The 288,358-nt window shown below is 43.2% G+C and overlaps 12 protein-coding genes and 1 pseudogene across 32 annotated transcripts in view; 5 read left to right on the top strand and 8 right to left on the bottom strand.

Annotated features, from left to right (window-relative positions):
- LOC109898452 (ATP-binding cassette sub-family C member 8) overlaps window positions 1-80,492 on the bottom strand; it is a 138,915-nt gene extending 58,423 nt beyond the window's left edge. The window contains exons 1-16 of one of the 2 annotated variants that reach the window (XM_031833100.1): window positions 79,660-80,492; window positions 67,051-67,192; window positions 59,557-59,678; window positions 53,325-53,491; window positions 44,652-44,900; window positions 39,996-40,184; window positions 34,520-34,684; window positions 33,974-34,129; window positions 24,712-24,846; window positions 22,565-22,727; window positions 22,153-22,193; window positions 19,084-19,229; window positions 11,459-11,600; window positions 7,805-7,915; window positions 7,262-7,334; window positions 7,000-7,105 (exon numbers count right to left, since the gene is read on the bottom strand). In XM_031833100.1, coding sequence (XP_031688960.1) covers window positions 7,000-7,105; window positions 7,262-7,334; window positions 7,805-7,915; window positions 11,459-11,600; window positions 19,084-19,229; window positions 22,153-22,193; window positions 22,565-22,727; window positions 24,712-24,846; window positions 33,974-34,129; window positions 34,520-34,684; window positions 39,996-40,184; window positions 44,652-44,900; window positions 53,325-53,491; window positions 59,557-59,678; window positions 67,051-67,192; window positions 79,660-79,807 — 2,255 coding nt within the window. In that variant the 5' untranslated portion in view covers window positions 79,808-80,492. The remainder of the gene's footprint in view (window positions 1-6,999; window positions 7,106-7,261; window positions 7,335-7,804; window positions 7,916-11,458; window positions 11,601-19,083; window positions 19,230-22,152; window positions 22,194-22,564; window positions 22,728-24,711; window positions 24,847-33,973; window positions 34,130-34,519; window positions 34,685-39,995; window positions 40,185-44,651; window positions 44,901-53,324; window positions 53,492-59,556; window positions 59,679-67,050; window positions 67,193-79,659) is intronic. The other variant, XM_031833101.1, reaches the window with a different exon arrangement.
- Window positions 80,493-89,052: 8,560 nt separating this feature from the next.
- Window positions 89,053-133,171, bottom strand: LOC109898449 (harmonin). Its single transcript, XM_031833097.1, has 20 exons — window positions 133,023-133,171; window positions 130,478-130,545; window positions 128,593-128,736; window positions 126,052-126,190; window positions 121,943-122,051; window positions 121,803-121,827; window positions 121,485-121,542; window positions 121,091-121,276; window positions 120,732-120,791; window positions 120,534-120,590; window positions 117,039-117,181; window positions 108,082-108,147; window positions 107,385-107,518; window positions 107,119-107,204; window positions 95,372-95,404; window positions 94,564-94,617; window positions 93,882-93,981; window positions 93,239-93,348; window positions 92,716-92,771; window positions 89,053-90,181 (listed from the first exon to the last, which is right to left on the bottom strand). Exons 1-20 carry the CDS (start codon window positions 133,056-133,058, stop codon window positions 90,169-90,171), a joined length of 1,677 nt encoding a protein of 558 aa, XP_031688957.1. The 5' UTR covers window positions 133,059-133,171; the 3' UTR covers window positions 89,053-90,168.
- Window positions 102,811-105,911, bottom strand: LOC116375792 (harmonin-like). The gene is made up of 2 exons (XM_031833099.1): window positions 105,479-105,911; window positions 102,811-103,742 (listed from the first exon to the last, which is right to left on the bottom strand). The coding sequence occupies exons 1-2, from the start codon at window positions 105,563-105,565 to the stop codon at window positions 103,551-103,553; spliced, it is 279 nt and encodes a 92-aa protein (XP_031688959.1). The 5' UTR covers window positions 105,566-105,911; the 3' UTR covers window positions 102,811-103,550.
- Window positions 133,172-133,545: 374 nt separating the features above from the next.
- On the top strand, window positions 133,546-142,457 carry ccdc77 (coiled-coil domain containing 77). 2 transcript variants are annotated; one of them, XM_020492296.2, is made up of 12 exons: window positions 133,546-133,645; window positions 134,410-134,444; window positions 134,661-134,844; window positions 134,931-135,073; window positions 135,323-135,419; window positions 135,537-135,618; window positions 136,504-136,592; window positions 136,667-136,815; window positions 137,934-138,204; window positions 139,999-140,124; window positions 141,448-141,600; window positions 141,706-142,457. In XM_020492296.2, the coding sequence occupies exons 2-12, from the start codon at window positions 134,416-134,418 to the stop codon at window positions 141,850-141,852; spliced, it is 1,470 nt and encodes a 489-aa protein (XP_020347885.1). In that variant the 5' UTR covers window positions 133,546-133,645; window positions 134,410-134,415; the 3' UTR covers window positions 141,853-142,457. The 2 variants fall into 2 exon arrangements, with proteins under 2 accessions (XP_020347885.1, XP_031688956.1); XM_031833096.1 differs by having other exon boundaries at window positions 133,636-133,807.
- Window positions 142,458-142,532: 75 nt separating this feature from the next.
- hdhd5 (haloacid dehalogenase like hydrolase domain containing 5) lies at window positions 142,533-151,817 on the top strand. The gene is made up of 8 exons (XM_020492297.2): window positions 142,533-142,892; window positions 143,547-143,750; window positions 147,376-147,488; window positions 148,346-148,439; window positions 148,616-148,649; window positions 148,732-148,906; window positions 149,016-149,204; window positions 149,346-151,817. Exons 1-8 carry the CDS (start codon window positions 142,779-142,781, stop codon window positions 149,755-149,757), a joined length of 1,335 nt encoding a protein of 444 aa, XP_020347886.1. The 5' UTR covers window positions 142,533-142,778; the 3' UTR covers window positions 149,758-151,817.
- LOC116375762 (cadmium metallothionein-like) lies at window positions 149,769-150,602 on the bottom strand. The gene is made up of 2 exons (XM_031832843.1): window positions 150,582-150,602; window positions 149,769-150,278 (listed from the first exon to the last, which is right to left on the bottom strand). Exons 1-2 carry the CDS (start codon window positions 150,600-150,602, stop codon window positions 149,769-149,771), a joined length of 531 nt encoding a protein of 176 aa, XP_031688703.1.
- Window positions 151,818-151,874: 57 nt separating the features above from the next.
- Window positions 151,875-157,617, bottom strand: rab19 (RAB19, member RAS oncogene family). 16 transcript variants are annotated; one of them, XM_031833083.1, is made up of 8 exons: window positions 157,534-157,617; window positions 157,051-157,166; window positions 156,507-156,620; window positions 155,087-155,142; window positions 154,779-154,999; window positions 153,964-154,134; window positions 153,126-153,309; window positions 151,875-152,919 (listed from the first exon to the last, which is right to left on the bottom strand). In XM_031833083.1, exons 5-8 carry the CDS (start codon window positions 154,791-154,793, stop codon window positions 152,651-152,653), a joined length of 639 nt encoding a protein of 212 aa, XP_031688943.1. In that variant the 5' UTR covers window positions 154,794-154,999; window positions 155,087-155,142; window positions 156,507-156,620; window positions 157,051-157,166; window positions 157,534-157,617; the 3' UTR covers window positions 151,875-152,650. The 16 variants fall into 16 exon arrangements, with proteins under 16 accessions (XP_031688943.1, XP_031688942.1, XP_031688946.1 ...); XM_031833082.1 differs by lacking the exon at window positions 157,534-157,617 and having other exon boundaries at window positions 157,051-157,478; XM_031833086.1 differs by lacking the exon at window positions 157,534-157,617 and having other exon boundaries at window positions 154,913-154,999; window positions 157,051-157,477.
- Window positions 157,618-172,190: 14,573 nt separating this feature from the next.
- slc15a5 (solute carrier family 15 member 5) lies at window positions 172,191-197,560 on the top strand. Its single transcript, XM_031832842.1, has 9 exons — window positions 172,191-172,599; window positions 177,342-177,564; window positions 191,060-191,229; window positions 192,185-192,405; window positions 192,616-192,802; window positions 192,979-193,167; window positions 195,104-195,235; window positions 195,387-195,495; window positions 197,317-197,560. Exons 1-9 carry the CDS (start codon window positions 172,191-172,193, stop codon window positions 197,459-197,461), a joined length of 1,785 nt encoding a protein of 594 aa, XP_031688702.1. The 3' UTR covers window positions 197,462-197,560.
- LOC109898425 (E3 ubiquitin/ISG15 ligase TRIM25) lies at window positions 177,697-185,889 on the bottom strand. Its single transcript, XM_020493384.2, has 6 exons — window positions 185,242-185,889; window positions 182,457-182,552; window positions 182,090-182,335; window positions 181,843-181,996; window positions 180,845-180,904; window positions 177,697-178,591 (listed from the first exon to the last, which is right to left on the bottom strand). The coding sequence occupies exons 1-6, from the start codon at window positions 185,815-185,817 to the stop codon at window positions 178,059-178,061; spliced, it is 1,665 nt and encodes a 554-aa protein (XP_020348973.2). The 5' UTR covers window positions 185,818-185,889; the 3' UTR covers window positions 177,697-178,058.
- Window positions 197,561-209,195: 11,635 nt separating the features above from the next.
- On the bottom strand, window positions 209,196-248,802 carry LOC109897721 (E3 ubiquitin/ISG15 ligase TRIM25-like). 4 transcript variants are annotated; one of them, XM_020492257.2, is made up of 6 exons: window positions 222,981-223,641; window positions 222,450-222,545; window positions 210,944-211,177; window positions 210,703-210,862; window positions 210,156-210,215; window positions 209,196-209,919 (listed from the first exon to the last, which is right to left on the bottom strand). In XM_020492257.2, exons 1-6 carry the CDS (start codon window positions 223,560-223,562, stop codon window positions 209,393-209,395), a joined length of 1,659 nt encoding a protein of 552 aa, XP_020347846.1. In that variant the 5' UTR covers window positions 223,563-223,641; the 3' UTR covers window positions 209,196-209,392. The 4 variants fall into 4 exon arrangements, with proteins under 4 accessions (XP_020347846.1, XP_031688916.1, XP_031688917.1 ...); XM_031833056.1 differs by lacking the exons at window positions 210,156-210,215; window positions 210,703-210,862; window positions 210,944-211,177; window positions 222,450-222,545; window positions 222,981-223,641 and adding exons at window positions 231,679-231,738; window positions 231,864-232,023; window positions 232,508-232,741; window positions 247,614-247,709; window positions 248,137-248,802 and having other exon boundaries at window positions 209,202-209,919; XM_020493375.2 differs by lacking the exons at window positions 209,196-209,919; window positions 210,156-210,215; window positions 210,703-210,862; ... (1 more) ...; window positions 222,450-222,545; window positions 222,981-223,641 and adding exons at window positions 230,858-231,442; window positions 231,679-231,738; window positions 231,864-232,023; ... (1 more) ...; window positions 247,614-247,709; window positions 248,137-248,783.
- On the top strand, window positions 229,037-230,248 carry LOC109897743 (solute carrier family 15 member 5). The gene is made up of 3 exons (XM_031833073.1): window positions 229,037-229,294; window positions 229,506-229,692; window positions 229,975-230,248. Exons 1-3 carry the CDS (start codon window positions 229,049-229,051, stop codon window positions 230,079-230,081), a joined length of 540 nt encoding a protein of 179 aa, XP_031688933.1. The 5' UTR covers window positions 229,037-229,048; the 3' UTR covers window positions 230,082-230,248.
- A 3,499-nt stretch (window positions 248,803-252,301) lies between the features above and the next one.
- Window positions 252,302-254,751, bottom strand: LOC109897734 (E3 ubiquitin/ISG15 ligase TRIM25-like; annotated as a pseudogene).
- A 20,408-nt stretch (window positions 254,752-275,159) lies between these two features.
- si:dkey-10o6.2 (isopenicillin N synthase family oxygenase) lies at window positions 275,160-281,497 on the top strand. The gene is made up of 7 exons (XM_020492273.2): window positions 275,160-275,382; window positions 275,501-275,625; window positions 275,792-275,858; window positions 276,134-276,290; window positions 276,970-277,115; window positions 279,082-279,192; window positions 279,634-281,497. The coding sequence occupies exons 1-7, from the start codon at window positions 275,230-275,232 to the stop codon at window positions 279,811-279,813; spliced, it is 939 nt and encodes a 312-aa protein (XP_020347862.1). The 5' UTR covers window positions 275,160-275,229; the 3' UTR covers window positions 279,814-281,497.
- The last annotated feature ends 6,861 nt before the right edge of the window (window positions 281,498-288,358 follow it).

The following is a 288,358-nucleotide window of genomic DNA, read 5'->3' as shown; positions in this document are numbered from 1 at the left end:
CAGGATATACATATAATTGGTAGCATTGGATAGAAAACACTTTGAAGTTTGTAGAAATGTTAAAAGAATGTTTGAGACTATAACACAATTGATATGGCAGGCGAAAAAAACAACCGGTAATAAAAACATTTTGAGCTCCCAGGATCTTATAATGGAAAGCTATGGGTTCTATGTAATTCCAGCTCCCTGATTGCAATTCATATGGCTTCCACTAGATGTCAACAGTCTTTGTTCATTGTTTCAGGCGTGTTTCTTCAAAAATGAGCAAGAATTTAGAGTTTTTGTACAAAGAGTCACGGTATAATATCAGTCTGTTGGAACGCGACGAAGAAGGCACTTTTCTATTGAACATACTTCTTATCGTATAAAATATTATAGCTTATTTACATTTTAGGGTACATGAGGATTAATAAGAAACATAGTTTTACTTGTTTGAACAAAGTTTAGCAGTAGCTTTTTGGACTCCTTTGTTTGCATGTTGAACGAGTGGATTACTGAAATCTGTGGCGGATATAAAGAAGGATTTTATCTAACAAAACAACCATTCATGTTGTAGCTGGGACCCTTGGGATTGCAAATCAGAGGAAGATCTTCAAAAGTAAGTGATTTATTTAATCGCTATTTGTGATTTTATGAAGCCTGTGCTGGTTGAAAAATACGTTGAAAAATATGTTGATGTGGGGCTCCATCCTTAAACAATTGCATGGTATGCTTTTGCTGTAAATCCTATTGTAAATCGGACAATGCGGTTAGATCAACAAGCTTTTAAACGATTTAAGATACTTGTATGTTCATAAATGTTTATTACGATTATTTATTTGAATTGGGCGCCCTCCAATTTCACTGGATGTTGTCGACAGGTGTCCCGTTAGTTCAGAAAAATGATTTCAATAACCATGTCTCTGTTACTAACACATATAGTCACAGGTGGTAACTGCAATTCACTCTGGGTAAAAGGAACCCTGGGAAATATGCAAATCAGGCCTTACACCACACAGTGTTAAAACAACACCCCAAAATGATTTACAATAACACTACAGGTGTTAATTTTTACACTGAGAACGTGTAACAGCGTCAGGACTAAGCCAAGTGATTACTCTACAGTAGAGCTAATCAAACACCCCAATCAAGTTAATTAGAGCACTTTAAGAGTTGAATGAAGTACACTGCAGAGTTAAATATTTAACACTTTCAAAAGTGTTATTTTAACACAAGTACAGTGGGACTCATATGTTCACTGAAAATAGTGTACATTTAACACTTTCATAGTTAACTGTACACCATTGATTTTGCTGTGCAGGAGACAGCTGTTTGAGTACACCTGGCACAGTTCGAACTTCCCCAGGCCAGTAGACAACTGTTCGGGTACCCATCCTAGGCTCAGTTCGAACTTCCCCAGGCCAGTAGACACTACTGTTGTATTTTTAGCCTTGACCAGTTGACATGTACCTGGGTCAGTGTTTCTGATGAAGTGAGTTCACAGCCAGAGAAGTGAGAGCTGAAAATCCAGTATCAGATTACCCAGCCTTAATTCCTAACCTTAACCATTAGGAGGATAGGAAACCATCTGACTCTAGGGGCATCTTCTACACTCTGTGTTTTCACACCACCAGGGATTTAAAATGGCTGCCTGTCAGGGGGACACAGCCAGGGAACACAGCTGTCACCAAACATTCCAGAAGACTGACACGTAAGAACCCGACAGTATCTCACTCGCACACACACACACACACACACACACACACACACACACACACACACACACACACACACACACACACACACACACACACACACACACACACACACACACACACCACACCACACCACACCACACCACACCACACCACACCACACCACACCACACCACACCACACCACACCACACCACACCACACCACACCACACCACACCACACCACACCACACCATAGAGATAGATAGAGGACTCATATTTATAGGCTACAACCCATATTGCGGCTATAACCCATAGGAATCCCCATCCAATTGACTACTTCTCTGATTCAGAGGGGTTGAATTAAAAGCGGAAGACACATTTCGGTTGACTACATTCAGTTGCACAACTGACGAGGTATCCCGCTTCCCCCTCCGTCTAAAAAAAGCAAACAAACAATGTGATTAATGACTCCAACCTAAGTGTATGTAAACTTCTGACTTCAACTGAATATAGACAACATATACACATTTTCTCACACACACTACAGTGACACTCCCACAGAAAACCCACACACATTCACTACATACGCACACAACACACACACACACACGCACTTCCACGTTGTCTCCGCGCTGTTTATCGCTACTTGGCTACCTACAAATCTTTTTGGCTTTTTACTCTTAATAACCATTAATAACCATTAATAACCATTAATAACCATTTAATCAAACTCTGTATTGAACAAGTTTATCAACGTCTTAGTTTTGTCACATTACTTTTTTAATTTAACATTTTCACCCCGGACGCTTTATCTGGACACCCGCAGGACCTTCTCCAGCCGAAAAAGCTAAGTAACATTATGCCTTCTCATTGCAGTTTCTGTTTACAGGAAAACTATCGCCTTATGGTGGGGAGTCGCAAGCTCGACTACAGACACAATCGTTAGGCAAGGGCAATTGAAAAGTAGGAAAAATGATACAGCGTCTGTGCCACCATTAAATCCAGGTAGTAGTGTTACTCCCCCTGCACAGTCCCGGCAGACGGACAATTTTCTCATGGCTTCTGGAAAGAAACGCTGTCGGCATGCTCAACAGGTGTCGCTCTATAGCCTATAGAAACTTTCAACCGGTTTTATGACAGCAAATTTCAATTTAAGAAAAACAAATGACTACATTTTTGTCTTTTGAGCTTCTAGTCATGAAATATATGCAATCTACTCAATCACCTTTTATAGCTACAGTTTACAGGCCTCCGGGGCCGTATACAGCGTTCCTCATGAAGTTTCCTGAATTCCTATCGGACCTCGTAGTCATGGCAGATAATATTCAATTTTTTGGTGACTTCAACATTCACATGGAGAAGTCCACAGACCCACTCTAAAAGGCTTTTGAGAGCCATCATCGACTCAGTGGGTTTTGTCCAACATGTCTCAGGATCTACGCATTGCCATAATCATACCTTAGATCTAGTTTTGTCCCATGGAGTAAATATTGTGGATGTAAATGTTTTTCCTCATATCGTACCACAATTTTATTATGTTTGCAATCGCAACAAATAATCTGCTCAGACCCCAACCAAGGATTATCAAAAGCTGCGCTATAAATTCTCGGACAACCCAAAGATTCCTAGATGCCCTTCCAGACTCCCTCCACCTACCTAAGGATGTCAGAGTACAACAATCTGTTATCACCTCACATGAGGATCTAAACTTAACCTGTGTAATACCCTAGACGCACCTCTGAAACCAAAAAACATTTGTCAAAAGAAACTAGCTCCCTTGTATACAGAAAGTACCCGAGCTCTGAAGAAAGCTTCCAGAAAATTGGAACGGAAATGATACTCCACCAAATTGGAAGTCTTCTGACTAGCTTGGATAGACAGTACCGTGCAATATCGAAGAGCCCACACTGCTGCTCTACCAGGCTACTTTTACAACCTGATTGAAGAGAAACGGAACAATCAAAAATGTATTTTGCCACTGCCGCAAAGCTAACTAAAAAGTAGAATTCCCCAAGTGAGGATGGCCTTCACTTCAGCAGCGAAGAATTCATGAACTTATTCGACAAAAAGATAATGATCATTAGAAAGCAAATGATGGATTCCTCTTCAAATATGCATATTTCCACAAAACTAATTTGTTCTGAGTCTGCAAAGAACTGCTAAGACCTAGGATAAATGGAGACAAGTTTTTTTTAACATGTATCTCGACACATTTACGAAAATAGTCATGGCCTCTAAACCTGCCAACTGCCGACGGGACCCTATTCCAAATAAACTACTGAAAGAGCTACTTCCTGTGCTTGGCACTCCTATGTTAAACATAATAAACAGCTCCCTATCCTCCGATTGTGTAAAAAAACTCACTAAAAGTGGCAATAAAACCTCTCCTGATAAAGCCAAATGTTGTCCCGGAAAATTATAAAACGAATTGGCCTGTATTGAATCTCCCATTCCTCTCAAAAAATGTGAAAATGCTGTGCGCAGCAACTCACTGCTTTCTTGAAGATAAATAATGTATTCTAAAAGCTCCAGTCTGGTTTTAGACCCCACCATAGTACTGAGAATGCACTTGTGAATGTGGTAAATTACCTCGTGTTCCTAGACTTTAGCTTCACTTTTGACACCATAGATCAGCACATTCTTTGAAAGTCAAATGAGAGCATACTCTGTTTCCGGTTTCTGTTTGATGACAACAGCCACACAAATACAACAACAGGTTGTTAGCCATTTCATTTTGCGATATCGAAAAATATATTATTGTTAGATAAACAAGGCTGTTCTCGACTGCTACAGTAATTTAAATTAAGGCTGTCGATGGCCGCTATAGGCTACAGTAATTTAAATTAAGGCTGTCGATGGCCGCTATAGGCTACAGTAATTTAAATTAAGGCTGTCGATGGCTGCTATAGGCTACAGTAATTTAAAGAAAGGCCGTCGATGGCTGCTATAGGCTACAGTAATTTAAATTAAGGCTGTCGATGGCTGCTATAGGCTACAGTAATTTAAAGAAAGAAAGGCCGTCAATGGCCGCTATGGGTTCTATTAATGAATTTTGAAATGACAAAACATATCAGTAACATTCCACCCATGTTGCCATTAGAGGGCACTTTGGTTATTTGACTGCAGGAAAGGGTACCAGAGAGTTGGTGCTAAATACCTTCTATGTTCTACAAGGTTAGCAACACTGAACTATGCATGAGAGCACCAGCTGATCCGGACGACTGTGTGATCACGCTCTCCGTAGCTGATGTGAGTAAGGCCTTTAAACAGGCTGCAGGAGCCAGATGGATCACCAGGATGCGTACTCAGAGCATGCGCTGATCAGCTGGCAAGTGTCTTCACTGCATGTTCAACCTCTCCCTGACCCAGTCTGTAATACCTACATGTTTCAAGCAGACCACCATAGACCCTGTGCCCAAGAACGCCAAGCTGTCTAAATAACTATTGCCCCGTAGCACTCACATCTGTAGCCATGAAATGCTTTAAAAGTCTGGTCATGACTCACATCAACACCATCATCCCAGACACCCTGGACCCACCCCACTTCGCATACCGCCCCAACATATCCACAGATGACACAATCGCTATTGCACTCCACACTGCCCTTTCCCACCTGAACAAAAGGAAAACCTACATGAAAATGCTGTTCATTGACTACAGCTCAGCGTGCAACACCATTGTGCCATCCAAGCTCATCACTAAGCTAAGTACCCTGGGATTAAACACCTCCCTCTGCAACTGGATCCTGGACTTCCTGACGGGCCGCCCCCGGTGGTGAGGGTAGGCAACAACAACTATGCCACGCTGATCCTCAACACGGGGGCCCTTCAGGGGTGCGCTCTTAGTCTCCTCCTGCACTGCCTGTTCACCCACGACGGCATGGCCATGCACAACTCCAACACCATTATTACATTTGCAGACAACACAATGGTAGTAGGCCTGAACACCGACGACATTGAGACCTAGCAGTATGGTGCCAGGACAACAACCTCTCCCTCAACGCCAGCAAGACCAAGGAGGGCCAAGCACACCCCCAGGAACAGGTTGAGAGCTTCGAGTTCCTTGGTGTCCACATCACTAAGGCACTATCATGGTCCACACGCATCAACACAGTCATAAAGAGGGCATGACAATACCTCTTCTCCTTCAGGAGGTTGAAAAGATTTGGCATGGGCCCTCAGATCCTCAAAAAGTTCTACAGCTTCTACAGCTGGTTCACTCCTTGGTATGACAACTGTTTGGCATACGACCGCAACGAGCTACAGAGGATAGTGCGTACAACCCAGTACATCACTGGGGCCGAGCTCCCTGCCATCCGGACCTCTATACCAGGCGGTGTCAGAGGAAGGCCCTAAAAATTGTCAAAGACTCCAGCCATCCAAGTCATAGACTGTTCTCTCTGCTACCTGTCCCGCATGGCAAGCGGTACCGATGCACCAAGTCTGGAACCAACAGTATCCTGAACAGCTTCTACCCCTAAGCTATAAGACTGCTAAATAGTTAGTTAAATAGTTAACCTAAAGCTACCCAGAAAGCTTCATTGACACTTTTTGCACTAACTCTTTTGACTCATCACATAAGCTGCTGTTACTGTTTATTACCTATCCAGTTGCCTAGTCACTTTATCCCTACCTATATGTACATATACGTATGTACTGAGTAAGTATCTACCTAAATTACCTCGTAACCTTGCACATCGACTCGGTACTGGTATCCTGTGTATATAGCCAAGTTATCATTACTTGTTGTGCATTTATTCCTCTTGTTATTATTTTTATATTTATCTTGTTTTATATTTACAATTGTTTCTGTATTGTTGGGAAGAGCCCGTAAGTTAGCATTGCACTGTTAGTCTACACCTGTTGTTTACAAAGCACGTGACAAATAAAATTGGATTTGATTCGATTTAAGAGCATTTTATATCGCTGAGAGAGGTAAACAGTCAGTCATCTGTGCACGGCTACCTGGCTCTCTGTGGACGGCTACCTGGTTTTCTGTGAACGGCTACCTGGCTCTCTGTGGACGGCTACCTGGTTTTCTGTGAACGGCTACCTGGTTCTCTGTGGACAGCTACTGTACCTGCCTCTCTGCGGATAGCTACCTGGAACTCTGGAGTCAATACACATTTCACCTATGACCTTTCAAATTGACATCATCTGAGCTCAGGCCACATGAACCTACTGTAATTTAATAGACCTTCTTTATACTTTGGATGAGAAAGAGGCTTGTCAACCATTTAGTATGTCCATCCTACTAGTAGTTTACTGTCCATCCATCTATCTGTGACGTCTACGGTGTGAGTAGTAATTTCATCCAGTCTTACATGTTCCAGGTGACTGTCCCAGAGACTCTCTGCATTTCTCCCAGAGCTGCCAGCAACAGGGACGACTTCCCACAACCCACCTGCCCCACGATCATAGTCAGCTGACCTGAGAGAAAGAGCGAGAGAGAGACACACAGGAAATGAGAAATTGGGTGGGAGAGAGAGAGTAGAGAGATGGGGGGATATGAGGAGGGAGTAGTGATTCCTTTAATAGAGTATTAATGCCATGGCGTTTAACCTTCCTCCAGCAGCAGAGCCTTACCAAAGGGAACCTTGATGTTTATGTTAGACAGGGTGGGAGTCCCATCTGTCCAGGTGAAATATCCACTGGTTATCTGGAGAAAGAAACATCACACACATTGATCAAAGCAAATGTCAAAGACTGATTCCCACTGCTTTCACAAAAACATAATCTGACTGAGTAAGGAGTCAGACAGGAGAGGGTCAGCAGTAAGCAGTCAGACAGGATATTGTCACTGGCAGCACACTGATGAGACTGAATGATAGTTTGATCTTCTATCTAGTTCTGCTACCTCTCACTCATCCTGAACCAGAAGTCTAGGTCCTCCTGGTCTACCTCTCACACACCCTGATCCAGAGCCCTAGGTCCTCCTGGTCTACCTCTCACTCACCCTGATCCAGAGCCCTAGGTCCTCCTGGTCTACCTCTCACTCACCCTGATCCAGAGGTCTAGGTCCTCCTGGTCTACCTCTCACTCACCCTGATCCAGAGGTCTAGGTCCTCCTGGTCTACCTCTCACTCACCCTGATCCAGTGGTCCTTCTCCTGGTCTGCCTCCTACTCACCCTGATGCAAAGGTCTTGGTCTCCCTCCTGGGGGGGTGGGTTGCCTCCCTCATGGCTGTAGTTGTTCCAATCGTCCCTGGGATGTCTCTTCCTGTTCACCACCTTCAGAGGCTGGGAGAGGTGCAGGGAGGGGGCAGGGCATTGCTTAGGCTTTTTACAGGACCACTATGAAAACCACAGAGGTGGTGGATGGTGGTGGAGGATTGTGGAGGAGGTGGTGAGAGTGTGTGTGCAAATGAGGTTGGGGTAGAGGTGGAAGGAGGACATTAACTACAACATTGATGTGCATTCTGCCTGTGAATGAGTGGTTGAGTGTTTAAGAGGTCTTTGTGGGAGCTCTCTGTGTGTGTGTGTTCATGTATGTGTGCATGAATCTGTGTAAATGTTGATATTGATCGTGACTACAACACAAAACAAATGTGAACCGTATGTGAACCGATTACATCTTCAAACTAAGGGCAACTGTAGTATGGCATCCATGACAGGGAGAAGGATGACATCATGCATGGTGACGTATACAGGTAAGGTAGTCTAGCTAGCTACATTTTCAGATATTACAAGTTTCTAATTTTGACAGAAAGTGGTTTCAATTCAAGCTAAAGTGTACTGTTAGCAAATCTTAGCTAGCTGGCTCCCTAGCTAACAGTACGTTTATGATGTTGTTATTCGTATCCTAGAACCGTTTGCTTTGCTAGTTAGATCCCTGTTCTGGGAATGTTTATTTTCAGGTTGCAGGGAGGTTCTGAGAACATTTTACTCTGGTTTCCTGGTGGTCTGGTTTCACAGGATGCATCTTTCCAATAACGGCCGAAGATGTCACATGCGTTTCCCAAAACACCACGCAGAGAGAACGTTCACTAAGTGTGTTGTTGGTGCATGTGCTCTCTGATCCACTTACTCCATTCAAATCTTACCTTAACAATATATTTATTTCACAATAATGATAGCGGATCAGCTTCTAGAGAGATATTACCACCTACGGCTGCAAATGTTGAGGCGGCTTATTCTAATGCTTACCGAATAAAAATGCACTAAACCACTGATTTGGCACATCATTGCACACGTTAGGCTACACATTATGAAGTATATTGAGACAAATTACAGACAGAAGCAAAATAGAACAAAATTGAACATGAAATGTATTTCAATATGTTTGAAATAAGCCTATTGCCTACTTTCTATATTTTTAATGCAGTCATCTCAACTTTCATATGAAGCATCTTTTTCTACGTCACTTGTTTGTATCAATTGCAAAGACAACTTTGTATTTGTAGGCAACTTTGTTCTGAAGTTGTCGGTGGTAAAGCAGAGACGGATAAACCATGTGATTCTATGTTTAGCAGAGATCTTCTGTGTATAAAGAAATGCGAGAGGGCAAAAAAAAGCATCTAACAACGCACTTAGCTGTTCTACGAGTGGCACTTAGCTGTTCTACGAGTGGCACTTAGCTGTTCTACGAGTGGCACTTAGCTGTTCTACGAGTGGCACTTAGCTGTTCTACGAGTGGCACTTACGAGTGGCACTTAGCTGTTCTACGAGTGGCACTTAGCTGTTCTACGAGTGGCACTTAGCTGTTCTACGAGTGGCACTTAGCTGTTCTACGAGTGGCACTTAGCTGTTCTACGAGTGGCACTTAGCTGTTCTACGAGTGGCACTTAGCTGTTCTACGAGTGGCACTTAGCTGTTCTACGAGTGGCACTTAGCTGTTCTACGAGTGGTACTTAGCTGTTCTACGAGTGGCACTTAGCTGTTCTACGAGTGGCACTTAGCTGTTCTACGGGTGGCACTTAGCTGTTCTACGAGTGGTACTTAGCTGTTCTACGAGTGGTACTTAGCTGTTCACGAGTGGCACTTAGCTGTTCTACGAGTGGCACTTAGCTGTTCTACGAGTGGTACTTCGCTGTTCTACGAGTGGCACTTAGCTGTTCTACGAGTGGTACTTCGCTGATCCACGAGTGGCACTTAGCTGTTCTACGAGTGGTACTTAGCTGTTCTACGAGTGGCACTTAGCTGTTCTACGAGTGGCACTTAGCTGTTCTACGAGTGGCACTTAGCTGTTCTACGAGTGGCACTTAGCTGTTCTACGAGTGGCACTTAGCTGTTCTACGAGTGGCACTTAGCTGTTCTACGAGTGGCACTTAGCTGTTCTACGAGTGGCACTTAGCTGTTCTACGAGTGGTACTTCGCTGTTCTACGAGTGGCACTTAGCTGTTCTACGAGTGGTACTTAGCTGTTCTACGAGTGGCACTTAGCTGTTCTACGAGTGGTAGTTAGCTGTTCTACGAGTGGTACTTAGCTGTTCTACGAGTGGCACTTAGCTGTTCTACGAGTGGTACTTCGCTGTTCTACGAGTGGCACTTAGCTGTTCTACGAGTGGTACTTAGCTGTTCTACGAGTGGTACTTCGCTGTTCTACGAGTGGCACTTAGCTGTTCTACGAGTGGTACTTAGCTGTTCTACGAGTGGCACTTAGCTGTTCTACGAGTGGTACTTAGCTGTTCTACGAGTGGTACTTAGCTGTTCTAAGAGTGGTACTTCGCTGTTCTACGAGTGGTCTGAGACAGGCATTAGATTATGGCCGTTTTCAAGTGCCACGTTAATAACGATCGTTTTGGCAAACAGCTCGGAGATTTAACGCGCCCACTAATTGACAACACGTGATCTTAATGTTGTTTGTTTCCTTTGAAATTGGGTCTGTTTGAATAGACTAAAATGAAATGAAATTAAATATGTGGAAAACATGGCATGCTAGCTCCATCCTGGTGGCGCAATTCACTAAGTCCATGGATAGAGAACAGGTCCCAGTTTCCCAAAAGCATCTTAAGCCTAAATTCATCATAAGAACCTTTGTAAGAGCATCGTTAAATCTCTTTCCTGAGACTGTTAATGACAGTTTTTGCAAAAATGATTTGGTTGAGCAAACACACAGTTTCATCAGCTGTCTGGGTGGCTGGTCTCAGATGATCCCGCAGATGAAGAGGTCCTGGAAGGCGTGGTTACACATGGTCTGCGATTATGAGGCCGGTTAGACGTACTGCCGAATTCTCTAAAACGACTTTGGAGAGCGGCTTATGGTATAGAAATAAACATTAAATTCTCTGGCAACAGCTCTGGTGAACATTCCTGCACTCTGCATGCCAATTGCACGCTCCTTCAAAACTTGAGACATCTGGCATTGTAGAGTGGCCTTTTATTGTCCCCAGCACAAGGTGCACCTTTGCAATGATCATGTTATTTAATCAGCTTCTTGATATGCCATACCTGTCAGGTGGATGGATTATCTTGGAAAAAGAGAAATGCTCACTAACAGGGATTAAAACAAATTTGTGCACAACATTTGAGAGTAATACGATTTTTGTGTATATGGAACATTTCTGGAATCTTTTATTTCAGGTCATGAAACATGGGAAGCTTTACATGTTGTGTTCATATTTTTTGTTCAGTATAAATGTAACCATGTTTGAACTTTTACAAAACATTCTGTTAAAGTTCCTTAAATGTTCTGAGAATGTTCCAAAACCAAGCAACTATCCTGTACCATTCGCAGAAAGTTTTAGGACGTTTGTATGCTAAATCACCATAGGACAACTACGCTCTCAACAAGCTCTAAGAAACATAAGGTTCTCAGAACATTATGTGATAGCTGGGTACTCACCACTGCCTGGTACTTGTTGTTGTGGTTTCTGGGGCAGGAGGGAATGGTTTTGTGGTTGCTAGGGCCCGTGGGCATGGTGGCATTTGGCTCCTGCTCATCTCCAATCTCATCACTACTGAAGAACTCACTCAGCTTCTGGGCACTATGAGGAAACAGGGGTTAAGGTTACATGGTTAGGGTTACAGGGGGACACGAACGACACATTTCATATTTCCACATTCTAGTATTAGCAGATGCTGTTCTCCAGAGTGAGTTACAATAAGGAAAAGTTAGTGTTTTGGAGATGGGATAGGGAACAACACAGCAAGAGGGTTTTCAAAGGAAAAGTTCCAGGAAAGTCTCATTGGACTGTACATCTGATAGAAGAAGGCAAAACTGACAGAGGAGTGAAAAGATGATTGGTTTAAGTCAAAGGTTATAAAGTATTCTGTTTTTATATGTGCCTTTTCTGGGCCAAACTAGAATCAACCATCTTATCATCGTCATCTACCTGCTCCAACTTCAGGTCAAATGAAAGCATTAAAATCAGCCATCTTATCACCGTCATCTACCTGCTCCAGCTTCAGAACATCTGGAATCAACTACAGCATAAATATGTGAACCTGATTAGTAGAAGTCCTAAGTACAAACATGAACACACACCTAAGCAAAATATTCACAAACAATATGGGCCTTGCTGTACATCTACTGTAAATCAGGTTGAGTCAGCTGTGACTAGAAGTACTGTTACACTCCAGGCTGCTCAACGAGCCACGGATCTCATCGCGCATTTGAAGAGCACTTATTGGCCCATCAATTTAGTGGAACATTGCTTCACTTCTCTGTAAACTTGGACTTAGATTACCCCAGAGATACAGCATCACACTCAACTTGCTGTCACCATGAATAAAGATAGGATTGTGTTAGTTAGAAACATTTAATTAAGTGTCACTCCACAATGATACAACTACACCATACAGATGATTTTAAAACACATTGTGGACCACTCTAAAACAATCACAATCAAGCATGGTACAGGAGTCATCTATAATACATTACATCATAGATGTACTTACTTGTGTGTCATTGAGTAAGGAAGTAGTGGTTTAAGTGGGATATAAATGGGATGTAGATTGACAACTTCTTCCTCATTTACACGACAGCTATATGATATACATACTGGCTCCATGTACAGATATCAGCTCCGCACCATTGGTTGTTACGAGACATCAGTACGTCCTCTCAGGATGCAGAGAAAACACCTGACGCAATCTCTCCACTCTGGATGACTGTAACATGGTAATGATACCCCTCTCCTTGGAGATACAATACTCTGCATACATGATGTACAGCTCTTCTACTTACAGAAGGCCAATATACCATATCTAAAGCACTTACTTGTACATAGATGATGGTAAACCAATATGAAAGCAGTGATTGACTGACAGGCTGGGTGGCCAAGGGTGGTCCAGTAGTCTAAGCCACTGCTTCTGGAACACATATACCGCTGCATCATAGATTTGAATCTGTCTCACTGCAATTTCTGCAACTCTCTCTATCTTTTCTTGCTCTCTTGAGAGGGAATAACAAGATGGGTGATTGCTTGTGTGTTTGACTGATGATTTTAACGATCGCCTTCGTCGTGGAAATGACAGCACCAAGGTGCTGCGTGGTGAGCGTACATTTGTCTTTGTTTTAAATGTCGCCAACAAGACAAGAAATAACAAAAACTAACGTGAAGCTTACTAGGGCTATACAGGCCACTAACAAAGACAACATCCAACAAAATACAAAAGGAAAAAAGGCTGCCTAAGTATGATTCCCAATCAGAGACAATGATAGACAGCTGTCCCTGATTGAGAACCATACCCGGCCATAACATAGAAACACAGAACATAGAGTTTCCCACCCGAGTCACACTCTGACCAACCAAACATAGAGAATAAAAAGATCTCTACGGTCAGGGCATGAGAACGATACAGTGATTGGTATGGCCAAACACGCCCACTCTTCCTATACTCAGTGCAGATGCTAATGTAAGTAGTCTTTAGAACTGTATGACGGGGTGAGTAATGGTCTGTGAGGAAAAGAAAGCTCTATGACAAGACAATAAATTACAGCAGTTAAACTAATCACCAGTGTAGAAGTCAATGTGACTGAGGGAAACGGACTGGTGTTTTACTGATGACTGAGGCACTGTCAGATTTTTTTTTAGATTGATTCACTCTGACTTCAGTTTAGTTTCAACCCAGTTAAAAACATTATTCTGGTAGATTTTATGTAAATGTACCTTATCTCAACTTAATTGAACTCCGCTACTCAGATCAATTCGTGTGTGTGTGTGTGTGTGTGTGTGTGTGTGTGTGTGTGTGTGTGTGTGTGTGTGTGTGTGTGTGTGTGTGTGTGTGTGTGTGTGTGTGTGTGTGTGTGTGTGTGTGTGTGTGTGTGTGTGTGTGTGTGTGTGTGTGTGTGTGTGTCCTTATCAGGACCTCAATGTCCTGACAACAAGAAAAAATTTGAAAAGTCCTGACTTTTTTCATGTCCTGCATTTGCTAAAATGTGACTCGTTTCAGGACACTAGGCGTATGTCGCGGGTCACTACTTTACAAGAGAGACATTTGAACTTAAACTTTTTTTTAAATCAAAATGCATTTTTTTCATGTGCCTTAAACATGTATGCAATCTGTAAATATGAATACAATTATGAGCCTAGTTGGTTAAGCCACAGAAAAAGGCTGCAACCTTCCCGCTAGCCATGATTGGCTGAGATAATGAGTGGGCTGGACATGCCAAGAGATGAGTTCGGATTGGTCTGCCATATAGCACGCTTCTGTCTATTTTAGCTGGTTGGTATTTTTTAGGTAATCCTGTCTAACGCTGTAATGAGTGCACTGAGATTTGGGAAGCAAGTACAGGGAGGGAATATTTTTATAAATAAATGGTGACAGGTGTGCGGGATAATCAGCAGCCTGATGACCTAGAGGCCGGTGAGGGAGTATATGTGACAAATGCATCTTTAAAAAATATATATTGCATAGTGGAGCTGCATAAGTGTTGCTCTCCACTTTCTGGAGGACAGAGTTTTGGAATCAGTGGAATTAGACTATGATAGCTAAGGAGATGGAGAAAACACCTGTCTCCGGATTAGATCTTCAAACTAAGGGCACCCATGGCATACGTGACAGAGAGAAGCATCCATCCATTATGTATATGGGTAAGATAGTCTAGCTAGCTACATTTTCAGATATTACACGTTTCTTATTTTGACAAAGTTGTTTTCATTTCATTTCAAGTTAAAGTGTGCTGTTAGCTAGCTAGCTAATGTTAGCCAGCTGGCTAGCTATCTAATGTTATGTGTATGATCTTATTATTTGTATCGCAGAGCCATTTGCATTGCTAGTTTTTGCCTAATGTTAGCTAGCTAACATTGAACCTGGTTGGTTAGCTACCTGCAAATTCATGCACGGTAGTAACATCATGAGTTGGGATTATGGTTCATTGTTTAGCTAGCTAGCTAGCCACATGTCTTAACAAAATACTCCACTATGCAAGTAACAATTTCAATAGAATGTTGACAACTGTTGATAGACATAGTTGACACATTTTTACGAATGCTCAATACCAGTTGAATATGGCCGGTGTCCATAAACATTGGCAAAAAAAGCATCAATTGTTGCCAGCAGCAGTTGCAGTCACCATCGCTCTGATAACATAAAAACAGCCTAACCAGCTCTGCTAAGGTGAGTAAAATTGCCAGTGAGCTGTTCTGTCATTTTTGTCTGGAAGTAGCTAGCAAGCTAGCCAACATTAGCCAGGTTGCTTGGGTGCTTGACTGCTGCTGTTAGGACAACACTCGGATCAACCCTTAAAACCTCTCTGGACCTGGCCAATAGCCAGGGAAGGTGCAGGTCGTCAAATTCAAATAAAATACTATAAAAATCTAACTTTCATTAAATCACACATGTAAGATACCAAATTAAAGCTACACTCGTTGTGAATCCAGCCAACATGTCAGATTTTAAAAAGGCTTTTCGGCAAAGCATAAGATGCTATTATCTGATGATAGCACAACAGTAAACAATGAGAGAGTAGCCTATTTCAACTCTGCAGACACAACACAAAACACAGAAATAAAATATGAATCATGCCTTACCTTTGACGAGCTTCTTTTGTTGGCACTCCAATATGTCCCATAAACATCACAAATGGTCATTTTGTTTGATTAATTCCGTCCATATATATCCTAAATTTATTTGGCACAATTGATCCAGAAAAACACTGGTTCCAACTTGACCAACGTCACTACAAAATATCTCGAAAGTTACCTGTAAACATTGCCAAAACATTTCAAACTACTTTTGTAATACAACTTTACGTATTTTTAAACGTAAATAATCGATAAAATTGAAGACGGGATGATCTGTGTTCAATACAGGAAGACAACAAACTCAATCATGCTTTCTGGTCTTGCGCAACTATCAAACAGTACACATGACGTGACACTTGTTCAAGATGGCCGTACTTCTTCATTACACAAAGGTATAACCTCAACCAATTTCTAAAGACTGGTGACATCCAGTGGAAGCGGTAGGAACTGCAAACAATTCCCTTAGAAATCTGGTTTCCCCAATGAAAACTCATTGAATAGACAGTGACCTCAAAAAAAAAATCTGAATGGTTTGTCCTCGGGGTATTGGCTGCTACATAAGTTATGTTATACTCACAGACATGATTCAAACAGTTTTAGAAACTTCAGAGTGTTTTCTATCCAAATACTATGCATATCTTATATTCTGGGGATGAGTAGCAGGAAGTTGAATTTGGGCACGATATTTATCCAAAAGTGAAACTGCTGCCTCCTATCCCGAAGAAGTTTTAAAGAGATTGGTAGGGCTAAAGCTTAAGAGGGTGTGAACAATGCTGAATGGGTATAGACAAAGAAGAGCTCTCCAGTAGGTACCAACACATTCAAAGGCCATTGTCTCAAAAGTGAGGTTACAAGTTGATCAACTTTCAAATCAGAATTACTTTCCCATTGCTCAAATAAAGTGTATGATATACCATTTTGTAGCTCTGTGTCTCTGCTTTTATCCAATGTAAAAAAAATCCCCATTTCAAATTTTGCTACATACGACCGAATCAAAGCGGTCTGTCACAAATGCTATTTTAGGCTTACAGGTTAGGTTTAAGGTTAGGGTTAGGGTTTGGGTTAAGGTTAGGGTTAGGGAAAATAGGATTGTTAATGGGAATACATTTGTACTCCCCAAAATGTTCTGAAAATTCACAAAAACAGAGCTGTGTGTGCATGTGTGCATGTGTGCATGTGTGCATGCGACTGTGTGTGTGTCCATCAGACCTGGGCAGAAAATGGTTGTATTTTGTAGTTTATTTGAAAATACCAGAGTTTAAACTACAAGGCAACTATTTTCTTTGATGTTCAAATACAGATCTCAGAAAAATAATAATATTTGAAAGTATTAAATATGTGAGGGACATGGAATCACCTCAACATCAAAGAAGACTTTTGCAGCTTCAAAAGGACAAAAATGTTCATCATGAGTGAGACAAAGTAATACAGTGACATCAAATTCTTATATATGTTTAGTAACTTTGTGATTATTACACAGCAACATTGTTGTAACATAAGGCCTTGGAAATGGCTTTATAATTGCTTGGTTAGGGAGTTATTACATAAGTGGAATAAGGAAGCGTCACTATTACTCTTGTGTACTGTAGTTACAAAACCTCTCAGCTCATTGCTATGAAATTAAAATGCAATGTAACAACAGGCTCCAAATGATTTATTTTTAAAATTATTTATTTATTTAACCTGAACCTTTATTTAATTACAGTTTTATTACACAGGAACAAGAACAGTTTAATATTAAGTGTTACTGAGAATAGCTAAAAGAAACTAAATATGTATTTTAATTCAAAGGGAAACTAAATATCACAAAACTGCCTTCTTGAATCAACTACAACCAATGTAGGTTGATCATAATGTTAGTTTGTATTCTGAGTAATCTATCCCTTTAAAGATGGTATAGTGTGTGTTTGAAACAATAACACTTTCCCTCAGATGGACAAAGAGGTTCAACGTTGCTTTTGCCAAGCATCCAACTTGCTGTTTGCAATGTTTACAAATGGCTTTGAACTTCTCTGCAGTATTTTCACATATTATAAAATGAATTGCAGCTTTTAACCTTTTCAGTGGCATGTTGAGTCCTACAGTAGTTGAGGGTAACAACTTATTTAAACTTATCTCTACAAAATATCATTGGTTAATTGATTTGAGTTGGGGCAATGGACATTCAGGAGAATGGACATTTACAAAATGTTCAGATAGAAATGTATTGTGTAGATCAAATATGGCTGTCAGATTACTTGGAATACTATAGGGGATTGTGTGTTCTTTATTCATTCTATTTCTATCTGCAACATGCAGTTCCAGATACAGCCCTGCCATTAGTTGAAGGCAGCCAATCCAAAAGTAGTCACCTCCTGAGATCTGTATTTCAATAGTTTTTTAAAAAGTAGTTGCTTTCTCAGATCTTTGGATCTGTATTTCAATTGTTTTAAAAAGTCATTTTTGGGGATCTGCAATTAAATATTTAAAAAATTAGTAATTTCTGGGGATCTGTATTTAAACAGTTTAAAAAGTAGTCATTTTCTGGGATCTGTATTTAAATAATTTTTATGACAGTTGGCAAGGGTCTTTACTTCAATATTATTGTGTTTTTATGTATTTCTAATACCTTAAGACGTCTTCTGGAAGTTTACTGTAAAAAAGGAGTCATCTTTTGGGATCTGTATATTATATTTCCCTCACTAACTTTAAACATCAGCTATCTGAGCAGCTAACCGATCGCTGCAGATGTACATAGTCCATCTGTAAATAGCCCACCCAATCTACCTACCTCATCCCCATATTGTTTTTATTTACTTTTCTGCTCTTTTGCACACCAGTATCTCTACTTGCACATCATCTGCTCATTTATCACTCCAGTGTTACACTGCTAAATTGTAATTATTCGCTACTATGGCCTATTTATTGCCTTACCTCCTCACGCCATTTGCACACACTGTATATAGACTTTCTTTTTTTCTATTGTGCTATTTATTGTACGCTTGTTTATTCCATGTGTATATCTGTTGTTTGAGTCGCACTGCTTTGCTTTATCTTGGCCAGGTCGCAGTTGTAAATGAGAACTTGTTCTCAACGAGCCTACCTGGTTAAATAAAGGTGTTCTCAACTAGCCTACCTGGTTAAATAAAGGTGTTCTCAACTAGCCTACCTGGTTAAATAAAGGTGTTCTCAACTAGCCTACCTGGTTAAATAAAGGTGTTCTCAACTAGCCTACCTGGTTAAATAAAGGTGTTCTCAACTAGCCTACCTGGTTAAATAAAGGTGTTCTCAACTAGCCTACCTGGTTAAATAAAGGTGTTCTCAACTAGCCTACCTGGTTAAATAAAGGTGAAATAAAAAATACATTTAAAAAAGTAGTCATTTTTTCCAGATCTGTATTAAAATAGTTCTAGTCACCTCGAAAGTAACTATTTGTTCCCCTGGAAAAATAGTTTCTTTAAACAAAGCATAGTTAAAACTATAGTTACCCCACATCTGGTGTCCATGATACCCAGCTCACCTGACCAGGGCCTTGACCGTGGACCGTACCACACTGGAGAGTAGGAAGAGAGGAGTGACCAGGATGTGGAACAGGGACAAGGAGGCAAAGGCTACAGCAGGGGACAGGTCAGCCTCCTCAGAGATGTGCACATGGACCACAAATGTCTAGAGGGAGATGATGAGAGGAGAGAAAAAAAGATTCATAATCACTCCAATAACCAGCATATACAGTATATTGTGGGTGAGGTCTGAATCTGGAATCAAATTCAAGTTTGCAACACAAACTTTTACATAAACATGCATTGATGTCAATGGTAGATGTGTGCTGTAGTCGGAGCTGTGCTTGCATCTTACAGTACAGGATTTGGTCCTGAAATAATAAATATCCCTCAAAGACAAGCACTTAAAACTGATTTCTGCAAATGTTTTTACCCTTCATTTAGTTTGTGATTAACTTGAGAATTTCAGGGCTTAACAATGATAAGCAAATCGCTGTCTCCAAAACCCACATCGCTCATCCAGAAGGACATCAGTTTGTCCTCTCTCTCTGTCCCTCTATCTCTATTTCATTTGTGTTCCAAAGGGTGAGGGATAAACCAATCACTGTCTCTTTCCAAAATACATTTCACTCATTCAAGGACCTCTCCTTGTGTTCTCTATGCCTGTCTGTTTGCCTGCCTGCCTGCCTATCTGTCTGCCATACTGGATTTGTCACCACACCAAAAACTGCCTTGACGGCTCCAGCTACCATAAATATAACTGGGATTTACAGTGGCCTGCCATGTCACAAACCTCTACGGTGTCCCTGGGAAATGTCACTCCAGACTGATTGGATTATGAGCGATACCATTCTAGTCTGGTCTGGTCTGTGCCCTTTACTGGGGAAAGGGGATTGCCCATCCACTGAGAAATATTTTTAGAGGGGGAAATGAGGTGAAAACATGCTGTTCTATGGTGAATAAAGTGAGGGAGGACATAAACCTGGGCTAGGCTGTAGACAGTAGTATATTATAATGTGAGGGAGGACATAAACCTGGGCTAGGCTGTAGACAGTAGTATATTATAATGTGAGAGAGGACATAAACCTGGGTTAGGCTGTAGACAGTAGTATATTATAATGTGAGGGAGGACATAAACCTGGGTTAGGCTGTAGACAGTAGTATATTATAATGTGAGAGAGGACATAAACCTGGGTTAGGCTGTAGACAGTAGTATATTATAATGTGAGGGAGGACATAAACCTGGGCTAGGCTGTAGACAGTAGTATATTATAATGTGAGGGAGGACATAAACTTGGGCTAGGCTGTAGACAGTAGTATATTATAATGTGAGGGAGGACATAAACTTGGGCTAGGCTGTAGACAGTAGTATATTATAATGTGAGGGAGGACATAAACCTGGGTTAGGCTGTAGACAGTAGTATATTATAATGTGAGAGAGGACATAAACCTGGGCTAGGCTGTAGACAGTAGTATATTATAATGTGAGGGAGGACATAAACCTGGGCTAGGCTGTAGACAGTAGTATATTATAATGTGAGGGAGGACATAAACTTGGGCTAGGCTGTAGACAGTAGTATATTATAATGTGAGGGAGGACATAAACTTGGGCTAGGCTGTAGACAGTAGTATATTATAATGTGAGAGAGGACATAAACCTGGGTTAGGCTGTAGACAGTAGTATATTATAATGTGAGAGAGGACATAAACCTGGGTTAGGCTGTAGACAGTAGTATATTATAATGTGAGGGAGGACATAAACCTGGGTTAGGCTGTAGACAGTAGTATATTATAATGTGAGGGAGGACATAAACCTGGGTTAGGCTGTAGACAGTAGTATATTATAATGTGAGGGAGGACATAAACTTGGGCTAGGCTGTAGACAGTAGTATATTATAATGTGAGGGAAGACATAAACTTGGGCTAGGCTGTAGACAGTAGTATATTATAATGTGAGGGAGGACAGATATTTGGGCTAGGCTGTAGACAGTAGTATATTTTAATGTGAGGGAGGACAGATATTTGGGCTAGGCTGTAGACAGTAGTATATTATAATGTGAGGGAGGACAGATATTTGGGCTAGGCTGTAGACAGTAGTATATTATAATGTGAGGGAGGACAGATATTTGGGCTAGGCTGTAGACAGTAGTATATTATAATGTGAGGGAGGACAGATATTTGGTATAGGCTGTAGACAGTAGTATATTATAATGTGAGAGAGGACATAAACCTGGGTTAGGCTGTAGACAGTAGTATATTATAATGTGAGGGAGGACAGATATTTGGGCTAGGCTGTAGACAGTAGTATATTATAATGTGAGGGAGGACAGATATTTGGTATAGGCTGTAGACAGTAGTATATTATAATGTGAGGGAGGACAGATATTTGGGCTAGGCTGTAGACAGTAGTATATTATAATGTGAGGGAGGACAGATATTTGGTATAGGCTGTAGACAGTAATATATTCTAATGTGAGAGAGGACATAAACCTGGGTTAGGCTGTAGACCGTAGTATATTATAATGTGAGGGAGGACAGATATTTGGTATAGGCTGTAGACAGTAATATATTATAATGTGAGAGAGGACATAAACCTGGGTTAGGCTGTAGACCGTAGTATATTATAATGTGAGGGAGGACAGATATTTGGGCTAGGCTGTAGACAGTAGTATATTATAATGTGAGGGAGGACAGATATTTGGGCTAGGCTGTAGACAGTAGTATATTATAATGTGAGGGAGGACAGATATTTGGGCTAGGCTGTAGACAGTAGTATATTATAATGTGAGGGAGGACAGATATTTGGGCTAGGCTGTAGACAGTAGTATATTATAATGTGAGGGAGGACAGATATTTGGGCTAGGCTGTAGACAGTAGTATATTATAATGTGAGGGAGGACAGATATTTGGGCTAGGCTGTAGACAGTAGTATATTATAATGTGAGGGAGGACAGATATTTGGGCTAGGCTGTAGACAGTAGTATATTATAATGTGAGGGAGGACGGATATTTGGGCTAGGCTGTAGACAGTATTATGAAGGGCATCTATGAGATATGAATAGGCATTTATGACTGGAATGAATACTCACGGTCAGGACAGCTGCGATAGGGATGGCTGCGTTCATGAATACTGAGAACGAGGAGACACATAGGCAACATTAGATACGTGACAGTATGGTTCAGATACTGTACATACAGTTAACCTACTAGATATGGATGGTGTAGAGCTCTGTGTATTTGAGGTAAGGTAACCTACTAGATATGGATGGTGTAGAGCTCTGTGTATTTGAGGTAAGATAACCTACTAGATATGGATGGTGTAGAGCTCTGTGTATTTGAGGTAAGGTAACCTACTAGATATGGATGGTGTAGAGCTCTGTGTATTTGAGGTAAGGTAACCTACTAGATATGGATGGTGTAGAGCTCTGTGTATTTGAGGTAAGGTAACCTACTAGATATGGATGGTGTAGTACTCTGTGTATTTGAGGTAAGGTAACCTACTAGATATGGACGTATATAGGGCAAAGGTCTGCAGACTGGTTAGCTCCTTGCCCCTGGTCTCCTCCACACTGTGACAGAAGATGTGTTCCCAGGCGTACAGCTTCAGAAGCTTGATTCCCCGCAGCAACTCATTGGTCTTCTTCAACCGCTCACTGGAGTACTCCTATAGGGTGATACACACACACATCTGAATGACTGGAGTACTCCTATAGGGTGATACACACACACATCTGAATGACTGGAGTACTCCTATAGGGTGATACACACACACATCTGAATGACTGGAGTACTCCTATAGGGTGATACACACACACATCTGAATGACTGGAGTACTCCTATAGGGTGATACACACACACACACACATCTGAATGACTGGAGTACTCCTTCAAAAGAATACACACAATCATGAACTACTCCTATAGGATAATACATACATGGAGTACTCCAGACTAGAGGAAGCAGTTCCGTCCTCTCAGGTTCCAGGACCTATCTATGGTTCTGAATGATTTGTAATTGAATGAGGATAAGTTGGGGAGGATGACCACTCAGGGTTCAAGTTGGGGAGGATGACCACTCAGGGTTCAAGTTGGGGAGGATGACCACTCAGGGTTCAAGTTGGGGAGCATGAATGCAGGAGCATATTTCAGGAGAAGGATAAGACACCCTCTTTCTTTTTTGTTGTTGAATTTTACCCCTTTTTCTCCCCAATTTCATGGTATCCAATTGTTTTTAGTAGCTACTATCTTGTCTGATCACTACAACTCCTGTATGGGCTCGGGAGAGACGAAGGTTGAAAGTCATGCGTCCTCCGATACACAACCCAACCAAGCCGCACTGCTTCTTAACACAGCGTGCATGCAACCCGGAAGCCAGCCGCACCAATGTGTCGGAGGAAACACTGTGCACCTGGCAACCTTGGTTAGCGTGCACTGTGCCCGGCCCGCCACAGGAGTCGCTGGTGCGCGATGAGACAAGGACATCCCTACCGGCCAAGCCCTCCCTAACCCGGACGTCGCTAGGCCAATTGTGTGTCGCCCCACGGACCTCCCGGTCGCGGCCGGTTACGACAGAGCCTGGGCGCGAACCCAGAGTCTCTGATGGCACAGCTGGCGCTGCAGTACAGCGCCCTTAACCACTGCGCCACCCGGGAGGCCCTAGACACCCTCTTTCTGACTGATGGCTGACACAGGGGCATGTACATGATAGGCCTATCTGGCTTATATGATTATGATGTCATAATGCTTCTTGACAGTGTCATAAAGTGTATTTTCTACAAGTTATTTATATGATGAAAGAAACATGACTGTAAAGAATTCATTACAACAACAACAAAGATTTAAGAAACAAACTTTCAAACACATTTGAATAAATGTGGGTTTTGACACTCTTTTGTAGGTGTCATAACCAGCCATAAAATAATGCAATATATGCCACAACAGGTGTGGATATATGGGTCATCATGACAGTGTTAGGACCATATTATGACAAGTTATATCAGCTGTTGTGACATATGACATGGTTATGACAAGTTATGTCTGCTGTTATTACATATTATGACATGGTTATGTACGTTTCATAACGTGTTACAACACAGAGTGTCAAGCAAAGTGTTACCATTTGACAGCATGGCATTATGGGAACGAGCAGTGGGACATTGGAGAGAGAAGCAAGCAAAGCTCAAAGACATATTTTGTGATGAATGATTATGGTTGAAAAATAATAATTGTTCATAACAATCGACTTTAAAAAATGATCAGTAAGAAACCAAAGGTTATCCATGAGTTTTAGCTGAAGATGTGTGTGTGCCTGCGTGCATGCTGTCAAAGGATCACATAACATAATTCAGCGGTATGACATCTATTCTAATCTCTTCCACAAGGAAGATATGGAACAGTCTACACACAGGTTGTTAGATGGTTGGTCTCCTCGGAACAGTGCTATGTTACAGTCCACACAGAACGCTGTTTATCAAAAAGCTAATTGCTTAATGACGGGTGCTACTGTAGCACAGTTGGTAGAGCATGGTCCTTCCAACGCCAAGACAGTGGGTTTGATTCCTGGGACCACCTTTAAGTAATACGTATGCATGTCTAGCTATAAATCACTTTGGATTAAAAAAAAGTCTGCTAAATGGCATATTACTTACCAGAGTGCTCTTCTGTGCTTGGGACAGCTTGGTGGCCACAAAGTACTGGACAGGGGCCAGGACAGCGATGACTGTGGCCCCGATCAAGGCACTGATCCCCAGGAGGTAGTAGAGTAGAATCACCCCCACAATGATCTGGACAATACAATACACAAACTAGTTCCGGGTTTTTAAACCTTGGAAATGTTGCGATCAGGGAAAATATTTGATTGTATGCCTGATTGAGAATGGAACATGTCTCACTCGCTCACTCACTCACTCACACACTCACTCACTCACTCACTCACTCACTCACTCACTCACTCACTCACTCACTCACTCACTCACTCACTCACTCACTCACTCACTCAATATGCAATTAACCAGAGAGTGGTAGGAGATGAGACTACTGTGTTGAATAATGACAGAGTGGTAGGAGGTGAGACTACAGTGTTGAATAATGACAGAGAGTGGTAGGAGATGAGATTACTAACTTCCACGATGAATACAAGGCCCTCCCCCGCCCTCCACGACTCCATTTTGCTCCTCCCTTCCTATAGGCAGAAACTCAAACAGGATGTAGCCGTGTTAAGAACTATTCAACGCTGGTCTGACCAATCGGAATCCTCGCTTCAAGATTGTAATATAGACGTTTACACTGATTTGGTGAGTGAGTTTATAAGGAAGTGCATAGGAGATGTTATGCCCACTGTGACTACTAAAACCTACCCTAACCATAAACCGTGGATAGATGGCAGCATTCGTGCAAAACTGAAAGTGCAAACCACCACATTTAACCATAGAAAGGTGACTGGGATTATGGCCGAATAAAAAACAGTATAGTTATTCCCTCCGCAAGGCAATCAAACAAGCGAAATGTCAGTATAGAGACAAAGTGGAGCCGCAATTCAACGGCTCAGACACAAGACGTAGTAGCAGGGTCTACAGACAATCACGAACTACAAAAAGAAAACCAGCCACGTCACGGACACCGACGTCTTGCTTCCAGACAAACTAAACACTTTCTTTGCCCGCTTTGAGGATAATACAGTGCCACCGACGTGGCCCACTACCAAGGACTGTGGGCTCTCCTTCTCTGTGGCTGATGTGAGTAAGACATTTAAATGTGTTAACCCTCGCAAGGCTGCCAGCCCAGATGACATCCCTAGCCGCGTCCTCAGAGCATGTGCAGACCAGCTGGCTGGAGTGTTTATGGACATATTCAATATCTCCCTATCCCAGTCTGCTGTCCCCACCTGCTTTAAGATGGCCACCATTGTTCCTGTACCCAAGAAGGCAAAGGTAACGAAATTAAATGACCATCGCCCTGTAGGAGATGAGATTAATGTGTTGAATAATGACAGAGTGGTAGGAGATGAGATTACTGTGTTGAATAATAACAGAGAGGTAGGAGATGAGATTACTGTGTTGAATAATGACAGAGATGTAGGAGATGTGAATGAATGAGGAGGAAACTGTCTGGAATGGAATGATCTGGATGTGGATTTAAAGACAGAATTACAGTGCATTTGGAAAGTATTCAGACCCCTTGACTTTTTCCATATTTTGTTATGTTACAGCCTTTTTCTAAAATTGATTAAATAAATAAAAATCCTCATCAATCTACACACAATACCAATCTACACACAAGGCACAAGGCACCTAAAAGACTCCCATGAAAAACAAGATTCTCTGGTCTGATGAAATCAAGATTGAACTCTTTGCCCTGAATGACAAGCGTCAGGTCTGAACAAAACCTAGCACCATCCCTATGGTGTCACGTCTGCTAGCACTCTTCGTTCCTCTGGCGCTCGAGGGCGCCAGACTCCCCAACATTACGCACTCAAGCCAACTTCAGTACGCACACCTGCCTTTCCCCGTCACGTGCATCAGCGCTCATTGGACTCACATGGACTCAATTTCTTGTGTAATTTCCTTCCCTATATCTGTCTGTTTCCTAGCTCTGTTCCCTGCTTCGGGATTGTTTGTCATATGTCCTTATTTACCCGTGTGCTGACGCTGTTCCTGTCGTGTTATATGTCTGTTCCTGAATAAAAGTTTGACTCCCTGTACCTGCTTCTCAACTCCGGCGTCAGGTCCTTGCATGCAGCACCATGCTGTGGAGATGTTTCTCAGCGGCAGGGACTGGGAGACTAGTCGGAATCGATGGAAAGATGAACGGAGCAAAGTACAGAGAGATTCTTGATGAAAACCTGCTTCAGAGCACTCAGGACCTCAGACTGGGTCGAAGGTTCACCTTCCAACAGGACAACGACCCTAAGCCCACAGACAAGACAACACAGGAGTGGCTTCGGGACAAGTCTCTGAATGTCCTTGAGTGGCCCAGCCAGAGCCCGGACTTGAACCCAATCAAACACACCAAGACAGCCGTGAAGAGGGCACGACAATGCCTATACCCCATCAGGAGATATTTGGCATGGGTCCTCAGATCCATGCCAGTTCTACAGCTGCACCATCGAGAGCATCCTGACCGGTTGCATCACCGCCTGGTATGGCAACTGCTTGGCCTCCGTACATCACTGGGGCCAAGCTTCCTGCCATCCAGGACCTCTACACCAGGCAGTGTCAGAGGAAGGCCCTAAAATTGCCAAAGTCTCAAGCCACCCTAGTCATAGATTGTTCTCTCTACTACCTCACAGCAAGCTGTACCAGAGCGCCAAATCTCGGTCCAAAGGGCTTCTTAACAGCTTCTACCCCCAAGCCATAAGACTCCTGAACAGCTAATCAAATGGCTACCCAGACTATTTGCATTGTTCCCCCACCCCCATTTCTACACTGTTGCTACTCTCAGTTTATTATCCATGCATAGTCACTTTATCTCTAAAGTGACTATGCATGTACATATTACCTCAATTACCTTCGACTAACCGGTGGCTCTGTTCTAGTAATCCCTGTATATAGCCCTGATACTGTTATTTTATTGCTGTTTTCTTCTTTATTTAAATGTTTTATTTTATATTTATTTTACTTCAGCTGCCAAGTTTGTAGCGTCATACCCCAAAAGACTCAAGGCTGTAATCGCTGCCAAAGGTGCTTCAACAAAGTACTGAGTAAAGGGTCTGAATACTTATGTAAATTTGAAGTTTAAGTTGTATTTTTTTTTTTATACATTTGCACAAATGTCTTAATCTGTTTTTGTTTTGTCATTATGGGGTATTATGTGTAGATTGATGAGGAAGAAAAATGATTTAATCCATTTTAGAATAAGGCTGTAATGTAACAAATTGTGGAAAAAGTCAAGGGGTCTGAATACTTTCAGAATGCACTGTAATCACAAGACAGACCCTGCACATCCACACACACACTGTGTCCCTGCACAAACATTCAGGAGAGAGTGTGAGGTTTTTAAAACCAATGCTTCGTCCTTCACAAAAACATGGTGAATCATGAGACCTTTCCAGCCTGTATGCCTGTATTAATTGCATTCTTCACCACAGAAACTGCATTGAACATGATGGATTAGTCATGTTGGATTCATTCACCTGGCCTTGGCTCCTGTCCTGTCTTGGCATCTGTATGGTAATGCTAATAAATTATGATTTAATTGTGATATAAGGATATCTTGATGGATGATTAATGTGTTGTGTTCCTCCACCTGGCCTTGGCTCCTGTCCTGTATGTCCTGGCATCCTCACGGTGACAGCCTGATACACACATCCCCAGGATTCACAGTGAGGGGGAGGGGTACAGCACTAAGTGATGGAGATGGATGTGACATTTCATACTAGTGTCATGATGTTGGCCTGGGGGATAGGTTTAAGACAGTCATAAATTCCTCTTCCCCCCTTTTTTCCTCTCTCTACCCTACTGAGGTTACATTAAAAAAAAACTTGGTTAACATAGAGATTCTGGGAACATCAGTAGGTGGTGGGAAATTAACTATATTCTGGTAACCCGAACAATTGAACATATGCGGTGGTACTTAATGAATATGATGTCAGTTCGGTTGTCATCTGAGACATTCTCATCAATGATAAGATGACAAACTCAACAGTGGAAAGTCTACACATCAGAGTTATCGGATTCACATGGAATTGTTGTTCAATTTAAATGTTTGAATATGAAATTATTTGTAATGGGATGAAATGGGATTTTAGCTTCTAAAATGTGAGATGTGGGTTTTCATAAGTTAGGGCTGCTCACTCAGTGGCCCACCTCTGTGAAGGGACATGGGCTATTGTCACATTCGCCTGGGCCACACTGTAAAACATTTCCTGTAAACTGTACAGTAACTTACTGGCAGCAATTGTCCAGTAAGTTACTGTAATTTATTTTACAGTACAGCTACTATAATCAATTTTACAGTAATACATTTTACGGTAACCCATTTTTTTTTACAGTATATTACCGGATTTACCCATGCAGCGACATATTACCCAGTGTTCTTTGCACATTTTCATTTTCAAATTTACAAAAATATTTTGGTCATTTAGTGGGTGCTCTTGTCCCTAGCAATTTAGAGTTTGTGCATACAGTATTTTGAACATGTTGAATGAACATGTTGTAGTTAAGGATACATTGGTCTTCAAATGAATTTGAGCTACAGTAAGATGGTTTAAGATATATCTCTGATTATGTCTGGATTGTGCCAATACAATACTGAGATGTTGACGGTAACTTGTTGCCAGAGCAATGAAACACAGTACAATACACACCATTAAACAGTAAGATAAGTATTTCTACAGTATTTTACGATAATTCCAAGATATTATAGCAAGCAGATTGGCTGTATTAATTAGCATATTACAGAATATTAATGAATACTAGGTGTTTTATATCACTTGTATTTCTAGAGGCCTAAACAAAGGTTTCCAAACTGGCCATGATTGCAGGGAAGAACAGAGAGAATGGACATGAGCATGCCGGGAGATGAGTTTGGATTGGTCTGCCATGTAGCATGCCTCTGTTTATAATGTGAGCTGCTCAGAATGTGTTGACAGTCCTTTCTACCTCTATGTTTTTGAAAGATACAACGTTAACCATCGAGAACTACAAAAGTTTGGCACATTTCTCAACAACATCTGAATTTAGCAAGTGCTATCGACAGATAAATTGTGAAAAGTGATGGGCTACTTTCTGCACATGCCACGGTCAGTGTGAACCAGAGTGACTTGACACAACGCTGGCCAAACAAGATGCTACAAACAAAACAGAGTTAAATGGTTCCAGTCTGCCATGAAGCGTTTATCTATGTATAAGAGTCTAGCTACATTTTCAGACATAAGTTTCTAATTTAGTCAGAAAGTCATTTTTATTGCAACATTTTCTAGCTCTGAGTCTCTACTTTTATCCAATTTAAAAAACACCACTTAAAATTGTACTACATAAGACCAAATCGAGGCAGTCGGTCACAAATAGGTCACCAGTAAAAGGTTTAAGACCTGCTACCACTCTGATCTGTTTCATGTATACATACAATTAATTGTCTGGGAACTACTGCCACATATCACTTACATTGGTACACGACTCTCACTAATGGGTAAAACAAATATAGCCACTTGCACGGCACGCCTTAAAATATGTTAATTAGTCAGCGATTCTTTCTCCTCCCACAATATTTCTCCACAATGCACCACAGTATGCTGCAGCATATATATATATATATATATATATATATATATATATATATATATATATATATATATACACATCTATATATCTACACACAAGGCACCTAAAAGACTCTCAGACCATGAAAAACAAGATTCTCTGGTCTGATGAAATCAAGATTGAACTCTTTGCCCTGAATGACAAGCGTCACGTCTGGACAAAACCTGGCACCATCCCTATGGTGTCACGTCTGCTCCCACTCTTCCTTCCTCTGGCGCCCTATATACAGCACTTTATTGTTAAAAAATCAAATCAGAAATTGCTAATAGTGAATATTTAACTGTATATTACACTATGCCAACTGATATTTGGTGTTTTCTATCACTTGCACTTTAAGCCTTAACAAAGGCTTTTAAACTGACAGTGACTACAGGGAAAAACAGATGAAAGGGATCTGGCTAGAATTAGAATGGATTGTAATGCTATGTTAGAAGACCAGAGCAGATTTAGGAAGTAGCCAGAGTGAGACTTAAACCTGCAGCCCTGTGTCTATGAGTCCAACACCTTCACACGTAGAGGTCTGAACCTCTTGACGGCGTCATTGGTATCCAGTATGGTTGTAAAACCTTGGCCACTGTTTTCTTCTCTGGCAGATCTCATTATGTAACCCTGAAGAAGACCCTGTGTGCTAAAATGTTGGTGATACCCAATAACTCATTGGGAGTGTGGGAGTGTGCAACCTTCTTTATGTTTTCACAAGTTTACTTTTCTGTTATTTAGCACCTTTCTAACTATTTGTGAGTGAAATGTTTGCCTTTTATTAGATTGTCCACATTAAGAGGACCAATCTTGAAAATGGTCGTGAACTCTTTGGAATAGGACTTGGGCACAAAAATATGCTGGTTTCATGAACAAGTGAATCAAATGAAAAAGGGAAATTCAATTATAGAGGACCAAAACTATGTGTCACCAAGGCTGCCTGGAACATTATATTGGAAAATGGACTCTCTTGACATCTGTTGAACTCCTTGGAATTGGCCTTATGCACAAAAAGAGGAGAGATTTATAGCGAAGGAGGATCAGAGGCGTAGTAATGCTGCTGAATAATTGTAGTTACAACTAACTACTCTATGCCTTTGAAATACGAGGCAAGAATCAAAATATTGTCAACGCTGTAAGTCAGAGGGGTTGGTATGGACACACACGTGCCTGAGCTGAGAAAACCATTCATATAAAACACATCCAGTAGTAAACTGTTTTCTGACATGGATTCACCCGTTCATTCTCCCCTCGTTTGGACAGGAACAAGTAGTTCAACTAAACTTCCTAAAGTATTCTTAGTGTAGCCCAACATATTTCATTTAGCTGTTATCGTTTTCAATTTCATGCATTATGAACCCCCCCAGACAGTCTTCTTCACTCCTCTACTTAATCCCTAAAACTAATCCGTGTGCCTATAGTGTCAGTCAGAACCACTGTTACACTGTTACTCTAAGCTTGTTTTCTACAGTGGTTTGGGCCTAGAATTTTTACTCTTGTTAAATGCACACAATGTCACATTGTGAAGAACACAAATGAAAGGTAACAAAATGGAATCTTACTCTACCAGGGAAAAGAGAGAGAGTGTGAGAGAGAGAGAACGAAAGAAAATGTGAGTCGGGAGACACAGCGTTCTCCCTGGTAGAGAGAGATAAGGGAACTCTCAGCTTGAACTAACAAAGAAACTTCTCTTACCAGACTGACTGACCGACAGATAGACAAGTATATTGGGCAAACAACAAGACGCCCACGACAAAAGCAGGACAAGAAGACAAACTAAGGAAAAGTAAAACAGTTTTAAAGGCCCCTGGTTCCCCCTGATCCATCCCCTGATCCATCAGGTGTTCTTCATAAGGGTTGTGTATCTGCACCACTGATTGTAGTTCCAGGCTAGGAGATAGAACTATACCAAAGCTGCCTGGAACAAGCCTGGAACAATATATTGGAAGATTACATTTGTGAGAACTCCTGTTTTTATTTAATAGTCTGGGAACATCAAACCAGTAACTGATATACTGATATATATATTTTTTTACCCCCAACACTTTCCTTCCATGTCCATGTACGGATATAGAGATGGGATATTAGAGAGCCTCACTGCTTAACATTAACTATACATGCCATGGGGCAGGGAGCATAAACGTATACATGCCATGGGGCAGGGAGCATAAACCTATAAATGCCATGGGGCAGGGAGCATAAACCTATAAATGCCATGGGGCAGGGAGCATAAACCTATAAATGCCATGGGGCAGGGAGCATAAACCTATAAATGCCATGGGGCAGGGAGCATAAACTTATACATGCCATGGGGCAGGGAGCATAAACCTATAAATGCCATGGGGCAGGGAGCATAAACTTATACATGCCATGGGGCAGGGAGCATAAACCTATAAATGCCATGGGGCAGGGAGCATAAACTTATACATGCCATGGGGCAGGGAGCATAAACGTATACATGCTATGGGGCAGGGAGCATAAACTTATACATGCCATGGGGCAGGGAGCATAAACCTATACATGCCATGGGGCAGGGAGTATAAACTTATACATGTCATGGGGCAGGGAGCATAAACTTATACATGCCATTGGGCAGGGAGCATAAACGTATACATGCCATGGGGCAGGGAGCATAAACCTATAAATGCCATGGGGCAGGGAGCATAAACTTATACATGCCATGGGGCAGGGAGCATAAACCTATAAATGCCATGGGGCAGGGAGCATAAACTTATACATGCCATGGGGCAGGGAGCATAAACGTATACATGCTATGGGGCAGGGAGCATAAACTTATACATGCCATGGGGCAGGGAGCATAAACCTATACATGCCATGGGGCAGGGAGCATAAAGTTATACATGTCATGGGGCTGGGAGCATAAAGTTATACATGTCATGGGGCAGGGAGCATAAACTTATACATGCCATGGGGCAGGGAGCATAAACGTATACATGTCATGGGGCAGGGAGCATAAACTTATACATGCCATGGGGCAGGGAGCATAAACTTATACATGCCATGGGGCAGGGAGCATAAACTTATACATGCTATGGGGCAGGGAGCATAAACGTATACATGCCATGGGGCATGGAGCATAAACCTATAAATGCCATGGGGCAGGGAGCATAAAGTTATACATGCTATGGGGCAGGGAGCATAAACTTATACATGTCATGGGGCAGGGAGCATAAACTTATACATGCCATGGGGCAGGGAGCATAAACGTATACATGCCATGGGGCAGGGAGCATAAACTTATACATGTCATGGGGCAGGGAGCATATACTTATACATGCCATGGGGAAGGGAGCATAAACTTATACATGCCATGGGGCAGGGAGAATAAACTTATACATGCCATGGGGCAGGGAGCATAAACTTGAAGGTCACAGTGTTCTGATGGAATATACAACATGCCATGAATCTACTTCAACTCCATGGGGGGGGCTTCTTTTCTGCCTGACGGGCTTCTTTCCTTTTCTACCCTGGGTAGAAACATCCTGGCTTTACCTTTAATACAGTAGACTAGACTACAACCAAACTGAATAGACCCGGATAAAATAGAATCAATTAAACTGTACAGGACCTACAATAATCAAGTAGAGTAGTGTATTGTAGTGTTGAGTAAACTAGTGTAGAGTAAAGTAGGGTAGAAGAGAATAGGTCTCACCTGGACTGGCATGGCCCACAGGTTGGGACAGAGGAAGAAGAACCACATGAGCTGGTTGGTATCTATGGCCACCAGGTTACAAATCTGTCCTACGGTCAGTTCTCCCATGGACATGTTGGAGGTGCACAGCCGCATGATCTTATTGTAGATCTTAGTCTGGAAGGAGAACACAGCCATAGGGAAACCAATCAATGAACCTGTGTTTTTATGGTTACCTGAGGACATAGCCTTACTATAATTCACCTAAAATATGATGTCGCTTGGCAACATTCATTCTTAGTTCCCTCTGCTACACGTGTATAATACCCCCCAACATAGGAAACCATGTGTGACCCTACGCTTTATGAGTTACACTTAGCTGCAATAGACAAGCACACTGCACAATATAGAGGTATTGACACTGCAGATGCTTTTCTAGCGCTGTTGCTAAGTAATAGAGAATAAGAATCCATGTGTGATGTATGTGAAAGTCTACAGAGATCACACTGTAGAGATCCATATTTTTGCTATGTGGTCCCTACTGTATATCAGCCTACAGTACAGTACCTGTATAGCCCCTCGTAAATTGATGCCGGTCTCAATAGCCACATAATACGAGGCCTGGAGGAAGGTTCTCTGCAGGATGAGGGCGAAGAACAGCAGCACGGCTAGCACGTAGGCATTCGCCAAGAACTCTTGAGAGGAGATAAAGTAGACCCCCAGCAGCTTTATCTGAAAGCACAGCGAGAGAAACCCAGTACGGCCAGTCAGTATCCTACTCACACAGACAGGGGGAAGATCTCAATTGCAGTGGTGGAAAGTACATGGTGGAAAGTAAAACATATTTTAAAGTACTACTTAAGTAGTTTAAGGGGGTATCTGTACTTTACTATTTATCTTTTTGACTACTTTTACTTCACTATGTTCGTAATGAAAATAATGTACTTTTTACTCCATACATTTTCCCTGACACCCAAAAGTACTCTGACATTACATTTTGAATGCTTAGCAGGACAGGAAAATGGTCCAATTCCCATACTTGATTTGTAAATGCTTAATTTGTAAATGATGTCTGCGTGTTGGAGTGTGCCCCTGGCTATCCGTAAATAACCCCCTCCAAAAAACGTCTGGTTTGCTTAATAAGCTATTTGAAATTATTTGTACTTTTACTTTTGATACCTAAGTATATTTAAAACCAAATACTTTTAGACTTTTACTTAAGTAGTATTTTATTGGGTGACTTTAACTTGAATAATGTTCTATTATTAAGGAATCTTTTCTTTTTTGTCAATTATATACTCCTCGCGTCCTTCTCAAAACCCATTGGAGGAGAAGGTATGAGGGGCGGTACCTCTGGCTTTCTCATCCAATGGGTTTTGAGAAGGAGATGAGGAGAAGGGATACAAGGTGTACGCAGTTGCGATCTTCCCAGAAGCTACCAGCAGGGAGGGTAAGGGAAAGAACAGCCACTCCAGTATGGTGAGTCTGACTGTGACTGTTATGAAATGGCAGGTAAAAAAAAATCTACAACATAGATCTACTACTAATATCCAACCACATCTGTTTACAAGACGGTAATCAAGCATCAAAGAGAATATGTACATTAGAGGGGGAAATGCTTTCATTTTCTATAAGGAAATTACTGAACCATTCCTAATCCACTGAGGAGAATAACTCCCAGAAATTCTTTAAGATGATCAATCAACAGTCCACTTAAAGTCGTCTGAGTGATCTGAGTCATCTGTTGTATCTTATCTAATTACACACCATAACACTCTGGCCAGCTGTTCTTGGAACACTCTCTCTCTCTATCTCTGCACTGTAATGATGATGGATGTCATTCAGTTCTACCAGTGAATCACACCAAGACTGGGGTCATTCCCATAACAAATCCACTGTCTTAAGGAAGAGCAATACACCAACAGAGGTCATCCTTCAGGTGTGAAACCCTGACCTCGGATTATGCCATAAAGGGTCTCAGGCGAGAGGGATATCTTCTCTCCTATCTCTAAGGAGCCATTCATACTGGAACAAGACATGTAATAAATGCATCATTCTATTAGGGCTATAAATCATTTAGAAAAATAATTCAATCCTTTTTGTTTCAATATGAACCCTTTTCTTTTACAGGTTAATATGTTTAGGACCTCTCTCTCTCAATTCAAGGGCTTTATTGGCATGGGAAACATATGTTAACATTGCCAAAGCAAGTGAAGAAGATAATAAACAAAAGTGAAATAAGCAATAAAAATGTACGGTAAATATTACTCACAGAAGTTCCAAAAGAATAAAGACATTACAAATGTCATATTATCTATATATACAGTGTTGTAACGATGTGAAAAAAAATGAAAGTACAAAAGGGAAAATAAATAAACATAAATATGGGTTGTATTTACAGTGGTGTTTGTTCTCCACTGGTTGCTGCTGTGATGCACACTGTGGTATTTCACCCAGTAGATATGGGAGTTTATCAAAATTGGGTTTGTTTTAGAATTCTTTATGGATCTGTGTAATCTGAGGGAAATATGTGTCTCTAATATTGTCATACATTTGGCAGGAGGTTGGGAAGTGCAGCTCAGTTTCCACCACATTTAGTGGGCAGTGTGCATATAGCCTGTCTTCTCTTGAAAGCCATGTCTGCCTATGGCGGCCTTTCTTAATAGCAAAGCTATACTCACTGAGTCTGTACATAGTCAAAGAGTTCCTTAATTTTGGGTCAGTTACAGTGGTCAGGTATTCTGCCACTGTGTACTTTCTGTTTAGGGCCAAATAGCATTCTAGTTTGCTCAGTTTTTTTGTTAATTCTTTCCAATGTGAATGTGTCAAGTAAATAGATTTGAGTTTTCTCATGATTTGGTTGGGTGTAATTGTGTTGTTGTCCTGGGGCTCTGTGGGGTCTGTGAACAGAGCCCCAGGACCAGCTTAGGGGACTCTTCTCCATATTTCTGTAAGTGATGTCTTTCTTATGGAAAGTTTGGAAATCGCTTCGTTTTAGGTGGTTGTAGAATTTAACCACTTTTTTCTGGATTTTGATAATTAGCAGGTCTCGGCCTAATTCTGCTCTGCATGCATTATTTGGTGTTTTATGTTGTACACAGAGGATTTCTACTTGTCTCTTTCTCCCCCCCCCCCCCCCCCCCCCCCTCTCCCCCTTCTCCCACTCCCTCTCTCTCGCACACACTTTTTACAGTGTTATAATGAAATACAGCTGACTCCTGTCCCGAGTGTATGTCAAATAAAATACTTTCTTTGAATGCACTCCCATGCATTCTTTCGAGTGCTCAGAACATCTTGGTGCTCCACTCCACGTATTCACAATAAGCAAATATTTGTGTCTTTATTTAACTAGGCAAGCCAGTTAGGAACAAATTCTTATTTTCAATTACAACCTAGGAAAGGTGGGTTAACTTCCTTGTTCAGGGTCAGAATGACAGATTTTTACCTTGTCAGCTCAGGGATTCGATCTTGCAACCTTTCGGTTACTAGTCCAATGCTCTAACCACTAGGCTACCTGCTGCCCCTATTGCCATGTTCCATGACAATGCATTTATCAGTTGACTACACAGCCTTTCTTGTCTGTCTAATGGAGATATTTTTAGCTTGATATCTCTCTTTAATCTTTAATCTCTTCCGGGGGCGACTATTTTAGTCTACCCTCGGATCAAACACACTGTCAAGATGGAGACAGAGGAGAACACCATATGCCTTCTATGAGTGACTACAGACAACATGGCCACCCAATGTTTCCAAATCAGCTCCTCTTTAGAAATCCTATTGCTTAACTAACTCAGTGACATTCAACAAAATCAGGAGAGAGCATACTCCTGGAGGAGAGAGCATACTCCTGGAGGAGAGCGCATACTCCTGGAGGAGAGCGCATACTCCTGGAGGAGAGCGCATACTACTGGAGGAGAGATCATACTCCTGGAGGAGAGAGCATACTCCTGGAGGAGAGCGCATACTCCTGGAGGAGAGCGCATACTACTGGAGGAGAGATCATACTCCTGGAGGAGAGAGCATACTCCTGGAGGAGAGCGCATACTCCTGGAGGAGAGCGCATACTACTGGAGGAGAGATCATACTCCTGGAGGAGAGAGCATACTCCTGGAGGAGAGCGCATACTACTGGAGGAGAGCGCATACTCCTGGAGGAGAGCGCATACTCCTGGCGGAGAGAGCATACTCCTGGAGGAGAGCGCATACTCCTGGAGGAGAGCGCATACTACTGGAGGAGAGATCATACTCCTGGAGGAGAGATCATACTCCTGGAGGAGAGAGCATACTCCTGGAGGAGAGAGCATACTCCTGGAGGAGAGAGCATACTCCTGGAGGAGAGTGCATACTCCTGGAGGAGAGCGCATACTCCTGGAGGAGAGCGCATACTCCTGGAGGAGAGCGCATACTCCTGGAGGAGAGCGCATACTCCTGGAGGAGAGCGCATACTTCTGGAGGAGAGCGCATACTCCTGGAGGAGAGCGCATACTCCTGGAGGAGAGAGCATACTCCTGGAGGAGAGAGCATACTCCTGGAGGAGAGGGCATACTCCTGGAGGAGAGGGCATACCTTATTTGCCTTCTATGAGGAGCTACAGCAATATTACACTTTGCAACTCTGTGACTTTCAAACCAATAACTGAGAATCTATCATTACAGCAGCAGAGGGGATCTGACTGGGGTCAGTACAGGAGATCTGAAAGATTGACAGATGCGTCCATGTCCTGCTCTGAGTGGATTGTGAGAGGAGTCAGAGAGACAAACAGACAGAGAGACAGAGAGACAGACAGACAGAGAGACAGAGAGACAGACAGAGAGATAGAGAGACAGACAGACAGAGAGACAGACAGACAGCAGCAGACCAGTCATTAGCCTCAAGGATTTCACCGTTGAGGACAGTTGTGGTTGGAGGAGGACAGTAAATGTCATTTCAGAATGGAGACCTGGGCTCGTATCCACAAAGCATCTCAGAGTAGACAATGGGTCATAAGTTATGAGAATAGAGACATTTTACTCCTACTCTTATTTCTAAAAAATAAAAGCTATACATGAAGCCTCATTCATTATAAGAGTCAGACTGTAACGATTCTCGTCCTCGTCTGATGAGGAATATGAAGGATCGGACCAAAATGCAGCGTGGTACATGTTAACTTTATTAATCTGAACACAAAATAACAAAGGTGGAAAAACGAAAAAACGAAACAGTCCTATCACGTGACAAAACACAAAACAGGAAACTACCCACAAACACAGGTGGGAACAGGCTACCTGAGTGTGGTTCTCAATCAGAGACAACGATAGACAGCTGCCTCGGGAACCATACCAGGCCAAACACAGAAATACAAAATATAGAACAAAAACATAGAATGCCCACCCCAACTCACGCCCTGACCAAACCAAAAAAAGGAACTAAGGTCAGAACGTGACACACACCTAGTCGGCAGATATTTAGGACACCTCATGAGCAGTCCTAACCAGATAGGAGTTGTTACCAGCAGGTGTCTTGATAATAGAAAAAGGCAGTGAGTCAGTGCTTCCTCCACCACAGACAGGACATTTCTTTGGAGTTGTTAACATAATGTTTTGATATTTTTACATGATGAACCCATAAATAATCTAGACCTACATGCAACAGTATCTCTTGTGCTTAAGAAAATGATTTCACATGAGGCCTTATTCACATGATATGCCTAAATACTTCTAACCACTAGGCTAATAAATAATCCCATAAAAAAGTGATGTTGTTTCAAGTTATCCATTTGGAGCAAAACATCATGTTGTTAAAAAATGTCTAAATTAGGCATGCCTATAAGTGGAAGGCATCTAGGGTAAAAATTGTGTAAAAATTATAGACCTTTCAAACGTATGCAAGGTTGTATTCAACCTTGCATACATACGAGGACGGCTCATAGTAATGCCTGGAATGGAGTCAACGGAATGGTATCAAACATGTGGTTGATACCAATCTATTGACTCCATTCCAGGCATTACTACGAGCCATCCTCCCCTCAGCAGCCGTCTACTGGTGTACGTATAATGTCTTCTCACCGGGGGCTGTATGGTGCGGTTGTCCTTGCTGATGTGATGGACGATGCCAGAGATACAGAGGGGCCCAGCGAAGCCCAGAAGGTCAGCCAGGAAGCGGAAGGTGATGCTGATGATGAGGGGCCGTCCAAACGCCTGGCGTAGGGCCCTCCAAATCCACTTAGGGCCCTGCGGCATAGAGCCCAGAGGCCTCTGCAAGATGAAGGACATCATGGTTGTATCAGGAAAAACAGTGAAAAGTCAAATGTCCATGTACAGTCCTACACAAGTTCCAATTATTCCCTGTGTTTTTTTTACACAAGCAAAACAAGGCCATTCATCATTCATTCAGGAACATGAAAAGATCATTAGCTGGAACAAAAACCTGCATACCCAATGTGATCTGGAGCCAGTGAGAATCACACCTACAGAAAAGGAACCTCCGTGGAACCTGGAATTCAGTGTTTAATGGCATTCAGTGTTGAATGGAATTCAGTGTTGAATGGAATTCCGTGTTGAATAGGATTCAGTGTTGAATAGGATTCAGTGTTGAATAGGATTCAGTGTTTAATGGTATTCAGTGTTTAAATGAGGGGAGAAAGAGAAGTGTGTAGTTCTCATGCTTTTTCAATCAGTGGTTCCTTAGTAATGATGTCTTCCCAGTTCACCATCTCCTGACTTCAGTCTTAATGACTCAGGCTACTGTGACATCGGCATATCACACAATGGGACTTCACAGAAGAAGTTCGCTCAGATCTGACAATACACCAGCATTCAGGCATTCAGGTGTTTGTGTGCAGTCAAATAGTTTGTCCGATCTCAAAAGGTTGAAACCCTCCATGTACGCTGCATGAAGGCCAAACATTTTGAATGTTGAAATATTGATTGTAGTCAACCCCTCTGACAATGTGTTGTGTGATTTTTACACACTTAGAGTTAGTTAGTAAGCCATCTTAAAGAAGCCTCTGTGTCTGTGTGTGTGTGTGATGTGTGTGTCCTAGTTTTTCCACTCCTCTCTAAGGGGTGATTGGCCTGGCTTGGAGCCACCCTCTGGTCAGGCTCTTTGATACAGAGAGCACAGGTGCAGACACATAAATAAACCAAATTTTGTTCTTCTGCTTCTGTTAATTCACATTCACTTCCGAAACTTTCCAGTTTCATGGAGACATACACATGTAGCCCATGGGGATGAGTGAAACTCACTCCTCAGCCTGAAGTGTCCCTACTTGCGCCAACGCATAGCTAGCTTTTCTCTTGCTAGCTTTTCTCTTGCTAGCTTTTCTCTTGGCGCCGACTGGTACGGGAGGGCGGTGACGCGTGCTAGCAGTCCAGAAGTCTTGGGTTCGAGCTTCATTAATTATTTGCTAAGCTAAGCAGTCTGTTACATACACATCACGTACCAAGCCGTTACCAACACCTTGCGTTCAGGCTCATATAGGATCTGTCACTCTACACACTGGACCTCACCCAAATCCAAACATGGAATTAATATGTATCCATTTATATGGCTTTCTAGTTCCACAGTAATGACAAAATACTCCCCTGAATATCATTCCGACTGCATAATGCTAGTACTGCGGTGTAAAGACCCATGTGCTTGTTTTAACCCTGCACCTGTTTCAACCCACCCCATGCTCGAGTCACTACCCTAGGCCCAAGCCAGTCTCTGTGAATGGCCTGATAGATGCAGACAATGAGACGGTCAGAAGCTGTGAGACACAGTAGCACACAGCAGGGCACAATGGTTAAGGGTTTTTCTTCTGGCAGGCGAGAAGGATAAGAGCGATGGAAGGATGAAGCAGAGGGATGAAGGAGAGGAGAACAGGAATACTAAACTAAAAGGGGCAAAGGTCATTCTCATTCTACTGTAAACGATGGGACTCTCTGACCCCACGCAGGGTGAAAGCACTCGACTTTTCATGGAAAACAATTGGGAAGTGTGTGCGTGTGAGTGGGGATATGACAGTTCAGTTTTATAACAATAGAGAACAATGATTACCAGGAAGATCCATCTCAGTTTAATTGCTGCAATTAAACTGAGATGTCAAACCAGGACAGGCCATTGGAGAACAACTCAAATGGATGCTTTTTAATTAATTATTCCTATTCCCATTTTCACACAATCCAACTTGACAAGCTAGAATGACGCAAAGCAATGGAAACAGGATGTCATGTTTCAAGAGGAACATTAAAATCAACCCAAACATATTGTGCAATCTGCTCTTATATAGAGGCTTGATAGTGTATTTATTCGTCGCTGTGTGGAACATTCAAGCTGATCCTTATAAAGCTTCTCTCCCAAACAGCAAAACTCTGCAGATTAATGTCCTCTTATGTCATATTTATATTTTTAGAGACCTTATTCATACTGGGCATTTGCATGATGTTATAAATCAACATTTACAATAATTGGTGTGGGTTCTCTCTCTCTCTCTCTCTCTCTCTCTCTCTCTGTCTCTCTCTCTCTCTGTCTCTCTCTCTGTCTCTCTCTCTCTCTCTCTCTGTCTCGCTCTCTGTGTCTGTCTCTCTGTCTCTGTCTCTCTCTCTGTCTCTCTCTCTCTCTCTCTCTCTCTCTGTCTCTCTCTCTGTCTCTCTCTCTGTCCCTCTCCCTCTCCCTCTCCCTCTCCCTCTCCCTCTCCCTCTCCCTCTCCCTCTCCCTCTCCCTCGCTCTCTGTCTCGCTCTCTGTGTGTGTCTCTCTCTCTCTCTCTCTCTCTCTCTCTGTCTGTCTCACTCTCTGTGTCTGTCTCCCTGTCTCTCTCTCTGTCTCTGTCTCTGTGTCTCTCTCTCTCTCTCTCTCTCTCTCTCTCTCTCTCTCTCTCTCTCTCTCTCTCTCTCTCTCTCTCTCTCTCTCTCTCTCTCTCTCTCTCTCTCTCTCTCTCTCTCTCTCTCTCTCTCTCTCTCTCTCTCTCTCTCTCTCTCTCTCTCTCTCTCTCTCTCAGCAGATTCATTTCCTCACAGCAAATTGGCCAGTGTTACCTCGTGTTGATTTATCAGTGGAACATTTCTAGTGTTGATTCAGGAGAAAAATGAACTCTCTAAGAGTGAAATTAACACTCAGTGGTGTAAAATAACCCCAGTGTTGGTGTTAATAACCAGTGCTGAGTGTGAGAGTGTGATTGTGTCAGTTTTACTCTCTGGAGCGTTAAACGTTCCCATCAAAACCACGCCCATCATTATCAGATTTCCCAGCATGCTCTACTGCAGGTAGACATTTTAGGACGGTTTTTAATATCAGTGCATGTACATTGATTAATTGATTAATCTTATGCAACACACAGATATATAACATACATTTCACTAAACTAATTCAATCAGTTAGTTAGATTTATTGCACCTGTTAGTATAAATGGTTTAGGTAGTCTCCTCGCTATGTTCCTAACCCAGGCAGTCATTCTGAATGCAGGTTGCGGATGAAGAAAATTCCAACTCTTGGATGTACTAACTCTGGATTGTGATAGGAATTACACACCACTAGTATAATATACCTTGCAGGCCTGATGTGGCCTGAAAATCAAGAGATTTATAACACCACTGTGTTAGGGTAAAACTTTGCCATCAAATTAAGGCCTTCTGATATATTTGAAGAATTGTTCTAGAGTTCAATTGTAACGATAAGATTCACCTCCAATAGGAACTTGCTGAAGACCACAGGACAGAACATGAATGAATTCGACAACGAGCTCTCTATCACTACCAAATACACTCATGGCTGGTAATGCTACAATTCACTGGACAATGCAATGCACTGGAAAACTATATTAGAGGTGTGGCTTTTTTGGGGCATGGCTTTCAATTTGTTGTTTTTGGCCAGTTGTGAGTTGAAGGGTTGAACATGTGGTCTATGATTATGTTAGTCTTGCTCTCTTTCTTTCTCTCTCCATGTTTCTCTAGCTTTCTCTCCATCTCTTACCCTACCATCTCTCGCTCTATCTCTTACCCTACCTTCTCTCTCTATCTCTTACCCTACTATCTCTCTATTTCTTACCCTACCCTCTTCTCTCTCTCTCTCTATCTATCTCTTACCCTACTCTCTTCTCTATCTCTCCCTAGCTCTTACCCTACTCTCTCTCTATCCCTCTCTCTCTCTATCTATCTCTTACCCTACCCTCTTCTCTATCTCTCCCTAGCTCTTACCCTACTCTCTCTCTATCCCTCTATCTATCTCTTACCCTACCCTCTCCCTCTATCTCTTACCCTCTCTTTATCTCTAACCCTACCCTCTCACTATCTCTCTCTCTATCTCTTACCCTCTCTCTATCTCTAACCCTACCCTCTCACTATCTCTCTCTCTATCTCTTACCCTACCCTCTCACTATCTCTCTCTCTCTCTTACCCTACCCTCTCACTATCCCTCTCTATCTCTTACCCTCTCTTTATCTCTATCTCTAATCCTACCCTCTCTCTATCTCTATCTCTTACCCTACCCTCTCCCTATTTCTCTATCTCTGTGTCTTACCCTACCCTCTCCCTATCTATCTATCTCTGTGTCTTACCCAACCCTCTCCCTATCTCTATCTCTTACCCTACCCTCTCCCTATATCTCTGTGTCTTACCCTACCCTCTCCCTATCTCTCTATCTCTGTGTCTTACCCTACCCTACCCTACCCTCTCTCTCTCTCTCACTCTCTCTCTCTCTCTCTCACATGCTCAGTGTGAGAGAAGTAAAGTAGTATTACTACCTTTACCCTCTGGCTCTCGAAAGCCTTGCGGAGCTTCAGGTAGTTGGTGAGGGCTCGCATAGCGATAGGCAGCTTGCCGATGACCTTGAGGTCGATGGGGCGGCGGTGGGCTGCCGTGATGAATGTGTTCATCCACCAATAGGTGGCCTTGGACAGCAGGTTGACGAAGGGCTGCAGGAACCTCACCCCCAGGTCCTGCAGGTCCTCTGGAGGCTTCACCTCTGTAGCCTCAGTGAAACACAGGTAGCGCTATGTGAAGGGACATAGGGAGAGAAACAGAGGGAGAAAAATATTTAGCTCATACAAACGTGAACAATGCAATGAAGTACGCAACTATTCGCTAACATACATCCAGTTTCAGAAACACTTACTTAATCCAAGTTTTGCTAATTATATTGTTGGCCTGTTCTCCACTGGATATCACAGATAGTGTCTTATCATTATGGGTGATGAAGAGTATTTGATCGTGAAGTTGGCTCTGTTGTGTAATAAATTATGGGTTTCCTGATAACGGGTTGGCAAAAGTATCAACACCTTGGCAAAGCCTCCCTGTATTAGACACTGAAATAATACCCCTGAATTGTGTTTACTTGAGCTTTTCAATTTTAGAGCTACAGTACCAGTCAAAAGTTTGGACACACCTAATCATTCAAGGGTTTTAATTCATTATGACTATTTTCTACATTGTAAAGAGAAACGACAGTCCATCATTACTTTAAGACATGAATGTCAGTCAATCCGGAAAGTTTCTTCAAGTGCAGTCACAAAAACCATCAAGCGCTATGATGAAACTGGCTCTCATGAGGACCGCCACAGGAAAGGAAGACAGAGTTATCTCTGCTGCAGAGGATAAATGAATTAGAGTTAACTGCACCTCAGATTGCAGCCCAAAGAAATGCTTCAAAGAGTTCAAGTAACAGACAAATCTCAACATCAACTCTTCAGAGGAGACTGCGTGAATCAGGCCTTCATGGTTGAATTGCTGCAAAGAAACCACTACTAAAGGACACCAATAAGAAGAAGAGACTTGCTTGGGCCAAGAAACACACACAATGGACATTAGACCGGTGGAAATCTGTCTTTTGGTCTGAAGAGTCCAAATTTGATTCCAACTGTCATGAGACGCAGAGTAGGTGAACGGATGGTCTCCTCATGTGTGGTTCCCACTGCGAAGCATGGAAGAAGAGGTGTGCTGGTGTGGGGGTGCTTTGCTGGTGACACTGTCTGTGATTTTAGAATACCAAGGCACACTTAACCAGCATGGCTACCACAGTTTAACAGTGAGGTACACCTCTGGTACCCTGAGTGCTGAAACGGGAGCATTGCCTAGTTTCTCATGCAGTGAATATTGCATTAGTGTTTTACTCTATGCAAAACTTTTGTTCCTAAGTAACACAGTCAGTTCAGCTCAGTTCAGCAGTGAGAGTCTCAGCTTGGGGGAAACTAGGTTACTGAAGAAGTATGGCATAGACACATAACTTCCACACACACACTGCTATTTAGAAACACAAACTGAGAATTGGCCCAGCAGGTAAAACCAAAAACGTAAGATTTATTTTTAATTAATTGCTAGCCTGCAACAATTTTTGTACTCATTTGGTTGAAAAACTATAGATATATTTCTATGCTATACGTATTTGAAATAAACTCAGCAAAAGAAGAAACATCCTCTCACTGTCAACTGCATTTATCTTCAGCAAACTTAACATGTGTAAATATTTGTATGAACGTAAGATTCAACAACTGAGACATAAACTGAACAAGTTCCACAGAAATGGAAAAATGTGTCCCTGAACAAAGGGGGGGTTCATTCAAAAGTAACTGTCAGTATCTGGTGTGGCCACCAGCTGCATTAAGTACTGCAGTGCATCTCCTTCTCATGGACTGCACCAAATTTGCCAGTTATTGCTGTGAGATGTTACCCCACTCTTCCACCAAGGCACCTGCAAGTTCCCGGACATTTATGGGGGGAATGGCCCTAGCCCTCACCCTCCGATCCAACAGGTTCCAGACATACTCATTGGGATTGAGATCCGGGCTCTTCGCTAGCCATGGCAGAACACTGACATTCCTGTCTTGCAGGCAATCATGCATAGAACGAGCAGTATGGCTGGAGGCATTGTCATGCTGGAGGGTCATGTCAGGATGACCCTGCAAGAAGGGTACCACATGATGTCTTCCCTGTAACACCTGCAACGACAACAAGCTCAGTCCGATGATGCTGTGACACACCGCCACAGACCATGACGGACCCTCCACCTCCAAACCGATCCCGCTCCAGAGTACAGGCCTCGGTGTAATGCTCATTCTTCAGTGAAAAAACGTGAATCCGGTGACACAAAACCGCGAGTCCTGTCTGGTCCAGCGACAGTGGGTTTGTGCCCATAGGCGACGTTGTTGCCAGTGATGTCTGGTGAAGACCTGCCTTACAACAGGGCTACAAGCCCTCAGTCCAGCCTCTCTCAGCCTATTGCGGACAGTCTGAGCACTGATGGAGGGATTGTGCGTTCCTGGTGTAACTCAGGCAGTTGTTGTTGCCACCCTGTACCTGTCCGGCAGGTGTGATGTTCGGATGAACCGATCCCGTAGAGGTGTTGTTACACGTGGTCTGCTGCTGCGAGGACAACCAGCCGTCTGTCCTGTCTCCCTGTAGCGCTGTCTTAGTCGTCTCACAGTACAGACATTGCAATTTATTGCCCTGGCCACATCTGCAGTCCTCATGCCTCCTTGCAGCATGCCTAAGGCATGTTCACGCAGGTGAGCAGGGACCCTTGGCATCTTTCTTTTGGTGTTTTTCAGAGTCAGTAGAAATTGTGGAAGGACCACCAGAGGGCAGGCTGGGCTCATGGATAGTAGCCCAACAAGGCATGGGAGACAAGGTAACCAGAGGCAATTAAGCACAGCTGACGGTACTAATGACATACTCTCCTTCCCCTATAAGAGAGAGAATGGAACCAGCAGAGAAGGGGGGAAACTATCTCTGGAAGATGGCCACCGAGAGAGAGGAGCTATCCATGAAGAACCACTAAGACGGTGACAATCCCGTGACTTTTTGTTGTAGTTTAAAGATAATCCTATTGTGTTCCTGTTTCATCTGGAGAAGAAGATGTATGTTTTTTTCCTTAGAAGATTTTCATTGATTATGTTGGAGTGTTTGTGTTGACCAAATGCCCTCAATAGAGAACTGTGTTCAATCAAGAAAACCTACTCCTGACTCGTTTATTCCACCTTCCCGCTTTAGAGTGACACCCAATTACTTGGTCCGCTCACATTGGTGGAAAATGCGGGCATTAGGTGGACGAGTGACACAAGGATAAGTGAGTAAATCAAGATTCTTCCAGTAGACCCGGAGGAACCATTCAAGAACGATGGATAACGCCCTACTACAACAATTGATCACGGCACAGCAGACAACCATAGAACTCCTGCAACAACAGCTGAGCCGACGAGAAGAACCTAGAGTTAAGCCAAGAGCGGCTGCTCACGCCATCTTACCTCGTCTCTCCAAGGAGGATGATATTGAGGCCTTCCTCATGACCTTCGAAAGGACGGCCACCTTGGAAGAGTGGTCGCCCACAGAATGGGCGAGCGCATTAGCCCCTCTTTTGACCGGGGTGGCTCAGGAAGCCTATTTTGACCTGGATTCCCGCGAAGCTGAGGACTATGGGTGACTAAAAACCGAGATCCTGTCCCGGTACCAGCTGACTGCCAGAGATAGGGCTGTAAAGTTCCATCAATGGACCTATACAGCTGATCAACCCGTCCGTGCCCAGATCTTCGCATTAATACGACTGACGAAACAGTGGCTAGAACCTGGAAAGGGAGTAGGACATGTGATAGAGACCCTCGTAGTGGACAAGATATTGAGAGAATTGCCCAGTGACTTAAAAAGGGTTGTGGGGCAAGCCAACCCGTTGTCAGCCGACGACATAGCCCAGGCGGTGGAAACATATCGGTCTACAGGGGAGTTGTTAAAAAGTGACAAGGAGGAACGGAAGGAGTCTTCCAATCCCGTACCACGACTCACCCCGGCGCGCCCGCCACCGAAACGTCCAAGCCCCCCCCGGAGGTGGGAGAAGTCAGCCACCACACAGCAGGGTCGGTGTTATAAATGTCAGTCTCCCAACCATTATGCCCCACAATGTCCTAACAAGGATGAGCCCATGGTCACGGAGTCATCACTGCCTACCCCCACACATCCCGTTTTGAGGGGGCAGGATCAACACTGTTGGTTAGCAGAGATAGCCCCAGCCTCAGAGATTCCGGTGCGAGTTGAAGGACAAGATGTGGTAGCTATTCTCGACTCAGGAAGTATGGTTACGTTAGTAGAGGAGCGGATGGTGACCTCCGCAACACTGCTACCAGACAAAGTAGCCGTATCCTGTATCCATGGAGACACCCACTATTACCCCACTGTGAATCTGCCTATTCTCACTCCAAAAGGAAGGTGTACAGTCAGGGCAGGGAAAGTGCCCCAGCTGAAGGTGCCATTATTGATCGGGAGAGACTGTCCCCTATATAAGGAGCTTCGGCAGATGACGTTATGCACGGGAAGAAGGGGGACAGGAAAGAAGAGAAAATCCAAGCCCGAGGTAGTAGTCCTACAAGGAGACGTAGCCGCGTCCTCGTCCTCTGCAGCAGAGGAAGAAATAGCGACCCAACGTTTACGACAGATATTCCAGGAAACCACTGATGAAGACACATGTGAAGGGTTATACACAACGCAGGAAGGAAGGAGCAACCAGGTGCTAAGGGATATATTTGAAGCTCCATCCGAGGAGGGAACCTGGAAGGGATTCTCCTCGGTCACCCCTGATGGGGATGTGGAACATCCTCCACATCCCTCTACCGAGGTCGACCTGCCCCAGGAATTAAAGCGACAGTTCGGCACCTCGCAGCATAGAGACCCAGACCTAAGGGAGGCCATGAGGAAGGTGAAGGTGATCGACGGGAGGAACGTCGACGGATCAGGTGAGCCCCCTCTTCCTTACTATGCAATCAGGCGGGGTCTCTTATACTGGGTCGTACGACGAAGGAGGGAAAACCAGGAATTACTAATGGTGCCTAGGCCATACAGGGATACAGTTCTACAGTTAGCCCATTCCCACGTCCTAGGAGGACACCTGGCACGAGACAAGACTATTGACAGAATCATGCAGAGATTCTATTGGCCCCGGGTCACCCGGGATGTGGCCAGGTATTGTAGGACGTGTGATCAATGTCAACGTACAGCCCCACGGCCACACCTGCGTAACCCTTTGATTCCTCTCCCCATCATAGAGACTCCCTTTGAACGCATAGCTATGGACCTCGTAGGACCCCTCCCAAAATCCGCCAGAGGACATGAGTACATCCTAGTGGTTATAGATTACGCTACCAAGTTCCCGGAGGCCATACCCCTGCGTAACATGTCGTCAAAGGGAATTGCCAAGGAGCTATTCCTGATGTTCTCTCGTGTGGGCCTCCCCAAGACTATCTTAACCGACCAAGGAACCCCGTTCATGTCCCGGTTGATGAAGGACTTGTGTCGGTTATATCAGGTTCAACAGATACGTACAAGCATATTCCACCCTCAAACAGACGGGTTGTGTGAACGCTTGAACAAAACGATTAAAAGCATGTTGAGAAGAGTGGTGTCCCGAGACGGGAAAAACTGGGACATGCTTCTCCCACACTTAATGTTTGCCCTGCGAGAAGTACCCCAGGCATCCACTGGATTCTCTCCGTTTGAATTGCTCTATGGCAGACCCTGTCGAGGAATCCTCGACTTAGCCAAGGAGACCTGGGAGACCCAACCATGTCCCTTTCGATCCACAATAGAACACGTTACCCTGATGAGAGACCGCCTGTCAGCAGTGTGGCCCATAGTCAAGGAGCATATGGAGAAGGCCCAAAGGACCCAAGGCTGGGCCTATGATAAGTCCGCGACCCCCCGTGAGTTCACAGTGGGAGAGAAAGTGATGGTGCTTGTGCCCACGGCCGAACATCGCTTGCTGGCGCAGTGGAGGGGGCCCTACGAGGTAATGAAAAGGGTCTCACCGGTCAATTACCTCATCAAGCAACCTGACAGGAGGAAGAAGGTCCAACTCTATCACATAAACCTGCTGAAGACGTACCATGGACGAGAGGAGGAGGTGGCTTTGATGGCCCTGGAGGGCAAAGGAAAAGAGGAGACTCTACCACAGGTGCGCCGTGGCCAAACTCTCCTACCGGAGCAGTCAAGACAGCTAGACAAGCTGATTATGAACTTCGGTCGAATATTCTCTCCATTCCCAGGACAAACAGATGTCCTGTTCCACCATATCCACACGGAACCCGGCAAGAAGGTGCATATCCGCCCTTACAGGATTCCTGAGGCTCGCCGAGTCATCGCTAAGAAAGAGGTGAGGGAGATGTTGAGGATGGGCGTGATCGAGCCCTCGACGAGTGAGTGGTCCAGTCCCATAGTCCTGGTCCCCAAGTCCGATGGTAGTATGAGACTCTGCAACGACTTTAGGGGCGTGAATGCCATCTCTACATTCGATGCGTATCCCATGCCCCGTGTGGATGAACTCTTGGAGCACTTAGGAAAGGCCAAGTTCATCACTACCCTGGATTTGACAAAGGGATATTGGCAAGTGCCGGTGGCTCCGGAGGATCGCCCAAAGACTGCCTTCGCCACCCCAGAGGGGCTTTTCCAGTATGTGAGGATGCCCTTCGGACTGCACGGTGCCGCTGCAACTTTCCAACGCCTCATGGATGCCATTCTACATCAAGAGTATGCAGTGGCGTACATAGACGATGTGGTCATCCACAGCGAGGACTGGGATAGTCACCTCCTGCGATTACGGGCGGTGCTCGTGAGTTTGGAAGCCACCGGGTTGACAGCCAATCCAAATAAATGCTGCCTGGGCCTGTCCGAAGCGGAATACCTGGGGTACACCGTGGGGAATGGGAAAATACGCCCACAGGCAGAGAAGACCAGGGCAATTCGTGACTGGCCTCGACCCCGGACCAAGCGAGACGTTCGGGCCTTCTTAGGGATAACAGGATATTATCGCCGTTTTATCCCGGGATATGCAACCATTGCCAACCCCCTCACAAACCTCATCAGGAAAAACCTGCCAAACCAGGTAGAGTGGAAAGACGAGACGGAAGAGGCCTTTCAATTGCTAAAAGATGGCCTGTGTTCTGATCCCGTTCTACAGGCTCCGGACTTCTCACAAGAGTTCATTGTGCAGGTCGACGCCTCGTATACAGGGCTCGGGGCCGTACTAGCTCAGGGTAAAGGTGAAGCAGAGAAGCCGATTCTCTTCATTAGTAGGAAGGTCAGCGATCGGGAACAGAGGTATGCGACCGTAGAGAAAGAGGCCTTAGCCATCAAGTGGGCCCTCGATTATCTCCGGTACTACCTACTGGGTCGGAGGTTTGCATTAGTTGCTGACCATGCGCCCCTCACGTGGATGGCTGGTAAGAGAAACAATAACAACAGAATAGCCAGATGGTTTTTGTCTTTACAACCGTTCTCTTTCCATGTCATCCACAGGGCCGGATCGAGGAACGGGAATGCAGACGCGCTGTCCCGACGCGACCAAGACGGTGCGTCTGGCGCCCGACCCTCCGGTTCGGTCCTGGGGGGGAAGGTATGTGGAAGGACCACCAGAGGGCAGGCTGGGCTCATGGATAGTAGCCCAACAAGGCATGGGAGACAAGGTAACCAGAGGCAATTAAGCACAGCTGACGGTACTAATGACATACTCTCCTTCCCCTATAAGAGAGAGAATGGAACCAGCAGAGAAGGGGGGAAACTATCTCTGGAAGATGGCCACCGAGAGAGAGGAGCTATCCATGAAGAACCACTAAGACGGTGACAATCCCGTGACTTTTTGTTGTAGTTTAAAGATAATCCTATTGTGTTCCTGTTTCATCTGGAGAAGAAGATGTATGTTTTTTTCCTTAGAAGATTTTCATTGATTATGTTGGAGTGTTTGTGTTGACCAAATGCCCTCAATAGAGAACTGTGTTCAATCAAGAAAACCTACTCCTGACTCGTTTATTCCACCTTCCCGCTTTAGAGTGACACCCAATTACTTGGTCCGCTCACAAAATACAAAACACTTTTTAATTAAAAAGATGTATAGCAGTTCAATGTTCTGGCCACTTTTCACCCTGCATTGGTATCAGAAGTCAGATGCACTATGGTTTGATACGAGCCTCTGATAAATTAACTAAATATAAATGTAATGTAAAAATGTACCATTTGAAAAGCATGCTGAGTATTATTGTAATGAGCTCCTCCCCAAAACAAGTTTTTTTTTCCCGAGAGGGGATACGTCTCTTCCAGACAGAACTACCATGGATTAAAATGATGCCTCATCCAGGCAAAAAAAGGTCATCAAGAACCTCTAGTAGAGGTAAGTGTTTGTCACAACAACCCAGGACATTCTGCCTGATCTATCAGCCTAATGAGCAGACCTGTAGGCAGCAATGCTGATCATCCAATGTGCAGGTTCATCCAAAATTCTACAGTAGATTGAAAGAAGGGAGAGCTAATTAAAGCACAGGAAAGAGATGGCCGCTAGTCACACTGAGTAAAATCAATACACGCACGCACTCTAGGGTGACACACTAAAAGGCACACACAAATGCATGGGCACACACACATACCATCCCCTCCCACACACTGATGCTCACCCTGCCCAGTATGACATTGATCTCCACAGCCAGTAGTAGTCCGTAGAGCAGGGCCAGGAGCCCTGTGATGCAGTAGCGGAGTTGTCTCAGGCCAACGCTGTGCTCCGTGTACTTGGCGAACTTGATGGTTTTCATCAGAAAGGCCAAGACCCAGTAGAACAGTAAGGCTTCAGAGAAGATCAGAGAGGAACATTAGAACATGCCTGGAATCCAAAGGAAATCCCCACTCAGTCTGACCACGGCAGTAATTTCAAGTCAACTCCTGATAAATGTAAAGGGTTAGGAATGTCCTATTCATTCCTAACAGATGATGCAGATATCCAGGGTAAGTCAAAGGAAGTGTGTTTCTGGTGAACTGCACACTGCATCAGGAGTGGACTATCTTCTGTGAGGCACAGGGAGTGTGAAATGAATATCATGCATACATTTTATAATCCATGTTCCCTTTCTTTCCTCTGCTTTTGTAAGTTTAGTTCACATTTTGTGTCATAGCATTTCTGATGTTTACAACTCAGTGCCAATAGGGAATATACTGCTGTAATAAACGGTCAGAATTACCGTGCCTACCTGTCGAAAGACAAATCACTCCAATATGCTATCCATTTTAAATCCCCATGACACATCCTAGATTACCTGACAGATGTAATTTGTATATCTTCATACATTTTTGATGGGAGAGTAACCATGGTAACTGAGTCTCAGAGGAGAGTGTGCTGAGCATTCTGGTATTTGGTGTATTTGTCCTTAGCTCCTCCATGAATACTACAGATGTTCATAACAGAAACATGGCCTGCATTTTAAACACCAACCCATTTTCTCTCCCCCTGTGTCAAGCAACATGGAAGCAGCGTTGCAGTAAGATCATCTCAAGCAAATTTGCTGAAACACAAAGCACCTCAAACAACATCCAATTCAAAGACAGAGCCAGACTGACAGAAATGATTCATAAACCATGACTATCAACAATGTCAAGAATTTGAATACATTTTCCGTTTTGGCATATCTCTTCATGACAACTGCATCAGAGTTTTAAACAACACTCCCCCCTTTTGTTCCATGCTGGCTGAAGACCAACTAGCCAGTAACTAGCTAATACCAGTCACAGATGAAGACCAACTAGCCAGTAACTAGCTAATACCAGTCACAGATGAAGACCAACTAGCCAGTAACTAGCTAATACCAGTCACAGATGAAGACCAACTAGCCAGTAACTAGCTAATACCAGTCACAGATGAAGACCAACTAGCCAGTAACTAGCTAATACCAGTCACAGATGAAGACCAACTAGCCAGTAACTAGCTAATACCAGTCACAGATGAAGACCAACTAGCCAGTAACTAGCTAATACCAGTCACAGATGAAGACCAACTAGCCAGTAACTAGCTAATACCAGTCACAGATGAAGACCAACTAGCCAGTAACTAGCTAATACCAGTCACAGATGAAAGGGGAAACCTATAAATATCTTTGCCTTTAGATTAGGGGTCTCCAACTTCTTCTAGCATGAGAGCTACTTAAAGAAAATGAAACATGTCGTGAGCTACTCATTTTTTTCTAGTTTTAAAATAGGCACATTCTTCTCTTCTCCCCTCCCCTGCAACTCTTCCCCAGGTCCTTGGTGAACAAGAGAAAGTAGTGCACTCTGTTTTCTGTCAATATGCCCGGTAAAATAATGGTTAATTAACAACTCTAAGGGGGCCCTATAAAATCTGTGATCCCCCCTCCCCACATGTTCTGTTTAATATTTTCCAAAATTATGGTTCTCTGTTCTATTTTTCCTGGTTTTAGATTTTTGTTTCGTTTTTCACTCTCAAAATTACAATTGTTCATAGCGAAACAACAATGGTCTGAGTCCATGTCAATGCTTAAATCACATTTGAATTTGTTTAGGTCTGGAAGAAAATGAACACGTTTGATATTTTTTGTATAATTCCCCTTTAATTGCGCATCTGGCCCTTTAATTGCGAATCAACCGAGTTAGGAATGTGCCATCTAATGTACTGGTCTAGGGACAGTTCTGTACTGCTGCTGCTCATTTCATGAAATGTTTTGGTAAAAGTATTTCTGTCAACCCACAAGAGGGTTATCACATCAACTGGCTACAAACTGAGTGATGGACAAATACTCGCACCACACAGACAGACAGAGGCAATATTGCTAGAAATGAATTTGCAGTTCGTTTTGGCTTTTTAAGCCAATAGTGGCCAGGGGTGGGATAATGTCAAAGTTGCATTTATTAGACATTTATTAGTTTTTCGGTTGAACACGTGAAAATTGCACGTACTTTCAGAATTGTTTCACGAGCTACTCATAGGTGGGCTGCAAGCTACTGCTAGTTTACAATAGACCTGTTGGAGACCCCTGCCTTAGATGAATAGGGGAAACATATAATTATATTTGTTGATACGCTGCAGTCAAATTTTGGCACCAGTAGACTAGCTACCTAGCTAGCAATGTTACCCACGCCCTTCTGCGAACACGCCTTTTGTGACGTTGCTTACAAGGCGGTACTAAATTTGGTAAGAGAATAAGACGTTACCATTGGTGTATTGTTAAAATTAGAGGGGTTTTGTAATGTCACAAAATCCTTTATAATCCCGCCGTCTGATTCCAAGTTTTTGACACAGGGGAGGGGACCAGTACTTTTATGAGTTATTTTTCATACTTTGGCCAGCCTACTTTGATCTGGTTTCACTGAATATCATCAAATTTCATAAAAACATGATCTTGACTGTGCAGGACCTTTCATATTCTCAGCTGTTATTTGAATCACTACTTATTCAATACAAATTATTTACGAGGATAACTACAGTACACATTATTGGGGGAAAAAACGATCCCATTTCAACCTAATATCGGTTTGGAATATATACAAGTATACAGTCTTTACACACATCATATCTCTGACTCCTGCTCAGCGGACACACATAGAATATTCTACTACATTGTTTGTCTACTTCGAACTGCAGTATAATTAATAGCCATGTCCTGCTACCCAGCCGATAGAGATTAGGAAGACCTTGAGACGTACTCCCCGTTCTCTCCCAAATCTCTAGTCAGGTCGGCGCCGAATTGCGCTCAGACAGTCTGTCTTTAAAATACCATGAAGACATAAACATTAGCTATATTGTTTTACCATAATTCGGAGTAGAACTACACATTTATTGACTATAATTTTATGCATTCTAATCAATTCCATACAATTATATGGTTTCAGGGTGGAATATTCTAATCATTTAATTAACAGATAAATCCCATTAACACAATCTGACCTATAGATCGAAAGCCATCTCAACATAATGAACCGTTCATCTGGATTAACAGTTCATTTGTAATGCCTATGGTTTAGACCAAGGATAAGAAACTTTGATGTGGGGCACAAAAAAATCTGAAAATCATGAGTGGTTTGCAGGTCTGCGTGTCCATACCGACACATGCAGTCAGAGCCGGCCCTAGCCTTCAGGGGGCCCTAAGTGAAATTTTGTTGTGGGGGACCCACCACAGTGCGAGCAAAATATTTTTGCGACTCCATCTTGACAGCGGAGAGAACAATTAGAAGTTTTAAAGCATGTTCGCTGCAAGTCTACTCATTTTGTCAATGTTTGCAGTTTTGAATATGATATCTGAGTGACAGTGAGTGACAAAATCAATGGAGGTCACGGTTGGTAATTTTACCATCATTACTACAATTTTAGATAGCTGGCTAGACTAATTTACCAATTCATGTTTTTTTACTGACATGGGCTAACTGAGTGACTGTCATTGACAGACATAACAAGAAAAAAAACTGCTGATGCACAACCACATTTCAAAATTGCACCTGGTGTATTCTATTATTCTATTTCTCAACATTAAGATGAGACCCCTACTGAGTTCCCCCCGCCAGATGCCCATCCCTGGTTTAGACCAAACCACTTATAGTAAGTACATCATTGAATTGCTCATTGATTGTGCTTAGAAGGCCTTCGGGGCCAGCAAGGCTACAGTGAGTCATACAAGGTTTATCCACCATTCAGTGAAGCAAGAGGTTGCTCTCGACCACACAGTAATTGGGCATCTCTTCTACAACCTGTGGCTTCTTTGCACTGCAGAGAGGCAGACCTCAGCAGTTGAAGATGGACGTTTTCATGTTAAGTCCTAAAGTGAGGTGAACTGTGCATTAAAGTGTGGTGACCATTCTGCCATAGTTTGCATGCACACATACTTTATGCACACACGCACACACTTTATGCATAAACGCACCTACACACGCACACTTTATGCATACATGCACACACACGCTTTATGCACACACCCACACTATATTCATACACAAACACTATCAAACATGTAATTTTTACAGTAAATTACAGGCAATATTTACAGTTTTTTTTATACATACTTGCAAGTAGCTCGCTTAACTACAACATTTTCGTTAACGGTAAACAGAATCATTTTATTTGCTATGACTGTGGCATATTCTTGTTTACCTTAGGTTAATACACTGTCTGTAAGTTGTTCTAGATAAGAGCGTGAGCTTTAAATGACCAAAATGTAAATGTAAAACTGAACACTTGCAAAGCAGTCTGCTGGGTATTATGCTAATGACCTCTGCCCCAGCGTATGCATGGCTGTCAAGGAAGCCAGGCTTCCACAAAATTGTACACAAAATAAAAAATAAAACAAAATACAAAATAATGTATCGTTCGTCGCTCTGTGTTTCAGAAATGTCCTTCAATTTGCAAGAGGCTGAATGTATCTCACCGGAGAAAGCATCAGAGCGAAAGAAAAAGCACCCCTCTGTCTGTGTAGTCCAACTATTTGATGCTGTCTGGTCAAAAAGAGTATGACATTGTTGCTGCTCATAGTATTGAATGCAAGGGAATCCAGCAAGCATTTGGCCTCCTTTGATAACATTTTTTTTTTAAATAGCCAATCAGAGCTGAGCTAAATAAACTGAGCGAGCTCAGCTGTGAATGGTCTTAGCGCATTAAAAAAATAATGTCAATGGAAGAGAGTTTGGATTTGGCTTCACACCAATCACATCACCAGAATCCAGACGTCATTGACAGAAAAATGTAATTGTTGCATCTAGTTGTGTTGTTGTTCTCCGGTGGCTAGCTAGCTAGATAAAAATGGTCCCTTTCCTTAATTATCCATGGATGGAGATAGGTATTTCGACTTGTGGTTTTACTTAATTCTCCCTACTGGCCAATGATTATAATTGCAATTCTGATCCAACCATAAATGTATACATTGTGCCCCTGGCTTGGAGGATGAACATTCAACATGTAGCTAGATGTAGTAAGCCTGGCACATTGTTGCCCATGAAAGGAAGATAGGCTAGTGAGCAAGCATTTTAGCCAGGTAGCCTAGGACAACAAAAACTGAAAGCGTGTACTGTATAACAGATTCATTAACCGTCCAGGCAACATGAAAGAGGAGGACAGCATTGCTGCCATGTCTCTACAAGTAGGGTGAGTTAACTTTTTTTTCTACTTGCAAGCATGCACACACACACACACACACACACACACACACGGATATTAGTACCCTGGACAGCCACATCTTACGTTAATTGGACTAAATCATTTTGGTATCTTTTAGTTGTCGCTGTAATAGAGTAAGCATAGGTGATTAGATGATGTTGAAGTTAAAATGTTGTTGGAATAGTGGAGCCAACTCCTGTTATCTTTGCAACTTGCAGTAACTCTCCATGGTTCTAAATCCATAGTTGTTTAGTAATCCAAAAATGTTGAAAACATTAACTTTCTTGACCATGCTGTAGGTCATGTTTTGTGACTGATGTCTGGTGAAGTCTAGTTTTGTGATGAAACAAAAGAGTGGCTGAATTTCTTCTGCTACTGTGTCTTCTTATTGTTTCAGCCTTAGGCCTATATATAGTTGTAGTTGGAAGTTTACATACACTTAGGTTGGAGTCATTAAAACTTTAGGCATGCCTCAAAATATGTTAATTAGCCAGAGATTCTTTCGCCACCTACAACATTTTCCCACAATGAACCATAATTGACACTATACAGCAAAACAGGTAATACAGTTGTATAGCAGCATAGTGGAATGCCATTGAGCCCCCATAATGCATTGCTCTTTATAGTACCGTAGCTAACTGAAAGTTTTGCTGTAAATTTTCAGAGATTTGTTACAGTGCACTGAAAAGTGCTTCGAGAACCATTAAGGAGCCCTGCCCAGCAGTAGGTTAGGGAAGTTGGAGGTAAGTTTTAAGGAGCCTTACCTAGCAGTAGCTTGGGGAAGTTGGAGGTCTCTATGTTGTGGTAGTAGATGATGGAGGTGATCCCAGCCATGAAGGCCAGGCCTGCAGGCATGTACAGGTGCAGGTGATGGGACTGGGTGAACCTGGGAGAACATACACGTGCACATGCATACACACACACACACATCCCAATCGGTGCGTTTAAAATCATTCTATATACAACTTGATTGTAGCTTTAATATGTCATACAACAATGCCATATAATAGCTACAATCAGGCATTGTGTGATAGTGAATGGTATTTTGGAGTGAAAGACAGCAGGAGAGCAGCAGGAGAGCTCTTACATTCAATTCAATTCCACAGACAATAATAATCCTGTGTAGTAGACTGTAGGGGACTGTATGGTGACTGTACACACAAAACAAATGCTGAGTTCAGGCTAGGGTCTATTTGTACGAATGTTAAAATAATGTATGAGACTATAGCACAATTGATATCACAATCCCCCCAAAAAACAATCAGAATATTGTTTGTTTTGAGAGCCCATGCTCTTCCAATGGAACGTATGGGGTCATATCCAAATCCAGCTCCCAGATTGCAATTCTTATAGCTTCCACTAGATGTCAACAGTCTTTGTTCAAGGTTTCAGGCTTGTTTCTTACCAAATAATGAAGAATTTTGAGTTTTAGTACTGGGAGTCAGAGTTGGAAATCAGTCTGCGCGTGTACCTGCTAATTTTGCTTTCCTATTGAACATACTTCTTTCCTTATGAAATATTATAGTTTAATTACATCCTGAGGATTAAATAGAAATGTATTTTGATTTGTTTTAACAAAGTTTAGAGGTAGGTTTTTGGATTCCTTTCTCTGCATGTTGAATGAGTGGATTACTCAAATCGATGGCTCCAACTAAACTGACTTTTTAGGATATAAAGAAGGATTTGATCTAACAAAACGACCATGCATGTTGTAGCTGGGACCCTTTGGATTGCAAATCAGAGGATTATTTTCATAAAGTAAGTGAATATTTAATCGCTATTTGTGATTTTATGAAGCCTGTGCTGTTTGAAAAATATTTTGATGTGGGGCACCGTCCTCAAACAATCGCATGGCATGCGTTTCCTGTAAAGCCTATTGTAAATCAGACAATGCAGTTAGATAAACAAGACTTTAAGCTTTTAAAATATATAAGACACTTGTATGTACCTAAATATTTAATATCCATAATATTTATGATTATTTATTTGAATTGCGCGCCCTCCAATTTCACTGGAAGTTGTCGACACGTGTCCCACTGGTGGGACGCCTAGCCCTAAGAAGTTTTACATTTGGGTAAAATATTGGACATAACACAGTCAGTTGGATAACAAACAACCCATTGTTTGACATTCTCTCAACCAGCTTCATGAGGAATGCTTTAACAACAGTCTTAAAGGAGTTCCCACTTACTCTGAGCAAATTTGGACTCATCAGACCAAAGGACAGATTTCCACTGGTCAAATTTCTATTGCTCGTATTTCTAGGACCAAGCAAGTCTCTTATTATTATTATTGGGGTCCTTTAGTAGTGGTTTCTTTGCAGCAATTCGACCGTGAAAGCCTGATTCACACAGTCTCCTCTGAACAGTTGTCTGTTACTTGAAATTTGTGATGCATTTATTTGGGCTGCAATCTGAGGTGCAGTTAAATTAATTTATTCTCGGCAGCAGAGGTAACTGTGGGACTTCCTTTCCTGTGCCGGTCTTCATGAGAGCCAGATTCATCATAGCGCTTGATGCTTTTCATGACTGCACAAAGTTCTTGAAATTTTCCGCATTGACTGACCTTCATTTCTTAAAGTAATGATGGACCGTTTCTCTTTTACAATATATATATATATATATATATATATATATATATATGTATATATATATATATATGTATATGGCCCCATAGTCGTTTTGTGTATATGTAGGTACACTCCAGACATTTTTCGGTACCCTTTCCAAGATCTGTGCCTCGAGACAATCCTGTCTCGGAGCTCTACAGACAATTCCTTTGACCTCATGAATTGTTTTTTGCTCTGCCATGCACTGTCAACTGTGGAACCTAACATAGACAGACAGGTGTGTGTCCAATCAATTGAATTTACCTCAAGTGGACTCCAATCGAGTTGTAGAAACATCTCAAGGATGATCAATGGAAACAGGGTGCACCAGAGCTACATTTCGAGTCTCATAGCAAAGGATCTGAATACTTCTGTAAATAAGGTATTTATGTTTTTTATAAATTAGCAAAATATTCTCAAAAACTGTTTTCGCGTTGTCTTTATGGGGTATTGTGTGTAGATTGATGAGGGAAATGTTTTATTCAATCAGTTTTAGAATAAGGCATTAACATAGCAAAATGTGGAAAAAGGGAAGGGGTCTGAATACTTCCCGAATACACTGTATATTTGAGAAACAGACGCCTCACAAGTCCTCAACTGGCAGCTTCATTACATAATACCAGCAAAACACCAGTGTCAACGTCAACAGTGAAGAGGCGACTCCGGGATGCTGGCCTTTTAGAGTTCCTCTGTCCAGTGTCTGTGTTCTTTTGCCCATTTGAATCTTTTCTTTCTATTGGACAGTCTGAGATATGGCTTTTTCTTTGCAACTCTGCAAAGATAAAGAAGGCCAGCAATCCGGAGTCGCCTCTTCACTGTTGACGTTGAGACTGGTACTTGCGCGTACTATTTAAAGAAACTGCCAGTTGAGGACTTGTGAGGCGTCTCTTTCTCAAACTAGACACACTAATGTACTTGTCCTCTTGCTCAGTTGTGCACCGGGGCCTCCCACTCCTCTTTCTATTCTGGTTAGAGCTTGTTCTGCGCTTTTCTGTGAAGGGAGTAGTACACTGCGTTGTACGAGATCTTCAGTTTCATGGCAATTTCTCGCATGGAATAGACTTAATTTCTCAGAATAAGAATAGACTGACGAGTTTCAGAAGAAAGTACTTTGTTTCTGGCCATTTTGAGCCTGTATTCGAACCCACAAATGCTGATGTTCCAGATACTCGACTAGTCAAAAGAAGGCCAGTTTTATTGCTTCTTTAATCAGAACAACAGTTTTCAGCTGTGCTAACATAATTGCAAAAGGGTTTTCTAATAATCAATTAGCCTTTTAAAATGCTAAACTTGGATTAGCTAACACAACATGCCATTGGAACATAGGAGTGATGGTTGCTGATAATAGGCCTCTGTACGCATATGTAGATATTCCATAAAAAATCTGCCGTTTCCAGCTACAATACCAATTTACAACATTAACAATGTCTATAACGTATTTCTGATCAATTTGATGTAATTTTAATGGACAAAAAATGAGCTTTTCTTGCAAAAACAAGGAAATGTCTAAGTGACCCCAAACATTTGAACGGTAGTGTATACGTATACATATACACAAAACAAATATGGGCCATTATATATATATACAGTTGAAGTCAGAAGTTTAAAACTTGTTTTTCAACCACCCCACAAATTTCTTGTTAACAAACTATAGTTTTGGCAAGTCAGATACGACATCTACTTTGTGCATGACACAAGTAATTTTTCCAACAATTGTTTACACACAGATTATTTCACTTATAATTCACTCCATTTCAATTCTAGTGGGTCAGAAGTTACATACACTAAGTTGACTGTGCCTTTAAACAGCTTGGAAAATCCCAGAAAATTGTGTCTTGGCTTTAGAAGCTTCTGTTTGTCTAATTGACATAATTTGAGTCAATTGAGGTGTACCTGTGAATGTATTTAAAGGCCTACCTTCAAACTCGGTGCCTGTTTGCTTGACATCATGGGAAAATCTAAAGAAACAAAAATTGAACTGTTTGGCCATAATGACCATCATTATGTTTGGAGGAAAAAGGGGGAGACTTGCAAGCTGAAGAACACCATCCCAACCGTGAAGCACGGTGGTGGTAGCATCATGTTGTGGGGGTGCTTTGCTGCAGGAGGGACTGGTGCACTTCACAAAATAGATGGCATCGTGATGGAGGAACATTTTGTGGATATATTGAAGCAACATCTCAAGACAATAGTCACGAATTTAAAGCTTGGTCGCAAATGGGTCTTCCAAATGGACAATGACCCCAAGCATACTTCCAAAGTCGTGGCAAAATGGCTTAAGGACAACAAAGTCAAGGTATTGGAATGGCCATCACAAAGCCCTGACCTCATTCCTATAGAAAATGTGTGGGCAGAATTGAAAAAGCGTGTGAGAGCAAGGAGGCCTACAAACTCAGTTACACCTACAAACTCAATTCACCCAACTTATTGTGGAAGGCTACCTAAATTTGACCCAAGTTAAACATTTTAAAGGCAATGGTACCAAATACTAATTGAGTGTATGTAAACTTTTGACCCACTGGGAATGTGATGAAAGAAATAAAAGCTGAAATAAATCATTCTCTCTACTATTATTCTGACATTTCACATTCTTAAAATTAAGTGGTGATCCTAACTGACCTAAAACAGGGGATTTTTACTGGGATTAAATGTCAGGAATTGTGAAAAACTCAGACTATATGCATTTGATTAAGGTATATATAAACCACCGTCTTCAACTTTATATATATATATATATATATATATATATATATATATATATATATATATATACACACACAGTGGGGCAAAAAAGTATTTAGTCAGCCACCAATTGTGCAAGTTCTCTCACTTAAAAAGATGAGAGAGGCCTGTCATGTTCATCATAGGTACACTTCAACTATGACAGACAAAATGAGAAAAAATCATCCAGAGGATTGTACCTCCTCAATACCTTCCCAGTACCTCCCCAGTACCTCCTCAATACCTCCCCAGTACCTCCTCAATACCTCCCCAGCACCTCCCCAGTACCTCATCAATACCTCCCCAGTACATCCTCAATACCTCCCCAGTACCTCCTCAATACCTTCCCAGTACCTCCTCAGTACCTCACCAGTCCTTCCCAGTACCTCCTCAGTACCTCCCCAGTCCTCTTGGACTGAGTTGTAGGATTTTTTATGAATTTATTTGCAAATTATGGTGGAAAATAAGTATTTGGTCACCTACAAACAAGCAAGATATCTGGCTATTCATCACTGTTAGTGGGTGTTTCTCCTTTGCCAAGATAATCCAACCCCGTGACAGGTGTCACATATCAAGAAGATGATTAAACAGCATGATCATTCCACAGGTCCACCTTTGCTGTAGACAATAAAAGGTCTCTCTAAAATGTGCAGTTTTGTCACATAACACAATGACACAGATTTTTGAGGGACTGTGCAATTGGCATGCTGACTGCAGAAACGTTCACCAGAGCTGTTGCCAGAAAATGTTATGTTAATTGCTTTACAATAAGCCGCCTCCAATGTTGTTTTAGAGAATTTGACAAGACGTCCAACCGGCCTCACTCAGTCCAAGAGGACTGGGGAGGTACTGAGGAGGTACTGGGAAGGACTGGTGAGGTACTGAGGAGGTACTGGGGAGGTATTGAGGATGTACTGGGGAGGTATTGATGAGGTACTGGGGAGGTGCTGGGGAGGTATTGAGGAGGTACTGGGGAGGTGCTGGGGAGGTATTGAGGAGGTATTGAGGAGGTACTGGGGAGGTACTGGGGAGGTATTGAGGAGGTACTGGGGAGGTACTGGGGAGGTATTGAGGAGGTACTGGGGAGGTATTGAGGAGGTACTGGGGAGGTATTGAGGAGGTACTGGGGAGGTGCTGGGGAGGTATTGAGGAGGTACTGGGGAGGTATTGAGGAGGTACTGGGGAGGTATTGAGGAGGTACTGGGGAGCTATTGAGGAGGTACTGGGGAGGTACTGGGGAGGTATTGAGGAGGTACTGGGGAGGTGCTGGGGAGGTATTGGGGAGGGGTACGTCAAACATGGCCATAGTTCCAGTAGAGCACTGGTTCTCATCCTGATCCTGGGGAGCTAAAGGGGTGTACATTTTTGTTTTTGCCCTAACACTACACAGCTGATTCAAATTATCAACTCATCAAAAGGCCTTGATGATTTGAATCAGGTGTGTAGTGCTAGGGCAAAAACAAAAATGCGCACCCCTTTGGGTTCCCCAGGACCAGGGTTGTCCGGACCTCTGGCAGTCTCTATGGGGGTGCCACAGGGTTCAATTCTTGGACCGACTCTCTTCTCTGTATACATCAATGATGTCGCTCTTGCTGCTGTGAGTCTCTGATCCACCTCTACGCAGACGACACCATTCTGTATACTTCTGGCCCTTCTTTGGACACTGTGTTAACAACCCTCCAGGCAAGCTTCAATGCCATACAACTCTCCTTCCGTGGCCTCCAATTGCTTTTAAATACAAGTAAAACTAAATGCATGCTCTTCAACCGATCGCTGCCTGCACCTGCCCGCCTGTCCAACATCACTACTCTGGACGGCTCTGACTTAGAATACGTGGACAACTACAAATACCTAGGTGTCTGGTTAGACTGTAAACTCACCTTCCAGACCCACATCAAACATCTCCAATCCAAAGTTAAATCTAGAATTGGCTTCCTATTTCGCAACAAAGCATCCTTCACTCATGCTGCCAAACATACCCTTGTAAAACTGACCATCCTACCAATCCCCGACTTCGACGATGTCATTTACAAAATAGCCTCCATACCCTACTCAACAAATTGGATGCAGTCTATCACAGTGCCATCCGTTTTGTCACCAAAGCCCCATCTACTACCCACCATTGCGACCTGTATGCTCTCATTGGCTGGCCCTTGCTTCATACTCGTCACCAAACCCACTGGCTCCATGTCATCTACAAGACCCTGCTAGGTAAAGTCCCCCCTTATCTCACTCGCTGCTCGCTGGTCACCATAGCATCACCCACCTGTGGCACGCGCTCCTGCAGGTATATCTCCCTGGTCACCCCCAAAACCAATTCTTTCTTTGGCCGCCTCTCCTTAAAGTTCTCTGCTGCCAATGACTGGAACGAACTAAAAACATCTCTAAAACTGGAAACACTTATCTCCCTCACTAGCTTTAAGCACCAGCTGTCAGAGCAGCTCACAGATTACTGTACCTGTACATAGCCCACCTATAATTTAGCCCAAACAACTACCTCTTTCCCTTCTGTATTTATTTTATTTTATTTATTTATTTTGCTCCTTTGCACCCCATTATTTTTATTTCTACTTTACACATTCTTCCACTGCAAATCTACCATTCCCGTGTTTTACTTGCTATATTGTATTTACTTTGCCACCATGGCCTTTTTTTTGCCTTTACCTCCCTTATCTCACCTCATTTGCTCACATCGTATATAGACTTGTTTCTACTATATTATTGACTGTATGTTTGTTTGTCTCCATGTGTAACTCTGTGTCATTGTTTGTGTCGAACTGCTTTGCTTTATCTTGGCCAGGTCGCAATTGTAAATGAAAACTTGTTCTCAACTTGCCTACCTGGTTAAATAAAGGTGAAATAAAAATAAAATAAATAAATAAAGGGTTGAGAACCACTGCAGTAGTGGATTAGGGGGAAATGGACTCACCCATCGGAGACGATGCCCTCAGCAATCTCACAGACCAGGACAAAGAGGAGGATGAAGGTCAGGAGCCAGCGCAGGTTGTGACCAGGGAAGTGCAGCCAGGTGCTGTGGTGGATGTGCACCTTGGAGCTCTGGCTGCCCCAGCCTTACAGCACACAGCAAACACAACAACAACACAGGAAACAGGAAGTTAACCTTAGAGAACAGTGTGATGTCTGTCTGATCTCAACAACAACAACACAGGAAACAGGAAGTTCACCTCAGAGAACAGTGTGACATAAGTCTGATGTCAACAATAACAACACAGTAAACAGGAAGTTAACCTCAGAGAACAGTGTGACGTCTTTCTGATATCAACAATAACACAGGAAAAAGGAAGTTAACCTCAGAGAACAGTGTGACGCCTGTCTAACATAGCTTCGCTCCCTTCTTTATCTGATCTGATGACAGACAGCAGTGCTTAGTTTGAGCCGGATCCTGCCGGAACAGGGGAACCCCTCAATTTTGGAATGCTTCATTGCGAAACCCATTTGGCAAGTTTCAGTACCTCTCTTGGTATGAAAATGTATTTTCACCGTTTGCAATGTAAAAATTATAATAAAATCTGAGTTAATTCAAGTAATTCTCCTGCCCCCTAAAACACATCATGTGAAAACGTGCCCGATATTATAATAATTGATTCATGCTGGGCTGGCCCAGGTTTATGGTTTGCTCAAACCTATAGACCAATGCGTGGCCATCGTTGTGTTGAGAGTGAAAAGCGTGCCTGTATCTCTTACAGAACTCCCTTTCTATGGTCCCTCTCCCTCTCTCTGCTCTGATAAACATGAGCCTGCAACTCTCATCTGTCCAGCATTGCACTTAAAGGCAAATCAAATGGTGTTTGTCACATGCACCGACTACAAGAGATGTAGACCTTAACGTGAAATGCTTACTTACATGCCCTTCACCAACAATGCAGAAAATAATTACTAAATAAACTATAGTAAAAAATGTAATTAAAAGTAACACAATAAAATGACAATAACAAACAAGGGGGGTCAATGTAAATAGTCTGGGTGACCATTTGATTTGTTGTTCAGCAGTCTTATGGCTTGGGGGTAAAGCTGTAAAGGAGCCTTTTGGACCTAGACTTGGCGCTCCAGTAGTGTTTGCCGTGCGGTAGCAGAGAGAACAGTCTATGACTTGGATGACTGGAGTCTTTGACAATTTTTTGGGCCCTCCTCTGACACCACCTAGTATATAAGTCCTGGATGGCAGGTAGCTTGACCCCAGTGATGTACGGGGCTGTACGCACTACCCTCTGTTACGCCTTACGGTTGGATGCCGAGCAGTTGCCATACCTGGCGGTGACGCAATCATCTCCTTTGTCTTGCTCACATTGGGGGAAAAGTTGTTGTCCTGGCACCACATTGCCAGGTCTCTGACCTCCTATAGGCTGTCTCATCATTGTCGGTGATCAGGCCTACCACTTTTATGTCGTCAGCAAACGTAATGATTGTGTTGGAGTCGTGCTTGGCCACCCAGTCGTGAGTGAACAGGGAGTACAGGAGGGGACTGAGAACGCACCCCTGAGGGACCCCAGTGTTGAGGATCAGTGTGACAGATGTTGTGTTTCCTACCCTTACCACCTGGGGGTGGCCGTCAGGAATTCCAGAATCCAGTTGCAGGGGTAAGTCTTTAGTCCTAGGGTCCTTAGCTTAGTGATGAGCTTTGAGGGCACTATAGTTTTGAATGCTGAGCTGTAGTCAATGAATAGCATTCTCACATGTGTTCTTTTTATTCAGGTGGGAAAAGGCAGTGTGGAGTGCGATTAAGATTCCGTCTTCTGTGGATCTGTTTGGGTGATATGCGAATTGGAGTGGGTCTAGGGTTTCCCAGGATAATGGTGTTGATATGAGCCATGACCAGCCTTTCAACACTGTGATCACACAGTCGTCCTGAACAGCTGGTGCTCTCATGCATGCTTCAGTGTTGCTTGCCTCCAAGCGAGCATAAAAGGCATTTAGCTCGTCTTGTAGGCTTGCGTCACTGGGCAGCTCGCGGCTGGGTTTCCCTTTGTAGTCCGTAATAGTTTGCAAGCCCTGCCACATTTGACGAGCGTCAGAGCCAGTGTAGTAGGACTCAATCTTAGTCCTGTATTGATACTTTGCCTGTTTGATGGTTTGTCTGAGGGCATAGCAGGATTTCTTATAGGAGTGTCCCACTCCTTGAAAGTGGCAGCTCTAGCCTTTAGCTCGGAGCGGATGTTGCCTCGTGTCTTCTGGTTTGGATATGTATGTACGGTCACTGTGGGAACGACGTCGTCGATGCACTAATTGATGAAGTCAGTGACTGAGGTGGATGAATCCCGGAACATATTCCAGTCTGTGCTAGCAAAACAGTCCTGTAGCGTAGCATCTGCGTCATCAGACCACTTCCGAATTGAGTGAGTCACTGGTACTTCCTGCTTTAGTTTTTGCTTGTAAGCAAGAATCAGGAGGATGGAATTATGGTCATATCTGCCAAATGGAGGGCAAGGGAGAGCTTTGTAAGCGTCTCTGTGTGTGGTGTAAATGTGGTCTTTTTATTCTAAACTTATTTCCTTATAGAATCATAGGGAAGGGCGCTGGAGGTGCCACAGCATAAATTAAATAATTCAGAATACTACACCAGGAGTAGGTCTATCATTTAGCCACAGAGGATCAATAGCTTATTGTGTGTTTTGTGTGTTGCCCAATCACAAGGCATTCCTACCGTCGGGAACGCACCGTTTATCTATCAGTGAACAACATGCAAAACAGGCCTTGGATTCTGCTGAAAAGATAATACTAAACTGTCTGTAGGCTACCAAATATGTAATCAACTTCCAAGTAGGCCTATTGAGTGAATGACATTGTTTGGCAAAGTAAAACAAGGAAGATATAGGCTTTCAGCACGAGCGCATTGGCCATCGCCGGTGAGTGAGCTGTGCATCATTGAGTGAGTCTGTGAAACTGGAAAGTTTTTTCAGGACTATAATTTCCTCCTAGTATTGTACAATAAGTGTGTCGTTTCCCAGACCCTAGGCTTAGAAAAAGAATCCCCCTGTGTGCAACTTCTGCAAGCGCCTCTACTCTAGTGCTCTATGCCAGCGCCTCTACTCTAGTGCTCTATGCCAGCGCATCTACTCTAGTGCTCTATGCCAGCGCCTCTACTCTAGTGCTCTATGCCAGCGCCTCTACTCTAGTGCTCTATGCCAGCGCCTCTACTCTAGTGGTCTATGTCAGCGCCTCTACTCTAGTGCTCTATGCCAGCGCCTCTACTCTAGTGCTCTATGCCAGCGCCTCTACTCTAGTGCGCTATGCCAGCCCCTCTACTCTAGTGCTCTATGCCAGCGCCTCTACTCTAGTGCTCTATGCCAGCGCCTCTACTCTAGTGCTCTATGCCAGCGCCTCTACTCTAGTGCTCTATGCCAGCGCCTCTACTCTAGTGCTCTATGCCAGCGCCTCTACTCTAGTGCTCTATGCCAGCACCTCTACTCTAGTGCTCTATGCCAGCGCCTCTACTCTAGTGCTCTATGCCAGCACCTCTACTCTAGTGCTCTATGCCAGCGCCTCTACTCTAGTGCTCTATGCCAGCGCCTCTACTCTAGTGCTCTATGCCAGCACCTCTACTCTAGTGCTCTATGCCAGCGCCTCTACTCTAGTGCTCTATGCCAGCACCTCTACTCTAGTGCTCTATGCCAGCACGCAAAAACAAAGATGCATATGCCCTGCTTTATTATAATCTTTTATTTTAATGCTGGTACCTCCGAGCCCCCAGGTCCTCCTCTCAGCTCACTTTTTGTTCCGGCAGGTCCCAATTTACAAATGAAGCACTAGGAGAGAGTTGGACAGGTGAGAGTCAATTTCCACTAAGCATCCACAATAATATTATACATTTTACTTGTCTACAGCCGGGATTCAATCCAATCAAGCTTTTTCAGCTATGCACAATTTAAAAGGCAATGTTTTGTGTTCACACATACTGCAATCCCGGTAAATGCTGAACATGTCAGCTCAATCATAAATTACCTTCAAATGTCAAGTGCTCTATAAGGCGGATCTGCTGCTGATTAGATAAAATCCTGGCCTCAAATAAGACACCTCAGACTACTGATTTGCGTACAGGGACTGTAGTGGACACACACAGTCCCCTTCAGGTGTATTCACTTTCAGACATTTGCTTAAAGCTGTAGATTCAATTCTGCTAACTCCCAGTCCAACCTTGAAATGCTTAACAATGAAGTTGTCCCTGTGCGTTATAGGAGTAGGACAAGATGAAATGTCATAGGAGCAGTACAAGATAAAAGGTCATAGGATCAGGGCAAGATGAAAGGTCATAGGAGTAGGACAAGATGAAAAATCGTAGGAGTAGGACAAGATAAAAGGTCGTAGAAGTAGGACAAGAGTAAAGGTCATCCGAGGGGAGTCAGTGGCATCCGGCCAAGTCTGTGAAGGTCTTCACTGTGAGGTGGGTCACCAAGCTAATCTCCCCTTAACAGTAACCTTGTCTGTAGCCTCCGGTGCCTGCAGCTAGGCCTGTCTAGACAGAAAGAGAACAATACTACCTTGCCTGAGACTTCCTGTGAGCTCCTAAAAGCTATTATAAAGTAAACTCGCACACCTTATGTGCTGCTATATGCATGAAGATATGTTTTATCTTCAGTAAAGGGACAGTGTAGTCAAAAACATGATTGTGAAAATTATGATAATGCATTTCTTGTAAAAGCTGTTTGAAAAAAACACCTGAAGTATCAGTTTGTTAATAGACCAAGAACAAAGAGTTTGCCCTCCTCACTACCAACAGCAGCTCATTTTCAGGTTACACATCCCCTCCATTAGGCTCCTCCGATTAGACCCCTCCCTCAGACCACTCCCAAGCAGTCCGAGCAAACTTCTTGCTCGAGGAATTGCCTTTTACTAAGAAGCTATTTTTGTTTCTTTTAAAATAATCACAGTAATGTATTTAACTGTTACCCAGAAATCAGTTGATATTGAGATAAAAATGGCTGTAACGGCTGTCTTGGGTAGAAGAAGGAGAGGACCAAAGCGCAGCGTGGTTAGTGTTCATCTTTTTAATAAACAACTGAACACTTCAAAAATGCAAAACAACAAAGTGCCAACCGAAACAGTTCTATCTGGTGCAGACACACAAAGACTGAAAATAACCAACCACAAAACACAAAGGGAAACAGGCTACCTAAATATGGTTCTCAATCAGGGACAGCGATAGACAGCTGCCTCTGATTGAGAACCATATCAGGCCAAAAACAGAAATAGAAAATATAGAAAAACTAACATAGACTGCCCACCCCAATTCACGCCCTGACCATACTAAATAAAGACAAAACAAAAGGAATAAAGGTCAGAATGTGACCATGGCTGCACATAGGTGATCAAGATGTTTCTGACATTTAATGGATCTTATTTACCAATGTTTCAGTCAAACTACCATTAACGTAGAAAGACTATAGAAACGTAGACGTAGAAAAGACTATAGATCACCAGTGTGCTGGAATTTTCTTTTCATTACAGTCAGCTTCTAAACGCTAACATCTAGGATTTTAGCTCAATGGACTAATGTGGTTTTGAGCCAGGCAGTAGCAGCCAGTTAGACATGTGGGCAAAAACTGTTTGATTCAACATTGTTTACAGGTAATTTCAACGCCCCAAAATCTATGTGATGACCTTGAATCAACATGGAAAATGAATTGGATTTGCAAAAGTCATCAACGTAGGGGCATTTTGTCTTTTTTTCATCCAACTTTTAACCTAAATTCAATGACATGGTGAAATATTTTCCTGATTTCATGTTGAATTCACATTAGTTGACAAATCAAACAAATGTAAATCAGACTACACATCTGTGCCCAGTGGGTTCATGCTTCTAATAATGGACACGAATAGCTTATTTTGCACTCCGCGCGCGCCCGCTCACGCCACATGCTCGCACACATACACATACACGCGCATGACCATGCACGCCGCGCGCGCCCGCTCACGCCACATGCACGCACACATAGACATACACGCGCATGACCATGCACGCCATGCACGCCGCGCGCGCCCGCTCACGCCACATGCAGGCACACATACACATAGACATACACGCGCATGACCATGCACGCTGCGCGCGCCCGCTCACGCCACATGCAGGCACACATACACATAGACATACACGCGCATGACCATGCACGCTGCGCGCGCCCGCTCACGCCACATGCAGGCACACATACACATAGACATACACGCGCATGACCATGCACGCCGCGCGCGCCCGCTCACGCCACATGCACGCACACATAGACATACACGCGCATGACCATGCACGCCGCGCGCGCCCGCTCACGCCACATGCAGGCACACATACACATAGACATACACGCGCATGACCATGCACGCTGCGCGCGCCCGCTCACGCCACATGCAGGCACACATACACATAGACATACACGCGCATGACCATGCACGCTGCGCGCGCCCGCTCACGCCACATGCAGGCACACATACACATAGACATACACGCGCATGACCATGCACGCCGCGCGCGCCCGCTCACGCCACATGCACGCACACATAGACATACACGCGCATGACCATGCACGCCGCGCGCGCCCGCTCACGCCACATGCATGCACATACACATAGACATACACGCGCATGACCATGCACGCCGCGCGCGCCCGCTCACGCCACATGCACGCACACATAGACATACACGCGCATGACCATGCACGCTGCGCGCGCCCGCTCACGCCACATGCTCGCACACATACACATAGACATACACGCGCATGACCGTGCACGCCGCGCGCGCCGGCTCACGCCACATGCATGCACATACACATAGACATACACTCGCATAACCATGCACGCCGCACGCGCCTGCTCACGCCACATGCACGCACACATACACAGTGACACCTGCTCTGGTGAGTATACTATACTATAGAATACTACAGTATTTACTATATAATTCTGTAGTAAACTGTAGTATACTGTAGGATACTATACTACACACTGTAGTATCCCTCAATCACATGTAGTACCTATTATAGAATATTTTTGTATAAAGTAGAATACTATAGTAAATACTACAGTATTATCCACAAAAAAACACTGTAGTAGATACTACAGACATTCTCCTGCAGGTTTTCTCGAGGAGAAAGTCCCCCACCTCTATCTCAAAGATAGAAAAACAACAAAACTTTAGTAAATACTAGTCTGAGAAAATAGTAACTATTAAAGTATACCACAGTCCCCAAAAATACTATAGTGTACCATACTACAGTACGCAAAAATAGTACAATAAACTACAGTCCACAAAAATACTACACTATACTACAGTCTGAAAAAACACTACAGTAATTAATATAGTACATACTACCTTTTCCAATACTACAGTATACTGCAGTAAATACTACAGTATTCACAGTAGTGTTTTTGTGGACTTAAATAATACAGTGAATACTACAGTAAAGTCTGCAAAAACACTGCAGTGAATACTACAGTATTCCTCCCATAGTATACACTATGGTATTTTTTAATGTGAGTGTAACTGAATCACTGTGAACATTGGAGAGGGGGATAGGACTCGGGAGTCTCTTAAACTCTTAAAACAATATTACATATATGTGCCACATTAACAGATAAATTAATTGAATGCTGGAGAAGGAAGGAGGAAACCGAGAGAGAGAGAGACCCAGCCAAATCATGAGAAAACAAAAAGACTTAACACATTGGAATGAATTTACAAAACAAAAATTCCAAACTAGAATGCTATTTGGCCCTAAACAGAGAGTACACAGTGGCAGAATATCTGACCAATGTGACTGACCCAAAATGAAGGGAATCTTTGACTATGTACAGACTCAGCAAGCATAGCCTTGCTATTGACAAAGGGAGCCCAAGGCAAACCGGGCTCTCAAGAGAAGACAAGCTATGTGCACAAATCCAATTTTGATAAACTCCCATATCTATTGGGTGAAATACCACAGTGTGCAATCACAGCAGCAAGACTTGTGACCTGTTGCCACAAGAAAAGGGCAACCAGTGAAGAACAAACACCATTTAAATACAACCCATGTGTATGTTTATTTATTTTCCCTTTTGTACTGTAACATTTGCACATCATTACAACACTGTATATATAGATATGTCATTTGAAATGTCTTTATTATTTTTGAACTTTTGTGACTGTTTACTTTAAATGTTTTATTGTTCATTTCACTTGTGTTTATTATCCATTTCACTTGCTTTGACAATGTAAATATATGTTCCCCATGCCAATAAAGCCCCTTAAACTGAATTGAACTGAGAGGGAGAGAAGGAGAGAGACAGAGCGAGTCAGAGAGAAACAGAGATCAGTTTGCTCCATAGCCATTCACCTCCACAGTGGTCCTTGTGAGTTTATGAGTTTAACCTATAACCATTAGCATCAGTTTACACAGTAGTTCTCTCTCCTTCTCTATTGCTGTCTTCCTCTGTTTTTGTTGTCTCTCTCTTTTATCTCATCTACATTCTGAGCTAATTAGTTAATACCAGTCCTTATTAGTTTCAGGGTAAATCTTGTAATGGCCTTCCTCCAACAGTGTGACAGGGACATAGTGAACTGGTCAGTCACTCGCCGATGACACATAGCCAGGCACATTAGTGTCCTTTTGACAGCTGTCACAGGGACAAAACACAGGTCACGCTATGGTAATTACACTGGAGGAATGCCTTAGCACATTGTAATAATAACAGGGGCACAGTGAACTTGTCATACATTGATGACACGGAGGTGACCATCCAGTTACACAGTGATTATGACACCAGTGGAAAAGGGGGAGGGTAACCAGGCAAAAGAGGATGGGAGGCGAGCAGGGATGTGTAACCCAACCCCGACAGTAGAAGAGGGTTCCTGCTGGTTGGGCTTGTTGCTTCCCACAAGGGACTTCACCGAGTACCAGGTTTCCGTTACAATGTTAAGGGTTTTATCATAGGGGACACACTGTGTACTATGCATACTGTACAGTGGAATATATATTCCTATGCTAAATGAATAAATGCATAGTTAAATATAAAAAGTTAAACATATGGAAGAGGCTCAGTAATAATTTATGATCTTATTCATGAGTAAGGCTCAGTATTAATTGATGATCTTATTAATGAGTAAGGCTCAGTAATAATTGATGATCTTATTAATGAGTAAGGCTCAGTAATAATTTATGATCTTGGGGAGTAAGACTCAGTAATAATTGATGATCTTATTATGGAGTAAGGCTCAGTAATAATTTATGATCTTGGGGAGTAAGGCTCAGTAATAATTGATGATCTTATTATGGAGTAAGGCTCAGTAATAATTGATGATCTTAGGGAGTAAGGCTCAGTAACAATTGATGATCTTAGGGAGTAAGGCTCAGTAATAATTGATGATCTTAGGGAGTAAGGCTCAGTAATAATTTATTATCTTAGGGAGTAAGGCTCGATAATATCTTCGTCATTTTCATACTCCTGATCATCACCACCAGTGATTAAAGTAAACTGAAATATTACATTTACATAATTACTCAGTACTTTGTTGAAGCACCTTTGGCAAAGGTTACAGCCTTGAGTCTTCTTGGGTATGACACTACAAGCTTGGCATTTGGGAAGTTTTTCCCATTCTTCTCTGCAGATCCTCTCAAGCTCTGTCAGGTTGGATGGGGAGCGTTGCTGCACAGCTATTTTCAGGTCTCTCCAGAGATGTTCGATCGGGTTCAAGTCCGGGCTCTGGCTGGGCCACTCAAGAACATTCAGTGACTTGGCCCGAAGCCAGTCCTGCGTTGTCATGTCTGGTTTTCTGAGGTCCTGAGCAGGTTTTCATCAAGTATCGCTCTGTACTTTGTTACATTAAACCCTTCCTCAATCCTGACTAGTCTTCCAGTCGCTGAAAAACATCCCCACAGCATGATGCTGCCACCACCATGCTTCACCATGGTGATGGTGCCAGATTTCTTCCAGATGTGATGCTTGACATTCAGGCCAAAGAGTTAAATCTTGGTTTGATCCTTTAGATGCCTTTTGGCAAATTCCAAGCGGGCTGTCATGTGCCTTTTACTGAGGAGTGGCTCACGTCTGGCCACTCCTCAGCACTGGTGGAGTGCTGCAGAGATTGTTGTCCTTCTGGAAGTATTTGCCATCTCCACAGAGGAACTCTGGAGCTTTGTCAGAGTGACCATTGGGTTCTTGGTCACCTCCCTGACCAAGACCAGCTCTAGGAAGAGTCTTGGTGGTTCCAAACTTCTTCCATTTAAAAATGATGGTGGCCACTGTGTTCTTGGGGACATTCAATGCTGCATATATTTTTGGTAGCCTTCCCCAGGGTACCAGAATTGTGTCTCAGCTCTCTACAGACAATTCCTTCAATCTCATGGCTTGGTTTTTGCTTTGACATGCACTTTCAACTGTGGGATATGTGTGTAACTGTGGGTTAGAAGTTATATAGACAGGTGTGTGCCTTTCCCAATCATGTCCAATCAATTGAATTTACCACAGGCGGACTACAATCAAGTTGTAAAATCATCGGAAGGATGATCAATGGAAACAGGATGCACCTAAGCTCAATTTCACAACAACATTGCACACTGCCCTAACCCCTAACCCATCTGGACAAGAGGAATACCTATGTGAGAATGCTGTTCATCGACTACAGCTCAGCATTTAACACCATAGTACCCTCCAAACTCGTCACCAAGCTCGAGACCCTGGGTCTCGGACACATCACGGACAAACTGAATTGGTCCACCCACACAGACAGCGTCGTGTGACAACCTCAGAAGGCTGAAGAAATTTGGCTTGTCACCAAAAGCACTCACAAACTTCTACAGATGCACAATCGAGAGCATCCTGTCGGGCTGTATCACCGCCTGGTACGGCAACTGCTCTGCCCACAACTGTAAGGCTCTCCAGAGGGTAGTGAGGTCTGCACAACGCATCACCGGGGGCAAACTACCTGCCCTCCAGGACACCTACACAACCCGATGTCACAGGAAGGCCATAAAGATCATCAAGGACAACAACCACCCAAGCCACTGCCTGTTCACCCCGCTATCATCCAGAAGGCGAGGTCAGTACAGGTGCATCAAAGCAGGGACCGAGAGACTGAAAAACAGCTTCTATCTCAAGGCCATCAGACCGTTAAACAGCCACCACTAACATTGAGTGGCTGCTGTCAACACACTGACTCAACTCCAGACAATTTAATAATAGAAATTGATTCACTAGCCACTTTAAACAATGCTACTTAATATAATGTTTACATACCCTACATTATTCATCTCATATGTATATGTATATACTGTACTCTATATCATCTACTGCATCTTTATGTAATACATGTATCACTAGCCACTTTATACTATGCCACTTTGTTTACATACCCTACATTACTCATCTCATATGTATACACTGTACTCGATACCATCTACTCCATCTTGCCTATGCCGTTCTGTACCATCACTCATTCATATATCTTTATGTACATATTCTTTATCCCTTTACACTTGTGTGTATAAGGTAGTAGTTTTGGAATTGTTAGGTTAGATTACTCGTTGGTTATTACTGCATTGTCGGAACTAGAAGCACAAGCATTTCGCTACACTCGCATTAACATCTGCTAACCATGTGTATGTGACAAATACATTTGATTTGATTTGATTTGAGTCTCATAGCAAAGGGTCTGAATACTGAATAAAAATTCGAAAAACCTGTTTTCACTTTGTCGTTATGGGGTATTGTGTGTAGATTGATGAGGAAAACATTTGATTTAATCCATTTTAGAATAAGGCTGTAATGTCACAACATGTGGAAATAGGGAAGAAGTTTTAATACTTTCCAAACGTACTGTACATAATGTTTTTATCCACTACACCTAGACATTTGTATGTCTTTATGTCAGGATATTACAATATTATTCACAAGTCTCCATTACCACATGTTCTTACATAAGCATTTACAAAGAGCTCAGAACTGGCAGTGGCCAAAATCAAACTTTAAGTTACATAACCATGTAGCAGTTAAACTTGTACAATACTTCCAGTCATGGGTGAACAAAAATAACAAATAAAAAGCTTTACCACCCATGACTGTATTTGTTAGTGACCGAGAAATGGTTGTTGAATTTGTTCTTTTTGTGGGCTAATATTATCATTAATATGTAACTGTTTAAGACAATACATTACAAATATCATAAGGCCTTCCTTTGATGTCAATCAATGTACATGCAAAAACACAGATATTAAAAACAATACTAAAAAGTCTAGCTGCAGTAGAGCATGCTGGGAAATATGATAACGATGGACGGTGGTTTTGATGGGAAAGTTTTACTCTCCACAGAGTAAAACTGACACAATCACACTCTTACACTGGTTATTAACACCAACACTTGGATTCTTTTACACCAGTGAGTTTTATTTTAACACTTACAGAGTTCATTTAACTCCTGAATCAACACTAGAAATGTTATACTGAAAAATCAACACTAGGTAACATTGGCCAATTTGCTGTGTGTGTGTCTATACTTTCTCGGTCATGTGATTGTTGTGTGTGTGATGGGGCCGGGGGGCTCTCACCTTGTGCGGACACTCACCAATGAAGAGGATGGGGAAAGTGATGAAGAGCAAGAAGATGTGCGGCACCACGTTGAGCGCGTCCAGGAAGCAGCCGTTGTTGAGGACGCCGCGGTCCACGTTGTATGCCAACGAGTTGTTCTCGTTTCCACAAAATGCCAAGGACATGGTGGAACCGTGACTCTACGGAGGAACCCGACACAGGAACAGGAGGAGGAAGAAGGGGAGGAAGAGGAGGAGAAAAATTAGGAAAAATGAGAGAGAGAGAGAATCTCTCAGAGCATGTTGTTCCTTTTTAGATGTATTTCCAGCAGCAGGTCTTGAGGTTAGAAGGTTAGAATGTGACCTCCTCTCTTTGTGCCTCTCGTCGCTCACATCCTCACTCCCAGATCCAGCGGGCAAGGAGGGAGATAGAGAGAGGGGGGAAGAAGAAAGGAGGGAGATAGAGAGAGGTGGGAGCAGACAAAGAGCAGTCACAGTCCAGTTAGAGGGAGACAGCATCCCCCTCTCCGATCCTCTCCGGGTGTCTAAGAAGCAGCTTTGTCAGCAGAGAGCTTGCTGGTAATAAATTCCTACATTCTGGTCCCCAGTCTCCAACACACATCCTTTGCACCAGCGTCTGCCCGCCGGCCGGCTTTGTCTGCTCGCTCTCTTATGCAAAACGCTGCACAGCTCTTCTGGAACACATAACACAGACAAAAGGACACAAAACACACACACTCACACACACAGACTAGAGCGGAGCCCTTCCTCGATGCATCTGCTATTCCTGTAAATAAGATTTCAGAGTCGACCTTGCAAGATGATACATAAGGCTGAATGTGAGATGGTTCGTCCCTAAAGAGCAGACGGCCTGCTAGAGGTAGCAAGGGAGGGAGGGAGGGAGGGAGGGAGGGAGGGAGGGAGGGAGGGAGGGAGGGAGGGAGGGAGGGAGGGAGGGTGAGAGAAATAGAAAGGGGTGAACAAGACACAGAGTAAAGAGCGAGAGGGGGGAAATCAAAGAAGAGGACGGGTGAGCATGAATGAAAAGAGGAGAGAAAAACACAGAGAGAGAGAGAGTGAAAGCTAGACAGAAGCAGAAGTACCAATGCTGACATCACAGAGACGGGAGGTACGTGAGAAGAATGTCGAAACATGCTAAATCTAAATCCCAAACAGAATGGAATTTCTAGGAATCACATAATCATATTCCTCCATGTATTCCTTACATTTCTACACATTCAGCACATTAAGCCCCGAGGGCCAGAAAGAACACAGTGGGGGCAGAATAACTAGGTTGCACATACACTCTAAACCACATAACACAAGGACAGGAAAAAGGAAAGGCATCCTGAAATGTTAAGTATGTTATACTGTTCTTTTTTTTGTTGAGGATTAAACTCTCTATAGATCCCAAAGACATTCAGGTTGTTCACGAAGTTTATCAGCCCGAGCTACAGAATGCACAGAGTAGATTGACTAATCTCTATATAATAGTTGATTAGATAATCTGTGCAGTGGCCAGCTGAGGTGTTTAAGTTCAGAGGTGACTCCTGATTCCAGCGGGAGAGGCAGGGAGGAAGGGGCACGGAGTGAAGATGCACAGCTGGTCGTCTAGACATGATACCTGATCCCTGCCTCGACACCTGAGCCTGGGGGAATGACAAATCTCTAACTCTGCCCCTTCACTTCCTGTCCCACACCAAAATAACTCCCCAAGTGGGAAGGCGTGGGAAACATAGGAATAAGTTGACATGAGGGACATACCCAGTAGCTTTCACAGACATCTCCAGTAAGACATTTTAAATATCCACTACATGACCAAAAGTATGTGAACACCTGCTCGTCAAACATCTTATTCCAAAATCATGGGCGTTAATATGGAGTTGGCCCCCCCTTCCTTTGCTGCTATAACAGCCTCAACTCTTCTGTGAAGGCTTTCCACTAGATGTTGGAACATTGATGCGGGGACTTTCTTCCATTCAGCCACAAGAGTGTTAGTGAGGTCGGGCACTGATGTTGGGCGATGAGGCCTGTTCGCGTTCCAATTCATCCCAAAGGTGTTCAATGGGGTTGAGGTCAGGGATCTGTGCAGGCCAGTTGAGATCTTCCACACCGATCTCGACAAACCCTTTCTGTATGGACCTCGCTTTGTGCACGGGGGCTTTGTCATGCTGAAACAGGAAAAGACCTTCCCCAAACTGGTGCCACAAAATTGGAAGCACAGAATCGTCTAGAATGTCATTGTATGCTGTAGCATTAAGATTTCCATTCACTGGAACTAAGGGTTGTAGCCCGAACCATGAAAAACAACCCCAGACCATTATTCCTCCTCCACAAAACTTTACAGTTGGCACTATGTATTCGGGCAGGTAGTGTTCTCCTGGCATCCACAAAACCCAGATTCGTCCGTCGGACTGCCAGGTGGTGAAGCGTGATTCATCACACTAGAGAACGCGGTTCCACTGCTCCAGAGTCCAATGGCAGGAATGGTGATTTTAGGCTTGCTCGGCAACAAACACTTCTTGTACTGACATTGCTTCCAGAGGCAGTTTGGAAATCGGTAGTGAGTGTGGCAACCAAGGACAGACAATTTTCACTCGCTACGCTCTTCAGCACTCCGCGGTTCCGTTCTGTGAGCTTGTGTGGCCTACCACTTCGCGGCTGAGCCGTTTTTGCTCCTAGCCGTTTCCACAACACAATAACAGCACTTACAGATGACCGGGGCAGCTCTAGCAGGGAAGAAATTTGACAAACTGACTTGTTGGAAAGGTGTCGTCCTATGACGGTGCCACGTTGAAAGTCACTGAGTGCTTCAGTAAGGCCATTCTATTGTCAATGTTTGTCTATGGAGATTGCATGGCTGTGTGCTCAATTTTATACACCTGTCAGCAACGGGTATGGCTGAAATAGCCAAATCCACTCATTTGAAGGGGTGTCCACATAATTTTGTATGTGTAGTGCATATACACTATATATATATATATATATATTTTATATATTTTATAGCTTTTCTATCTTAATTTTGATTGACATGTGCAACAGACCTGGGTTGAAATACTATTTGAAATCTTTCAAAATGTTCTGCATTTGCAGGGTTTTGCACTTTTCAGACTTTTCTATTGGTTCCATTGCAATCAAGCACAGATAAAGTATTTTAAATGATTTCAAATAGTATTTCAAATAGTATTTCAACCCAGGCAGACCTGATGTACAACAACCAACAATTCCTAACCTAGTTTTTTTATTTTCTCCTCTGTATTCACATACAGCTTCAGCTGTCCCTGTGGCTGTGTTACGCGTAATGTTTTTGTGTCCTGAATTTGAGATCCAGCTAGCAGAATTAAAAGGGGAGGGGCAAAACATAACACCGGCTCAGAGGAATGCTTTAATGTGGAATGTGGAACTATTCAGAATGGAACTCACGGTCGAAAGCTCTTGGAACCTTCAGCAAACGTACAGAAAATCCCTAACCAGTGGCCAAAAAGACCACTGACTGACTTTCCTACCTTTCAGCTGCCCCAGTTGTGCACTGGTATGTGTTATTGGTTTCATGGGCAGCCTTTCAGGAACAGGTATGTGTTATTGGTTTCATGGGCAGCCTTTCAGGAACAGGTATGTGTTATTGGTTTCATGGGCAGCCTTTCAGGAACAGGTATGTGTTATTGGTTTCATGGGCAGCCTTTCAGGAACAGGTATGTGTTATTGGTTTCATGGGCAGCCTTTCAGGAACAGGTATGTGTTATTGGTTTCATGGGCAGCCTTTCAGGAACAGGTATGTGTTATTGGTTTTATGGGCAGCCTTTCAGGAACAGAACTTAACCATCACAATTAATGGCCATGTGGCCAAAGAGACAGAGAGGCAGTCAGGCAGACAGGCAGGCAGGCAGGCAGGCAGGCAGGCAGGCAGGCAGGCAAGCAAACGTCTCAGCTGTTCAGTCCACTGCTAGGTATTCACTGTCCTCTCAGTGAACCTAGAGGTCTCTGTGAACATTCATCAGGACCTTTTAAGAGATGTCTGATCCCAATGGGTTTATCCTGCCAATTCCAGAAGAAGAGAGTAACTAGTTCTTCCTGGTTGTTTCTATGGTTCAACACAACATGAGAGAGTAGTTATTTGCACAACTTGGGGAGAGCTCTGGTTACACACAGTCATTCAAACACAACTACAGATATGTTTTTTCTGAGTACACTAACCTCCCTTGGGATCTTGAGATAACTGGTGGATAGTAGAAAGGAAAGAGAGAGAGAGAGAGAGAGAGAGAGAGAGAGAGAGAAGTGTGTGTGTGTGTGTGTGTGTGTGTGTGTGTGTGTGTGTGTGTGTGTGTGTGTGTGTGTGTGTGTGTGTGTGTGTGTGTGTGTGTGTGTGTGTGTATGTCAGTAGTGCTCCAAATTATGTTCTTTGTTGACTGAGGGTCAGGGGTGAATGCTGGTCATGCATCATTTAGTGACATAGAGAGGCAGCATTCTATCTCTCACACAAACACACACACATTTTGCCAGTTGCCACGAGAAAATAATTAACACATAACAACACACGTGATACAGGGCCGGATTACCAAATGGGAACACAGAGCATGTGCCCCGGGGCAACCCACATGGGGGGGGGGGTTAATAATATATAAAATAATCATTTATAATAATAATTTTGCACGCCCAATCTTTCAGTTTTTGATTTGTTAAAAAAGTTTGAAATATCCAATAAATGTCGTTCCACTTCATGATTGTGTCCCACTTGTTGTTGATTCTTCACAAAAAAATACAGTTTTATATCTTTATGTTTGAAGCCTGAAATGTGGCAAAAGGTTGCAAAGTTCAAGGGGGCCGAATACTTTCGCAAGGCACTGTATGTGTAGACCTTTGTTAAACTGATGTACCACTTGGATTATTGATGTGTATGGACCAGGCACTGGTCCCTAAGGTAAACTTTTTTTTAAATCCTGAAATTGTCACTGTTAATTACTATATAATCAACAGTAGCAGACTGTATAACTGAATACTGTAGATTACCATGAATTACATTGCATTGTGGGAAGAAATTCAATGGTCGAGAAAAATGTAATGTATTTGGCAGATTACTGTAAAAAATGCAGTTCACTTAATGTATTTGTGAATGTTCCAAAGAGAATGCCACACTAAAAGCACACGGACAACAAAACCCAAACACATCCTCTGAAGCAAGAGAGAAAACGATTTGGCAATTTATTATTATAAATATAATATTTTATTCTTAGTGAATTGGTACTTGTTTTGTTATTTTATATGCATGGCTTTGTTTGTGGCCATGTGGTTTAATATGAAATAAATAAATAATTGTTCATTGTGAAACGTAAACCAAGCTCACACAAAATAGGAAGCTACATGTAAGCACGCCCCTTGTGGAAATGAGATGAATTCAAACAACTCTACCCTTCTCCTTCTCCAACCCCTTACAATATATTACAGTACCAGTAATGGTACTGTCAAACAGTTTTAATTACAGTAATTTACTGTCAGCCAGTTACAAGTAACTACAACTTTTAAACAATGGTAAAAGAAGATCACAGTAAGAGTACTGTGTACCATAACAATACTATTATTATTGGTATGATCTTATGCTAGACAAAGATAACTAAAACAAAATGTAAACTAATCCAATCATTTAGACTTTTTGCACCCGTTACTGAAATGGTTGTTCCAGTTGAAATGGTTTAGGTAGACTCCACAATGTCCCTAACCCTGATAGTTATTCTGAATGCAGGTTGTGGGTGAATGAAAATTCAAAGTGTTGCAAATTCTAACACTGGCTGGATTCCAATACACATCACTTTGCAAGCCAGGATAATGTGATTTGAAAGTAGGGTGAAAAATACTGATAACTTTACCAGGTTTCCCAGGGAAAATTACAGGAAAGTCAAATTATGCTGGCTTGCAAAGTGGATCATACATCGGCACGTTGTTGTGGTACTGACACTCCCTGTTCAATATATCGTTCCATTCTTGTGTATTCTATTTCTTCCTCTTGTATTACCATTTAATTTTTTTAATTCTACACCAGTTGAATTCGGCGCATGTGACAATTGTTTTTTAGTTTGAGGCCTGATGTGGCCTGTAAACCATGAGTTTCAGGCCACTGTGTTAGGGTAAAACTAGGCCACAAAATAAGGCCTTATGAGATATGTAATACATTGTCATAAAATGTTTCATTTGAATCATAACGTTGAACTAAGAACTCACTTAGTGAAGGCCACAGGACTGAAAATAAAGAAATCAACAACCTTGTCTGTATCACTAACAAATACAGTCATGGTTGATAATGCTACAATTCACTCGAACGGCACTCTGGGAAATGAGGCTTTACAGTAAGACTATTAAGAAGTAAGACTGTAACCGTAAAACAACTACAGTAGCATTATTGGTACTGTAAATATATTACAGTAACCGCATTGGTATACCATAAAATATTATACTGTAATAATAGTAACAGTATGCCGTAAAATATGGTACGGTAACATACTGTTCCTTTTTTTACCGTAACTTACAGGTAACTGGCTGCCAGTAAGTTACTGTAAAAACAAGAGGATATTTTTTTTTGTGTAACGTGATGTGGTGAGAAAGAAAGAGTAAGATGATGTTGTCAATGATCTAAGGTCAGTTATGGCATTTTATTTTGGGAGAGAAAGTTGCTCTGAAAATGACAAAGGGATACCAGGAGCATGAGTGCCTGGCTCGGACTTTATTTACCTAATGATACATCAAAAGATCTTGAGATGCTTTTAGCAAGATGGTCACATTTTCCCATCATTTTCTGACTAAAACAACAAGTAGTAAACAACTAAATGATGAGCTTCTTTGAGAGTGAAATTGCTGGTGAGTAATTTTGGCCAAATATAAAAACGCCTAGGTTTCTCATTGGAGTTTTTATTTCACTCTAAAACAAATACGGTGCACAATACTTCTGAAATACTTTTTTCACCTTTTGTTGTGTTACATCCTACATTTAAAATGGATTAAATGTTCACTACACACAATGCCCCATAGTCAAAATGGAATTATATATATATATATATATATATATATATATATATATATATATATATATATATATATATATATATATATATTTTTAAACAAATTGATTACAATTGAAGAGCTGAAATGTCTTAAGTCAATAATTATTCAACCCCTTTGTTATGACAAGACTAAATAAGTTCAGGAGTACAAATTTGCTTAACAAGTCACATAAGTTGCATGGACTCACTCTGTGTGCAATAACATTGTTTAACAAGATTTTTTTTATGACTACCTCATCTCCGTACCCCACATATAGAATTATCTGTAAGGTCCCTCAGTCGAGCAGTGAATTTCAAACACAGATTCAACCACAAAGACCAGGGAGGTTTTCCAATGCCTGGTAAAGAAGGGCACCTATTGGTAGATGGGTAAAAAAGTTATGAATTACACTTTGGATGGTGTATCAATACATCCAGTCACTACAAAGATACAGGCAGCCTTCCTAACTTAGTTGCCGGAGAGGTAGGAAACCGCTCAGGGATTTCACCATGAGGCCAATGGTGACTTTAAAACAGTTACACAGTTTAATGGCTGTGATAGGTGATAACTGAGGATGGGTCAACAACATTGTAGTTACCCCACTCCTCTCTTCCCTCCCTGTCTATAATTTATATATCTACCCAATACCCTCTATACCCCCTCTGTAGGACCTCAGTGACCTATCCTCTCGTTCTCCTTTCATTCAGTTCATTCAGTCAGTCAGTAACCGATTTGGAGCTAGGCACAGGCAAAATCCTAGAGGAAAACCTGGTTCAGTCTGCTTTAAACCAGACACTGGGAGATTACTTCACATTTCAGCACTACAATAACCTAACACACAAGGCCAAATCTACTGGAGTTGCTTAATGTACCAAGAAGACAGTGAATGTTCCTGAGTGGCCGAGTTAGAATTTTGACTTAAATCTTCTTGAAAATCCATGGCAACACCAGAAAATGGATGTCTGGCAATTATTAACAGCCAGATTGACAGAGCTTGAATAATTGTGCGAAGAATAGTGGGCAAATGTTGCACAATCCAGGTGTGGAAAGACCTATAGCTGTAATCTCTGCCAAATGTGCTTCTACAAAGTTTTGACACAGGGGTGTGAAAACTGTTGTAAATAAGAAATTTCTGTATTTAATTTTCAATAAATTTGCAAACAATTCTAAAAAATGTTTTCACTTTGTCATTGTAGGGTATTGTGTGTAGATGGGTGAGAGAAAATCGATTTAATCCATTTTGAATTCAGGCTGTAATACAACCAAACGGGGAATATAAACCAATGGGTATAAATACTTTCTGAATGCACTGTAACTGCATCGACCAACTCATTCAACAGCTGAGCCATCGCCCACAGATCCAAAATACCTACCGGTTTGTGTCATGAGATCATAAAGTTCCAAGAGCAACTGGACTTGACTCCACTGTAATTTTCAACATGTCTTCAGTCACCGAGCGCAACAAAAAGTCCCTCTAGACTGATGATTTTCATTGAAAGTAGGCTACGGGAGTTATTTTACAAACGGACAACAAATTGCAGATGTTATGCATCTTCTTACCTTCTCCTCTTGTCTTGAATGAGTTTCCAAAGAACAATAACAAAAAACACTGAAAGAAACAAACAAGAAGAAATCACATCTGCAGAGACCAGAGTTTTTCCCTATTTGTTTTTAAACGAAGCTAGAGTCCATCACGTCCTCAAACAAAAGACAATTGGTTAACTGTCAGAAACGATGGATGGATTCCGTGACCATCTGGGGTTCTGTTCCTTTACCAGGAGCTGGCCACGGTACTGAAACCGCTTACCGTGGAGGAGGGAATGAGAGAGACCATTTCTGGGCCACCTTTGTCTTGAGCATGTGAGCCTTCGACAACTGTACACAAACCGGTCGATCCAATACATTCACACACAATGGTCTATAGACAGTCACGTATGCCACCACATTTGAAAATTAACTGAATGTCATTGCCTGAGCAGTGAGCATTGCTATTACATCATCGCCTTGTGTATTATAGCTCTAGGCATGCACTCCTAATTGAACTACTTAATTTGTAGACACATGCAATTGATAAATGAACAACCGATTTTACAAAGGCTACAATAATTAAGATGAATATTTTATGTGTTCCCGCAGTGTAAGTATGACATGACAAGTGGCCAAATGAATTACCAAACCATTAAGGGAGACCTTGCCAAGTACTATAAAATCAGACCAGGAGTGGACCACGACTGCCCCCTGTGGACGTTAATAATTTCACAGGAGTGCATTATTAGTGAGATTTAAGATATCCACTACAATATGTTAATGAATGCAATGAGAGAGAAATTAAACTAACTAATGCATTAGAATTCTAGCATTATAAACTGTCTGAATCGTCTAAGTCAAGAAAATCTCATCAGTCAAAGTCAACAAATTCCTTTATTGATTCTGAGCGTTGATTTCAGAGGAAGGACATTGATTACATCACAGTGTGCCTGCCTACCTGCTGGGTCTCGGGGTCTACTTCTGATTACCCATTGTAACGGAATGATAATATCAAACACCTTTAATTGGGGACTTAGGGGTGTTATTTCAACGAGAGCCAAGGGCTTGTTTTGGCATACTAGAAGGCTATAAAAATAAAATAACTGCATATATACACAGTATAAGCTTGAAGTCATTGACTGGGTAAACCACGGGCATTGTGATGCCGAAACGTTGGTGGTTAACACAATAAATGACTGGGTGCGTATATATGTAGTGTGTGCCTCTGTATTTATTTTCTATAAGCCTACAGTTTACTCGCCATTAGTCTCTACGAACATGTTTGGGTGTTTGGCAGCTCATGCTTTGATCTATGGCATACTAGAAGCTCATTGAGATGCACTAAGCATTTAATTAGACTTTCAGCATTGCCAGCTCCACTTGGGAAAGAACAATACAGGCCTGTTGACACTCGGGCTCTTCGGAGGTTTTCACCACTGGATTGACTCAAAACTCAATAAGATACACTTCCTTTGCTGTGGTGTACTAATATGAGAAGAAGGGGGGTTACCAGAGACATGTATTTACAGAGTTGGGCCACATTTTATAATGTTGAAATAATGTTCTAATTGTAGACATTCAGTTACACAGCATCGTTTAAATATTGCCCATATTTAACATGGCTGCCATAGAATTTTGTAGTGCCATGTAAATGCATAATAATGCAGTAACCTCAATGTCTCAACTCTCTACATATATGGCTCTGGGGATTATGTACCCCAGATTCATATTATTATATACATCAGAAGTATCAGAAGTATCTGTACTGGGATCTAAATGAAACTCAACAGAGGATGAAGTTCATAGACAGTTTACAGGTAGCACATCACAGTGTGGTTCTGGTTGAACAGACTTGTTTTCCGTAATGATCAGCATTGCATTTGAAACAGTTTGATGCAGGGATTTGATTGTGACGATAGAAGAATGTCAGAGATAATGAGACGGGTGGTTGGTGGATATGGCTTGTTTGGCAGGCTGGGTGATGAAGTGACTCAGAAGAACGTCCTACAGAAAGACAGAAACAGGTGAATTACTTGGATGTCATCCGTTGAGGAGCCGTAAAACATGTCTTTAGTCACAAGTAGGAGCAAGTTAGAAATAACACCACATGCAGATGTGTGGAGAAACCCTATAGGTCTGTGTTCTCCAAAATGAACTGATTGAATCCACTGGTGGATTCCATTGGACTCTATTTGAGCCATGAATTGTGACCAGAAAGATTTCTTTCAGCTAGATAGTTCACAATTTGGTTGGTACATGGGAACATTCCAAAAAAGCATTTGGTGGGTCACAGCACCAGAACAGTTGGGACAGCTTGGGGACCACCACTATAGTGTCACCTTATTCCTTTTGTTTGGTCTTTATTTAGTATGGTCAGGGCGTGAATTGGGGTGGGCCGTCTATGTCTATGTTAGTTTTTCTATATTTTCTATTTCTGTGTTTGGCCTGATATGGTTCTCAATCAGAGGCAGCTGTCTATCGTTGTCCCTGATTGAGAACCATATTTAGGTAGCCTGTTTTCCTTTGTGTTTTGTGGTTGGTTATTTTCAGTCTTTGTGTGTCTGCACCAGATAGAACTGTTTCAGTTGTCACTTTGTTGTTTAGCATTTTTGAAGTGTTCAGTTTCCTATTAAAAAGATGAACACTAACCACGCTGCGTTTTGGTCCTCTCCTTCTTCCACCGACGACAACCCTTACAGAACCACCCACCAAGAAAGGACCAAGCAGCGTGGTAACAGGCAGCAGCAGCAGGAGAGGCAGCGATACCCGGAGAAATGGACTTGGGAGGAGATTCTGGACAGCAAAGGACCCTGGACTCAGCCAGGGAAATATCGCCGTCCCAAAGCAGAGCCTTACGCATGGTCCCCGGTTCGCCAGCACAGCCCAGTGGGGGCTATTCCACCTCACCGCACTCGCCTGGCTACGGGGAGCATTCAACCAGGTAAGGTTGGGCAGGCTTGGTGCTCAAGAGCTCCAGTGCGCCTGCACGGTCTGGTCTATCCGGTGCCACCTCCACACACCAACCCTCCGGTGGCAGCCCCCCGCACCAGGCTGTCTCTCTGTCTTTTCCCTACAGGTGCTCCCGTCTGTCCTGAGCCGCCAGAGTCTCCCGTCTGTCCTGAGCCGCCAGAGTCTCCCGTCTGTCCTGAGCCGCCAGAGTCTCCCGTCTGTCCTGAGCCGCCAGAGTCTCCCGTCTGTCCTGAGCCGCCAGAGTCTCCCGTCTGTCCTGAGCCGCCAGAGTCTCCCGTCTGTCCTGAGCCGCCAGAGTCTCCCGTCTGTCCTGAGCCGCCAGAGTCTCCCGTCTGTCCTGAGCCGCCAGAGTCTCCCGTCTGTCCTGAGCCGCCAGAGTCTCCCGTCTGTCCTGAGCCGCCAGAGTCTCCCGTCTGTCCTGAGCCGCCAGAGTCTCCCGTCTGTCCTGAGCCGCCAGAGTCTCCCGTCTGTCCTGAGCCGCCAGAGTCTCCCGTCTGTCCTGAGCCGCCAGAGTCTCCCGTCTGTCCTGAGCCGCCAGAGTCTCCCGTCTGCCAGCCAGCCAGGAGCTGCCAGAGCCGCCAGCCAGCCAGGAGCTGCCAGAGCCGCCAGCCAGCCAGGAGCTGCCAGAGCCGCCAGCCAGCCAGGAGCTGCCAGAGCCGCCAGCCAGCCAGGAGCTGCCAGAGCCGTCAGCCAGCCAGGAGCTGCCAGAGCCGTCAGCCAGCCAGGAGCTGCCAGAATCTCTCTCCTGTCCGGAGCGGCCAGAGCCGCTCCTCCATCCAGTGGCGCTCTCTACTATGATCTTCAGCCCGGGGCCCACTACGAGGGTCCCCGCTCCAGAGGCTCCACCTAAGTGGGCCAAGACTGAGGTAGAGCGGGGTCCACGACCCGCACCGCCGCCGTGAAAAAGGCCCACCCGGACCCTCCCCTTTTGATTAGGTTTTGTGGCCGGAGTCCGCACATTTGTGGGGGGGTACTGTCACGCCCTGATCTGAGTTTTTTGTTTTCTCTATATATTTTGGTTAGGTCAGGGTGTGAAATGGGTGATGCATGTGTTTTTGTACTGTCTAGGGGTTTTGTAGGTTTATGGGGTTTACCATCTAGGTGTTTATGTATGTCTATGGTTGCCTAGATTGGTTCTCAATTAGAGGCAGCTGTTTATCGTCGTCTCTGGTTGGGAACCATATTTAGCCAGCCATCTTCTTTGGGTATTTCGTTGGTTATTGTCTATGTGATGTTGCATGTTTGCACTCAGTATTTATAGCGGTCACGTTCGTTTTGATATTTCTGTTTGTTTAGTGTACTTCCTGTTTGTTTTCATCTGTCATTAAAAGGATGTATTCACATCACATTCATGGTCTCCTCACTACGACGATCGTGACACATAGATTGTACTATATGTTGAGTTGATGGAGAGATTGTACTATATGTTGAGTTGATGGAAAGATTGTACTATATGTTGAGTTGATGGAGAGATTGTACTATATGTTGAGTTGATGGAGAGATTGTACTATATGTTGAGTTGATGGAGAGATTGTACTATATGTTGAGTTGATGGCAAATGTACTTACACCTCATCTTCGTATTCTTTTGGAGGTGACACTGCTATCACCAGCTCAAACCAATCCTAAAGACACAGACATATAAAGAAATGAAAAATCACGTTTGGCTCATATAACATCTTCCTAAAACTGTGACATGTCTATCCCTCTTCCATACAGTATTTCTATGGTTACAAAATTTCACAAAGGACCTATTGGTAAAATTGATTCCACCCCTCCTGTCTCTTCTCCACCCCACACTTCCCCTCTCCTCTCTTCACTATTAAACCAACTGGTCTGAGTGTGAACGTTTTGATTACGGCTGGCCTTTATAACCATATCAATAAAACTCATGTACAGCAACAAATGACCTTCAGTACAAATGATCAGGGTAGTACCAAACAATACAGCATCAATATGATACATGTCTGTTTATTGAGAATAGTCATGAGCGTAAGCTGCCTAACTCATCGATTAGGCTGTGAGAAATACCCGACAGTATTTCTGATCTTAGATATTGCTGTCAGAGTTGCTGTAAAAGAGACAGTAGTACCCCTCCACTGTTCCAGGCCAAGTTTAGAGAGTTCTCTCCTTCTGTCAGTGAGGAGTCAGTCAGGACCTTCCCATTCACAGCCATCACCTCATCTCCTGGTACTATCCCACCTGGGGAGACACACAGGCACACAGGCACACACACACACAGGCACACACACACACACACACACAGTCAGGACAAACTCATTCATTGCTGTCTGCATTTTTGTTTTACAAACCACAACCTTAGTGCTGCCTATGTAGATTGAATTTTTGCTTTGGAACCAGATCCCACTCAATAGCCTGGGATTAGTTTCTACTATAACGTCTCCAAGAGGATATGAAATGAGTCAGCCTGATGAATACCAGACTGAAAGATTGGGTATAATAAACCTCATTGCTATTCTGAAATCATACACAAAACAACATTACAACTTTATTGTTAACAACAGAGCGTAAGGAAAGAGATTCTTGTTTGTCAGGTTCTTTATATGAAGCCAAAATCAATCAAGTGTTGAAACACAAAATAATTTGTCTATGTACACCAACAACAAAGAATAGCTAAAAGTAGTATTGATGTGTTGCATTTCGAATAGAATGCTTTAACATATACAAATGGGGTTGCTTTCTTATGGAATTCGTTATGACATTTATGGACTCACCATGTTTGTCTACTGAGCATCCATCATAAATGGCAGATACCACTAGCTTTCCCAGAGGGGAGTCTACACCCCCCTCCACAGCCAGATCAAGTGGTCCAACCTAAGGTAAGAGAGATCAAATTAAATCAAATTGTATTTGCCACATGCGCCGAATAAAACAGGCCTTATTAAAGTGAAATGCTTACTTATAAGCCCTTAACCAACAATGCAGTTTTAAGAAGAAAAAAAATAGGGGAAAAAGTGTGACCATCTGACCACTTCCTTATTGAGCGAGTCACAGGTGCTTCCTGCTTTAGGTTTTGCTTGTAAGCAGGAATCAGGAGGATAAAATTATTGTCAGATTGGCCAAATGGAGGGCGAGGGAGAGCTTTGTACGAGTCTCTGTGTGTGGAGTAAAGGTGGTCTGGATTTTTTTCCCTCTGGTTGCACATGTGACATGCTGGTAGACATTGGAATTACATGTAATCCATTAATTACATACAATTTAAAGATTTAGATGCATTGTCATCATCCTCCTGAACGTCTGTATGAGGCAATAAAGGAATGGTTCTGCAGGGCAAGATTAGCTGTATGTTCCCCGAAGTAAAATGTGTTTGGATCCTTCTTTCCTTCATGAAAAGCTTAGCAACCTGGGAAGTATAGTCATACCTGGACAGTTCATCCTGAGGCGGGTTCTGATTACCTTTTTGATTCTCAGCTGTCTCACGTCTCGTCCAGCTATCTGCTCTGAGGAGAACTGTTAACACAGCCAGAGAGCAGGGTGGTTACATCACAACACTGGATCACAGTGAATAGACATGTACACTCTTAGATAAAAATGGGTTCCAAAAGGATTCTTTGGCAGTGCCCATAGAACCCTCCTTATTGAAAAGGTTATCCTATGGGGACAGCCGAAGAACCCTTTTAGGTTCTATATACTGTAGCACCTTTTTTTCTAAGATTGTATAGATGGTACAATCTATACATTATATCTTCATGACATATGGCTTTAGATGTAGAAAACTGCTTCCCTGAGGTGCATTTACTTTTTCAAAGAAAGATGACAACAAAAGAGATGTTCCACTGAGGTTTCCAGGAAGGCTATAACACAGACTGGCTGTAACAGTGACTCAATGAGGATCTATGGTTACCGAGAAGGCATGGCTCACATTGGATGGAGACTGACATTTGCACACAGCTTTATAGTCAAAGACATGATTCACAGATCTTCAAAGGCACGTCTTCTGTTTGGTCTCTTGGTAACGATATTATTGGCATCCCACTGGGCACACAGTGGTTGAATCAAGTGGTTGAACCAACAATGAAATGACGTTGAACCAACGTGGAATAGACGTTGAATTGATGTCTGTGCCCAGTGGGATATGAATGATCTACTTCTTCAAAGAGATGTATTTGCATATGGTTGGTTCTACACCTGTATACATGACGTGATCCTATATGTCTAATAGTCTGGCATATATATATACAGGCTCAGCTCAGGCATACAGTACCATGGAGAGGGGATCAAAGTCTTCCACATATTTCTGAAAGACAAACAACATATGATTAGACCAGGGTTTCTTACGGACCTAAAGTTGGCCCTGAGGATGTGAGAGGTGGGTCCCGATTTATGAGTAAACATTTATAATCACACACTGTTTCTATTTATTTTGGGTTGTTCGAGGACAGTACATTTTTCATTTGGGTCTCGAGCTGAAAAAGCTTAAGAGCCTCTGGATTAGATAGTTCACCGTGTCATTTCTGCATTGAGGTTTAGCACCACTAGGAAAAATGGTTGAGCAATAGGCCTGCAATATAGCCTTATATCACCCTGGAATCAACTGATTTATTGCTCTAGTCCATACAAAGGATTTGGATCATTCTGACATTTTACACAATCTGTGATGTAAACTGAAAAGGCAATTCTTTCTTTTGTTAGTTTACAACATTGTAAAACTTCTTCATAAGAGCAACACAAACCCAGATCAATGTAGCGTACCATTTATCATTATGTATCTAAATGACTTTTGCATGTAATCAGGCCCTAGCAGAGAATGAGTGTGCTGAGTGTTGAAGAGCTAGATTTCTTTTGACAACCACTTCTATGTCTTTAAATGTACTTTAAATTGATTAATTTAATAATATGAGAAAAACCAAGCTTGTGGATCCATTTTCCATATCTTTCCATCTCGAGCTTTGTAAAATAAAGGTCTATGCGACTGTAGCGATAAGAACGTCAGTATGAATATCAGCTAACTATATATTCAACTCTTTAAATAAAATTGTTGCTTGAAAAACCAATGTTTTATTGCTAAAACCAAAACATTTCAGCGTTTCAATGCAATGGTTGTAACTACAGTGGCTTGCGAAAGTATTCACCCCCTTGGCATTTTTCCTATTTTGTTGCCTTACAACCTGGAATTAAAATGGATTTTGGGGGGGGTTGTATCATTGGATATACACAACTTGCCTAACACTTTGAAGATGCTAAATATTTTTTATTGTGAAACAAACAAGAAATAAGACACAAAAAAAACATAAAACTTGTGAGTGCATAACCATTCACCCCCCCCCCCCTAAAGTCAATACTTTGTAGAGCCACCTTTGGCAGCAATTACAGTTACAAGTCTCTTGGGGTATGTCTCTAAAAGCTTGGCACATCTAACCACTGGGATTGTTGCCCATTCTTCAAGGCAAAACTGCTACAACTCCTTCAAGTTGGATGGGTTCCGCTGGTGTACAGCAATCTTTAAGTCATACCACAGATTCTCAATTGGATTGAGGTCTGGGCTTTGACTAGGCCATTCCAATACATTTAAATGTTTCTCCTTAAACCACTCGAGTGTTGCTTTAGCAGTATGCTTACCGTCATTGTCCTGCTGGAAGGTGAACCTTCGTCCCTGTCTCAAATCTCTGGAAGACTGAAACAGGTTTCCCTCAAGCATTTCCCTGTATTTAGCGCCATTCCTTCAATTCTGACCAGTTTCCCAGTCCCTGCCAATGAAAAACATCTCCACAACATGATGCTGCCACCACCATGCTTCACTGCGGGGATGGTGTTCTCGGGGTGATGAAATGTTTTGGGTTTGCTCCTGACGTAGCATTTTCCTTGATGGCCAAAAATCTCAATTTTAGTCTCATCTGACCAGAGTACCTTCTTTTGGGGAGTCTCCCACATGCCTTTTGGTGAACACCAAGTGTGTTTGTTCTTTTTTTTCTTTAAGCAATGGCTTTTTTCTGGCCACTCTTCCTTAAAGCACAACTCTGTGGAGTGTACGGCTTAAAGTGGTCCTATGGACAGATACTCCAATCTCTGCTGTGGAGCTTTGCAGCTCCTTCAATGTTATCTTTGGTCTCCTTGTTGTATCTCTGATTAATGCACTCCTTGCCTGGTCTGTGAGTTTTGGTGGGCGGCCCTCTCTTGGCAGGTTTGTTGTGGTGCCATATTCTTTCCTTTTTAAAATAATGGATTTAATGGTGCTCCGTGGGATGTTTTGGATCTTTTTTTATAACTCAACCTTTATCTGTACTTCTCCACAACTTTGTCCCTGACCTGTTTGGAGAGCTCCTTGGTCTTCATAGTGCCGCTTGCTTGGTGGTGCCCCTTGCTTAGTGGTGTTGCAGACACTGGGGCCTTTCAGAACAGGTGTATAAATACTGAGATCATGTGACACTTAGATTGCACACAGGTGGACTTTACTTAAGTAATGATGTGACATCTGAAGGTAAGTGGTTGCACCAGATCTTATGTAGGGGCTTCATAGCAAAGGGGTGAATACATAAGCACGCACCACTTTTTTATTTTTTTGAATTTTTTTAAACAATAAATTTTTTTCATTTAACTTCACCAGTTTGGACTATTTTGTGTATGTCCATTACATGAAATCCAAATAATAATCTATTTAATTACAGGTTGTAATGAAACAAAATAGGAAAAACACAAAGGGGTGAATGCTTTTGCAAGGTACTGTATAAAACATTGATTTTTGAAGCAAATTTCCATTGTTACTGAAAATCAGTTTTTCTGTTTCTTCCACTGTTCAATCACTGTTGTTTGAAAAAGTGAGATAGCGACTGCATTTCTAATTTTCACTTCAAAACATCTCAAAAGGAGTTGAAAATAAAAAACAAAACAGGCTTGTTCAATCTGCCTTTCACGTGTCTCTGCCTGCTAATATCACATTCACAGTGTGACATCTAAAGGCTTATCTTTCTCCTCTAGGACAGGCCTCATTGACACACACACACGCACATACACACACAAAAGCACAGACACCGTCATCTGTGACCATCAAAATCTGAGGGTCACAGCTCGTCATTCTGCATTCATGGACAAAGGAGGAATAAAAAGTGTCTCTATAAAAGCATTGCTTTCTGAATGAACGTTGATTGAATCTGACTGAGTAAGATGACATTATGAGTACAAGCCTATTCATTGCAATGACATTGACGTATTTTGAATATAATCATAACACAATAATAATTCAGTGAGTGCTTACATTTGTCCTATTTCACACATGTACAAGTGTGAATTGGTAAATCGTTTTCTTGCATATCCCACCACTCCTGAGAACCCTTAGAGAGCGGGGTCAGAGCCTGGGAACAGCCATTATTGACGGCGACCCTGGAACAATTAGTTAAGTTCCTTGCTCATGGACACATCAACAGATTTTTGAAAGCATCACAAGAACAAAAGACCCTCTGAGGTACGAGGCTGCATCACGAATTGCCTATAGTGCACCACTTTCCACCAGATACAGTATAGTGCAGAATATACAGAGTACCAATTGAGATTTCCACAGAGTTTGTTATGACAGATCTGGAAGTGTAGGGAATGAATTTAAGAACAAGGACTGTAAAATCAAAGTTGGTTTTAACAATAACTATGATCTGTAGGGTTGTGTAAAAACATGGAGCTCTTTCTTCATAGAGCAGAGAAGTTTTTTGTGTTCCCAATCTCATTTTGTATCAAATACTAAAAAGGCCTTGACAGCAGGACAATGCACTGTCAGATAACATGAGATCAACCTGGACACTAAAAGAAGACGTACACCCACATAATGTACACCATTCAGCATCCACACCATCCGCATATCGACACAGAGACAAAGGAATGCCCAATACATGTGCACTCCACAGTCATTAGTTGAGTTATCGAACGTGCGACTACAAGGAACTAGTGCATCAAACAAAGAGGACAGATTGAGAACCAGAGAAGTAAAGGAGGCAGTCACTACACGCATCACTCCGGTGAAGAAAGAGGGATTGATTTAGTTAGGAAAGAGGAAGGGGAAACAGCCACTAAACTACTAATAACCACTCAGAGCAGAGGAGAGGAGAGTCAAAGGAGAAGAGAGTCAGAGGGGAAGGTGGTGATGGGTATGGATTACTTGTCTCTTGTTGTTGGACCTAAAGGAGGTGTTATACGTCACCATCCGTTTCAGCATCTCCAGCGGCTGTAGCACAGGAACCAGATGTCATTCAGAAGAGGCACTAAGCTTCTTCTTTTTCTCTCTCCCTCTCTGCATCTTAGGGTTAAGTACTCGTTTACTGACAAGTTCTGTTGATAAACTGCAAAGACTATAATAGTCTCTGTGGATTCACCCTTGACAACATGGATAATATATGAAGACTCGATCCTCCCTTGGTTTTTCTGGATGGTGGTGACCAGTGGAAGCTGCTGAGGAGAGGACAGCTCATAGCAATGGCTGGAACAGAGTAAATGGAATCGCATCAATGGAAACCATGTGTTTGATGTTTTTGATATCATTCCAGCCATTACCACGAGCCCGTCCTCCACAATTAAGGTGCCACCAACCTCCTGTGGTGCTGACATATGGTAAATGACCAGCGGGAGCAGAGTGCTATCTCCATAGTCATGCAATCAAACAGGGTGTCAGGAAGAGAGGAAGGGACATTAGCGTAGCCTCACTATTATCTCCAGAACAGAAACCTTTCATGAATTGGAAAAAACTGCTATATTTTCCCATTAACGAACATACAATTATTTAACTTCAGAAGCTATTTCGAATACATTGTCTTTGTCCTATAGTCATACCACATTCAGGGGAGTTACAATCAAAAACATGATATTCCTGTGTTTTATATATATTTCCACACTGAGACTGGAATAATATTGTACAATTGTGAAAATGATAAATGACCTCTTCAAACAGTATCTTAAATACGCTGTACACTAACCATCCTTGTCTTGTACAGCAGAGAAACCAGAAAAACATATTGAACAAACAAGCACCCCGACTAGGGACAGTGACAACCAACTAGCTCCCCGACTAGGGACAGTAACAACCAACTAGCACCCCAACTAGGGACAGTCACAACCAACTAGCTCCCTGACTAGGGACAGTCACAACCAACTAGCTCCCTGACTAGGGACAGTGACAACCAACAAGCACCCCGGCTAGGGATAGTGATAACCAACTAGCTCCCTGACTAGGGACAGTCACAACCAACCTGACTAGGGACAGTCACAACCAACTAGCTCCCTGACTAGGGACAGTCACAACCAACTAGCTCCCTGACTAGGGACAGTCACAACCAACAAGCACCCTGACTAGGGACAGTCACAACCAACTAGCTCCCTGACTAGGGACAGTCACAACCAACTAGCTCCCTGACTAGGGACAGTCACAACCAACTAGCTCCCTGACTAGGGACAGTCACAACCAACTAGCTCCCTGACTAGGGACAGTGACAACCAACTAGCTCCCTGACTAGGGACAGTGACAACCAACTAGCACCCCGACTAGGGACAGTCACAACCAACTAGCTCCCTGACTAGGGACAGTCACAACCAACTAGCTCCCTGACTAGGGACAGTCACAACCAACTAGCTCCCTGACTAGGGACAGTCACAACCAACTAGCTCCCTGACTAGGGACAGTCACAACCAACTAGCTCCCTGACTAGGGACAGTCACAACCAACTAGCTCCCTGACTAGGGACAGTCACAACCAACTAGCTCCCTGACTAGGGACAGTCACAACCAACTAGCTCCCTGACTAGTGACAGTCACAACCAACTAGCTCCCTGACTAGTGACAGTCACAACCAACTAGCTCCCTGACTAGTGACAGTCACAACCAACAAGCACCCTGACTAGGGACAGTCACAACCAACTAGCTCCCTGACTAGGGACAGTCACAACCAACTAGCTCCCTGACTAGGGACAGTCACAACCAACAAGCACCCCGACTAGGGACAGTCACAACCAACTAGCTCCCTGACTAGGGACAGTGACAACCAACTAGCACCCCGGCTAGGGACAGTGACAACCAACTAGCACCCCGGCTAGGGACAGTGACAACCAACTAGCACCCCGGCTAGGGACAGTGACAACCAACTAGCACCCCGGCTAGGGACAGTGACAACCAACTAGCACCCCGGCTAGGGACAGTGACAACAAACTAGCACCCCAACTAGGGACAGTGACAACAAACTAGCACCCCGACAAGGGACAGTGACAGGAGAACATAGCAAGCGTCCACAAAGGGATTGAGTGTTTTTAGGGAGAGCTAAAGAGGGGGGTTAGGAGTCTGTTTTTCTTAGCATGGGGTAGGTCGATGGGACTGGCTTTGAGGTAACAAAGCCAGTCTAGGAGCGGGCTAGGAGCTATTTGTTATTGGGAACATCCATTCAGCAGCAAATATGACAGCAAGCAATGGGGTTAGAGTGGTCTACAGTGAGAAGCAGGATTCTACTGCTGAATCCCAGAACAAACAGCTCATGATGAAACCAGCGACATCAGAGCTTTAACCCTGTGATTTAACCCTATGTATATCTATGTTTAACCCTGTAAGGTTAGAGCCCTGGGGATGTTCTAGAACTGTGAAGAAAGTTGTGTGGTTTCAATGTCAACAGATCTCCAGCTTGTCTCAACATTTGTTCACATCACACAAGTACCTCCTTCTAGGCAGGCGTAATGAACACTCTCAAATATCAGACTTACCAGGGGATTGCTTGAATTGGATACACCACTGACGTGGGAAGTGTTTCTCATCTCCTGAACCAGGGAAAGAGTACTGTGTACTCATCCCCAAATTACTTTTACAAAACACTATGGGAATATGAATGTTACACCACACACACACACACACACACACACACACACACACACACACACACACACACACACACACACACGGGTGTTTGAAGTGGAACACATCAAGACAGGAGATATTGTGCACTTCAAAAGGAGCTATTCAGTCTTGACTTACAGCCTCTTTTGCCTACATTGACAAAATAATGTCTTCACACACAAACAACACCCACCACTTACTGCATATCACACCACAACACGCCATGCGATTTCTACACCCACTGCTGTCAAATACTATAACAACCTTACAAATCACACAGAGACTTGACAAACTGAATAAAAAACAGCATTTCATTTCAATGGAGAGGAAAGAGATGTCTTCTTCACACCATTCAGTCATTGTGAATTGTTGTCTGCTCCCATCAACTCAGCTAAAAGGTTTCGGGGGAAGGCAAGGGCTAGAGGCTGTTTTCAGACCAGACCATAGACACCCCAGGAAGGCTACCTTAAAGTTCGAGGGATAGGTAATTTCCCTGGCATTGGACGAGTAGTAACCTCCCCTTGGCAGGTACCCACCCCGCTTCCACTCGCTCCTTGTCTCTGGATGACTGGAGGGGTGATGGTGGTGGTACCATCCATGGGACCCTCCCCCCAGCCTCTCCTCCGGGTGCTGGGGGGTGGTGGGGGCGGAGGGGGAGGAGGTTGAGGGGTGGGCCGGGGGGAGGAGGGGGGCATGTAGGACTGTGAGGGAGGGGGGTAGTGGGAGGAGGAGTAGGGAGGGTACTTGGAAGGAGCTGACTTCCTCTGTAGGCCGCTGTAGCAGCCGAGGGAGGAGGCTTGCGGATGAGGGGGGGGGGGGGGCATTGGGGGGGTGGTGAGGGGGGAGAGAAGTTGGGGATGGCGGGGTTGAGTCTGGGGGAAAGTGGAGGGAGAGGTAGGGTTGGTGGGGGCTGGGAGGAAGAAGGCTGGGTGGGGGCCAGTCTCTTCAGGGGCCCTTTCAGACTCTGGTCCACCTCATCCAAGTTGAAATCATCCAGGTCAGTGGTGGCCAGCTGGAGACCCCCGGTAGAAACGCCTCACCATGGGCCCAGAGGCAGGAGAGCAAGGAGGGGACACCTGAAGGACAAGCCCTGCCACTCAGACACTCACAACCAACAGCGCTATCTCTGTACTCCACACAGACAGTCCCAGAGTACTGTGACTGCACTACAATCATTGTCTTTGAATAACAAGATAAATGACTCACTGTATCCTACCACAAATCTATCAGTTAACAACGGAAGGGAAAAAACATTAAATGATGAAGAGTTACTACAAATAGAAAATATCATATGCGATAGTACCACAGGTAGTCCTCACTGATACACAGAGGAAAGGGGGTTCTAGGAGAGGTGGTTCTACATAGTGCTAGGAGAGGTGGTTCTACATAGTGCTAGGAGAGGTGGTTCTACATAGTGCTAGGAGAGGTGGTTCTACATAGCTCTAGGAAAGGTGGTTCTACATAGTTCTAGGACAGGTGGTTCTACATAGTTCTAGGACAGGTGGTTCAACATGGTTATAGGAGAGGTGGTTCTACATAGCTCTAGGAGAGGTGGTTCTACATAGCTCTAGGAAGGGTGGTTCTACATAGTTCTAGGAGAGGTGGTGCCACATAGTTATAGGGAGGGTAGTTCTACATAGTTCTAGGAAAGGGGGTTCTATGTGTACCTTTGGGGACTCGTTCTCTACACAGGAAATTTGTTCCAGCTGTGTCTGACAGAGACGTTCCACCCAGTGCTGCACCTTCTCCGACTCCTCCAGATCCTCCTGCTCAGTCTCTGACACCTGGGGCACGGCACAGCACAACGCAAGGCAACGAAATACTCAAGATTGGGTCACTGGTCACTCATATAGAACAATCTTTAACTCAAGGCTGGGATATGGCTCAATCATAAAAACAACATATAACTCAAGGCTGGGATATGGCTCAATCCTAAAAACAACATATAACTCAAGGCTGGGATATGGCTCAGTCATAAAAACAACATATAACTCAAGGCTGGGATATGGCTCAGTCATAAAAACAACATATAACTCAAGGCTGGGATATGGCTCAGTCATAAAAACAACATATAACTCAAGGCTGGGATATGGCTCAGTCATAAAAACAACATATAACTCAAGGCTGGGATATGGCTCAGTCAAATAGAACATATAACTCAAGGATGGGATATGGCTCAGTCAAATAGAACAACATATAACTCAAGGCTGGGATATGGCTCAGTCATAAAAACAACATATAACTCAAGGCTGGGATATGGCTCAGTCAAATAGAACATATAACTCAAGGCTGGGATATGGCTCAGTCAAATAGAACATATAACTCAAGGATGGGATATGGCTCAATCATAAAAACAACATATAACTCAAGGCTGGGATATGGCTCAGTCATACAGGTATAAATGAAAAAAGATTGCACATACTATTGGCGTGTGCTGACAAAACATCAACAGAAAATAAAGTGTTTGTGACTGTTATTAAATATTCTCACTTATACAGCATGGTGTTATATGGACATTACTCCTATTACTCCTACTCCTGCAAAGGTTTACTGATCAACACTCCTACACCAGTCAGATCATTACTCCTACCTCCTGCACCAGCCAGATCATTACTCCTACCTCCTACACCAGTCAGATCATTACTCCTACCTCCTCCACCAGCCAGATCATTACTCCTACCTCCTGCACCAGTCAGATCATTACTCCTACCTCCTGCACCAGTCAGATCATTACTCCTACCTCCTCCACCAGCTAGATCATTACTCCTACCTCCTACACCAGTCAGATCATTACTCCTACCTCCTCCACCAGCCAGATCATTACTCCTACCTCCTGCACCAGTCAGATCATTACTCCTACCTCCTGCACCAGTCAGATCATTACTCCTACCTCCTCCACCAGCTAGATCATTACTCCTACCTCCTACACCAGCCAGATCATTACTCCTACCTCCTGCACCAGTCAGATCATTACTCCTACCTCCTGCACCAGTCAGATCATTACTCCTACCTCCTCCACCAGCTAGATCATTACTCCTACCTCCTACACCAGTCAGATCATTACTCCTACCTCCTCCACCAGCCAGATCATTACTCCTACCTCCTCCACCAGCCAGATCATTACTCCTACCTCCTCCACCAGCCAGATCATTACTCCTACCTCCTCCACCAGCCAGATCATTACTCCTACCTCCTCCACCAGTCACATCATTACTCCTACCTCCTCCACCAGCCAGATCATTGCTCCTACCCCCTCCACCAGTCAGATCATTACTCCTACCTCCTGCACCAGTCACATCATTACTCCTACCTCCTCCACCAGCCAGATCATTACTCCTACCCCCTCCACCAGTCAGATCATTACTCCTACCTTCTCCACCAGTCAGATCATTAGTCCTACCTTCTAAACCAGCCAGATCATTACTCCTACCTCCTCCACCAGTCAGATCATTACTCCTACCTCCTCCACCAGTCAGATCATTAGTCCTACCTTCTAAACCAGTCAGATCATTACTCCTACCTCCTGCACCAGTCTACTGATCTTCAGCTGTTTCTCTCGTTCATACATTTCCTCCTTCTCTGCAGCCAGCTTCAGCTCAAACTCCATCTCTTTCTTGTTCTTCCTCTGTTCCTGTAAGGTGTCAATGTTGGACACCTTCTTCTTCTTCTTCTCTACTTTGAGGCGCCAGTAAAGTTTAGAATTATAGAAAGCAGGGAGAAACCAGAACTGATGATTCCACGACAAACGACAAATTATGGAAAAAAACGATACAGTACAAGAACGTTTTCCAACTTCCAACAGACACTGACGGCCATCACAATATAGGTTAATAACTACTGACAGGACCAGTAAAGAAGTCAAGTTAACTACGGTGCATTCAGAAAGTATTCAAACCCCTTGACTTTTTCCACATTTTGTTGTGTTAAAGCCTGAATTTAAAATTGATGTCAAAGTGGAATTAAAATTGATGTCAATGTCAAAGTGGAATTATGTTTTTAGAATTTTTTTACAAATGTGACCCGATTCAGGAAACTAGGCGTATGTCGCAAGTCACGACTTCACAGGAGAGCCGTTTGAGTGGCCAAGTAACAGTTTTGACTTAAATCGGCTTGAAAATCTATGGAAAGACTAAAGTGCAAATATTGTACAATCCAGTTGTTAAAAGCTCTTCTTTTAATGTTTTTAATCCTTTATTTAAGTAGGCAAGTCAGTTAAGAACCAATTCTTATTTACAATGACGGCCTACTCCGGCCAAACCCGGAAAATGCTGGGCCAATTGTGTGCCGCCCTATGGGACTCCCAATCACAGCCAGCTGTAATACAGCCTGGACTCGAACCAGGTACTATAGTGACGCCTCTTTCACTGAGACGCAGTGCCTTAGACTGCTGTGCCACTTGGGAGCCCGGAGTGACTTACCCAGAAAGACTCACAGCTGTAATCTCTGCCAAAGGTGCTTCACAAAGTATTGACTCAGGGTGGTGAATACTTATTTATTTCGTTTCTAATAAATTTGCTAAAATTTACACACACTATTTAGGGTAGTGTGTGTAGATGGGTGAGAAAAACATAAATGTAATCCATTTTGAATTCAGGTCGTAACACAACTAAATGTGGAGTAAGTCAAGGAGTGTGAATACTTTCTGAAGGCACTGCATATGTGTTAGCTTCGAGAGAACACACTCACAGCACACCAAACTGCGACCGTACAGAATACCTTGCGGAGTGTGGGCAGCTTCCCTTCATAGTGATAAAACCATCCAAAAGCTACAGAGGAAAAACAACATCAACCAGAGTCACTCTGACACCCAGACATACGCAAATCCTAGCAAGGCACATAATAACTTGAGCAAATCTAGAAAAAAACATCTACTATAGTTGAATCCAATGCTCACAACAGAAAGAAAGAAAGAAAGAAAGAAAGAAAGCTCAAGGGGTTGTATTGAGAAATATAACACCCTCTTGATTTCTAGGCAGTTTAGGAAACACAAGACAAGCTAGCTAAAGCAGAAACAGCCTAGCATCCAGGCTAGCACTGTTAATGTACAGAAAATGTCAATAGGTTTTGGTTGTCAAAGGAAATCGAGCATGTTGTCAGTGGTATTGAAAAGTGTCTCTGACTCTGAGATGTGTCGGTATACTGTGAGACTCAGTCACTCACTTCTCTCCCTTCTTCTTCCTCCTCCTCCTCCTCCTCTTCCTCCTCCTCATCATTGTCGTCAGCCTGAAAAGAGCTGGCTCCATAGTCTGGAAGTGAAGGAAGTCAGAAAGCACGGCACACAGAGGAAGAAGACAGGAGACAGACAGCATGCAGAGAGGTTCAACACAACTGTAAGTCTAGGCCCTTACTGGTCCTGCTGCTCTACAGGTCCCTGTTGGAATCTATTCATTCATCTATAGAGGTACCGACTGTTCCCTTCTCCTTACCAGAGCTCTTGGACTCGGGGGGTGGGGTGTTGATTTTGTGCCGGGCAGGGGAGGGACTCTTGGTTTTGGTTTGTTCTCCAGGGGCCCAGTCCTCCTCCCACTCCCCGTTGTGCTTCCTCTCCGTAGCCTCGATCCTAAACACGCACACACGCTTTTATTTTAACTAAATGGTCTGTCAAGTTTAGATGGATCCTGGGTTCCCTTTATGTCATTCTCCCAGTCCCTGACTGACCTGTCAGTCTGTTTATCCCAGTCCCTGACTGATCTGTCTGTTTCTCCCAGTCCCTGACTGATCCATCAATCTATTTCAGTCCCTGACAGATCTGTCTGTTTCTCCCAGTCCCTGACTGATCCATCTATCTATTCCAGTCCCTGACTGATCTGTCTGTTTCTCCCAGTCCTTGACTGATCCATCTATCTATTCCAGTCCCAGACTGATCTGTCTATTTCTCCCATTTCCTGACTGATCCATGTATCTATTCCAGTCCCTGAATGATCTGTCTATTTCTCCCAGTCCCTGACTGATCCATGTATCTATTCCAGTCCCTGACTGATCCATGTATCTATTCCAGTCCCTGACTGATCCGTCTGTTTCTCTATGAGTAGAATATGTTATTGTGCGTAACATTATTGTACAAAATACAAAATATATATATTATAGAAACAACAATCAACATGCAAAGCAAGGTGAACTCACTTCTCCATTTCCTTCTGGTAGCGTTCCTCTTCCTCAGCATTCTTCTGAGAAATCTCAATCTTTCTCCTATTCACAACACAAAGAAACACATGTTAACAACATAAACATGTATGGGCTATCTATCACACTGAGATATAAGTTCAGCCTATTCTTCTGGAGATAGTGCCAGTGCAACATTAATGCATTCACTATGAAAGTTATGTTGACAACAAGTCGTTTTTGTATATCTTGAATGCCAATCAGAAAAAAATGCTAAATCCTGTTTTGCTTGTCTTCTCTTGTGAGTCTGATTGCTTTTATTGCTAGTGGAAGGTCAGTCATTTTCAGTTGAAATCAACATAAGTTTCAATCATCACCTACTGTCTACTCAGAGATTACATATGTGACTAGTTTCAGGAAACTAGGCATATGTTTCATGTCACGACTTCACAGGAGAGGCATTTGAGTGGCCAAGTTACAGTTTTTAAACATTATTTTTTAAATCAAATTGCATTTTTTGACAGAAAGGCCTTCTGGAACATGTGAACTTTCATGTGCCTTAAAAACAAACTTGTTTTCCATCCGTAAATAAAAATACAATTGTTGCCTAATTGTTTTAGCAAAAGAAAAAGTCAGGAACCTTTCTGCTAGCTCGCAGGGAGATGAGTTTGGATTGGCCTGCCATGTAGCAGGCTTCTGTTTATAAAGTGAGCTGTTCAGTATGTGTTGATCATCCTTTCTACCGAGTTGTTTTGAAATACAGTGCATTCGGAAAGTATTTAGGCCCCTTGACATTTTCCACATTTTGTTACGTTACAGCCTTATTCTAAAATGTACTAAATCATTTTCTCCCCTCATTAATCTACACACAATACCCCATAATGACAAAGAAAAAAACTCAGTACTTTGTTGAAGCATCTTAGGCAGCGATTACAGCATCGAATTTTCTTGGGTATGACGCTACAAGTTTGGCACACCTGTATTTGGAGAGTTTCTCCCATTCTTCATTGCAGATCCTCTAAAGCTCTGCCAGGTTGGATGGGGAGGGTCGCTGCACAGCTATTTTCAGGTCTCCCAGAGATGTTAGATCGGGTTCAAGTCCAGGCTATGGTTGGGGCACTGAAGGACAATCAGAGACTTGTCCTAAAGCCACTCCTGTGTTGTCTTGAATGTGTGTTTATTTTACATTTTTTATACATTTGCAAACATTTCTAAAAACCTGTTTTCACTTTGTCATTATGGGGTATTGCGTGTAGATTGCTGAGGATAATTTAAAACTTTTTTTTTTGAATAACGCTGTAACGTAACAAAATGTGGAAAAAGTCAAGGGGTCTGAATATTGTTTCCTCGTCAGTCTTCACACAATACCCCATAATGACAAAGCGAAAACAGGTTTTTAGAAATATTTGCACATATTTTTTAAAAATGAGTCTTCATACCCTTTGATATGACACTCGAAATTGAGCTCAGGTGCATCCTGTTTCCATTGATCATCCTTGAGATGTTTCTACAACTTGATTGGAATCCACCTATGGTAAATTCAATTGATTGGAAATTATTTGGAAAGGCACACACCTGTCTGTATAAAGTTGACAGTGCATATCAGAGCAAAAACCAAGCCATTTTTTATTTTTATTTTTTATTTCACCTTTATTTAACCAGGTAGGCTAGTTGAGAACAAGTTCTCATTTGCAACTGCGACCTGGCCAAGATAAAGCATAGCAGTGTGAGCATACAACAAAGAGTTACACATGGAGTAAACAATTAACAAGTCAATAACACAGTAGAAAACGAAGGGGGGGTCTATATACAATGTGTGCAAAAGGCATGAGGAGGTAGGCAAATAATTACAATTTTGCAGATTAACACTGGAGTGATAAAAGATCAGATGGTCATGTACAGGTAGAGATATTGGTGTGCAGAAGAGCAGAAAAGTAAATAAATAGAAACAGTACGGGGATGAGGTAGGTGAAAAGGGTGGGCTATTTACCAATAGACTATGTACAGCTGCAGCGATCGGTTAGCTGCTCAGATAGCTGATGTTTGAAGTTGGTGAGGGAGATAAAAGTCTCCAACTTCAGCGATTTTTGCAATTCGTTCCAGTCACAGGCAGCAGAGTACTGGAACGAAAGGCGGCCAAATGAGGTGTTGGCTTTAGGGATGATCAGTGAGATACACCTGCTGGAGCGCGTGCTACGGATGGGTGTTGCCATCGTGACCAGTGAGCTGAGATAAGGCGGAGCTTTACCTAGCATAGACTTGTAGATGACCTGGAGCCAGTGGGTCTGGCGACGAATATGTAGCGAGGGCCAGCCGACTAGAGCATACAAGTCGCAGTGGTGGGTAGTATAAGGTGCTTTAGTGACAAAACGGATGGCACTGTGATAGACTGCATCCAGTTTGCTGAGTAGAGTGTTGGAAGCCATTTTGTAGATGACATCGCCGAAGTCGAGGATCGGTAGGATAGTCAGTTTTACTAGGGTAAGCTTGGCGGCTTGAGTGAAGGAGGCTTTGTTGCGGAATAGAAAGCCGACTCTTGATTTGATTTTCGATTGGAGATGTTTGATATGAGTCTGGAAGGAGAGTTTGCAGTCTAGCCAGACACCTAGGTACTTATAGACGTCCACATATTCTAGGTCGGAACCATCCAGGGTGGTGATGCTAGTCGGGCATGCAGGTGCAGGCAGCGACCGGTTGAAAAGCATGCATTTGGTCTTACTAGCGTTTAAGAGCAGTTGGAGGCCACGGAAGGAGTGTTGTATGGCATTGAAGCTTGTTTGGAGGTTAGATAGCACAGTGTCCAAAGACGGGCCGAAAGTATATAGAATGGTGTCGTCTGCGTAGAGGTGGATCAGGGAATCGCCCGCAGCAAGAGCAACATCATTGATATACACAGAGAAAAGAGTCGGCCCGAGAATTGAACCCTGTGGCACCCCCATAGAGACTGCCAGAGGACCGGACAGCATGCCCTCCGATTTGACACACTGAACTCTGTCTGCAAAGTAATTGGTGAACCAGGCAAGGCAGTCATCCGAAAAACCGAGGCTACTGAGTCTGCCGATAAGAATATGGTGATTGACAGAGTCGAAAGCCTTGGCGAGGTCGATGAAGACGGCTGCACAGTACTGTCTTTTATCGATGGCGGTTATGATGTCGTTTAGTACCTTGAGTGTGGCTGAGGTGCACCCATGACCGGCTCGGAAACCAGATTGCACAGCGGAGAAGGTACGGTGGGATTCGAGATGTTCAGTGACCTGTTTGTTGACTTGGCTTTCGAAGACCTTAGATAGGCAGGGCAGGATGGATATAGGTCTGTAACAGTTTGGGTCCAGGGTGTCTCCCCCTTTGAAGAGGGGGATGACTGCGGCAGCTTTCCAATCCTTGGGGATCTCAGACGAGATGAAAGAGAGGTTGAACAGGCTGGTAATAGGGGTTGCGACAATGGTGGCAGATAGTTTCAGAAATAGAGGGTCCAGATTGTCAAGCCCAGCTGATTTGTACGGGTCCAGGTTTTGCAGCTCTTTCAGAACATCTGCTATCTGGATTTGGGTAAAGGAGAACCTGGAGAGGCTTGGGCGAGGAGCTGCGGGGGGGGCGGAGCTGTTGGCCGAGGTTGAAGTAGCCAGGCGGAAGGCATGGCCAGCCGTTGAGAAATGCTTATTGAAGTTTTCGATAATCATGGATTTATCAGTGGTGACCGTGTTACCTAGCCTCAGTGCAGTGGGCAGCTGGGAGGAGGTGCTCTTGTTCTCCATGGACTTCACAGTGTCCCAGAACTTTTTGGAGTTGGAGCTACAGGATGCAAACTTCTGCCTGAAGAAGCTGGCCTTAGCTTTCCTGACTGACTGCGTGTATTGGTTCCGGACTTCCCTGAACAGTTGCATATCACGGGGACTATTCGATGCTATTGCAGTCCGCCACAGGATGTTTTTGTGCTGGTCGAGGGCAGTCAGGTCTGGGGTGAACCAAGGGCTGTATCTGTTCTTAGTTCTGCATTTTTTGAACGGAGCATGCTTATCTAAAATGGTGAGGAAGTTACTTTTAAAGAATGACCAGGCATCCTCAACTGACGGGATGAGGTCAATGTCCTTCCAGGATACCCGGGCCAGGTCGATTAGAAAGGCCTGCTCACAGAAGTGTTTTAGGGAGCGCTTGACAGTGATGAGGGGTGGTCGTTTGACTGCGGCTCCGTAGCGGATACAGGCAATGAGGCAGTGATCGCTGAGATCCTGGTTGAAGACAGCGGAGGTGTATTTGGAGGGCCAGTTGGTCAGGATGACGTCTATGAGGGTGCCCTTGTTTACAGAGTTAGGGTTGTACCTGGTGGGTTCCTTGATGATTTGTGTGAGATTGAGGGCATCTAGCTTAGATTGTAGGACTGGCGGGGTGTTAAGCATATCCCAGTTTAGGTCACCTAACAGAACAAACTCTGAAGCTAGATGGGGGGCGATCAATTCACAAATGGTGTCCAGGGCACAGCTGGGAGCTGAGGGGGGTTGGTAGCAGGCGGCAACCGTGAGAGACTTATTTCTGGAGAGAGTAATTTTCAAAATTAGTAGTTCGAACTGTTTGGGTATGGACCTGGAAAGTATGACATTACTTTGCAGGCCATCTCTGCAGTAAACTGCAACTCCTCCCCCTTTGGCAGTTCTATCTTGACGGAAGATGTTATAGTTGGGTATGGAAATCTCTGAATTTTTGGTGGCCTTCCTGAGCCAGGATTCAGACACAGCAAGGACATCAGGGTTAGCAGAGTGTGCTAAAGCAGTGAGTAAGACAAACTTAGGGAGGAGGCTTCTGATGTTGACATGCATGAAACCAAGGCTTTTTCGAACACAGAAGTCAACAAATGAGGGTGCCTGGGGACATGCAGGGCCTGGGTTTACCTCCACATCACCCGCGGAACAGAGAAGGAGTAGTATGAGGGTGCGGCTAAAGGCTATCAAAACTGGTCGCCTAGAGCGTTGGGGACAGAGAATAAGAGGAGCAGGTTTCTGGGCATGGTAGAATAGGTTGAAGGAATTGTCCGTAGAGCTCAGAGACAGGATTGTGTCAAGGCACAGACACGAGGGAGGGTACCAAAAAATGTCTGCAGCATTAAAGGTCTGCAAGAACACAGTGGCCTCCATCATTCTTAAATGGAAGAAGTGTGGAACCACCAAGACTCTTCCTAGAGCTGACCGCCAAACTGAGAAATCGGGGGAGAAGGGCCTTGGTTACAGAGGTGAACAACAACCCGATGGTCACTGACAGAGCTCTATAGTTCCTCTGTGGAGATGGGAGAACCTTCCAGAAGGACAACCATCTATGCAGCACTCCACCTATCCGGCATTTATGGTAGAATGGCCAGACGGAAGCCACTCTTCAGTAAATGGCACATGACAGCCTGCTTGGAGTTTGCCAAAAGGCATCTAAAAGACTCTCAGACCATGAGAAACAAGATTCTCTGGTCTGATAAAACCAAGATTGAACTATTTGGTCTGATTGCCAAGCGTCATGTCTGGAGGAAACCTGGCACCATCCCTACAGTGAAGCATGGTGGTGGCAGCATCATGCTGTGGGGATGTTTTTCAGTGGCAGGGACTGGGAGACTAGTCAGCATCAAGGGAAAGATGAATAGAGCAAAGTACAGAGAGATCCTTGATGAAAACCTGCTCCAGAGCGCTCAGGACATCAGACTGGGGCTAAGGTTCACCTTCTAACAGGACAACGACCCTAAGCACACAGCCAAGACAATGCAGGAATGGCTTTGGGACAAGTCTTTGAGTGGCCCAGCCAGAGCCCAGACTTGAACCTGACCGAATGTCTCTGGAAAGACCTGAAAATAGCTGTGCAGCGACGCTCCCCATCCAACCTGACAGAGCTTGAGAGGATCTGCAGAGAAGATTTGGGGAGAAACTCCCCAAATACAGGGGTGCCAAGCTTATAACGTCAGACCCAAGAAGACTCGAGGCTGTAATCGCCGCCAAAGGTGCTTCAACAAAGTACTGAATAAAACATCTGAATACTTATGTAAATGTAATATTTCAGTTTTTCATTTTTTTAAACGTGCAAAAATGTTTTTAAAAACTTTTTTGCTTTGTCATTATGGGTTATGGTGTGTAGATTGATGAGAGAAAAAAAACGATCTAATCAATTTTAGAATAAGGCTGTAATGTAACAAAAAGGCTGTAATGTAACTTTCCGAATGCACTGTATATAACGTTAGCCATCGGAGTGACTTGACACAACGCTGGCCAAACAAGACATAACTACAAACAAAACGTTAAACGAGTTAAATGGTTCCAGTCTGCCGTGAAGCGTTCATTCATGTATAAGGGGAAGAGTCTAGCTACATTTTAAGACATTCTAAGTTTCTAATTTTGTCAGAAAGTCATTTTCATTGCAAGTTAAAGCGTACTGTTCCCTAGCAAACATTAGCTTACTGGCTCGCTAGCTAATGTTACGTGTATGATCTGTGTAGAAATGTTATTTGAATCAGAAACCCATTTGCATTCTTAGTTATACCCTAATGTTAGCTAACTAACATTGAACCTGGTTGGTTAGCTTTAGCTACCTGGAGATTCATACAGCAATGGCAATTTTTGCATTGCTTGGTAGTAGTTTGAGTTGGGATTATGCCTGTGCATTGTTTAGCTATCTAGCTAGCTACATGTCTAAACAAAAGACAAAAGACTACATATGTAAACGAAACACTTCACCAGATGATTACATAAACAAGTTAGCCAGGTGTGTCTGCGGGTGATTACGGCCATCTATTGTATTTAATGAACATGTGTACATGTCCAGACAATAGTGACCCATCCACTTAGCTAGATGTGGCTGGGAGGTGATTATAACATTTCCTTCACATGATCCATCAATTTAGACAAGTGTGTCAGGTAAGCGTCATCTAATAAATATAATATATTTATAAAATATTTGTATCTAGACACTTTCTGTTTTTGACATTGCTACTATGGAAGTAACCATTTCACTGTACTGTTTACAACTTCTGTATCCTGTGCATGTGACAAATAAACATTTGATTTGATTTGATATAGTGTGTGTTTCCCTGAGACGGTTATGTGAAGAACACATAACCTGCACCAAAGTCAGATTAGGATATAGGCAAAGGACTCGATAAAGTGTATATTTACCTGGAGTTTTTATTTATTGTAGGCTACTACTTTCACCACTTTTAGTCTTGAAATCTTTGGTTGTTTATTAAACTAATCACTCTGTTTATCAAGTGGCCTCACATGTGAATCCTTAACTTCTTGGATATAGGGGGCGCTCTTTTAATTTATGGATAAAAAAACGTTCCCATTTTAAACAAGATATTTTGTCACGAAAAGATGCTCAACTATGCATATAATTGACAGCTTTGGAAAGAAAACACTCTGATGTTTCCAAAACTGCAAATATATTGTCTGTGAGTGCCACAGACCTAATGCTACAGGCGAAACCAAGATGAAACTTCAAACAGGAAGTGAGCCAGATTTGAGGCTCTGTGTTCCAATGTCTCCTTATATGGCTGTGAATGCGCCAGGAACGAGCCTACACTTTCTGCCGTTTCCCCAAGGTGTCTGCAGCATTGTGACGTATTTGTAGGCATATCATTGGAAGATTGACCATAAGAGACTACATTTACCAGGTGTCCGCCTGGTGTCCTCCGTCGAAATTGGTGCGTAACTCCAGCTGCATGTATTTTCCCATGTGATTCAGAGGAGAAACCAAACTGCCACGAATGACTTATCATCGAATAGATATGTGAAAAACACCTTGAGGATTGATTCTAAACAACGGTTGCCATGTTTCTGTCGATATTATGGAGTTAATTTGGAAAAAAGTTTCAGGGGGTTTTCTCAGCCAAACGTGATGAACAAAACGGAGCGATTTCTCCTACACAAATAATCTTTTTGGAAAAACTGAACATTTGCTATCTAACTGAGAGTCTCCTCATTGAAACATCCGAAGTTCTTCAAAGGTAAATTATTTTATTTTGAATGATTTTCTTGTTTTTGTGAAAATGTTGCCTGCTGAATGCTAGGCTTAATGCTATGCTAGCTATCAATACTCTTACACAAATGCTTGTTTTGCTATGGTTGAAAAGCATATTTTGAAAATCTGAGATGACAGTGTTGTTAACAAAAGGCTAAGCTTGAGAGCCAATATATTTATTTCATTTCATTTGCGATTTTCATGAATAGTTAACGTTGCGTTATGCTAATGAGCTTGAGGCTATACTTAAGATCCCGGATACAGGATTGCTCGTCGCAACAGGTTAAAGAGATGGGTGGGGCCAAGGCTTAGAGGGTGTGAACGATGCTGAATGGGTGTAAACAAAGAAGAGCTCTCCAGTAGGTGTACCAAAACATTCAAGGGCCATTTTTTCAAAGCAGAATTACTTTCCCATTGTCCTTCAACTGCAGTGTAAGATCTACAATTTTCTAGCTCTGAGTCTCTATTTTTATTCAATGTAAAAAAAAACGTTTACAATGTTGCTACATAAGACTGAATCGAGGCGGTCAGACACCTATGTTTTCTCTCTCTGTGTGTGCATAAAGCATATGCACAGATAACAATAACTTTTGGTGAAAGGACATTGATCAGTTTACCACCAAATGGCAAAGCTTCAGCTCTCTGAATACACTAATCTATAATCAACACGTGTTTTTTCTGAGTGTTTCTGTCCAATCTCCCCAACATTGTTGGCATGAAAACGATTTTATAGAATATTTGGCTCTAAGCACCACAATGGAAATATGTTTGATCACTTCTTTGAGTTACACTTGATGATTTGGAATGCCCTATATCCACTTGTGTGGTTCCATGGTGTTTTTGTTAAGGGATCATCCGCTGCTACATCGTTATGAATTGAGGAGCAAACTGAAGTAGAGAGGAGATTCAGCAACTCTTGGAGGATAATGGAATCAAACATTGTTAAAAGTAGAACCAAATATCCAATTTTAATCAACCAATCAATATCCACTCACTGCCTCTCCTTCTCCTGCTGCTCCTTAATGATCTTGTTGGTCTGTAGGGCAACCCTCTTCTGTTGCATCAGCTCTTGTCTGTCCACCTCCCTGCGAGCCTCCACCGCCAGACGCTCCTCGCCTGTCATAAACAACTCACTGCCCTGTGCGGGACAAACAGACAGACAGAGACAGACAGACAGACAGACAGACAGCAGAAAGGGGGTTGAGTGTTCCAATTGAGTGTTCCAATCACTCATCTGTGATGGACTGGAACGGAAGTGCCATTCCACAAGGAAATAACAACACACGGATGGATGTAGTGAGAGCGGGAGATAAGAGAATAACAATCGCCTAAAATAATCACATATACTGTTTATTCTTTCAATTTACTCGCTGTCTAGAGGTGGAAATGAGAATTGATCATTATCAGGTCTTAAAGGGGAAATCTGCAATTGCTACATCCATTTCTGGACTTGTACATTAATGATATATATAGATATATATACTACAGTATTATATATATATATATATATATATATATATATATATATATATATATATATATATATATATATACTGTAGTATACTGTAGTAAGCAATTAGGGGTATAGCAAGTCCTTAGGGTTATAGTAAGTCGTTAGGGGTATAGTAAGTAGTTAGGGGTATAGAAAGTTGTTAGGTGTATAGTAAGTCGTTAGGGGTATAGTAAGTCGTTAGGGGTATAGTAAGTAATTTTGGGTATGCTGTAGTAAGTCATTAAGGGTATAGTAAGTTGTTAGGGGTGTAGTAAGTCATTATGGGTATACTGTAGTAAGTCATTAGGGGTATAGTAAGATGTTAGGGGTATAGTAAGTCATTAGGGGTATAGTAAGTTGTTTGGGATACAGTAAGTCGTTAGGGGTAGGGTAAGTCATTATGGGAATACTGTAGTAAGTCATTAGGGGTATAGTAAGATGTTAGGGGTATAGTAAGTCATTAGGGGTATAGTAAGTTGTTAGGGGTATAGTATGTCATTATGGGTAAGGTAAGTCATTATGGGTATACGGTAGTAAGTCATTAGGGGTATAGTAAGTCATTATGGGTATACGGTAGTAAGTCATTAGGGGTATAGTAAGTCATTAGGGGTATAGAAAGTTGTTAGGGGTAAAATAAGTAATTAGTGTTATAGCAAGATGATAGGGGTATAGTGAGTAGTTTGGGGTATAGTAAGTCATTATGGGTAAACGGTAGTAAGTTAATAGAGGTATAGGAAGTCGTTAGGGGTATAGTAAGTCGTTTGGGGTAATGTAAGTCATTATGGGTATAGTAAGTCGTAAGGGGTACAGCAAGTTGTTAGGGGTATAGTAAGTAATTTGGTATATAGTAAGTCATTAGATGTTGAGTAAGTTGTTTGGGGTATAGTAGGTCATTAGGGGTATAGTAGGTCATTAGGGGTATAGTAAGTAGTTTTGGGTATAGTAAGTTGTTAGGGATATAATAAGTTGTTAGGGGTATAGTAAATTGTTAGGGGTATAGTAAGTCGTTAGGGGTATAGTAAGTCGTTAGGGGTATAGTAAGTCATTATTGGTATACTGTAGTAAGTTATTAAGGGTTTTGTAAGTCGTTAGGGGTATAGTAAGTTGTTACGGGTATAGTAAGTCATTTTGGGTAAACTGTAGTAAGTTAATAGGGGTATAGCAAGTTGTTAGGGGTATAGCAAGTTATTAGGTGTAGAGTAAGTTGTTACGGGTATAGTAAGTCATTATGGGTAAACTGTAGTAAGTTGTTAGGGGTATAGCAAGTCGTTAAGGGTATAGTAAGTCATTATTTGTAAAGTAAGTAATTTGGGTATACTGAAGTAAGTTGTTAGGGGTATAGCAAGTCGTTAGGGGTATAATAAGTCATTAGGGGTATAGTAAGTCGTTAGGGGTAAAGTAAGTCATTATGGGTATAGTAAGTCATTAGGGGTATAGTAAGTCATTATAGGTATACTGTAGTAAGTCGTTAGGGGTATAGCAAGTCGTTAGGGGTATAGCAAGTTGTAACGGGTATAGTAAGTCGTTAGGGGTATAGTAGGTTGTTATGGGTATAGTAATTCATCATGGGTATACTGTAGTAAGTAATTAGGGGTATAGCAAGTCGTTAGGGGTATAGTAAATATTTATAGGTATACTGTAGTAAGTTATTAGGGGTATAGGAGGTTGTTAGGGGTATAGTAAGTCGTTTGGGGTATAGTAAGTCGTTTGGGGTATAGTAAGTCATTATGGGTATAGAAAGTTGTTAGGGGTATAGTAAGTCATTATGGGTAAAGTAAGTCATTATGGATATACTGTAGTAAGTCATTAGGGGTATAGTAAGTCGTTAGGGGTATAGTAAGTCGTTAGGGGTATAGTAAGTCATTATGTGTAAAGTAAGTCATTATGGGCATGCTGAAGTAAGTTGTTAGGGGTATAGCAAGTCGTTAGGGGTATAGTAAGTCATTAGGGGTATAGTAAGTCGTTAGGGGTAAAGTAAGTCGTTAGGGGTATAGTATGTCGTTAGGGGTATATTAAGTTGTTATGGGTATAGTAAGTCATTATAGGTATACTGTAGTAAGTCGTTAGGGGTATAGCAAGTCGTTAGGGGTATAGCAAGTTGTAACGGGTATAGTAATTCATCATGGGTATACTGTAGTAAGTAATTAGGGGTATAGCAAGTCGTTAGGGGTATAGTAAATATTTATAGGTATACTGTAGTAAGTTATTAGGGGTATAGGAGGTTGTTAGGGGTATAGTAAGTCGTTTGGGGTATAGTAAGTCATTAGGGGTATAGTAAGTTATTAGGGGTATAGCAAGTCATTAGGGGTATAGTAAGTCGTTAGGGGTATAGTAAGTCGTTTGGGGTATAGTAAGTCGTTTGGGGTATAGTAAGTCATTATGGGTATAGCAAGTTGTTAGGGGTATAGTAAGTCTATGGGTATAGTACGTCTTTATGGGTATACTGTAGTAAGTTATTAGGGGTATAGCAAGTTGTTAGGGGTATAGTAAGTCGTTTGGGTATAGTAAGTCATTTATGGGTATACTGTAGTAAATTATTAGGGGTATAGTATGTCGTTAGGGGAATAGTAAGTTGTCAGGGGTATAGTAAGTCCTTATGGGTATACCGTAGTAAATGATTAGGGGTTTAGCAAGTCGTTAGGGGTATAGTAAGTCATTAGGGGTATAGCAAGTCGTAATGGGTATAGTAAGTCATTATGGGCATACTGTAGTATGTTATTAGGGGTATAGCAAATTGTTATGGATATACTAAGTTATTAGGGGTCTATCAACTTGTTAGGGGTATGCTGCTGCAGATAAGTTGTGGAATTGCATCTTCATAATGATGTCGCATTCTGCACTTTGCTTCTTGAAAGTGCTATATATTGAAAACTGATGACATAAAAACATTTTTGGGACTGTATCGACAATGGACTAATTAAAAAAAATTTACAAAGATAGTTTGAGTGGACTATTCCTGTAAGGAAGCACTATTCGTAGCAGTTAACGGTGTACTTACAGCACCAGAAAGAACTGTGATGGTTAGACTCCTGCTGCTCTTCAGAACTCTGACAGCCTGCAGACACAATAGAGATTAAACTTTACTAAGCAATAAACACAAAATAAAGTTTATTATTTACCAAGCAAATTTATTATTTACCAAGCAAAACTGTATTCTGGAGGTATAAAACCTTTGTTTGCATTTTGTGTGTCCTACCTCTTTGTGGTCCAGATTAGTGAATTCCACCCTGTTCACCTCGACGATCTGGTCACCAGTCTACCAACACAAAACACAATACAACTCGCAATACCAACCATGCAGCAACACACACACATTTCAGCACTTTATTGTAATCCACATTGGGACATTGTAGCATACTAGGACCAAGCTCGAAGGGATCTTCTCACATAAACACTCTGCGACATGGTTCGGAAAACAATTCCTAGCCAGTAAGATTTCTCATGGATCTTGACGAAACACTATGAGTTTATTATGCGCAGGTGATCATCGTGATGCATTTCTAGATGTTCATTTCATAGTGGTTCACAGTACACTAAACAGGGCCAAACTCTTACCTGTAGTCCTACTTCAGCAGCGAGGGAGCCAGGTTTAACGTTACTGACATAGATACCAGGCTGCTGTGTGGGGCCACTGGAGATGCTGATGCCCATGCCCTTGGTGCCCACCAAGCTCAGGAACACCTTCTTCTCCTTGATCTCCTTGCCTCCCATGGACGCCAGGCCTGCCACACTGTTTTTCGTCTTTTGAGAGAGAGAGAGAGAGAGAGAGAGAGAGAGAGAGAGAGAGAGAGATAGAAAATGATGTGCTTGGTTGCATTACAGTATTTATTTGTAGGTCACTCTGGATAAGAGTGTTTGTTAAATTACAAAAATGAGAATGAAGAAGGGCCAAAGGAATAAAGAATATGAGAGAATATTTCATCTAAAATAATATGAATCTCATTCTCACCCCAGAATCAGACACAAACTGGTCCACAAACTGCCACTTCAAAGCCTCCTCTGTGGAACTGGAGAAGAACAGAAATCTAATTCTATATTTATTTATGTATTTATTTAACCTTTATTTAACCAGGATGATACCTTGAGGTCGGTTGAAAACCTGTTTTGTGAGGGACGCCTGACACAGGAAATACATAACACATGCTTCCTGGATGCCCCTTATCCAGAATATATCGTTTCTTGTTTTATTAATCTCACACCTCATCTCGTCTTTGCTAAAACAGAAAGTTGTCAAATACAATACCAACCAAGAGAGAAACAGCCCTACCTCTTCACTGGTATCATTCCAACCTCTGCACAGAGAAAAGAAGCAAAGAGATAGAAATTGAAAATGAAGTCTAATTACTTAGATGACATAAAGACAGGTACATTATTGGGATATACCCTGAATGGGATGGGTGAACTTACGCCTGACTTTGAGCGACACGGTCTTCTTGGTCTTGATGAGGTTGATGACTTCCTCGTGGATACAGGAAGAAATGGAGTATCCATTGATGCGTACAATCTCATCTCCCATCTGGAGGTCACACAGGTCAGACGTTACGACGACCATCATTTTTTATGGGTTGTGATGTGTGGCTACATTTCTCTGAGTGTTATGGCATTGTGTGTTTGCTTCTCTTCAGATGTCTGACAACAACCCCTCCACCCTCCATGCATATTTTCAAAGCCTTGTGCTCACTGGGTAAGGATGAGTCTCAGAATAGTTTTTTTCTCCAGGTGCCAGACAGGATGGCTGTGTCACCTCAGTAGTGGTGTGTCAATTTGTGTCACTGGCTACTAAGCTAATGGAAGTGTGGGACATCTGTCGTGCTGGATGAGGGGAATAACTACAGTATTTTATTTTATCTTTATTTAACTAGGCAAGTCAGTTAAGAACAAATTCTTATTTTCAATGACAGCCTAGGAACAGTGGGTTAACTGCCTGGTTCAGGGGCAGAACGACAGATTTTTACCTTGTCAGCTCGGGGATTCAATCTTGCAAACTTTTGGGGCGGCAGGGTAGCCTAGTGGTTAGAGCATTGGACTAATAATCGGAAGGTTGCAAGTTCAAATCCCAGAGCTGACAAGATACAAATCTGTCATTCTGCCCCCGAACAGGCAGTTAACCCACTGTTCCTAGGCCGTCATTGAAAATAAGAATTTGTTCTTAACTGACTTGCCTAGTTAAATAAAGGTAAAATAAAAAAAAATGTGTTGATAATGGAATTTATATGATTAGAATATTCCACCCTGAAACCATATAATTGTACAAAATCTGTAAAAATGATAATTAATGATGTGTGTGGTTTTAGTCAGAATTAGGGTAAAACAATATATCATTTATATTATCTTACACAGACTGTCTGAGCAAAATTCAGAGCTGACCTGGCTAGGCTGGGAGATTAGGGAGAGGACAGGGAGTGCTTCTCATTGTCTCCCTAATCTTGGGAGAGGACAGGGAGTACTTCTCATTGTCTCCCTAATCTTGGGGGAGGACAGGGAGTGCTTCTCATTGTCTCCCTAATCTTGGGGGAGGACAGGGAGTACTTCTCATTGTCTCCCTAATCTTGGGGGAGGACAGGGAGTACTTCTCATTGTCTCCCTAATCTTGGGGGAGGACAGGGAGTACTTCTCATTGTCTCCCTAATCTTGGGGGTGGACAGGGAGTACTTCTCATTGTCTCCCTAATCTTGGGGGAGGACAGGGAGTACTTCTCATTGTCTCCCTAATCTTGGGGGTGGACAGGGAGTACTTCTCACGGTATCCCTAATCTTGGGGGAGGACAGGGAGTGCTTCTCACGGTATCCCTAATCTTGGGGGAGGACAGGGAGTACTTCTCATTGTCTCCCTAATCTTGGGGGTGGACAGGGAGTACTTCTCATTGTCTCCCTAATCTTGGGGGAGGACAGGGAGTACTTCTCATTGTCTCCCTAATCTTGGGGGTGGACAGGGAGTACTTCTCATTGTCTCCCTAATCTTGGGGGAGGACAGGGAGTACTTCTCATTGTCTCCCTAATCTTGGGGGTGGACAGGGAGTACTTCTCATTGTCTCCCTAATCTTGGGGGAGGACAGGGAGTACTTCTCATTGTCTCCCTAATCTTGGGGGTGGACAGGGAGTACTTCTCATTGTCTCCCTAATCTTGGGGGAGGACAGGGAGTACTTCTCATTGTCTCCCTAATCTTGGGAGAGGACAGGGAGTACTTCTCATTGTCTCCCTAATCTTGGTGGAGGACAGGGAGTACTTCTCATTGTCTCCCTAATCTTGGGGGAGGACAGGGAGTACTTCTCATTGTCTCCCTAATCTTGGGGGTGGACAGGGAGTACTTCTCATTGTCTCCCTAATCTTGGGAGAGGACAGGGAGTACTTCTCATTGTCTCCCTAATCTTGGGGGAGGACAGGGAGTGCTTCTCACGGTATCCCTAATCTTGGGGGAGGACAGGGAGTACTTCTCATTGTCTCCCTAATCTTGGGGGAGGACAGGGAGTACTTCTCATTGTCTCCCTAATCTTGGGAGAGGACAGGGAGTACTTCTCATTGTCTCCCTAATCTTGGGAGAGGACAGGGAGTACTTCTCATTGTCTCCCTAATCTTGGGGGAGGACAGGGAGTACTTCTCATTGTCTCCCTAATCTTGGGGGAGGACAGGGAGTACTTCTCATTGTCTCCCTAATCTTGGGGGAGGACAGGGAGTACTTATCATTGTCTCCCTAATCTTGGTGGAGGACAGGGAGTACTTCTCATTGTCTCCCTAATCTTGGGGGAGGACAGGGAGTACTTCTCATTGTCTCCCTAATCTTGGGGGTGGACAGGGAGTACTTCTCATTGTCTCCCTAATCTTGGGAGAGGACAGGGAGTACTTCTCATTGTCTCCCTAATCTTGGGGGAGGACAGGGAGTGCTTCTCACGGTATCCCTAATCTTGGGGGAGGACAGGGAGTACTTCTCATTGTCTCCCTAATCTTGGGGGAGGACAGGGAGTACTTCTCATTGTCTCCCTAATCTTGGGAGAGGACAGGGAGTACTTCTCATTGTCTCCCTAATCTTGGGAGAGGACAGGGAGTACTTCTCATTGTCTCCCTAATCTTGGGGGAGGACAGGGAGTACTTCTCATTGTCTCCCTAATCTTGGGGGAGGACAGGGAGTACTTCTCATTGTCTCCCTAATCTTGGGGGAGGACAGGGAGTACTTCTCATTGTCTCCCTAATCTTGGGGGAGGACAGGGAGTACTTCTCATTGTCTCCCTAATCTTGGGGGTGGACAGAGAGTACTTCTCATTGTCTCCCTAATCTTGGTGGAGGACAGGGAGTGTTTCTCACGGTATCCCTAATCTTTGGGGAGGACAGGGAGTGCTTCTCACGGTATCCCTAATCTTGGGGGAGGACAGGGAGTGCTTCTCACGGTCTCCCTAATCTTGGGGGAGGACAGGGAGTGCTTCTCATTGTCTCCCTAATCTTGGGGGAGGACAGGGAGTACTTCTCATTGTCTCCCTAATCTTGGGGGAGGTCAGGGAGTACTTCTCATTGTCTCCCTAATCTTGGGGGAGGACAGAGACTACTTCTCATTGTCTCCCTAATCTTGGGGGAGGACAGGGAGTACTTCTCATTGTCTTCCTAATCTTGGGGGAGGACAGGGAGTGCTTCTCATTGTCTCCCTAATCTTGGGGGAGGACAGGGAGTGCTTCTCATTGTCTCCCTAATCTTGGTGGAGGACAGGGAGTACTTCTCATTGTCTCCCTAATCTTGGTGGAGGACAGGGAGTACTTCTCATTGTCTCCCTAATCTTGGTGGAGGACAGGGAGTGTTTCTCACGGTCTCCCTAATCTTAGTCGGCTGGGTAGTGAATAAACTGTACTAACTTAGTCTTAGTCTTTGACTAATTATTATTAAACTCATGGTCTTACAAACCTCGGGGATTGGTCAAAGCTATTGATTGATTGTTATTATCATTGGGATGGAAAATGTTCATGACATTAGTCCAACGATTTAACCACTAGGCTACCTGCCGCCCCAAACAGTACAGCAGGTTCAATTACTTCATGAAGGACAGGAAGGTACTTTAAAAATTCACTGATGTTTTTATCGAAGCAGTTTGTTCCTCTGATTGGTTGTATTTGATGCATGCATACTGTATGTGATATGTTTCTATCAGGATTGGGGTCAATTCCATTTCAACTCCATATAATTCAGGAACAACACTGAAACTCCAATTCCAATTTTCTTCAACGCTTTTTTCAATGAGGAAAATGTGGTACTGGAATTTGGTTTACTTTCTGAATTGACTGGAATTTCAAAGAAATTGACCCCAACCCTGATTACTATATGTAAAACAGCAAGGAGAGATACCCATATGAACTGCATAATGACTAATACAAAGACGTTTGACATTTCTCAACAGAGTCAAGTGGTGCAGTCTATGAATCTGCTTCTCAAAGGGTAACTAATCAAAGTTTCTTTACTCCACCTAGTGGAAATATTGACCACATCATATGAAAAGACTGTCCCTTTCATGACCTCATGAAAACAGAAACACACACCTGCAGGCCACTGTTTCCAGCCTGTCCATCCTTGACGATCTGTGAGATGAAGAGTCCACAGCCGAACTCCAGGCCCCCTCTTACGCTCAGCCCCAGGCCCTCAGGATGAGTACGATCCAGACGCACCTCCCTTAGCTTACTGCGCCACCAGGCGGGGGAAGAGGAAGGAGGAGAAGAAAGACAGGGGGGAGAGGGAGAAGGAGAAGAAAGACAGGGGGGAGAGGGAGAAGGAGAAGAAAGACAGGGGTGAGAGGGAGAAGGAGAAGAAAGACAGGGGTGAGAGGGAGAAGGAGAAGAAAGACAGGGGTGAGAGGGAGAAGGAGAAGAAAGACAGGGGTGAGAGGGAGAAGGAGAAGAAAGACAGGGGTGAGAGGGAGAAGGAGAAGAAAGACAGGGGTGAGAGGGAGAAGGAGAAGAAAGACAGGGGTGAGAGGGAGAAGGAGAAGAAAGACAGGGGTGAGAGGGAGAAGGAGAAGAAAGACAGGGGTGAGAGGGAGAAGGAGAAGAAAGACAGGGGTGAGAGGGAGAAGGAAAGAAAGACAGGGGTGAGAGGGAGAAGGAAAAGAAAGACAGGGGGGAGAGGGAGAAGGAAAAGAAAGACAGGGGGGAGAGGGAGAAGGAAAGAAAGACAGGGGGGAGAGGGAGAAGGAAAAGAAAGACAGGGGGGAGAGGGAGAAGGAAAAGAAAGACAGGGGTGAGAGGGAGAAGGAAAAGAAAGACAGGGGTGAGAGGGAGAAGGAAAAGAAAGACAGGGGTGAGAGGGAGAAGGAAAAGAAAGACAGGGGTGAGAGGGAGAAGGAAAAGAAAGACAGGGGTGAGAGGGAGAAGGAAAAGAAAGACAGGGGTGAGAGGGAGAAGGAAAAGAAAGACAGGGGTGAGAGGGAGAAGGAAAAGAAAGACAGGGGTGAGAGGGAGAAGGAAAAGAAAGACAGGGGTGAGAGGGAGAAGGAAAAGAAAGACAGGGGTGAGAGGGAGAAGGAAAAGAAAGACAGGGGTGAGAGGGAGAAGGAAAAGAAAGACAGGGGTGAGAGGGAGAAGGAAAAGAAAGACAGGGGTGAGAGGGAGAAGGAAAGAAAGACAGGGGTGAGAGGGAGAAGGAAAAGAAAGACAGGGGTGAGAGGGAGAAGGAAAAGAAAGACAGGGGGAGAGGGAGAAGGAAAAGAAAGACAGGGGGGAGGGAGAAGGAAAAGAAAGACAGGGGGGGAGGGAGAAGGAAAAGAAAGACAGGGGGGGGGAGAAGGAAAAGAAAGGCAGGGGGAGAGGGAGAAGGAAAAGAAAGGCAGGGGGGAGAGTGAGAAGGAAAAGAAAGGCAGGGGGGAGAGGGAGAAGGAGAAGAAAGACAGGGGGGAGAGGGAGAAGAAAGACAGGGGGGAGAGGGAGAAGAAAGACAGGGGGGAGAGGGAGAAGAAAGACAGGGGGGAGAGGGAGAAGAAAGACAGGGGGAGAGGGAGAAGGAGAAGAAAGACAGGGGGAGAGGGAGAAGGAGAAGAAAGACAAGGGGAGAGGGAGAAGGAGAAGAAAGACAGGGGGAGAGGGAGAAGGAGAAGAAAGACAGGGGGAGAGGGAGAAGGAAAAGAAAGACAGGGGGGGAGGGAGAAGGAAAAGAAAGACAGGGGGAGAGGGAGAAGGGAAAGAAAGACAGGGGGAGAGGGAGAAGGAGAAGAAAGACAGGGGGAGAGGAAGAAGGGGAAGAAAGACAGGGGGAGAGGAAGAAGGAGAAGAAAGACAGGGGGAGAGGAAGAAGGGGAAGAAAGACAGGGGGAGAGGGAGAAGAAAGACAGGGGGGGAGAGGGAGAAGGAGAAGAAAGACAGGGGGAGAGGGAGAAGAAAGACAGGGGGAGAGGAAGAAGGGGAAGAGAGACAGGGGGAGAGGAAGAAGGGGAAGAAAGACAGGGGGAGAGGAAGAAGGGGAAGAAAGACAGGGGGAGAGGAAGAAGGGGAAGAAAGACAGGGGGAGAGGAAGAAGGGGAAGAAAGACAGGGGGAGAGGAAGAAGGGGAAGAAAGACAGGGGGAGAGGAAGGAGGAGAAGAAAGACAGGGGGGGAGAGGGAGAAGGAGAAGAAAGACAGGGGGGAGAGGGAGAAGAAAGACAGGGGGAGAGGAAGAAGGGGAAGAAAGACAGGGGGAGAGGAAGAAGGGGAAGAAAGACAGGGGGAGAGGAAGAAGGGAAGAAAGACAGGGGGAGAGGAAGAAGGGGAAGAAAGACAGGGGGAGAGGAAGAAGGGGAAGAAAGACAGGGGGAGAGGAAGGAGGAGAAGAAAGACAGGGGGGGAGAGGAAGGAGGAGAAGAAAGACAGGGGGGAGAGGGAGAAGGAGAAGAAAGACAGGGGGGAGAGGGAGAAGGAGAAGAAAGACAGGGGGGAGAGGGAGAAGGGGATAGAGGGAAGATGTCAGGAAGGGGTTATCAGTTATGTGTATCAATGTAGTGTACATTGTCGTTATCTTGGAGTGACTAGAAAGTATAAGACAAATGCATCTCATTGAAAGTCTATGGACTGTTAAAGCTCCAGCCTGGTGGGTGGCAGCGACCCCTCCACTCACCGTGACCTCTTGGGGGTGTGCAGGTCGTACTCCACCTGGTGTTTGAGGGGAATGAGGGGCCGGATGGTATCAAACAGTGGCAGGCGGCTGGGCTCGTTGATGACCAGCTTCAGGTCCCCCACCAGCACTGACAACTCCATGGACCTGAGGGAGAGAGCAGAGGGTCAGAGGTCAGCTCAACACACACACACACAGTGTCACTGCACAATCATTTAAGAGAGAGCGAGAGGTTTTGAACGCCTTCATCATTCCTATCATACATGACTAGGAGAAAGACTGCCTCAATGCTGGGTATAGAACAACTAGGACAGAACAGTTTGATATGACTAGGAGAAAGACTGCCTCAACGCTGGGTATAGAACAACTAGGACAGAACAGTTTGATATGACTAGGAGAAAAACTGCCTCAACGCTGGGTATAGAACAACTAGGACAGAACAGTTTGATATGACTAGGAGAAAGACTGCCTCAACGCTGGGTATAGAACAACTAGGACAGAACAGTTTGATATGACTAGGAGGAAAGACTGCCTCAACGCTGGGTATAGAACAACTAGGACAGAACAGTTTGATATGACTAGGAGAAAGACTGCCTCAACGCTGGGTATAGAACAACTAGAACAGAACAGTTTGATATGACTAGGAGAAAGACTGCCTCAACGCTGGGTATAGAACAACTAGGACAGAACAGTTTGATATGACTAGGAGAAAGACTGCCTCAACGCTGGGTATAGAACAACTAGGACAGAACAGTTTGATATGACTAGGAGAAAGACTGCCTCAACGCTGGGTATAGAACAACTAGGACAGAACAGTTTGATATGACTAGGAGAAAGACTGCCTCAACGCTGGGTATAGAACAACTAGGACAGAACAGTTTGATAAACACCACACCCTTATCAAGTATATCAACAATGTGCAATCAACCTACCAATGGGAACAAAAAGGCATATGACTATTAATTATTCATGTTCACCATTTCACTCCTGACTCGTGTATGAAGGGGGAAATGGCTTTTGGAAATAGCTGGCCAGGCTTGGCAGAGCACAGTGGAAAACTGATCATACTGTAGGTCTAACCAATGGGGTCTCATGGCTCTGGCTCCATACCCAGAACACATGGAAACCAGCTCCTCTAACTCCCCATTCAGTCCACATTAACATCACATTCCTGAACAAAACCCAACCCATATACACACACAAGCATGCACACAAACACCCCCATATATATATGGGGGTGTTTGTGTGCATGCTTGTGTGTGTATACAAGTCTTTTATGTTGGGGAGATGGGTTTTGTTCAGGAATGTACATACATATACACACACACACACACACACACACACACAGGAGACTTAATCCCATATTATACATAAATGTGTGATTTGAGAGAAATCAAGAGATTTGCTTGGTTGAAATAGAAGTGACAGAAAAAAGATCATCTTGATGTATCTAGTACGGGCAGAGTACACCACCAACAAATACTACTACTAACTACTAACAATATATTTATCTAGTACTGGTTGAGTACACCACAAACAAATACTACTACTAACTACTAACAATGTATTTATCTAGTACTGGTTGAGTACACTACTACTAACAATTAATGTATCTAGTACTGGCAGAGTAAACTACTAAAAACTAACAATTAATGTATCTAGTACTGGCAGAGTACACAACTAACAACTACTACTAACTACGAACAATTAATTTAATCTAATTAATCTAACAATACACTTCCTCAAATAAAGGATCAGCAAACTGAAATCAGTTAAGGGAAGAAAATTGAAAAACTGTGGCGAAGATTGTTTGTCCTGGAAATTACTAACAAGTCAATAATTTAGCACTAAACTAATGTGAAAGTCAGACAGAGATAGTGGTACTCACTGGTGGTATATCCGCAGGACATCATACAGGTAGTCCTTTTCTGCCTCATTGTCAATGAGTAGCTCCACCTAGACAACAAAGACATCTTCATCATCGTCATTGTCTTTATCACAGACAAGATAGCAGCTGCCACAGTCGGGGAAAGCTGCAGACTCTTACTGACACATCCCTCTCAGCTGTGGTCCTTTCAGCTGTGGTCCTGTGTGTGTGTGTGTGTGTGTGTGTGTGTGTGTGTGTGTGTGTGTGTGTGTGTGTGTGTGTGTGTGTGTGTGTGTGTGTGTGTGTGTGTGTGTGTGTGTGTGTGTGTGTGTGTGTGTGTGTGTGTGTGTGTCTGTGTATATGTTTGCTGTGTTTGTGTGCCCCTAAAAGCGTTAGCATCAATAGTATCTCTATTCTATTGTTGATGCTGGTGGCAGAAGGCCAGGTAGCTTTCCCTCTTTCTAGATCCCTTCTCCTTCGAAGTGGCCGGCCCTCACTAGGACTCTGGGCTGGGAGCCACTCTTATGCCACTGGACTGGGGAGAGGGAGTGAGGGAGTGAGATGGAGGGGGAGGTTAGAGGGGGGTTTGGAATAGTGAGGTGAGCAGTATAACCTTACAGTACAACCCTGAGACAAAAAAAGTCTCACACACACACACACACACACACACAGTACAGATAACCTTGAGGGGACACAAAATTCAGTCCCATTCTAAATCTGATTTTCCCTAACCCGAACCTTAAACCTAACCTTAACCCTAAACTTAAACATAACCCTGGCTCCTAACCAAAAAATTAAAACAAACTCTAGCTCCTAACCCTAATTCTAACCTAACCCTAAACACCCTAGAAATAGCCTTTGACCTTGTGGGGGGGACTAACAAAATGTCAAATGTTTGTTTGTTTATTATTCTTGTGGGGACTTCTGGTCCCTACAAGCATAGTTAAACACGTCCACACACACACACACACACAAACACACACACACACACACACACACACACACCTAGATACACATTACCTCACAAAAGCACAAATATGCAAAGGTTGCTGGGTGTATGCCGGTGTGTTTATAGTGTCATAAAGCTCTCTGACTCGACATTGAGAGACAGGGAAAGCAATGTGACTATGTGCAGACTTTGGCCCCATAAACTGATGAAGCCGATCATAAAGCACCACCCACAGACCACTGGGTAGTCTAGGAACATGGACCAACACACAGCTTATGTTATAACTGAAGTTCTCTAGTGATCTCTAAACATTTAAACTCCCTTATTCTCAAACATCCAACAAAGCCCAGGGGTGAATACAACACACATTAATGTCAAATCAGCTATAATAGAGATGAAAGGGCCCATTTCAATCCAACATGAGCCTATATTCACCTCTAAAAGACAAATCAAATGAGTGGTTGTTGCTCATGCCTGCCTACCTGCCTGCTCTCTCGGTCTCTAAATGCTGCTGTCAGTGGTTCCTTCCTTTCTGCATGGCTGGACATCCCTGACATTGTCTAAATGATCGAAAGGGGAGCGACCCAGTAACAACCTACAACAGAGCTCGGGATCCACATTACAAATGAGGACTGAAAACACCAAAATGTATCAAGTTCCCTTTACACAGTTTCTCTTTTGACATTATTACCCTGATAATGTAACCTGCATTTGGGAAATTAACAATTGTATGCCTACAATTAATTTGTTTATATTTCTTTAACTACACATGTTAGTCAAGAACAAATGTTTATTTACAATGACTGCCTACCCCGGGCCAAACCCAAACCCCAACGACACTGCCCTATGGGACTCCCAATCACGGCCGATTGTGGTACAGCCCAGGATCGAACCAGGGTCTGTAGTGACGCCTCTAGCACTGAGATGCAGTGCCTTAGAATGCTGCTCCACTCGGGAACCCACCTATTGTTCTTTGTAGTGAATCACAACACTGTGTGACTGGCTGGACTTCTGCATTTCGTTTCTTTGCATCATTGGTATATATATGTGTTGGATCATGAATGACCAACAAACAAAAAATATGTTGGAAAACCCAGAAGAACTTTCTGCAATACACACAATGTACAATGACTAACCAATCAAGAACCCCAACACACAGGCCATAAGTCATCATGAAATACTGTAGCCTAGCTTACCTGTACAGACTCTTCAGACAATCTAAATGTATGTTACTGTATAGCTCATACACACATACAGTGTTTAAAAGGAATATATGAAATTAAATATCCTTACATATGAGGGAGCAACGTTGTAATCATACAGAGAATGAAGTTGTTTAACACACAAACAGTCTAATTTCACTATTGTGAAATAAAGAATGAAACAATGCAATAAAAATCGAAGACAAAATATATGTTAGTCCTATACTAATTAGTTCTCAATACCTATCAAGACATATTAATGTAAAGGCAGCTGTGTAAAAGCGTTACCCCAACAGGGTTCAGAGTACATCATACTGTGATAACAGCAAAAGAGAAGTGAAACACCAATTGCTTTACATAACATAAATTGCTTTACTTACCACATTAGGCAAATATTTCATTATTAAATTATTACCTTGTGCCTAAATTCTCGAGCTACTTTTCGTTCCATTTTCAACAAAAAAAAAAAACGGTGCCACCGACCGGCGTTCAATCGTCCTGTGTGCGCTACCGAAAGTGGCGCTACCGATACTGAACGCTGGGTAGTAGATGAGTGACACCAGGGGCCCTATTTAAAGAATAGCACTGGGTAACAGTTGCTCGGGCGCAGGTCTAGGATCAGCGTACACTCCCCAAATCATAACCTCAATTGATAGGGTAACGAATACAAAACTGGCCTGTCTAGTCCAGGCGCAAATAATTCATAGCCTTATTCCACCACCTCTAATACTACTGTACAGTTAGGTTATTGTAACACATGATAGTGCCTGTGGCAATTGCGTTTTAGGCTTAATTGTCTATGACAAATAAAAAACATATATCACTATTTCCTTATGTAAGATACCGTGAAACAGTGCAGAAGTTGGTGCAGAAGTCCAGACGGTCACACAGTGTTTCAATTCACTACATAAAACAGTAGGTGGCGGTAGAGCTTCGCTACTCGAATCACTCTGCACTTTTTTTTCTGCGAAGAAAGACTTTGAAAACTTCCGGGATCTAAAGAGGCAGACAGTTTGAAGATTCATGAAACAGTGAAAGGTAAAGGGAAAACGAATGTCAATATTTAATACAGATTTAGAATCATTGTTGAAATACTGCCATCGGATATGGCACTCAAACATTTTGTACTGTTATCCATCTGTGTAGCTGTCTTACGCAAGCAAATTTGACTGGCGAATGTTTTTGAGACTTGTTTGTGAAGTGAGTGCACCGTTGTTCTAGCTGGCAGCTCACTTTGATAGAACGAACTAGCAAACTATGATATTTCATAAATACAGTTAATAGACACAGATCGCCACCTAGCTAGCACAAGTGGAACCAGTCAGCTACGTTAGCAGTTTCAAACTCCCCGCGTCTTTTGCCACACAGGCGCTTAGCAACGACGGGTAGGAGAGCGGCCATGCACCTGATATTACTCAATTTGGGAATTACATTGTTTCGAGAGATCATGTGGGCAACTGAAAACCCAGTATCATGGCACAAGTCACAACAACAGATAACTGCTATACTTTTTGTATTGAACCTTTATTTAACTAGGCAAGTAAATTAAGAAGAAATTCGTATTTACAATGTCGGTCAAACCCGGACAACGCTCGGCCAATTGTACGCTGTCCAATGGGACTACCAATCACGACGCAGCCTGGATTAGAACCAGGGACCGCAGTGACGCCTCGTAAAATGAAACGTAGTGCTTTAGACCGCTGCGCCACTCGGGATGCCCTATCTAAAAACCTCCCGGGCTTCTACGCATATCATAACAATCATCTAACTGTGTCTCAAATTGAACAATAAATGTGTTTCAGGTCAACATGATGGAGTCACCTCCAACAAAAGACAGGTAAGTAATGGCTACCTATTGTGTTGTTTAATTGTTTCCTCTATCAGATTACGTAATTGTAGTGACCAAATCTATTGTGTCTAATCTCATTATTGAGTCTAATCTCCCTACGGCTCCTACTCTAATCTGACTCTAAGGAATTGTTCCTAGATTGGTTTTTATCTTTGTTAGCTTAGTGGGATAATGTCCTCCCTTCTGGGTTGTCTTCCCTTCCAGGCAGACAGACCACACCCCTGGGGTGGAGGACTCTCCCCTGCCCCCCATCACTGAGCGCCTGGCCTACCTGCGCCCCTCCAGAGAGCTGCTGGAGTTCTACAGGGGGAAGATCGCCCAGTTTGATGGAGAACACGATGACCTGATGCAGATGCTGGAGAAGTACAGAGGCACCACAGAGGACCAGGTGAACTGTGGGTGTGGGGAGTGCACGCATGCAGACAGCAACTGATGGGTGTGTGCTAATCTCCCTGTCTCTCCCTGCCCTCCCAGCACAAGCTGCAGTGGGAGGTGCGACAGCGTGAAGGGGAGATATCTGAGCTGCAGAAGGCTTTGAGTGACATGCAGGTGTACCTCTTCCAGGAGAGGGAACAGGCGCTGCGTCTGTACGCAGAGAATGACAGACTCAAGATCAGGTGAGCCCTCATTTGATTCACAATTACACTTTACAATTGCTATTGACCTTTGGGGCGGCAGGGTAGCCTAGTGGTTAGAGCGTTGGATTAGTAACCGGAAGGTTGCAAGTTCAAACACCCGAGCTGACAAGGTACGAATCTGTCGTTCTGCCCCTGAACAGGCAGTTATTTAAGTTAACCTTAAATAAAGGTTAAATAAATAAATAAATTACATGAAAAATACAGGTTTTCTATTGTCTTTGTGTTCAGAGAGCTGGAGGACAGGAAGAAAATCCAGCACCTGTTAGCCCTGGTGGGGCCAGACACTGGGGAGATCACCTACTTCCACCGTGACCCTCCACACAAGGTCAGGGTTCACTTCAGGAAACTTAATTCTGCTCCATTGTCTTATTTGACATTACATGACTTCGGAAAGGGATTGGCAACTTGCATGACTATTGCCTGTCTGTCTACTGTGCTGTAGGTTAGCATAGCCCAGAAGGAACTAGAGCCCAGAATTCTGGATCATCGGAAGATGGCAAAGTCAAGAACTGGATCTGCAAAAGGTTGAAGAAAATTCTCTGTTTTTGTGATTTGATAATTATATTTTAGGGGTATACATATTTAGATGTATCTGTTGGTTTGAGATATTGCAGGTTTACAAGTAAAATCATTCAAGATGGCATTTGATCAGGGCCGACCCCAGGCATAAGCGATATAGGCGACCATCGGGGTCTCAACTTACTTTTGAGAGTTGGAATAGTAGAAAACACAAGGTGCAATTTCAAAATGTGGTGGTGCATCAGCAGCTTTTCTCTCATGTCAGTCACTGACAATCACTCAATAAGTTCATGTCAACTAAAATGTTTTAGATTGGTAAATTAGTCGAGCCAGCTATCTAAACTTATAGTAATCATGGTCGAATTACAGACCGGGCATCCAGGGCACGTGCTTAGGGACCCTGACCTCCAGGGGGCCCCCATTTGATTTTGTTATTCACTCTCACTCAGATATAATATCAACATGGCACAATGTGTAGAATTGCAGGAAATTAGCTGTAAAACTGCACATTTTCTCTCTGACCAATGCAGAAACTAGTAGAATACCATAACATTTGTTATAAAATAGCAAAATCTTCTCTCAGTCCCATGGGAAAAATGTGTAAGGGGGCCTCTCAACAAAATGTTGCCTAAGGCCCCAAAAGGCCAGGACTGGCTCTGCATTTGATTTGATTTATTATCTCGTAACAATTTGCTCTACCTAAGAGTTGAAAGATCTTCCCTATGTAAGATAAACCTAAGCCTAAGGGGGGAGCTACTAAAATCAAATTTAGGAAGTAGGATTACAGTGTGCTCTGAGCACAAATCAGTTTACGGAAATGTGGAATAATCTGTCTTGGGAGTGCAATATTCCCCTGACTGTGCCACTTAGCCTTGCTTCTGTCTGAGCAGAGGGAAGCCGGACATCCAGATCAGAAGGAGTGGTGAATGGAGGAAGCCCAGAGCAGTACAGAAGAGACAACCAGACCTTACTACTACAGGTAGTACGACACACACACTCTCAAAAGCAACTCATTTAGCTCCTTGAAAACTATTGAACTGGTGTAATGTGCAGGTGGAGGCGCTGCAGGCTCAGATGGAGGAGCAGACTCGTTTGTCCAAAGAGCAGGTGGAGTCTCTGCTGGAGGACAGGAGGATCCACGTGGAGGAGGGACAGGTCCAGCACCAGAGAGACCAGGACCGCATCACCGTACTCACTGACAAGTATGCAAACGACCTACTATACTCTACTGCACTCTTCATATCACTACTACATTTCATATTCCTCCACCCCACATACTGTACCACCAAATGATATTTAGAGAGAGCTGTCTCAACCAGAGGCCAGGATTGCATCACTACTCTCACTGTCAGTGGGTTCACATCAGGGATGGACATGAGTACTCCAACTGACGTCAAAACTCTATCATCAACCAGAGATCGAATTAGGACTCGAAGACAACTTTCATTTGCTTTGATTTTAGTGTTCCATTTGTTCATGTGCATTTGCGAGGCACAAAAAAAAAGAACCAAGCCAATTATCACATAGTTCTTCTCCCTAAACTACCTTTCCCCACTGTGTCTCACTCACTCAATCAATTGTGTTCCGACCCATTCCTTTACATACACAAGCGCCCGTTAGGCGTACAGAAATACAGTGTGTTCAGAAAGTATTCCTAGCTCGACTTATTCCAATTTTTGTTGTTAAAGCCTGAATTCAAAATGGATTAAATACAGTTTCTCAACCATCTACACACAGTACCCCATATTGACAGTGAAAATATTTTTTTGAAATGTTAGCAAATTTAAATGAGATCATTCTGTATTTTTAAAACATGTTTTCACTTTGTCATTATGGGTTATTTTTATTGTGTGTAGATGGGAGGAAAATGTATCTAATCCATTTTGAATTCAGGGTGTAACATAACAAAATGTGGAATAAGTCCAGGGATATGAATAGTTTCTGAAGGCACTGTAAATGCCTATACAAAAGTTTAATCACCTTTTGACAGCTTGTAGAGTCCTGCCCCAACAAATTCAGGCTGAAGAGGGGGTGCAACATAATATTAGGAATGTGTTATTTATGTTTGGCATACTCACTGTATATGGGGCAATTTGGATTTGTTATCCTGTAATGGTTATGTTAAATTAGGTGTTGTTGGGATATAGATAAATGCGCATGTTTTTTTTCTCCCAATGCGGGCCTGAGTAAAAATCGTCGGAGTACTCCCAACAGTCAAAATGTCAAATGCCTATCCTAGTTCACATACCCCTATCCTGAATACATGTTCTCTCCCTTCCTCTCTGTTCCGCTCCTTGTCCCTCTCTACTCTTCCTCCCAGGCTGGACCGGACCCAGAACCTGCTGTACGAGAGCACCAGGGACTTCCTACAGCTGAAGTTTGAGACGCGGGCCCACGAGAAGGGCTGGATGGTGGAGAAGGACCGGCTGCTGCGAGAGCTGGACTCAACCCAGGACCGTCTGAGGAAAGCCAGTGATGGTCATGGGAGGGAGCAGCCGGGACCAGGATCCAGAGGACACGGCAGCAGCATGGCCCTGCTTCTAACCCAGCCCCAGCCTGACACACAGCACGTCCACAGGGAAGAGCTCAGGGTGTGTAGTAGTACACATGCTTCAGATCAGAGGTCTTACATCATTGGGATCATGTCCCATCCAACACCTCAAATAACGTTTTTTATTTTACATTAACAAGTGGTGTTAAAAGCGTTGTTGTGCCTCGGGCTGTTACGGTGACCATATTTATGACCGCAGTCAAATTCCACATGACCATTGAGTCACGGTAACTAGGCTTCTCCAAAACGGTGCTCTGATGCCGCTGATGGTTGTTAGTAGCCTACCAAACTTGCTAATGGCCTGGTACTCAGGGCTCTATTGTCTCTCTAAAATCAATGCAAATGCAGTCAAAAATCACTTCACAAGTTTGAGCGGAATAGGATCACCTGTTGCCCACTGAGAGCCAGCTCCTCGTAGCTGGTTGTTTCATGGAATGAAATAAGTGTTATTGTATGCCCATGTTGCACAACATTTCTATATGCTTTGCAATTGCGTGAGAAAACGGTTTTAATGGTCTCTATTAAAAAGAGGAATACCCCATCAGCTTTCTATAGGCTGGGCCTACTATATTTATTTCTCAACATTCCTAATATTAAGCACATTGCGTTGCTTTACAACCGGAGTACCCTACCTACCTGGCTGGCATGAAAATGAACCGCTCGAAAAGCTCCCTTCAATCGGATGACGAGAATAGCCCATTCTATATCATGTCACACACATGATTTAGTCTATGTAAAGACAACATTACATTTAGAATAGTCTGACGGGTGAGAATATTATCACTTGTTAATGATTCCCAATGTGTGCAGTCAAAGGCAAGAAACAGAGCATGCATTTTGTGACTTTTTCATATCATAGTCGCCTGCATCATGAAGCCTAGCCCATGGGCCTATATGTTTTGATAAATTTTGTATCACAACTAATATAACCTAGCCTATAGGCCCAAGACCCCTGGAACAGGGTTGGAGAGTCCATGGCTTATAGAGCCTAGTGAAACAAGACCCCTGGAACAGGGTTGGAGAGCCTAGTGTAACAAGACTCCTGGAACAGGGTTGGAGAGCCCATAGCCTACAGAGCCTCTGAGTGACCATCGAATTCTTGGTTACCTCCCTAACCAAGGTCCTTCTTCTCCGATTTCTCAGTTTGGCCAGGCATCCAGAGCTAGGAAGAGTCTTGGTGGTTTCAAACTTCTTCCATTTAAGAATGATGGAGGCCAATGTGTTCTTGGGGACCTTCAATGCTGTAGCAATGTTTTGGTACCGTTCCCCAGATCTTTGCCTCAACACAATCCTGTCTCGGCGTTCTACGGACAATTCCTTCTACCTTATGGCTTGGCGTTTGAACTGACATGCACTGTCAACTATGGGACCTTATATAGACAGGTGTGTGCCTTTCCAAATCATGTCCAATCAATTGAATTTACTACAGATGGACTCCAATCAAGTTGTAGAAACATCTCAAGGATGATCAATGGAAACAGGATGCAGCTGATCTCAATTTCGAGTCTCCTAGCAAAGGGTCTGAATACTTATGTAAAGGTATTAGTTTTTTTATTTGTAATACATTTGCAAAAATGTATAACCTGTTTTCGCTTTGTTATTATGAGGTAGAGTGAGAGATTTTATTTAATCCATTTTAGAATAAGGCTGTAACATAACAAAATGTGGGAAAATGGAAGGGGTCTAGATACTTTTCGAATGCACTGTGTATATACAGTGCCTTTGGAAATTATTAAGACCTCTTGACTTTTTCCACATTTTGTTATGTTACAGCCTTATTCTAAAATAGATTTCCTGTGGTGTTGTTGTGTCCTGCTATTTCCTGTGGCCCCAGACAATGCAGGAAGAGCTGAAGCAGGCCCACCGCCTGGCTGAGATGTACAGGGAGCAGTGTGTTACCCTGGAGACAGACCTGGCTCAGATCAGAGAGGAGGGGGACATGGGCAGGGAGATTTTCAAGGTGTGTGACCACGAATCCTTACATGATATTTATTTATTTTTTTATTTTACCTTTATTTAACCAGGTAGGCAAGTTGAGAACAAGTTCTCATTTACAATTGCGACCTGGCCAAGATAAAGCAAAGCAGTTCGACAGATAAAACGACACAGAGTTACACATGGAGTAAAAACAAACATACAGTCAATAATGCAGTATAAACAAGTCTATATACAATGTGAGCAAATGAGGTGAGAAGGGAGGTAAAGGCAAAAAAGGCCATGATGGCAAAGTAAATACAATATAGCAAGTAAAATACTGGAATGGTAGTTTTGCAATGGAAGAATGTGCAAAGTAGAAATAAAAAAATAATGGGGTGCAAAGGAGCAAAATAAATAAATAAATTAAAATTAAATACAGTTGGGAAAGAGGTAGTTGTTTGGGCTAAATTATAGGTGGGCTATGTACAGGTGCAGTAATCTGTGAGCTGCTCTGACAGTTGGTGCTTAAAGCTAGTGAGGGAGATAAGTGTTTCCAGTTTCAGAGATTTTTGTAGTTCGTTCCAGTCATTGGCAGCAGAGAACTGGAAGGAGAGGCGGCCAAAGAAGGAATTGGTTTTGGGGGTGACTAGAGAGATATACCTGCTGGAGCGTGTGCTACAGGTGGGAGATGCTATGGTGACCAGCGAGCTGAGATAAGGGGGGACTTTACCTAGCAGGGTCTTGTAGATGACATGGAGCCAGTGGGTTTGGCGACGAGTATGAAGCGAGGGCCAGCCAACGAGAGCGTACAGGTCGCAATGGTGAGTAGTATATGGGGCTTTGGTGATAAAACGGATTGCACTGTGATAGACTGCATCCAATTTGTTGAGTAGGGTATTGGAGGCTATTTTGTAAATGACATCGCCAAAGTCGAGGATTGGTAGGATGGTCAGTTTTACAAGGGTATGTTTGGCAGCATGAGTGAAGGATGCTTTGTTGCGAAATAGGAAGCCAATTCTAGATTTAACTTTGGATTGGAGATGTTTGATATGGGTCTGGAAGGAGAGTTTACAGTCTAACCAGACACCTAAGTATTTGTAGTTGTCCACGTATTCTAAGTCAGAGCCGTCCAGAGTAGTGATGTTGGACAGGCGGGTAGGTGCAGGTAGCGATCGGTTGAAGAGCATGCATTTAGTTTTACTTGTATTTAAGAGCAATTGGAGGCCACGGAAGGAGAGTTGTATGGCATTGAAGCTTGCCTGGAGGGTTGTTAACACCATGTATATTTTGCTAAATTATTGTTTGTGTTATACATTGTGGCGTGTGCGTGTTTACTCCACTGTGTTTTGTGCACCTTTTTGTGTAGGATCGGTCGGACAAGATGGCGAAGCGTCTTCAGATGACGACCCAGCGGTACGAGGCCCTGGAGAAGAGGAGGGCCATGGAGGTGGAGGGCTTCAAGACCGACATCAAACACCTCCGACAGAAACTCAAAGATGTGGAGAAACAGCTTTTCAAGGTACGTAGGAGGTGAATGTCGTGTACCGAGGTGTGTTAGAAGCTAAGTAAACATACAACAGCTATGTGCAGGCTCATGTGTGGGTGTGGTACCTGTGTGTTTCAGGTCACCCTGAACGTGGGCCCGAATCAGGACCTGGCCATCCTACACGAAGTGCGTCAGACCAACGCTCGGACCAAGAAGGTCCAGGGGGAGCTGAAGACCCTGAAGGCCAAGATCTACGGCCTGGAGAACGACCTCCGATACAGCTGAGATTTTTTTAAAGCCACTGGGGACCAGGGTACTGTTCAGTTGCCCACGCAACAGGAAATGTTTTGAAACTGAATAATTTTGCATTGTTGTTGGACAATTTAACTTAGGACTCCCTACTCATCATGATCCTGTATTCCCCCTTTGACATGCTAAGTTAGATTTATTTATTTTTTGACACCTGATGATAGGCACATGTGCTGCATCTTATATCTAAAATGTCTCATGATATAGATTTTTTTTGGTTTGTTTAGGTTTTAGATGATGTTTTAGGCCAAGGAGACCTGGGTGTGTATGACATTACATTTTCTATTACATTGATACAGTAATTAAATACAAACAGAACAAGATAAACAATGTGCACATAAAAGTTCATTTTAGACAAACTGGTTTTCCACTACTGATTTATCTATTGTGTGTTGCTATGAAAGACCGAGTGGATGTTTCATTTTGATCAATAAAGATGTATTTTATGATTAATTGTAATAACTAGATTGACAATGCATGTTTACACGTCAAATGCACAAGTAGGAGAACAAGATACATTAAACATGTTTGATGTTTCCTCTGAACAGAAACAGACGGCAATAAAAATCTCTAAATCGAAACTTTATTTGAGGAAAGAAAGTCCATTGGCTCAATTCGATGTAGACAACGTCACTTCCGTAAAATTGAGATGTGCGCAATCGCGGTATGGGTTGACACCGACCGAAAGCAAGCTTGCCAACGCGTGGCCATCTGTTATTCATATTGCAGCATGCTATCAAGTTTAGAGATGGCACACTTTTCACTTTCTATTGTGTGTGATATAGCTAGCTATGTAGTTCCTATAGCTAGTTAGTGCTTGGTAGTGTAACGTTACTGCTGTTGTTTTTTGTCTGTAGTGATTGTTTTAGCTAACTTAAGCTTGTTAGCTAACGTTAGGGGAAATGGCAGAGTTACTGCAAAGATGTAACGTTTTGAAATTTGGTTGGCGACTCCTGAAGTCAAGTCACGCAGGAGCAGGCAAACAACTGTATATCTCATCACAGAGTTCCAGAAATGTAAGTCGAATGTTTCACTGTTGATTCTGGCTCGTTTATAGTTAGCTGGCTAACTAATTACCGTAATCAAACTTGGATTCAAAGTGTGGTCACTTCACATTCCAGATAGCTAGCTACACATCTCCGTTTCAAACGCACAGTTTTCCAATCTGGTGACTTTGATAGTGGTTTATGGTGACTTTGATAGATTAGCTAGACAGTTTCCCCTGTGACACCTTTACATTTAGCTGTAGTTAATTAGCCATAGTCCCTGCCAAGCCTGTGTCCTAAAAATACCCCTCCCAACCGGCTGAAACTTGAAGAGCTGGTTGACATGGACATAAAATAGTTAATGTAAACACATCACTAGGATGCAGTCTGTCTGTCTGTACCTGTCCTGTCCATAGCTTGGACAACCCTTCTACAGAAGGGGACTAGTTCAGGACATTGCTGTTGAGTTGTTTAACTGTTTGGTTGGTCGCTGTGTCACTGCAGACTAATCCCACTACTAACCCACTTTAAGGCCTACCATAAAGAAGATGAGGGTGGTCTGGTCCAGCATGTAGGCCTAAGGCCTATACACATACAAGGATGCAAGACCATTACCATAAACCATTGTCTCAAAGTCCACTGAAGAAAGGCTGCACGTCACACACCATTAATCTGTCTCCACAGGGCCACAACTTCTTCGGGCTTCTCTTCGACATCGATGGGGTGCTAGTGCGGGGCCGCACACCCATCCCTGCAGCCAAACAGATCTTTAGGAGCTTGGTGGACAGGAAGGGGAAGTACAAAGTGCCTGTGGTGTTTGTGACCAACGCAGGGAACTCTATGAGGCAGACCAAAGCTGAACAACTGTCGCACCTGCTGGAAGTGGAGGTGAGGGATGCGTCATATAGCACTAAACAATCCTGCACTAAAATCTGGGTCATACTGACATGTCTCGCCTTCTGGAGGTGGAGGTCAGCGATGCGTTTTGGTCATATTGTAACGAACAATCCTGGACTAACATCTGGGTTATATTGTCATGTTGCACCCAGCAATCCTCCAGTAACATCTGGGTCATGTTGCACCCAGCAATCCCCCACTAACATCTGGGTCATGTTGCACCCAGCAATCCTCCACTAACATCTGGGTCATGTTGCACCCAGCAATCCTCCACTAACATCTGGGTCATGTTGCACCCAGCAATCCCCCACTAACATCTGGGTCATGTTGCACCCAGCAATCCCCCACTGACATCTGGGTCATGTTGCACCCAGCAATCCCCCACTGACATCTGGGTCATGTTGCACCCAGCAATCCTCCACTGACATCTGGGTCATGTTGCACCCAGCAATCCTCCACTGACATCTGGGTCATGTTGCACCCAGCAATCCTCCACTGACATCTGGGTCATGTTGCACCCAGCAATCCCCCACTGACATCTGGGTCATGTTGCACCCAGCAATCCCCCACTGACATCTGGGTCATGTTGCACCCAGCAATCCCCCACTGACATCTGGGTCATGTTGCACCCAGCAATCCCCCACTGACATCTGGGTCATGTTGCACCCAGCAATCCCCCACTGACATCTGGGTCATGTTGCACCCAGCAATCCCCCACTGACATCTGGGTCATGTTGCACCCAGCAATCCCCCACTGACATCTGGGTCATGTTGCACCCAGCAATCCCCCACTGACATCTGGGTCATGTTGCACCCAGCAATCCCCCACTGACATCTGGGTCATGTTGCACCCAGCAATCCCCCACTGACATCTGGGTCATGTTGCACCCAGCAATCCCCCACTGACATCTGGGTCATGTTGCACCCAGCAATCCCCCACTGACATCTGGGTCATGTTGCACCCAGCAATCCCCCACTGACATCTGGGTCATGTTGCACCCAGCAATCCCCCACTGACATCTGGGTCATGTTGCACCCAGCAATCCCCCACTGACATCTGGGTCATGTTGCACCCAGCAATCCCCCACTGACATCTGGGTCATGTTGCACCCAGCAATCCCCCACTGACATCTGGGTCATGTTGCACCCAGCAATCCCCCACTGACATCTGGGTCATGTTGCACCCAGCAATCCCCCACTGACATCTGGGTCATGTTGCACCCAGCAATCCCCCACTGACATCTGGGTCATGTTGCACCCAGCAATCCCCCACTGACATCTGGGTCATGTTGCACCCAGCAATCCCCCACTGACATCTGGGTCATGTTGCACCCAGCAATCCCCCACTGACATCTGGGTCATGTTGCACCCAGCAATCCCCCACTGACATCTGGGTCATGTTGCACCCAGCAATCCCCCACTGACATCTGGGTCATGTTGCACCCAGCAATCCCCCACTGACATCTGGGTCATGTTGCACCCAGCAATCCCCCACTGACATCTGGGTCATGTTGCACCCAGCAATCCTCCACTGACATCTGGGTCATGTTGCACCCAGCAATCCTCCACTGACATCTGGGTCATGTTGCACCCAGCAATCCTCCACTGACATCTGGGTCATGTTGCACCCAGCAATCCCCCACTGACATCTGGGTCATGTTGCACCCAGCAATCCCCCACTGACATCTGGGTCATGTTGCACCCAGCAATCCCCCACTGACATCTGGGTCATGTTGCACCCAGCAATCCCCCACTGACATCTGGGTCATGTTGCACCCAGCAATCCCCCACTGACATCTGGGTCATGTTGCACCCAGCAATCCCCCACTGACATCTGGGTCATGTTGCACCCAGCAATCCCCCACTGACATCTGGGTCATGTTGCACCCAGCAATCCCCCACTGACATCTGGGTCATGTTGCACCCAGCAATCCCCCACTGACATCTGGGTCATGTTGCACCCAGCAATCCCCCACTGACATCTGGGTCATGTTGCACCCAGCAATCCCCCACTGACATCTGGGTCATGTTGCACCCAGCAATCCCCCACTGACATCTGGGTCATGTTGCACCCAGCAATCCCCCACTGACATCTGGGTCATGTTGCACCCAGCAATCCCCCACTGACATCTGGGTCATGTTGCACCCAGCAATCCCCCACTGACATCTGGGTCATGTTGCACCCAGCAATCCCCCACTGACATCTGGGTCATGTTGCACCCAGCAATCCCCCACTGACATCTGGGTCATGTTGCACCCAGCAATCCCCCACTGACATCTGGGTCATGTTGCACCCAGCAATCCCCCACTGACATCTGGGTCATGTTGCACCCAGCAATCCCCCACTGACATCTGGGTCATGTTGCACCCAGCAATCCCCCACTGACATCTGGGTCATGTTGCACCCAGCAATCCCCCACTGACATCTGGGTCATGTTGCACCCAGCAATCCCCCACTGACATCTGGGTCATGTTGCACCCAGCAATCCCCCACTGACATCTGGGTCATGTTGCACCCAGCAATCCCCCACTGACATCTGGGTCATGTTGCACCCAGCAATCCCCCACTGACATCTGGGTCATGTTGCACCCAGCAATCCCCCACTGACATCTGGGTCATGTTGCACCCAGCAATCCCCCACTGACATCTGGGTCATGTTGCACCCAGCAATCCCCCACTGACATCTGGGTCATGTTGCACCCAGCAATCCCCCACTGACATCTGGGTCATGTTGCACCCAGCAATCCCCCACTGACATCTGGGTCATGTTGCACCCAGCAATCCCCCACTGACATCTGGGTCATGTTGCACCCAGCAATCCCCCACTGACATCTGGGTCATGTTGCACCCAGCAATCCCCCACTGACATCTGGGTCATGTTGCACCCAGCAATCCCCCACTGACATCTGGGTCATGTTGCACCCAGCAATCCCCCACTGACATCTGGGTCATGTTGCACCCAGCAATCCCCCACTGACATCTGGGTCATGTTGCACCCAGCAATCCCCCACTGACATCTGGGTCATGTTGCACCCAGCAATCCCCCACTGACATCTGGGTCATGTTGCACCCAGCAATCCCCCACTGACATCTGGGTCATGTTGCACCCAGCAATCCCCCACTGACATCTGGGTCATGTTGCACCCAGCAATCCCCCACTGACATCTGGGTCATGTTGCACCCAGCAATCCCCCACTGACATCTGGGTCATGTTGCACCCAGCAATCCCCCACTGACATCTGGGTCATGTTGCACCCAGCAATCCCCCACTGACATCTGGGTCATGTTGCACCCAGCAATCCCCCACTGACATCTGGGTCATGTTGCACCCAGCAATCCCCCACTGACATCTGGGTCATGTTGCACCCAGCAATCCCCCACTGACATCTGGGTCATGTTGCACCAGCAATCCCCCACTGACATCTGGGTCATGGTGCACCCAGCAATCCCCCACTGACATCTGGGTCATGGTGCACCCAGCAATCCCCCACTGACATCTGGGTCATGGTGCACCCAGCAATCCCCCACTGACATCTGGGTCATGGTGCACCCAGCAATCCTCCACTGACTGGTTCTGTGCTTTACTGATTGTTTTGCTTGTGTTTTCCCCTGCAGGTGTCTCCAGACCAGGTGATGCTGTCCCACAGTCCTTTGCGTATGTTCAGTCAGTATCACAACATGTGTGTGCTGGTGTCAGGCCAGGGCCCAGTGCTGGAGGTGGCTCACAAGTATCCTTACTAATCTCCAGGCAGAGCAGTGATCATGGGGCTGACTCTTTCCATGACATTTGAAGAGAGGGAGATTACCTATGTAACAGAGCAGCAGTGATAATTGGGATGACGACTTGGGAGATGTCTAGGGATATACACATTTCAGTAATATAAAAGGTGCTGAATAGCAGTATGTTTTATATAGATTAAGTGTCTCTTGTCCTCTAAAAGGATATCCTTTCACAGCAAACTATGTAAAATGTACACTGGGATCAAAACTGAATACATCTATTAAGCAAACTCAGCACACATTTGTTTTCCTCAGCCATTCAGTAACCCAAGAAATATGAGGTCTTTGTATACATTTGGGCTTAAACTGTTTGGTAAACAGTAGGACAGTTTAAAGGGGAAATCTGCAGTTTAAACAATTACTAAGCCCCCCCCATTTTTGCAGTAAACAGCTGAGGGATGTTGTTGGAGAATTATAACCACTCTCAAATTCATAGACATCGTTTTTGATGCAAGGACTGACCATGATGATAAATGATAGTTTAAGCCATGTTTTGAGGCTTTAGTGTTTGTTTACAATTGCAAAGTTTACAAACAGTGGAGTAAAACAAGCCTCTATTTTGGGTTCTCATGGGGTAAGACAGTTGAAATAAGCTCATGAGGTATTTATAAGTTATAATCAATGGGTATATCATTCATTTAAAAGTTCAATAATTTAAGTATAAAGTGCAGATTTCCCTTAAATGCCAGGAATCCTTTTTAAATTATCATTGTCGTGCTGCTCTCCCTCTATGAATCTGTTGCATTGTCTTGCTCTGTTTAATGTTCTGTTATTTTGAGTTTGACCGTAACCTATCCAACACAAGTCTGGGATTTCAGAATGTTGTGACCATAGACATGCTGAGGGATGCCTATCCGCTTCAGGACATGGTGGATCACAACAGAAGACCCAAAGACATGGTGAGGGTGTAGTTGGAGGAGATGGGGCGTGACTTGGGTTGTGTTCAGCAGGAACAAATTAATAATTGTATGAAAGAGGAGAATGGAGAGCTAAATTTGACATTTATGACCCATCAACTCTTATGTATTTACCATTTGTATCTCCAGCATGTTTACAGTGTTGAATTATCTTACAGGTTCCACCAAGTAAAGATTTACCCCCGATAGAAGGTAATATATACAAATAAAACAAATATTTTGAAACTTGCAGAAGATTGATTTTTGACTGACAGTCTTTAACAATTATTTTTAGCCATCATTCTGTTTGGTGAGCCAGTCAGATGGGAGACCAACCTCCAGCTAATAATGGACGTGCTCTTAACCAATGGGAAGCCTGGGAATGCCCTGACAACACTGCAGTACCCTCACATTCCAGTGCTGGCCTGTAACATGGACCTGATGTGGGTGGCTGAGGCCAAGAACCCCAGGTGGGAACACACGCACTTCCACTCAGAGCATAGCATCAAGGCAATTTAGGTCTTGTAGCCAAATTGTTGTAAACAGAACATGTGTGTTGTAAATATCCCTGTTTGCTAGGTTTGGTCACGGTATGTTTCTGGTGTGTCTGGAGAGTCTGTATAAGAAGGTGACTGGCTGTGAGCTGAAGTATGACGCTCTGATTGGAAAGCCCAGTGTGGTGACCTATAACTATGCTGAGCTGCTCATCAGACAGCAGGCTGAGAGTCTGGGCTGGACTGAACCTGTGGAGAGACTCTACGCCATTGGGTGAGACTGCCTGCCTGGGTTACACACTGTTTACACCATCGGGTGAGACTGCCTGCCCGCCCAGCATAGATACTGTTTTAATCTGTGTATTCCATCTTGACTAACTCAAGCCCCCTTATCTCTCTGCCGTCTCTCCCTCAGTGACAACCCCATGGCAGACATCTACGGTGCCAACCTCTACAACCGCTACCTACAGTCCTGCCACCGCACCCGAGCCCTGATGCAGCTCGGAGGGGGGGAGCCTCAGAGCCAACCCCTGGAGGACCCCCACGAAATGACCTGTGCTGAGATGGGAGGAGTTACAGGGGCGTACGGGGGCGAGGAGCCCCTCCCTGTGGGGTGCAGCTCCATCCTGGTGTGTACGGGGGTGTACAGCCAGGACCAGCAGGAACTGCCCCCTGACCCCAGGCATTCTGTTACAGAGCATCGGATCTTCCACGGTCACAGGGACTTCCGCTTTGACCCCAACCTGACCCAGCCATCCTTCATGGTGCAGGATGTGAAGGAGGCTGTGGAGCTGGTGTTCCAGCAGGAGGGATGGCCTCTGGAGTAGGGGCCCGAGTCTCAATACTGCTCTGTCCCCTGGTCACAGCACTGCTCTGTCCCCTGGTCACAGCACTGCTCTGTCCCCTGGTCACAGCACTGCTCTGTCCCCTGGTCACAGCACTGCTCTGTCCCCTGGTCACAGCACTGCTCTGTCCCCTGGTCACAGCACTGCTCTGTCCCCTGGTCACAGCACTGCTCTGTCCCCTGGTCACAGCACTGCTCTGTCCCCTGGTCACAGCACTGCTCTGTCCCCTGGTCACAGCACTGCTCTGTCCCCTGGTCACAGCACTGCTCTGTCCCCTGGTCACAGCACTGCTCTGTCCCCTGGTCACAGCACTGCTCTGTCCCCTGGTCACAGCACTGCTCTGTCCCCTGGTCACAGCACTGCTCTGTCCCCTGGTCACAGCACTGCTCTGTCCCCTGGTCACAGCACTGCTCTGTCCCCTGGTCACAGCACTGCTCTGTCCCCTGGTCACAGCACTGCTCTGTCCCCTGGTCACAGCACTGCTCTGTCCCCTGGTCACAGCACTGCTTGCCAAGTCGATTAACAGCAGCTCAATGTCTGGGTCTCTGAGGCTGTGTTTACACAGGCAGCCCAATTCTGATTTATTTTCTTATCTTTTTCAGAGCTGATCCGATTGGTCAAAAGACAAATGAGTGTCAAGAAAATCTAAATTGTGCTGCCTGTGTAAACACAGCCTCTCTTTGGTTAGGACAGGGTCTAATAGTTGACATAGACCCCTCTGTGACCAAGAAACCTCTAAACGTCCTCCTCAACCGCCTCACTCGGCCATGCTAGTACAGTCACTCATACAGCCAATTACATCACACGTCTAGAATGTCCGTGCACATTTACCATACTGTACTGCCGTTGAGATTTCCCTAACTTTTACATTTCTGTTACGTGTCCTGTTCTACGGAGTGTAGCATGCTGACTAGACCTGCCAAGTTCCATGCACGAGCATTGCGAAATGAATGTATGCATGTTATTCAATCATTTCATCCAAACTGCACGCGGGTGTCTGCGTAGTCAGGTGCTAAACATAGAACTTTCAACTCACTGAATGTGACTTTCAACTCACTGAATGTGAGGTTAACTAGGTTTCCGCTCTTGTGTTTTAATTGTCGACTTGTATTTCAAATGTGTCAATTCTACAATGATCCACAAAAAAAATACCTTATTTATTTTTGCGTAAACTAACCCAATATTTATTTCCCAGAACAAATTGGCAAATTTTTATTTTTTTTACCTTTATTTTACTAGGCAGTTAAGAACAAATTCTTATTTTCAATGACGGCCTAGGAACAGTGGGTTAACTGCCTGTTCAAGGGCAGAACGACAGATTTTGTACCTTGTCAGCTCGGGGATTTGAACTTGCAACCTTTCGGTTACAAGTCCAATGCTCTAACCACTAGGCAACACTGCCATTCCCCAAATGAATATAATTGATTTTGGTATTTTAATCTGCGTGTCATGAACGCGTCTGGTGGGGAGAAACAAAATCAACATGTGTACGATGATGTAATGCTGTCTGTTGTGGCTATCATGACTGTTTTTGGCTTGATGAATAATATTCTTAGTGGACTGAATACATAAAATACACTGATAGGCCATTTTACTTTACTGTGATGGGTTAGCTTTTACAATATATTTATCTGTCTGCCATGTCTATCCAGACTTGTTACAGGAACAACTTCATGCAAGTGACCAGTTTATGTCCAGGAATGTCCTTTGATGGACTTCTTTGATGCAAGGCTAGTTGTTCCATTTACCATGAACTAAACAGGTGCTACATATCTGGCTGTGTTCAAGTAAGGTTTGGAGCGTCTTTCAATAGCCATTAGCTTGTGAAGGCAGGCCGTTGTGGGGATGTAAAGCATTTTGTGGTATTTAAAAATATATATTTTTATGTGATTGTTATGGAGTATTTTATGCAGGGATGTCAAATTTTTTAGGTATGTTCAATTGGCCAAAGGTTCTGAGGGAAAGATGTGACTGTGGAATTGTCATAAATGCAACACTGTATTTGACAAATTGAAGGGCAATAAAATGTTCACTGAAACCAGTCTTTCTCTCCCCCCCCCCCCCCGCGTCGTGCAAATTCAGTACTGAGAGAGACTTGGTAATTTCTTCAAACAATCATCTTTATTTAATATTGATTCATTATTGCAATAATGAGACTGTTAGGCCAAGAGTCTGAATCATACAGACAATGCAGTTCATATAGCTAATACCCAGAATGCTTGGTTCCACCCCTCCCATATAGATTGGGGGGGGGGGCACCATGAGCCACTTTGGGCTCATCCTGTCTTTATTTTCTGCTGGCGTTATGTTAACCCCCGACCCTGGCCTAATTTCCCGGGCCAGGATGTTTAAGAACCATTGAGGCCTTTATTTTACTAACAGTTACAACCTCCCCACATCCTGTCCCTGGAAGGCCAGCTGTAGGCTTTATCTCCGGGAAGCTAGAGTGGACACCATAACACTCAGCATTAGCAGGATAAAAATATCTCACTGTTTATGTAAATAATTATTACAAATCCAACATAAGGTGAATACATAATTCCCCCCCATATACAATAAGACACAGGTGGCAAGGGATACTTAACATTAAGTACTGGTAACAAGTGTTTGACTACTGGCAGCCATGTTTAAACTACTGGAAAAGTCAGTGACAGTCGCCATTATCAGTAGAGTACTCATCACCTCCACACAATATAGTACACTCATCCCCTATCCCGAAGCATACTTCTTGACAGTACCTGTAGAAGTAAGTAGTCAAAAATGAGTGGGCTTTGTGGCTTTACATCTACAAGGGCAAGTGTCAAGGGACTGTAGGCGATGTTGATTCCAAGTTATCAGCACCACAAACCCTCTCCCACGCTTCCTGTCAATTCTCTCAACAACATGACTCCCTGTTTGTAGGATCCGCGCCATGGATTGGATGGGAGTTTGGGAAGAAGTGTGGGGAGGCCTTTGAGGGTTGGTCTGTGAGCGCGAGGCCGTTCCTCACCATCAGCTCCCGGGCCATGAGCATGAAGGCTGCCTCCACATTCTGGGCCTCCTTCGCAGAGGTCTCCAGGGCGGCCAGTGCACCCCGCCCCTCAGCCAGGGTACAGGCATCCTCAAACAGCACCTGTCTCTCCGCCTGCCGGTCTGACTTGTTCCCTAGGAGAGAAGAGAAAAGGAAGTTACAGAAGGAAATTTGTCTTTCTATTTTAGTTTCTGTTGATGAACGTTTGGAAGAAAGTTGGTGTCAGACATTTCTCTCACCCGCCAGAAGATGAGCACCACATCTGTTAAGTCATTAACAACTTAAGTAAGCTTTTTAACAGAGTTTATATAAAACCATGTGTTTCCTGTGTCCCACCCACCAATGAGGATGAGCACAATGCTTGCAGCCCCGTCTTGTTCCACTTCCTGGATCCAGTGTGTCAAAGAGTCAAAGGTTGGCCGGCGTGTGATATCGTAGGCCACTATGGCGCCGTGGGCGCTGCGGTAATAACTCTGGGTGATTGAGCGGAAACGTTCCTGTCCAGCTGTGTCCCACACCTGCAGCTGAGGAGACAAGACGACACACACTTCAGCTGGGGCACACACACACACACTACACTAATTCCTTACACACACACACTCAGCTAAGGAACAAAGTGTCCGTTGAAAAACCACCCCTAGCACCTTCCCCAAGATCGGTGTAAGCATGGAGAACATTCCCCTAAGCACATTGGAAGGCCAGCTGGAGATGTCACCATATTGCTTACACCTATCCAGTTACTTCGGCAAACACTTAACAGGGAAGGGACTGTGGGTTGTTTATTTACTTCTATACATCACTGTGGAGGAGAAACTGGTACAGGGAGGTTTGTCACTCATTTATGGACAAGATGTTAAGGTCGAAAATCATCTCCCTTCCCTTTTTCAAATACACAGACAAACATGCACCTAGGAAAACACTTACACCGTTCATACACTCAATTGTAGTCATTTGGCGTACACCCAGAAAATACACAGCGGGCGGTCAAATGTTAGTTAGATCATCCCTGTTCTTTTGACTACAAATACAGCAGAGGCAGAAGGATTTCCACTGTGTAAAGACAGTTGCGCTAGCTAGGCCTATTGACCAAACTGAAATAATGACATAGCTAAGACAACATGTCCTGTACTTATTATTGATTATCCTAGAAAAATAGAGAATGTACACATGCACCTTACCTTGACATTCCTGCCATTGATGAGCATGGTTCTGACAGTGAAATCCACCCCGATAGTGTTCTGCTGTTTCTCCATGAAGACACCAGACTTAAATCTCTGGACCACACAGGTCTTCCCCACGTCTGAGTCTCCCACCAGGACAATCTTAAAAAGGAAGTCAAAGGAGTCGTCCTGCTCTGGCACAGAGGACTGCATGGTAAGGGATCACCACAGGGCCAGTCAGACACCACTAAACTAGGGCCAGGCTGAGATGCCCTGCTCTGGCACAGAGGACTGCATGGTAAGGGATCACCACAGGGCCAGTCAGACACCACTAAACTAGGGCCAGGCTGAGATGCCCTGCAGCAGTGACAGAACTGGTTCTCTACTCTGTATGTTGTTAGATGCATCAATAACAGTTGAAACTGTTGACAGAGATTGGTCACATCCTACTCAGAAACATGGGGAGAACTCTTCCTCAAGAGGAGCTAAAGAAGTACATGAATATTTCATACTTGGAACTGTGCCCTTTTTACTTATTCAGTCTTGGGGAACTGAATAAACAAAACAAAACATGGTAGTTACACAGAAAATACATTGCTGAAGAAGTATTGAAGATAAGGCTTCAGTAGTCTATATCCTCTACAAGTGTTCTCTACTCGGCACCGCTTCAGGTATTTCCTCAGGTTCAGAGTTCATTACACACTAAATAAAATGTTGACCTCCAACAGATTCCGTCACAGTAGAAACAACATCACATATAACATGTTATTCCTCAATGTGCTGGAACTTTTTATTTACATTTAGGATAGGTTGTATACATTCAAATCACTCACATTCTTTGTGCTCATTCATCCAACTGCTTCCCTGTGAAGTTAGTGTACTTATGCCTCTCCTACCATATCCCTCTCTCTACTCTGTTGTTCTCCCCACTCTCATTGGTTCACAGACTACTAAGGTACCCCCCTACCATTCCTGGCAGGTGCAAATTTCAGTTGCCTGGCCACCTGCACCGCTGCATCTTGGGAATTGTAGTTTTCTAGGCAAGGTCCAGGATCTGTGAGGACAGGAAGGAGGAATTAGTCAGTGAGAAGTTTCTTGTTTATCAAGAAATCACATCTAAGACTTGTCTCTGGGTGCTTACAAGGCTGACTACTGTAGGTGCACATCCTTCAGCAGAGGGAATCACTATAGCTGCTCCTGGAGAAATGGAAACACAACTCTTTTGTCTCGACAGGTGTCATTTGGACCCCAGCTGCATATAACACACTGAGAAACACACACAGGAAGACAGAGACACATGGGCTGCCCCTCTATCACTATTTGCCACCTCCTGACTACCGTCAACTAACACATTCCAGTGCATTCAGAACCACATGACAAAGGCTAAGTCTAGAGCAGGCAAAAACACAAGACAAACACAGGCATTTACCAGTAGATCAGATAGATTGTAACTTCCATCAAAGTTATTGTCTGCATCATTTCCAATACTGTATATATACATAAATATATATTTCCCTTAGTTATTTTCCCCAAAACCTACCACCCCTCCCCTAATTGGAGTACACTAATGGACAACAACACTTAGGCTTCTACTTCCAGCTGATACATACTATATACATTTTACAGAAACAGTATATTTGACCAAAGTTATATTTTGTTTGTTTTTAATCCCATTCTTTAGCTACCTTCAACCCCTCCCATCTATATCTGACGAGCATCTAGTTTTGATTTCTATTTGCCATATATTTTTAACTGTGTTGTTTAACGTTAACGGGCCCAGTATATTTTACATTAGTTATCTTGTTGTTTTTAGACATCTTGTTAATGAGGGCTGATTTAATTTACTCTGTGTAATGAATCCATTTGACCTCAATCCATACAATGACCTCACAGGGAGATGTTAAGAGTCTACTGTTCTGGAAGTCTAGGACCCCCTCTTCTTCCTCTCTCTACCCACACACTGGTTCGTTGACATCTCAGCCCACAGAAGCACATGGCAAAGCTGGACACAGAACAATGCATGTGAGTGAGTGTGAAAGGCACTGTGCACCATGGCTGGCCACCATTTTGTTCTTCAGTGTGTGTGTCACATGATGGTTCCACATTAAGCACTGTAGCCTGAGAAATGTTTATCTTTCACCATATCTCCTGTTATTGGCTACACACACACACACATCCTACTATTGACTACATGCACACAAACACCCACCCAATGACACCATATCTCCTGTTATTGATTACTATTCTGTTAGTATTTTTGTTAGCATTTTTTTCCCACTGTATCTGAGAAATACAGTTTGGAGAGAATTCAGACCGGAGTTAAGCAAGCGTATATGGAACTTCTTTCCCTTTTTTTGTAAGTGTATTCTGACCTTGAATTTTATTATGGACAAAGCATGTGCCAGCCAGGTATTCGTTTGGGGTGGAGCTTGCAGACATTGAGGTGTGGCTACACATACGCTGTATTCTGACCTTGACTTAATTCCCTCATAATTAGCATTCTCCACAAAGTGTATATGACACAATGACAACCAAAAACAAGGTGAAGACCGTTATGTTACCTCGTGGGCAGCCGGGTGCCTTGGGACTGGGTCGACTCTTGTCCTGAGCACAAAGCCATTTCTTAAACTTCCCCTCTGCTCTCTGTCTGCGCTCCCTCTACTGGCTGCCTCCTACTGTTACAACACAAGCGCTCCAACCTCAGTACCGGAACATCTCATACTAGTTTCCATGGAAACCAAAGTTATGTTGTCAGAAACATTCAAACCCTAGTTCAAATTAACATTTACAGGATTTGCCTTGCGTTAATTCAGTTCCACAAGTTCATATCAACTTGTATTCAGAGTAACAAACTGCTGTTTGCTTCAATAACATGGTTTAGTTGTGTGTTGTTGCTGATTAGTTAGCATGAGGAGAGAGAAAATGGGAATATTTAGCAAATGGCTAGCATTTCGATCTCTTCTAACAACTGCAGGCTAATGTAGAGTGCAAAGCAACAAAACATTTCCAAGATTTTCATTAGTTTTCCTCTTTTTCCATTTTTACAGTTGACAGTTCTGAATAATTATGTGAATAATTCCACAAGGCTCCTGTTAAGGAACCTACATTCTCTGTATTTTCTCCAGGTTCTTCCTCTGTCACCACTCTCTGTACTTCTCTGCTTTCTTTTCGATCTCCCTCTGCATCTCCTTCTGCTCCTTGCTCTCCTTCAGCTGTTTCTCCTGGAGATGGCAAACAATAACACAAAAATGACTCCCACCTTTAGGTGCCCAGATACTGTACGCATTAGAAAGCACACAAACTGCACGGTTCCTCTCTGGGATTGTGTTAATAACTGGGTGAAGAAGGGGGCTCTTCATCTGCAGCCACTCCTGAATCTCCTCCTCCACCACCTTCTTCAACTACTGCTCCCTCTCCTGTTCCTCATTCCTCTCTTTCAGTAGGCGCTCCATGTGGAGACATTTGCGACCCTAATTTACAGAACTGAAAATATCAATATTTATCAACAACTAAATGATCAAATTCTGACTCAAATGCAAACAGGAGTTGCCGAACCGAAGAAGAAACTAAAAAGATATGCCAGTACACCTCCTCTGCATTCTTTTTGCTCCTCTTTGGCTTTGTTGACCAGCCACCTCTCTCATGCAGAGAGAGAGATGCCTCTGGATCCTCTGCCTCAGTTACTGCTGTCCTCTCTGGGGGCTTCTGTGGTGGATCATGTTTCCATGGCAAAAATCAAAACACGAAGCAGACAGACTCTTTGATCCTGCTTGCTGTATGTAAAATATTGTGTGCTATAGCTTGGAAAATAAATACATTTAACTCTGGATGACAACATAATGATGTTTGTTTCCAACATTAGGGTTGTTTTCCTAAAGAAGTTAAATCCGCTTTGTGTTTTGTTTCCTTGCCACGATACAAACGAGTATCGCGATACTGGTGTCGCCCCGGCCCTAATGGATTGCTGTCATGCGTTATCCATATACTGCTTACAGAGTAAGGAAACCAATGTCACATTTTGTAATTTGGGTGAACTATCCCCTTACTTGTTGATGAGGGGATCAACCCTAGCTAAACAGCAGGTGGTGCTCATGACAATTTAGCTCATATTCTGCTTAGACAAGTTGGGTAATACTGCTCTTGTACACCAACCATATCTAATGGGTGAGAGGGGTCTGGTGTTTTTACTCTGTGTGGCTGAGGTGTCTATCTGATGGGCGTGGTGAGCTGCAGACAGGTCCTTATCACTCTCATAGCTGTCGTGGTGGTAAATGGGGGAGAGCAGAGGGTAGGTGGCATCGCGTGTCGAGTCATAGTCCACACTTTTGGATCGGTGCAGTTCCCTGCCACTGTCCTGGTACATCTTCAGAGGAGTTCAGCTTAAACTTTTGGAAGTGGAGGCAGGGAAGCTTGACATCTTCCCCCCTGTTATCATACAAACAAATGACTTGAGCTAAGAAAGAGCACACGCCATTTTTTATTTTGTGGATCCTCTTGCTGATGTTTAAACAATTTGATAAAATATAGATGTCAGCAACAAAGCAAATCTATGCAAAGGGGATCCTAAAACTGAACAGCAACTCCTATGAACAGCAGTAATTAATGTTAATCTAGTGAGCATCATGTACATGGCTACTTGAATGTTTACAGACCAGACAGCCAAATCAGATCTTCAAAGACGCACCAGCTTGACCACACATTAGTAAAGTTATCCAAGCTATTTGCCTAGCAGACTGTTGTTGAACATGTTTAGGATTAATTACTGTAAAAGGCTCAGACAGCTAATCCTCTGGCACTAGCTTCCTTTGGCTAGTTAGCTATTTAGCCAGTTAGCAAATGAGCTAGTTACTTGGCTAGTTAGCTAGCTATGCGTGCAATTTTCTGCTTTGCTTTGTCTCAGCCTCCAGTATCTATGCTGCAATAGTCTATGTACCAGGGGGCTAGGGTCAGTCTGTCCAATCTGGTGAAATTATCCTAGTCCAATCTGGTGTCCTGTGTGAATATAAGTATACTCCCTCTAATTCTCTCAGGACCTGAGCCTAGGACCATGCCTTAAGACCACCTGGCCTGATGATTCCTGGCTATCCCCAGTCATGCTGCTGCTCCAGTTTCCACTGTTCTGCCTGCAGCTATGGAACATTGAACTGTTCACCGAACGTGCTACCTTGTCTGTTGCACCCTCTACAACAACTGTGATTATTATTTGACCCCGCTGGTCATCTGTTACTGATACAGGTATCCTGTAGGTGTTTTTTTTCTCGTTCTGCCCTAGTCACAGGTGGCAGTCATCAGTCGCCAATCAGTCATCAATCTAAAGACACACCTCCTCCTTTTCCCTTACCCAATCACATTCCCTTTCCCTTGGTTTAAAAACTCTCTCGCTTTCTCTTTGGATTGAGCTATTATCTCTTTTTGTTTTGATGCCTATATCTCACTTTGTCTGTTAACTTGTGAGTATGTATGGTTGTGTTGAATGACTGTTTGTTGGTGGGAAAAGGGGATACCAAGACAAGTGGGCATACATTACCTGTAGGAAAACATTGTCTAAGAATCCTAGTTAGAACTGGGCGGACCACCCACTGTATTTTATTGGTTAGTTAGCTAGCGGTTATCGAAGCAAGTAAGACTAGCTTGTTTTTTTTGTTGATATTTATTATTTCTTTCCTTGGGTCCAGCTCAGCCCCTTTTTCCCACACCCCATTTACCGTGTGTTTAAAATAAACCCGACGTGTTTGACTGTAATTCAAAAATATTTTTTTGAAATATGTAACTTTCACACATTAACAAGGCCAATACAGCAAATGAAAGAAACTTCTTGTTAATCTACCCATCGTGTCCGATTTCAAAAATGCTTTACAGCGAAAACACAACATATGATTATATTAGATCACCGCCAAGTCAAAAAAACACACCAGCCAAATATAAGTCACAAAAAGCAGAAATATAGATACAATTAATCACTAACCTTTGATGATCTTCATCAGATGACACTCATAGGACATCATGTCACACAATACATGTATGTTTTGTTCGATAATGTGCATATTTATATCCAAAAATTTCAGTTTACATTGGCACATTAAGCGCAGTAATGTTTTGATATCAAAACATCCGGTGATTTTGCAGAAATATTCATAATAAACATTGATAAAAGATACAAGTGTTATTCACAGAATTAAAGAGACTTCTCCTTAATGCAACCGCTGTCAGATTTCAAAAAAACTTAACAGAAAAAGCATAATCTGAGAACGGCGCTCAGAGCCCAATCCAGCCAGAGAAATATCTGCCATTTTGAAGTCAACAGAAGTTAGAAATAACACTATAAATATTCACTTACCTTTGATGATCTTCATCAGAAGGCACTCCCAGGAATCCCAGTTTGACAATAAATGTCTGATTTGTTCCATAAAGTTCCATAAAGTCAATTTCTGTCCAAATAGTGACTTGTTGTTAGCGTGTTCAGCCCAGTAATCCATCTTTATGAAGCGTGAGCACTTCGTCCAGACAAAAACTTGAAAAGTTCCATTACAGGTCGTAGAAACAAGTCAAACGATGTATGGAATCAATCTTTAGGATGTTTTTAACATGAAACATCCATAATGTTCCAACCGGAGAATTCCTATGTCTGAAGAAAAGCTATGTATCTAAAAATACACTGCTCAAAAAAATAAAGGGAACACTAAAATAACACATTCTAGATCTGAATGAATGAAATATTCTTATTAAATACTTTTTTCTTTACATAGTTGAATGTGCTGACAACAAAATCACACAAAAATGATCAATGGATATCAAATGTATCAACCCATGGAGGTCTGGATTTGGAGTCACACTCAAAATTAAAGTGGAAAACCACACTACACACTACAAAATGAGGCTCAGTAGTGTGTGTGGCCTCCACGTGCCTGTATGATCTCCCTACAACGCCTGGGCATGCTCCTGATGAGGTGGCGGATGGTCTCCTGAGGGATCTCCTCCCAGACCTGGACTAAAGCATTCGCCATCTCCTGGACAGTCTGTGGTGCAACGTGGCGTTGGTGGATGGAGCTAGACATGATGTCCCAGATGTGCTCAATTGGATTCAGGTCTGGGGAACGGGCGGGCCAGTCCATAGCATCAATGCCTTCCTCTTGCAGGAACTGCTGACACACTCCAGCCACATGAGGTCTAGCATTGTCTTGCATTAGGATAAACCCAGGGCCAACCGCACCAGCATATGGTCTCACAAGGGGTCTGAGGATCTCATCTCGGTACCTAATGGCAGTCAGGCTGCCTCTGTCGAGCACATGGAGGGCTGTGCGACCCCCCCAAAGAAATGCCAACCCACACCATGACTGACCCACAGCCAAACCGGTCATGCTGGAGGATGTTGCAGGCAGCAGAACGTTCTCCACGGCGTCTCCAGACTCTGTCACGTCTGTCACGTGCTCAGTGTGAACCTGCTTTCATCTGTGAAGAGCACAGGGCGCCAGTGGCGAATTTGCCAATCTTGGTGTTCTCTGGCAAATGCCAAACGTCCTGCACGGTGTTGGGCTGTAAGCACAACCCCCACCTGTGGACTTCGGGCCCTCATACCACCCTCATGGAGTCTGTTTCTGACCGTTTGAGCAGACAAATGCACATTTGTGGCCTGCTGCAGGTCATTTTGCAGGGCTCTGGCAGTGCTCCTCCTGCTCCTCCTTGAACAAAGGCGGAGGTAGCGGTCCTGCTGCTGAGTTGTTGCCCTCCTACGGCCTCCTCCACGTCTCCTGATGTACTGGCCTGTCTCCTGGTAGCGCCTCCATGCTCTGGACACTACGCTGACAGACACGGCAAACCTTCTTGCCACAGCTCGCATTGATGTGCCATCCTGGATGAGCTGCACTACCTGAGCCACTTGTGTGGGTTGTAGACTCCGTCTCATGCTACCACTAGAGTGACAGCACCGCCAGCATTCAAAAGTGACCAAAACATCAGCCAGGAAGCATAGGAAGTGGTCTGTGGTCACCACCTGCAGAAACACTCCTTTATTGGGGGTGTCTTGCTAATTGCCTATAATTTCCACCTGTTGTCTATTCCATTTGCACAACAACATGTGAAATTTATTGTCAATCAGTGTTGCTTCCTAAGTGGACAGTTTGATTTCACAGAAGTGTGATTGACTTGGAGTTACATTGTGTTGTTTAAGTGTTCCCTTTAGCAGTGTATATATATTTCGATGCATGCCAGCAAAGTCACTACACACACAACACTAAACAATACATGAATTGCACTATAACGGTGACAAACTGTGCCCACAAACTGTTAGGGCCTCCATAAAGCTGTCCCAACACCTTACCACTGCTACACCTGCCTATCAGTGGAGCCTTGTCTGGCAGCGAATCAGTTCATTCAGCCTCATTTACTGCCTTTTAGAAAACATAGCTGATATGGCTGACTTGCTTAAACAAATGTGGTTTCTACTGACAATTGAGATGTACAAACTATGGCATAAGTGGACGACGAGCAGATATGAGGCAATCTGTAATTTCGATTAAGATATTCATAAGCGAGCTAGGACAGACGTAGGCAATATAACTATTTGTTCAGCACTTTTTAAATGTACAGCGACAGAATTCAGAACATGGGCCGTTCTAACAATATTCTCCCTGTACAGAACAGTAGGATGAATAAAGGCGGCATATCAGCAGACAATTAAATCTCTTACAATATTCGATGATGACATTCTTCTAAAACAGGCAATAGGCTACATGTGCACCACCAAGTCAGAACATTAGGCTAAATTATGAGGGGAACATTTACCAAATTATAAGGGTGAGGCACATGGGCTACTAACAGCATACAATTAGTATTACTTTCTTAGCTACAGTAAACATATCTCCCTGGCATACTACATAATTTATGCAGCAGCAAATACATTTTTGGCCATCCTTCGTGGGCAAATTTTGTCATCAAAGTCTGCTATTCCCTGGATTTACAGTGCTTTCAAGACAATTTATTTTTGTTCACCTTTATTTAACTAGGCAAGGCAGTTAAGAACAAATTCTTTTTTACAATGACTGTAACGGGATTCTTCCTGGGAAGGAGAGGCGGGCCAAAATGCAGCGTGGTTGAAGTTCATGTTTTTTAATAAGAAAACTAAACATGAACATAATACAAAACAATAAACGTGGAAAACCTGAAACAGCCCTATCCGGTGCAACAAAGACAGGAAACAACCACCCACAAAACCCAACACAAAACAGGCTACCTAAATATGGTTCCCAATCAGAGACAATGACTAACACCTCCCTCTGATTGAGAACCATATCAGGCCAAACATAGAAATAGACAAACTAGACACACAACATAGAATGCCCACTCAGATCACACCCTGACCAAACAAAACATAGAAACATACAAAGCAAACTATGGTCAGGGTGTGACAATGACGACCTACCCCGGCCAAACCCCGACGACGCTGGGTCAGTTGTGCGCCACCCTATGGGACTCTCAATCACAACCAGATGTGATACAGCCTGAATTTGAACTAGGGACTGTAGTGACACCTCTTGCACTGAGATTGCAGTCCCTTGGACCGCTGCACCACTCGGGGACCAACAACTGGGAACTTTAAAAAAAAACAAGGTTGTATCATGACGTATTTGATCTTCATGTCAGAACTCTAGAAAGAGGCCCGAACTTGGAATTTGGAGTTGGATGACAGTTCAAAACTTATTTTCCCAGTCAGAGTTCCCAGTTGTCTTGAACACACTGAAGTCTGAGAGATTTCAGAGTTCCCAGTTGTCTTGAACACACTGAAGTCTGAGAGATTTCACAGTTCCCAGTTGTCTTGAACACACTGAAGTCTGAGAGATTTCACAGTTCCCAGTTGTCTTGAACACACTGAAGTCTGAGAGATTTCACAGTTCCCAGTTGTCTTGAACACACTGAAGTCTGAGAGATTTCACAGTTCCCAGTTGTCTTGAACACACTGAAGTCTGAGAGATTTCACAGTTCCCAGTTGTCTGGAACACACTGAAGTCTGAGAGATTTCACAGTTCCCAGTTGTCTTGAACACACTGAAGTCTGAGAGATTTCACAGTTCCCAGTTGTCTTGAACACACTGAAGTCTGAGAGATTTCACAGTTCCCAGTTGTCTTGAACACACTGAAGTCTGAGAGATTTCACAGTTCCCAGTTGTTTTGAACACACTGAAGTCTGAGAGATTTCACAGTTTCCAGTTGTCTTGAACACACTGAAGTCTGAGAGATTTCACAGTTCCCAGTTGTCTTGAACACACTGAAGTCTGAGAGATTTCACAGTTCCCAGTTGTCTTGAACACACTGAAGTCTGAGAGATTTCACAGTTCCCAGTTGTTTTGAACACACTGAAGTCTGAGAGATTTCACAGTTTCCAGTTGTCTTGAACACACTGAAGTCTGAGAGATTTCACAGTTTCCAGTTGTTTTGAACACGGCAGAAATCATGTTGGATCGACAGCATGGCCAATGTTGAATGTTTATCCTTTTAAGCTTGGAAAAGAGACCCTTAAACCCAGATTTCGACCGCACACCCACCCAGTCCACTGAATAGCAGGCTAGTGATTGCTTTGCCTGCAGTTATTATTTAACTAGGCAAGTCAGTTAAGAACAAAGTCTTATTTACAATGAAGGCCTAGGAACAGTGACCCCTTGTTCAGGGACAGAACGACAGATTCTTACCTTGTCAGCTTGGGGATTCGATCTAGCAACCTTTCACTTACTGGCACAACAATCTGCCATCCTGAATCAGTTAGCCACTGATTCCTTCCAAACCCCTCACTGTTGAATTTCCAACTTGTTGTGTAATGTTTATGTTCAATGGCCAGTGAGCACTGATACATTTTACCTATAATTTATCTTTATATGACAAGGATGGAAAAGGATTTGCCAGTAGATTGTCGACTTGATTCATGATGATGACTGCTAGCTTTTGTTAACTAAGATTTTGAAAGTATGATGTTGACATAATGAGTCCAATCAAAGCTACGGTAGATATAGCGTGATTTGACATCATTATATCTGTGGCAATGACCTTGGGTCTTCTTGGTTGGGCACTTCTAATGTAACTGTATGGCAGCACCCAATGGGCTAGGCTGAAACACTTGTATTTTGGAGCAGGAAGGTGCCAAGATGGCGGCTTGAACAGATGTTTTTTTACAGAGCTCCGTAACCAAACTTCAGAAAGTTTGTGAAAAAAACAAGTTTACAGTCATTACTATTTTTATTTGTTCAAGATATAAGACCTTTGCTGTTACTGGAATAATAATTGGGTAATTTATTTCGGCATGTCCATGCAAAGTCGTGACAAAAAAAGAAAGGAAGAAATTAGCCGTTCTATTGCCCAATGGATAATATCATGCTTTCGAATGCTGTTGAAGATGACGAATTCCCCTCTTTACCGGTTACTCCGTGCAAACCTCCACCCTCCAAAAAACCCGACATGAACTCTGACATCGTGGCTACCCTCTCCTTACTCATCAACTCCAGGTCTGACGCCATTGAGAAAATGGTTGGCGCGAACACCATGGTTGTCGAAGGCTTGAAAAAGACTGTGGAGTTTGCATGTGGTGAAATCAAGGATGTGAAAATGAGAGTGGCAAAAGTTGAAAAAAGTGTGGAAAAGGTGGAAAAGAATAACAATCTCTACCATAGACGTCTCACTGATCTGGAACAATACACAAGAAGATGGAACCTGAGACTACGGCTTGCCAGAGGTGGAGAATGAAGATGTGCGAGGAGAGGCTATCCGCCAAGAAGTTATGCCTGCAGAGAAGAACAAAGTTGGCGATACCATCGATGTTGTGCATCGCCTCGGCAAGAAGCAACAGCAAAACGATTCAAGATCAAGGGGTATCATCATCCTCTTCACTGCCAGACTCTACAGGGATGATGTCTGGAAAGCTGCTAGGAAGAACGCCTTCCTTCAGAGCCATGGTATGCGTTTCGCCGAGCATCTCAGGCCGGAGGACATAGAAAGAAGGAACAAGTTGTGGCCAACGATCAAGATAGCACGAAATGAGGGAAAGGCTGCTTACTTCGTCAGAGGATGAGGCTTCATCAACGGTTCAGAAATCCGTATTCCTCCCTAAAATCTCACCAGAAGGAACAGGTTGATGGTTTCAGCCATGGTATTCTCATTTTCCTTATGTTACATAACAAGCATCAAGTGACTATTTTTCAGGAATACTCAGGTACTTCAATTTATTAGTTTGTTCTTGTATGACCAGAAGACCTATTTTGTTTACAAACTTACGAAGAAAACTGAAAGTTGTATTTATTTTTTATGTATACAGTAACTACGATACTGTTTTAAAGGGCACACAGGTCTGCTCTGACTTTACACGGTTATTGCTCTATTTAGTTATTAATACTAATTTCCCAAAAAAGGTCTTAGGAACGTGTATATGTAAAAATATTTTTTATTCAATTTTTTTTATGATCAGTTTTCATATGCACTTAAAATACTATGTACCCTTTTATTTAAATTATTCATTTGTATTTTATTTTTCAGAATAGTTCCTGATTACACTAAGGAGGGTTTTTTAGTCTCTCTTACTACAAGAACCCTTGGTTTGTTCTAGAACATAATTTTCAGTTGAGTTGAATTTCAAAGCCGGATAACGTCTAGCTCAAAGTTTATGGAATAAGCTATTTTCACTTTAAATGGACTTAAATGGTGCAGATCTCGGTTCCTTATCGTCTACGTTCACTGTTCCTACGTCTTTGACTCATCCTAGTACAGTTTATACTTTTATATAATCTTTGTTGTTTTGTCTTTGTCTATAGTTTCTCTTAATGCTAGGGGGTTACGAAACAATGTGAATCACAAGGCCTTATTTTGATTTGCTAAAAAAATTCGAACTGATTTTTGCTTTTTTCAAGAGTCTCACTCAATTTCGGCTGATGCCAACTTCTGGAGGTCACAGTGAGGCAACGATATTTGGCTTTCCCATGGATCTGAACGCTCTGCTGGTGTCACTACAATGAAAAATACCTTTGGTGGTAATATTCTACACTCGGAATGTGACCCCTTTGGTCACTTTATTTGTCTTGTGATCAGTTACAATGACATTACGCTCATTACTGTAAACTTCTACGGGTACAACACCAAACATGATAATGATGAGTTACTTGAATCTATAGAGAAACATATACTTCATTGGTTATCTAAATTTCCCAATTCGTTATTATTGATAGGAGGGGACTTTAACATTACTATAGATAATTCAACTGATAGATGGCCCCCAGGTAGGCCAACCAATCAGAATTTGGGTTTAATACTTTTTATGGAAAAGTTTGATCTTACTGATATATGGAGAGAGAGGTTTCCGGCCGACAGATCATTCACTTGGAGTAACAAAACAGGTTCAAGACAATCCAGAATAGATTTTTGGCGTATATCCAAATGTATTGATAGTGAGTGTGTTACTACAAATATTTGTACTACTCTCCTCACAGACCATAGGGCCATTTACATTGATATCAAAATATTTACCCCTGATACTAACCTTGGTAGAGCATCCTACTGGAAGCTAAATAGCTCATTATTAAATAATGATATAGTTCAATTTGAGGTTAAAGATCTGCTCTCACACTTGTGGGAAAGGGCTTGTGAAGAAAAGTCTTATTGCAAGAACTGGGAGCTCTTTAAATTTGAGGTGTCCAAATACCTTAGAAAATATGGTAATAATCTTGCTAAGACCAGAAGAGCTGAGGAGGAAAAGGTGATCATCATTAATCGCTAAATACTGTAGCAATTTTTACAGAAAATTGTATAGCTCTACGTACTGTCAGGAATCCACAGATATGTTTTTTAACTCACTGAATAATGTTCACTCTATCAGTGATATAGAATCTAAACAGTGTGATGAACCCATCAAAGTTGAAGAGATTATAGAGTCTATCAAACATCTAAAGAACAATAAATAACCAGGTGATGATGGAATTACATCAGAATTTTACAAATGATTTTCTGAACAAGTAGCTCCCTTCCTATTTGAAGTCTTTTTATAGAGTATTAAAAACAATGTTCTCCCTCCTACAATGAGTCAGGGCTTAATAACACTGATACCTAAAGCCTCAAAAAGAAGTGCTGCTCATCGATAAATGGCGTCCAATTTGTCTTCTTAATAATGACTATAAGATATTAGCCTTACTACTTGCAAAAATAATTAAAGAAGTCCTGGATGCAATCATTGATGAAACACAGTCTGGCTTCATGAGGAACAGACATATTTCTAACAATGTCAGACTAGTATTAGACATACTTGACTACTCAGACCTAATAACTGAGGATAGCTTCGTATTATTTTTAGATTTTTATAAAGCATTTGACACAGTAGAGCATCAGTTTCTCTTCCACTCCCTTGAGAGACTTGGCTTTGGGGATTTTTTCTGTAAGGCTATTAAGACTCTCTATACAAATGGTAACAGCTCTATCAAATTGAAATATGGCACCTCACCTAGATTTGAGCTAAAGAGAGGAAATAGCCAAGGTTGTCCTATCTCTCCGTACCTGTTTTTATTAATCACCCAACTTCTTTAAAATCTTTAAATAATAGTCCTGTACACGGTATTTCCATAGCTGGTAAGGAAATGATTATAAGCCACCTGGCTGATGACACTACACTTTTTCTGGAAGACGATAACCAAATCCCCATATCGATCAATGTGATACAATCCTTTTCCAAAGCGTCTGGTCTATATCTTAACATTAATAAATGTGAACTCATAGCTGTCAAAGATTGTGTGACACCTTCATATTATGGAATTAATTCCAGTAAAAGAAGAACTTACATATTTAGGTATAACCATTACAAAGGATCAAAAGTCTAGAGGCTTACTACATTTTAACCCTCTTATTAAAAATACCCAGAGAACCTAAATCAATGGCTACAGAGGGACTTATCTTTAAAAGGTAGAGTCCTAATAACCAAGGCTGAAGGTATCTCCAGACTAACATATGGTGCTCTATCTTTATATCTTGACAGTAAAATAAACAAGGAGATAGACCAGATGCTTTTCAACTTTCTTTGGAGAAACCGTACCCATTACATTAGGAAAACTGTTGTAATGAACACTTTTTCTGGACTTTACTAATTTAAGTAATACTTTTAAGATCAATTGGATAAAACAATTCGTAAGAAGATCCACTTCTATCTGGAATTTTATTCTTCATCATGTCTTCTCTACTTTTGGTAGCCTTAACTTCATGTTGTTTTGCAATTATAATATTGACATAATTCCAGTGAAACATTTCTGCTTTTCATCGGCAGATTTTCTTGTCATGGTTCTAAATTTATAAACACCATTTTTCTCCACACATATTATATATGGAATAATCGGGATATATTGTATAAAAATACTTATTTGTTTTTAGAATATTGGCTCCGAAATAATATCCTATTGGTGAGCCAACTGGTAAATGCAGAGGGTCTTTTACTCAGTTATAAGGAATCCTTATCACTTTACAAGGTCCCTGTAACACCTAAAGATTTTGCAATTGTTTTAGATGCCATTCCCTCAGGTGTTGGTCTGTTATTCAGGAACGTGTCAAGACCTGACCCTCAGAGCCTACCTTCTATTGACCCTGTTGACTCATCAGTACGAAAGATTTGTTTCTCTTTTGGTCCATTCAACAACAGAGTGATACGAACCTTGTTTCAGCAGGATGTTGTATCTATACCTTATTTCATGCCTTATTGGAATTGATTTATTGATAATATATGTTGGAAAAAAGTTTGGATGTTGCCACACACATACCTACTTGTTAACAAAATTAAGGAAGTTTCCTTTAAAATTATTCATAAATATTATCCTGCCAACCACTATATGAAGAAGTTTAAGGAAAACATCAACTCAAATTGCTCCTTTTGTAATGACCACCCAGAAACAGTGTTGCATCTTTTTTGGCATTGTATTCATGTAAGAAAACTGTGGCAAGACATCAGTAGATTTATAATTGAACACATTTATGAAGATTCTACACTATTGTAGAGAGATGTACTGCTTGGATTCTTTGCATATGATAGAAATAAGCTGAAACATTCATGTAATTCATTTTATTATTCTTTTGGACAAATTTCATATACACAAATGTACATTTACAAACAAAAACACACATTTCCTTACCATACAAAAAGAAATTGAACTCTATTTTAAGACAGTTAAATACTCTACTAACAAAAAAGCTGTTAAAACTGTAAGTGTATGTATGTCCCTTGTCCTTGTGTAATTGTAATGTGAAATTGTACCCCCTAGCTCGATTGTCCATTGTATATAATCTATATATACTTGTGTTCCCTCATGTACTTTCTGTATTGATTTGTTATTAATAAAAAATAAAAAATAAAAACATTTTTGCTGTATTTTGGAGCTTCCTTACAAGAGACCATTGTTAGCGAAATGATATGAGACATGTATTAATGCCTAAATAACATGCAAAACATGCAATAGGGCTCAAAACAGGTGGGGCTCTCACCTGCCCTGAATGACGAGTCGCCTCTGCTTTTATAATCTCCACCAGGCATAGCCAGAAGAGGACTGGCCACCCCTCAGTCTATTTCCACTCTAGGTTACCTTTCTAGAAATCCTAGCCACTGTTGTTCAACATCTGCATTGCTTGCTGTTTGGGGTTTTAGGCTGGATTTCTGTAAAAACACTTTGTGACATCTGCTGGTGTAAAAAGGGCTTTATAAATACATTTTATTTAATCTGAAATGACATCGAGGACTATCTAATAAACATTTGGATGTTTCTCTTTCCTTCTGATTACTTGGTTGTGATTACAACAGCAAAAAATTCCCCCATGATACGCCACGCAATGTCTAGCCAATCACCAACGCGGAACGCGACACTCCGTGTAGACGCTGTGCGGTAACCACAGCGACATCATGAAGCAAGGGTTGTTACCACAACCACAAAGTTAAAATTGGCTATAGTAAAAATGTGCTTTTTGATCTTAATTTAAGGTTAGAGCATATGGTTAGCAGTGGGGTTAAAGTTAGAGTTAAGGTTAGGTGTCAAATCATATGTTAAGAAGATAATTTGTAGAAATAGGCGGGGTTTAGTCATAATTCTGACTTTGTGGCTGTGGTAACTAGTGACGACCATTAGAAAATGGATTGACATGGAAATAGACTGTTTTATTTCCTTAAAAAGGGGTAATCTTAAATATTGGAAAATGTACAATGCGGTTATTTTTCTATGGGCCCGGCAAACCATTAGGGAGATCCTATATTAAGTTCTAATGTAATTATATGGGTTTGTCCATGTGGTGTTCCTATGATGATGGTGTCAGCAGGTAGCCTACATGAATACAGCATCATTCCACGATGACTAGATTATATCAGAGCCAGCCTTGCTTGACAGAGGAGAGATGCAAACAGTTTGGAGACCTGCTGACTCTTCAAGGTCTCACACTTCACACAAGCTGTCTAATTGTGGCAGCACCTCTTCAGGGTGAACCTAAATTAACTTTCACTTTGGAAGACTGCTCTAGCAGTTGAGTGTAACATAATTTAGGTGTCTGTAATGGTGTTGGCATCTATTTCAATTGTCTGTAATTTGATTTGATATAAGCATGTAACATTTTTTGGGGTAGTCTTTTTGGGTGGAGATGAGGGCACAGCCAGAGAACTCAGTTGTCCAAAGGGTTTGATAACAAAACACAGCACCCAGAATTATAGTCTTTGCTATTTTAGAAAATAATTTAGGGCTTTTTAAAAAATCAATATAGAAAAATATGATTCATTAACTATCAAATATTTATAACTCCCATAATTTTTTATCAATATACTATAAACATTACAGAAACCATCGAAGCCCATGATCCCTTTATCATTACCTCTGTCTTGTAACAGAGGAGCCCTCAAAACAACAATATTAGTATACCCTCAGAATACCCTGAAGCTCATTTAGAAAATATGTCAGGGACACTTCCTAAATATCTCCTATCACTCACACCTGCGTATGGGTCACAGGGACCATATGGCACAGCATAATCAGCAGACACATCTGAGCCACAACAGAATCAATTACAGAGCACCCAGTGCGGACACTTTGATCACTGACACCCCATTCCGGTTCCAGACCCACTCACAGAAAGGTGTATAATTCCAGCCCTGGATTCTACAGTAACTCCTCTTCTGAGAAGGAAGGCGCTCCGTCCCAGTGTTCTCTCTCTGTTGTTATATTCTCTAGACACATTCAGCCAGCCAGGCAGCCAGATAACCAGGCAGGCAGTATGGTGGCAGTGGACCTCCAAGGGCTGCCTGAAGAGGGGCGGAACTACCATCAGTTGCGTCGGCCCTCCATGGAAGGGGGGCACCACCAGCTGTGTCGGCCCTCCATGACCCCGTGCCCGAGCAGGGGGCTGCCCCAGAACCGTCCCCAGCAGACACGCAAAAAGCTCCAAGTCATCATCTTCATCCTGCTGGTGGAGCTGTTTGAGAGGTTCACCTTCTTTGGGATTGTGTGTAACATGATCCTGTTCTGTACGGTGAAGCTGGGCTATGATCACTACCAGGCTGCTACCGTTAACCTGTGCTTTGTGGGGGCCAGTACACTCACTCCTGTGATGGTGGGATGGTTTGCTGATACCTGCCTTGGGAGAACCAAGGTGCTCTACTTGTGTACTCTGCTCCATCTCTTTGGTAAGGTGCTCCTGTTTGTTTTCAAGGGGAGTGGGATGAGTGGAACATTGATGTTGAACACTCATCCTTGTATATTGGTATAGGGAGTACTTATTGTTCAAACCGATTTAATTAATGGAACATCATTTTTACTGCTTTATTTTCTCAATGCCTAATCCTTATCTATCTCTTAATGCGGAATGATCTCTATGGATTATAGTCTCTTAGAGAAACTACACGGTGGAGGGAGAGAGATTAACGTTCTGAGTTTACATGACATTTGCATTGAAGGAGAGGATGTGTGGACTGCACTGCATTATATTTTACTGCATTGTGACTGGGAGACCCATGAGGCGGTGCACAATTTGTCCGGGTTAGGCTGAGATCTCTTGTCCCGTTGCACTCTAGTGACTCCTGTGGTGGGCCGGGTGCATGCACGCTGATGCAGCTGGCTTCAGGGTTAAGCGGGCATTGTGTCAAGAAGCAGTGTGGCTTGGCTGGGTCGTGTTTCGACCTTCGCCTCTCCCGAGTCCATACGGGAGTTGAAGTGATGGGACAACACTGTAACTACCAATTGGATACCATGAAATTGGGGAGAAAAAAGGGCAAAACAGTTTTATAAAGTAAAAAGAACCTCGCCGGCCGGATTGAAGTGCCCGATGGGCCGGTAACGGCCTGCGGGCCGTAATTCCCCCCCCTTTGTCTAGAGACATAGATACATGTACAGTTGATACACTTAGGTGTGAGTCATTAAAACTCGTTTTTCAACCACCCCTCGAAGTTCTTGTTAACAAACTATAGTTTAAGTCAGTTAGGACATCTACTTTGTGCATGACACAAGTAATTTTTCCAGCAATTTTTTACAGACAGATTATTTCACTTATAATTCACTGTATCGCAATTCCAGTGGGTCTGAAGTTTACATACACTAAGTTGACTGCGACTTTAAACAGCTTGGGAAATGCCAGAAAAGGATGTCATGGCTTTAGAAGCTTCTGATAGGCTAATTGACATAATTTGAGTCAATTGGAGGTGTACCTGTGGATGTATTGAAGGCCTACCTTCAAACTCAGTGCCTCTTTGCTTGACATCATGGGAAAATCAAAAGAAATTAGCCAAGACATCAGAAAACAAATTGTGGACCTCCACAAGTCTGGCTCATCATTGGCAGCAATTTCCAAATGCCTGAAGGTACCACGTTCATCTGTACAAACAATAGTACGCAAGTATAAACACCATGGGATCACGTAGCCATCATACCGCTCAGGAAGGAGACACGTTCTGTCTCCTAGAGATGAATGTACTTTGGTGTGAGAAGTGCAAATCAATAAATCCACAGTAAAACGAGTCCTACATCAACGTAACCTGAAAGGCCTTTTAGCAAGGAAGAAGCCACTGCTCCAAAACCGCCATAAAAAAGCCAGACTACGGTGTGCAACTGCACATGGGGACAAAGAGCGTACCTTTTGGAGAAATGTCCTCTGGTCTGATGAAACAAAAATATAACTGTTTGTCCATAATGACCCTCTTTATGTTTCGAGGAAAAAGGGGGAGGCTTGTAAGCCGAAGAACACCATCCCAACCGTGAAGCACTGGGATGGCATCATGAGGTAGGAAATTATGTGGCTGTATTGAAGCAACATCTCAAGACATCAGTCAGGAAGTTAAAGCTTGGTCGAAAATGGGTCTTCCAAATGGACAATGAGCCCAAACATACTTCCAAAGTTGTGGCAAAATGGCTTAAGGACAACAAAGTCAAGGTATTGGCGTGGCATCACAAAGCCCTGACCTCAATCCTATAGAATATTTGTGGGCAGAACTGAAAAAGCGTGTGCGAGCAAGAAGCCCTACAAACCTGACTCAGTTACACCAGCTCTGTCAGGAGGAATGGGCCAAATTTCACCCAACTTTTTGTGGGGGGCTTGTGGAAGGCTACCCAAAACATTTTACCCAAGTTCAACAATTTAAAGGCAATGGTACCAAATACTAATTGAGTGTATGTAAACTTCTGACCCACTGGGAATGTGATGAAAATAATGTAAACTGAAATAAATCATTCTCTCTACTATTATTCTGACATTTCACATTCTTAAAATAAAGTGGTGATCCTAACTGACCTAAGACAGGGAATTTTTACTAGGATAAAATGTCCAGAATTGTGAAAAACTGAGTTTAAATGTATTTGGCTAAAGTGTATGTGAACTTCTGACTTCAACTGTAGATGTACATGGGTCTGAGTGCTGTGGGTGACAAATGCATCAGAGGATTGCATGTGCTCAATGCTAGCAGTTGGATCCTGGATTTGAGCTCAAACCAACCCCATTACTTATGATGACTCATTATTTGAATTTTCTGTCTCACCTCAGAGTAGCAGCCCGACACACAGTAATATAGTATGGGGCAAAGTAGGGGATCTGAGAAGTAGAGCACTCAGAGGTAATTCAGCCCTAATGTGTCAATTATTTAGAAGGGAAGATCTATCAATCAAATGTATTTTATAAATCCCTTTTTCCAACAGCAGTTGTCAGAGTTAGACAACTGAAAATTACAAGGTTCTGAGGAAATAAGTTCTGGAATATTAGAGATAGTGCTGTAACTACAGTTGAGCCCCAGTGCAGGCCTATGCCAACTGACCATGGGAGTCCACCCTCTCTAGCTACGTGTCTAAGGACCATGCCTGCTTGTAAAAAGGACTGTTTATTATACCACAACACCTAATGGGTGATCTCTGTGTCCTGGATTACCCCCACACAGCCTATCTAACTAGCCTCAGTCTACCTGACTAGCATCTCAATAACGTTAGATCCAATGAGACTTAACACATAACATAAGGGAATTATGAATGCCGCCAAGTAGACAAAATCATCTAGCTAGCTATACATTGAGGTCTAAGTCTTGAAAGCTAATATGCCACTTACAATGGCACATTGATTGCAGTACATTAATTATCAGTACATGTAGTAGCCTTTTGTTTGTCATAGATTTGTGGTTCAGATCAACTAGCCTAGCTCAACTGGCAAGCTTCAATGCCATACAACTCTCCTTCCGTGGCCTCCAATTGCTCTTAAATACAAGTAAAACTAAATGCATGCTCTTCAACCGATCGCTACCTGCACCTACCCGCCTGTCCAACATCACTACTCTGGACGGCTCTGACTTAGAATACGTGGACAACTACAAATACTTAGGTGTCTGGTTAGACTGTAAACTCTCCTTCCAGACCCATATCAAACATCTCCAATCCAAAGTTAAATCTAGAATTGGCTTCCTATTTCGCAACAAAGCATCCTTCACTCATGCTGCCAAACATACCCTTGTAAAACTGACCATCCTACCAATCCTCGACTTTGGCGATGTCATTTACAAAATAGCCTCCAATACCCTACTCAACAAATTGGATGCAGTCTATCACAGTGCAATCCGTTTTATCACCAAAGCCCCATATACTACCCACCATTGCGACCTGTACGCTCTCGTTGGCTGGCCCTCGCTTCATACTCGTCGCCAAACCCACTGGCTCCATGTCATCTACAAGACCCTGCTAGGTAAAGTCCCCCCTTATCTCAGCTCGCTGGTCACCATAGCATCTCCCACCTGTAGCACACGCTCCAGCAGGTATATCTCTCTAGTCACCCCCAAAACCAATTCTTTCTTTGGCCGCCTCTCCTTCCAGTTCTCTGCTGCCAATGACTGGAACGAACTACAAAAATCTCTGAAACTGGAAACACTTATCTCCCTCACTAGCTTTAAGCACCAACTGTCAGAGCAGCTCACAGATTACTGCACCTGTACATAGCCCACCTATAATTTAGCCCAAACAACTACCTCTTTCCCAACTGTATTTAATTTTTATTTATTTATTTATTTTGCTCCTTTGCACCCCATTATTTTTTTATTTCTACTTTGCACATTCTTCCATTGCAAAACTACCATTCCAGTATTTTACTTGCTATATTGTATTTACTTTGCCATCATGGCCTTTTTTGCCTTTACCTCCCTTCTCACCTCATTTGCTCACATTGTATATAGACTTGTTTATACTGCATTATTGACTGTATGTTTGTTTTTACTCCATGTGTAACTCTGTGTCGTTTTATCTGTCGAACTGCTTTGCTTTATCTTGGCCAGGTCGCAATTGTAAATGAGAACTTGTTCTCAACTTGCCTACCTGGTTAAATAAAGGTAAAATAAATAAATAAATAAACTAGCTAGTTAGCAATTATCTACCTTGATTTAGCAAGTTTTGATTTTCCGACAGTTTGTCCAGATGGCAAAGTACTTCATCATCCTGGAATATAACTCATTATGTTATTCTTAAACTGACTGATCTGAGTCTGACGGGTCGTATCGAGATATTTGAAAATCATGGAGCTAGCATCTTAGTACAAAAAACTTGCATCTTAGATGATGCAAAAAACGTAGACTTTTCTTTATCTTATACTCTAAATTTAACTTCCTTCTGTTTCCGTATTTACCAACACTGTCATGTTATGCAGTACATGGCTGAACTTTCAAATGTGTACCCACTTCTACCACCATTTGTCTTACTCTGTGACAACTGCTGTTGGGAAAAGGGCTTTATAAAATACAATTAATTGATGGATCATCCCTTGTAAATAATTGACTGAATTATAATAGGACTGAATTACCTCTGAGCTCTCTACTTCTCAGATCCCTACTTTGCCCCATACTATTGACATTTTCCCAATCCAAATAAAATCCCTCTAATGAAATTCTGATTCCACTCCCCCGTCCTCCCTCAGGCACAGCCATGCTCCCAGTGGTGGCGTTCCCGTTCGAGGACTTCTACATCGACACGCACAACATGATTCACCAGATGGAGCACCGGGAGCAGCACATCCTGTTCTACACTGGCCTGCTTGCAGCTGCCCTGGGCATCGGGGGCATCCGTGCCATCCTCTGTCCCATGGGGCCATACAAACTACAGGGCTACGACCAGCACCAGCTACTCTCCTTCTTCAACTGGTGGGTTGTTGTATTATAGAGGGGTGTGTATGTGCTCAACAGTGTAGAGGTGATGCCTTGAAACAGTAACTAAATGGTACTATACACATTTAACCTGTTGTATTGGACAAAAAAAAGTCAGCAAAAACGGAGTCAAGGTTATACCATTCTTACTTTAATTGGATTAATCTGACATTAATCAAAAACACATATGAAGCCATGAGTGCATGACCATCTACTAATATAGACAAGCTGAAATTGATTGGTCAATATCTGGAATCGAAAATCGAAATAAAAAATACAATTGTATTTGTCACATGCGCCATGAAATGCTTACAAGCCCTTAACCAAAATATTGGCACTCCTTTTTAAACAGTGCAATGCTTTTTACAAAAGGATCTGGCACAGCATATTTAACCAAAATAAAGTGAGTAAAACGCCAGTAGAGCAAGCCTAGGGTTAGTGTACCAGGACCATAACATGTTAGGAGGGGTTTGAGTGTTGTTAGAGCATTGTTATACTGGCAGGTGGCATATCTTTAGAGATGATCCTAAATCAACTCCAAACCCAGGATAGAGGGGCTCGGTGAATATAGTCTGGACTCTGTGGAGGAGGACCATTGTGTTAGAGATGCTGTAGAAGGACAGAGTACCTGCCTTGTGTTCCAGGTACACTCCTACTCTGGAGGCGCGGGGGACAGGAATGTTGGTTTTGTTGTTATTATTGTGCCAGAATGAACAACTGGAGGGAGAGCAGACCAGACTCCAGGACTGATCATTGTGTCCAAAACAACAGTCATTGCCCCAACCCTTCCTGCTGATCCCTCTGTATGAGACTGCCACATCAACGATGCCCCCACTCCACTCTACCTCCCAGTAGCAGGTTTCAGACAGACCCACTTTGCACAGAGCCTGGTGATAGTAAGTAAATCTGTCTAGATGGTCTGAATAGGCCTGGGCCTTGTCACTCCATGCTATCTCCTTGTTTCTGTTCGACAGAGAGAGAGTTGCACATGCGGTGTTGGGATCCACTTCTATGGTACGATAGTCTGCAAAAGAGGTCGTAAAACATACTAGGTCAGTGCTCTGTGTGTGTGTGTGTGTGTGTGTGTGTGTGTGTGTGTGTGTGTGTGTGTGTGTGTGTGTGTGTGTGTGTGTGTGTGTGTGTGTGTGTGTGTGAGTGAGATGGCAGGAGGCAAAGAGAGTGCGAAAGAGAGAGAGAAAGGGGAAGGTTGAGATAGCGAGGCGGTAGTGAGAAAAGACTGGGTGCGTAGCAATATTGTGGGCATCGAGAAACAAGGCGGTGATTGGAGATTAAGAAGAACAGAGGCGATGGAGAGAGAGGTTGAGATGGAGGAAGCAGAAGTGTTTGAAGATGTGTGGACAATAGTGAAGTCGAAGAATGGAACAAAAAGGGGCAAAAATTTATTCTGATGAATCTTTGCTTGTTGGAGTATGTTTTTTGGATAAGGATGTTTATTTGGGAAACCCTTTAGAAGTCACAAGGATGGTGAAGAAGGCACGGGGAAAAGTGGATGCTGTCAAAGTAACCAGGAGTGGTATGGTGTTGATATCATGTCTAATCTCCGCCAACTAAGTGAAAAAGTCTACATACAGTGTGTGCAAAAGGCATGAGGAGGTATGCAATAAATAGGCCATAGGAGCGAATAATTACAATTTAGCAGATTAACACTGGAGTGATAAATGAGCAGATGATGATGTGCAAGTAGAGATACTGGTGTGCAAAAGAGCAGAAAAGTAAATAAAAACAGAATGGGGATGAGGTAGGTAGATTGGGTGGGCTATTTACAGATGGACTATGTACAGCTGCAGCGATCGGTTAGCTGCTCAGATAGCTGATGTTTAAAGTTGGTGAGGGAAATAAAAGTCTTCAACTTCAGCGATTTTTGCAATTTGTTCCAGTCACTGGCAGCAGAGAAATGGAAGGAAAGGCGGCCAAATGAGGTGTCGGCTTTGGGGATAATCAGTGAGATATACCTGCTGGAACGTGTGCTACAGGTGGGTGTTGTTATCGTGACCAGTGAACTGAGATAAGGCGGAGCTTTACCTAGCATAGACTTATAGATGACCTGGAGCCAGTGGGTCTGGCGACGAATATGTAGCGAGAGCCAGCCTACTAGAGCATACAGGTCGCAGTGGTGGGTGGTATAAGGTGATTTGGGAACAAAACGGATGGCACTGTGATATACTGCATCCAGTTTGCTGAGTAGAGTATTGGAAGCTATTTTGTAGAGGACATCGCCGAAGTCGAGGATCGGTAGGATAGTCAGTTTTACTAGGGTAAGTTTGGCGGCGTGAATGAAGGAGGCTTTGTTGAGAAATAGGAAGCCTATGATTTTGGATTGGAGGTGTTTAATATGAGTCTGGAAGGAGAGTTTACAGTCTAACCAGACACCTAGGTATTTATAGTTGTCCACATATTCTAGGTCGGAACCGGCTCATCAGACCAAAGAACAGATTTCCACCGGTCTAATGTCCATTGCTCGTGTTTCTTGGCCCAAGCAAGTCTCTTCTTCTTATTGGTGTCCTTTAGTTGTAGTTTCTTTGCTGCAATGAACTGCACTGAGATCTTGTAGAGAGGACTGTAATCAGCCTAACAAACCCCTTTTGATTCCGACCATGAAGGCCTGCTTCACGCAGTCTCCCCTGAACAGTTGATGTTGAGAAGTGTCTGTTACTTGAACTCTGTGAAGCATTTATTTGGGCTACAATTTCTGAGGCTGGTAACTCTAATGAACTTGTCCTCTGCAGCAGAGGTAACTCTGGGTCTTCCTTTCCTGTGGCGGTCCTCACGAGAGCCAGTTTCATCATAGCGTTTGTTATTTTGTTGACTGCACTTGATTGACTGACCTTCATGTCTTAAGGTAATGATGGACTGTCATTTCTCTTTGCTTATTTGAGCTGTTCTTGCCATAATATGCACTTGGTCTTTTACCAAATAGGGCTATCTTCTGTATACCACCCCTACATTGTCACAACACAATTGATTGGCTCAAACACATTAATACATTCCACAAATGAACATTTAACAAGGCACCCGTGTTAAATTAAATGCATAGCAGGTGACTACCTCATGAAGCTGGTTGAGAGAATGCCAAGAGTGTGCAAGAAAATTGTCAAATTAAAGAAAAACCCTTGAATGAGTCCCTCAATATTTCATTTTGGGGAGGTTTTATTATCCAGCCGCACAGTAGGTGGTGGAATGCACATGTAATTGTTGTGGAACACCATTATACCAAAGAAGAAGAAGAGCGCCAGAGGCAAAAATAATTATTACTCACCTTTCAGAAATCCACTTCTCGTACTGTACTCTTCCACAGGTGGTGAAGATGGTTTTGTCACTGTGAAGACAGGTAGAGTTAGAGTCATTCACAAAACCTTTCCCTGAGAATTACAAAACTCTTATTACTTTAACCAGAAACGTACCAAGAGAAAGTTCAACCATTTTGTATTACTTCTCACTGCAATTCAACCACCTTAATAATGATTTTATGATTTTTCACTTGACATGCTATATGTATAAATTATACTGAACCAAAATATAAATACATTGAAATAAATTCATTAGGCCCTATTCTATGTATTTCACATGACTGGGAATTACAGATATAATGCATATGTTGTTCACAGACACGGTATTTCTGTGCATTCAAATTGCCATCGATAAAATGCAATTGTGTTCATTGTCCGTAGCTTATGCTTGCCCATACCATAACACCACCGCCACCATGGGGCACTCTGTTCACAACGTTGACATCAGAAAACCGCCTGGCCACACAATGCCATACATGTGGTCTGAGGTTGTGGGGCTGGTTGGATGTACTGCCAAATTCTCTAAAACGCTGTTGGAGGTAGCTTATGGTTGAGAAATGAACATTCAATTCTCTGGCAACAGTTCTGGTGGACATTCCTGCAGTCAGTATGCCAATTACACACTCCCTCCAAACTTGAGACATCTGTGGCATTGTGTTGTGACAAAACTGCACATTTTAGAGTGGCCTTTTATTGTCCCCAGCACAAGGTGCACCTGTGTAATGATCATGCTGTTTAATCAGCTTCTTGATATGCCACACCTGTCAGTTGGATGGATTATCTTGGAAAATGAGAAATGCTCACTAACAGGGATGTAAACAAAGTTTTGCACAACATTTGAGATAAATACTCTATTTTTGAATATGGAACATTTCTGGGATCTTATATTTTAGCTCGTGAAACATGGGATCAACACATGTTGCGTGTATATTTTGGTTCAGTGTAGATAAGATTCTATTAGCCATACACATATTTTTTTCGAGACAATTCAACATCTTGTCGGTTTCCTCCTTGCATGTATTTTCCATTCTCTCTTTCTGTTCCGAGACAAATTTCTTCACTGCTTCCAAACTGCTAGGAAATGCCTTTGGTCCAGGAGGGTCACAGAGAGAATCAATACTCTGAAAATAAATTCAGAATGAATTGAGTCAAAGACTTCTGGAGCTCAAACACAATTCACTGACAACATTGTCTAAGACAGAGAGTAAGGTCACCTGGAGGAAATGGATGTGATCCTCTGTGTGTGAGAGCTGCTCCAGCTCAGAATCTCTCCTCTTGAACTCAGCAACCTCCTGCTCCAGTTGCTCCAGGAGTCCTTCAGCCTGACTCACTCCAGCCTTCTCCTGGGCTCTGATCTGCTCCTTCACCTCAGAACGCCTTCTCTCAATGGAGCGAATATATGAAAGGATGTGCATGGAACACATTCTCTCAAAGTCATCCATGGCTACCCATGAAGACTCCTGTTAGGACAGAAAAACAGCTCTCACAAGGACTGTGAACCCCCTGTTCCTCTTGGCTCCCCAAACCCAGAGCCCCAGCACCATTGACACCCACATCATTTGAACCTTGATTTAAACTCACCTTAATGGCATCTACAGCCTGTCTCAGCTCCTGCACCTCCTTCTCTCTCCTCTGGGCTCTCTGCTTCCCTTCCTTCCATGTTTCTCCCAACTGTTGCTGCTCAAAAACACATCACATTACATACTTTACTAGTAGAAACTCTGCCATACCAAACATCACATAACATATTTTACTAATAGAAACTCTGTCATACCAAACATCACATAACATATTTTACTAATAGAAACTCTGTCATACCAAACATCACATAACATATTTTACTAATAGAAACTCTGCCATACCAAACATCACATAACATATTTTACTAATAGAAACCCTGCCATACCAAAAGGAAATCTCTTTGAGAGTTCAGCATACATATCTAAGTTGCCTACATGTTGGGGTGGTTTCCCAGACACAGATCAAGCCTAATCCCGGACTGAACAGCATGTTGGGGTGGTTGCCCAGACACAGATCAAGCCTAATCCCGGACTGAACAGCATGTTGGGGTGGTTGCCCAGACACAGATCAAGCCTAATCCCGGACTGAACAGCATGTTGGGGTGGTTGCCCAGACACAGATCAAGCCTAATCCCGGACTGAACAGCATGTTGGGGTGGTTTCCCAGACACAGATCAAGCCTAATCCCGGACTGAACAGCATGTTGGGGTGGTTGCCCAGACACAGATCAAGCCTAATCCCGGACTGAACAGCATGTTGGGGTGGTTGCCCAGACACAGATCAAGCCTAATCCCGGACTGAACAGCATGTTGGGGTGGTTGCCCAGACACAGATCAAGCCTAATCCCGGACTGAACAGCATGTTGGGGTGGTTGCCCAGACACAGATCAAGCCTAATCCCGGACTGAACAGCATGTTGGGGTGGTTGCCCAGACACAGATCAAGCCTAATCCCGGACTGAACAGCATGTTGGGGTGGTTGCCCAGACACAGATCAAGCCTAATCCCGGACTGAACAGCATGTTGGGGTGGTTGCCCAGACACAGATCAAGCCTAATCCCGGACTGAACAGCATGTTGGGGTGGTTTCCCAGACACAGATCAAGCCTAATCCCGGACTGAACAGCATGTTGGGGTGGTTTCCCAGACACAGATCAAGCCTAATCCCGGACTGAACAGCATGTTGGGGTGGTTTCCCAGACACAGATCAAGCCTAATCCCGGACTGAACAGCATGTTGGGGTTGTTTCCCAGACACAGATCAAGCCTAATCCCGGACTGAACAGCATGTTGGGGTGGTTTCCCAGACACGGATCAAGCCTAATCTGAACAGCATGTTGGGGTGGTTTCCCAGACACGGATCAAGCCTAATCACGGACTGAACAGCATGTTGGGGTGGTTTCCCAGACACGGATCAAGCCTAATCCCGGACTGAACAGCATGTTGGGGTGGTTTCCCAGACACGGATCAAGCCTCAACCTGGACAGCATTTTAAATTGAGATTCTCTATTAAAGTTGCACTGTGGAGAAATCGCTCAGCCTTTTCCTGGTTGCTAAAACTCTAAAAGTTTGCCTAATTTCAGTTTATGTGACAGAGTGTAGAGAGTGTAGTAGAGTGTAGAGTGTAAGTAGAGTGTAGAGAGTCATTGTACCATCTAAACCGCTGGAAATATATTTTCCATAACCCAAAATATTGTTGTTTCAGCTGTTTGAAGCTGGTGAACAAAAACGAAAGTAAAATAATTTAAGAACGGGAAGCATAGAAATAGCGCATATAGAACATATATACGGCTTCTTGGACTTGCTATCAAGTAGAATGACAGATCTATAACTCACATTTCCATGTTAATTTGGTCAGGTTGCGCAAAAAGTTACATATTGCCACTTAATGCTTGTTTTTAGTCCAGGACTAGGTTTAATTGGTGTCTGGGAAACCCACCCTTTATGTTTTAGTGAGAGATGAACCTGCCTGGGTTATGTTGCACTTGCTACTCTATAATGGTGGATATTACATTGAAGGCATGCTAATAGATTCTAGTTTTTGTCCTGGGTAATGTTGCACTTACTACTCTATAATGGTGGATATTACATTGAAGGCATGCTAATAGATTCTAGTTTTTGGCCTGGGTTATGTTGCACTTGCTACTCTATAATGGTGGATATTACATTGAAGGCATGCTAATAGATTCTAGTTTTTGGCCTGGGTTATGTTGCACTTGCTATTCTATAATGGTTGGATATTACATTGAAGGCATGCTAATAGATTCTAGTTTTTGGCCTGGGTTATGTTGCACTTGCTACTCTATAATGGTGGATATTACATTGAAGGCATGCTAATAGATTCTAGTTTTTGTCCTGGGTTATGTTGCACTTACTACTCTATAATGGTGGATATTACATTGAAGGCATGCTAATAGATTCTAGTTTTTGGCCTGGGTTATGTTGCACTTGCTATTCTATAATGGTGTATATTACATTGAAGGCATGCTAATAGATTCTAGTTTTTGGCCTGGGTTATGTTGCACTTGCTATTCTATAATGGTTGGATATTACATTGAAGGCATGCTAATAGATTCTATTTTTTGGCCTGGGTTATGTTGCACTTGCTACTCTATAATGGTGGATATTACATTGAAGGCATGCTAATAGATTCTAGTTTTTGGCCTGAGTAATGTTGCACTTGCTACTCTATAATGGTGGATATTACATTGAAGGCATGCTAATAGATTACATTTTTTGTTGGATCGGTTGACATTAATGTCATGTGGTTTGATCCGTCCAATAATGATGCAATTCTTTATGTAAACAAGTATACTGCATATAATGGGAGAGTAATATTCAGCATTTTACCTGTTTCTCAGTCCTCTCTGCTGCAGCTGACACTGTATCATGGCCTTTATGTTCATCCATCACACACAGCAGACATATACACTGCTGATCGGTACGACAGTAAACCTCCAGCAGTTTGTCATGATGAGGGCAAATCTTCTCCTGTAGATCTGTCACTGCATTGACAAGCTTATGCTTTTTTAGTGGGGACACATAGTAGTGAGGCTGGAGATGAGTCTCACAGTAAGAGGCTAGACACACCAGACAGGACTTGACAGCTTTGAGTTTTTTCCTAGTGCAGACATCACACTCCACATCTTCAGGTTCAGCATAACAGTGTGCAGGAGTGGTACCTTGGAAATCTGCCATTTTCAAATTCTCCAACACTTCAGCCAGCACAGTGTTTCTCTTCAGAGTAGGCCTTGGAGTGAAGGTCTGTCTGCACTGCGGACATCTGTAGACACCTTTCAGATCATCCTGATCCCAGCTTTCTTTAATACAGCCCATACAGTAACTGTGTCCACAGGCAGTAGTCACCGGATCCTTCAGTAGATCCAGACAGATGGAGCAACAGAACAGTTCCTGATTGTCAGCCATTTTAGTGCTTTCACCCGAAAGATGAGCAACAGCTTGTCAAAGATTATTTTCTGTTTCATTGAGGGAGTGGCTTCCTACTGGGCTGTGAAACTCTGTGTCTACAGGGATGTGGTTTGGATGGAAGTCAAACTAAGAAGATGACGTTGCATACAGCTGTGTCTGAAGGGAAAAGTAACCGGATCCAGTAGATCCAGACAGATGGAGCACCATAACGGTTCTAGATTGTCAGCCATTTTGGTGCTCTCTCTCGTAGGTTAAGCAATGGCAGTGTCATAGATGACTTTCTGTTTCATGGAACTCTACACCAGAGGAGAGGGAGTAGCTTCCTACTTGACTGTGTACTCTGTATCTACAGGGGTTGTGGTTTCTTTGATAAGGAAATGTAACAGTGTTGGGTAATAGGCAGATATTTATGCCAGTGTTTATGTTACATATTTGAAATACGTTTTTTAATTACTTAGGTCATTTGAATTATGCTGGGCTGAACTACACTGCTGTAATTTGTATTTTCAAAATTCAAAATACTTTTCTATGCTATCTTTTTTATCATGGTTCACATCTTGTGAACCCATTCACCCTTTCACCCTGCAATGGTATCAGACGTCTGGTAGAACTATGGTGTGATAAGAGTGTCTGCTAAATTAACTAAATGTAAATGTATATGTCATTTTTTTTATAAATACTTTGTTGAGGGAAAATATACTTGATACGATTGTGATATGTTGCTGTCTCACGCGGCTATCTTAAGGTGATATACTAATGCACCAATTGAAAGTCGTTCTGGCTTTGCCAAGTCGATTTTGCTGCACATGCAGGGTGACTAGAATATTCTGTTTGTTCCCCTGTGCCCAGATAATGACAGTGCTTGTTTCCACCTGATTTTCTAAAACCCATTTCAGGGAAAGCCAGCCCCTGCAATGGTTTCTTATCATGGAATGAATTGCTGTACCTGCTTGAAAATACACAAAAAAATGTTTTAAAAAATCCTGAGTTGGTGTTTCAGCCCAATGGAAACCTTTCTTATCACAGACTGAATTGCTTGGTCCAGTATAACGCTGAGGACTGGGTCTGGGGAAATGTAACTGCTCTCAAATTCACAAATGGAATACAAAGACGTCTCTATAATATTGCACGAGTAATTCAACCCTGCTAGAGTGTCAGTAGAGAAATGAATGAAAATATGAAAACACAAGGTCAATTAGTTGCAAATATACAGTATTACCTAATGCACCCTAGAGCCATTCAACAATTCAGCTATTCAATAATCAAACACAGAAGCCCTAGCACACTTGATGGATTTGACTGGTGAGGAGGTAGGTGTGTTAGCAGTCATGGTGGTCACACACACACACACATACACACACACACGGGCAGTATTTCTGTTACATGTATTTGAAATATGTATATTGTAATTTTAATAACACTGAATTACACTCCAATGTAATTTGTATTTTCAAGCTCGAAAATGTAATCCCCTTGGGTGCTGCCATAGAGTTACATTAGAAGTGCCCATCATCATGAATCAAGTCGACAAACTACTGGCAAATCCTTTTTCATCTTTGTCACATGAAGAGAAATAATGTAGAGAAAAACGTATCGGTGCTCACCGACCATTGGACATAAACATTACACAACAAGTTGAAATCGCAAATTCAACAGTGAGTTGTTTGGAAGGAATCAGTGGCTAACTGCAAGCATTGCAAAGCAATCACTAGCCTGTTATTCAGTGGAGAGGGTGTGTGGTCCAAGTCTTGGTTTAAGGGTCTCTTTTCCAAGCTTTAAAGGATAAACATTCAATATCGTCCATGGTGTCAATCCAGCATGACTTCTGCCGCAATCAAAACAACCTGAAACTCAGAACTGGGAAATCTGATTTCAGTAAGTTCAAGACAACTGGTAACTCTGAAAAAAAACTATCTCCGACTAGGCAAATAGGTTTTTGAATGGTCATGCAACTCGGGCCTCTTTCTAGAGCGCCGACATGAAGATCACTGACGTCATCATGATTCAAACTTGTTTTGTTCCAGAGTTCCCAGTTGTCTTGACAACACCATAAATCCAGAGAATGCTGGACTTTGATGACAAAGTTTGATGACAAAATTTGCCCACAAAGGACCACAACCTGTTCAAGTGAGCACAGCACAATAAGGTGAGTCCAAAAATGTATGCTGTATTGTATGCTGCTGCATAAATTATGTAATATGCTAGGGAGTTTTGTATACTGTAGATAAGAAAGTAATGCTAATTGTTTGTTGTGTAGTAAGCTGTTAGTAGCCCATGTGCCTCACCCTAATAATTTGGTCCCGTTTGCCCTCCTAATTCATTGAATATTGTAAGAGCTTTCATTGTCTGCTTATATAGCCCCTTTATCTATCCTACGGTTCTCACTTGGTATACAAGGAGAATACTATAAGAACGACCAATGTTCTGAATTCTGTCGCTGTACATTTCAAAAGTGCTGAACAAATAGTTATAATGACTACGTCCGTCCCAGCTCGCTCATTAATGTCTTTATCTAAATGACGGATTGCCTCTTATCCGCTCGTCCTCCCCTTATGTCATAGTTTGTACATCTTAATTGTCAGTTAAAACCACATTTGTTTAAGCAAGTCAGTCATACCAGCTATGTTTTTTAAAAGGAATGAACTGGTTCGCTGCCAGACAAGGCTCCGCTGATAGCCAGGTGTAGCAGTGGTAAGGTGTAGGGACTGCTGTTGGGACTCTGCTGTTGGGACAGCTTTAATTGTGTGGGCACTGTTGGTCCCCGTTATAGTGCAATTAATGTATTGTTTAGTGTTGTGTTGTGTGTTTGCTGGCATGCATCAAAACATTTTGGGAGAGGTTGTTTGCACCACCAAGATTTACATGCTAAAATTGCTACTGGATAGGGGTATGGTTTTAAGTTTGTTGGTGGTTGACTCTCCCAAGATACCAGTGCAGATATCAATCAGCAGGGAGTATGAGATCTTCTCTGCTGGTGTGGGCTTTTTTGCGCTTAGCAATGTGCTGTGCCGTAAGGTATGATGCGCAATGTGCCTTTCTTGTACCGTGTGTGTTGAGAAATCTGTCATTTCACAAAAAATGTCAAAGTAAAAAAGAACAGTTGAAAAGCATGCTGGGTATTAAAATAATGATCTCCGCACCCATAAGAAGGCCAATAATAATACCCAGTGTGCTTTGTAATTGATAATTTTTAAAATTTAAATGTTAATGTTTGTCGTTTAGCAGACACTCATAACCAGAGCAAGGCATTCAACTAAGCTACAGTAGATAAACAACCACATATTACAGTCAAAGCAAGTAAAACAACTAAATGTTAAACATTACTGAGAATGTTGTAGTGAAGGTGTCTACTTGCAAATGTATTTAGCTGTATGTATTTGTAGTTTATCTAACTACAACTACAGAAGTATTTAGTATTTTAGTTTGATCCATCGTTCTTTAGAGTATATTGTATTTGTAACAAGATCAATTTTGATATACAGTGCCTTGCGAAAGTATTCGGCCCCCTTGAACTTTGCGACCTTTTGCCACATTTCAGGCTTCAAACATAAAGATATAAAACTGTATTTTTTTGTGAAGAATCAACAACAAGTGGGACACAATCATGAAGTGGAACGACATTTATTGGATATTTCAAACTTTTTTAACAAATCAAAAACTGAAAAATTGGGCGTGCAAAATTATTCAGCCCCTTTACTTTCAGTGCAGCAAACTCTCTCCAGAAGTTCAGTGAGGATCTCTGAATGATCCAATGTTGATCTAAATGACTAATGATGATAAATACAATCCACCTGTGTGTAATCAAGTCTCCGTATAAATGCACCTGCACTGTGATAGTCTCAGAGGTCCGTTAAAAGCGCAGAGAGCATCATGAAGAACAAGGAACACACCAGGCAGGTCCGAGATACTATTGTGAAGAAGTTTAAAGCCGGATTTGGATACAAAAAGATTTCCCAAGCTTTAAACATCCCAAGGAGCACTGTGCAAGCGATAATATTGAAATGGAAGGAGTATCAGACCACTGCAAATCTACCAAGACCTGGCCGTCCCTCTAAACTTTCAGCTCATGCAAGGAGAAGACTGATCAGAGATGCACCCAAGAGGCCCAAGAGGCCCATGATCACTCTGGATTAACTGCAGAGATCTACAGCTGTGGTGGGAGACTCTGTCCATAGGACAACAATCAGTCGTATATTGCACAAATCTGGCCTTTATGGAAGAGTGGCAAGAAAGCCATTTCTTAAAGATATCCATAAAAAGTGTTGTTTAAAGTTTGACACAAGCCACCTGGGAGACACACCAAACATGTGGAAGAAGGTGCTCTGGTCAGATGAAACCAAAATTGAACTTTTTGGCAACAATGCAAAACGTTATGTTTGGCGTAAAAGCAACACAGCCCATCACCCTGAACACACCATCCCCACTGTCAAACATGGTGGTGGCAGCATCATGGTTTGGGCCTGCTTTTCTTCAGCAGGGACAGGGAAGATGGTTAAAATTGATGGGAAGATGGATGGAGCCAAATACAGGACCATTCTGGAAGAAAACCTCTGCAAAAGACCTGAGACTGGGACGGAGATTTGTCTTCCAACAAGACAATGATCCAAAACATAAAGCAAAATCTACAATGGAATGGTTCACAAATAAACATATCCAGGTGTTAGAATGGCCAAGTCAAAGTCCAGACCTGAATCCAATCGAGAATCTGTGGAAGGAACTGAAAACTGCTGTTCACAAATGCTCTCCATCCAACCTCACTGAGCTCGAGCTGTTTTGCAAGGAGGAATGGGAAAAAATTTCAGTCTCTCGATGTGCAAAACTGATAGAGACATACCCCAAGCGACTTACAGCTGTAATCGCAGCAAAAGGTGGCGCTACAAAGTATTAACTTAAGGGGGCTGAATTTTTCAGTTTTTGATTTGTTAAAAAAGTTTGAAATATCCAATAAATGTCATTCCACTTCATGATTGTGTCCCACTTGTTGTTGATTCTTCACAAAAAAATACAGTTTTATATCTTTATGTTTGAAGCCTGAAATGTGGCAAAAGGTCGCAAAGTTCAAGGGGGGCGAATACTTTTGCAAGGCACTGTATCTTTTGCCAGTCTCTGTGATGATATATAGTCTCTCAGTGACTAGCTGATTTGGTTAAGGGTACCAAGATTCATGTGGAGATCACAGGGCCTGCATTTCATTCCAAAAAGTTTTCCCTCAAGCCCGGTTGTAATGTTGTACTCTCAGGTTCTACTGGCTGGTGAACCTGAACTCGACGATAGTGTTTTTGGGTATCGCCTACATCCAGCAGTCAGTGGCCAACAACCTGGGCTTCCTCATCCCCTTCATGTCTGTGCTGCTGATGCTCATCGCCATACACATGGTCCGCAACAACCTTATCTTCAGGCCCAAGAAAGGTAACACAACCTTAACCTCACCTTTCAGGCCCAAGAAAGGTTAACACAACCTCAGACAGTCTCACCTTTGTGTTACAGTGTATGTATGTACCTATGTTTATGTGATCTATTCTAGTATTGATGTGGTTGTTGTGGTCTATTCTAGTATTGATGTGGTTGTTGTGGTCTATTCTAGTTTTGATTTGATTGTTGTGGTCTATTTTAGTATTGATGTGGTTGTTGTGGTCTATTCTAGTATTGATGTGGTCTATTCTAGTATTGATGTGGTTCTTGTGGTCTATTATACAACGGGGGGGGGGGGGGTCTTATCCTGAATGCTGATTGGTTAAAACCGCTTTCCAGCCGGTGTCTATTCCACAAGTTACCACTGGCTAAATCTATTATGTTAAAATGCCTATTTACTGTGTTCCATCTGACTGCGCAATCCACTTTCTCATCAGCCCAGCCAGGCAATTTATAAACTTGATCTCCACTATTAAATGCATCTAGACATTATCTCCCATTTATTTTAGACTAACATTTAGTTTTCAACAACGGGGATTTGTATAAACCTTGCTGTCTGCCTCTGCGACATTTGCAACTTTGTTTCAATATTCAAATTCAATCTCCAGCTGTCCCATAGTAATGAACATGTCAGGAGTCGGAACAAGACAGACAGACAGGCGGAGTTTCTCAGCAAGTCGAAATCATGAATCAGCTAGCAAAATGTTGATGTATACACAGAATACAAAGAAATGTCATTTGAAAAAAGGTCAAACGAAACAAGGTGCAGTACAGCACCCTTAACCACTTTGCCACCTGGGAAGCCCGACTATATATACTTGTGCTGGTGGGAACATGTGTTTGTCTGTTCAGCTGTCTGACCCATTGGGTGAAAAAACTTGGTTTGAGCTTTCCCTAGTCAGTTAGTTTTTACCTAGTTTGTTTAGAACCTTACATTTTGGTTGTTGTGCAGGCAGTTCCCTGCTGACCACTCTGGGTGTGTTCCTGAACTCTCTGAAGATGTGCTGCCTGCACTACCGCCACCTGAGTGGAGATGTAGCCAGCTGGCTGGACCGCGCCAAGGAGAACAACGGGGGGTGCTACAGTGAGACACACGTGGAGAACGTCAAGGTCCTGGCAAGGCTCTTCCCCCTGTACGGCTTGCAGATACTGTACCGCGCCTGCATCACTCAGGCAGGTCAATGTAATGGAGAACATCAGGCCTCTTCACTGACATGTTTCACAGGAGATTTTTACAACATTTTCAGGTCCTTGTTTAATTTCAGTGGAAAGTGCAAATACATACTTCTTCAGATATTCGGGGTAAAAAAGGCAAATCTATAAGGCTTATTTATGATCAAACAGATGCCATAGAATCTGTTATTAGCCTGACCTCTTCCACAGATTCCATCAGGTTACTACATTCAGACCATGAACTCTAACCTGCACCTGAATGGCTTCCTCCTGCCCATCGGTGCCATGAACCTCATCAGCATCCTACCTCTGCTGCTGCTAGCCCCTCTCATGGAGTGTGTCACCTCCTGCTACCTGTCCATGGAGAAAACACCCTTCTCCCCCTCCAGAGTCATCAGTAGGCATACACACATGGCGTACACACACGGCACACACACAGATACACACGGCACACAAGCATGCACACACATGCACAAATACCACCCTCATCAGTGACTCAGTCAATGTTAATGTCTCTCTCTCCATATCTCTCTCTGTTTCTCTCCCTCTCCCCTCCCTCCTCTCCTCTCTCAGCACTGGGTCATGCCTGTGCAGCTCTGTCTGTCCTGGTAGCTGGCCTGTTTGAGGTCCACAGGAAGGGCTATCCTCTGACGGAGCAGGCCCTGTCAGGGAAGGTGCTGCAGGTGTCCTCCATGGCCTGCATCCAGCTGGCTCCCCAGTACATCCTACTGGGTCTGGCTGAGGCCCTTGTCACCCCCTCCTGTGAGTGACGGAGAGCCAGCATGTATTTCTGACAAACCTATTGCTGCTACACTGTTCGTACACAGGGACAAACTGGGTGTAACATTTAGAATGTCAATGGACAGCATACAGTTGAAGTCGGATGTTTACATACACCTTAGCCAAATACATTTAAGCTCAGTTTTTCAGAATTCCTGACTTTAAATCCAAGTAAAAATTCCCTGTCTTAGGTCAGTTAGGATCACCACTTTATTTTAAGAATGTGAAATGTCAGAAATAATAGTAGAGGGCATGATTTATTTCAGCTTTTATTTCTTTCATCACATTCCCAGTGGGTCAGAAGTTTACATACACTCAATTGGTATTTGATACCATTGCCTTTAAATTGTTGAACTTGGGTTAAATGTTTCGGGGAGCCTTCCATAAGCTTCCCACAATAAGTTGGGTGAATTTTGGCCCATTCCTCCTGACAGAGCAGGTGTAACTAAGTCGGGTTTGTAGGCCTCCTTGCTCGCACACGCTTTTTCAGTTCTGCCCACACATTTTCTATAGGACTGAGGTCAGGGCTTTGTGATGGCCACTCCAATACCTTGACTTTGTTGTCCTTACGCCATTTTGCCACAACTTTGGAAGTATGCTTGGCATCATTGTCTATTTGGAAGACCCATTTGCGACCAAGCTTTAACTTCCTGAATGATGTCTTGCGATGTTGCTTCAATATATCCACGTAATTTCCCTCCCTCATGATGCCATCTATTTTGTGAAGTGCACCAGGCCCTCCTGCAGCAAAGCACCCCCACAACATGATACTGCCACCACCGTGCTTCACGGTTGGGATGGTGTTCTTCAGCTTGCAAGCTTCCCCCTTTTTCCTCCAAACATAATGATGGTCATTATGGCCAAACAGTTCTATTTCTGTTTCATCAGACCAGAGGGCATTTCTCCAAAAAGTACGATCTTTGTCCCCATGTGCAGTTACAAACCGTAGTCTGGCTTTTTTATGGCGGTTTTGGAGCAGTGGCTTCTTCCTTGCTGAGCGGCCTTTCAGGTTATGTCGATAGAGGACTCGTTTTCCTGTGGATATAGATACTTTTGTACCAGGCTCCTCCAACATCTTCACAAGGTCCTTTGCTGTTGTTCTGGAATTGATTTGCACTTCTCGCACCAAAGTACGTTCATCTCTAGGAGACAAAACGCATTGACTTCCTGAGTAGTATGACGGCTGTGTTGTCCCATGGTGTTTATACTTGCATACTATTGTTTGTACAGAGATGGACGTGGTACCTTCAGGCATTTGGAAATTGCTCCCAATGATGAACCAGACTTGTGGAGGTCTACAATTTTTTCCTGAGGTCTTGACTGATTTCTTTTGATTTTCCCATGATGTCAAGCAAAGAGGCACTGAGTTTGAAGGTATGCCTTGAAATACATCCTCAGGTACACCTCCAATTGATTAAAATGATGTCAATTAGCCTATCAGAAGCTTCTGAAGCCATGACATCATTTTCTGGAATTTTCCAAGCGGTTTTAATGTACAGTCAACTTAGTGTATGTAAACCTCTGACCCACTGGAATTGTGATACAGTGAATTATAAGTGAAATAATCTGTCTGTAAACAATTGTTGGAAAAATTACTTGTGTCATGCACAAAGTAGAGGTCCTAACCGATTTGCCAAAACGATGGTTTGTTAACAAGAAATTTGTTGAGTGGTTGAAAAATGAGTTTTAATGACTCCAACCTAAATGTATGTAATATTTTGACTTCAACTGTATGTCATTGGGATGAAGTTAGAATCTGGAGAGTCAGGAACCAACTGCCAACATGGAGGATAGTATTGTGAACTCTGGAAGCTAGGGTTAGGATGACCCCTACTGGTGTATTACAGACCGACAAGGGACGTTTGAACCGAATGAAGGCATATTCCTCTTCCCAGCCTTCTTCTCTTCTCTGTTCCAGGCTCTGTGATCTCCTTCCACCTGACACCCAGTCATATCAGAGGCATCTCCCTGCACTTCCTCACCCTGTCCTACGGAGGGGGCTGTTTCCTGGGAGCCCTCATCATCCAGCTGGTCTACCTACTCTCTGGAGGTAAAGGCTTCTCTATCAGATGCATTATCGTAACCATAGAAACTGAAGAGGAACATACAATTCATGTTGGAATGGTTGATGGGGGTCTGTCTGCATTATGGTGATTCAGTCATATGGCAACTGATAGTACTGTTCTCCTGTCCCACTACAGGTAACTGGTACCCAAACACCCTGCATGAAGGGAATCTGGAGCATTTCTTCTTCTTCTTAGCCATGTTGATGACCATAAACACTCTGGTGTTCTGGTGGATATCTTACAGGTGCAGTATGAGATTCTCTCATCTATAAATATAAATATAGTCATTGCAGATGAGTCAAAGGAGATGAGGAAGCCATTTTAGTTCTTTAAATATTTTGTTCAAGATTTTCAGTGATACAAATTTGAGAATTTCCTTGACACCTTGAGGTGACCTGAGCAAAGTATCAATATAGTCTGTGCAGATGAGACAGGTGACAGTATTGAGACCGGTGACAGTATTGAGACCGGTGACAGTATTGAGACAGGTGACAGTATTGAGACAGGTGACAGTATTGAGACAGGTGACAGTATTGAGACAGGTGACAGTATTGAGACAGGTGACAGTATTGAGACAGGTGACAGTATTGAGACAGGTGACTGTATTGAGACTGGTGACTGTATTGAAACTGGTGAATGTATTGAGACCGGTGACTGTATTGAGACTGGTGATAGTATTGAAAAAGGTGACCGTATTGGGACAGGTGACAGTATTGAGACAGGTGACAGTATTGAGACGGTGACAGTATTGAACCACGTGACAGTATTGAACCACGTGACAGTATTGAGACAGGTGACAGTATTGAGACAGGTGAGAGTGTAGAGGCAGGTGACACTATATAGAAATTACAGTATTGAGACAGGTGACAGTGTTGAGAAAGATGACAGTATTAAGACAGGTGACAGTATTAAGACAGGTGACAGCATTGAAACAGGTGACAATATTGAGACAGGTGACAATATTGAGACAGGTGACAGTATTGAGACAGGTGACAGTATTGAGACAGGTGACAGTATTGAGACAGGTGACAGTATTGAGACAGGTGACCGTATTGAGACAGGTGACAGTATTGAGACAGGTGACAGTATTGAGACAGGTGACAGTATTGAGACAGGTGACAGTATTTAGACAGGTGACAGTATTGTAACAGGTGACAGTATTGAGACACGACAGTATTTAGACAGGTGACAGTATTGTAACAGGTGACAGTATTGAGACACGACAGTATTTAGACAGGTGTCAGTATTGTGACCGTATTAAGAGTATTGAGACAGGTGACAGTATTGAGAGTATTGAGACAGGTGACAGTATTAAGAGTATTGATACAGGTGACAGTATTAAGAGTATCGAGACAGGTGACAGTATTGAGAGTATTGAGACAGGTGACAGTATTAAGAGTATTGATACAGGTGACAGTATTAAGAGTATTGAGACAGGTGACAGTATTGAGAGTATTGAGACAGGTGACAGTATTGAGAGTATTGAGACAGGTGACAGTATTGAGAGTATTGATACAGGTGACAGTATTGAGAGTATTGAGACAGGTGACAGTATTGAGAGTATTGAGACAGGTGACAGTATTGAGAGTATTGAGACAGGTGACAGTATTAAGAGTATTGATACAGGTGACAGTATTGAGACAGGTGACAGTATTGAGAGTATTGAGACAGGTGACAGTATTGAGAGTATTGAGACAGGTGACAGTATTGAGAGTATTGAGACAGGTGACAGTATTGAGAGTATTGAGACAGGTGACAGTATTGAGAGTATTGAGACAGGTGACAGTATTGAGAGTATTGAGACAGGTGACAGTATTGAGAGTATTGAGACAGGTGACAGTATTAAGAGTATTGATACAGGTGTCAGTATTTAGACAGGTGACAGTATTGTAACAGGTGACAGTATTGAGACACGACAGTATTTAGACAGGTGTCAGTATTGTGACCGTATTAAGAGTATTGATACAGGTGACAGTATTGAGAGTATTGAGACAGGTGACAGTATTGAGAGATGACAGTATTGAGACAGATCCACCCTAGCAGTCTTTCCTTCCCTGTGTCCCAGGTACCTAGACCTGAGTGTGATGCAGAGTAGAGGAGTAGGAAGCAGCCTCCTGGCAGAGAAGCTACTGCAGTACAAGACCTGCCTGCGATTCTACGACACCATGGAACGCCCCTCCACAACAGCCTCCATAGAAACAGTGTTGTGACCTCTACACTACCTTCATCCCCTGTAGAGCTGGAGTTCCACTTGGTTTATTTATGTACACTACATGACCAAAAGTATGTGGACCCCTGCTTGTCAAACATCTCCCAACATCATGGGCATTAATATGGAGTTTGACCCCCCTTTGCTGCTATAACAGCCTCCACTCTTCTGGGAAGGCTTTCCACTAGATGTTGGAACATTGCTGCGGGGACTTGCTTCCATTCAGCCACAAGAGCATTTGTGAGGTCCGGCACTGATGTTTGGCAATTAGGCCTTCCCCAAAAAGCACAGAATCGTCTAGAATGTCATTGTATGCTGTAGCATTAAGATGTCCCTTTACTGGAACTAAGAGGTCTAGCCCTAACAGTGAAAAACAGCCCCAGACCATTATTCCTCCTCCTCCACCAAGCTTTATACTTGGCACTATACGTTGGGGCAGGTAACGTTCTCCTGGCATCTGCTAAACCCAGATTCGTCTGTTGGACTACCAAATGGTGAAGCTTGATTCATCATTCCAGAGAAGGCATATCCACTGCTCCAGAGACCAATGGTGGCAAGTTTTACACTACTCCAGCCGACGCTTGGCATTGCACACGTGATCTTAGTCTTGTGTGTGGCTACTAGGCCATGGAAACCCATTTCATGAAGCTCCTGAAGAACAGTTATTGTGCTGACGTTGCTTCTAGAGGCAGTTTGGAACTCGATACTGAGTGTTGCAACCGAGGACAGACGATTTCTACGCGTTACGTGCTTCAGGACTTGGCAGTCCCGTTCTGTGAGCTTGTGTGGCCTACTACTTCGAGGCTGGCCCGTGTTTGTCCTAGACGTTTCCACAATAACAGCACTTACAGTTGACCAAGGCAGCTCTAGCAGGGCAGAAATTTGAACTGACTTGTTGGAAGGGTGGCATCCTATAACGGTGCCATGTTGAAACTCAATGAGCTATTCAGTAAGGTCATTCTTCTGCCAATGTTTATCTATGGAGATTACATGGCTGTGTGCTCAATGTTATACACCTGTCAGCAACGGGTGTGGCTGAAGTAGCAAAATCCAATCATTTGGTGTCCACATACTTTTATATATATATTGTATGCACAGTACTGTGTATTCATTTCATTGACAGTCAGTTTAGATCAGTGGTATTCAACAGTCAGTTTAGATCAGTAGTATTCAACAGTCAGTTTTAGACAGTCACTTTAGATCAGTGGTATTCAACAGTCAGTTTAATACCCTCAGTTTAGATTTGTGGTATTCAACAGTCAGTTTTAGACAGTCAGTTTAGATCAAGGGTATTCAACAGTCAGTTTAAGCCAGTCAGTTTAGATCAGTGGTATTCAACAGTCAGTTTAGATCAGTAGTATTCAACAGTCAGTTTTAGACAGTCAGTTTAGATCAGTGGAACCCAGCATCTCTCCTCTGGACCATACCCCTCCCAGTCCACGAGGTACTGAAGGCCCCTTGCCCGACGTCTCGAATCCAGGATGGAATGAAAGGAGTACGCCGGGGCCCCCTCGATGTCCGGAGGAACCTCCTGGAACCTCCACCACCGGCCTGAGGAGAGACACATGTAATGAAGGGTTAATGCGGTAATCGGGGGGAAGCTGTAACCTATAACATACCACTAACCTAATCGTTCACTCTCCTCAGGACTTTAAATGGCCCCACAAACTGCGGACCCAGCTTCCGGCAGGGCAGGCAGAGGGGCAGGTTTCGGATCGAGAGCCAGACCCGGTCCCCCGGTGTGAACACCAGGGTCTCACTGCGGTGACGGTCTGCACCCACTTTCTGGCGCAGCAGGGCACACTGAAGGTGGACATGGGTGGCGTCTCATGTTTCCTCCGCGCGCCGGAACCAGTCAACCACCGCAGGAGCCTCGGTCTGACTCTGATGCCAAGGAGCCGGCTGATACCCCAATACACACTGGAAGAGAGTGAGGTTAGTGGAGGAGTAGCGGAGCGGGTTCTGGGCCATCTCTGCCCAGGGCACAAACGCTGCACACTCCCCCGGCCGGTCCTGGAAATAGGACCTCAGAAACCTACCCACATCCTGGTTTACTCTCTCCACCTGCCCGTTACTCTCGGGGTGAAAACCTGAGGTAAGGCTGACAGAGACCCCCAGACGTTCCATGAACACCTTCCAGACTCTTGAAGTGAACTGGGGACCCCGATCAGACACTATATCCTCAGGCACCCCATAGTGCTGGAAGACGTGCGTAAACAAGGCCTCCGCAGTCTGTAGGGCCATAGGGAGTCCGAGCAGAGGGAGGAGAAGGCAGGATTTAGAGAAACAATCCACAACGACAAGGATTGTTTCCCTGTGATGGGGGAAGATCGGTCAGGAAATCGATCGACAGGTGTGACCATGGCCGCTGTGGAACAGGTAGGGGTGTAACTTACCTCTGGGTAGGTGTCTAGGAGCATTACACTGGGCGCACACCGAGCAGGAGGAAACATAACCTCTCAGCTGCCACACTACCAGCGCCACCAGGCAGGAGGCCGGGAGTATGGGAGTGGGATCCATGGGACGCTCCTCTGTGTCATACAGCCGGGACAGTGCGTCTGTCACAGGAGCGTAGCTTTGGTGGTGTACCCGAGCGCTGAGAGAGCACAGCTCCTATCCCGCTCCTATCCCAGCCTCGGACGTGTCCAACTCCACTATGAACGCCAAAGAGGGATCCGGATCAGACAGCACGGGAGCCGAGGTAAACAGAGCCCTCAGGCGACTAAAAGCCCTGTCCGCCTCAGCTGTCCACTGCAAGCGCACCAGGCCCCCCTTCAACAGTGAGGTAATGGGAGCCGGGACCTGACCAAAACCTCGGATAAACCTCCGGTAGTAGTTGGGAAACCCTATGAACCGCTGCACCTCCTCTACCGTGGTGGGAGTCGGCCAATTACGCATGGCTGCAATGCGTACAGGTCATGCTCAGCCTTGGCGTACAGGTCATGCTCAGCCTTGGCGTACAGGTCATGCTCCAACAGTCGACCAAGCACCTTGCGCACCAGGGACACATGCTCGGCGAGTGTAGCGGAGTATATCAGAATGTCATCAATATTCACCACTACACCCTGCCCGTGCAGATCCCTGAAAATCTCATCTACAAATGATTGGAAGACTGATGGAGCATTCATCAACACGTACGGCATGACAAGGTACTCATAGTGCCCAGAGGTGGTACTGAAAACCTGTTAGGAATTTTATGAATAAATGACTAAACAATATCCGCATTATAAATAGAACTGTAACTAAGTAACCTTATACTCTGTTTTATTATATCTTATTGACAATATGAATTCATAAGTGAGGGATTGTGGAGCCTGAAACAAGGGGTAATTAAATTAAATAAATACCATTCCAGCCAGAAGATTGGAAGTGTTTTTTTTTAAGTAAGCAGAAAGGGTAGTTAACCTATGGTTGAACCGACGCAATTTAGCTCATGCTTCAAGAGGGCCACCATTGTTCCTGTTCCCAAGAAAGCTAAGGTAACTGAGCAAAACGACTACCGCCCCGTAGCACTCACTTCCATCATCATGAAGTGCTTTGAGAAACTAGTCAAGGACCATATCACCTCCACCCTACCTGACACCCTAGACCCACTCCAATTTGCTTACCACCCAAATAGGTCCATAGACGATGCAATCTCAACTACACTGCACACTGCCCTAACCCATCTGGACAAGAGTTATACCTATGTGAGAATGCTGTTCGACTACAGCTCAGCATTTAACACCATAGTACCCTCCAAACTCGTCATCAAGCTCGAGACCCTGGGTCTCGACCCCGCCCTGTGCAACTGGGTACTGGACTTCCTGACGGGCCGCCCCCAGGTGGTGAGGGTAGGTAACAACATCTCCACCCCGCTGATCCTCAACACTGGGGCCCAACAAGGGTGCGTTCTGAGCCCTCTCCTGTACTCCCTGTTCACCCACGACTGCATGGCCATGCACGCCTCCAACTCAATCATCAAGTTTGCGGACAACACTACAGTGGTAGGCTTGATTACCAACAACGACGAGACAGCCTACAGGGAGGAGGTGAGGGCCCTCGGAGTGTGGTGTTAGGAAAATAACCTCACACTCAACGTCAACAAAACTAAGGAGATGATTGTGGACTTCAGGAAACAGCAGAGGAAGTACTCCCCTATCCACATCGATGGGACAGTAGTGGAGAGGGTAGTAAGTTTTAAGTTCCTCAGGGTACACATCACGGACAAACTAAATTGGTCCACCCACACAGACAGCGTTGTGAATAAGGTGCAGCAGCGCCTCTTCAACCTCAGGAGGGTGAACAAATTCGGCTTGTCACCAAAAGCACTCACAAACTTCTACAGATGCACAATCGAGAGCATCCTGTCGGGCTGTATCACCGCGTTCCAATGGGTTTCTTCAGACAATGAAATTCTCTGGTTGGAACCTTATTGCTGATTAATGTTTAAAACTTCCTAAATATGGATTGCATACATAATTTGACTTGTTTCTACGACCTGTAACGGAACTTTTTGAGTTTTTGTTTGGAGGAATTGCTCGTGCTTTTTGTAGTGTTTTTGTGTAGCTTCTGTTGACGCCAAAATGGCGGCTATTTCTTTGGGTTCTGAGCGCCGTTCTCAGATTATTCTTTTTCCGTAAAGTTTAAAAAAAATCTGCCACAGCGGTTGCATAGAGGATACGTTTATCTTTAATTCTGTGAAAAACACATCTTTTATCAATGTTTATTGTGAGTATTTCTGCAAAATCACCGGATGTTTTGGAATCAAAACATTACTGCACGTAAAGCGCCAATGTAAACTGAGATTTTTTATATATATATATATATATGCACATTATGAAACAAAACACACAATACATGTATAACATGATGTCCTATGAGTGTCATCTGATGAAGATAATCAAAGGTTAGTGATTCATTTTATCTATATTTATGCTTTTGTGACTGTGAAAAATGGCTGTGTGTGTCTTTGAATTTGGTGGTCATCTAATATAAATATATGTTGTGTTTTCGCTGTAAAACATTTTAAAAATCGGACACAGATGTTTATCTTTCATTTGCTGTATTGGATTTCTAAAGAATATTTTTTTCAGCTGAATGGGAGGGGGTGTTCCCTTTAGGGAACTCCTTGTGCTCCCCTAGCCCCAGCAGGTTTTTAACATCTGCTAACCATGTGTATGTGACAAATACATTTGATTTGATTTGGATGTTTAGATAAGGCAGTGAATGCTTTCCCAGGTTTTCCGTTAACTGGAACTGTCAGCTAAGTGGTGATGGATAATGGTGAGGGGTCAAGAGTTATTTCAGTTATATTGTGTGTCATGTGTGTGCGCTAGTAGGTCGGAAAGAACTTTTAAACCTGTTTGTCTTGGTCGAGAGGAGGAGATTCATTCTAGAACCAATGATGTCATACACTGCTCAAAAAAATAAAGGGAACACTAAAATAACACATAGATCTGAATGAGTGAAATATTCTTATTAAATACTTTTTTCTTTACATAGTTGAATGTGCTGACAGCAAAATCACACAAAAATGATCAATGGAAATCAAATTTATCAACCCATGGAGGTCTGGATTTGGAGTCACACTCAAAATTAAAGTGGAAAACCACACTACAGGCTGATCCAACTTTGATGTAATGTCCTTAAAACATGTCAAAATGAGGCTCAGTAGTGTGTGTGGCCTCCACGTGCCTGTATGACCTCCCTACAACGCCGGGGCATGCTCCTGATGAGGTGGCGGATGGTCTCCTGAGGGATCTCCTCCCAGACCTGGACTAAAGCATCCGCCAACTCCTGGACAGGCTGTAGTGCAACGTGGCATTGGTGGATGGAGCGAGACATGATGTCCCAGATGTGCTCAATTGGATACAGGTCTGGGGAATGGGCGGGCCAGTCCATAGCATCAATGCCTTCCTCTCGCAGGAACTGCTGACACACTCCAGCCACATGAGGTCTAGCATTGTCTTGCATTAGGAGGAACCCAGGGCCAACCGCACCAGCATATGGTCTCACAAGGGGTCTGAGGATCTCATCTCGGTACCTAATGGCAGTCAGGCTGCCTCTGGCGAGCAAACCGGTCATGCTGGAGGATGTTGCAGGCAGCAGAACGTTCTCCACGGCGTCTCCAGACGTCACATCTGTCACATGTGCTCAGTGTGAACCTGCTTTCATCTGTGAAGAGCACAGGGCGCACAGGGCGCCAGTGGCGAATTTGCCAATCTTGGTGTTCTCTGGCAAATGCCAAACATCCTGCACGGTGTTGGGCTGTAAGCACAACCCCCATCTGTGGACGTTGGGCCCTCATACCACCTCATGGAGTCTGTTTCTGACCGTTTGAGCAGACTCATGCACATTTGTGGCCTGCTGTAGGTAATTTTGCAGGGCTCTGGCAGTGCTCCTCCTGCTCCTCCTTGCACAAAGGCGGAGGTAGCGGTCCTGCTGCTGGGTTGTTGCCCTCCTATGGCCTCCTCCACGTCTCCTGATGTACTGGCCTGTCTCCTGGTAGCGCCTCCATGCTCTGGACACTACGCTGACAGACACAGCAAACCTTCTTTCCACATCTCGCATTGATGTGCCATCCTGGATGAGCTGCACTACCTGAGCCACTTGTGTGGGTTGTAGACTCCGTCTCATGCTACCACTAGAGTGAAAGCACCGCCAGCATTCAAAAGTGACCAAAACATCAGACAGGAAGCATAGGAACTGAGAAGTGGTCTGTGGTCCCCACCTGCAGAACCACTCCTTTATTGGGGGTGTCTTGCTAATTGCCTATCATTTCCACCTGTTGTCTATTCCATTTGCACAACAGCATGTGAAATTTATTGTCAATCAGTGTTGCTTCCTAAGTGGACAGTTTGATTTCACAGAAGTGTGATTGACTTGGAGTTACATTGTGTTGTTTAAGTGTTCCCTTTATTTTTTTGAGCAGTGTATTTTGTATATAAACTGTTGTTTGTGGTTACATGGCAGCGCGCTCCGAGAATAAATACTACTATCTAATTTTGATAAGACTGGTCTCTGTCTATTTTATGCAAATAGGAATCTTACAAATTCTTATAAAATAGACAGAGTGATTTAATTAATGTATAATTAATAGTAATTATGAAATTCCAGTGACAAAACCGTCTTCCACTCATCTCCCTCCCGGATACGCACCAGGTTATAAGCGCTCCTGAGATCTAGTTTGGTGAAGAAGCGCGCCCCGTGCATTGACTCTGTCGCTGAGGCTATGAGTGGTAGCGGGTAACTATACCTCACCGTGATCTGATTCAGACCACGATAGTCAATACACGGGCGCAGACCTCCCTCCTTCTTCTTCACAAAAAATCTACTTGAGAAGGCGGGTGAAGTGGAGGACCGAATGTATCCCTGATGCAGGGATTCATATGTTTCCATAGCCTACGTCTCCGCCTGTGAGAGGGGATACATGTGACTCCTGGGAAGTGCAGCGTCTACCAAGAGATCGATCGCACAATCGCCCCGTCGATGAGGTGGTAATTTAGTCACCTTCTTTTTGGAGAAGGTGAGAGCCAAATTGGCATATTCAGGGGGAATGCGCACGGTGGAGACCTGTTCTGGACTCTCCACCGTAGTAGCACCAACGGAAACTCCTAAACACCTACCTGAGCACTCCCACGACCACCCCGTGAGAGCTCTCTGTGGCCAAGAAACAGTTGGGTTATGACAAGCTATCCAGGGTAGGCCCAGCACCACGGGAGATGCAGGAGAGTCAATAAGGAAGAGGCTAATTCTCTCCATATGACCCCCCCTGCGTCACCATGCCCAAAGGAACTGTGACCTCCCTAATCAACCCTGACCCTAATGGTCGACTATCTAAGGCATGAACAGGGAAGGGCACATCCACGGGAACGATGGGGATCCCTAGACTATGGGCAAATGATCTGTCAATAAAATTCCCAGCCGCGCCTGAATTGACGAGTGCCTTATGCTTGGAATGCGGGGAAAACTCAGGAAAAGGGACAAACAAAACCACGTGTGTAACAGAGGGCTCTGGGTGAGAATGGTGCCTTCTCACCTGGGGTGACGCCAGAGTGCCCTGCCTGCTGCCTCGAACCCTAGAGGAACCAACACGGCACCGACCAGCAGTGTGACCTCTGCGGCCACAGATGGTACACTTGAAAGCCTCTCTTCCGGTCTCCCTGTGCGCAGCACCTCCCAGCTCCATAGGCACCGGAGCGGTGGTGCCGGGAACGGGAATCAACAGAGTCCTCTCTGGACGTCTGCGGGTGACCAGCAGGGCATCCAACCGAATGGACATGTCCACCAGCTGGTCGAAGGTAAGAGTGGTATCCCTGCAGGCCAACTCCCGACGGACATTCTCGCGTAGGCTGCAACGGTAGTGGTCGATGAGGGCCCTGTCGCTCCATCCCGCTCTGGCAGGCAAGGTCCGAAATTCCAGTGAGAACTCCTGGGCGCTCCTCGTTCCCTGCCTCAGGTGGAACAGACTTTCACCCGCCGCTCTACCCTCGGGCGGAAGGTCAAAGACTGCCCGGAAACGGCGTGTGAACCCTTCTCCCCACACGGCATTGGCCCACTCCAGAGCTCTCGCTGAGAGATACGAAACGAGGGTGGCCAACGGTGCCCAGGTAGAGGTCCAGTAGGAAGCACTGGTACCGTGCCGCCGTCCCATCATACTCCCCGGGAAGGGCGAGACGCATCCCACTGGAACCGGGTACAGGAGGGACGGGTAGTGAGGACCCCTTTTGTACTGGGGGAGGTACTAGGACCTCCCTGTCTCTCCCAGCGATCCATCGTCTGGAAGATGCGGTCCATGGCGGTGCAGAGATGGTGAATCAACGCCTTGTGCTCATGGACGCGCTCCTCGACTCCGCTACCATAGGTACCTGCTCCTGCTGACTCCGTAGGTGGTGTGGTATTCTGTCAAGGTATACATTAAGGACTGTAGGAAAGTCAGGCGCAGGAGAGCAGATAGTTGGTAGCAACACGGAACTTTTAATTTTGGCGAACCAAAAGCACACGGCACAAATTATCATGAAATACAAAATACGGGTTGAACATAACCTAGCGCAAACCAGTCTAATGTGCGCATACATGAACACAGAATAAACAATACCACACAAAGACATGGGGGGGAAAACAGAGGGTTAAATACACAACACATAATGAGGGAAATGAGAACCAGGTGTGTGAAAACGAGACAAAACAAATGGAAAATGAAAAATGGATCGGTGATGGCTAGAAGACCGGCGAAGTCTCCTGCCGAACACCGGCCGAACAAGGAGAGGCATTGACTTCGGATGAAGTCGTGACAAATTTAAACAAATGTATAAAAAAAATCGCAGATTTAGTCATTTTAAATATGACTATTTTATACATACAAATTATACCCATCCACAAAAAAATATATTTTATGTCGGAGGAAACATCATACACCTGGTGACTGTGTCAGAGTGCATGCTCATAGCCCGCCACAGGAGTTGCTACAGAACGATGGGACAAGGATATCTCAGCCGGCCAAACCCTCCCCTAATTCGAACCCTCCCCTAACTCTAACTCTTGATGTGTCCAGCCTGTCTACAGAAATAGGCAACATTTGAACATTCTTTTTAGGATTAATCTGTGTCCGGAAAACCAGGCAATATAGTTTAGTTACTATCTGTTCCAAGCCACCGAGGAAAACTACATAGAGATTGCCTACCGAGTGGCGCAGCGGTCAAAGGCGTCACTACAGACCCAGGTTCGATCCCGAGATGTATCACAACCGGCCATGATCGGGAGTCCCATAGGGCGGTGCACAATTGGCCCAGCGTCGTCCGAGTTAGGGGAGGGGTTGGTCGGGGTAGGGGAGGGTTTGACTGGGGTAGGGGAGGGTTTGGCCGGGGTAGGCCGTCGTTGTAAGCAAGAATTTGTTCTTATTAACTGACTTAGTTAATAAGAACAAATTAGTTAAAAAAGGTACAATAAAATTCAAGATTTAAACATTGTATTTTAATGCATGAAATCTCTGAAGATCAAATCAGTCAAAAATGTATATGTTGTAAAGAAAACAGAGCAGAAAGGATCATCACATCTGGGGACCATCACCACCAGCATGACTAGTACCTATGTGGACCCTACTACAGTTTAACCAGCTCAGCTATAGACTACACCAGCATGACTAGTTCCTATGTGGACCCTACTACAGTTTAACCAGCTCAGCTATAGACTATACCAGCATGACTAGTACCTATGTGGACCCTACTACAGTTTAACCAGCTCAGCTGTAGACTACACCAGCATGACTAGTATCTATGTGGACCCTACTACAGTTTAACCAGCTCAGCTATAGACTACACCAGCATGACTAGTATCTATGTGGACCCTACTACAGTTTAACCAGCTCAGCTATAGACTATACCAGCATGACTAGTATCTATGTGGACCCTACTACAGTTTAACCAGCTCAGCTGTAGACTACACCAGCATGACTAGTATCTATGTGGACCCTACTACAGTTTAACCAGCTCAGCTATAGACTATACCAGCATGACTAGTATCTATGTGGACCCTACTACAGTTTAACCAGCTCAGCTATAGACTATACCAGCATGACTAGTATCTATGTGGACCCTACTACAGTTTAACCAGCTCAGCTATAGACTACACCAGCATGACTAGTATCTATGTGGACCCTACTACAGTTTAACCAGCTCAGCTATAGACTACACCAGCATGACTAGTATCTATGTGGACCCTACTACAGTTTAACCAGCTCAGCTGTAGACTACACCAGCATGACTAGTATCTATGTGGACCCTACTACAGTTTAACCAGCTCAGCTATAGACTATACCAGCATGACTAGTATCTATGTGGACCCTACTACAGTTTAACCAGCTCAGCTATAGACTATACCAGCATGACTAGTACCTATGTGGACCCTACTACAGTTTAACCAGCTCAGCTATAGACTACACCAGCATGACTAGTATCTATGTGGACCCTACTACAGTTTAACCAGCTCAGCTATAGACTACACCAGCATGACTAGTATCTTTGTGGACCCTACTACAGTTTAACCAGCTCAGCTATAGACTATACCAGCATGACTAGTATCTATGTGGACCCTACTACAGTTTAACCAGCTCAGCTATAGACTACACCAGCATGACTAGTACCTATGTGGACCCTACTACAGTTTAACCAGCTCAGCTATAGACTACACCAGCATGACTAGTATCTATGTGGACCCTACTACAGTTTAACCAGCTCAGCTATAGACTACACCAGCATGACTAGTATCTATGTGGACCCTACTACAGTTTAACCAGCTCAGCTATAGATTACACCAGCATGACTAGTATCTATGTGGACCCTACTACAGTTTAACCAGCTCAGCTATAGACTACACCAGCATGACTAGTATCTATGTGGACCCTACTACAGTTTAACCAGCTCAGCTATAGACTATACCAGCATGACTAGTATTTATGTGGACCCTACTACAGTTTAACCAGCTCAGCTATAGACTATACCAGCATGACTAGTATCTATGTGGACCCTACTACAGTTTAACCGGCTCAGCTGTAGACTACACCAGCATGACTAGTATCTATGTGGACCCTACTACAGTTTAACCAGCTCAGCTATAGACTATACCAGCATGACTAGTATCTATGTGGACCCTACTACAGTTTAACCAGCTCAGCTATAGACTATACCAGCATGACTAGTATTTATGTGGACCCTACTACAGTTTAACCAGCTCAGCTATAGACTATACCAGCATGACTAGTATCTATGTGGACCCTACTACAGTTTAACCAGCTCAGCTATAGATTACACCAGCATGACTAGTATCTATGTGGACCCTACTACAGTTTAACCAGCTCAGAAGTACCATAGAGACAAAACACAGGACAGAATTTTGATGTACAAGATAAAAACTTTGCATTTGAATAATTTTAATTAATTTAGTAAATGGGCCCTTACCACAGTTTAACCAGCTCAGCAGTACCAGAGAAAATACAATCGATAGAAAACCCAGGATAGAGGAGCTGAGTGAATGTGGTCTGGACTCTGTGGAGGAGGGTAATTGTGTCAGAGACACTGTAGAAGGACAGAGTACCTGCCTTGTGATCCAGGTACACTCCTACTCTGGAGGACTGAACGCCTGGTACTTTCGTCCTAACACTATTGTGTCTGAACCAATAACCATCACTATAGTAGTGTAAACTCCAGGACTTGTCATTGAGTCCAAATGTATTACTTCTCCTTGTTCTGCTGATGTCTTTATATGAGACTGCTGTAATAACACACAGCCCACTCCACTCCACCTCCCAGTAACAGCGTCCAGACAGACCCTCTCTACACAGCACCATCAAGTCATTTGTGAATCTGTCTGGATGATCAGGATATGGTTGGACTTGGCCTGTATAGGTCACCTTTCTGTTCCCTTTAGACAGAGAGAGGCGTGTGTGTGCTGTGTTTGGGTCCAGTGTGAGCTGACAGGAATCTGGGAGAAGAGCAGAGCAGAGACCAATGAGGAGAGTTAGAACAATAAGTTATGTCAGATACTGTATCTACCCTGTCTTTGATTAGAGCAGAGCAGAGATCAAATCAGAGAAATATGAGGAGTCAGATAGATACCCAGTCTTTGATTAGATCTACTATTGCTATACATTTCCACAGGGATTGTTAGGAGTGTCAGTAAAAAGAAACTGTTAGGTACTTCAGAATAAAAAAACTCACATTGTAAGAACTGTTCTCTGGTCTTGGGCTCTGGAGGCAGTACAACATCCACTATATTCACTACAGACACACAAACACATTAACAGAAAGAAGGAATGTTATCATCATACCATATTCAAGGCTCCTTAACAGCTTCTACCCCCAAGCCATAAGACTGCTGACCAATTAACCAAACAGCCACCCGGCCATTGTATAAATTATCTTGACTAACCTGACCCCCGCACATCGACTCGGTCCCGGTACCCCCTGTATATAGCCTCGGTATTGTTATTTTATTGTGTTACTTTTTATTTTATTTTAGTTATTTATTTATTTAATTTAGTAAATGTTTTCTTAACCCCATATTTCTTCAACTGCGTTGTTGGTTAAGGGTTGTAAGTAAGCATTTCACACTAAGGTCTACACCTGTTGTATGTGAGCATGTGAGCATGTGAGAAATACAATTTTATTTGATATTCCACATGTCTAAGGTGATGGCTGTAGGACCTTTTATTGCACTACCGTTTGGATTTACAGGACCTAGTATTGTAGTAGAATTTCAACACACCTGTAGTGGAGATCTTGGTCCATTCTCCTTTAAGGAAGTCTTCTACTTTTTCTCTCAGTTCAGACAAAGTCTTACTCACATCTCTAAAGTACTGAAGAGGATGGACAACGATGCTGGGTAAGTCTGAAGATACACTGATACTGGCGAGAGACTGATAACTCTGGAGAGAGAGAGAGATATATATATTTATATATGACAAAAAAATAATGATGTATCACATGTATCAAGGCAGTTTAGTTACCTGGAGGAAATGGATGTGATCCTCTGTGTGTGAGAGCTGCTCCAGCTCAGTGCTTCTCTTCCTCAGCTCAGCTATCTCCTGCTTCAGTTGCTCCAGGAGTCCTTCAGCTTGACTCACCTGAGCCTTCTCTTGGGATCTGATCAGCTTCTTCACCTCAGAGCGCCTTCTCTCAATGGAGTGGATCAGCTCAGTGAAGATCTGATCATTGTCCTCCACTGCTGCCTGTGCAGAGCGCTGTTTAGAGGTTGAGAGGGAGAGAGAGAGAGACAGAACTGACTTGTCTTACTTTAATGAGCCATCCTCATTACACTAACCCCTCCTAAAAGCACATTTTGTGCCACCACAACCTCCACACAATCACATTATACAGTACCCAATGTCAGAGTACAATACACCATCCAGCACCACGTTCCAACCGTACATCCAACCCCTCCTCTCCAGCCATACAGACAGCCCCCCTGAGCCCCCATACCTCCTGAAACATCTCCACACACTTGATCATTTTGTAAAACTCAATCTCAACACTAAGGCATCAACAGTAATGGCATTACCCTGGCAGCACAAAAAAAAGATAAACAGTCTGCCATTGCAGAAAACGGACATCCCTCCCCAACACCCAGGTCAATCCAAGCCAACCAGCTATTGGTGTCCAGGGCTCCATGTAATAGCCCCCACTGGAGGACCCCCAACCTTTCCAGCACTGGGACCTTACAGACCTTCCACCTATACCCTGCCATGCACTCATCCCCCACAATCCCCTGCCACTGATGCCCCTTCACTCCTGCTAGGCTCCTGATGTGTCTAACCTTGACACTGAGGGTGTACAGCACCTTACCCAGCGCCTCCTCAAACTCCCCCAGGCTCTACTGTCACTTGCAGTTGTGAAAATGTTTGTGGCCCTTCCTCAGGCTGCTCCAGACCCCTCCTCACTGTTTCCCGCCTGATGTACAAACCTGTTCCCATTAACCTCACTAGAGTAGGGGGCACTATTTTCACCTCCAGATGAAAAGCGTGCCCAAGGTAAACTGCCTGCTACTCAGGCCCAGAGGATATGCATTTACTTGGTAGATTTGGATAGAAAACACTTTAAACTTTCCAGAACTGTTAAAATAATGTCTGTGAGTATAACATAACTGATATGGCAGGCGAAAACCTGAGAAAAACCCATTCAGGAAGTATTGAATGCCATTACAGTATCCATTGACGTAGGACTCAAATTGCACTTCCTATGGCTTCCACTAGATGTCAACAGTCTTTAGAAATTGTTTCAGGCTTGTATTCTGAAAAATGAGGGAGTAAGACCACTTTAAATGAGTGGAGCATTCAGTGTCCCAGAGGTTTTTCATGCGCACGACCGAGAGCATGCCTTTCTTGTTTTCCTTTTATATTGACAAAGCTATTGTCCTGTTTAAATATTATTGATTATTATGACTAAAAACAACCTGAGGATTGATTATAAACATCATTTGACATGTTTCTACGAACTTCACTGATACTTTTCAGATTTTTCATCTGTCTGTTGTGACTGCCTTTGAGCCTGTGGGATTACTGAACAAAACGAGCGAACAAAATGAGGTTTTTGGATATAGACAGGGACTTTATCGAACAAAACAAACATTTATTGAGTAAATGGGAGTCTTGTGAGTGCAACCATAGGAAGATCATCAAAGGTGAGTGATACATTTTATCACTATTTCTGACTTGTGTAACTCCTCTACTTGGCTGGTGGTAACTGTTTGTAATGATTTGTCTGCTGGGCGCTGTTCTCAGATAATCGCATGGTATGCTTTTGCCGTGAAGCCCTTTTGAAATCTGACACCGCGGTTGGATTAACAAGAAGTTAATCTTTAAGCCAATGTATAACACATGTATTTTTTAAGAATTTTTATAATGAGTATTTCTGTTTTTGAATTTGGCGCTCTGCAATTTCACTCGATGTTGGCCAGGTGGGACGGTGGCATCCCACACCCCCTAGAGAGATTAAAGGTCCCTGCAGGGTGGCTAAATGAGCAGACCTCAACGGGATCAGTGGGTTGTGGAAGATGTGCTCCTCCTATACCCACGGTCCAGGCGCCACACCTCCCTCTCGTGTGGGCCTCAGCATCTTCCAGGCCCTCAGTACTGCAGCATAGAAATGAGACCCCTGCTGTATTGAGTCTCTTTGGCCTCATGAAGAACAGCTGCTGATCCAGCACCAAACCACCAGCCCTCCGTACGGTACAGTAGCACCTGCGCTCTCCAGGTCCACCAGGCCTTGTTCACCCTCCTGAACAGGCAGGTACAGCACCGCCTCCCTCAGCCAGTGATGCCCCGACCTGAAAAAATTCACTAACTTGCACCAGGGGGTTGAGAATGGTCAATTTATGCCATAGGATGATGCCATGTTGTTGATGATCAGCACCCTCCCTTTGTATGACACTTGTGAGAGGAGCCACCTCCACTTCGTCAGCCTCAACACCACCGCTTGGGAGAGGAGCCACCTCCACTTCGTCAGCCTCAACACCACCGCTTGGGAGAGGAGCCACCTCCACTTCGTCAGCCTCAACACCACCGCTTGGGAGAGGAGCCACCTCCACTTCGTCAGCCTCAACACCACCGCTTGGGAGAGGAGCCACCTCCACTTCGTCAGGCTCAACACCACCGCTTGGGAGAGGAGCCACCTCCACTTCGTCAGCCTCAACACCACCGCTTGTGACAGTCCTTCCCAGTTCTTCCTAACCCACCCCTCTGAGCCCAGTTACATCCCAAGCATCTTGAGTCACTCACAGCCCCACTGCCACCCCCCTGGAAGCTGCGGAGGTGCCCTGTCCCTCCATGCCCCACATAACAGAGTCTCACTCTTGCCCCAGTTTACCGAAGCAGAAGACGCCCCCTCGTACACCCTTAAAACCAGTTATGCATTAGGGGGGCACTATTCAAAATTTTGGATGAAAAACTTTCCCGTTTTAAACAAGATATTTTGTCACGAAAAGATGCTCGACTATGCATATAATTGACAGCTTTGGAAAGAAAACACTCTGACGTTTCCAAAACTGCAAAGATATTGTCTGTTAGTGCCACAGAACTGATGTTACAGGCGAAACACAGATAAAAATCCAACCAGGAAGTGACGCATTTTTTAAAACCGCCTCATGCCAATGACTCCTTATATGGCTGTGAATGAGCTACGAATGAGCTTACGTTTTCCATGTGTTCCCCAAGGTGTCTACAGCATTGTGACGTCTTTTTACGCATTTTCATTGAAGAATATCCATAAGGGACCATATATAGCAAGTGGTCACATGGTGTCTCCCGCAGAAAATCTTGCGTAAAATACTGAGGTAGCCATTTTTCCAATCGCTTCTTATGAGAAACCAATTGCCTCGACGGATATATTATCGAATATATATGTTAAAAACACCTTGAGGATGGATCCTAAAGAATGTTGGCCGTGTTTCTGTCGATATTATGGAGTTAATTTTGAATGTTGCCTGCTGCCAGCAGAGCCTAGCATAGCATTATGCCATGATAAACTTACACAAATGCTTGTCTAGCGTTGGCTGTAACGCATATTTTGAAAATCTGAGATGACAGTGTTGTTAACAAAAAGGTAAGCTTGTGTTTGAATATATTTATTTCATTTCATTTGCGATTTTCATGAATAGGAAAAGTTTCTAGGGGTATTTATGTCCGCTGCGTTATGCTAATTGATTTGAGGCTATGATTACGATCCCAGATCCGGGATTGCTCGTCGCAAGAGGTTTTAAACTATTCTCCAGGGTCGTAGGTCCTGCTCATCCCTAACCAACACAGACGTCATCAACGTATGCTGACACTGCCATGACTGTCCCCAAACCTATGCCTGGCTCCCACACTCCCTGTAGCCTCCAGCTTAGCAGGCCCATAAAGGCCACAAAATTCTCCCCACAACCAAAAACAACACAGTGAACAGATATTCATGGTCCACCCTATCAAAGGCTTTCTCCTGATTATGAACAGATTGCCTGTTATTGAGCGTCCTGGTACATGGTATGTTTGGTCCTTGTGTACAATAGTCCAGGTGGGACTTGAGTCTGTGTGATGGACATTTGAATGTTTGTGCTCTTATAACACATTTCTGTGTTCTATTCATGTGCTGTTCTAAAAACCAATTTCTGTGTTCATGCAAGTGGCTGAGTGAACAAATCCTCACTATCAGGAGCTGCAATTTGGCAGTACGCCCAGACCTTGTTTTGAGAACGAAAGGTATCTCAGTTTCAAGGTCTCAGCTTAGAGAGAAGAAGTCTTGTGAGGTATTGGTCTTTCACATGTTAGGATCCAGTGTTGGTCGGTCACATGAATGAAACAAAATGGTAATGCTTAATTAATTATGCTAAATCATGCAAATATAACTTGTCTGTGGTGCATTGAGTTGGTTGGAACCTCTCCAGGGTGCTGAAAAATAAAGGATGTTTATTTAAGATTGACTTTGAGTGTCCCTGTGTAAGAATTTCCACAACATCTGTTAGCGAGGATCTTGGCAAAGACCTTATAGTCCACACAGAGCAATGCCACAGGCCTCCAGTTCTTTAAGTCGCTCAAATCCCCTTTTTTGGGCAGGAGAGTCAAAGCCGCCTGTTTACAGCTTAGCAGCAGTTCACCCACCCCAACGAACTCACGCAACATGGGGTGGTCTCGGGCTTGTCTGTGAAAGGCCAGGGAAATGTCCATTTGATTTTTCTGCGACAGGCTCCCTCATCCCCTCCACAACAGAAGTTGCATGCCCATCAGATAAATGTAAACAATGGATTTGTTTTAGTTTCGTCACTGTTTTCCAACCCAAAATAGCTGAGCGCGTCCATCTCTCTCAACATAGAAAATCTAGCTCCTACAAGTGCTCCTTTTGCTTTCATCTGAAAATAAATCCCTTAGGTCCCTACGTAGCTCAGATAGATAATTTTCCTGCCCCAGCCTACCCTGCCCCACCAGCTCAGCCTCCACCTCACTTATGAACCGCTCAAGCTCCTCCAGTACTCTCCTGGCTTCTGAAGAGGAAAAATCTGTATACTGCTGATAGAAAACCAGAATCTGGGATTTCCCTACGTCCTACAACTGACCAAGAGACTCAAACACCCCCTTCTGCTGTCCCCACCTGGGCCCTGGTGAAACAGAGAACTGAGCCCTGTACTAGGTACATACACATTTATGAAAGCAAAGACAAGTTAATTGATTTTGACTCTAACCACTAACAACCTACCCTTACACACCTATTTTGCTACACCTGCACTAAGATTTGTGCCATGGCTCAGAACCTTTTTTTAAAACTAGGCAAGTCAATAGGCAATAAGAACAAATTCTTATTTTCAAGGACAGACTAGGAACAGTGGGTTAACTGCCTTGTTCAGGGGCAGAATGACAGACTTTTACCTTATCAGCTCAGTGATTTGATCTTGCAACCTTTCAGTTACTAGTCCAACGCTCTAACCACTAGGCTACCTGCCACTTCAGAACCTGTGCCCCTTCCACCAGACACCACAATACACTTCATTAATCACATCACTGTGTCTTTTGCAAAAAAAAATCACATTTACATTCCCGCAGGCTCTGCCATTGTTCATGTTAAGGAAGTCTAACCTTGAAATCTCAATGAGAGGTGGGAGGGAAAACATCACAATCAGAAACCAGTAGAGAAGCCCATAAAGCCACCATGCCAGAAAAAAATATATACATTTAAGCTGATTCTTAACTTGTTATGGCTGGGGGCAGTATTGAGTAGCTTGGATGAATAAGGTGCCCAGAGTAAACTAATATATGCATATTATTAGTAGATTTGGATAGGAAACACTCTGAAGTTTCTAAAACTGTTTGAATGATGTCTGTGAGTATAACAGAATTCATATGGCAGACAAAAACCTGAGAAAGAATCCAACCAGGAAGTGGGAAATCTGAGGTTTGTAGTTTTTCAACTCATTCCCTATCGAATGCACAGTGTCTATGGGGTCAACTTGCACTTCCTAAGGATTCCACTAGATGTCAACAGTCTTTAGAACCTTGTTTGATGCTTCTACTGTGAAGTGGGGGCGAAAGAGAGGGTAATGAGTCCGAGGTCTGCCAGAGAGCCACGAGCTGGCCACGCGCGTGAGAGTTACGTGAGAGTTAGCTTGAGTTCCATTGCATTTCTGAAGACATAGGAATTCTCCGGTTGGAACATTATTGACGATTTATGTTAAAAACATCCTAAAGATTGATTCTATACATCGTTTGACATGTTTCTACGGACTGTAACGGAGATTTTTGACTTTTCGTCTGCACCTAGTGATCGCGCGTCATGAATTTGGATTACTGGGCTAAACGCGCGGGGAAAAGGAGGTATTTGGACATAAATGCTGGACATTATCGAACAAAACAAACATTTATTGTGGAACTGGGATTCCTGGGAGTGCATTCTGATGAAGATCATCAAAGGTAAGTGAATATTTATAATGCTATTTCTGACTTCTGTTGACAACACAACATGGCGGATATCTGTTTGGGTTGTTTTGGTCTCTGAGCGCTGTACTCACATTATTGCATGGTGTGCTTTTTCGGTAAAGCTTTTTTGAAATCTGACAAAGCGGTTGCATTAAGGAGAAGTGTATCCATAATTCCGTGCATAATAGTTGTATCTTCCATCAATGTTCATGATAAGTATTTCTATAAATTGATGTGGCTCTCTGCAAAATCACCGGATGTTTTGGAACTGCTGAACGTAATAATGAGATATTGTACATACATGTATTGTGTAACATGAAGTCCAATGAGTGTCATCTGATGAAGATCATCAAAGGTTAATGATTCATTTATCTCTATTTCTGCTTTTTGTGACTCCTCTCTTTGGCTGGAAAAATGGCTGTGCTTTTCTGTGACTTGGCTCTGACCTAACATAATCGTTTGGTTTGCTTTCGTCGTAAAGCCTTTTTGATATCAGACACTGTGGTGGGATTAACAAGTAGTGTATATTTAAAATGGTGTAAAATACTTGTATGTTTGAGGAATTTTAATTATGGGATTTCTGTTGTTTTAAATTTGGCACCCTGCACTTTCACTGGCTGTTGTCATATCGATCCCGTTAGCGGGATCTCAGCCCAAAGAGGTTTTAAGCACCCATGACCCATTGTCTTAGCCTATACAACATCCTGAGTGAGAGGACACTAAACCTCACATCCTTCATCGCGAGTTGTACTGACCTTAAAAACCTTCCAGGATCAATAAAATAAGACTTTAGTCTCCATCAGGAACCTTTTAAGTTCTCTCACCATATCTACTAGGCCCTCCTCCTGACTGGCTGTCAGCTCTGGATCCAATGAGCCACCTGAAAACGAGGCCTCCTCCTCCTCCACTCCCGCCTACTCACCCCACCTCTTCCTCCTCCTCCATTGGCACAAAACCTTCCTACTCCTCCCCTGTCTGCCTCCCTGATTAGTGCCTCCTCCCCAATGGCAGGCAATAAATATTTCCTGGGATGAGCCCACCGGAGTCTCCATTACTACAGCAACCTGCCTCTGCCCATGTTGCCCATGTTGCCCATGTTGCCCATGTTGCCCAGCTGCAACCCGCCTCACCTCCACCATCCCACTAGCTCCCGCCCCACCGTTTCTCTCCGCTGCCTGCGCACCACCACTTGGCCCTGCTCTACTCTCTTCCCCCTGGTACTTCCTCCAGTAGACTGTCCCATAGCAAAGCTAGACCAAGCCTTCGCCCTCTGAGTCCTAGCTCCCGCTGCCGGGTGGTCGGGCTTGTCTGCGGTAGCATTATACCCTAAGTCCACACACTAAAAACACTGAAAAATATGTGCTATCAAACCCTGCCATTGGGCAACCCATCCCCCTGCTTAACCTTGAAGTGGACATTTACCTGCTGTTCTGCATTGTTAAGAAACCAAAACTTGCTTATGAAAGGAGACAACATGTTTAAGGAATTATGCTTGGCACCCAGCCGAGAGCACACGAAAACCACTTTCAAATTTACCAAAACTAAGCAACTCCTTAGGGATCTGTTTGTCCATAATAAACACTATTCTCCTGAACGCACCTGAAGCCACTACTACGAACGACAGCGTTTTTTCCCCACTCGGCTGACGACATCGCGGCCATCACGCTGCCCAACCTCAAACAAACTACCCCTACTCCCCCCTCAACTCAAAATGATAAACAGTGGAAACCAATAAACAAACGCTCCACCAATAATAAAAATGTTTTTGAAAGAAATCAAGGAAAGAACACAACAACCAAAAGAAAAAAGAATAGCAGCCCTCCTCACGACCCTCACACAACCAACTGCCGCGAGAGGGATAGAATGAGAGAGAGAGACATGCACCATGTCAACACCCTGGGAGGACGGGAAACCACCACTCAACACAGCCTGTAACTCAGGGTCGTATGCCCAAATACTTCTCTGCAGCTGCCACCACAACATATATTTTCTGTGATTTACATTCCATTTCTGTGGTACAGTTGATAACCATTGCTATGAACGCTAAGAAGCCAACCTTACTGAAGCATATACAGTGCCTTGCGAAAGTATTCGGCCCCCTTGAACTTTGCGACCTTTTGCCACATTTCAGGCTTCAAACATAAAGATATAAAACTGTATTTTTTTGTGAAGAATCAACAACAAGTGGGACACAATCATGAAGTGGAACGACATTTATTGGATATTTCAAACTTTTTTAACAAATCCAAAACTGAAAAATTGGGCGTGCAAAATTATTCAGCCCCTTTACTTTCAGTGCAGCAAACTCTCTCCAGAAGTTCAGTGAGGATCTCTGAATGATCCAATGTTGACCTAAATGACTAATGATGATAAATACAATCCACCTGTGTGTAATCAAGTCTCCGTATAAATGCACCTGCACTGTGATAGTCTCAGAGGTCTGTTAAAAGCGCAGAGAGCATCATGAAGAACAAGGAACACACCAGGCAGGTCCGAGATGCTGTTGTGAAGAAGTTTAAAGCCGGATTTGGATACAAAAAGATTTCCCAAGCTTTAAACATCCCAAGGAGCACTGTGCAAGCGATAATATTGAAATGGAAGGAGTATCAGACCACTGCAAATCTACCAAGACCTGGCCGTCCCTCTAAACTTTCAGCTCATACAAGGAGAAGACTGATCAGAGATGCAGCCAAGAGGCCCATGATCACTCTGGATGAACTGCAGAGATCTACAGCTGAGGTGGGAGACTCTGTCCATAGGACAACAATCAGTCGTATATTGCACAAATCTGGCCTTTATGGAAGAGTGGCAAGAAGAAAGCCATTTCTTAAAGATATCCATAAAAAGTGTCTAAAGTTTGCCACAGGCCACCTGGGAGACACACCAAACATGTGGAAGAAGGTGCTCTGGTCAGATGAAACCAAAATTGAACTTTTTGGCAACAATGCAAAACGTTATGTTTGGCGTAAAAGCAACACAGCTCATCACCCTGAACACACCATCCCCACTGTCAAACATGGTGGTGGCAGCATCATGGTTTGGGCCTGCTTTTCTTCAGCAGGGACAGGGAAGATGGTTAAAATTGATGGGAAGATGGATGGAGCCAAATACAGGACCATTCTGGAAGAAAACCTGATGGAGTCTGCAAAAGACCTGAGACTGGGACGGAGATTTGTCTTCCAACAAGACAATGATCCAAAACATAAAGCAAAATCTACAATGGAATGGTTAAAAAATAAACATATCCAGGTGTTAGAATGACCAAGTCAAAGTCCAGACCTGAATCCAATTGAGAATCTGTGGAAAGAACTGAAAACTGCTGTTCACAAATGCTCTCCATCCAACCTCACTGAGCTCGAGCTGTTTTGCAAGGAGGAATGGGAAAAAATTTCGGTCTCTCGATGTGCAAAACTGATAGAGACATACCCCAAGCGACTTACAGCTGTAATCGCAGCAAAAGGTGGCGCTACAGAGTATTAACTTAAGGGGGCTGAATAATTTTGCACGCCCAATTTTTCAGTTTTTGATTTGTTTGAAATATCCAATAAATGTCGTTCCACTTCATGATTGTGTCCCACTTGTTGTTGATTCTTCACAAAAAATACAGTTTTATATCTTTATGTTTGAAGCCTGAAATGTGGCAAAAGGTCGCAAAGTTCAAGGGGGCCGAATACTTTCGCAAGGCACTGTATCACTCGTTGTCCTATCCCTCTGTGCTGGCACAGATCTACTACTCACAGGAATCCTCTCAGGATCCCTCACCCTTGACCCATCCTCCTCTACTTTCTTCACTGCCTCAACATACGACACCTTCTGCACTACTCTGACTCTAGCCACCTAAACCTGCCTCTCTCTCACTGGACACTTCCGACCCCCAACAACAGGGCACCCCTACACACAACTTTTTCCACCAAAACTACACAATCCTCTATCCCATGCCCTCCTGCACACTTCCCACATCTTGGAATCTCACTCCTACAAACTGCTGCAACATGACCATCAACGTTGCACCTGAAAAAGGGCAGCGGATTTGGCACAAAACCTATAACAGGATAACTGATGTATCCTGACATGACTTTGTTGGGTAAACACTCAAAAGGACTGACAGTGACTCCTCTGTTTTACCACGTTGCACCAAACGGCGGGCATCACAAACACCAGGAATCCTCAACTTCAATTGCTCCACACTTAACACTACCATAGAAATCACTCCTTTCAATGGTGCCCTGTTCCTAAGAGCAAAGGAAGAAACAGATCTTGATCCAAGTTGCATGACACAGAACGCTCACTCCCTCTAGTCAGAAGAAACTCAAACAAATATCACAATTTCACTACAGGTTACCTTCACTGATTCAACTGCACCCAACTCCTTTAACACCCACCCTGAAACCACACAAGGATCTGCCAAAAGGTATGGATCCACTTTCTCCAACAATGTAACTCCTACTGCACCAGATTCTTCTTTATCATGTCCATTGGCTCTGGTTCTGAGGTCTTCACCACACCTTCTACCTCACTTAACTCTCCCTCATTCATTTCCATTTCACCTCCAGAACTCAGTCTGGTGCACGGCTCACTCTGTTTGCACTTGAATTATAACTTTTGAAATGTCTCTATACCTTTGAAACTTTTGTGAGTGTAAAGTTTACTGTTAATTTCTGATAGTTTATTTCACTTTTGTTGATTATCTATTTCACTTGATTTGGCAATGTAAACATGTTTCCCATGCCAATAAAGCCCTTTGAATTAAGAAAAATTGCGAGAGAGGGCTCCATGTTCATATATAGGGGACATGAGTCGGTCATGGTTACGTGATGAGAGAGCCCCGCCTGCGACTTCAAATTCGGTGTTGGCCCACAGCCCAATAGGGAATGTCCTCTTGGTGTAATGTTCAAGATATTGCATTCTCCTGCAGCAGACCCGGGTTCATAAGCAGTCTATTCTCTGAAAGGGGTCAAGACATCCTGTTCCCAACAGTGGGGTAAGTGGGATTGGAGATGGGCCCGTCTCTCTCCCTCTCTCTTTCTGACTGGAGGAGAGAAGTGAAATGGTGTCTCCTCTGGTCAACAATACTCACCTTGAGAGACTCCACAGCCTGTTGGAGCTCCTTCAGCTCCTTCTCTTTCTCCTGGAATCTCTGCTGGACCTTCTGCTGACTCATCCCCAGCTGCCTCTGTGGAGAATCACTCTTCAGTGAGCTATCAAACTTTATTAGTCCAGTAGATCAATAGTATAGTAATGTGACATAGGGCCCATAGAGAGGAAGGTCTAAAATATTGATGGTCCCTTTGCAGTGTGATTTTATTATGTTTCTATGTGAATGATCATAGTTTTACTGTATACCTACATGTATGAAGGAGGTTAGACTGAAGTTTGGACTGAAAAAAGGGCATTTAGAATGATAATAGTGTTTGACTTTAGAAAATGGTGATACATTTGGAGAATCTGGGTTAACATATATATATATATATTCAAGGTTTGTGTTCATATTTGTTCTGCTGAGGATCAATTTAATTTGAATGATCTCATATTCAAACATCCTTAGTTCCTACTGTATCTTTAATTCTTTGTTTGTCAGACAGTCACCAACAAGTTGTTCTGGTCTTACCTGTTTCTCAGTCCTCTCTGCTGAAGCTGACACTGTATCATGGCCTTTATGTTCATCCATCACACACTGATAACAGATACACTGCTGATCGGTACGACAGAAAACCTCCAGCAGTTTGTCATGATGAGAGCAGACATTCTCCTGTAGTTGTGCGGTGGCTTTGACCAGCTTGTGCTTCTTCAAAGCAGGGGATTCATAGTGAAGTTGGAGGTGAGTCTCACAGTAAGAGGCCAGACACACCAGACAGGACATGAGGGCTTTCTGTTTTCTGGTCCCTTTGCAGACATCACACACCACATCTCCAGGTTCAGCATAGCACAGAGCAGGAGGGGGAGCAGCCTGGAGTCCTGTCTTCTTCAGATTCTCCACCACTTCAGCCAGCACAATGTTTCTCTTCAGAACAGGTCTTGGGGTAAAGGTCTGTCTGCACTGTGGACATCTGTAGACACCTTTCAGAACATCCTGATCCCAGCTTTCTTTAATACAGCCCATACAGTAACTGTGTCCACAGGCAGTAGTCACCGGATCCTTCAGTAGATCCAGACAGATGGAGCAACAGAACAGTTCCTGATTCTCTGCCATTTTGGTGCTCTCTTCCGTAGGTTAAGCAATGGCAGTGTCGAAGATTACTTTCTTGTACAGTGTCAAAGATGACTTTCTGTTTCATTGAGCTCTACACCAGAGGAGAGGGAGTGGCTTCCTACTTGACTGTGTACTCTGTATCTACAGGGGGTGTGATTTCTTTGAGGAAAGAGGAAGTGGAAGGAAGTGGAATAGAGTATTGGGTAGTAGGCAGAGATTAATTGTATTTATGTATTTGAAATATGTATTTGAATTACTTTGGAGTATTTTGTCAGTTGAATTACACTGGGCTCCAACGCATTTTGTATTTTCAAAATACGAAATACTTTACTATACCATGTTTTTTAACGGTTCACATCTTCTGAACCGTTAAATCCCTTTCTCCCTGCAATGGTATCAGAAGTGTGATAGCACTATGGTGTGATAAGAGTGTTTGTTAAATGAAATAAATATAAAAAATATTGACAAATACTTTGTTGAGGGAAAATGTACTTGATACGATTGTGATATGTTGTCTCACCTAACTGTCTTACGATCAATGATCTAAGTCTCTTTGGATAAGAGCGTCTGCTAAATGACTAAAACATAAATGTAAAAATTAACAATTGCAAAGCACTGCTGAGTATTATTCTAATGAGCTCTGCCCCGAAACAAGGCCAATAATAATACCCAGTGTGCTTTGCAGTTAATTTTGAATGTTACTTTTCACATTTCCATTTCCATTTTAGTCATTTAGCTTATCCAGAGTGACTTGCTCAACTAAGGTAGATAACAACATACAGTAGCACTGTCAACAAGCAAGAACAATAGTTTTGTAACAGTTACTAAGAATGTTGTTGCTGTTCGGGCCGGCTACTTGCAAAAGCATTTTGTAATATAATACATGACAAAATCCAAGTATTTTTCTAGTTTATTTTGATAAATTAAATGGACATTTTCATGGTATTTTGTAATTGTGGTGGTAGAATACTCTGTCTGCAGGGTGTTTTCAGAGCATCACCAGGACATTGGAGGCAAAGGACCATTTTTAACAGTAAATGTCCTGGAGTTTTATTAAAAATAAATGTTTAACAAATCACTTTCAAAATAAAAATAAATAAATACCAAAATACCTCTCTCTCCTCAGAGCATAATTACTGGGCAATCACTTAAAAACTGCACACAGAGACATAAAAATGTTATCCACGAGTTCATCTGACTGGGGAAGTAAATTAAATGCTTCATTGCCAAAATCCTGAAGTATCCATTTAAGTCAAAACTATAAATTAAATGTCTTTGGCCACCATACCAATCAAAACTACATCAAAATAATTCCTCAAGAGGTCCGTAGTCTTTGAGATAGTGGCTGGGTTGGAGACCCACCAGCTGCATGGTGGCTCACCAAACAGGCATAGAGAGCTGACTGCAGCAAGGTGTACTGCTTAACTAGGATGTGTCCCTAATTGGAGTGGCTTTAGGGTGGAGTAGTGTTCCAACAGCAGGCATTACCTTCAACATGTTACAGAAGATAATGTGGAGACACAGATGGACAGTATTTCTGTTATGTCTTTTAAATACATATTTCAAAGACTTTTGAGTATTTTTTCATTTGTAGTTTACTGGCCTAAACTGCAATCCTATGGATTTTTTTACCAGATACTTTAAAGACCTGTAATTTGTAAAAATGTTGTTGTAAAATACAAATATGTTTCTATACAATTCTATATATGGGTTTGTAATTTTGGGGCTCCCTGCATTGGCATCAGAAGTTTGAAGGCTTTATGGTTTGATAAGAGTGTCTGCTAAATGATAAAAATGTGAAAAAAGGAACACTTGAAAGCACGCTGGGTAATATAATAATGAGCTCCTCACCCACAAGAAGGACAATAATATTACCCATCGTGGTTTGCAACTGTTCATTTTTACATTGATATAATAGTTATTTAGCAGAGACTTACTGTAATACCAGTGTCTTACCATCAGTGCATTCAACTAAGGTAGATAAACAACCAAATATCACAGTCATAGAAAGTAAAACGTGTTTTTCTTACGTTACTGAGAATGTTGTTGAAGTGAAGGTGTGTACTAGCGAATGTATTGACCTGTATGTATTTGTATTTTATCTACATAAATCTCTACAAAAGTATTTTCTATTTTAGTTTGATACATTGGTCTGTTGAGTATCTTGTATTTGCAAAAATATCAATTTTTGTGAATCTTTTGGCCATCTCTGTGTTGATATATACTTAGTGTACAAAACATAAAGAACATGACATAGACTGACCAGGTGAATCCAGGTGAAAACTATGATCCCTTATTGATGTCACTTGTTAAATCCACTTCAATCAGTGTAGATGAAGGGGAGGAGACAGGTTAACGAATGATTTTTAAGCATTGAGACAATTGAGACATGGATTGTGTATGTGTACCATTCAGGGGGTGAATGGGTTAGACAAAATATTTAAGTGCCTTTGAACGGGGTATGGTAGTAGGTGCCAGGCAGGTGCACCGGTTTGTGTCAAGAACTGCAATGCTGCTGGGTCTTTCATGTTCAACAGTTTCCTGTGTATATCAGGAATGTTCCACCACCCAAATTACAACTGTGGGAAGCATTGGAGTCAACATGGGCCAGCATCCCTATGGAACATTTCTACACCTTGTAGAGTCCATGCCCCGACAAATTGAGGCTGTTCTGAGAGCAAAATGGGGGAGTGCATCTCAATATTAGTGAGGTGTTCCTAATGTTTAGTATACTCAATGACTAGCCAATTTGGTAATTGGTGCCAAGATTCATGTGGAGATCACAGGGCCTGCATTTCATTCCAGAAAGTTTCCCCTTGTAAAGGAAACTACCATCAAGGACTCATCAAGTCAATTAGTAAATTAACTTAAGATTCGGCCAGCGGAGAGGTTACAACAAACTCTGCACACTCACTGCAGGTTGGTCAGAAGCTCTACCAGGTTGGTCAGAAGCTCTACCAGGGTGGTCCCTTCAGTCCTAATATATACTGCTACACAAGCAAGCTACATATGCATGCTTCTTAGGGTTGGTTCCTGCAGCTGACTGGCTGTTATCACACAATGCCTCCTATCTTAACTTCCAGAACATAACCTTGGCGTTCGGCCAATTGGTCTGAGGAGGAGGTCCCAGTCATCTGCACGGACCAAGATAGAGTGAGAGAAGATGTAGTTCAAGGATGTCTCTTCAGAACACAACATCTTCCCTCACACCCTCAACCCTTGTTGTTATGTTGTCCTCTCAGGTTCTACTGGCTGGTGAACCTGAAGTCGACGGTAGTGTTTCTGGGTATCACCTACATCCAGCAGTCAGTGGCCAACAACCTGGGCTTCCTCATCCCCTTCATGTCTGTGCTGCTGATGCTCATCGCCATACACATGGTCTACAACAACCTCATCGTCAGGCCCAAGAAAGGTAACACAACCTTAACCTCACACCAAAACTGTCTCACATTTGGTTACAGTGTATGTATTGTCCTATGTTTATGTGGTCTATTCTAGTATTGATGTGGTTGTTGTGGTCTATTCTGGTTTTGATGTGGTCGATTCTGGTATTGATGTGGTCTATTCTAGTATTGATGTGGTCTATTCTAGTATTGATGTGGTTGTACTGGTCTAGTCTAGTATTGTTGTGGTCTATTCTAGTATTCATGTGGTTGTTGTGGTCTAGTATAGTATTGATGTGGTCTATTCTAGTATTGATATAGTTGTTGTGGTCTATTCTAGTATTGATGTGGTTGTTGTGGTCTATTTTAGTATTGATGTGGTTGTTGTGGTCCATTCTAGTATTGATGTGGTTGTTGTGGTCTATTCTAGTATTGATGTGGTTGTTGTGATCTATTTTAGTATTGATGTGGTTGTTGTGGTCTATTTTAGTATTGATGTGGTTGTTGTGGTCTATTGTATTATTGATGTGGTTATTGTTCAGGCAGTTCCCTGCTGACCACTGTCATGACGTTGGCCTGGGGGTAGGTTTATGACAGTCATAAATACCTCTCCCCCACTTTTCCTCTCTCTACCCTACTGATGTTACATTTGCAAACCCCTTGGTTAACAGAGATTCTGGGAACATCAGAAGGTGGGGGGAAATGAACTATATTCTGGTAATCCGACCAATTGAACATATGCAGTGGTACTTAATAAATATGATGTCAGTTCGATTGTCATCTGATACATTCTCATCAATGATAAGATGACATAAACTCTGCAGTGGAAAGTCTACACATCAGAGTTATCAGATTAACATGGAATTATTGTTCAATTTAAATATGACATTTTTCGTGATGGGATGAAATGTGATTTTACCTTCTAAAATGTGAGAATTGGGTTTTCATGGGTGAATTAGGCCCGACTCAGTGGCCCGCCTACGTGAAGAGACATAGGTTGTAAACTATGAAACACACCCCTTTTCTCCCTCCACTATATAAGCCCTTGACGAAAATATAACCTCCTGTTCCTAGGATGTGAGGACGACGGTCCGATGTCAGAATGGTTCAGATAATAACTACAGAACGAAGCCAACATCAGCATGAGCTTTGGTTGCGAATGGTATGAATTTTGAACTCTTATTCACTACAGAAGTGATAACTCCTAGCCGTTGAGTTAGAAACAGCTGCTGCAATAAATATTTACTCTGAGCTGCGCTTCGGTAGGTTGGTGGTAGATGGAAGGCCATGTTGCCAAACCGAGTCCTTTGAAGAATGTCTCTGGTGATCAATTGGATACGTTGTAGTAACGTCGTTGTGTGATAGACGGGATGCTCTGTAGCAGCAGCTGCAAACTTAGGAAGGATCAGACAGAGTATCCCGTCTATCACACAACGACGTTACTACAACGTATCCAATTGATCACCAGAGACATTCTTCAAAGGACTCGGTTTGGCAACACGGCCTTCCATCTACCACCAACCTACCGAAGCGCAGCTCAGAGTAAATATTTATTGCATTTTCCTTTTCCAAATGGGCGGTAATTTAGAATGCAAAAAATACTGTATTTACGATAGCACAGCTTCTTCCTTTGGTCCTCAGTCTTCCCGCTCTTTCACTCAAACCCAGCCCTTCTTTTGAGTAACCAGCTGTCAAATCTCTTCCATCCGCTAGGGACGTTTTCCTTTATGACGTAATTTGTAATCAAGGTATGATTAATTCTGTGTATATGTAATTCTGTGTGATTGTTAGGTATTTAGTGAATAAATTATGAAACCCAATTTTGTATTTGTGATTCAACTTGTTAGCCAGGGTTCGTGAAGATAACCAAGAATTTACAACTTTCAGATGAGACTGAATTAAGGTGACGATTAAATATTGACTGCTATTGATATAAAATATTACTAGGTCTTTAAGAGTTTATTCGGAAGATAAAAACACTATAAATATTATTTTGTGGTGCCCCAACTCTCTAGTTAATTACATTTACATGATTGATTGATATATAAATACATCAATCAACATTAATATATATATAATATATTAATTATTTTATAGAATAGCATGTCATATCACTTAATCCGGCATAGCCAAAGACACGACACCACTCTGGGTGTGTTCCTGAACTCTCTGAAGATGTGCTGCCTGCACTACCGCCACCTGAGTGGAGACGTAGCCAGCTGGCTGGACCGCGCCAAGGAGAACAACGGGGGGTGCTACAGTGAGACACACGTGGAGAACGTCAAGGTCCTGGCAAGGCTCTTCCCCCTGTACGGCTTGCAGATACTGTACCGCGCCTGCATCACTCAGGCAGGTCAATGTAATGGAGAACATCAGGCCTCTTCACTGACATGTTTCACAGGAGATTTTTACAACATTTTCAGGTCCTTGTTTAATTTCAGTGGAAAGTGCAAATACATAATTGTTCAGATATTCGGGGTAAAAAAGGCAAATCTATATTGCTTATTTATGATTAAAAAAGATGCCATAGAATCTGTTATTAGCCTGACCTCTTCCACAGATTCCATCAGGTTACTACATTCAGACCATGAACTCTAACCTGCACCTGAATGGCTTCCTCCTGCCCATCGGTGCCATGAACCTCATCAGCATCCTACCTCTGCTGCTGCTAGCCCCTCTCATGGAGTGTGTCACCTCCTGCTACCTGTCCATGGAGAAAACACCCTTCTCCCCCGCCAGAGTCATCAGTAGGCATGCACACACGACACAGATACACACACACGGCACACAGATACACACAGCACACACGCAAGCATGCACACACTAATACCATCCTCTTCAGTGACTCAGTCAATGTTAATGTCTCTCTCCTCTCCTCTCCTCTCCTCTCCTCTCCTCTCCTCTCCTCTCCTCTCCTCTCCTCTCCTCTCCTCTCCTCTCCTCTCCTCTCCTCTCCTCTCCTCTCCTCTCCTCTCCTCTCCTCTCCTCTCCTCTCCTCTCCTCTCCTCTCCTCTCCTCTCCTCTCTCAGCGATGGGTCATGCCTGTGCGTCCCTGTCTGTCCTGGTGGCGGGCCTGTTTGAGGTCCACAGGAATACAGTATCCTCTGACGGATACTACCTGTTCCATATAGTTTAGTTAGTTAGTTGGTGATACTACCTGTTCAATGCCACTGAGGAGAATTACATAGAGACAGAGAACCAATTGAGAAAACATATCAATGGTTCTAAATGACAACCATATACATCAACACCATACATCATGATTCATGGAAATGTACAGGATTAAAACATTAATATAAAGCATTTTAATAAATGAAGTTTCTGAATGTTAAATTATATAAAAAATATCAAAGAAATTAAATAAAAACAGAGCAGAATGAATCATCACATCTGGGGACCATCACCACAAGCATGACTAGTATCTATGTGGACCCTACTACAGTTTAACCAGCTCAGCAATAGACTACACCAGCATGACTAGTATCTATGTGGACCCTACTACAGTTTAACCAGCTCAGCTATAGACTACACCAGCATGACTAGTATCTATGTGGACCCTACTACAGTTTAACCAGCTCAGCTATAGACTACACCAGCATGACTAGTATCTATGTGGACCCTACTACAGTTTAACCAGCTCAGCAATAGACTACACCAGCATGACTAGTATCTATGTGGACCCTACTACAGTTTAACCAGCTCAGCAATAGACTACACCAGCATGACTAGTATCTATGTGGACCCTACTACAGTTTAACCAGCTCAGCTATAGACTACACCAGTATGACTAGTATCTATGTGGACCCTACTACAGTTTAACCAGCTCAGCTATAGACTACACCAGCATGACTAGTATCTATGTGGACCCTACTACAGTTTAACCAGCTCAGCTATAGACTACACCAGCATGACTAGTATCTATGTGGACCCTACTACAGTTTAACCAGCTCAGCAATAGACTACACCAGCATGACTAGTATCTATGTGGACCCTACTACAGTTTAACCAGCTTAGCAGTACTATAACAGAGCCAAAACCCAGGATAGAGGGGCTGAGTGAAAGTTGTCTGGACTCTGTGGAGGAGGGTCATTGTGTCAGAGACACTGTAGAAGGACAGAGTACCTGCCTTGTGATCCAGGTACACTCCTACTCTGGAGGACTGAGGGCCTGATATTTTAGTCACAACATTATTGTGTCTGAAACAATATCCACCTTTAAAGCACTTTAAACTCCAGGACTTGTGATTGTGTCCATATGTCTCTGTTCTGCTGATGTCTTTATAGGAGACTGCTGTAATAACATCACCACTCCACTCCACCTCCCAGTAACAGCGTCCAGACAGACCCTCTCTACACAGAACCTGGTAGTAGATGGTGAATCTGTCTGGATGGTCAGGATATGGTTGGACTTTGCCTGTACAGGTCACCTTTCTGTTCCCTTCAGACAGAGAGAGTTGTGTGCCTGCTGTGTTTGGGTCCAGAGTGAGCTGACAGGAATCTGGGAGAAGAGCAGAGCAGAGACCAATGAGGGGAGTTAGAACAATAAGTTAAGTCAGATACTGTATCTACCCTGTCTTTGATTAGAGCACAGCAGAGATCAAATCAGAGAAATATGAGGAGTCAGATAGATACCCAGTCTTTGATTAGATCTACTAATGCTATATATTTCTAGAGGGATTGTTAGGAGTATCAGTAAAAAAGAGACTGTAGTTACTTCAGAATAAAAATACTCACATTGTAACAACTGTTCTCTGGTCTTGGGCTCTAGAGGCAGTACAACATCCACTATATTCACTACAGACACACAAACACATTGACAGAGAGAGGGAATGTTATCATCATACCATATTCCACATGTATATGACTAGTAGGGAACTTTCAATGGTCTCTAGTTGATGTTCTTATTATTTTCAACACACCTGTAGTGGAGCTCTTGGTCCATTCTCCTTTAAGGAAGTCTTCTAGTTTCTCTCTCAGTTCAGACACAGTCTTACTCACATCTCTAAAGTACTGAAGAGGACGGACAACGATGCTGGGTAAGTCTGAAGATACACTGATACTAGAGAGAGACTGAAAACTCTGGGGAGAGAGAGAGAGACAGAGACAGGGGGCCAGAGACAGAGGGACACAGAGAGAGCGAGAGAGGGACAGAGAGAGAAAGGGGGACAGAGAGAGACAGAGAGACAGAGGGGGACAGAGGGACAGAGAGAGACAGAGGGGGACAGAGACAGAGGGGGACAGAGAGAGAGAGGGACAGAGAGAGAGAGAGAGAGAGAGAGAGAGAGAGAGAGAGAGACAGAGACAGAGACAGAGACAGAGACAAAGAGGGATGGGGGACAAAGGGGGACAGAGAGAGAGAGGGACAGAGAGAGTGGGGGACAGAGACAAAGAGGGACGGGGGACAGAGGGGGACAGAGAGGGTGACAGAGAGCGAGGGACAGAGAGAGGGACGGAGAGAGAGACACAGAGAGTAGGAGAGAGGGACAGGACAACATAATGATTGAGATGAATATTTTCACATTAAGTTAATTTCATATCACATGTAACAAGGCAGTTTAGTTACCTGGAGGAAATGGATGTGATCCTCTGTGTGTGAGAGCTGCTCCAGCTCAGTGCTTCTCTTCCTCAGCTCTGCTATCTCCTGCTTCAGTTGCTCCAGGAGTCCTTCAGCTTGACTCACTTGAGCCTTCTCTTGGGCTCTGATCAGCTTCTTCACCTCAGAGCGCCTTCTCTCAATGGAGCGGATCAGCTCAGTGAAGATCTTCTCACTGTCCTCCACTGCTGACTGTGCAGAGCGCTGTTAAGAGAGAGCAGATGAGCTCCTGCATTTTTCAGCATTTTCTTAAAAAAATATAGATTTAGAGTTAGATAAACTTGGATTTTTTTTGTCAGGAACATATACAGGATGCTACCCTCTACAACATAACCTTAACTTCAAATCAAAACTCAAAAGCTATAACCTGATTTTGGACGGAATTACGGAATCACCTGGAAGATTTACAACTACCAAGGATTATTATTCTACACAGCAAACTCTCTGGAAAACAACAGAAACCTGAAAACACCACCCAACCTGGAACTGAGTGAGTAATGTTTAGTCTGAAACTCTATTTTATTTCCAAAAGCCAAGAAGAAAAATATACTACATTACTTTATAAGGACTGAATGCTAAGTTAAGACCACCAAACTTGATACAACTTCAACTAGCACTGACGTGCCAAGTGAGAGGTGTCGAAGCCCATTAGCTCAACAATGGCAGGAGAGTCAAACAGTCTACTCCAACCAAATGGAGAGGCCTTAGAAGCTGCCTCCTGCAGAGGTAATTAAAGGGGTAATTAAAATACAGTACCCAATGTATGTAAAGAATGATAAGGCAAGAAAAGATTACAAAATGAAGCTCCTTATTGAAAATCAAGAGACACATTTAGCTGACTATTACAAAAATGGGAACAAAAGCAACCTTATCTTCCACATAAACCATCCCCTGGCATGGCACAGTGCTATATTAGCACACTACCCCTTTGTTAAGAGAGGGGTTAACGAGGGGTGGAAACTCAGGATACTTGACAATGAGTACTCTGAGTCAGCTAATATACAGTGGGGCAAAAAAGTATTTAGTCAGCCACCAATTGTGCAAGTTCTCCCACTTAAAAAGATGAGAGAGGCCTGTAATTTTCACCATAGGTACACTTCAACTATGACAGACAAAATGAGAAAAAAAATCCAGAAAATCACATTGTAGGATTTTTAATACATTTATTTGATAATTATGGTAGTCCCACACCCTCAGCACACAGGGGGACAAACACCTGCCTGCAGGTGACAGCATTCCCTCCCACATATGCCCTCCTAGGCACAACTATGACAACATAACCAACAAAAACGGGTCACAACTCTTGGAGCTCTGTTGCACGCTGGGTATGTACATAGTCAATGGTAGGCTTCGAGGGGATTCCTATGGTAGGTACATCTATAGCTCATCTCTTGGCAGTAGTACTGTAGACTACTTTATCACTGACCTCAACCCAGAGTCTCTCAGAGCGTTCATGGTCAGCCCACTGACACCCCTATCAGACCACAGCAAAATCACAGTCTACTTGAACAGAGCAATACTCAATCATGAGGCAACAAAGCTAAATGAACTGAGTAACATTAAGAAATGCTATAGATGGAAGGAATGCAGTTTGGAAACCTACCAAAAAACAATTAGGCAACAACAAATGCAATCCCTTGTAGACAATTTCCTGGGTAAAACGTTCCACTGTAATAGTGAATGTGTAAACTTGGCAGTAGAAAATGTTAACAGTATATTTGACCTCTCAGCTTCCCTATCAAATCTAAAAATCTCAAATAGAAAACCGAAGAAAATGAACAACAATGACAAATGGTTTGATGAAGAATGCAAAAATCTAAGAAGGAAATTGAGAAACCTGTCCAACCAAAAACATAGAGACCCAGAAAACCTGAGTCTACGCCTTCACTATGGTGAATCACTAAAACAATACAGAAATACACTACGGAAAAAGAAGGAACAGCATGTCAGAAATCAGCTCAATGTAATAGACTCTAACCACTTCTGGGAAAATTGGAAAACACTAAACAAACAACAACACGAAGAATGATCTATCCAAAATGGAGATGTATGAGTAAACCACTTCTCCAATCTTTTTGGCTCTATAATAAAGAATAAAGAGCAAAAACACATACAGGATCAAATACAAATCTTAGAATCAACTATTAAAGACCAGAACCCACTGGATTCTCCAATTACCTTGAATGACTTACAGGACAAAATAAAAACCCTCCAACCCAAAAAGGCATGTGTTGTTGATGGTATCCTTAATGAAATGATCAAATGTACAGACAACAAATTCCAATTGGCTATACTAAAACTCTTTGACATTATTCTTAGCTCTGGCATCTTTCCAATATTTGGAACCAAGAACTGATCACCCCAATCCACAAAAGTGGAGACAAATTTGACCCCAATAACTACCATGGGATATGCGTCAACAGTAACCTTGGGAAAATCCTCTGCATTATCATTAACAGCAGACTCGTACATTTCCTCAATGAAAACAATGTACTGAGCAAATGTCAAATTGGCTTTTTACCAAATTACCGTACAACAGACCACGTATTCACCCTGCACACCCTAAATGACAACCAAACAAACCAAAACAAAGGCAAAGTCCTCTCACGCTTTGTTGATTTAAAAAAAGCCTTCGACTCAATTTGGCATGAGGGTCTGCTATACAAATTGATGGAAAGTGGTGTATATTTCTTTAACACATATATCAACTAAATGGCGCGGGCACTAGAAAAGTCTGCAGCACCTAGCCTCACCCTACTAGAATCTGAAGTCAAATGTCTACTGTTTGCTGATGATCTGGTGCTTCTGTCACCAACCAAGGAGGGCCTACAGCAGCACCTAGATATTCTGCACAGATTCTGCCAGACCTGGGCCCTGACAGTAAATCTCAGTAAGACCAAAATAATGGTGTTCCAAAAAAGGTCCAGTTGCCAGGACCACAAATACAAATTCCATCTAGACACAATTGCCCTAGAGCACACAAAAAACGATACATACCTTGGCCTAAACATCAGGTAACTTCCACAAAGCTGTGAACGATCTGGGAGAAGGCAAGGGCATTCTATGCCATCAAAAGTAACATAAAATTCAACATACCAATTAGGATCTGGCTAAAAATACTTGAATCAGTCATAGAGCCCATTGCCCTTTATGGTTGTGAGGTCTGGGGTCTACTCACCAACCAAGACTTCACAAAATCGGCCAAACACCAAATTGAGACTCTGCATGCAGAATTCTGCAAAAATATCCTCCATATACAACGTAGAATATCAAATAATGCATGCAGAGCAGAATTAGGCTGATACCCACTAATTATCAAAATCCAGAAACGAGCCATTAAATTCTACAACCACCTAAAAGGAAGCGATTCCCAAACCTTCCCAAACCTTCCATAACAACGCCATCACCTACAGAGAGATTAACCTGGAGAAGAGTCCCCTAAGCAAGCTGGTCCTGGGGCTCTGTTCACAAACACAAACACACCCCACAGAGCCCCAGGACAGCAGCACAATTAGACCCAATCAAATCATGAGAAAACAAAAAGATAATTACTTGACACATTGGAAAGAATTAACAAAAAAACTGAGCAAACTAGAATTCTATTTGGCCCTAAACAGAGAGTACACAGTGGCAGAATACCTGACCACTGTGACTGACCCAAACTTAAGGGAAGCTTTGACTATGTACAGACTCAGTGAGCATAGCCTTGCTATTGAAAAAGGCCGCCGTAGGCAGACATGGCTCTCAAGAGAAGACAGGCTATGTGCACACTGCCCACAAAATGAGGTGGAAACTGAGATGCACTTCCTAACCTCCTGTCCAATGTATGACCATATTAGAGACACATATTTCCCTCAGATTACACAGATCCACAAAGAATTTGAAAACAAACCCAATTTTGATAAACTCCCATATCTACTGGGTGAAATTCCACAGTGTGCCATCACAGCAGCAAGATTTGTGACCTGTTGCCACAAGAAAAGGGCAACCAGTGAAGAACAAACACCATTGTAAATACAACCCATATTTATGCTTTTTATTTTCCATTGTGTACTTTAACCATTTGTACATCATTGCAACACTGTATATATACGTAGTATGACATTTGTAATGTCTTTATTGTTTTGAAACTTCTGTATGTGTAAGGTTTACTGGTAATTTGTATTGTTTATTTCACTTTTGTATATTATCTACCTCACTTGCTTTGTCAATGTTAACGTTTCCCATGCCAATAAAGCCCCTTGAATTGAGAGTGAGAGACTGACTTGCCAACCTCATTACACTAACCCCTCCTAAAAACACATTGTGTGCCACCACAACCTCCACACAATCACATTATACAGTACCCAATGCCACAGTACTGTATATCATCCAGCACCACATTACAACCGTACATCCAACCCCTCCTCTCTAGCCGTACAGACAGCCCCCCTGAGCCCCCATACCTCCTGAAACATCTCCACATTGTTGATAATTTTGTAAAACTCTCCGAGCCTCCGGTGTCAACAGTAATGGCATTACCCTGGCAACACACAAAAAAAAGATAAACAGTCTGTCATTGCAGAAGACACCCCTCCACAACTCCCATGTCAACCCGAGCCAACCAGCTATTGGTGTCCAGGGCTCCATGTAATACCCTCCACTGGATGACCCCTGACCTTTCCAGCACTGGGAGCTGATAGAGCACCCTCCACCTATACCCTGCCATGCTCTCAGCCCCACAACCCCCTGCCACTGATGCCCCTTCACCCCCTCTAAGCCCACCTCCGTACGGTACAGTAGCCTCTGTGCTGCTGAGTCAGAACGCTGCCACCCTGCTCTCCAGGTCCACCAAACCCAGTGATCAGTGGGTTGTGGAAGATGGTCTCCTCCCATACCCACGGCCCAGGCACCACACCCCCCTCTCGTGTGGGTCTCAGCAGCTACCAGGCCCTCAGTACTGCAGCATAGAAATCAGAGACCCCTGCTGTATTGAGTCTCTCTGGCCACATGATGAAGAGCTGCTGATCCAGCCACTGATCCAGCCAAAAAATGTCTTCCTTTTTATTTTACCTCTAAAATCTGTTTTAGGACATAACTGGAAAAAATATATTATAATAACAACTGGTGTAGAAAGTAACCATCCGCACCTCAATGGTACCAAGTGTGTTTGTCTGCATTACCAGGAAAAACACTGGCAACTTCCGGCTATTTCTGGTCTAGCGATCGATGACAGCAGAGTACGCTGCCCAAACTTATGTCATTAGAAAGAGGAGATTATCCTGATTAAATGGTGTCCGACATGAATACATCTAAATATACTCATTGTGAGATATTTAGTGAAATAAACAGACATACCTATATTTCCCCTTTAGGACACAGTGGGACAACCTCAGAGTTTCAGGAGTAAAGGTTTTTTATTGAAGTTTTTACTACCAGCAATTGGTAACAGCATTGTACGCTTCCCAAACCTACATCATTAGAAATAATAGGTTATCCTGATTAAAATGGTGTAGAACTTCAAACCATTAAAATAAATACATCTATTAGAGATACTTGTAGAAGTAGACAGACATGTCCTTATTTCCCCTAAACAATGGCAGTCTGGAAGTTATAACAACAGTCTTTTATTTAACCAGCTACCATTTATCTACTACCATTTACCTTTTGGGTTTAACACTTAGTGGTTTGTAATCTCGCTGTTAAGAGCGTTGAGCAGTAACTGAAAGGTGGCTGGTTCGAACAAAGTTGTTTTCATGCTACAGATTTTTACCATCGACAACCATCAATATCATTAAGCCCTGCACAACTAACGTGCTGTTTCCTATTTAACAACAGATACTAAATTATGCTCAACTGGGACCACTGGCTGGGGTGATTTATTTGGACAAAACACAACACAAGGAGAGTAAGATTAACATCGGTTACATAGGGATTTACTGAAAAACGAATACACATTCTCCAAGAAACTGAAAAACTCAGCAGCCTCTGGAATAGCCCTGTAAGAATGACACAACACCAAATTAAGCTCATGAGCAAAGCAATGTACATTAATTGTCTCCGGATGCAGCACGCGGAAATGTGCTTGTACACCTCCTTTGGACCCACTCATGACAGCTGCACCATCATATGTCTGCTACCTCCATCATAGGTCAACACACTTTAGGCCTGCTACCCCCATCATAGGTCAACACACTTTAGGCCTGCTACCCCCATCATAGGTCAACACACTTTAGGCCTGCTACCCCCATCATAGGTCAACACACTTTAGGCCTGCTACCCCCATCATAGGTCAACACACTTTAGGCCTGCTACCCCCATCATAGGTCAACACACTTTAAGCCTGCTACCCCCATCATAGGTCAACACACTTTAGGCCTGCTACCCCCATCATAGGTCAACACACTTTAAGCCTGCTACCCCCATCATAGGTCAACACACTTTAGGCCTGCTACCCCCATTATAGGTCAACGCATTTTAGGCCTGATACCTCCATCATAGGTCAACACACTTTAGGCCTGCTACCCCCATCATAGGTCAACACACTTTAGGCCTGCTACCTCCTTCATAGGTCAAAGCACTTTAGGCCTGCTACCCCCATCATAGGTCAACACACTTTAGGCCTGCTACCCCCATCATAGGTCAACGCACTTTAGGCCTGCTACCTCCATCATAGGTCAACACACTTTAGGCCTGCTACCCCCATCATAGGTCAACACACTTTAGGCCTGCTACCTCCTTCATAGGTCAAAGCACTTTAGGCCTGCTACCCCCATCATAGGTCAACACACTTTAGGCCTGCTACCCCCATCATAGGTCAACGCACTTTAGGCCTGCTACCTCCATCATAGGTCAACACACTTTAGGCCTGCTACCTCCATCATAGGTCAACGCACTTTAGGCCTGCTACCCCCATCATAGGTCAACACACTTTAGGCCTGCTACCTCCATCATAGGTCAACACACTTTAGGCCTGCTACCTCCATCATAGGTTAACGCACTTTAGGCCTGCTACCTCCATCATAGGTCAACACACTTTAGGCCTGCTACCCCCATCATAGGTCAACACAATTTAGGCCTGCTACCTCCATCATAGGTCAACACACTTTAGGCCTGCTACCCCCATCATAGGTCAACGCACTTTAAGCCTGCTACCCCCATCATAGGTCAACGCACTTTAGGCCTGCTACTCCCATCATAGATCAATGCTCTTTAGGCCTGCTACCCCTCTCATCTGGAGCTGCTGTTGCAACTAATTTGCTATCAATTGGGCATCAAATGACTTGATTTCTGCTAGTGCTAGTAAACGCTCCTTAACTGTCCCCCCTGTCACATACACACAGAGCCAACAGTTCAGACTGGGCATCTCTGGCCTCATCCGCCAGAAAGTCAGTTGGTGCCACAGTATTCAATACAACTAATAGGAGCTGGCAGGGTGAAATGTCCTAAAATAAGGCCTCTTATTAGTGATTACTTAATTAAGTATTTATGAAAGTTGACAATCGTAATATAAAGTCAAGAGAAGAAAAAGCCTGGAAGGAGGAGAAATGACTAGAAACGATTCGGTTGACCGTTTTATGTGTGGATTAATTGGCGGAGTAGAGGACCTTGTGCATTTCAGGTAAAATAACAACTCAACGTTTATATCCCAGGACAAATTAGCTAATTAGCAAGTACAAACTAGCTAGCTAAATTGCAATACATGTGTGTAATGCTTTTCGACCTGTCCCCAAATTAATATAATTGGTTCTGTTTGTTTTGATATTTTAACCTGTGTGTCGTGATCGCGTTTGGTGTGTGAGGACAAAATACATTTATGCACGATGACGCACGGGCGCAGCCAGTTTGGGTTCCGTGTAACCCTCCTCACGAACCACAAAAGCCTCAAAAACCAACATCTTCTTCTATGATATAAAGGCGGTCCGCAAACCAACGTTAAAGGTGCATGTGCACCTACCTACTGTGCTGGAGTGTGTTCAATCACAGTTTACAACATTTCTAAATCCTCCTACCTTATTCAGTACTTCTGAGAGAATAAAAAAGAGCCCTACTAACTTCTAATAGACCCTCCCCAATCCCCTAAATCCTTTCCAAACCCCCCCAACCCGGTCCAACCTCAATAACCCTACACTTCAATCTTTCCCTCTCTTCAACATACTTACAACAATATAACAACACATGCTCCACCGTTTCATTGACCATACCCTCCAGACACAAACCATTCACTTGCTGCCAACCAGATGTAATGACCAGTTCAATGTACAAAGTCCTAAGCGCAATCGAGTAAACACCACCTCTTCCTTCCTAATCTGACCTTTGAATCTTGGTCCACCAACCTTTCTTTGGAGGGCATATAAATGCCGGTCCTTGTGCTCAAGTCCCATCTCTATCAAAATGGCTCTGATCTTACATTTGGCCTCACCTCTACTCAGTGGAACATTAATATCAAGTATATCTCTTTTCAAAGCTCTTTTAGTTAACTGGTCAAATTTCACTCCCTTCTATATCTGAATGTGCTGGGACCCAGCAGAATCTCACTACTAACATTGATACCTCCAATAGAAGGTCACTACGATTAGATTTACCAGATGATAAACTATTCAATACAGACAGAGAATCTGAGCATACTATAATTCTAACAGGTTGTACGTCCTCCACCCACTGGAGGGCAACTATTATCACCAACAGTTCAACTGAGTATACTGACAGTTCATCTGTTAGTTTTCTACATACAGTTGAAGTCGGAGGTTTACATAGACCTTAGCCAAATACACTTAAACTCAGTATTTCACAATTCCTGACCTTTAATCCTAGTAAATATTCCCTGTTTTAGGTCAGTTAGGATCACCACTTTATTTTAAGAATGTGAAATGTCAAAATATTAGGGAGAATGATTTATTTCAGCTTTCATTTCTTTCATCACATTCCCAGTGGGTCAGAAGTTTACATACACTTAATTAGTATTTGGTAGCATTGACTTTAAATTGTTTAAATTGTGTCAAACGATTTGGGTAGCCTTCCACAAGCTTCCCACAATAAGTTGGGTGAATTTTGGCCCATTCCTCCTGACAGAGCTGGTGTAACTGAGTCAGGTTTGTAGGCCTCCTTGCTCGCACACGCTTTTTCAGTTCTGCCCACAAATTTTCTATAGGATTGAGGTCGGGGCTTTGTGATGGCCACTCCAATACCTTGACTATGTTGTCCTTAAGCCATTTTGCCACAACTTTGGAAGTATGCTTGGGATCATTGTCCATTTAGAAGAACCATTTGTGACCAAGCTTTAAATTCATAACATGTCTTGAGATGTTGCTTCAATATATCCACATAATTTTTCTCCCTCGTGATGCCATCTATTTTGTGAAATGCACCAGCCCCTCCTGCAGCAAAGCACCCCCACAACATGATGCTGCCACCCCTGTGCTTCATGGTTGGGATGGGGTTCTTCGGCTTGCAAGCCTCCCCCTTTTTTCTCCAAACATATTGATGGTCACTATGGCCAAACAGTTCTATTTTTGTTTCATCAGACCAGAGGACATTTCTCCAAAAAGTACAATATTTTTCCCCATGTGCAGTTGCAAACCGTAGTCTGGCTTTTTTATGGCGGTTTTGGAGCAGTCGCTTCTTCCTTGCTAAGCGGCCTTTCAGGTTATGACGATATAGGACTCGTTTCACTGTGGATATAGATACTTTTGCACCTGTTGCCTCCAGCATCTTCACAAGGTCCTTTGCTGTTTTTCTGGGATTGATTTGCACTTTTCGCACCAAAGTACGTTCATCTCTAGGAGACAGAACGCGTCTCCTTCTGAGTGGTATAACGGCTGCGTGGCCCCATGGTGTTTATACTTGCGTACTATTGTTGTTACAGATGAACGTGGTACTTTCAGGCATTTGGAAATTGCTCCCAAGGATGAACCAGACTTGTGAATGTCTACAATTTTTTTTCTGAAGTCTTGGCTGATTTCTTTTGATTTCCCCATGATGTTAAGCAAAGAGGCACTGAGTTTGAAGGTAGGCCTTGAAATACATCCACAGGTACACCTCCGATTGACTCAATGTCACGTTCTGACCATAGTTCTTTTGTGTTTTCCTTGTTTTAGTGTTGGTCAGGATGTGAGCTGGGTGGGCATTCTATGTTGTGTGTCTAGTTTGTCCGTTTCTATGTATGGCCTGATATGGTTCTCAATCAGAGGCAGGTGTAGGTAGCTTGTTTTGTGTTGGGGTTTGTGGGTGGTTGTTTCCTGTCTTTGTGTTCTCTGCACCAGATAGGACTGTTTCGGGTTTTGCCACCTTTGTTGTGCGTCTCCTTGGGCCGGCGTACATGGTACCAGCCTTATGCATGGTGTCCCCGGTTCGCCAGCACAGCCCAGCGCGGGCTATTCCACATCGCCACACTGGCAGGGCGACCGGGAGCATTCAACCAGGTAAGGTTGGGCAGGCTCGGTGCTCAAGAGCTCCAGTGCGTCTGCACGGTCCGGTCTATCCAGTACCACCTCCACGCACCAGCCCTCCGGTGGCAGCCCCCCGCACCAGGCTTTCTCTCCATTTCAGCCCTACAGGTGCTCCCGCCTGTCCAGAGCTGCCAGAGTCTCCCGTCTGTCCAGAGCTGCTAGAGTCTCCCGTCTGTCCAGAGCTGCTAGAGTCTCCCATCTGTCCAGAGCTGCTAGAGTCTCCTGCCTGTCCAGAGCTGCTAGAGTCTCCCGCTTGTCCAGAGCTGCTAGAGTCTCCCGCCTGTCCAGATCTGCTAGAGTCTCCCGCCTGTCCGGATCTTCTAGAGTCTCCTGCCTGTCCAGAGCTGCTAGAGTCTCCCGCCTGTCCAGAGCTGCTAGAGTCTTCCACCTGTCCAGAGCTGCTAGAGTCTATCGCGTGTCCAGAGCTGTCTGCAATCTGCAAGGAGTCTGCAAGGAGCCGCCAGAGCCGTCAGTCTGTAAGGAGCCGCCAGAGCCGCCAGTCTGCAAGGACCCGCCAGAGCCGCCAGTCTGCAAGGAGCCGCCAGAGCCGCCAGTCAGCCAGGAGCCGCCAGAGCCGCCAGTCAGCCAGGAGCCGCCAGAGCCGCCAGTCAGCCAGGAGCCGCCAGTCAGCCAGGAGCCGCCAGAGCCGCCAGTCAGCCAGGAGCCGCCAGAGCCGCCAGTCAGCCAGGAGCCGCCAGGAGCCGCCAGTCAGCCAGGAGCCGCCAGAGCCGCCAGTCAGCCAGGAGCCACCAGAGCCGCCAGTCAGCCAGGAGCCCGCCAGAGCCGCCAGTCAGCCAGGAGCCGCCAGTCAGCCAGGAGCCGCCAGAGCCGCTAGTCAGCCAGGAGCCGCCAGAGCTGTCAGTCAGCCAGGAGCCGCCAGAGCCGTCAACCAGCCTGAGCTATCTCTCAGTCCTGAGCTACCCCTCAGCCCTGAGCTACCCCTCAGTCACGAGCTGCCCCTCAGTCCGGAGCTGCCCCTCAGTCCAGTGGGGCCCTTTGTTAGGGTTCCTAGGCCAAGGTCGACGGCGAGGGTCGCCACTCAAAGGACGCTAAGGAGGTGGACAAAGACAATGATGGAGTGGGGTCCAGCGCCAGAGCCGCCACCGCGGACAGATGTCCACCCAGACTCTCCCCTATAGGTTTAGGTTGTGTGGTCGGAGTCCGCACCTTGGGGGGGGACTCTGTTTAAAGGCACAGTCAACTTAGTGTATGTAAACCTCTGACTCACTGGAATTGCAATACAGTGAATTATAAGTTAAATAATCTGTCTGTAAACAATTGTTGGAAAAATTACTTGTGTCATGCACATAGTAGACGTCCTAACCGACTTTCCAAAACTATAGTTTGTTAACAAGAAATGTGTGGAGTGGTTGAAAAACGAGTTTTAATGACTCCAACCTAAGTGTATGTAAACTTCCGACTTCAACTGCATCTGCACTTCAAATTCAGGAACGTAAGCTCCTGCTCCTGTGCTCCACTATCTGGGTCCTTGGATCCATCTGTGAAAAGTGGTAAAAAAGCATAACTTCTACCAATGTAATTGTCAACCAGTTTCCCTTTATCACTGACTTCTGTCGTGGAAATTTCCTCTATTTACCAAATCATTAGAGCAAACCACACACACAAGTCAGAGTTAGTTATAAAAGTCCATCTTTAATTATATGAGCTCTATCACAATCCTGTGACTCTCAGATAAATTCAGTGTCTCTCAATGAATTCTCTGAGAGCCCCCTTACAATGCAACTGAGATCCTTTAATAGCGAAGAACACACATAGTCAGACAGCATAGACATAATTCATCGTTCAGCTTTGTCTCCTTACTCAAACCCCAGAACCATAAACCAATCCTCCAAATCAACAGGCATATATCAAATTGTCATTTAGATACAACCATCTCTAAATACAACCAAACCTGGACAAGCTCACGGAGAGGAGAGTGAGGCTATAGGTTAAGATAAAAGGGAGCATGAGAATGATTCCAGACACTGCCAACCTCCTTTCTACACTAGAAAAAGGTAGGGAGTAAAAGATATGTTTACACATGATGACACTTTGACCTCTCCCCTCTCTGCGGCCCATGCAACTTAGTTTTGACATAGAACAGATAACTGCAACCTCGCCACAGTATTATACAAAAATACCATTCTGATGAGAAGTAACTTACACCCATTTGATGAATATAAAACATCTTACATATGTTACCAACAAATTCTGAATCTTCCACGACACTTCTGACCAATCTTTCCTTTTCTCTACCAAGGTTAGATCAACAACGGGATCTGGGAGTAACCATGGAGGAACATCCCCTATCACCACAGAAGGGCCAACCTCCAACTCCCTCAAACCATTCTCATCAGCAAGCTTTCCAACTGTCCAACCAAACCACTGCCTTGTCTACTAGTATATTCCCAACAGTCATCTAGAACAGTAGCAGTGGGAGGCTCAACCTCACAGCCTTTCAACCCAATAAGCTGATGACAATTTATTACGTCGTATATCCAAAGGCATCTCACCTGCCTCCACTAGTAAGACACATACAGATGTTGATTTAAATGCACCAATACATATCCTTAAAGCCATGTACTGGATTCTGTCCAGCTTCTGAAGACAAGTCTTTGCTGCTGTTCCATAAACTCTACACCCGTAATCAATTGTCGTCCTGATCAGAGCTCTATAAATATCCATCAACGATTGTCTGTCAGCACCCCATTCCTAACCAGAGACCCACACAACCAACTACCATGAAAGTGATGGAATGAGAGAGAGAGACATCGTTACAACACTGTACATAGCCATAATATAACATTTCTTCTTCTTTGGAGTTTAACAGTGGTTGGCATCCAATATGTTACATTACTGCCCCCAACTGGACAGTAATATAAATCTATTTTACTTTGTGATACAAAAAAATAAAACCCTTCCAACTAACCCTACACTCATTAAAAACCCACTACCCCATTCAACTACTTTGACCCAATCTGCTCCTGCGCCATGCCAACGACCTGGGAGGATGGGACACCACCACTCAACACACCCTGTAACTCTTCTGAAGTCAAATCTAGTATGACCAAATACTTCTCTGCAGCTGCCACCACAACATCTATTTTCTGTGATTTACGTTCCATTTCTGCGGTACAGTTGATAACCATTGCTATGAACTCTAAGAAGCCAACCTTACTGAAGCATATATCACTCGTTGGCCTATCCCTCTGTGCTGGCACAGATCTACTACTCACTGGGATCCTCTCAGGATCCCTCACCCTTGACCCATCCTCCTCTACTTTCTTCACTGCCTCAGCATACGACACCTTCTGCACTACTCTGACTCTAGCCACCTCAACCTGCCTCTCTCTCACCGGACACTTCTGATCCCCAGGAACATGGACACCCTTACAGTTGACACACAACTTTATCCACCAAACTAAACAATCCTCTATCCCATGACCTCCTGCACACTTCACACATCTTGGAATCTCCCTCCTACAAACTGCTGCAACATGACCATAAACGTTGCACTTGAAACAGCTCAGTGGATTCAACACAAAGTCTATAACTGATATATCCTAACATGACTTTGTCAAGTAAAGACTCAAAACTCAAAAGGACTGACAGTGACTCCTCTGTTTCACCACGCTCACCACCGGGTCTGTGTCGTACCAAACGGTGGTCATCACAAACACCAGGAGTCTTCAACTTCAATTGCTCCACCTCCACACTTAACACTATCCCAGAAATCAAACATTTCAATGGTGCCCTGTTCCCAAGAACAAAGCAAGAAACAGATCTTGACCCAAGTTGTGTGACACGGAGCGCCCACTCCCTCTGGCCAGAAGAAACACAAACAAATATGACAAGTCCACTACAGGTTACCGTCACTGATTCAACTGCACCCAACTCCTTTACCACCCACCCTGAAACCACACATGGATCTGCCAAAAGGTATGGATCCACTTTCTCCAACAATGTAACTCCTACTGCACCAGATTCTTTTTTATCATGTCCATTGATGTCAGGCTCTGGTTCTGAGGTCTTCACCACACCTTCTACCTCACTTAACTCTCCCTCATTCACATCCATTTCACCTCCAGAACTCGGTTTGGCGCACGGCTCACTCTGTTTGCACGAGAAAATCTCAAATTTGAAAGTCTCTATTCCTTTGAAACCTTTGTGAGTGTAACGTTTACAGTTAATTTCTTATTGTTTCTTCCACTTTTGTTTATTATCTATTTCACTTCCTCTGTCAATGTAAACATATGTTTCGCATGCACATAAAGTCCTTTGAATTTATTTGAATTGAGAGAGAGAGAGAGAGAGAGAGAGAGAGAGAGAGAGAGTGAGCTCCATGTTAATGTATCGAGAACATGAGTTACTCAAGGCTATGTGATGAGATAGCCCCGTATGTGACTTCAAAATCAGTGTCACCCTACGGCCCAATGGGGAATGTCCAAGATGTTGATTTCTCCCCATATAGACCTGGGTTCATATCCCGGGTTCATATACATTGGGTTCATATACATTAAGCAGTCTATTCTCTGAAAGGGGTCCAGACATAGTGGGGTCAGTGGGATTGAACAGGGGCCCCTCTCCTCTCTCTCTCTGACTGGAGTAGAAAGTGAAATGGTGTCTCCCCTCTGGTCAACAATACTCACCTTGAGAGACTTCACAGCCTGTTGGAGCTCCTTCCTCTCCTTCTCTCTCTCCTGGAATCTCTGCTGGACCTTCTGCTGACTCATCACCAGCTGCCTCTGTGGAGAATCACTCTTCAATGAGACATCAAGCTTTATTTGTCCAGTAGATCAATAGTATAGTAATGTGACATAGGACCCATAGAAGATAGGGAATAAAATGTTGACTAAGTCCCTTTCCAATATTATATTTTCTATGTTGCGATGTGAATGATTCTAGTTTTTATGGTAGATGTACATGTATCAATGAGTTGAGACTGAACTTTGGACTCATTAAAGGGCATGAGTCCAAAGTTCAGAATTATAGTGTTTGACTTTAGAAAATGGTGATACATTTGGAGAATCTTGGTTAACATATTGTATTCATATTTGTTCTGCCCTGGATCGATTTCATTTGAATTATCTTATATTCAAACAACCTTAGTTCCTACTGTATCTTTAATTCTTTGTTTATCAGACAGTCACCAACAAGTTGTTCTGGTCTTACCTGTTTCTCAGTCCTCTCTGCTGAAGCTGACACTGTATCATGGCCTTTATGTTCATCCATCACACACTGATAACAGATACACTGCTGATCGGTACGACAGAAAACCTCCAGCAGTTTGTCATGATGAGAGCAGATCTTCTCCTGTAGTTGTGCGGTCGCATTGGCCAGCTTGTGCTTCTTCAAAGCAGGAGATTCATAGTGAGGTTGGAGGTGAGTCTCACAGTAAGAGGCCAGACACACCAGACAGGACATGAGGGCTTTCTGTTTTCTGGTCCCTTTGCAGACATCACACACCACATCTCCAGGTTCAGCATAGCACAGAGCAGGAGGGGGAGCAGCCTGGAGTCCTGTCTTCTTCAGACTCTCCACCACTTCAGCCAGCACAATGTTTCTCTTCAGAACAGGTCTTGGGGTAAAGGTCTGTCTGCACTGTGGACAGCTGTAGAAACCTTTCAGAACATCCTGATCCCAGCTTTCTTTAATACAGCCCATACAGTAACTGTGTCCACAGGCAGTAGTCACCGGATCCTTCAGTAGATCCAGACAGACGGAGCAACAGAACAGTTCCTGATTCTCTGCCATTTTGGTGCTCTATCCCGTAGGTTAAGCAATGCCAGTGTCAAAGATTACTTTCATTTCAGTGTCAAATATGACTTTCTTTCATGGAACTCTACACCAGAGGACAGGGAGTGGCTTCCTACTGGACTGAGTTCTCTGTATCTACAGGGAGTGGCTTCCTACTGGACTGAGTTCTCTGTATCTACAGGGAGTGGCTTCCTACTGGACTGAGTTCTCTGTATCTACAGGGAGTGGCTTCCTACTGGACTGAGGTCTCTGTATCTACAGGGAGTATATTCTATTTGCACAACAGCATGTGAAATGTATTGTCAATCAGTGTTGCTTCCTAAGTGGACAGTTTGATTTCATAGAAGTGTGATTGACTTGGAGTCACGTTGTGTTGTTTAAGTGTTCCCTTTATTTTTTTGAGCAGTGTACTTAGTGTACAAAACATAAAGAACATGACATAGACTGACCTGGTGAATCCAGGTGAAAACTATGATCCTTTATTGATGTCACTTGTTAAATCCACTTCAATCAGTGTAGATGAAGGGGAGGAGACAGGTTAAATAAGGATTTTGAAGCTTTGAGACAATTGAGATATGGATTCTGTATGTGTGCTATTCAGAGGGTGAATGGGTTAAACAACATTTTGAAGTGCTTTTTGAACTAGGTATGGTAGTAAGTGCCAGGCAGGAGCACCGGTTTGAGTCAAGAACTGCAATGCTGCTGGGTTTTTCATTCTCAACAGTTTCCTGTGTGTATCAAGAATGGACCATCACCCAAAGGACTTCCAGCCACTTTGACACAACTGTGGGAAGCATTGGGGTCAGCATGGACCAGCATCCCTGTGGAACATTTCTACACCTTGTAGAGTCCATGCTCCCACAAATGGAGGCTGTTCTGCATTTCAGGGCCTGCGTTTCATTCCACATAGTTTCCCCTTGTATTGGACATTACCATCAAGGACTCATCAAGTCAATTAGTAAATTAACTTAACTAATTAACTAATGCCTCCTATCTTAACTTCCAGAATATATCCTGGGCGTTCGGACAATTAGTCTGAGGAGGTCACAGTCATCTGCACAGACCAAGATAGAGTGAGAGAAGATGTAGGTCAAGGCTCTCTCTTCAGAACACAACATCTTCCCTCAAACCCTCAACCCTTGTTGTTATGTTTGTCCTCTCAGGTTCTACTGGCTGGTGAACCTGAACTCGACGGTAGTGTTTTTGGGTATCACCTACATCCAGCAGTCAGTGGCCAACAACCTGGGATTCCTCATCCTCTTCATGTCTGTGCTGCTGATGCTCATCGCCATACACATGGTCTACAACAACCTCATTAGAGGTCCCAGAAAGGTAACACAACCTCAACCTCACCTTCAGGCCCAAGAAAGGTAACACAACCTCAACCTCATCTTCAGGCCCAAGAAAGGTAACACAACCTCACCTTCAGGCCCAAGAAAGGTAACACAACCTCACCTTCAGGCCCAAGAAAGGTAACACAACCTCACCTTCAGGCCCAAGAAAGGTAACAACCTCAACCTCATCTTCAGGCCCAAGAAAGGTAACACAACCTCACCTTCAGGCCCAAGAAAGGTAACACAACCTCACCTTCAGGCCCAAGAAAGGTAACACAACCTCACCTTCAGGCCCAAGAAAGGTAACACAACCTCAACCTCACCTTCAGGCCCAAGAAAGGTAACACAACCTCACCTTCAGGCCCAAGAAAGGTAACACAACCTCACCTTCAGGCCCAAGAAAGGTAACACAACCTCACCTTCAGGCCCAAGAAAGGTAACACAACCTCAACTTCACACAGACTATGTTTCACCTTTGTGTTACAGTGTATGTATATACCTAGATTTAAGTGGTCTATTCTAGTATTGATGTGGTTGTTGTGGTCTATTCTAGTGTTGATGTGGTTGTTGTGGTCTATTCTAGTATTGATGTGGTTGTTGTGGTCTATTATACACCAGGTGAGTATAATCCTGAATGCTGATTGGTTAAAACTGCATTCCAATCGGTTTCTATTCCACAAGTTACCACTGGCTAAATCTATGGAGTTAAAAAGCCTAATTACTCTGTTCCATCTGACTGTGCAATCCACTTTCTCATCAGCCCAGCCAGGCAATTTATAAACTTGATCTCCACTATATAAATATATCTGGACATTATCTCACATTTATTTTAGAATAACATTTTGTTTTCAACAAAGGAGATTTGTATAAACCTTGCTGGCTGTCTGCCTCTCTGACATTTGCAACTTTGTTTCAATATTAAAATTCAATCTCCGGCTGTCCCATATTAATGAACATGTCGGGAGTTGGAACGAGACAGACAGGCAGGCAGAGCCTCTCAGCCAGTCGAAATCATGAATCAGCTGGCATAATTTGTATGGATATACAAAGAAAATTCAATTTAGAAAACGTAAAATTAAACTAAGTGCAGTTAGTTTGCAGTCTTTCCAGCTTCAGTTTGAAGTGATTGTGTAAGCTGTGTTGTTGGCTAGCTCCTCTGAACAACAGTGTCCTGACGAGAGAGCACCTTTTCTATGCCAGGGGAAATCATGCATCACTAGCTCATTAATATGGATGTATCTAAATAAACGCCACTGGAAAACAGCTTATACAAATGCAGCTACTTTGTTGTTATTCTGGCTGCACTATTTGACGTGACTGTAAGTTAGCCGTAATTGACTAGCTAGCAAGCAAGGGATAAGAATGTTGCCAGCCAGTACACCAATGGAACGTTCAGAACGATCGACTGGGTCACGTCCATAGATTCAGAACAAAACGACTGAACGACCAGTTTGGGTAGCAACCCTAGATTTGTGTCCGGACTACATCTTGTGGAAGGACGAAATAGTATGAATAAATTCATTAAAATAAAGTTTTTGGTGAAAATATATCAACCCTTTTTTGAATATGTTGGTAACCCATTGCAAAAAAGTGATAATGCCTGGAGGATATATCAACTTTGTCTCAGGCCTAACAACAGCCATTTATCCTCCAAACACTGGCTTCTCAGGCATGATCACTTAATTCTAGATTTGATGTGGTTGTTGTGATCTATTCTAGTATTGATGTGGTTGTTGTGGTCTATTCTAATATTGATGTGGTTGTTGTGGTCTATTCTAGTATTGATGTGGTTGTTGTGGTCTATTCTAGTATTGATGTGGTTGTTGTGGTCTATTCTAGTATTGATGTGGTTGTTGTGGTCTATTCTAGTATTGATGTGGTTGTTGTGGTCTATTCTAGTATTGATGTGGTTGTTGTGGTCTATTCTAGTATTGATGTGGTTGTTGTGGTCTATTCTGGTATTGATGTGGTTGTTGTGGTCTTTTATGGTATTGATGTGGTTATTGTGGTCTTTTATGGTATTGATGTGGTTATTGTGGTCTATTCCAGTATTGATGTGTTTGTTGTGCAGGCAGTTCCCTGTTGACCACTTTGGGGTGTTCCTGAACTCTCTGAAGAGACACACATGGAGAACGTCAAGGTCCTGGCAAGGCTCCTCCCCCCTGTACGGCTTGCAGATACTGTACCGCGCCTGCATCACTCAGGCAGGTCAATGTAATGGAGAACATCAGGCCTCTTCACTGACATGCTTTACATGAGATTTTTACATGTTTAATTTCAGTGGAAAGTACAAGTACCACATTTTTCAGATGTTGGGAGTAAAAAAAAAAGGCTAATCTCATGTTCATTTCTGCTCCACAAAGTAGAGTATGTCACCTCCTGCTACCTGTCCACAGAGAACACCCTTCTCCCTCGCCAGAGTCATCAGTAAGCACGCACACTCATGAACAACAAATATCATCCTCATCAATGACTCAGTCAATGTTAATGTCTCTCTCCATGTCTCTTTCTCTTTCTCTCCTCTCCTCTCCCAGCACTGGGTCATGAGTGCGTCCCTGTCTGTCCTGGTAGTGTCCCTGTCTGTCCTGGTAGTGTCCCTGTCTGTCCTGGTAGTGTCCCTGTCTGTCCTGGTAGTGTCCCTGTCTGTCCTGGTAGAGGGCCTGTCTGTCCTGGTAGAGGGCCTGTCTGTCCTGGTAGAGGGCCTGTCTGAGGTCCACAGGAAGGGCTATCCTCTGACGGAGCAGGCCCTGTCAGGGAAGGTGCTCCAGGTGTCCTCCATGGCCTGCAGCCAGCTGGCTCCCCAGTACATCCTACTGGGTCTGGCTGAGGCCCTCGTCACCCCCTCCTGTGAGTGACAGAGAGCCAGCATGTATTTCTGACACACCTATTACTGTTGGTACACAGTCTCTATTCCTTTCAAACTTTTGTGAGTTTATTGTTTACTATTCATGTCTGATTGTTTATTTCACTTTAGTTTATTATCTATTTCACTTGCTTTGGCAATGTAAACATATGTTTCCCATGCCAATAAATACCTTTGAATTACATTTTTATTTTTTATTTTTTTATTTCACCTTTATTTAACCAGGTAGGCTAGTTGAGAACAAGTTCTCATTTGCAACTGCGACCTGGCCAAGATAAAGCATAGCAGTGTGAGCATACAACAAAGAGTTACACATGGAGTAAACAATTAACAAGTCAATAACACAGTAGAAATCAAAGGGGGGGTCTATATACAATGTGTGCAAAAGGCAAAATGTAATTTAATTGAGAGAAAGTGACAGGAATGTATAGAGGACATGGGTCAGCCGTGGTTATGTGATGAGGTAGTCCACCTGAGACGTCAAAATCAGTGTCGGCCCTCGGTCCAATAAGGAATGTCCTCTTGGTGTAATGGTCAAGATGTTGGTTTCTCCCTCGGTAGAACTGGGTTCATATCCTGTTGGTTCTCTGAAAGGGGCCCAGACAGCCTGTTCCCAACAGTGGGGTCAGTGGGATTGGATAAGGGCCCCTCTCTCTCTCTCTGGCTGAAGGAGAGAAGTGAAATGGTGTCTCCTCTGGTCAACAATACTCACCTTGAGAGACTTCACAACCTGTTGGAGCTCCTTCTCTCTCTCCTGGAATCTCTGCTGGACCTTCTGCTGACTCATCCCCAGCTGCCTCTGTGGAGAATCACTCTTCAATGAGCTTTCAAGCTTTATTTGTCCAGTAGATCAATAGTATAGTGATGTGACATAGGGCCCATAGAGAGGAAGGTCTAAAATATTGATGGTCCCTTTACAATATTATGTTAATAATAATATGTGATATTATGTTGCTCTGTGAATTATTATAGTTTTTATGGTAGGCATACATGTATCAATGGGTTGAGACTGAACTTTGGACTCATTAAAGGGCATTCAGAATGATAATAGTCTTTGATTTTAGAAAATGGTGATACATTTGGAGAGTCTGGGTTAACATATCTATATAATCAAGGGTTGTGTTCATATTTGTTCTGCTGAGGATCGATTTCATTTGAATGATCTCATATTCAAACAGCCATAGTTCCTACTGTATCTTTGATTCTTTGTTTATCAGACAGTCACCAACAAGTTGATCTGGTCTTACCGGTTTCTCAGTCCTCTCTGCTCTAGCTGACACTGTATCATGGCCTGATCGGTACGACAGTAAACCTCCAGCAGTTTGTCATGATGAGAGCAGATATTCTCCTGTAGTTGTGCGGTGGCTTTGACCAGCTTGTGCTTCTTGAAAGCAGGGGATTCATAGTGAGTTTGGAGGTGAGTCTCACAGTAAGAGGCCAGACACACCAGACATGAGGGCTTTCTGCTTTCTGGTCCCAGTGCAGATGTCACACGCCACATCTCCAGGTCCAGCATAGCACAGAGCAGGAGGGGGAGCAGCCTGGTGTCCTGTCTTCCTCAGTTTCTCCACAACCTCAGCCAACATGTTATTTTTCCTCAGAGTGGGCCTTGGAGTGAAGGTCTGTCTGCAGGGACAGCTATAGCCTTTCAGAACATCCTGATCCCAGCAGCCCTCAATACAGCTTCTACAGTAACTGTGTCCACAGGGGATGGTAACTGGTTCTTTCAGTAGATCCAGACAGACAGAACTGGTCCGGGTCCAGCTGAATTCCCTGCTGAGCCATTTGGACTGTTGTTCACTCTCACACAGACAGTTGACAACGAGACTCAGATCAGTTTTGTTTCATCAGAAGAGTTTGTGGGAGGAGGATGGACTTCCTGGTTCTGCCAGATGGGTGTGGTTAGAAGGAGAGAGGGAGGGATTAGAGGGAGAGAGAATTGCATGCAACTTCAAGAGAGACAAATAGTTTTGTTCCAGGTGATGGCCTCAAGTTGAATATGGAATAAATCAAAAAATGAACTTTCTCAAATATGAGTTGTTAGAATAAATGAAGTACAGTACCTTTAGAAAGTATTGACAAAATGTGATTCAAATGGGACTAATTGTCATTGTTTGTCAATGATCTACACAAGATATTCTGTCATGTCAAAGTGGAAGAAAAATTCTAAAGTTTGTAAAAAATAAAAATACATAAAAATAATGTGTGTATTGGATTTGCACCAAACATAACACTTTGTATTCAGGACATAAAAATAATGTGTGTATTGGATTTGCACCAAACATAACACTTTGTATTCAGGACATAAAAATAATGTGTGTATTGGATTTGCACCAAACATAACACTTTGTATTCAGGACATAAAAATAATGTGTGTATTGGATTTGCACCAAACATAACACTTTGTATTCAGGACATAAAAATAATGTGTGTATTGGATTTGCACCAAACATAACACTTTGTATTCAGGACATAAAAATAATGTGTGTATTGGATTTGCACCAAACATAACACTTTGTATTCAGGACATAAAAATAATGTGTGTATTGGATTTGCACCAAACATAACACTTTGTATTCAGGACATAAAAATAATGTGTGTATTGGATTTGCACCAAACATAACACTTTGTATTCAGGACATAAAAATAATGTGTGTATTGGATTTGCACCAAACATAACACTTTGTATTCAGGACATAAAAATAATGTGTGTATTGGATTTGCACCAAACATAACACTTTGTATTCAGGACATAAAAATAATGTGTGTATTGGATTTGCACCAAACATAACACTTTGTATTCAGGACATAAAAATAATGTGTGTATTGGATTTGCACCAAACATAACACTTTGTATTCAGGACATAAAAATAATGTGTGTATTGGATTTGCACCAAACATAACACTTTGTATTCAGGACATAAAAATAATGTGTGTATTGGATTTGCACCAAACATAACACTTTGTATTCAGGACATAAAAATAATGTGTGTATTGGATTTGCACCAAACATAACACTTTGTATTCAGGACATAAAAATAATGTGTGTATTGGATTTGCACCAAACATAACACTTTGTATTCAGGACATAAAAATAATGTGTGTATTGGATTTGCACCAAACATAACACTTTGTATTCAGGACATAAAAATAATGTGTGTATTGGATTTGCACCAAACATAACACTTTGTATTCAGGACATAAAAATAATGTGTGTATTGGATTTGCACCAAACATAACACTTTGTATTCAGGACATAAAAATAATGTGTGTATTGGATTTGCACCAAACATAACACTTTGTATTCAGGACATAAAAATAATGTGTGTATTGGATTTGCACCAAACATAACACTTTGTATTCAGGACATAAAAATAATGTGTGTATTGGATTTGCACCAAACATAACACTTTGTATTCAGGACATAAAAATAATGTGTGTATTGGATTTGCACCAAACATAACACTTTGTATTCAGGACATAAAAATAATGTGTGTATTGGATTTGCACCAAACATAACACTTTGTATTCAGGACATAAAAATAATGTGTGTATTGGATTTGCACCAAACATAACACTTTGTATTCAGGACATAAAAATAATGTGTGTATTGGATTTGCACCAAACATAACACTTTGTATTCAGGACATAAAAATAATGTGTATATTGGATTTGCACCAAACATAACACTTTGTATTCAGGACATAAAAATAATGTGTGTATTGGATTTGCACCAAACATAACACTTTGTATTCAGGACATAAAAATAATGTGTGTATTGGATTTGCACCAAACATAACACTTTGTATTCAGGACATAAAAATAATGTGTGTATTGGATTTGCACCAAACATAACACTTTGTATTCAGGACATAAAAATAATGTGTGTATTGGATTTGCACCAAACATAACACTTTGTATTCAGGACATAAAAATAATGTGTGTATTGGATTTGCACCAAACATAACACTTTGTATTCAGGACATAAAAATAATGTGTGTATTGGATTTGCACCAAACATAACACTTTGTATTCAGGACATAAAAATTATGTGTGTATTGGATTTGCACCAAACATAACACTTTGTATTCAGGACATAAAAATAATGTGTGTATTGGATTTGCACCAAACATAACACTTTGTATTCAGGACATAAAAATAATGTGTGTATTGGATTTGCACCAAACATAACACTTTGTATTCAGGACATAAAAATAATGTGTGTATTGGATTTGCACCAAACATAACACTTTGTATTCAGGACATAAAAATAATGTGTGTATTGGATTTGCACCAAACATAACACTTTGTATTCAGGACATAAAAATAATGTGTGTATTGGATTTGCACCAAACATAACACTTTGTATTCAGGACATAAAAATAATGTGTGTATTGGATTTGCACCAAACATAACACTTTGTATTCAGGACATAAAAATAATGTGTGTATTGGATTTGCACCAAACATAACACTTTGTATTCAGGACATAAAAATAATGTGTGTATTGGATTTGCACCAAACATAACACTTTGTATTCAGGACATAAAAATAATGTGTGTATCGGATTTGCACCAAACATAACACTTTGTAGTCAGGACATAAAAATAATGTGTGTATCGGATTTGCACCAAACATAACACTTTGTATTCAGGACATAAAAATAATGTGTGTATCGGATTTGCACCAAACATAACACTTTGTATTCAGGACATAAAAATAATGTGTGTATTGGATTTGCACCAAACATAACACTTTGTATTCAGGACATAAAAATAATGTGTGTATTGGATTTGCACCAAACATAACACTTTGTATTCAGGACATAAAAATAATGTGTGTATTGGATTTGCACCAAACATAACACTTTGTATTCAGGACATAAAAATAATGTGTGTATTGGATTTGCACCAAACATAACACTTTGTATTCAGGACATAAAAATAATGTGTGTATTGGATTTGCACCAAACATAACACTTTGTATTCAGGACATAAAAATAATGTGTGTATTGGATTTGCACCAAACATAACACTTTGTATTCAGGACATAAAAATAATGTGTGTATTGGATTTGCACCAAACATAACACTTTGTATTCAGGACATAAAAATAATGTGTGTATTGGATTTGCACCAAACATAACACTTTGTATTCAGGACATAAAAATAATGTGTGTATTGGATTTGCACCAAACATAACACTTTGTATTCAGGACATAAAAATAATGTGTGTATTGGATTTGCACCAAACATAACACTTTGTATTCAGGACATAAAAATAATTGCTTACACACATTTTCTGCAGTATTACTTTAGTGGAAGAGAAAGGGGGATACCTAGTTAGTTGTCCAACTGGATGTATTCAACTATGTTGTTACAAACAGGATGCATATTTTGTAATATTTGTATTCTGTACAGGCTTCCTTCTTTTCACTCTGTCAATTCGATTAGTATTGTAGAATAACTACAATGTTGTTGATCTGTCGTTAAACTGTTTAAAAAAATTCTAGAGTTGATATCCGCTCCCCCGCAGCAATCAAATTAGCATAATAAAAACATCCCCATTAGATCCACCGTATCCGCTGATGTCACCCTTCCTCGTCTGCAGTGAAAGGTGCAGAGCTACAGCTGTGTTTGTCAGACCATGCTACATCCCGAAAATTGGTCTTCTCACAAAAACGTATGCAGCGTCCGAACGATGTGGCCTTCAAAACCTCCTTGGAAACACGAGACTCTCACGAACACAACAGGGTTCTACGTTTTGCTCTACGACCCCCACAAGCTTCACAGGACTCGTCTGAAGTCATAACCGCCAATCTGTCAAATTCTGTCTTCAGTGTCATAACAGTTTAGGCTATACATTAATATAGCCTTCTAGGGGAAGGTGAGACCACAGATAGAACAATGAGACAGATATATCACCAGATGTATAAATGTGAAGCATCCAGGTGGCCTAATTTTGAACCCAGTCAGTTATATTGGTGCTGCGATCTCTAAGTATGAGGTCAAAGGGGGCTGAAGTCTAGCAGAGGTGGTGAACCAAACTCTATGATTATCGTTTTCTATTTGTATTTTTAAACAAATTTAAACAAAGCTGGCTACATTTAAATCGGATTCATTTTGCCCGCCCCTGATCAAGACCATGCTAAATTAGAAATGGTGGTTTGGTACCTGACTCAAAGATAAGACACTGCTGTGCTCCACAACTAAGGCTGCCTAACCAGCATAACAGATACATCTCTTTGTATGGCTCTGGGACACATCTACAGTGCATTCAGAAAGTATTCAGACCCCTTGACTTTTTCCACATTTTGTTACGTTAGAGCTTTATTCTAAAATATCACTAGCCACTTTAAACAATGCTACCTAATATAATGTTTACATACCCTACATTATTCATCTCATATGTATACGTATATACTGTACTCTATATCATCTACTGCATCTTTATGTAATACATGTATCACTAGCCACTTTAACTATGCCACTTTGTTTACATACTCATCTCATATGTATATACTGTACTCGATACCATCTACTGTATCTTGCCTATGCCGCTCTGTACCATCACTCATTCATATATCTTTATGTACATATTCTTTATCCCCTTACACTTGTGTGTATAAGACAGTAGTTTTGGAATTGTTAGTTAGATTACTTGTTGGTTATTACTGCATTGTCGGAACTAGAAGCACAAGCATTTCGCTACACTCGCATTAACATCTGCTAACCATGTGTATGTGACAAATAAAATTTGATTTGATTTGATTTCAAATGGATTAAATAGTGTGTTCCCTTCATCAATCTACACACAATACCCCATAATAAGAAAGCAATAACAGGTTTTTAGAAATGTTTGGTAAATTATTTATTTTTAAATATAAATGTCATAAGTATTCCGACCCATTGCTCAGTACTTTGTTGAAACACCTTGAGCAGCGATTACAGCCCCGAGTCTTCTTGGGTATGACACTACAAGCTTGGCACACCTGTATTTGTGGAGTTTATTTTCTGCAGTTTCATTCAGATGACCATCCTACCCATGCTAGATTACGGGGGGAAAAATGTATAGAGAGGCAGGTAAGGGTTGTCGTATCTTTGGCTATGCCGGATTAAGTGATATGACATGCTATTCTATAAAATAATTTCTCTGTAATTAATATTACCTGATTAAGCTAATCAGGTAAATAATTATCTAGAAAGTCGGGGCACCACAACATAATGTTTATAGAGCTGTTATCTTCCGAATAAACTCTTAAAGACCTTGTTTTCTTTTACCTCAATGGCAGTCAATATTTAATCGTCACCTTGTTTAGTCTCATCTGAAAGTTGTAAATTCTTGGTTATCTTCACGAACCCTGGCAAACAAGTTGAATCAGCAATACAAAATTTGGTTTAATTATTTATTTACTAAATACCTAAATAATCACACAGAATTACATATACACAGAATGTTTAATGGCTGTGGTTTAAAACCGGCCTTTTATTGATGAGACTGAGTTAAGATTAACCCAGGTTATTGTTAGATAAAATATAGTGGACTCCCGAAAGAGAGATTTCATTAGTACAGAAAACATATGCTATGTTTAGCAGTGTTTTGGCCTTATCTAATAATTTTAAGGTAGTAGAAAGATGACAAGAATATATGGCATCTGTTGTGTCCCAGGGTCATTGAGAGAATCGGGTTCATTAAGTTGAACTATATAAAGCTTAAAACAACATTGGGGTTGTGGAAAGCAGGTAGGGACTGGGGACCCAAGTTGACACAGGCCTGTGTGGAGTTAAATCATACTCCCACAGATACAGGACCCAGCCCCAGAGAGTGTATGGGTTTACCCGGGATCAGCACAGTGGTGGAGATAGCTAACACCCAGTCTCCCCCTCTACCTTGTGTGTTAAAGGTGGGAGACTGGATTAGGATCAAGAAACCACCAGGAGCTGATACAGGGAACAGAGTAATTCCCAAAAAATACGGAAAGAGACAGCAAATAACTGAGGTTGTCAGTGCTAACACAGTTAAAGTAGACAGTAATATAACAGTAGATATCTCCCAGCTTAAGAAAGTATGTCCCCCCAGAGGTGGTGCCAGAATGGTTGCATCTGCTTAACTGCAGGTCAGGGCTGCAAGTGTGCCGTTCTGGAGATACTATATGGGTTGCCTCACACACCTGGCATGGTGGTGGCCGCGAACACAAAGGTGTTGTGGCAAGAACGTAAGTGTATGGATGTTACAGGGTCAGGACATATGAGCACTGTACCATGTGACAACTGTGGAGAACCAACTGCCGAGGTCCAATACCAAGGACCGGCTAATCTTAGCCTTAGGCAATCGGCCACAGGAAGTGATAGCGGAGAGAAAGGCGAGAGACAAAGACTAGGCCGCATACTCATGTGTAGAGCATGTGGATTACATGTATTCACGAATTGTGTATGGGGAGTACAAGTAGTATCGGGAACCTGGGACCCTAAAAGATGCTTATGCATGTGGAACCACCGGGGAATCATACAACCTAGAGGCTGCATGGAGTGTAGAAATCAGCAAGTTAAGGGAAATACGGTCTTACTAAGAGGGAGCTTGCTTACGCCAGTGAGGCTAGAAGACCCTCTCTGGCCGGTGGAACAAGGACCTTTCCAGTTGGCAAAAGGGTCTAGTACCTATAGGAATAGTGAAGAGTGGCTAAAAGCCAGGGAAAGAGACCCAGTACCCCTTACAGGATATGGGACCAGTAAAGGAGAACCAGAATGTTGGATGATGGTAGACAGGAAATTTTCCCTATGGAACCCTAGGACTTACCTAAGTCAGATGCTGATAAACAGAAGTGACTGGGAACAAGATGATGAATATGAATTAGACAATAACCATGAGAGAAACGGCCACCATGGGGTAATGAGAAGATGCTGGTGGGAAGGAACATGTAAGCCGGTGAGAGAACATCACTGGGGCAGGTTAATGAGGAAAGAGAGGACAATGTGCTGTGTCTCTAAGCTTATGGCTATAGAGGATACAGAACCCGTCCGAGGTGACAAAAGAGAAAGGCATATGGTGAAATTGGGCTGGCAAATATACATTGCATAGGACCCTAAGACCAAATTGGACTGTGTATACTCGTGCCACATGTTGGTGGACAGGAAAGCAGCTCCTGGAGAGGGAAGGGGTAGAAATGAAGCTGCTCCACCTGATCCACAAGGAAAAATGAGAAGGTTTATTAACCTAATAAAAAGGAAACCAACTCCAGACACACAAGACCCTGGAGAGGGCACATCTAGACAAAGGGATAGAGGCCATACTAGGTCCCCCATTTGTAAAAAATAAAAAATAAATAAAAAACTAATTAGAACCCCCTCTGTCTCCACAGGGAAGCATGCGACTGGGGGAATATAGAACCAGGCATAGGGAGTGTTAGACAGGATGGGGTTGGTGGGCAAGTATCCTTTCCACCATAATATTAGTACCCACCGCCATAATAATAGGATTAAACCTAGGGATAGTGTATGAAAAACAAGAGAGAGAATTAGTACAGGGACTAGAGATACTACAAGAAAAATGTGCCAACTCTATACCACGGGCACACCCGTACAATGCACTATAACAAATTACTCACTGTGTCCAGGACACCCTTCAGTCAAGCTAAAACAGAGATTTAATATTATGAACTGGAATCTGACCTGGGATCATAATAATACCATAGTGGTGTTGTGGAAATCAGTTACCAGTAACACACTCCAAGGGTATATAGTAAATATAACTAAAGGACCAGTACTAGTTAATCAGACATGTGAGAATGGACAATATATTAATTCATATAAAGGCGGCCAATGGAGGGGACAGCTGGGTGATGCAGAGAATATAACGGAGATCAAATGTATCTATGATCAATGTACGGCCAGTTCACCTTGGGAGAGTGTTGAGTGCCACAGTTTAATGACTGCTTTCAACACCTCGGCCTGGCCTAGGAGAAGAGCAAATAGAATAACAACACGTTGGCCTTGGATAAGCGAAAATAGCATGACCACAAGTCACGCATCTGCAAGTGCAGCAATAACAACACCCCGTGAATCAGGCGGAAATAATACGAGCACAACAGTTAGCTGCACCCTATAGCGAGCTAAAAGGGAAGTGGCCTCCCCGACCACACTGGCGCGCGCCAAAACAGAAACTAACCTAACACAGACAGAAGGCCTAAAACAGAGTATGGATCAAGAAGGCCTAGACATACTATGCCTGAAAGGGAATAGCTCCACGTACCGAGTAAGGCACAGCACGTAGAAGCGAATTACAGGACCAGGCCCTGAAGCTAAATGGTTGAATGATATAGTGTTATACCTACACACTGGTAATTCCTCCTCATGGGATAATAGAATACTGGGAGGAAACAAGGGTATTATTTTACCATATGCAAAACATAGGACCTATAGATATCCAGGATTTACTAGTGGTCCATTAGATAGATTCCACCGGATGGAATATGGAGTGTGGGGACATGACATTCCCCACTCCGCCAGGCCAGGAGAAAAACCAATGAAGTATTCCACCTCAGGATGGGGTACGACACAGAATAATACAAACCCAGGGTTGGCCTATCCCAGGTCAACCCCATGGACAACACTAGACCTTAGGACTTTGAAAGAAAATGATCAACAGAGCCTTGAGATGGCCCAAAGAATGTGTGCTAAAGCCCCATTATGGAACTGGGGACAAGAACCAAATAACCTGTTCTATAGGAAAAGAGGGAAGGCCGCCCAACAGTATTATGACCAATGGGTTAGACCCCCCCCCCGCAAATAAAACTGAGGCCTGGGCACGATACCATTGCATCTCAGCCCATTGCATATTGAAAGAATCAGGAATCCCCCACTTCCATAGATGGTCAGGGGGACATTATCCTTCACCTGGAATGCTGGGGGTAGCTCCGGCCTTCTCAGGCAGGAATGAGGAAGCAAACCAAAAGTTGGTAGACATGGTAAACGCACGGGGTGCGTGCCACTCCAGAGTATTGGCTGGAGGAGGTATTATAAAGCATATAAGAGCACAGGACAGGATGGAACATGTGCATCAATTTGGATATAGTTTCCCCCCAATAGGAAGATTGAATACTGATACCCTTATATGGATGCAGGGATTAATGCTACAAAAATGGAATACAACCATGGATAAAATAATTAGGAAGGCATTAATAATGAACTAAATGGTCATTAGAAACTTTGAAGCCAGCACTAGTACGAAGAGTACCACGGTGTCCAAAACATTTGATCCATTAGCAATGGGATGGGATAAGCGCCCGTTAGATCCCACTCCGTTAACCGGAGGATAGGTACAATTAGCATGCTATGGAGGCATTACATTCCATGTAAACCAAGGGGATATAGCTGGCACCAGGGATCAGACCCTTAGAACAGATCCCTCTCTAGCGGATTGGGCTAGATATACCCTTGAACCCATGACCGCCCGGTGGCTGATGGAAGGGTATAAGGAATGGACCATAAAACTAATGTGGCCACAACAGGACGAACCATGGGGAGACCTATGGGGAAAAAAGGTCAGACTGGGATAAGAATATGACCCTGACTTGGAATATGTCCACGTGTAAACAGTTATTTGACAATGGTACGGCATCAGGAGGGTGCAGTATAATTCAACGAAACTTGGAACTGTTAAAAACTATGGGGAAGGAAAACTACTGTAACATATTGAAGAGAAGGTTCTGGGACGAAAGAGCAGATGGCATAACGTGGTATCGAGATGAGGACACCACTATGAGTAATGTTTTAGGAGTCAACTGGTTAACTAGAGCATGGGGAGGTTTTACCACAGGGATGGCTAAAATGGCAAATGATATAATAGTGGAACCAGTATATAAGGTGGTCACAGCCATAAATTACAAATTATATAATAGTAGAACCAGTAAATAAGGTGGTCACAGCCATAAATGACAAATTATATAATAGTGGAACCAGTAAATAAGGTGGTCACAGCCATAAATGACAAATGATATAATAGTGGAACCAGTAAATAAGGTGGTCACAGCCATAAATGACAAATGATATAATAGTGGAACCAGTAAATAAGGTGGTCACAGCCATAAATGACAAATGGGAGGAAGTCACTTCATGGTGGCAAGAAATAAAATAAATATTCTGTCTCGGAATAAGTATCACAGTAGGGATCTTGATATTCATAGCGTTCATGATTACCCTATTACCCTAAAAAGAATGGGACTCCCAGTAGATGCAGTACTGAGGAAAGTGTGGCTATTCCTGTTTAAAATAATAAAAATGAGTCTTAGACTACTGAGAGAGTTATTAAAGTTAATGCTAAAACTCTTGTGGAAGATATGCAAAGGATTAATAACATGGACTATGGTATACGAGAGAGTACGTCTGAAGTCTCCTGGCCGACTAGAGCAACGGGAAACAGATAGACCTGATAGACGGGTAGACCTGGAAACAAAGATCCTAGGAGGATGGTGTATGGCAGGATGGAGACATTCATTGAACATTGGCAAATAATGGATAGGCCTGACCTACATGACTGTTGCGAGGGGCATATGTTGTGTTGGGAAGATACCAGGGAACTAGACTTATGTGGAGGGTGTGCATTTAGTGTGAAGGGGACTCTACATGGAAGGCTAAATTGGCGAGGGAAAGATTTGGAGAGTGTGCGTTTAGGTTGCTTAGAGGAAGCCAGAGATTGGCCAAAAATGAGGGTAATGGTAAAAAGAGGGATGGCTTGGGAAATGACCCAAGACAGAGAAGAGGCAAAGTTGAGGGTTGTGTATAATGGTAAAGAAATAGAATGGGACAGGCAAACGGGGAAGATAGAGTTATCAGGGCTAAACAATGAAATATATTACACAGGATGGAGCCAGGACCAGGGGAGGATGGAATCATCGGTGCGAGCATTGTTTTAGCATAACCAAAGGAAAAATAATTAGAGATACAAGATCTGGGAATAGCCTTATTACATATTTTTGTAAAGCTTGCTTTTGTGGTGCAACATGTAATAAGTTAGGGTACTGTAAATATACGGAAGATGACACAGAGGACTGGCCCAAAGATGGGTCATATGCAAACATTGTGTTGAACAGCAGATTAGCAGTTAAGTCAGTAATGAGTGATGGTCAGTACCTCAAGAGTAGGTATTGGTTGAAGATGGAAAATGGGCAGGAGGTTAGCTATGGCATGGTACAGAGGATAGATAGGCTAATGTTAGGGGTACACTTTAATGGGGAGATAATGAGGCGAGGAACTAAGAGAAAGGAGTGTTCAGATACTGGAGAGGGTGTGACAAGAGATTAAAAGAATCTGCCCACTCCATCAAGCAATGGGGACAACAACACAGGGCATCCATGGGACCTCCTGGAACCACGGACCACACCTGCAGAAACTGGACAGCAGGGGGAAGCAGAGGAGATACCCAGCATAGACTTCTCCCAGCTGACGCTTGACATACCACCCACGTCACCTCCAGTGGTAGAAACAACCAGCTGGTATCATTGAGTAGAATCAGCCAACAGTAACATGGAAGCAAGCAATGTGGGAGTCAGTAGTGCATGACCTTGAATGGTAATAATAGGAAGCTTCCGTTTTACACACAGGTCTAAGGTTACGTAGGTCTACAGCACCAGTGGGAACTTCCCATGTAAAAAGGTATATGAAGAGAACAGAGATCATAAGCCAGTATGATCCTCACTAACATATGAGACAGACTTCATATGGAGAATCATCATAGGTAAATTTACTATTGCACTATACGCTTTTTGATAGACTAGAACAATATTTTGAGAACTGGATAATTTTGCTTAAGTACTTATTGGGTCACTATCTGAAGAACCTGGTTGAATTTTGTGAACCCGACTGGGTCTCCGAAAAACAGGGGTCTAACCACCTCTTGATCACACAGACAAAGCGGGCGTTCGCATTTTAGACACCAAGAACCAGAGGTGATTAAAAATTCAAGGAAAAACAGCCAAGTACCAGTTACAATATATTGAGTCCATACACAGAGTTGGAAGTGTATAAAGATATTGGAATTCGGAATCTAGCGTCATTGCTGTGAGAATACCAATTACAGGAAAGTGACCAAGGGGCTGAGCATTTCAAATCAAAATCAAATCAAATGTATTTATATAGCCCTTCTTACGTCAGCTGATATCTCAAAGTGCTGTACAGAAACCCAGCCTAAAACCCCAAACAGCAAGCAATGCAGGTGTAGAAGCACGGTGGCTAGGAAAAACTCCCTAGAAAGGCCAAAACCTAGGAAGAAACCTAGAGAGGAACCAGGCTATGTGGGGTGGCCAGTCCTCTTCTGGCTGTGCCGGGTGGAGATTATAACAGAACATGGCCAAGATGTTCAAATGTTCATAAATGACCAGCATGGTCGTATAATAATAAGGCAGAACAGTTGAAACTGGAGCAGCAGCACGGTCAGGTGGACTGGGGACAGCAAGGAGTCATCGTGTCAGGTAGTCCTGGGGCATGGTCCTAGGGCTCAGGTCTTCCGAGAGAGAGAAAGAAAGAGAGAATTAGAGAGAGCATATGTGGGGTGGCCAGTCCTCTTCTGGCTGTGCCGGGTGGAGATTATAACAGAACATGGCCAAGATGTTCAAATGTTCATAAATGACCAGCATGGTTGAATAATAATAAGGCAGAACAGTTGAAACTGGAGCAGCAGCACAGCCAGGTGGACTGGGGACAGCAAGGAGTCATCATGTCAGGTAGTCCTGGGGCATGGTCCTAGGGCTCAGGTCCTCCGAGAGAGAGAGAGAGAAAGAGAGAATTAGAGAATGCACACTTAGATTCACACAGGACACCGAATAGGACAGGAGAGGTACTCCAGATATAACAAACTGACCCTAGCCCCCCGACACATTAACTACTGCAGCATAAATACTGGAGGCTGAGACAGGAGGGGTCAGGAGACACTGTGGCCCCATCCGAGGACACCCCCAGACAGGGCCAAACAGGAAGGATATAACCCCACCCACTTTGCCAAAGCACAGCCCCCACACCACTAGAGGGATATCTTCAACCACCGACTTACCATCCTGAGACAAGGCTGAGTATAGCCCACAAAGATCTCCGCCATGGCACAACCCAAGGGGGGGCGCCAACCCAGACAGGATGACCACATCAGTGAATCAACCCACTCAGGTGACGCACCCCTTCCAGGGACGGCGTGAGAGAGCCCCAGTAAGCCAGTGTCTCAGCTCCTGTAATAGGGTTAGAGGCAGAGAATCCCAGTGGGAAGGGGGGAACCGGCCAGGCAGAGACAGCAAGGGCGGTTCGTTGCTCCAGAACCTTTCCGTTCACCTTCCCACTCCTGGGCCAGACTACACTCAATCATATGACCCACTGAAGAGATAAGTCTTCAGTAAGGACTTAAAGGTTGAGACCGAGTTTGCGTCTCTGACATGGGTAGGCAGACCGCTCTATAGGAGAAAGCCCTGCCTCCAGCTGTTTGCTTAGACATTCTAGGGACAATTAGGAGGCCTGCGTCTTGTGACCGTAGCGTACGTGTAGGTATGTACGGCAGGACCAAATCAGAGAGATAGGTAGGAGCAAGCCCATGTAATGCTTTGTAGGTTAGCAGTAAAACCTTGAAATCAGCCCTTGCTTTGACAGGAAGCCAGTGTAGAGAGGCTAGCACTGGAGTAATATGATCAAATTTTTGGGTTCTAGTCAGGATTCTAGCAGCCGTATTTAGCACCAACTGAAGTTTATTTAGTGCTTTATCCGGGTAGCCGGAAAGTAAAGCATTGCAGTAGTCTAACCTAGAAGTGACAAAAGCATGGATAAAATTTTCTGCATCATTTTTGGACAGAAAGTTTCTGATTTTTGCAATGTTACGTAGATGGAAAAAAGCTGTCCTTGAAATGGTCTTGATATGTTCTTCAAAAGAGAGATCAGGGTCCAGAGTAACGCCGATGTCCTTCACAGTTTTATTTGAGACGACTGTACAACCATTAAGATTAATTGTCAGATTCAACAGAAGATCTCTTTGTTTCTTGGGACCTAGAACAAGCATCTCTGTTTTGTCCGAGTTTAAAAGTAGAAAGTTTGCAGCCATCCACTTCCTTATGTCTGAAACACATGCACATGCACAACACATTTAAGCTAATTGAACTATTTTAGCTATTTAGTCAATATTGTTAGAAGTGTTAACGCATTTAAAGTTTTGCAATATTATCTGGCATAGCTTAAAGCATTAAGGATTGATTGAGCATTATTGTTGTATTTAGAAACTGTATAACCATTGAATTGTAATAATATGTATAGGACAAAAAACAGAGTGACTTAATAAAAGCTTGAAACTTTGACAACTAGACCAGATTAACGATCTGGAGAGCAAACGCCTTTGACACTCTCACTGAACAGAAAGTGACCCTGGTTATAGGTTAAAGTGATTGCACTAAAGAATATTTAATTGTGTGGACAATAATATATTTTTAAGAGAGTCAAGACATATACCAATACTAGTTTCCAAGTGACTACTAGCTGACGAGCATAATAACTAATAGGAGAAGTTGTTAGGTATTGATATATACAGAGGTAAAGAAACTTGAAAGTAAGGAAATATAGGAGGAATCCATAACGCTTAAGAATATTTAAATAGGAGTATATGTATCCAAGGCCTCATACTAGACCGGAAAATAAGGGAGTGACAACGTGAACGAAGGAACAAACCCAACTCACGCGAAGGCCCATTACGAATACATAGGAGGGTTGGTAGGGCCGCACGGCTAGGCCCTTGTTACACCAAGGTAACTAAAATCCTAAAGTACTCTGCCCAGCCAGAGGACGGGGTAGAGGCTTTTGCTGCAGGTATTGGGCAAAAGTCAGCACTGTGACAATAGTTTTTTGGTGATGTGGACACCAAGGAACTTGAAGCTCTCAACCTGCTCCACTACAGCCCTGTCGATGAGAATGGGGGCATGCTCGGTCCTCCTTTTCCTGTAGTCCACAATAATTTCCTTTGTCCTGATCACGTTGAGGAAGAGGTTGTTGTCCTGGCACCACACGGCCAGGTCTCTGACCTCCTATAGCCTGTCTCATCGTTGTCATTGTTCAGGCATACCACTGTTGTGTCATCTGCAAACTTAATGATGCTGTTGGAGTCATGCCTGGCCATGCAGTCATGAGTGAACAGGGAGTACAGGAGGGGACTGAGCCTGCACCCCTGAGGGGTCCCTGTGTTGAGGTTCAGCATGGCGGATGTGTTGTTACCTACCCTTACCACCTGGGGTCAGCCCGTCAGGCAGTCCAGGATCCAGTTGCAGAGGGAGGTGTTCAGTCCCAGGGTCCTTACCTTAGTGATGAGCTTTGAGGGCAATATGGTGTTGAACACTGAGCTGTAGTCAATGAACAGCATTCTCACGTAGCTGTTCCTTTTGTCCAGGTGGGAAAGGGCAGTGTGGAGTGCAATAGAGATTGCATCATCTGTGGATCTGTTGGGGTGGTATGCAATTTGGAGGGGGTCTAGAGTTTCTGGGATAACGGTGTTGATGTGAGCCATGACCATCTTTTCAAAGCACTTCATGGCTACAGACGTGAGTGCTACGGGTCGGTAGTCATTTAAGCAGGTTACCGGAGATGTCTCCGGACCTACTTACTGCCACAGTCATACTTTGGACCTAGTTTTGTCCCATGGAATAAATGTTGTGGATCTTAATCTTTTTCCTCATAATCCTGGAGTATCTGACCACCATTTTATTATGTTTGCAATCGCAACAAATAATCTGCTCAGACCCCAACCAAGGAGCATCAAAAGTTGTGCTATAAATTCTCAGACAACCCAAAATACCTTGATGCCCTTCCAGACTACCCAAGGACGTCAGAGGACAAAAATCCGTTAACCACCTAACTGAGGAACTCAATTTAACCTTGTGCAATACCCTAGATGCAGTTGCACCCCTAAAAACTAAAAACATTTGTCATAAGAAACTAGCTCCTTGGTATACAGAAAATACCTGAGCTCTGTAGCAAGCTTCCAGAAAATTGGAACGAAATGGCGCCACACCAAACTGGAAGTCTTCTGACTGGCTTGGAAAGACAGTACCGTGCAGTATCGAAGAGCCCTTACTGCTGCTCGATCATCCTATTTTTCCAACTTACTTGAGGAAAATAAGAACAATCCAAAATGTATTTTTGATACTGTCGCAAAGCTAACTAAAAAGCAGCATTCCCCAAGAGAGGATGGCTTTCACTTCAGCAGTAATAAATTCATGAACTTCTTTGAAGAAATGATCATGATCATTAGAAAGCAAATTACAGACTCCTCTTTAAATCTGTGTATTCCTCCAAAGCTCAGTTGTCCTGAGTCTGCACAACTCTGCCAGGACCTAGGATCAAGGGAGACACTCAAGTGTTTTAGTACTATATCTCTTGACACAATTATGAAAATAATCATGGCCTCTAAACCTTCAAGCTGCATACTGGACCCTATTCCAACTAAACTACTGAAAGAGCTGCTTCCTATGCTTGGCCCTCCTATGTTGAACATAATAAACGGCTCTCTATCCACCGGATGTGTACCAAACTCACTAAAAGTGGCAGTAATAAAGCCTTTCTTGAAAAAGTCAAACCGTGACCCAGAAAATATTTTTTAAACTATCGGCCTATATTGAAGCAGCTACACAGACAGGCCTAGAAAACATAATGAACTTCAGCCCCACATCGGACATATGTGAAAGAGCTAAGTGAACTTAACAGTTAGTCTAATGCAGCCTTTGTTGTGGGGGTAGGAATTACAGTTTCATGATGACACTATAAAGAGCAACAAGAAAAGAGCAACAATTTGGTCCAATTCTAGTGGCTTTCGTGATGGGCTCATGAGAGGAGCAAACCATTCTACAGTACCTCTACATTGATGTCAAACTCTGACACAAGAACAATCTTTTAGTCGGACACTCTGGTGAGGGACACACAGAGTCTTCCAAAGGCAACTGAGGTGAACATCAGCTGGAAGGTCACGCTCCATGGAATCACAGACCATCTTCATCAGATTAAAAGAGGGGAGCAGGGAACCAGTTTACACTTCCTGGCCTCTCTGGACATCCACATCAAATTCTTACAGCTCTGTTCTGGAAAGGGACAAATTTGCATTTGATTCTGTAGCAACCTTCATACACCACATTTTTGTATTTATTTATTGTTGGACATAAGACTAAAAACACCAGAAAATCAGCTCCAAGTGATATTGATTCTGTTCCAAAGTATTCCCACGCATAATAGAGAGACAGTACGTATATGTGATCGCTTCCTGCGGTCAATTTGCAGTCTACAAATGATTTATAATTATGTTTGGAACCCTTGATCATCCGCTCAAGAAAAAACAAAAGGCCCTCGGCTGAATTTAGTTGATGATCGCTGACCTAGGGCCTCATTTATCAAAGGTTTGTGTTTGATACTGTAGCAACCTGAATGTAGTTGATCGCTGACCTGGGGCCTCATTTATCAAAGGTTTGTGGTTGATACTGTAGCAACCTGAATGTAGTTGATGACCCCTGACATAGGGCCTCATTTATCAAAGGTTTGTGTTTGATACCGTAGCAACCTGAATCTAGTTGATGACCCCTGACATGGGGCCTCATTCATCAAAGGTTTGTGTTTGATACTGTAGCAACCTGAATGTAGTTGATGACCCCTGACATGGGGCCTCATTTATCAAAGGTTTGTGTTTGATACTGTAGCAACCTGAATCTAGATGATCGCTGACCTAGGGCCTCATTTATCAGAGGTTTGTGTTTGATACCGTAGCAACCTGAATCTAGTTGTTGACCCCAAAGGTGCGAACACAGAAAGGTTGGTATTTATAAATTCTGAACTTGATGTACAGCTCAGACAATACTTACGCACAACTATTAGTGGTTGAAGAATTGTATTTCAAGCTAATACTGTTATTTTGGGTGAAATGTCAGCATTTGACGAGCAGGAATTATAATAATGGTAAGCTAATAAAAACATTTAAATGTAATGCTAAAAGAGATGTATTTTCCGTTAGTAAGGAGACGGCATAGCAACATGTAGCCTCATATGTTTCCTTGACTTGTATTATATCTAAATCACTATCAGATGTTCTGACATGACTGGTTTATTCCCGCTGCACAACTGAAATTAGACCATTTATCTATCGCTCATTCAATAGCCAAGCATGTTTGAAAGTAAAGTAGACCGGTAGCCTATGGTCATTTCCACGTGAAAGGACCTATGAGCACCAACATGTGAAGTTCATAGAAGTATGTCAAATTGGGGATCAAATGAAAGCTTAGAGTCTACAGTTGAAGTCGAAAGTTTACATACACTTAGGTTGGAGTCATTAAAACTCATTTTTCAAACACTCCACAAATTTCTTGTTAACAAACTATAGTTTTGGCAAGTTGGTTAGGACTTCTACTTTGTGCATGACACAAGGAATTAATCCATGCTTTTGTTACTTCTAGGCTAGACTACTGCAATGCTCTACTTTCCGGCTACCTGGACAAAGCACTGAATAAACTTCAGTTAGTGCTAAATACGGCTGCTAGAACCCAACAAAAATGATCATATTACTCCAGTGCTAGCCCTCCCTACACTGGCTTCCTGTTAAGGCAAGGGCTGATTTCAAGGTTTTACTGCTAACCTACAAAGCATTACATGGGCTTGCTCCTACCTATCTTTCCGATACATACCTACATGTACGCTACGGTCACAAGACGTAGGCCTCCTAATTGTCCCTAGAGTTTCTAAGCAAACAGCTGAAGGCAGGGCTTTCTCCTATAGAGCTCCATTTTTATGGAATGGTCTGCCTACCCATGTGAGAGACGCAGACTCTGTCTCAACCTCTAAGTCTTTATTGAAGACTCATCTCTTAGTAGGTCCTATGATTGAGTGTAGTCTGGCCCAGGAGTGTGAAGGTGAATGGAAAGTCACTGGAGCAACGAACCGCCCTTGCTGTCTCTGCCTGGTCGATTCCCCTCTCTCCACTGGGATTCTCTGCCTCTAACCCTATTACAGGGGCTGAGTCACTGGCTTACTGGTGCTCTTCCATGCCGTCCCTAGGAGGGGTGCGTCACTTGAGTGGTTTGAGTCACCGACGTGGTCTTCCTGTCTGGGTTGGGGCCCCCCTTGGGTTGAGCCGTGGCGGAGATCTTTGTGGGCTATACTCGGCCTTGTCTCAGGATGGTAAGTTGGTGGTTGAAGATATCCCTCTAGTGGTGTGGGGACTGTGCTTTTGCAAAGTGGGTGGGGTTATATCCTACCTGTTTGGCCCTGTCCGGGGGTATTATCAGATGGGGCCACAGTGTCTCCTGACCCCTCCTGTCTCAGCCTCCAGTATTTATGCTGCAGTAGTTTATGTGTCGAGGGGCTAGGGTCAGTCTGTTATATCTGGAGTATTTCTCCTGTCTTATCCAGTGTCCTGTGTGAATTTAAGTATGCTCTCTCTAATTCTCTCTTTCGGGGGACCTGAGCCCTAGGACCATGCCTCAGGACTACCTGGCATGATAACTCCTTGTTGTCCCCAGTCCACCTGGCCGTGCTGCTGCTCCAGTTTCAACTGTTCTGCCTGCGGCTATGGAACCCTGACCTGTTCACCGTGATTACTATTATTTGACCATGCTGGTCATTTATGAACATTTGAACATCTTGGCCATGTTCTGTTATAATCTCCACCCGGCACAGCCAGAAGAGGACTGGCCACCCCTCATAGCCTGGTTCCTCTCTAGGTTTCTCCCTAGGTTTTGGCCTTTCTAGGGAGTTTTTCCTAGTCACCATGCTTCTACACCTGCATTGCTTGCTGTTTGGGGTTTTAGTCTGGGTTTCTGTACAGCACTTTGATATATCAGCTGATGTAAGAAGGGCTATATAAATACATTTGATTTGATTGACATCATTTGAGTCAATTGGAGGTGTACCTGTGGATGTATTTCATGGCATACCTTCAAACTCAGTGCCTCTTTGCTTGACATCATGGGAAAATCAAAAGAAATCAGCCAAGACCTCAGGAAAAAATTGTAATACCTGAAATGCCACAAATTCAACCTTCTTAACCTTTAAAACGTCAGGATCCTTCAGGTGAAAGGCAACCCCTGCATGCTGCAGTGTAGGCCTATCCACTGCCATGGACTCTTCTGTAACTGACAGTTAGACTTAGAGGTTATGTTGTGGTCTTTTGTTTGAATTGTTTACGTGTCTGCTGTGCAGGGGAAATAATAAGACAAGCGGAACTACGTAGGTAATACTGTTGTAACGGGGATCCTTATTGTAGCAACACACTTTTGGAGGGAAGGAAATCCTGTTTCATTGTTTAGCCAGATCAGTGTTCCAACTCTCAACATGAAGATACCAGTTATTGATTTTGGAGCATACAAGTTAGGGGAAAACGAGGTTTCAGGCGAGCAGTTAGAGATCCTGAGCAGGCAGTTGAAAACGGCCTTTACTGAAGTGGGATTTGTTTATCTGAAGAATACTGGGATAGTACAACAAGACGTGAGTAACAGCATTGCTCAGAGATCTATTTCTTTTTAAAAGCTGTTGGAAATATTTGGCATGTCAGTACGAGTGTATTTTGTGCTTTGGGTGATCAACATGAGGCTATTCTTCATAGGTGGATGAGGTTATGAACATATCCAAGAAATTCTTTCTGCAACCAGACGAAATGAAACTGCCTTTCAGCAGGAAAAGCTTCTCTATTAATCCTAACCATGGCTGGGTGTCTTTGGAGACAGAGAGGTATAGAGACACACTGTCAAGTCAAAACATCTGCCTGTGCTTTCATGTCCAAACAGTCTAGTCATTATGTTATATTCTATGATAATATATTATATCCATAGTCCCCACTCAGTATAGTGTTGTGTACATTGATTGAATGGTCAGGACAATCTCTCTGTATTCACAGTTTAAATCCCAAGAGACCAGGAGACCTAAAGGAAGCCTTCAACACTGCATCCCTTCATCCAGACATAGTAAACAAACTGTCTCTCTGTTTGTTGCGACAGTTGTAGACACATCCAACTTCTCTGCTGTGGTTGTTGTTGCTATCAGTGTTAAGGTCAAGGTACAAAGGGATTGACTTCACTCTGAGCCATATACAGAGTTCAACCACTCTGATAGAACTTCATCTAGGAACAGAACTCACCAGGCTACCCAATAAATACATTGAAAGTTGTCAACCTGTCATCTTTTATATCCTATGTAGCTCTGATTTCACAGTTCTTACACAACTCTTCCTGGTCTGTAGAAATGGCCATCGTGGGAAGGAGGGAATGGATTCTTTGAGGTCCAGTCGTCGTTCTTCCTGCGCTGTAAGGACCTGTGTCTCCGGGTGCTTCGTGTGATGGCCTACAGTCTGGGCCTGGAGGCTGAGGTCTTCCTAAGTGCACACAGACACATAGGGAGTGAGTACAGCTCTCTCCCTCTCTCTCAGGGGGTTATCTATGTACACTCTATCTATGTACAATCACACCTGGGTGAAGGGGTGCTCAGTCCTAAGAATGTAAAACTGAAGTTGGGAAATTCCATGGTAAGAGTGACACTGAGAATCAGATTTTTCACTTTAAAATGTATGTCAAACAAAAAAACAATGCTTGCAAAGTTAAACAAACTTGCAACTAGGAACAAGGACTACTTTAACAATGTACAATTTTTTTTTTTACAAAAACACATTTACTTGAAGAACAGTGCAGATGCAAAGTTTGGTAACAGAATGACGGCACAAACAGCACAAACCCTCATTCTGTTTGACATTTTAAAGTGTAAATCTGAGTCTGTCAGTCTGTTACTGTGGAATTGCCCCGTTGTAAAATAATGTTCAGGATAACAGCTTATTCCCTTCAACGATATGAATTGCTGAAGCGTTTTGGATCAAGCTTCTTCATCAAAGCACTATTACAACATAGTGTCAGAATTCTACAAATACACATTAATCATGGTTTCCTTTCAATGTCAATGTGTATCTGTGACATTCTGACACTGTTGCAATAGTTCTGGAACCATCTTTGAAAGGACATTGTGAAAGGGAAATACATTTGGGGCCCTATTGTGTGAATCAGGCTTGATTGTTGTTGTCCCCTGCAGCTGATAAGAACAGCAGTACCCTGAGGTCTCTGTATTACCCCTCGGTGAGGAGTGACAGGGTGAAGGAGGGCCAGCTGCGCTGTGGAGAACACTCAGACTATGGCAGCATCACCCTGGTCTTCCAGAGTCAAGAGGGTGGCCTGCAGGTAAACAAGATAACTGAATCCTCTGCAGCTTTTACTAGGGGCAGTGTTTCTGGCTACGTCACCTGGCATTAAAAACTTTGGCTCTAGTTATATTCTTGCACACAGTCCATGCAACTTATTAAGCCACATTTTAATGGACTACAGTGAATTCGGTAAGTATTCAGACCCCATGACTTTTTTCCAAATTTTGTTACATTACAGCCTTATTCTAAAATTGATTCAATTGTTTTTTCCCCCCCTTCATCAATCTACACACAATACCCCATAATGACAAAGCAAAAACAGGTTTTTAGAAACGTTTGCAAAAAACTTAAATATTACATTTACATTAGTATTCAGATCCTTTCCTCAGTACTTTGTTGAAGCACCTTTGGTAGTGTTAACAGACACAAGTCTTCTTGGGTATGACACTACAAGCTTGGCACACCTGTATTTGGGGAGTTTCTCCCATTCTTCTCTGCCGATCCTCTCAAGCTCTGTCAGGTTGGATGGGGAGCATTTTCAGGTCTCTCCAGAGATCTTCGGTCGGGTTCAAGTCCGGGCCTCTTAAGGACATTCAGAGACTTGTACCAAAGCCACTCCTGTGTTGTCTTGGCTGTGTGCATAGGGTGGTTGTCCTGTCGCCCCAGTCTGATGTCCTGAGCGCTCTGGAGCAGGTTTTCATCAAGGATATCGCTGTACTTTGCTCCGTTCATCTTTCCCTCGGTCCTGACTAGTCTCCCAGTCCCTGCCGCTGAAAAACATCCCCACAGCATGATGCTGCCGCCACCATGCTTCACCGTAGGGATGGTGCCAGGTTTCCTTCAGAAGTGAGGATTGGCATTCAGGCCAAAGAGTTCAATCTTTATTTAATCAGACCAGAGAATCTTGTTTCTCATGGTCTGAGAGTCCTTTAGGTGCCTTTTGGCAAACTCCAACTATGCCTTTTACTGAGGAGTGGTTTCCGTCTTGCCACTCTACCATAAACACCTGATTGGTGGAGTGCTGCATAGATGGTTGTCCTTCTGGAAGGTTCTCCCACCTTTACAGAGGAACTCTGGAGCTCTGTCAGAGTGACCATTGGGTTCCTGGTCACCTCTCTGACCAAGGCCCTTCTCCATCAATTGTTAAGTTTGGCTGGGCGGTGATCTCTAGGAGGAGTCTTGGTGGTTCCAAACTTCTTCCAATTTAAGAATGAAGGAGGCCACTTGGGGACCTTAAATGTTGCCGAAATGTTTTGGTACCCTTCCCCAGATCTGTGCCTCGATTCAATCCTGTCTCGTACCTCATGGTTTGGTTTTTGCTCTGACATGCACTGTCAACTGTGGGACCTTATATAGACAGGTGTGTGCCTTTCCAAATCATGTCCAATCAATTGAAATTACCACAGGTGGACTCCAATAGTTGTAGTTGTAGAAACATCTCAAGGATGATCAATGGAAACAGGATGCACCTGAGCTCAATTTCGAGTCTCCTAGCAAAGGGTTTGAAAATAAGGCATTTCTGTTTTTTTTTTATTTCTAATACATTTGCAAAAATGTAAAACCTGTTTTTGCTTTGTCTTTATGGGGTATTGTGTGTAGATTGATGAGGAACATGTTTTATTTAATCAGTTTTAGAACAAGGCTGTAACATAACTAAATGTGGAAAAAGGGAAGGGGTCTGAATACTTCCCGAATACACTGTATGTAAGTTAATGATATTTGTTCACCCCAATAGCAAAGTTTGACAAAACAATGTTTTATCCATACCTCTAAATGCCATCTTATTAGATGTTGCCATTTTCCCCCCATTAGTTTGGAATTGAGACCTGCAGTTATCTCAATATCAGACCACTTTGGAGATATTAACAAATTTACCAAGTGACCTGGGGTGAAATCTATTGTAGAATAAATTGAACATTGATCAATTTAATTTGAATTAACATGGCTTATGTGTGTTCTATCAGTAATGTGGTAAACTGGATATTAAAATGACAACTCCATAGGTGCGTACCAGGTCAGGGGAGTTCATCTCCGCTCCCAGCATCCCTGGGACAGTACTGATCAACATAGCTGACCTGATGCAGAGGTGGACCAGTGATGTTTTCCTCTCAGCGGTGAGACTTGCCCTTCCATTTTACACACCGTTACTTGATAAGATCATACAAGACTTTTCAGGCTCATTGCTTGTGGATACAGACCTGCGTTCAAATACTATTTTAAATGATTTAGAATAAGCAGGGCTTGATTGAGTTTGTTGTAATGGAACCAATAGAAAAGTCCTAAAAGTACAAAGAAACCCTGCCACCTGGAAGACTAAAGGAAATGCTAAAAGCATTTGTAAGATTTCAAATAGTATTTGAATCCAGGGTCGTATTCATTAGGGCACACTTTAGCAAAACATTTTGCAACAAACAAACTTATTTTCTTAAGTTCAGTTAGTCCCTGCCTGTTTCATTTCATTTTCTTATGTTTGTTGCCTAGTAAATATGATTTTGGTCTCTGTGGAAGCAAAGTTAAATTTGCCTTTGAATTTTGCATCCCACTTTCCCTTTCAGGTCCATAGGGTTTTGCTGCCCCCCGCTGGAGACTTGAGCACACGGCAGTCCCTGGCTTTCTTTGTGCAGCCAGACGATGAAGCCCTCATCACCTGTTTTGATGGGTCCGACAAATATCCCCCTGTGAAGTCAGGGGCCTATCTCATGGAACGCTTCAATGACTCTTATGGGAGGAAATGACCTTTATCTATCCAGCATTAATTATTTTGTGTTATGCAATTATGTCAGTGAAACAGTGTCAGTAAAAAGAGAATTTCCTTTTAAATCCATGAAGTGAAGTGGGAGAGAGAGAATCAGATAAAGTTGTGGAGATAAAGGAATATGTGAGCAAAAACCCTCCAAGTACAGATACTGTATGTAGAACCATAGTAAAGACCAGTATGGACTATCAATACAGATACTGTATGTAGAACCATAGTAAAGACCAGTATGGACTATCAATACAGGTACTGAATGTAGAACCATAGTAAAGTCCAGTATGGACTATCATTACAAAGCGACCATTTAGAATGGGGCCCAGTTCATTGAGAGGATGTCTTAACACAACTGGGGGATGACAGACATGAGGTGGGTGGGTGGAGATAATATTATTTTTATAATGATGAATTGTTGATATTGATGAGGCAACCATTAACATTACAGTGTGATATTCTAATTAGGTAACTACTAACATTTAGGGGCTCCCGGGTGGCGCAGCGGTCTAAGGCACTGCATCTCAGTGCTAGAGGTATCACTATTGACACTATTGTTCGATTCCAGGCTGTATCACAACCGGCCGTGATTGGGAGTCTCATAGGACCACAATTGGCCAAGCATCATGGTTTGGCCGGGGTAGGCCGTCATTGTAAATAAGAATTTGTTCTTAACTGACTTGCCTAGTTAAATAAAGTTAACACTTTTTTTACTATTTTATATGACTAGTATCTATGTGGACTCTACTACAGTTCAACCAGCTCAGCTATAAACTACACCAGCATGACTACTATCTATGTGGACCCTACTACAGTTTAACCAGCTCAGCAGTCCAGAGAAATAAAACCCAGGATAGAGGGGCTGAGTGAATGTGGTCTGGACTCTGTGGAGGAAGGTCATTGTGTCAGAGACACTGTAGAATCCCGTCTCTCACAGTTGAAGTGTACCTATGATAAAAATTACAGACCTCTACATGCTTTGTAAGTAGGAAAACCTGCAAAATCAGCAGTGTATCAAATACTTGTTCTCCCCACTGTAAATATGAACTTTATCGAACAAAACATACATGTATTGTGTAACAAGTCCTATGAGTGCCATCTGATGAAGATCATCAAATGTTAGTGATTCATTTTCTCTATTTCTGCTTTTTGTGACTCCTCTCTTTGGCTGGAAAATGGCTGTGTTTTTCTGTGACTAGGTGCTGACCTAACAATCTTATGGTGTGCTTTCGTCGTAAAGCCTTTTTGAAATCGAACACTGTGGTGGGATTAACAACAAGTTTATCTTTAAAATGGTGTAATACTATGTTTGAGGAATTTTAATTATGAGATTTCTGTTTGAATTTGGCGCCCTGCACTTTCACTGGCTGTGTCACGCCCTGGCCATAGAGAGGCTTTTATTCTCTATTTTGGTTAGATCAGGGTGTGACTAGGGTGGGTATTCTAGTTTCTTTATTTCTATTTCTTTGTGTATGGCCAGGTGTGGTTCTCAATCAGAGGCAGCTGTCTATTGTTGTCTCTGATTGGGAATCATACTTAGACAGCCTTTTTTTCCTTTCACATTTGTGGGTAGTTGACTTTGTTAGTGGCACTATAGCCCTAGTTAAACTTCACGGTCGTTTCCTTGTTTTGTTGGCAACAGTAATTTCAAATAAAAATACATGTACACTCATCTTGCTGCGCCTTGGTCCATTCTTTTCGACGACCGTGACAGGCTGTTGTCAAATCAATCCCGTTAACGGGATTTCAGCCATAAGAAGTTAATGAATATGATGCCAGATCAGTCGGCATCTGAGACATTATTACTGATGATAGGACGACATAAACTGTATCTTGGAAAGTCTACACATTCTAGTTATCAGATTCACATGGAATTGTTGTGCAATTTACATTTTTAAATATGAAACTATTTGTGAAAAGATTAAATGTAATTTTAGCTTCCAAATGAGAGAATTGGGTTTTCATAAGGTTAAAGCTCTGCTCACTCAGTGGCCCCGCCCATGTGAAGAGACATTGGTTGTAAACTATGAAACATGCCCTCTCTCCTACCACTATATAAAGCCCTTGACGAAAATGTAACTTTCTGTTCCGAAGACATTAGGGCGATAGTCCTACGTTAAAAGGGCTCAGATAGTAAGCTGTTCCAAGGATGTGTGGACTTGAGGTCCCCACATTGAAAGGACAAAGACCACCTACAGAACTAAGCCAACCTTAGAGAACCTAACGAAATTAGCATCAAATTTCAATGTGTAGGTGACGACCTACACCCCGGAAGGATGAAGTTCGACTATACCAGCCAGAATATAGCATGAGCTTAAAAGTATGGGAACTTGGTATGAACTTTGAACTCTTATTCACTCCAGAAGTGATACTTCCTAGCCATTGAGTTAGCAGCAGTCGCTAAACGTGGGCTACTAGAGGACAGACAGAGTATTCTACCATGCTCCAGTTCACCACGAGACATTCTTCAGAGGACCAGAGATCCATAAAGGACAAACCGGCCTACCGAAACAATCTACCGAAGCACAGCTCAGAGTAAATATTTATTGCATTCTCCTTTTTCAAATGGGCGGCTATTTAGAATGCATAAGATTCTGTATTTACGATGCATAGCGTCTCCCTTTGTAACTCAGTCTTCCCACTCTTTCAATCAAACCCAACCCCCTCTCTTTGTGTAACCAGCCGTCGTATCTGTTCTGTCCACCAGGGACGTTTTCTTTATGACATAATAGGTCCATCAATGTATGATTCATTCTGTGTATATGTAATTTTGTATTGCTGATTCAACTTGTTAGCCAACAACAAAACACTTTTATCACGGCAACTGGTTTGATACATTCACCTCTGAAGGTAAATAATGTACATACATGAACTAATCTTTCTCTGATTTGTTATCCTGAGGGTCCCAGAGATTAAATGAGGCATAGTTTTGTTTGATAAAATCAATTTATATATTCAAATGTAGGAACTGGGTTCTATAGTTTGAACCCCTGCTGTGTTTCCTTTCAAATAGTATCAAGAATATGCATGTCCATGGTTCAGGTCCTGAGATACAGGCAGTTAGATTTGGGTCATTTTAGGCGGAAATTGAAAAAATGGGTACAATCCTTAAGAGGTTTTTAAAAACAAACAATTGCCTACGAAAGGAGACATGTTTAACGAATTAGTGTTGACACCTAGACGAGAGCACACAAAAACCACTTGCAAACCTACCAAAATGAACCCACTCCTTGGGGATCTGTTAGTACGTAAGATTAGCCACCACAACTCTTGTTGGCGGGGTTAAAAGAGGCCAAATCGGCACCAACAACACCTCACTCGCAACTAGCCGGACAACAAGACTTTTCATTAACACAACCACCGCCTTGTTCATTCTGGATGCAGAGTGTATACAGTACCAGTCAAAAGCTTGGACACACCTACTCATTCAAGGGTTTTTCTTTTTGTACTATTTTCTACATTGTAGAATAATAGAAGACATCAAAACTATGAAATTACACACATGGAATCATGTAGTAACCAAAAAAAGTGTAAAACAAATCTAAATCCATTTTTTATTTTAGATCCTTCAAAGTAGCCACCCTTTGCCTTGATGACAGCTTTGCACACTCTTGTCATTCTCTTAAAAATAAAGAAAAACCCTGGAATGAGTAGGTGTATCCAAACTTTTGACTGGTACTGTATATTCCACTCCCACCTGTTTGCTGACCATGGGCAAAACGTCATCCACACCATTCTCCGGAATGCACCTGAAGCAATTCAGAAGAAACAGCGTTTCTTCCCCACTCGGCTGACGTCATCCCGGCCATCATGCCGCACAACCCCAAACAAAGTACCCCTACTCCCCCCTCAACTCTAAACGATAAGTAGTGGAAACCAATAAACAAATCCTCCACAGTGGGAAAATATATATATTTTTTTAAGAATGTACGTGTAAGGGTTTTCCTTAGGTGAAGTAGAGGCGGACCGAAACGCAGCGTGGTGGTTATTCATGTTTTTTAATAAAGACACTAGACATGAATAAACTAACAAAAACAATAAACATGGAAAACCAAAAACAGCCCTATCTGGTGCAAAACACAGAGACAGGAACAATCACCCACCAACACACAGTGAAACCCAGGCTACCTAAATATGGTTCCCAATCAGAGACAATGACTAACACCTGCCTCTGATTGAGAACCATATCAGGCCAGACATAGAAATAGACAAACAAGACAACCAACATAGAATGCCCACTCAGATCACACCCTGACCAACCAAAACATAGAAACATACAAAGCAAACTATGGTCAGGGTGTGACAGTACGCAAGAACCAAAAGTGAAGAAAAATAATAGTAGCCCTCCTCACGACCCACAGCACCTTCACACAACCAACTCCCACAAGAGAGACATTGTTACAACACTGCACATAGAAATAATATCAAAGATTAAATATAGCGTTTCTTCTTCTTTGGAGTTTAACAGCGGTTGGCATCCAGAATGTCACTGCCCCCAACGGGACTAGAACATAAATCCATTTTACTATGTGATACAAAAGGGGAAAAGGAAAAACCAAAAAGAAAGAAGCCAAAAATAATACTACTAAAAACCACCCTTCCAACTAACCCTACAGTCATTAAAAACCCACTACCCCATTCCACTACTTTGACCCTATCTGCTCCTGCACCAATGCCAACGACCTGGGAGGACTGGACACCACCACTCAACACACCCTGTAACTCTTCTGAAGTCAAATCTCATATGACCAAATACTTCTCTGCAGCTGCCACCACAACATCTATTTTCTGTGATTTACATTCCATTTCTGTGGTACAGTTGATAACCATTGCTATGAACGCTAAGAAGCCAACCTTACTGAAGCATATATCACTCGTTGGCCTATCCCTCTGTGCTGCACAGATCTACTACTCACATATATCACTCGTTGTCCCATCCCTCTGTGCTGCACAGATCTACTACTCACATATCACTCGTTGTCCTATCCCTCTGTGCTGCTAAGAAGCCAACCTTACTGAAGCATATATCACTCGTTGGCCTATCCCTCTGTGCTGCACAGATCTACTACTCACATATATCACTCGTTGTCCCATCCCTCTGTGCTGCACAGATCTACTACTCACATATCACTCGTTGTCCTATCCCTCTGTGCTGCACAGATCTACTACTCACATATATCACTCGTTGTCCCATCCCTCTGTGCTGCACAGATCTACTACTCACATATATCACTCGTTGTCCCATCCCTCTGTGCTGCACAGATCTACTACTCACATATCACTCGTTGGCCTATCCCTCTGTGCTGCACAGATCTACTACTCACATATATCACTCGTTGTCCCATCCCTCTGTGCTGCACAGATCTACTACTCACATATCACTCGTTGTCCTATCCCTCTGTGCTGCACAGATCTACTACTCACAGGGATCCTCTCAGGATCCCTCACCCTTGACCCATCCTCCTCTACTTTCTTCACTGCCTCAGCATACGACACCTTCTGCACAACTCTGACTCTATCCACCTCAACCTGCCTCTCTTTCACCAGACACTTCTGATCCCCAGCAACATGGACACCCCTACAGTTGACACACACAAGTTTATCCACCGAAACTACACAGTCCTCTATCACATGACCTCCTGAACACTTCCCCCATCTTGGAATCTCCCTCCTACAAACTGCTGCAACATGACCATAAACGTTGCACCTGAAACAGCTCAGTGGATTCAACACAAAGACTCTAACAGGATAACTGATATACCCTAACATGACTTTTGTCAGGTAAAGAATCAAAAGGACTGACAGTGACTCCTCTGTTGCACCAAACAGCGGGCATCAAAAACACCAAAAATCTTCAACTTCAATTGCTCCACCTCCACACTTAACGCTACCCCAGAAATCCCTCCTTTCAATGGTGCCCTTTTCCTAAGAACAAAGCAAGAAACAGATCTTGACCCAAGTTGCGTGACACAGAGCGCCCACTCCCTCTGGTCAGAAGAAACACAAACAAATATGACAAGTCCACTACAGGTTACCTTCACTGATTCAACTGCACCCAACTCCTTTCCGTCCCACCCTGAAACCACACAAGGATCTGCCAAAAGGTATGGATCCACTTTCTCCAACAATGTAACTCCTACTGCACCAGATTCTTCTTTATCATGTCCATTGATGTCAGGCTCTGGTTCTGAGGTCTTCACCACACCTTCTACCTCACTTAACTCTCCCTCATTCATTTCCATTTCACCTCCAGAACTCAGTCTGGCGCACGGCTCACTCTGTTTGCACTTGAATTATAACGTTTGAAATGTCTCTATTACTTTTAAACTTTTACGACTGTAATGTTTACTGTTCATTTCTGATTGTTTGAGAGAACTGTACACAATGTTAGAGACAAATATTTTAGTTCCCAGGTTAGGACCCTTAATATGGAATACATTAAATAGAGTGGTAAGAATATATAAAGGGTAACAGTTTCTATGAAGTACATATTATAATGCTTTTAATGAATTTTGTAATGCCTTAAACTGATGTGATATGACACTAACTATTAGCGCCCATAATAACTCAAACGTGGTTGTAAAACTGTACAATGTGTTATGGGTGGAGGGGGACTTGACATGGATACAATGTACTGTATGTGAAATGAATACTGTATGTATTGACTGATCATTGAGAATGATGTAACACTTTACATTACAGTGTGTTTATTGCTGTGTAATTGGTCCTGTTAGTACAGTGGTGTAACAGGTACTGTGATGCCTCATTATTCCACTGTACCAGCAGCAGTAACCCGAACCAGTAATAATGTTACTGTAATGTAAATAGTTATAAATCTTTACATTATATTTTCCATATGTCATCTATGATATACTGAATGTAATGATACAGTTGAAGTCGGATGTTTACATACACTTAGGTTGGAGTCATTAAAACTCGCTTTTCAACCACTCCACAAATGTATTGTTAACAAACTATAGTTTTGGCAAGTCGGTTAGGACATCTACTTTGTGCATGACACAAGTAATATTTCCAACAATTGTTTACAGGCAGATCATTTCACTTATAATTCACTGTATCACAATTCCAGTGGGTCAGAAATGTAAATACACTAAGTTGACTGTGCCTTTAAACAGCTTGGAAAATTCCAGAAAAGGATGTCATGGCTTTAGATGCTTCTGATAGGGTAATTGACATAATTTGAGTCAATTGGAGGTGTGCCTGTGGATGTATTTTAAGACCTACCTTCAAACTCAGTGCCACTTTGCTTGACATCATGGGAAAATCAAAAGAAATCAGCCAAGACCTCAGAAAAAACATTGTAGACCTCCACAAGTCTGGTTCATCCTTAGGAGCAAACACCTGAAGGTACCACGTTCATCTGTACAAACAATAGTATGCATGTATAAACACCATGGGACCACGCAGCCGTCATACCGCCCAGGAAGGAGACGCGTTCTGTTTTCTAGAGATGAACGTACTTTGGTGCGAAAAGTGCAAATCAATCCCAGAACAATGGCAAAGGACCTTGTGAAGATGCTGGGGGAAACAAGCACAAAAGTATCTATATCCACAGTAAAACGAGTCCTATATCGACATAACCGGAAAGGCCGCTCAGCAAGGAAGAAGCCACTGCTCCAAACCACAATAAAACAACCAGACTACGGTTTGCAACTGCACATGGGGACAAAGATTGTACTTTTTGGAGAAATGTCCTCTGGTCTGATGAAACAAAAATAGAACTGTTTGGCCATAATGGCCATCATTATGTTTAGAGGAAAAAGTGGGGAGGTTTGCGAGCTGAAGAACACCATCCCAACCGTGAAGCACGGGGGTGGCAGCATCATGTTGTCAAGGTGCTTTGCTATAGGAGGGACTGGTGCACTTCACAAAATAGATGGCATTACGAGGACGGAAAATGATGTGGATATATTGAAGCAACATCAAGACATCAGTCAGGAAGTTTGGTCGCAAATGGGTCTTCTAAATGGACAATGACCCCAAGCATACTTCCAAAGTTGTGGAAAAAATGGCTTAAGGACAACAAAGTCAAGATATTGGAGTGGCCATCACAAAGCCCTGACCTCAATCCTCTAGAAAATGTGTGGGCAGAACTGAAAAAGCATGTGTGAGCAAGGAGTTCTACAAACCTGACTCCGTTACACCAGCTCTGTCAGGAGGAATGGGTGAACATTTACCCAACTTATTGTGGGAAGCTTGTGGAAGGCTACCCGAAATGTTTGACCCAAGTTAAACAATTGAAAGGCAATGCTACCAAATACTAATTGAGTGTGTGTACACTTCTGACCCACTGGGAACGTGATTAAATAAATAAAAGCTGAAATAAATAATTCTCTCTACTATTATTCTGATATTTCACATTCTTATAATAAAGTGGTGATCCTAACTGACATAAGACAGGGAATTTCTACAAGGATTACATGTCAGGAATTGTGAAAAACTGAGTTTAAATGTATTTGTCTGAGGCGTATGTAAACTTCCGATTTCAATTGTATGTCTGTGTCTTCTACATG

Source organism: Oncorhynchus kisutch, linkage group LG10 (genome assembly GCF_002021735.2).
Source record: "Oncorhynchus kisutch isolate 150728-3 linkage group LG10, Okis_V2, whole genome shotgun sequence".
Classification (NCBI taxonomy): Eukaryota; Metazoa; Chordata; class Actinopteri; order Salmoniformes; family Salmonidae; genus Oncorhynchus; species Oncorhynchus kisutch.
Note: the sequence above shows the minus strand (reverse complement) of the source record. Positions and strands in the feature narration are given on the sequence as shown.

Coding starts and splice junctions, on each gene's coding strand:
- LOC116375792 (XM_031833099.1), bottom strand. CDS start 105,565: ATGGAGTTTGAGCTGAAGCTGGCTGCAGAGAAGGAGGAAATGTATGAA. Junction 103,743..105,478: donor TCAGTAGACTGGTGCAGGAG/GTAGGAGTAATG, acceptor GCCGTGCCCCAG/GTGTCAGAGACTGAGCAGGA.
- LOC109898449 (XM_031833097.1), bottom strand. CDS start 133,058: ATGGAACGAAAAGTAGCTCGAGAATTTAGGCACAAG. Junction 130,546..133,022: donor CTCGAGAATTTAGGCACAAG/GTAATAATTTAA, acceptor TTTGTTGTCTAG/GTGGAGCTACTCATTGACAA. Junction 122,052..126,051: donor CTGGAAACAGTGGCCTGCAG/GTGTGTGTTTCT, acceptor TGTGACCTCCAG/ATGGGAGATGAGATTGTACG.
- ccdc77 (XM_031833096.1), top strand. CDS start 133,784: ATGTTTTTGAGACTTGTTTGTGAA. Junction 133,808..134,409: donor TTTTGAGACTTGTTTGTGAA/GTGAGTGCACCG, acceptor AATGTGTTTCAG/GTCAACATGATGGAGTCACC. Junction 141,601..141,705: donor TGGAGAAACAGCTTTTCAAG/GTACGTAGGAGG, acceptor TGTGTGTTTCAG/GTCACCCTGAACGTGGGCCC.
- hdhd5 (XM_020492297.2), top strand. CDS start 142,779: ATGGCAGAGTTACTGCAAAGATGTAACGTTTTGAAATTTGGTTGGCGA. Junction 148,440..148,615: donor ACAGAAGACCCAAAGACATG/GTGAGGGTGTAG, acceptor ATTATCTTACAG/GTTCCACCAAGTAAAGATTT. Junction 149,205..149,345: donor GAGAGACTCTACGCCATTGG/GTGAGACTGCCT, acceptor TCTCTCCCTCAG/TGACAACCCCATGGCAGACA.
- LOC116375762 (XM_031832843.1), bottom strand. CDS start 150,602: ATGTGCACGGACATTCTAGAC. Junction 150,279..150,581: donor TGTGCACGGACATTCTAGAC/GTGTGATGTAAT, acceptor CTTGGCAAGCAG/TGCTGTGACCAGGGGACAGA.
- rab19 (XM_031833078.1), bottom strand. CDS start 154,158: ATGCAGTCCTCTGTGCCAGAGCAGGACGACTCCTTTGACTTCCTTTTT. Junction 153,310..153,963: donor TCAATGGCAGGAATGTCAAG/GTAAGGTGCATG, acceptor TTGTCTCCTCAG/CTGCAGGTGTGGGACACAGC. Junction 152,920..153,125: donor CATTGTGCTCATCCTCATTG/GTGGGTGGGACA, acceptor CTTCTCTCCTAG/GGAACAAGTCAGACCGGCAG.
- slc15a5 (XM_031832842.1), top strand. CDS start 172,191: ATGGTGGCAGTGGACCTCCAAGGGCTGCCTGAAGAGGGGCGGAACTAC. Junction 172,600..177,341: donor TACTCTGCTCCATCTCTTTG/GTAAGGTGCTCC, acceptor GTCCTCCCTCAG/GCACAGCCATGCTCCCAGTG. Junction 192,406..192,615: donor ACCGCGCCTGCATCACTCAG/GCAGGTCAATGT, acceptor CCTCTTCCACAG/ATTCCATCAGGTTACTACAT.
- LOC109898425 (XM_020493384.2), bottom strand. CDS start 185,817: ATGGCTGACAATCAGGAACTGTTCTGTTGCTCCATCTGTCTGGATCTA. Junction 182,336..182,456: donor AGGCTGTAGATGCCATTAAG/GTGAGTTTAAAT, acceptor CTGTCCTAACAG/GAGTCTTCATGGGTAGCCAT. Junction 181,997..182,089: donor ATCACATCCATTTCCTCCAG/GTGACCTTACTC, acceptor ATTTATTTTCAG/AGTATTGATTCTCTCTGTGA.
- LOC109897743 (XM_031833073.1), top strand. CDS start 229,049: ATGTCATATCACTTAATCCGGCATAGCCAAAGACACGACACCACTCTG. Junction 229,295..229,505: donor ACCGCGCCTGCATCACTCAG/GCAGGTCAATGT, acceptor CCTCTTCCACAG/ATTCCATCAGGTTACTACAT. Junction 229,693..229,974: donor CTCCCCCGCCAGAGTCATCA/GTAGGCATGCAC, acceptor CTCCTCTCTCAG/CGATGGGTCATGCCTGTGCG.
- LOC109897721 (XM_031833056.1), bottom strand. CDS start 248,718: ATGGCAGAGAATCAGGAACTGTTCTGTTGCTCCGTCTGTCTGGATCTA. Junction 232,024..232,507: donor ATCACATCCATTTCCTCCAG/GTAACTAAACTG, acceptor CTCTCTCCCCAG/AGTTTTCAGTCTCTCTCTAG. Junction 231,739..231,863: donor GACCAAGAGCTCCACTACAG/GTGTGTTGAAAA, acceptor GTGTGTCTGTAG/TGAATATAGTGGATGTTGTA.
- si:dkey-10o6.2 (XM_020492273.2), top strand. CDS start 275,230: ATGAAGATACCAGTTATTGATTTTGGAGCATACAAGTTAGGGGAAAAC. Junction 275,859..276,133: donor CATCCCTTCATCCAGACATA/GTAAACAAACTG, acceptor CCTGGTCTGTAG/AAATGGCCATCGTGGGAAGG. Junction 277,116..279,081: donor GTCAAGAGGGTGGCCTGCAG/GTAAACAAGATA, acceptor ACAACTCCATAG/GTGCGTACCAGGTCAGGGGA.